Here is a 288,358-nt window from a genome sequence, read left to right as displayed (position 1 = left end):
AGCTTGAAATGTATGGAAAGACCTTGCCCCGGGCTACAGATACAAATGACTGCTTGTATGGAGAAATTCTTTTTAATCAGTACAATCAGTGGATTGTACAACAAGATGATAAAATTCTTGGTTGTTTAGCAGTTTGTCAAAGCCTTCCTGTAGGTTATCCTGTTTGCAAACAGTAAAAATATCTTTCTAACTTCCTCCTGCCACTTGCCTCATTTACTTAATCCCAGCAATTCTATTGGAAATGTATCCTTCACTAAAATTGCAAATCTCTTAAGTGTTTATTTTTTTGTTTCTTCCCCAATTGAGAATAATAATAAATAAGAAGACAAGAGAATTGTAATTTCAGTTATTATATCCTATTTTTAAATGTTGGATCCCAAAGCATCAGCTTTCCTTACAACTTTTGTGAACATTTTTGGGTACAGTATGGAAAGAAATTATGTTTATAATAAAAACACACACAGGAGATATTGCATCTCTGAGATGTTCTGCTCTAAATTGGTTTTGATATTGTCCTGTCAAGCTTCAGTGTGTCAGCTTCTTTTAACCAGAAAAAGTATTTCTAAAATATGTGGAAATTTTGTGATGTAAACATATTAAAGATATATGATTTCTACTTTGCACAAGATTGTTTTAAGAAAAAGAAACGGTGAAACTAAAAATGTCAATAATCAAATATTTTCTCAAAACAATTAGTATCAAATGTTTCTTTCAGCAATTTTTTTAGAGGAACCATTACATCCTTCAGTCAACTATGATATTGAGTCATGATCTTTCAATCATGTCACTGGATTTTTAGATAGCCTTCTCACTTTCACAGATAGCAAAACATAGATGACATATTAGCATCTGATGTGATTTTCTGGGAGTGGTGATTTAACTTGGTATATAAAGTAGAAACAGATTCATTTTCCATGTAACCCTTGTACTTCAGTTTCAATACAACTTTAATTTTATTAGCCCTGGGGTTAAGAAAAATAAAATAAAACAAAGAAGTACGATCCCAACAAATGCAGCTCACAGAAAGATTTAAGTGAGGAAATATAGGAACAAGAAAGAAAATTAAATGTAATAAACATTTTCCCCAAAGAGGAAACAGTTGATGACATAAATATGTTTTTTTTTAATCTACATAAAAGAGGGCACAAAAGTAAAATGAGGAAGTTTATCAAAAAACTAATTTTAATATGATACGATTAAGTAGTAGAAATTAGCCATAGCTATTATCTTAGTTGCAGTTGTCCTTTTTATTCGAATCCACTTGCCCATTTCCTCAGTTTTGTGTCCATTAAACCAGAATAGAAAATATTAACTTCAAATATTTGAAGTGTGTCTATATTAATAGCATTTTTTCTACTTTGCCTTTCAAATATCTTTACATATAATATAATATTAATTAGTAGAAAAAAAGCAACTTTGGCGAACATTTTGACATTTGTGCAATCGAAGCATCCTTTGACCCAAGTTGGCTAAGATACCTTTAGCCTGTGTATCTTGCCATGCTCCCCATCTGCTTTGTTCTGAAGTAGACTGTGTCCATTTCTTTTAAATTGAAAAGTGAGCAGTAGCTGGTTGCTTTATGTTCAGAGCGCCAAGAAACTATCAACCAATCTACATTTAAATCTTGTAGAACTTTGTGGGCTTCCTGGAGCTCTAGAGATACCAGGGTCTTCAGCAAGACTGTGAGAAGCAGGAGTGATCAGAGAAGTTTTACTGTACAAAGTGCTGTTTACAGTCAAAGTCTAAAGAGTCAGTGGCACTAATCAGGGAAGGCCAAGGAACTGGATTAGTTTTAGAGGATACTCTAGGGAAGAAGAAATCTGGGGTACTTAAAAGATTTAACCACCCAGAGGGGCTGGAAGAGCTGGTTTGCAGGCATCCCAGAGAGTGTCCAGGGCTAACTCTGGACTGGTAAGAAAACTCCAGAAATTGCCGGTCTTTGTAGACCTTTGTCTTTAAGCTACAGTAATGTATTGGAGAGAGTTAGAGAGCACATTGACAAGGTAACAGATGGCATGTTTTAGGATACCAGCTGCAGTATAGAAAACACACTGAGGCTGGGATAGAACATGGAAGAGCTCAGCCGAGCTCGCCTCTGTGTGCTCAGATGAGAGCTTGTGAGAGCTTAGAATAAGGCGGTGAAGACTGACTTGAGAAATGGTAAAGGGATAATATGGATGGAACTCGTAGGTCCTCTGCAGCTCTGCAGCCACTGATGTCTGCTGATTGACACATGCATGATAGTTCTAATCACTTGCTATGATTAAGACGTATTTTTATGTGCTCATATTAAAGCTTGGTAACATAGAGGATTCTTCTGTAAGAACCAGTGCACACTCCTCGGTCCTTGTTCTGCACACTGATACATTGCTTCTAGTTTCAGATCTGAGTGTATATTGCACCTCCGCACCATCTTACTTCAAATAGAAGGTTTAAGCTGAGACTGTCTTCATTTGCTCTCCCTTTATAATACCCCTCCTGTATGATGGTATAAATACCAAACCTACAAAGTATCTTTATGTTTTCTGCCTGGTGTGTGTCTGTAACATTACCAAGCAAATGGAACTAAGTACTTTAATTGTTCAAAAAGTGTGTTCAGAGCTAGAAGTATTCCTGAATGTTACAAAAAAAGAAAAAGAAAGAAAGACTACTAAAGAAATTGTCTCACTACTGAGGAAGAATGTCAATAAAGTTATTTAAAGAACCTAGCATTCTAGGGTTGTAATACACAAAATAGACATTACCAGAAGCCTTAGTTTCTCAAGATATGACGATTTGTTGCCAGGAGAGGAGCGAATTGGATGGCACCACCTACTCAGTAGACATGAGTTTATGTGTAAACTCCGGGGGTTGGTGATGGGCAGGGAGGCCTGGCATGCTGCAGCCCATGGGGTTGCAAAGAATCAGACACGACTGAGTGACTGAACCGAACTGAACTGAGGAGTGCATTTTGAGAAAGAAGAAGCTCCACACCATAAGGAATCTATTTAATTTATAACTTTTATTACCTTCGAGTATCATAGCTAACCTATGAAGATATTTTGATAATTATTCACATTTTAAACCTATTAAAATTAAGCCACAGGAAATTTAAACAGAATTTTTGATGGCATAGAGTTAATTTGGCTTGTGAAAGAGGAAAAACTTACCTGAAATCTGGCTGACACAATATAATAAAGCCCTTAAATTTTCATAAAGAAATCTCTCAGTTCAGTCCAGTTCAATCGCTCAGTTGTGTGCGACTCTTTGCGATCGCATGAACCACAGCATGCCAGGCCTCCCCGTCCATCACCAACTCCTGGAGTTTACCTGAACTCAAGTCCATTGAGTCAGTGATGCCATCCAACCATTTCATCCTCTGGAGTCCCCTTCTCCTCCTGCCCTCAATCTTTCTCAGCATCAGGGTCTTTTCAAATGAGTCAGCTCCTTGTATCAGGTGGCCAAAGTATTGGAGTTTCAGTTTCAGCATCCGTCCTTCCAATGAACACCCAGGACTGATCTCCTTTAGGATGGAATGGTTGGATCTCCTTACAGTCCAAGGGACTCTCAAGAGTCTTCTCCAATACCACACTTCAAAAGCATCAATTCTTCGGTGCTCAGCTTTCTTTATAGTCCAACTCTCACATCCATACATGACCACTGGAAAAACCATAGCCTTGATTAGGCGGACCATTGTTGACAATGTAATGTCTCTGCTTTTTAATATGCTTTCTAGGTTTATCGTAACTTTCCTTCCAAGGAGTAAGCGTCTTTTAATTTCATGGCTGCAATCAACATCTGCAGTGATTTTGGAGCCCAAAAAATAAAGTCTGCCACTGTTTCCCCATCTATTTCCCATGAAGTGATAGGACCAGATGCCATGATCTTAGTTTTCTGAATGTTGAGCTTTAAGCCAACTTTTTCACTCTCCTCTTTCACTTTCATCAAGAGGCTCTTTAGTTCCTCTTCACTTTCTGCCATAAGGATGTTGTCACCTGAATATCTGAGGTTATTGATATTTCTCCTGGCAATCTTGATTCCAGCTTGTGCTTCCTCCAGCCCAGCGTTTCTCATGATGTACTCTGCATAGAAGTTAAATAAGCAGGGTGACAATATACAGCCTTGACGTACTCCTTTTCCTATTTGGAACCGGTCTGTTGTTCCATGTCCAGTTCTAACTGTTGCTTCCTGACCTGCATATAGCTTTCTCAAGAGGCAGATCAGGTGGTCTGGTATTCCCATCTCTTTCAGAATTTTTCACATTTTATTGTGATCCACACAGTCAAAGTCTTTGGCATTATCAATAGAGCAGAAATAGATGTTTTTCTGGAACTCTCTTGCTTTTTTGATGATCCAGCTGATGTTAGCAATTTGATCTCTGCTTCCTCTGCCTTTTCTAAAACCAGCTTGAACATTTGGAAATTTACGGTTCACGTATTGCTGGAGCCTGGCTTGGAGAATTTTGAGCATTTATTTACTATTGTGTGAGATGAGCGCATCTCTAACCCTTCCTCAAATTCTTATCAATGCTATAGAATGATCTGAGAGACATAATTTCCTTATATTAATTTTCTTTATCCAAATGACCTGCTCTTCTACTTTAAGACCTACTTCAGTTATCACTTCTCTATGCTTATTTGCTAGCATATAAAAACAATGTGGTTCCCTTAATATTTATGTATATATTTAGTGAACACTTTATGCTCATTGTAAAATAATCAAGAAAATCATATAGCAAAAAATACAAAGTGCACCCATGATGTCACTCAGTTCAGTTCAGTTCAGTTCAGTTGCTCAGTTGTGTCTGACTCTTTGTGACCCCGTGGACTGCAGGCTTCTCTATTCATCACCAACTCCTGGAGTTTAATCAAACTCATGTCCATTGAGTTGGTGATGCCATCCAACCATCTTGTCCTCTGTCATCCCCTTCTGCTCCCGCCTTCAATCTTTCCCAGCATCACAGTCTTTTCAAATAAGTCAGTTCTGAGTAAGTTTGCATCAAGTGGCCAAAGTATCGGAGTTTCATCTTCAGCATCAGTCCTTCCAATGAACATTCAGGACTGATTTCCTTTAGGACTGACTGGTTTGATCTCCTTGCAGTCCAAGGGACTCTCATCTTCAACACCACAGTTCAGAAGCATCAATTCTTCGGCATTCAGCTTTCTTTATAGTCCAACTCTCACATCCATACTTAACTACTGGGAAAAACATGGCTTTGACTAGACAAATGTTTTTTGGAAAAGTAATGTCTCTACTTTTTTAATATGCTGCCTAGTTTGGTCATAGCTTTTCTTTCAAAGAGCTGCAGTCACCATCTGCAGTGATTTTGGAGCTCAAGAAAATAAATGATATCACTACTTCAAAATAATCCTATGGTGTATAGTTATCTAATATTTTTATGCATATACATGTAAATGTTCAGTGGTTTTTGATTTAGAAATGGAGTTATGTAATAGATGCCAGTTTATAGTTTTTCCTTCAACAATATATTGTGAACTTTGAATAGCAAAATAGTAATATTTACATGATTTTTAATATTTGTGTGGTTCACCCACATAATTTCTGACAATATATTATTTACTTTAGATGAGTTGTCAGTAATTTTATGCAAATGTTTATTATTTCATCACATAAGCTTCAAAAAATGTCAAACTAGGGGAAGGCATAGATCAATCATATTTTAAAGACTAGCACCATCAAGAGAGACTATGCCTCTCCTAACTCAAATAACCAATATTTGAACTCAGAAACAACCATCAGTCATGTCTGTAGGCTAATACTTCTAACAATTTTTGTCTTCAGATGTTATTAGTTGGGGAAGATTTTGTTTTCTTCCTCTATCTAACAAACTCAAACACATTCTTCAAGACCAATTTCAAATGTCTATTTCTATGGCCCATTTTTTTGCAGTTTCTCCTGGAGAATGTTATTTCTCCCTCCATGTATTTGAACACACAAAGTACAGACTCCAGTCACAGACTTTATCATACTAACATGTTAATTTCTTCCACAAGATGGCTTATTCTTTAATGCCTGAGGTTTTCATTCCTTACTGTGTTCTCAGCACTCCTACAGTGTTTGGAATAAAGCAGTGATGTGTTTATGAAGGAAGGTCAAGGACATTTTGTCATTTACATGACTGACATTGTCCTTACCCCACTACACTTCTGTGAGTTGTTAGAGTAATGAAATGCTTTCATTCTCTATGGGGAACTGCAACTCTTCTAAGATCCCCAAAGTTCCCTTGCTTCTCCTCAAAAATGTTTTCCTTGGGAACCCTGAACTTCCATGGATCCAAGTACTACATGTTTTTTTCCTAGAACAGAAGTTCTCTAGGAACCACTTGCTCCAGCACATGCCATGTTCTGTTCTCATGGGTCTCAGACTCTTCCAGCTGATGTTTTTTAATCACGCTGCTGTGCATACATATGTCACCTTACGTGTCCTAATGGACCCATGTCAGATGGACCAAATCAGAATGGTACCTGTGTTAGAGCTTTGAGAAGACACATCCAGAGACTTGTTGTTGTTGTTGTTGTAGTTATGTGTATGTTTTTTTCTTCATTTTAAGAACGTTCAGAAACTGATTTTAAAAGGCCATGTTTTTCTCTAAGTCAATTACTGAACTGTAATCACTTGTAAATTCTATACCCACTGAATACGGAGCAAGCCTTGCCTAAGTTTCCTATTTTTGTTAGGTAGTTTCTGCTAAATGAGTAAATGAAGTGTGAGATATACTGGTTCCTTGCTTTTTTAAAACCCCTGAGCTGAATTGAGAACTTTGTGAGCAGTGGTGACTTTTGAGACAGGGCAGCAGTATGTTTGTGGATAGACAAAGATTGCCTGAGTACCTCTGACAGCTTTGAGATCTTTTCCTGTTTAGACTTTAGGCTTATAAAATTTTAATCTTAATTAACACAATATAGGCTGTGACCATTGTTTTATTTATTCTTTGACACCAAAAATTATTTAGAGAATTAGTTGTTAAAAAAGAAAAAAAGCAACCAGGGTATCTGTTGGCTCAGAGGTAAAGAATCAACCTGCAGGAGATGCAGTCAGGAGACAAGGGTTTGTTCCCCACATTGGGAAGATCGCTTGGAGAAAGGAAATGGCAACCAGCTCCATATTCTTGCCTGGATATTCTGAATCTTTGGGGCCACAAAAGAGACACGACTTGACACCTGAATAAAAACAACAAAATCCAGTGTTACAAAAAATATCAACAATAATGCAGACAACTTCTAGTTGACTGAAGTTTTATTAATACAGTTATAACTATTTGATAAAAAGAGTTTTTATTCTTTAAAAACAGCTTTATTGAAGTATAATTATTATGCAAAAACTATAGATATTCAATATGTGCATTTTGATGAATTTGGGCATATGCAGTAACCAGGAATACCTTCAGCCCCAATCAAGGGGACAGAAATATTCAATACCTCTCAAAGTTTTCCTGGTTTCTTTTGGGGTTTTGATCTTCTTTTGCTTTCTGGTTTCTTTCTTTCCTTCTTTATCTTTACTATGGCTTTTAAAAGAGTAAAATAGAGGTGCATTTTGAGTGTGATAAGATTTTTTTCTTAGTAACTTTGATTCTGAGTTATCTACATTTTCATACTTACTAGGAAGTTTTATTTCACCTTGAAAATTAGAATGAGATATAAGTGCAATCTTTTGAATTGTGTTATAATCTTATTTTCTTTTAAAAAATGTATCTAAAGATGTTTTCTCATAATTAACTTATCCAAGTTTGCTGATGAAGTTAAACATTGTTTTTATATTTATTGATTCTTTGCATTTTCCACTGTTCAATTTCACTTTTGCTATTACTTCTAGAGGACTTAAGGTGAGTGGAGGGAGAAGAGAGATGAAAAATAAAATAAGATTTTGAAACATGAGAAGAGGAACAGACTAGGGAGAACAGGAGAGGACTCAATTCAGTTCAGTTCAGTTGCTCAGTCATGTCTGACTCTTTGCAACCCCATGAATCACAACACACCAGGCCTCTTGTCCATCACCAACTCCCGGAGTTCACTCAAACTCATGTGCATCGAATCAGTGATGCCATCCAGTCATCTCATCCTCTGTCATCCCCTTCTCCTCCTGCCTTCAATCCATCCCAGCATCAGGGTCTTTTCCAATGAGTCAACTCTTCGCATGAGTTGGCCAAAGTATTGGAGTTTCAGTCTGAGCATCAGTCCTTCCAATGAACACCCAGGACTAATCTCCTTTAAGATGGACTGGTTGGATCTCCTTGCAGTCCAAGGGACTCTCAAGAGTCTTCTCCAACACCACAGTTCAAAAGCATCAATTCTTTGGTGCTTAGCTTTCTTCACAGTCCAACTTTCAAATCCATATATGACCACTGGAAAAACCATAGCATTGACCAGACGGACCTTTGTTGGCAAAGTATTATCTCTGCTTTTTAATATGCTACCAAGGTTGGTCATAACTTTTCTTCCTAGGAGTAAGCGTCTTTTAATTTCATGGCTGCAGTCACCTTCTGCAGTGATTTTGGAGCCCCAAATAATAAATTCTGACACTGTTTCCACTATTTCCCCATCTATTTCCCATGAAGTGATAGGACCAGATGCCATGATCTTAGTTTTCTGAATGTTGAGCTTTAAGCCAACTTTTTCACTCTCCTCTTCCACTTTCATCAAGAGGCTCTTTAGTTCCTCTTCACTTTCTTCCATAAGGGTGGTGTCATCTGCATATCTGAGGTTATTGATATTTCTCCCAGCAATCTTGATTCCAGCTTGTACTTCCTCCAGCCCAGCGTTTCTCATGATGTACTCTGCATATAAGTTAAATAAACAGAGTGACAATATACAGCCTTGACGTACTCCTTTTCCTATTTGGAACCAGTCTGTTCTTCCATGTCCAGTTCTAACTGTTGCTTCCTGACCTGCATATAGCTTTCTCAAGAGGCAAGTCAGGTGGTCTTGTATTTCCATCTCTTTCAGAATTTTCCAGTTCATTGTGATCCATACAGTCAAAGGCTTTGGCATTATCAATAAAGCAGAAATATATGTTTTTCTGGAACTCTCTTGCTTTTTTGATGATCCAGTGGATATTGGCAATTTGATCTCTGCTTCCTCTGCCTTTTCTAAAACCAGCATGAACATCTGGAAGTTCATGGTTCATGTACTGCTGAAGCCTGGCTTAGAGAATTTTGAGCATTACTTTACTAGTGTGTGAGATGAGTGCAATTGTGTGGTAGTTTGAGCATTCTTTGGCATTACCTTTCTTTGGGATTGGAATGAAAACTGACCTTTTCCAGTCCTGTGGCCACTGCTGAGTTTTCCAAATTTGCTGTCATATTGAGTGCAGCACTTTCACAGCATCATCTTTGAGGATTTGAAATAGTTCAACTGAAATTCCATCACCTCCACTAGGTTTGTTCGTAGTGATGCTTTTTAAGGCCCACTTGACTTCACATTCCAGGATGTCTGGCTCTAGGTCAGTGATCACACCATCATGATTATCTTGGTTGTGAAGATCTTTTTTGTACAGTTCTTTTGTGTATTCTTGCCACCTCTTCTTAATATCTTCTGCTTCTGTTAGGTCCATACCATTTCTGTCCTTTATCGAGCCCATCTTTGCATGAAATGTTCCCTTGATATCTAATTTTCTTGAAGAGATCTCTAGTCTTTCCCATTCTGTTGTTTTCCTCTATTTCTTTGCATTGATCACTGAAGAAGGCTTTCTTATCTCTCCTTGCTATTCTTGGAACTCTGCATTCAAATTGGAATATCTTTCTTTTTCTCCTTTGCTTTTCGCTTCTCTTCTTTTCACAGCTATTTGTAAGGCCTCCTCAGACAGCCATTTTGCTTTTTTGCATTTCTTTTCCATGAGGATGGTCTTGATCCCTGTCTCCTGTACAATGTCACAAACCTCTGTCCATTGTTCATTAGGCACTTTGTCTATCATATCTAGTCCCTTAAATCTATTTCTCACTTCCATAAGTGAGAAATAGTATAATTAAGTATAATCATAAGGGATTTGATTTAGGTCATACCTGAATGGTCTAGTGGTTTTCCCTACGTTCTTCAATTTCAATCTGAATTTGGCAATAAGGAGTTCATGATCTGAGCCACAGTCAGCTCCCCGTCTTGTTTTTGCTGACTCTATAGAACTTCTCCATCTTTGGCTGCAAAGAATATAATTAATCTGATTTCAGTATTGATCATCTGGTGATATCCATGTGTAGATTCCTCTCTTGTGTTGTTGGAAGAGGGTGTTTGCTATGACCAGTGGCAAAACTCTTTTATCTTTTGTCCTGCTTCTTTCTTTACTCCATGGCAAAATTTGCCTGTTACTCCAGGTGTTTATGAGTTCCTACTTTTACATTCCAATCCCCTATGCTTCTTCAGCATTACTGGTTGGGGCATAGACTTGGGTCACTCTGATGTTGAACGGTTTGCCTTGGAAACGAACAGAGATATTCTGTCATTTTTGAGATTGCATCCAAGTACTGCATTTTGGAATTTTGTTGGCCAAGGTGGCTGTTCCATTTCTTCTAAGGGATTCCTGCCCACAGTCGTAGATATAATGGTCATCCGAGTTAAATTCACCCATTCCAGTCCATTTTAGTTCACTGATTTCTAGAGTGTCGACATTCACTCTTGCCATCTCCTGTTTGACCACTTCCAATTTGCCTTGATTGATGGACCAGCATTCTAGGTTCCCATGCAATATTGCTCTTTACAGCATCAGACCTTGCTTTTGTCACCAGTAACATCCACTACTGGGTACTGTTTTTGCTTTGGCTCCATCCCTTCATTCTTTCTGGAGTTATTTTCCACTGATCTCGAGTAGCATATTGGGCACCTACTGACCTGGGGAGTTCCCCCTTCAGTATCCTATCATTTTGCCTTTTCATACTGTTCATGGGGTTCTCAAGGCAAGAATACTGAAGTGGTTTGTCATTCCCTTCTCCAGTGGACTGCATTCTGTCAGATGTCTCCATCATGATACTTCTGTCTTGGGTGGCCCCACACGGCATAGCTTAGTTTCATTGAGTTAGACAAGGCTGTGGTCCGTGTGATCAGATTGGCTAGTTTTCTGTGATTATGGTTTCAGTGTTTCTGCCTTCTGATGCCCTCTCGCAACACTTACCATCTTACTTGGGTTTCTCTTACCTTGGACGTGGGGTGTCTCTTCATGGCTTCTCCAGCACAGCGAAGCCGCTGCTCCTTACTTTGGACAAGGTTGCCCCTCCTGACCTTCAACGTGGAGTAGCTCTTCTTGGCCCTCCTGCGCCCGCGCAGCCGCTGCTCCTCGGACGTGGGGTAGCTCCTCTCAGCCACTCCTGTGCCTTGCAGCCTGGCACTCTTGGTCACCATTACTGAACTTGGGCATGGGATAGCTCCTCTAGGCCGTGCTTCTGTGCGATCTGTCGCAGCTGCCACGCTTCTGTCCTTCTGGAAGAGAACTAGAAACTCTAATTCTCACACCTTCCTGTGAACTAAGCTGACTTCATTGCCCTGGGCTAGATTCCTGCAGCCATGAAATTAAAAGAGACTTGCTCCTTGGAAGAAAAGCTGTGACAAATCTAGACAACATGTTAAAAAGCAGAGACATTACTTTGTCAACAGAAGTCCATCTAGTCAAAGCTATGGTTTTTCCAGTAGTCATGTATGGATGTGAGAGTTGGACCATAAAGAAAGTTGAGCACAAAAGAATTGATGTTTTTGAACTGTGGTGTTGGAGAAGACTCTTGGACTGTAAGAAGATCCAACCAGTCCATCCTAAAGGAAATCAATCCTGAATATTCATTGGAAGGACTGGTGCTGGAGCTGAAGCTCCAACACTTTGGCCACCTGATGCAAAGAGCTGACTCATTGGAAAAGACCCTGATGCTGGGAAAGATTGAAGGCAGGAGGAGAAGGAGATGACAGAGGATAAGATGATTGGATGGCACCACCAACTTAATGGACATGACTTTGAGAAAGCTCCAGGAGATGGTGAAGGACAGGGAAGCATGGTGAGAGTCCATGAGACCACAAACAGCTGGATACAAATGACTGACCAAGCAGCAACAACAAGGCTAAATCCCATTGCTACCTGCTACTGAGTTATTGTAGGGTAGGTTCATTATTTTAGAAGGCCTCCCTGGTGGCTCAGCAGTAAAGAGTCTGCCTGCAGTGCAGGAGACCCAGGAGACAAAAGTTTGATCCCTGGGTCGGAAAGATTCCCTGGAGCAGGAAATGGCAACCCACTCCAGTATTCTCGCCTGGAAAATCCCATGCTCAGAGGAGCCTGGCAGGCTGTTAGTCCATTAGGTTGTAAAAGAGTCGGACAGGAATGAGCAAGGAAGCAAACACTACTTTGGAGCTTGATTTCTTTCAACTCTGAATTGATTTATTTAGATCAGTATCTCATTCCCCAGTAATCCTTTCTAGAGACTCCAAGGGAGAAAGGGTTATTCTGGATTATGAAGTTTTCACATTTGATCTGGAATGTCAATGAAATGATAACTATATCTCATTTTTACATAAAATATCACTGTAGATATAGTGTTTAATCATTATTGATTACAATTCCTGGAATATAGAATATTGTATTTTACTTTCACACAGCAGTTACAAGCACACTTCATTTTATTGTGTTTCTCTTCATTTTGCTTCAGACCATGTTTTTTGCAAGTTGAAAGTTTGCGGCAAGCCTGTGTCGAGCAAATCTGTTGATAACCATTTCCTAGCAGCATTATTTTTAAATTAAGATGTGTACTTTTTTGATATAGTACTGTTGCAGACTTAATAGACTACAATATAGTGCAACCATAATTTTATAAGCACTGGGAAGCTAAAAAAATGTATATTACTTGCTTTAGTGTGATATTCACTTTCCTGCGGTAGTCTAAAACATAGCCCTCAGTATCTTTGAGGTATACCTGTATTCTCTTATTATTTGCAAAGCATCTTTAATTCCAGGTAATAGACATTCAAAAGCAAAAAATACATTTCATCCACAAATATCAAATATTCAGAATTGTCTAAGAGTAGAGACAATATTGGGGCTTCCCCTTGGCTCAGTGGTAAAGGATCCACCTACAATGCAGGAGCCACAGGAGATATGGGTTTGATCCCTGGGTCTGGAAGATCCCCTGCAGGAGGGCATGGCAACCCACACCAGTATTCTTGCCTGGAGAATCCCATGAACAGAGGAGCCTGATGGGCTACAGTCCACAGGGTCGCAAAGAATCACACACAACTGAAGCTACTTAGCATGGCAGGGCACAGAGACAGTATTTCTGGTTCCAAGAATATTCAGATCCCTAGAATGTGATAGACATGTGTAGTATGGATTCTCTAGCTTCCCCTATATTGCCCATAAAATACCAGTCTGTTTTTCTTTTTTTTAAAATTCTATTTATTTTATTTATTTCCAGTCTACTTTGAAGAAACATGTTCACCAGCCTTCTAGGTACTAACTCGGTTTTCCTAAGAAAGCTGTAGTGACTACAGACATCATGGTCCATACACTGTAGTGTACATGTAGTGACATCAGTGTAAATTAATGGTAAATCCTTCCACTCTGTGAATAAGACATTCTTTGCATTTTAGCAATTAAAGGCTAACCACCTAAATGCAAGGCAAAAATCCTATTAGTCTAGCATGCAATTTGTTTGTAGTAGTTACACAAATTATTTTGAATGGATAACCTGGCTTCCTGAATCAAGTTATCTGGGGATTCTCTCTCAAGTTTATATTCATTCCACAAATAAATTACATTTTGTTGTTAAAAACCTCAGTTGGGGGTTAGAAGGAAATATTGACACATTGCTGTCATTGTTTAGTCCCCAAGTTGTGTCTAACCCTTTAGCGACCCCATGGACTATAGCCCACCAGGCTCCTCTGTCCATGGGATTTCCCAGGCAAGAATACTGTAATAGGTAGCCATTTTCTTATCCAGGCAATCTTTCTGGCCCAGAGATCGAACCCCTGTCTCCTGCATTTCAGGAAGTTTCTTTACCCCTGAGCCACTAGGGAAGTCTATGTTGACACATTGTTTCCTCTCTAATTGTATGTGATGATTTCTCCTTTAAAAGCAGTTGACCCTTGAACAACATGGGTGTTAGGGGAATGGACCATCAGCACAGCTGAAATCTGAATGTAACTTTATAGTCAGCCCTGGGTACCTGGTTCCTCTATATCCTTGGTTACATATATGCAGACCATGTAGTATTGTGACTTTTACTATTGAAATAAATCCACGTGTAAGTGGACCTGTGTATTTCACACCTGTGTTGTTCAAGGATCAACTCTATAATGTTTTATCTGAAGATGTGTGAGAGAGAATTCCAATCATAAAAATGCCGTTTTTGAAATCTAAAGATTTTAGCAAAAAAAAAAATTGAAATTGGGATTTGAATTTTTGATGACTTTTTTATTAGATGTTCAAGTTTTACAGTTGAAAAATAATATTCAAATTATTTGATTGTTAGAATATAACTATTCAAAGGCATTATTTTAAAAATACTTCTTCGTGGAAGGCATGCTGTTAACCTGTTCTTAACAGCCCCCAGTGCTTCAGTAGTTATCTTTTGGCTACTCATTCTGAGACTGAAAATCTACAGAGTTATTTCATTTACTTTTTTATTATACAGTCTCTCAAGCACCCATTTTCAGTGCCTTTTTGTATGTGATATTTTTATCTTTCTTTGTTTAATGAAGTATTTTTACAAGCAGTATTGTGCATTTTAATGACTTAAAAAAAACTATGAAACTTTGCTTTTAATTTGCTATCAAAAATATTCAACTTAGAATTTGCATTTACCAGTTCACTGTGTTGGTAATAATCAGCAGAAAGAAATGGTAAATACGAGGAAATGCATCTTTTATGGTTGGACAGACCCATCAATAGGAACAAAATAAAGCTGCCTCTCTTTTTTTAATAAGCTTGAGAAAGCATCTGTCTTACTATAGACAATATACTTCACCAACCATGGAAGAATTTATTTCCATTGTCACGATTTACTTAGTTGGAAAACAGCTTTTACCAGCTTGCGAGTTACTTATTGTTTTTATTAAAGGAAGCTTTTCTTTATGGAAGGCAATGGACTGCAGTAGATAGTAATTTGATACAGTAGAGATTCTAAAACTAGAGCTTTCTTAACTATTTCTTCAGTGCTTAAATATCATCAACACAAAGTCAGTTAGAACTGATGACATAAAAATAAAAATCCTCTCAATATATGCAGCATGGAAAAAGACTGAGAATTTAAAATCGAGAAATATAACTCTTACCACTGTCAAAGTTGAACAGAAATTGCAGCTAATTGCTTGGTGGAAAGGGAGAAAGAACCTTATTCAGCACATGGCAAAATTAAATTTAAAAGAGTGCAGTTATACTATGAGAAGAATGTAGCAGATTTAGCTCAGAAGAATTCCTTTAACCTCATATTCAGAAGTAGATATTTCATTGGAACTATTCAAAGGTTATGAGTTCAACAAACTGGGCATTCATATTTCTCATATAATTATATATTTCAACAGACAGTCAAAAGTGATTATCAACATGTATCTATTTCAATGAATGGGTGGGTTACACAGAGAAGATTTGTAGATGTGATATTTATCTACGTTTAGAGAGCAGTCTTTGGATGATTGGACGGGAAAATATGGGAGATATTAAGTGTGTCACTGAGCACAAAGGATTGCTTGAAATATTAAATAACTGTTACCTTTTAGAGGCCTATTGGTAGGAACAAAGAAAGGTAAAGTCTAAGGAAGCAGTAAATAAACATGCCGTAGTCGTGGCTCTGCTGGCCTCTCTAAGGGCACTAGCTGAGTCTGTTTCAGCTCCTCATGCTCTCATTCCCACGGGGCTCAGCTGAGATTCTCATAAGGCAGCACTGAGTTTCCTGGGAGTAGTTAACTGGTGCGTGGCAGCTCTGAGACCCATCTAGGCACCCGACGCCACATGCCCCTACTTTAAGGAGAAGAAAATCTCCTTGATGAAGGGGAAGTTCTTATTCTTGGATATGATTCTCTGATTCATGATTTTCTCTCGGCAAATCATCTGGGTCTTTGCTTTGAAGTCTGAGACGTCTTCATATTTCTAAGAAATGACCTGTATGTTGTTACTGTTCAGTTGCTACGTCATGAACTCTTTGTGACTTCATGGACTGCAGCACACCAGGCTCCTCTGTCCACCACTATCTCCCAGAGTTTGCTCAAATTCATATCCATTGAGTCAGTGATGTTACCTAACCATCTCATCCTCTGCTGCCCTCTTCTTTTGCCTTCCCAAGGAGTATTTAAAACTAAATAGCTTTCCCAGGGACTTCTCTTGTGGCTCACTGGTAAAGAATCCACCTGCCAAAGGAAGAAAGGTGAGTTCGATCCCTGGGTCAGGAAGATCCCCCAGAGAAGGGAATGGCAACCCAGTCTAGTAATTGCCTGGGAAATCCCATGGACAGAGGAGCCTTGTGGCTACAGCCCATGGAGTCGCAAGAGAGTCAGACATGATTTAGGAATGAAAGCAACAAAAAGCTTTCCTAGGCGGTTTCTATCTCACGGAAGTTTGGGGACTCCAAATTGTCTTTCCATTGCAAACTTTCTTGATAATTTTTAGCCCAATTTGTAAAACTCCATATAAACATTGAGGATTTTCTATGTCTGCTTCATGTTGAGTCATTCCATTAGGCAAAAATCAGACCAATAATTCTTTTGGAAACTGGTCTCATTCTACTTTAGGTGGTGTCTCTGGTTTTTGTGGAACAATAGTCTTAATATTCTCAAAAGACTTTCACGTAGTTGACAATGTTTACTCAGTGCCATCTTAAATATTTGTGAGGTCTTTTCCTTTTTTTTTAATTAATTTTTATTGGAATATAGTTGATATAGAATATTGTGTTAGTTTCTGTTGTACAGAAAAGTGGATCAGTTATACATATACATATATCACTCTTTTTAGATTCCTTTTTTTTTTTTTTCCATATAGGTCATTACAGAGCATTGAGAAGACTTTCTGTGCTATACAGTATGTTAGCCATACCCTGGATTCCAGAGAAATTACTTCTTATCTTGAAAATTTCTTGCAGCCTGAGGCATCTAGAAATAGGAATAGGGTTATTGTCCAAGACGGCACCCTACATTACCATAGTTTTTACATCATGGTCTTTTATATTCAAGATGAAGAATTAGAGAATGAAAGATTGACATTAGTTTGTTTGATTTAGTCAGTGCCAGAACTGAAATCAGAATCTCAGTGTGTTCAGTTAAATAGCCCACATGATATCCAATAAACCAAGTCGGCAGTTTCCTGATTCAGCCCCATGAATACTTTTTAATTTTATAATGAAAATTTTAATTTTATAGGGAAGCCCTATAATTTTATAAATAGTAATTTAATTTTATAAATAGTAGTAATGGGTAAAAAATATTTGGATGTGTGTAACTGCAGTCTCTTTTCTGAATATTGGGTAAGAACTGTAAGAGTTTGGTGTTGCAAAGTACAGAAGAAAAAAATTACTGTGAAGTACATATTATTAAGAGTAAAGATTAGCTCTCAGTTTGAGTTCCCCAAAATATATGGGGAACTTTGAAATAAATCTTGGATGACTTGAATTATTTATTTTATCTAGATACATTTCAAGATGTTTGCAAACAGATCCTCTCCCTGTTCTCACCTGTCTCAACCCATCCTTGCCCCCTTAAATTTCACAATAAAGTTCACTCAGTGGTAAACAAAACAAAACAAAAACAAACCAGTTTTTATTATAATACCTCATTTCTTGTAGGAAGGTCAATGGTAACTGGTTGTCTTCTTAATGAATTGGAATTGTCAAATAAACAAAACTTTGTAAGACATCTAGAGAAAAACTACAGGTTATTTATTGGGGAAAATCAAATTTGAATAATAGTAAATTTCTTATTCCCTTGTGGCTCAGCTGGTAAAGAATCCACCTGCAACGCGGGAGACCTGGGTTTGATCCCTGGGTTGGGAAGATCCCCTGGAGAAGGGAAAGGCTACCCACTCCAGTATTCTGGCCTGGAGAATTCCATGGACTTTGCATTTTCAGTTTCACTTTCAAATTTCTTATCAGAAACCATGGAAATCAGAAAGAGTTGGTACAATATTTTTTAACATACTGAAAGAAAACATAAATCCAGAAATGTAAAACCAGTAACAATATTAATTAGGTGTGACAGGTCACTGAAAACATTCTCAGATAAAGAAAAACAAAGTTTGTCACAGGCATACCTATCCTAAAAAATGGCTAAAGGAAGTTCTCTAAAGAGAAAAGAAATGATTTAAAAAGGAGACTTTGATACTTCAAAATGAAAGAAAGAACACAGTAAGCAAAAATATGGGCATATATATTCGGCTTTTATTCTCCACTTGAGCATTTAAATTATGTTTGACAGTTGAAGTGAGAATTGTGAAAATGTCTTTAATGGTTTTTAAATATATAGAGGAAAATTTTAAAGCAATTATATTGTAGATGAAAGAAGTTTAATAGGACATGCAATGGCTCCATTTCGTTCAAACTAGTGAACTGTGGACAGCTGAGGACTGAGATAAGTTATGTGCGTATAATGTAATGCTTAGAGCAAAGAGTTAAAGGGTTATGCAAAGAATTACAGTCAAACACACTACAGATAAATAAATATAAGATCTTTACACATTCGAGGAAAATAGAAAGGCAAGAAAAATAAATGAAAGAGAAAGAGACGACCAATAGAAAATTTAAAATGTCAGACTTAAGCTCTAACAAATCGATAATTACATTATTACCAAGACAGTGGTTGACAGAGTAGATTAGTCAACATGCTTCCATTATGTTCTGTGTACAAAAAAAAAAAAAAAAAAAAACTCATTTCAATTATAATGATGTATACAGGTTTAAAGTAAAAGGATGGAAAAAGATATATTGTAAAAATTTTAATAAAAGAAAAACAGGCATGGCTGTGTTAATATTAAATAAGTCACAATTTAATTAATATTACATAGACTTCCCAGCAAAGAAATTTACCAGTATAAGTGAGGATCTTTATATGATGATAAAGCATTAATACAATAAAAGGACATTTAAAATATTTTCAGGAATAGTTTCATATCCAAAGATACTAAAGTATAAAGGGCCATGAAAGATGAAGGCAAACATTTTTAACCATTATCTGCAAAAAGGATTAACTTTTGACAGTGAAAAACCATTACAAATTGGTGAATGAAAAACATTGAAGTCATGAATAGCTACTTGGACATAGGTTGCAAGCGGGTAATTTTCTCTAGATCGGAATCTAATGACCAGCATAAATACATAAAAATGTTCAACCTCACAAAAGTAATTAAATAAATGCAAATTAAGAGAAAATGTAATTTGTTAAGCTAATGAAATAAAGGACGATTAGTAAGTTGAAAATCCACAGACATGTTGTAAAAACATATTTATTATTGTCATAATAACATAATAAACATATTTATTTATCCGATGAAATAAACATACAAATGCCTGTGATAAATTTATAACAACCTCATCCTTAAAATGAATTTGACAATCTTTATAAAAAGCCCACAAATACCCGTACCCTTTAACATAATAAGTGTTCTTCCAGGAATCTTAATGAAATAACCTAACTGTGGCAGATATTTGGAAGTAAACATATTAATCACAGTGCTATTTATAATAATAATAATAGCTAATCTGTACTGAGTGTTTAATATGGGCAAGATCTTATTATAAAATATTCATATATTTGTGGTAAAGACAGTTAATGCTCATCAAATATTTCAAGTGCCTCCCAATGTTTTCTAGCCTTCATACCACTTAAGTTGAAACCTTGTGACTATTTTGGTCAATAGACTGCCCTGGTCTGAAGTATGCTAATTCTGGGCTGAAGCAGTTATGAACCAGTGTACTCTGTCCACCCTCTGGGTTCTCTGCTTAGAGGACCTGGAAGCCATGTGAACAGATGCTTGTGATAACATAGAAGCATTTCTAGAGGAAGACAGTCTTGTTTCTTGAGTTAAGCAAGTAGAAGCAATTTCCAGCGATCCATGTCAGGCTTGATCTGAGCAAGAAACATGTTTTCCTGCTAAGTCACTGTACTTTGGCTTGGTAGGTTTTTCCACAGTAATCTTGACTGACTAATAAAGTACGCTGACACATACAATCCATTAGAAAACCCTAACAGGTAGATAAAATCATTTCTTCATGTTATATTTTAGGAAATTAAGATAGAGTGTGGTTAAGAAAATATTATCAACGTGAAACATATTGAGACTGTAAATGCTTCCTGGTCTACTTTTGCTGTTTATTATGACTGCTGATTTTTGCTCATGGAACTTCATTCCAAATGTGATTTGTATTTTTTTTAATGTGTAGCTTAAGTTTTACATAATACACAGCTATTGTTACCATTTTTCTCTGTGAGAATCCCTCCTCTCTTTTTATTGGAGCAAGTTATATCCAAGGAACTGGCTTTAAAGACAATCTTTTTAATGATTTAAACTACTACTATGGAAATCAAAGTTCCAGACCTTGTAAAAAAAAATGTATACTAATTTATATTTAAATTCCACTTACTACAAATACCTAGAAAAGAAAGATAGTATAGAGTAGGCATTGTTTTGAATGTATACCTGAGCTTCTGAGTAAGGAAAATCATCAAATACTGGAAATAAGGAGGAAAGTGTTAATCAACAAACTGTAGTCATTAACAGATCCGATCTCTGCTGTGTAGATGTGACCGGTCACCAGGGGGTCTTTGGGGTTAGGGCCCACACAGGAGGAGCGGTGAAAACCCCATCACCCTCGAAGGGAGTGAGATGAGAGATGCCTCAAGAGTCGAAATCTTAAAGGAGGAAATCTCACTGCACCGGGGGTGAGGGGGGAATAAATCATCTTTTGGCACAGAAAGGATAAATGTCTTTCTCTGCCTCAAATCTGACCAACCAAAAAGTTTCTCATAAATATACAAAGGCTTAAACATGCACTTCACATGGAAATTGGTTAGAAATTTATACCACATTCATTTGTGTGCTGAAAAATCTCAAGGTGCAAAAGTTACACAACTTAAAGCAGGTTGATGGAACTTCTGCAGCTACTGAGAAACAAAGGCAAACTGCTCAGGAGAAATGCACCCACCAAGCAGGAGAGGAGAGAAAAACTGCAACAATTACTGTGCATTATGCAGATTTCAGGCCACACATAAAAAAATTACAAATCATATGCAGGAATGAACTTCCAGGAGCAAGAATCATAAGGCATAATAAGCAGCACAATTAGACCAAGAAGCACTTAGGACCATAGTATGTTTTACATTTTTATGAAATTTAAGGTCAAGACACTAGGAAAAAAGAACAGGCGGCTTTGAACAATGGAATAAATTGCATAAATAGAATAAAATAGCCACTGAAGCAAAAAAGGAAAAATAAATGAACTAAGTTGCAGATGAGACACATTTAATGAGAAAAATAGTGAATGTGGAGAAAGAGAGAGGGCGTAGCTAAAAATGAGATGTGTAGGAAAAGAAGATAGTTCAGTGCAGCAGTCTTCTCTTGTCCGTGGTCTCCCCTGCCTACAACTTCACTTTCTGCAATTTCAGAAGTCTGTGGTCAATTGCAGTCTGAAAATACTAAATGGAAAATTATGAAGGTAGACAATTCATACACTGTACACTTTTCTACATAGTGTAATGGAATTCTGTGCATTTTCTTCCATCCTGTCCGAGGTCTGAATTATCCCTTTGCCCAGCATATTGTGTGCTTTGGTCACTTGGTAGTGTCCGGGTTATCTGATCACCTCTGAAGGTGTCACAGTGCTCATGTCCAAATGACCCTTATGTTACTTGATAGTGGCCCCAAAGCATCAGAAGGGTGATGCTCCCAATTCAGACATGCCACAGAGAACCCATAAAGTGCTTCCTTTTACTAAAAAGGTTCAAGTTCTCTACTTAACGAGGAAAGAAAAGAAATGGTAGGCTGAGGTTGCTGAGATCTACAGTAAGGATGAATCTTCTATTCGAGAAATGGTGAAGAAAGAAAAAGAAATCTGTGCCAGTTTTACTGTTGCACCACAGTGTGGTCTGATAAGTACTTTGTTAAGGTGGAAAAGGCATTAAATTTGTACAATAAGATATTTTGAGAGAGAGAGACCACATTCACAAAACTTTTATATTAGTATATTGTTATAAGTGTTCTATTTTGTTATTATTCTTATTCTCTTACTGTACCCATTAATAATTTATGGGTACAGTAATAATTTATGAACTTTATCATAGGTATATATGAATGTATAGGGAAATATTAGATATATACACACACACACATTTATTTTATTATATATATTTAATTCCTTGGTGACTCAGATGGTAAAGAATCATGCAATTCAAGAGACCTGGGTTTAATCCCTGGGTTGGGAAGATCTCCTTGAGAAGGGAATGGCTACCCACTCCAATATTCTTGCCTGGAGATTTCCTTGGACAGAGGAGTCTGGCAAGCTACAGTCCATGGAAGTCTGACAAAGAGCCGGGCACAAATGAGCAACTAACACACACACACACACACACATATCCAGTCTCAGGCATTCTTGCTTTGGTACTATCCATGGCTTCCACCATCCAATGGGGGTCTTGGAAGGTGTCCCCTGAGAATAAGAGGGAACTACTGTATGTCTTACTGGATTTTCAGACATACTGACAAAAAAAATTGAACAAAAATATTTCATACACTGGTTGCTTTATATTTGGTATATAGAAACAAATAATTTCTGAGATTCAAATAAGCTCAATATAACTTTAACAAGAAAAAAAAAGCATAAAAACCTAGGTAAAACATACTAACATAAAATAGCAAAGACAAATTAAGTTTAAAAATAATATAATTGCACTGACAACAGACTTCTTTCTTATTAAGGCATGCCTTGGAAATTCTGAGGTAAACCATTATTTAATATAGAATTCTATAAACCTGTAAAAAATATAATTCAAGTGAAAGAATTAAAACAAGGAAAAAGAAAAGACTTAAAGAATTTGCTATTAACAGAACCTCATCAAAGCACGTTAAATTAAAATGCATTTTAGAAGCAGAGAAACTGAACCCAGAAAAAAAAAGATTGAGTTCAAGAAGTAGCTATGAATAAAGATTGTGATACATTTGCAGGCAGAGATCAAATGACCAATCTTTGGATCATGGAGAAAGCAAGGGAGTTTCAGAAAAACATCTACTTCTGTTTCATTGACCACACAAAAGCCTTTGACTATGTGGATTCCAAAAAACTGGAAAATTTTTAGAGATAGGAGTACAAGACCACCTTACTTCTCTGATGATAAACATACATGCAATCAAGAAACAACAGAACAGGGCATTGAACAACTGATGGTTCAAAATTAAAGCAATTGCCTGCAATGCAGGAGACCCGAGTTCGATCCCTGGGTTGGGAAGAACACCTGGAGAAGGAAATGGCAACCCACTCCAGTATTCTTGTCTGGAGAATCCCATGGACAGAGGAGCCTGGTGGGCTACAGTCCACGGGATCTCAATGAGTGGGACACGACTGAGAGGCTTCACTTTCACTTTCAGGCCAAAGCTGTATAGTGTCACCCTGCTTATTTAACTTATATGCAGAGTACATCATGTGAAATGCCAGGCTGGATGAATCACAAGCTGGAATCAATATTGCTGGGAGAAGTATTGACAACCTCAGATATGCAGATGATACTACTCTAATGGCAGAAAGTGAAGAGAAACTAGAGGGTTTCTTGGTGGGGGTGACAGAAGAGAGTGAAAAAAGCTGGCTTGAAATTCAGCATTCAAAAAACTAAGATCATGGCATCCAGTCCTATCGCTTGATGGCAAACAGAAGGCAAAAAAGTGGAAGCAGTGACAGATTTTATTTTCATGGGCTCCAGAATCACTGCAGATGGTGACTGCAGCCATGAAATTAAAAGGCATCTGCTCTTGGAAGGAAAGCTATGACAAATCTAGACAGCATATGAAAAAGCAGAGACATCATTTTGCCAACAAAGTCTTTCTAGTTAAAGCTTTGGTTTTTCCAGTAGTTGTGTACTAATGTGAGAGTTGGACCATAAAGAAAGCTGAACATCAAAGAGTTGATGCTTTCTAATTGTGGTGTTGGAGAAGACTCTTGAGAGTCCCTTGAACTGCAAGGAAATCAAACCAGTCAATCCTAAAGGAAATAACCCCCCCCCTTTTTTGTGTGTGTGGTTTAACTCACATTTATTATTTTTTTTTATTTTTTATTTTTTTAAAGTTAATGTCTTTTTTTTTCTTTTTCTTTTTTTTTGTTTTTTTAAATTTTATTTTATTTTTAAACTTTACAATATTGTATTAGTTTTGCCAAACATCAAAATGAATCCACCACAGGTATACCCGTGCTCCCCATCCTGAACCCTCCTCCCTCCTCCCTCCCCATACCATCCCTCTGGGTCGTCCCAGTGCACCAGCCCCAAGCATCCAGTATCATGCATCGAACCTGGACTGGCAACTCGTTTCATACATGATATTATACATGTTTCAGTGCCATTCTCCCAAATCTCCCCACCCTCTCCCTCTCCCACAGAGTCCATAAGAAAGTTCAACTTTGCATGTAGTCAGAACATTATATGAAAATATGAAAAATGATGTAAGAAAGTGAGAGTCCATATTTTTAGGTATCAAATTATAAAAGATTAGAAATTAATTAGGGTCATTTATTGCCAAAGATGTTGAAATGAGGGTAAATTGGATGAAATTTTCTTGAAAGCATTTTAGCAATGGTCGTTTTCTTAAATTACAGATTTGCTCAACTTTCAATCCAGTAATTCTGCCTTTAGGGATTCATCCCAAGGAAAGAACTATGGATATGGACTAAGGTTGTGTTACAAAGATACTGTTCATAAAAAGAGAAAATAAAGAACAACCTGCTTAACAACAAAAAAAAAGAAATAAACCCTGAATATTCATTGGAAGGACTGATGCTGAAATTGAAGCTCCAATACTTTGGTAACCTGATATGAAGAGCTGACTCATTGGAAAAGATTCTGATGCTAGGAAAGATTCAGGGCAAAAGGAAAAGGAAGCCACAGAGAATGAGATGGTTAGATAGCATCACCAACTCAACTGACAAGAATTTGATCAATTTCAAATAGTGAAGGACAGAGAAGCCTGACATGCTGCAGTCCACGGAGTTGCAAAGAGTCAGACAGGACTTAGCAACTGAACAACAATAGCAATAGGTGTCCAAGCATACAAAAGCTTTTGTTGCTCAGACACCTATTTTGGTTTTGAAAATAGTGAATTTTGTTATTAGGCCAATTATCTTTTAAGGATAAGATATTGGATGGGACAATAGAGTGTGGAGGCTGCACTTCAGGCACTTGTCATAGCTAGGGGGCAGGGTTTCTTGTGGGTAGATTCAGCCAGCTTTTTCATGGTTTCCCACAGGAAGGTGCTGAGGCAGGAGCTATCTCCACACACATCCCTTGCCCCGTGTAAGAAGAGCTCTTGCTTGCACAGGATGTCAGAGAGAGCACTGCTTGCCACAGATGAAAGGTCCTGGGACTTTCCCATAAAACTGCCATGACAGAGGCACTTCTGGTTAAAGAAGAATTGCAAATCCTCTGCCTAAGTCTTTACCTCTCATGCCTTCTTAGTGTGCCCCGATTGAAGGAGTCAGGATATGGAGGAGAAGGAGGAAGTCAAGAAAGGACCTCTGAGTATATTAAACCTCTAACCCTTCACGGGCTCTGGGACAGGTGAGTGGAGAATGATGGGATTTGACATGAGATCAAAGTTTTAATTTAGAGTGACTGAAATTTTAACATGTGTAGCATGTGTAGGTGCAAATAATTAATACACAAGAGTATCATTTTGAGCCTTTCTATTTCCATTATAAAGTATTTATCAATTATTTGCATCTACGCAAAGTTCTATGAATCATTTGACAAAACAGCATTGGAGCTGGTAAGTGTATTTTTAAGCCAGGATTGGTTGGAATGTGAAATGGTTGGGTAGTTACAAGGGGAGAACTTCTGACCAGAAGGAAGCAGCTGGCACCTGCTGGAAGATATTGTTTAGAAAATGGCTGAGTTTAATCCAATTCAGAAAATTTATGTTCTCAGGGATGCAGGAATGTATCTGAAGCCACATCCACAGTGGACCCATGGCACCATTACAAATGCCTGAATCCATTATTAATACTTCATTTGACTTTTAAATGCATTCTTTTCTTTTCTTATATAAATTTATTCATTTTAATTGGAGGCTAATTACTCTACAATATTGTAGTGGTTTTTGCCATACATTGACATGAATCAGCCACGGGTGTACATGTGTCCCCATCCTGAACCCCCCTCCCACCTCCCGCCCTATCCCATCCCTCAGGATCATCCCAGTGCACCAGCCCTGAGCACCCTGTCTCATGCATTGAACCTGGACTGGCGATCTGTTTCACATATGATAATATACATGTTTCAATGCCATTCTTCCAAATCATCCCACCCTCGCCCTCTCCCACAGTCCAAAAGACTTCTATACATCTGTGTCTCTTTTGCTGTCTCGCATACAGGGTTATTGTTACCATCTTTCTAAATTCCATATATATGTGTTAATATACTGTATTGATGTTTTTCTTTCTGGCTTACTTCACGCTGTGTAATAGGCTCCAGTTTCATCCACCAACATATCAGAAAGATTATACATCATGACCAAGTGGGCTTTATCCCAGGGATGCAAGGATTCTTCAATATCCGCAAATCAATCAATGTAATACTCTACATTAACAAATTGAAAGATAAAAACCATATGATTATCTCAATAGATGCAGAGAAAGCCTTTGACAAAATTCAACACCCATTTATGATAAAAATCCTCCAGAAAGCAGAAATAGAAGGAACATACCGCAACATAATAAAAGCTATATATGACAAACCCACAGCACACATTATCCTCAATGGTGAAAAATTGAAAGCATTTCCCCTAAAGTCAGGAACAAGACAAGGGTGCCCACTCTCACCACTACTATTCAACATAGTTTTGGCATCCTTTTCTTTAATGGTTAAAGCAGTTGTACAGTGTATGATAAACAGGCCATGAGTCAGGCTATTCTAATTAAAGTAAAGTTCAAGTTAAACTGTGTCCTAGCCAGAATGACCTCTGTAGACGCCAATATGTGAAAATTTCTTCCATAACACTTGTGAGTAAATGGTAACTCTCTAAAAGACAGAACCGAAGTTCATAAGGAAATTGTGGGTCCTGCCCAAGATGGCATCTAAATTGAAGAATGGCATTTCTACAAGGTGTGTTTAAAGAATCAGTGGGGGAAACATTCATGTATTCAAGGAGACATGTTCAGGGGTCTGGGTTCTCCGTAAAATTGAATGTTTTGAGTTAAAATGTATGCAAATCAAAGAATAATGTGCCCTACTATAAATTTAGAAAATATTTAGGAAATTAAGCAAGTTGAAAAGGATACATGCAGAATAATACCATTAATATAAAAGCTTACACACAAAAATAATAAGCATTTCTATGTTTATATACTCTTTGTTATCATATATATTTTGTGTAAATATAGAATTCTTGGCTATGTGGACAAATGACTATGTCTAATGTAGAATAAATTCAAAAAGTTAACTATTTATGGTTTTCAGCATTTTGTTAATAGTCACAAAAACAAGTAATAATAATTTACCGTATGTATTTTTACAGTATAAAGTCTATTGACACTCTTGAAATTGGCTTAACTACAGTTGTTTACTGATATTAGAAAATTTCTTAATTTTGCCTACAACATGAAATGAGTTTTCCAGTCTAATGCATTTTTAATAAGACAGCAGCCCACCCATCTATGACCCATCCCTTAATGCATAAAAGTAGATGCCCATCGTCATATGCCATTAAGTTAAGTGTTTATCAATGGGGTGAATGTAATTTCCCTAAAGCATTGCTTATTTGCTCTAACATAGTTAAAATCAGTTATTTATTTATAATCATTTTTAGCCTGTGGAACTTGTTGATAAGAAAACTCACTCAGACAAATAACATAAATCCAAAAAAGTTATTTTAAGATACCACATTTCAAAATAAATGATTGTTTGATATCTTTGTAAATTTAATACATTCTGAAGTTTGAACTGTTGAAGTTTTCAGATGATAATTTCTTTTACTTCAATATTGTAGAGATTGCTTTTTAATCTTACAAGTTTAACTTAAGCTTCCATCATTGAGGTAGCTTAATACATATGCCCTTTGTATTTTAATAGTGATGTAGGATCATAAATATTTAAAATATAAAGGGAATGAAAATACATAATCCAGTTTTCTTCTTACAGTTGAATTGATCAAAATAAGAAAGTTGAGAAAATTAACAAGTGTTTTCCCCATAAATGGCAGTCCTTATTTCTTACATGAATGAGCTATCTCAGAAGACTCTGGAAGCCTACATAAAAGAATATAATTTTTATGATAGGGCTCAGTGACTGCCTTTATCCAAGGTCAAGTTTCCCTGAAAATTTGAAGACCTTAAATTCTGAACTTATAAATTTCAAGATTCATTTACTCCTGACAATATGCCACCTCTTAGTTCAAAGGAAAAGAAAGAAAAATACATATGCATTTAAGAGCTAAGGGGTAAAGCCCAATAGAGTATTTAACTTTATATAGTTCTTTAAAATGAAAAATTTTTATGACTTGAGTGTAAGATAGTAAAAAAAATCATAAATTAATTTTTCTTCACCATGGATTTAGGGTTTTAAATGACAGTTGAAAGTGGTCATAAAATGTTCTATTGGTTTCATACTTTCTAAAGAAAAAAATATTGGTAATAAAGTATGAAACCAACTATGGATTTAGCTGATTGGGGAGGAAATAATATATGAACATTAAGATAGTATCTACAAGATAGCAATAAATCTTTTGAAAGAAATAGTTCAGAAAATCAGACAATTTCTTATATTTATTAAAATTGTAAATTGGTTAATGTGTTCACTGAATTGATAGATTGTCTACATTGTTTGGTATGTTTATGCTGATTAATTTCCACCTAAATATTATATTAGGAAAGATCCTACCTGCAGACCTGGGGGAGAAGTCGATTGATTGCAAGTAGTCTTATGAGAATATAAGTGAAAAAAATTCAGTTTTTTCTACATGGAATTAATCATAAAAATGAGAGTAACTTTATCCCTGTGAATTAAGTGCTTGGTGAAATTGGCCTAATGTATTATTTTGGCATTAATTCCAATCACAGTTTGTTTTTACATAAATTTAAGAAATGTTATCTTTTCTTTCCTCTCTACTCCTTGTTATGTAGCTCTGTGATTCCCTTAGCCTAATACTTCTTCCTCAAAAACAAAATCATGAGATTTCCATATAGCAAAAATTATCAGTCTCATAAATTTTGAGTCCAAATGCCCAAAATATTGAGCATCTTTTGACTTCAAATTTTACTTCAAGAAAATTAGATTAAGAATAGAATGATGAAGGGAGTTAAATTTTGTTTCAAAGTTCTGTATTATTATTTAACTTGGAAACTGTCAATAAAGAATTATGTAAACAGATTGTTGTATAAGCAGTAAATGGAATTTAGTGGCCTTGTAACCATTAGAACTATCACAGCAGCACACTAGCTTACATGGAAAAGTATCAATGATATTTTTAAACTGAGAATAATTAAAATTATTGCATGTAACAAAATGCCCTTCAATATGTGAATGGATGAACAAATATCAAGGCAATGGAATACTGCTCATTAATGAACTATTGATTCTTAGAACAACAAAAATGGATTTTAAATATGCTTTGACAAATGAAAGATGCCAGAACTGAAAGGTTATGGATTGTATGAGTCCATTTATATGATGATGTGAGAAAGGCAAGGCGGGTATGAAGCAGGGAGTAATGCTTGTGTGGTGGTGCAGTACTGTCTTCATTTAACTCCCACACTAGATAACCCAGATTGGGGATATTCTTTTTTCCCCCATGCATTCTCAGAATGTCTAGAGCCTCATCATTACAAATGTTTCTCAATTCTTAAGGTCTAGTTCAAGACCCCCTCCATGGAGAATTCTCTGAGATTCTCTAGCACACAGAGCATTGCCCTTTCTTTTTAAGTCATATTACTTTGCCAACAAAGGTTCGTCTAGTCAAGGCTATGGTTTTTCCTGTGGTCATGTATGGATGTGAGAGTTGGACTGTGAAGAAGGCTGAGTGCCAAGGAACTGATGCTTTTGAACTATGGTGTTGGAGAAGACACTTGAGAGTCCCTTGGACTGTAAGGAGATCCAACCAGTCCATTCTGAAGGAGATCAGCCTTGGGATTTCTTTGGAAGGAATGATGCTAAAGCTGAAACTCCAGTACTTTGGCCACCTCATGTGAAGAGTTGACTCATTGGAAAAGACTCTAATGCTGGGAAGGGTTGGGGGCAGGAGGAGAAGGGGACGACAGAGGATGAGATGGCTGGATGGCATCACTGACTAAATGGATGTGAGTTTGAGTGAACTCCGGGAGTTGGTGATGGACAGGGAGGCCTAGCGTGCTGGGATTCTTGGGGTCGCAAAGAGTTGGACACGACTGAGCGACTGATCTGATCTGATCTGTGACATCTTCAATTATAGTTCTCTTCTCTTCCCTTGTGGCTCAGTTGGTAAAAAAAATCCACCTGCCATGCAGCAGACCCCGGTTGGATTCCTGGGTTGGGAAGATCCACTAGAGACCCAATAGGCTACCCACTCCAGTATTCTTGGGCTTCCCTTGTGGCTCAGCTGGTAAAGAATCCAGGAGACCTGGATTGAATCCCTGGGCTGTGAAAATCCCTTGGAGAAAGGAAAGGCTACCCACTTCAGTGTTCTGGCCTGGAGAATTCCATGGACTGGATAGTCCATGGGGTTGCCAGAAGAGTCAGAAATGACTGAGTGACTATTGACTCACTTCTCCTCCCAGATATATTCAGATCAGATCAGATCAGTCGCTCAGTCGTGTCCAACTCTTTGCGACCCCATGAATCGCAGCACGCCAGGCCTCCCTGTGCATCACCAACCCCCGGAGTTCACTCAGACTCATATCCCTCCTCCCTCCTCCCTCCCCATACCCTCCCTCTGGGTCGTCCCAGTGCACCAGCCCCAAGCATCCAGTATCCTGCATCGAACCTGGACTGGCGACTTGTTTCATACATGATATTATACAAGCTTCAATGCCATTCTCCCAAATCTCCCCACCCTCTCCCTCTCCCACAGAGTCCATAAGACTGATCTATACATCAGTGTCTCTTTTGCTGTCTCGTACACAGGGTTATTGTTACCATCTTTCTAAATTCCACATATATGCATTAGTATACTATATATATATATATATATATATATATATACTATATATATATATATATATACAATACATATACTGTATTGGTGTTTTTCTTTCTGGCTTACTTTCTGGCTTACTTCCCTCTGTATAATAGGTTCCAGTTTCATCCACCTCATTAGAACTGATTCAAATGTATTCTTTTTAATGGCTGAGTAATACTCCATTGTGTATATGTACCACTGCTTTCTTATCCGTTCATCTGCTGATGGACATCTAGGTTGCTTCCATGTCCTGGCTATTATAAACAGTGCTGCGATGAACATTGGGGTACACGTGTCTCTTTCCCTTCTGGTTTCCTCAGTGTGTATGCCCAGTAGTGGGATTGTTGGATCATAAGGCAGTTCTACTTCCAGTTTTTTAAGTTTTTTAAGGAATCTCCACACTGTTCTCCATAGTGGCTGTACTAGTTTGCATTCCCACCAACAGTGTAAGAGAGTTCCCTTTTCTCCACACCCTCTCCAGCATTTATTGCTTGTAGACTTTTGGATCGCAGCCATTCTGACTGGCGTGAAATGGTACCTCATAGTGGTTTTGATTTGCATTTCTCTGATAATGAGTGAGTGATGTTGAGCATCTTTTCATGTGTTTGTTAGCCATCTGTATGTCATCTTTGGAGAAATGTCTATTTAGTTCTTTGGCCCATTTTTTGATTGGGTCATTTATTTTTCTGGAGTTGAGCTGTAGGAGTTGCTTGTATATTTTTGAGATTAGTTGTCAGTTGCTTCATTTGCTATTATTTTCTCCCATTCTGAAGGCTGCCTTTTCACCTTGCTAATAGTTTCCTTTGTTGTGCAGAAGCTTTTAAGTTTAATTAGGTCCCATTTGTTTATTTTTGCTTTTATTTCCAATATTCTGGGAGGTGGGTCATAGAGGATCCTGCTGTGATGTATGTCGGAGAGTGTTTTGCCTATGTTCTCCTCTAGGAGTTTTATAGTTTCTGGTCTTGCATTTAGATCTTTAATCCATTTTGAGTTTATTTTTGTGTATGTTGTTAGAAAGTGTTCTAGTTTCATTCTTTTACAATTGGTTGACCAGTTTTCCCAGCACCACTTGTTAAAGAGATTATACTTTCACAGGCCAGTTAAAAGACCAAAGTTGCTATAAGGGCCAGAATAAATTCTTATATAAATAATTTAGAATATTATCATTTTTTATAAGAACTATATATTTTAATCGAATAATTTTAAAATTATAGTAAGGCATTTAAATATAGGAATAAATAGTAAGACCCAACCATATGTTTTTATGGGCATTACTAATGTTAAGATGTTATTGTATTTCATTCATATTTATATATCTCTATGTTTACCTACTCTATCAATATTTAACTACATAAAAATGTGCATAAATATATTTATATATATACATAGAGAAAAATTATAGATATTAATACAACTTGAATGTTTTGACATAGTCAAACTTATTATAATTTAACAAACAAAATTATATATTATTCTTAAGAAAATTTGATTTCCTTTCAAAAATTCTACTTGGCCATTTCCAATATTTTATTTGGTCATTAGTCATTTTTTCTCCAATCCTTTGTGAACTTTTTGGCCATGCCTTTGTCATTTGATTGATTAGAGCATTTAATGGAATTTTTATTGACTGGTAAGGCAATGGCACCCCACTCCAGTACTCTTGCCTGGAAAATCCCATGGATGGAGGAGCCTGGTAAGCTGTAGTCCATGGGGTCGCTAAGAGTCGGACACGACTGAACAACTTCCTTTCACTTTTCACTTTCATGCATTGGAGAAGGAAATGGCAACCCACTCCAGTGTTCTTGCCTGGAGAATCCCAGGGATGGGGGAGCCTGGTGGGCTTCTGTCTATGGGGTCGCACAGAGTCGGACACGACTGAAGTTACTTAGCAGTAGCATGAACTATATTTTGCACCAGCATCAGGGGTCATGAGTTTGAATTGACAAATATCTCACATCTGCAATATGTCCTTCTTTGCCTGTGTAAGAATATCTATGAAATATAAACCCAAGACGAGAATCACTGGTTTAAACATTTTATATAGATACAGATATATAAAATTTGATAAAGTGTACCTAACGCACTCATATTTCTAAGGGAGATTTCTCTCATGTAGTGAGATTTCTCTAGTGTATATGTATGTGGGTAGAAGTAAAAATGTGTATGTAAAGTAAAAATGTGCAGCCATTATGAGTTTAACCTTAGTTTCTGATGACATTTGATCCTTTATTGTGTTCTGGATTATCAGTAGTTAATTTAACATAAAAGAAACTTCAGGTAAAACCATCTGCTCTAAATGTAAGAGTGCAGCTGACTATTTTTACAAAATCTTTAGCCTCTTGCACATTATCTGCTTTAGTGAGTTTTAATGAATTAAAAATTTCCATTGTCTTTGTATTTATGAATTATTTTCTTTTTATTATTTCTGATGTCTATTTTGTTTATTTCTCTTTACATTTTGATAACTTGCCTTTGCTGTCTTATTTAATATGTTTTATTAACAACTTGACATATAGTTTAACTCATTTGTTTTCATAATTTCATGTTAAAGGCCATTATTTTACATTAAAGACCATCATTTATTACATATATTTATAAGATTAAAAAGTTCAAACATATATTATTCTGTGTTTATTAATTGCATGAATGGGCTTTTTGTTATATTAATTTTTTCTGTCAGAGAAATGTTAAATTATTCACTGTAATTATGTACAGGTTTACCCAGAAGAGTCTTGATTTATTACTGTTTTCACCAGTATAATTATAAATAATGATACTTTCATCCTCAAAATATCAATTTGGATTACAAATTATGTGTTCATTCTAACAAAATTACTTCTATTGATCTATTCTGTTATGTTTAAGATTAGCTTTATATATTATGATGTTAATTATGAAAAATTGTAATAAAAGTAAAACTAGCCAAATTTTTGGAGAACTAAAATGTGCATTCTTCCATACACTGTCCACATGTGAAATAAAGTAATAGTCAAGCCATCCTGTGAGGGGGCATTAATCTCATTATACAGGTAAAGAAAGTGAGGCACAAAGTATTAAATATTTCCTTAATTTTCTTTAGTTTAACAAAACTAAAAATAAGCATGATTTCTTATTTAATTATGTATCATATAATTATTATGCAGTTAATTGTATCTCAATCGGATGGGTTTTTGCTTTATAAAGGATTAGGATCAATCATTTAAATGAATATTTTAAAATGTGTTTATTTTTGTTCCAGAAAATGACAGAACAGGAAGTTCCAAGCCCTTGTTCCCCCAAGGAAACATCAAGCGCATTCAAAATGGGCCAAATTAGAGGAACTCTGGTTAGAAAGCCTACCTCAACCAACCCATTCAAGAAAAAAGCCACAGCATTCAGGTGTGAGATCTTGCGATGTTCCCACTTGCTTGTCCCACCTGCTCAGCAGCTCACCTGGTCTTTGTCTGCAGGAGGCTGCAGCCCTGTTTCCGGTTCTCCCCGCTGAAGTGGAAGGAGCAGAGAAGACGTACTTGAAATGTTCTAACCTGACTGGGGGCGGTCTGAAGGGCTAGTCTCTGTTCCGCCTAACTTAGATCTCAGCAGGAGAAGCAGTGTGTGCCTCTTGGGAAAGCCGCAGGGAGACCACGTGGAGCAGGAGGGTACAAGTGGGACAGACAGTAGACCAAGGCCCAGGGTAGCTAGGGTGACACTCTTAACCTTTAAGATGTTTAAAGGCAGCCCTGTGGAAGGAAGGGAGAATCAAAAAAGCCACCTTAGACCCAGGCAAGACACACGCTCAGGAAAGACCTGAGAAAACCTTTTATTAACTATTAATATAACCACCTTGAATGTATTAGTCACTCAGTCGTGTCGGACTCTTTGAGACCCGATGGACTGTAGCCTGCTGGGCTCCTTTGTCCATGGGATTCTCCAGGCAAGAATACTGGAGTGGGTTGCCATGTCCTTTTCCAGGAGATCTTCCCGACCCAGAGATTGGACCCGGTTCCCCCACATTGCAGGCAGATTCTTTACCATCTGAGCCACTAGCGATACCATATATAATCACCATGTAATCACCATATACTCACTATGCTGCACATTAAATCCTCAGAACTCATTCATTTTATAGCTACAAGTTTTACTCTGACCAGCATCTCCCACCCCTCCCCCATGCCCCCTCTCCAGTCTCTGGTAACCACTCTTCTACTCTAATTCTATGAGTTTTGGTCTTTCTCATCCTAAATATAAGTGTATTATATGTTATTTGTCTTTCTCTGACTGACTTATTCCACTTAGCATAATGCTATCAAGTTCAAACCATATTGTTATAAATGGCAGGATTTTTGCTCATGGCTAAGTTTTACTCCACTCTATATACATACCACATGTTCCTTATCTATTTGCCCATCAGCAGATTCTCAGGTTGCTTCCATTGTTACAGCCACAAGTTCTGGGAAACAAACTCACTCAGAAGGACAATGCAGATAATGGAGTGCAGTTTATTACACCGGCGGGCCCAAGGCAGAGTCCCCTCTTAGCCAAGGACCCCGACCAGTTTTTGTGAAAGCCTTATATACCCTACGTGTATGTGCTCAAAGCCACCTCCCCAAATTCCCTGAAACTAGTCTGAACAAAGGAAAAGAAAGATATAATCAAAGTTAACCCATGATTCGTATGCCTTAAACCCATGATTCGTATGTCTTAACCCTAGGTAGTTGACAGTGGACAATTATCAACCAGCCTGTGGTCATACCCCAATAAGCATAATAGAATTTATTATTCTATTCGGTTACACAGATAATTAGGGTATTCTTTTAGGCAACAGAGAGTCTAGGTATGAGCCCTGGGGCTCTTCCATCCGGGGATCTGGTTTTCCACTTGGTATGTCATTTCCATAGATACAGGACATATAGCTCAAAGTCCATGGTCCTGCCAAAGACGGAGTCCTGCTTTCAAGATGGAGCCTGTTCTGTCTGCTTCCTCCTTCACCATAACTTGGCTGTTGTGAATAATGCTGCAGTGAACATGGGATACAGATACCTCTTTGAGATTCCGTTTTTGTTCCCTTTGGTTTTGTACTCAGAAGTGCAATTGCTGGACCACATGGTAGCTCTATTTTAATTTTTTTTGAGGAATCTTCATACAGTTTCCATAGTGGTTGCACCAATTTACATTCCCACTAACAGTGCACAAAGGCTTCATTTTTCTCCACATCATCACTAACTCTTGTAATCTCTTTTATATTTGATGTAAATATCAAATATAGCCATTCTAAGAGGTGTGAGGTGGTGTCTCATTGTGATCTTTATCTGCACTCCTCTGATGATTAAATGGACTTTCCTTGCGGCTCAGCTGGTAAAGAATCTGCCCACAATGCAGGAGACCTGAGTTCCGTCCCTGGGCTGGGAAGATCCCCTGGAGAAGGGAAAGGCTACCCACTCCAGTATTGTGGCCTGAAGAATTGCATGGACAGTCCATGGGGTCACAACAAGTCAGACAGGACTTGGTGACTTTCACTTTCACTTGAGCCTCTTTTCATGTATATGCTGGCCATTTACATTGTCCTCTGTTCAGTCCCCAGTCCATTTTTAAATTGAGTTATTTGTTTTGCTATTGAATTATATGGGTTCTTTATATATTTTGTATATTAACGCCTTATCAGATGTATGATTTGCAAGTATTTTCTCCCATTCCATAGTTGTTTTCATTTTATTGATTGTTTCTTCTGCCTTGCAGAAGCTTTTCAGTTTGATGCCAGATTCAATGAGCTCATGCATTACATAACGTGAAAACGAGGAAGCTGTATAATCCAAACTTGAGTTGAAAATTAACCATAATATCTTTAAAGTTTTTTTCACTGTTGTTTTTTTTTTCCAGACCATATGTTTCTTCATTATACATCATTATCTCTTGTAGACTCAAAAATACTCAATTTACCACTTTCAATTGTTTTTTTTTCTTTACAAAACTATACCTTTCATACAAATACCTTCCAAAATACTTTTTTAAAAATCTCAACAGAAAGAATGATTGCTTTATTTTGATTACTCATGTTTAATCACAAACATTCTGTAGATTCAATGCATGCAAGAAGATTAGGCATTTAAAGTTTTCAATTAACATAAGTTATATAATACATCCTATGTAATTTAATGGAACTTATGCTGCTGCTGCTGCTAAGTCGCTTCAGTCGTGTCCAACTCTGTGCGACCCCATAGACGGCAGCCCACCAGGCTCCCCCGTCCCTGGGATTCTCCAGGCAAGAACACTGGAGTGGGTTGCCATTTCCTTCTCCAATGCATGAAAGTGAAAAGTGAAAGTGAAGTCACTCAGCTGTGTCTGACTCTTGGCGATCCCATGAACTGCAGCCCACTAGGCTCCTCCATCCATGGGATTCTCCTGGCAAGAGTATTGGAGTGGGGTGCCGTTGCCTTCTCCAACTTATAGTTACTTCTTATTTTGAGGTTACCTGGAACATATATATGCATAATAGTGAATAACAACTTACTGAACTATTCTACATAAAACACTGTGAGATATAAGGAAATATTTGCTACAGGGTTCCTGATCTCATGTAGTGTGCTAGAAAGTATGTCAAACAGTACTAAATTCTTAAAGACAAAGCAAAAGAAGTTACTTATAAAGTTTGCCAATATGTACATACTCTTTCATGGACTGCCACCTTAGGATGACATTGTTTGCTTTTCCATGAAAATTGTAGCAATTATAAATTGTTAAATATAGTAATTAATATTTACTTACTAAGGTGGTAAGTCGGAGAAAGCAATGGCAACCCACTCCAGTACTCTTCTTGCCTGGAAAACCCCATGGATGGAGGAGCCTGGTAGGCTGCAGTCCATGAGGTCGCTAAGAGTTGGACACAACTGAGTGACTTGACTTTCACTTTTCACTTTCATGCATTAGAGAAGGAAATGACAACCCACTCGAGTGTTCTTGCCTGGAGAATCCCAAAGATGGTGGAGCCTGATGGGCTGCCGTCTATGGGGTCGCACAGAGTCGGACACGACTGAAGCGACTTAGCAGTAGCAGCAGCAGCAAGGTGGTAAGCAAATTAGTATTTACTTAATCCTTTATATCTTTTAAACACTAGCTTTGGGCACCTTTGTACCAGTTCATACTCTTATTGAATCCATTATTTTCTAAGTATTCAGGTACCAAGTGCTTAAATCAAAGAATATAATCAATCTGATTTTGGTGTCGACCATCTGGTGATGTCCATGTGTAGAGTCTTCTCTTGTGTTGTTGGAAGAGGGTGTTTGCTATGACCAGTACATTTTCTTGGCAAAACTCTGTTAGTCTTTGCCCTGCTTCATTCCATATTCCAAGGCCAAATTTGCCTGTTATTCTAGGTGTTTCTTGACTTCCTACTTTTGCATTCCAGCCCCCTATAATGAAAAGGACAACTTTTTGGGGTGTTAGTTCTAAAAGATCTTGTAGGTCTTCATAGAACCGTTCAACTTAAGCTTCTTCAGAGTTGCTGGTTGGGGCATAGACTTGGATTACTGTGATATTGAATTGTTTGCCTTGAAAACGAACAGAGATCATTCTGTCATTTTTGAGACTGCATCCAAGTACTGCATTTCGGACTCTTTTGTTGACCATGATGGCTACTCCATTTCTTCTAAGGGATTCTTGCCCACAGTAGTAGATATAATGGTCATCTGAGTTAAATTCACCCATTCCAGTCCATTTTAGTTCACTGATTCCTAGAATGTTGATGTTCACTCTTGCCATCTCCTGTTTGACCACTTCCAATTTGCCTTGATTCATGGACCTGACATTCCAGGTTTCTATGCAATATTGCTCTTACAGCATCAGACCTTGCTTCTATCACCAGTCACATCCACAGCTGGGTTTTTGCTTTGGCTCCATCCCTTCATTCTTTCTCCACTGATTTCCAGTAGCATATTGGGCCCCTACTGACGCGGGAGTTCCTCTTTCAGTATCCTATCATTTTGCCTTTTTATACTGTTCATGGGGTTCTCAAGGCAAGAATACTGAAGTGGTTTGCCATTCCCTTCTCCAGTGGACCACATTCTGTCAGACCTCTCCAATGGAGAAGCTCTATACAGTCAACAAAAACAAGACTAGGAGCTGACTGTGGCTCAGATCATGAACTCCTTATTGCCAAATTCAGACTTAATTGAAGAAAGTAGGGAAAAGCACTAGACCATTCAGGTATGACCTAAATCAAATCCCTTATGATTATACAGTGGAAGTGACAAATAGATTTAAGGGACTAGATCTGATAGAGTGCCTGATGAACTATGGACTGAATTCATGACATTGTACAGGAGACAGGGATCAAGACCATCCCCATGGAAAAGAAATGCAAAAAAGCAAAATGGCTGTCTGAGGAGGCCTTACAAATAGCTGTGAAAAGAAGAGAAGTGAAAAGCAGAGGAGAAAAGGAAAGATATAAGCATCTGAATGCAGAGTTCCAAAGAATAGCAAGGAGAGATAAGAAGGCCTTCCTCAGCAACCAATGCAAAGAAATAGAGGAAAACAATAGAATGGGAAAAATGAGAGATCTCTTCAAGAAAATTAGAGATACTATGGGAACATTTCATGCAAAGATGGGCTCGATAAAGGACAGAAATGGGATGGACCTAACACAAGCAGTAGATATTAAGAAGAGGTGGCAGGAATGCACAGAAGAACTGTACAAAAAAAGATCTTCACCACCCAGATAATCACGATGGTGTGATCACTGACCTAGAGCCAGACATCCTGGAATGTGAAGCCGAGTGGGCCTTAGAAAGCATCACTATGAAGAAAGCTTGTGGAGGTAATGGAATTCCAGTTGAGCTATTTCAAATCCTGAAAGATGATGCTATGAAAGTGCTGCACTCAAGATGCCAGCAAATTTGGAAAACTCAGCAGTGGCCACAGGACTGGAAAAGGTCATTCCAATCCCAAAAAGTTTTCATTCCAATCCCAAAGAAAGGCAATGCCAAAGAATGCTCAAACTACTGCATGATTGCACTCATCTCACACGCTAGTAAAGTAATGCTCAAAATTCTCTAAGCAAGGATTCAGCAATACGTGAACCATGAACTTCCAGATGTTCAAGCTGGTTTTAGAAAAGGCAGAGGAACCAGAGATCAAATTGCCAACATCTGCTGGATCATGGAAAAAGCAAGAGAGTTCCAGAAAAACATCTATTGCTGCTTTATTGACTATATAAAAGCCTTTGACTGTGTGGATCACAATAAACTGTGGAAAATTCTTCAAGAGATGGGAATACCAGACCACCTGACCGGCCTCTTGAGAAACCTATTTGCAGGTCAGGAAGCAACAGTTAGAAATGGACATGGAACAACAGACTGGTTGCAAATAGGAAAAGGAGTACGTCAAGGCTATATATTGTCACCCTGTGTATTTAACTTCTATGCAGAGTACATCATAAGAAATGCTGGACTGGAAGAAATACAAGCTGGAATCAAGATTGCCAGGAGAAATATCAATAACCTCAGATATGCAGATGACACCACCCTTATGGCAGAAAGTGAAGAGAAACCAAAAAGCCTCTTGATGAAAGTGAAAGAGGAGAGTGAAAAAGTTGGCTTAAAGCTCAACATTCAGAAAATGAAGATCATGGCATCCGGTCCCATTACTTCATGGGAAATAGATGGGGAAACAGTGGAAACAGCATCAGACTTTATTTTGGGGGTTCCAAAATCACTGCAGATGGTGACTGAAGCCATGAAATTAAAAGACACTTACTCCTTGGAAGGAAAGTTATGACCAACCTAGATAGCATATTTAAAAGCAGAGACATTACTTTGCCAACAAATGTCTAGCTAGTTAAGGCTAGATTTTTCCTGTGGTCATGTATGGATGTGAGAGTTGGACTGTGAAGAAAGCTGAGTGCTGAAATATTGATGCTTTTGAACTGTGGTGTTGGAGAAGACTCTTGACAGTCCCTTGGACTTCAAGGAGATCCAACCAGTCCATTCTGAAGGAGATCAGCCCTGGGATTTCTTTGGAAGGAATGATGCAAAAGCTGAAACTCCAGTACTTTGGCCACCTCATGCGAAGAGTTGACTCATTGGAAAAGACTCTGATGCTGGGAGGGATTGGGGGCAGGAGGAGAAGGGGACGACAGAGGATGAGATGGCTGGAGGCATCACTGACTCAGTGGATATGAGTCTGAGTGAACTCTGGGAGTTGGTGATGGACAGGGAGGCTTGGTGTGCTGGGATTCTTGGGGTCGCAAAGAGTCGGACACGACTGAGCTACTGAACTGAACTGAACTGAGTGCTTAAATAAATTACCTACAGTCTTTCAACTCTTTGAACAGAGCTCTGATTCCATGGTCCTAACTTTTTTCTTTTCACTGTACAGTTGCAATTTGGGACTTGGCTAAGGACATTAAAATGCACAAAATACTAGCAGGGAACAGAATCAGGGAAAATACCCACATGAACACACACACATGCACATATTGACTCTGAAATAGTTTGAGTTCTAAAACTATAAAATAACACTACAAAAATAACACTAGAGAAATAAAGAATTAAAGAGCCATATGGTCACCAAAAACTTGTTTATGAATGTCCTGTCCATCTATTAGCTGTGAAAATACAGTATTCCTCAAGTTCAGCAATGCAACTTGTTGGTAATCTAAAGAAACTGACTTTCCAGATTGCTCTTTCAGATACCTTCATATTGTCTTAAGATTTATAACATAGGTAGAGACTAAAATTCTATTTACTTTGAAAAGTAAAATATTTCAATTCAGCCATTCACATAACTCTGGCTTCAACTTCAACCTAAGTCATCTCAGTGGGAATTGGCAGACAAAACAATGATAATATTTTCAGTTGTTGTCCTATTGTCTCTCCTTTCTCATTCTTATAGAATTCATCCATCTCATTGTATTGAAACAGGTTTATGACTTCCATAATGCATGAATGGATTAACATAATTTTCAGTGGTAATACTGTTGACTTTTAACAGAGTTAAAAAAACAAGAAAATAAGCAAATCACATTTATTCATATTCATATATTGAAGACCTGCAGGATTCTAATATTGAGGACTGAAAAAAGACCAATGATTTTAATAGAAGGAGACGCAAAATCTCACCTCTCCTTTCTATTTTGCTGCAGAAACCCAGTTCACTTCACTGAATGACTTGCAGTTGCTGTGATATCAGCAATTTCTTACTGTGGAGTTCAAAGATCTAAATGATTATGTTAAATACAATTGCATGTAATCATTTCAAGTATTCTCCTTTAAAGATTCTGGGAATAATTGATTTACATTTCAAGAAATATGTAGATAATATGGAATGCAGATTTTATACTAAAAGTGTACTTTTATGAATGTATCAAAACATTCCAAAGAACATACCAAATGTTCCAAAGAATATACCAAATGTTGTTTTCATTCAGTTTCAGTTCAGTCGCTCAGTCGTGTCCGACTCTTTGTGACCCCATGGACTAAAGCATGCCAGGCCTCTCTGTCCATCACCAACTCCCTGGGTCTACCCAAACACACATCCATCGAGTCGGTGATGCCATCCAGCCATCTCATCCTCTGTCGTCCCCTTCTCCTCCTGCACCCAATCCCACCCAGCATCAGGGTCTTTTCAAATGAGTCAGCTCTTCGCATCAGGTGGTCAAAGTATTGGAGTTTCAGCTTCAGCATCAGTCCTTCCAATGAACACTCAGGACTGGTCTCCTTTAGGATGGACTGGTTGGATCTCCTTGCAGTCCAAGGGACTGTCAAGAGTCTTCTCCAACACCACAGTTCAAAAGCATCAATATTTCAGCGCTCAGCTTTCTTCACAGTCCAACTCTCACATCCATACATGACCACTGGAAAAACCATAGTCTTGACTAGACAGACCTTTGTTGGCAAAATAATGTCATTGCTTTTTAATATGCTGTTTAGTTTGGTCATAACTTTCCTTCCAAGGAGTAAGAGTCTTTTAATTTGATGGCTGTAGTCACCATCTGCAGTGATTTTGTACTTCTGCTAATAATTATTTAGGATGCTTTTCAATAGCAGCTGCTATTTACCCAAAGATAACCCTGCCGAGCATATGACTGCTACAAAATCTACTCTGAGCATATTCTTTCTTCTAGAAATGGAAAACTTAACATAAATACTAATGTCAATAAACCCTTTAAGGAAATATAAACAGTAAAATTAAACATTACATTAATACACAGAAAGGTTGGTGGAGATAGATTTAAGTGCCGAAAGTGGGCAAAAACATGACGTTAGAGGAATTAGACATTAGACATTAGAGGAATAGAGGAAACATAAGAGCAATAATGAATTTATTGCACTTTTATGTGTCCAAAAAAATCTTCATGATATATGAACATGCTCAAAATAGACAATTACATGATGTTATTATGTATTTTTGCCTTTAATCATATGTAAATTCATGAAAAAAGATTGATGTCAAACTCAAATTCTACCATCAGTATTCATACATACGTGAAACATTTAATAAAAAGTTATATGTAGACAGATATATTATTAAGAGACATTTTCAGTGTAACTTTCATGCCTTTTTAGAAATTTGAAGTACATTTTTATTCTTTAGATTAGGTCTGTACTAAAGTAATTGAAGTCTTAACTCAATCTTGAAGAAATCTTTTAAAACATATAGGTTTATGGCCTAAAGAATTAAAAATAGAGTTCAATATGCATATGTGATTTTACAGATAATTATTACATGATGATTAACAGAAAGCTTTCCAGTTTAAAATTTAAAACATAATTAGGGTATGTGAATTAAGAAAAGTTGACACAATCAAAAATTTGACTGTCAAGATGGGTTTATTTATGTATTTTTTTCTTCATAGATAAATGCGAGTTATCAAATTCTTTTGATATTTAGATTCCAGTGGGTGTATTTCAAAGAGAAAAGTATACTTGTATTTTAAATATAAATATTTAAGGCAATATAATGGAGATTATATTTGTTGTTTATTCTAAAACTATTAAGAAGCCTGTTACATAAAAATGTAGATATCATCATAAAACATGTGATTGTTCATCAAGGTCAAGGACCGTTGTCTTTTTGCCTGTCTAGCACAAGCAAACTGTCAAGTACAAAGATATCACAATAAGCCATGATTGATTAAATTAATATTAGTAATTAAATAACTAAATTAACCAGTTAGATTTTGTTATCTCACCATGTTTGTGAATTTCTGCTTGAAATAACGTCCTTGCCTTTAGGATAGCTTATTAATAAATATGCTAACATATGATAATATATAATATTATAATAATATCTATTATGCTAACATAATTTGTGAATTAAACCCAGAAAAATAGAAACAGGCATAATTTCTACAAAAGGATATGTGATGCCATGGAGAAACATTTGAAATGTACGAAACTATAGAGAGGACATATAAAATAAATTTTAAAACAAAGTAATGTACAAAATAACAACATCATGATGTGCTCTTCAGTTTTTTTCAATATTATGTGAAGGAATTATCTCAATTCTTGTGAATAATATGCTTAGACACCTCTTTCTCATTCTAAGTATCCACTTGAACTTCCCTTCTTGAAACTTCTTGTGTATATTCTAGACTCATACAAAAGTAGTTGATGTCTGTATATTGTTATTGGTAAAATATGGAATTTTTTTAATATCCCAGATATTTTACAATTATACCTGAAGGGAAAATCTACTTGCATCCATATATTTCAAAGAATTTTATATAATTCCACACTTACATACTAAAATTTAGTCTTGTATTTAATGGATGCTGTATTTATCCCACAGAGAAGGCAATGGCACCCCACTCCAGTACTCTTGCCTGGAAAATCCTATGGACGGAGGAGCCTGGTAGGCTGCAGTTCATGGGGTCACTGAGAGTCTAATTTGGAAAAATTACACATATTATTCATTTTTGCTATTTCATGCCATTGATTACTTCAACCTCCAATTTTCTAGAAGTACGAATAAGACTAAATTAATTTTATTCTCTCAGAAAATGCATCATATTTTTATAAAATTAATTTTAATTATAAATTAAATTACTTCAATTTTGCTAGACTACATTATTCCATATTCACCTTCATGGAAAAAGTAATTTGAATACTTTTATATAATAAACATTTATATAGATCATGTAAGAGATAACGATGAAACATTTCAAGATGAATAGAAACCACAGAAATCATATATTTTCAGAGGAAATGACAAATGCAGTGAACTCAATTTAAAATTGAAGAAAATTATAGTATTAAATTTGCAGTAATTTAAAGAAACACAATTTTTAAAATGTCAGATTCTTGGTATGTTAGTACCCATTTAATTTTACTGCTTCAGAGAAAATTAACTGCTCTGAATGAACACATAGAAGAAGCATGGCACACATGTGTTGCTTTGTACACTAGCAATTTTATTCTTAATTTTCCAAAATAGCCCTCCCATCGATACTTTGATTGTCCTAGAGAATATTAAGCTATGGTTCATCCAGTGCTCTTCAAAAGAAAAAAATATACGAAACAACAAACAAACGTCAGAGAAATTGCACTATCGAATGAGAAGAACAAGGGTTGTTTATTCATTTCACTCTCCTATTCTAGAGGAGACAAGTGGTTTGTTTCTGTCCCCAGAGAAGGCTCTTGGTATGAGCTTTGAAATGTCAAGTATAATTAAGACAAAGTGTTCTTTTTAGCCCCACAAAAGAACTGCATCTTTCAAAATAACTGTCTCTTGAAGTTAAAGAACACAAACAATCCATCTCAGTTGAAACAGCTCACTGTGCTCAATCAGTTGTCAGCTGCAGAGTGGCTCCAGGTTGGCGTGGCCTCCTGTCCCCCATCGCTGCCCAGCATGGCTGTTTTGATCCGTGATACAATCGCAGCCCACTTACGAAGTTCTGACTACCCAATCCAAGAGAACCCGGGTGCCAGCGGCCGTAAGATGCAAACAATATGAGTCTGTTTGTGACAGAATCAACTCAAATTAAAATAGTACTTTCAGGAGTAGTTGCGATGGAATAGGTAAGAAAAAAAGGAAGACTTAAACACAGTTAAGCATTTCACTGAAATTTCTCACTTCCCTGTCATGACACATGCTGTATTTTAGACGTGTGAGCATTCATTTCTTCAGAGAACAGCCGTGGAGCACTTTTATATAGAAAATACACAATTCTTTGTGATTTCATGGATGGCTTCTCCTAACAGCATGTATATTAATGTAACACAAAAATATGTGTAAACCTTATTGTAGGAGATTTTTTTCAAGGTATATTCTTATACTCAGTGCCTGGCAGGATGCAAATAAGTTATCAGAAAAGTTTTTTAATTTTTATTAAAATTTCCTCTACAGCTTTTTATTTATTTATTTATTTTGCAGATAGGAAACAAACAATGGTTTTTATGAATAAATAGATTTTCATTATATTTCCTTGTGAACAGCTAAGGAGAAACTCCAGCATGCTCTTAGATCCAGGAATAACAGTTCCCAGGCAAATACACCATCAACAGAGTGTATAATCTCAGCACATGGTAAGCAACTTCATTATTGTAATTATGACTTTATTAGGTACTGTGGTGTTTATGATTGAAGCCAGTTTTCATTCAATGTAATTCCTATCTACTTTTGTCAAATGGCTTTTCTTGAAGTTCTATACCTTTAAGGTATTTTTGAAAGTTGGAAGGACGTTTTGCTAAGGACAGTTATACCAGTGGCCTAATTTCATTTGTGGTTTTGAGAACTCTGTGGGTCTTTTCTCATACTCTTGATTCTGCTCTACACGGCATTCTCTCATTTTCTCTTCCTGGGCAGATTTATCTCTTCTTAAAGACTGAAGTCAATTGTGACCTCATTAAGTAGAGTATTCCTTAATACTTGAAATCACTGAATAGCACACTTTTCTTTGTTTTCAAGATGTACTGCTGTTGTATTTGTTCTAGTCCTTCTTCCGTTGATTATATAAGTTAAACAAGTACCTATACTCTGAGATAATTGTCAGTTTTTCAAGGACAGAGGATATATCTTATTAATCTTTAAATCGCTAGTTCCTAATAATAAGTAATAATTAATCAAACACCTGACATGAATTTAATTGAATTTAAATACCATGCTCACTATTATAATAAGTCCATATTAGCATAAGTATAAAAATTGAAGAAGATCATCCATATTGCCTTTATGACCTGGTTAATAGGTCTTCAAAACTCGTGTCCACATCTCATGGGGAAATAGTGCGAGCAGGACAGATTAGATGATAGGTGCAGAAATAATGCCAAGAATACTAATGATTTGGGAGAACTATATTTTATGAAAAATTCAATATATTCTAAATCTGAGCCTCTTCTGAGCAATGCATAGAAAGATTTCTTCTTGCAACTCCCCAAAATTCATCAGGCTTCTTGTAATAATTTTGAGCTTCTTAGACAGTTTGAAGGCAATAAATAAGTCCCCAAAGCACTGAAGACAAAAAGGGACTTCTCCATTTTTTTTTTTTAACAGAAAATTTGAGCCTCAAGGAGTCTCACCTCCCCTCCTTACCCATCACTCATCTTCTCAAGTCTATATCTGTAAACATAGTGTTAAATCGCTGCAGAACCATAAGGGATAGTAGACATGCTAACTGACTCATCTGTTAATCATTAATTGGGCCATATATATGCCAAAGAGTATGTCATTCATTATGTTTTGCTTTATTCCATCTTCATAATAGTCTTAGAAAATGTATTTGCAGATGGTAAAATTGAGGCTTATAGAATTTTCCCAAGTCTATGTAACTTCAAAGCTTATCTTTTAAGAGCTCTTCTGTACTCCTTTCTTGAAGGAAAGCACTTTTGCTGGATATTCCACATTAATAATTGTTGTGTTCAAACTGTTTTTTGCCAGTGTGTAAAAAATTTTCCACCTGCTTTCAAAATACATTTATAAGTATAGATTATTTAAAAAGTGGCTACATTTTCCAATGGAAAATATATTGACCTATAATGTAAGAAGGGGGAGACTAAGCTAAAACAAATGTCAGAATATTTCAAAACTAAGGTAAGTAATTCCAGTGGTCACATATGGATGTGAGAGTTGGACTGTGAAGAAAGCTGAGTGCCGAAGAATTGATGCTTTTGAACTGTGGTGTTGGAGAAGACACTTGAGAGTCCCTTGGACTGCAAGGAGATCCAACCAGTCCATCTAAAGGAGATCAGTCCTAGGTGTTCATTGGAAAGACTGATGCTAAAGCTGAAACTCCAATACTTTGGCCACCTCATGCGAAGAGTTGACTCATTGGAAAAGACCCTGATGCTGGGAGGGGTTGGGGGTAGGAGGAGAAGGGGACAACAAAGGATGAGATGGCTGGATGGCATCACCGACTTGATGGACATAAGTTTGAGTAAACTCCAGGAGTTGCTGATGGACAGGGAGGCCTGGTGTGCTGTGATTCATGGGGTCGCAAAGAGTCAGACACGACTGAGTGACTGAACTGAACTGAATATGCATTAACATATGCCCAGTGAAAGTACTCACCTGATCAGGTGTGTCTGTTTCCCTTGACTGTGCATGTGACCATAATTCTATATGCCAAAGACCCTGTGATGAGTCTGGCTCCTGGGTCAGTCTCTATGTGTAATTTTTCCAACCTGACCATTGACTTTGACCAAAGCTTTAGCTGACAGGCCTCATGGAGTCAAGGGTCCTTCCCACCCCAGAAGCCCGGTACAGCCAGCGTGCTGCCATCTCTGAAGGGTCCAGACCCTCCCAACAGGGGATGCTCTCACATGTGTTTGCATTCCTAACCTTGATGCCTTCATGCCTGGTCTCTTTGTCTGAGATCTGGGGCAGAGGTCTTCATCTTTAGACTGCAGACTCCTATCTATGGGGAGGAGTGTCTGTAACTGTCCCCCACTCTGACCCTGTGCTCCCCGCTTCTCCACTCCCAGCCCTACCTTTTCATACCCTCCTCCACCTCAGGGTTGATCAGCTGCAGGACCTTTGGTTCAGGGCCTGCTCAGCAGTGAAATGACCCGCACTTCTGCCTGACCCTCTGGTGTGAGCCCTTGCAGGGGAACCTGGTTCCCTGTTAGCCTCCTGGTGCTCCTGCTGCAGTCAGGGACGAAAGCTTTAACTCATGCATCGCTGGCATGTTGCTTTAACAGGAAACTCTGGTGTCTGACAGCCCAGCTCCCACTTTCCCTCCTCAGCTGAACTCCCAGCACCACACACTAAAGAGTTCGAGTTTGTTTTCTGATGTTTGACTGCTGACAGCTTTTCAGCATCATTCCTCTCCCTTTTCTGCCTCACATCTGGTCAAGCTGATGAGAAACCCAGATGGCTGCTCACTCGGTGGCAGTGAGAGCTTCAGAGCACTAAGAGCTTCCTCTGTGACAGCCTTCATCCCCGCCCCACCCCTGACCACAGTTCAAGTCTTTTCCTTGCTTTTTCAAGCAATTTTAGGACTTTGTCAGAAAAGTTGGGCTGCATTCTCCAGAAAGTTTCATTTTATAAGTGATACCATTTTTTATAGTCCATTATGTATGTGTGATTATCAATCTTATTAAACCAAATTTTGGGTGGGAATGCATTGTGTTTTTGAAGAGTGGCTACAACAGACACCACTAGGAAGAACGAGTGATGACATGGGTTAATGTGACTAGGATCAGTCTAGAGATTCAGCACCTTCTTCCCAGAGAAGGTTGTGCCATAGGTTAGATGTGAAGAGGAGTGGGATTACCCAGGTGATGAAGCCAGAGTATTCTTGGTGGAGTAAGTGCATTTGAAAAAACACAAATAGAAGAGAGTTCAGTATCCAGAGACATTTGACACATAATATAGAAGTTAGGATCACAGTGCAGTGGTAAAGAATCCACCTGCCAGTGTAGGAGACACAAGAGACGAGGGTTCAATCCCTGGGTTGGGAAGATGCCATGGAGGAGGGCATGGCAACCCACTCCAGTATTCTTGCCTGGGAAATTCCATGGGCAGAGGAGTCTGGCTGACTACAGTCTATGGGGTTGCAAAGAGGCAGACATACTGAGCGCACAGACACGCCTGAGTATAAAAAAAGACAAAGGAGATTATTGAATTTTTTTAAGTGTATGATTTTGTTGAGGATAAAAAGACAAAACCTAGAATCCTGGCTTGGATAACTTGCTGATAACTTGGTTCCTGTACACGAGATATGACATATCAATAGTTCAGATTATTTGATGTGAGATAAATGTGGGACATAGAGTTAGTGAGTTTAATATAGAACTGAGTGAATCTGACACTCTGGGGAGAAAGCTGGGCTAAAGATGCAAAGCTGTGTGAAATATAAGTTGCAATTTAAGTTGTAAGAAGGAAAGGCTATTCAGAGAGTGAAAATAAAGGGGTCTGAGAAAAAAGATATAAAGAACAATAACAATAAATACACTGAAGTGTCAGCATGGTTAGAAGAGCCTATGAAATATGAGCTCAGATGAGCTAAGAGACATTGCTATGAACTGAATTCATGTGTTGAAGCCCCTACCTGCTCCATCACATGTTTGGAAGCAGGGCGTGAAAGTCATTAAGTTTGGATGAAGTCCTAAGGGTAAAATTCTAATCATATGGGATGGTTAGATGAAGTCCTAAGGGCAAAATTCTAATCATATGGGGCTCATAACCTTATAAGAAGACAAAGCACACATATACACTATTAATATTATGCATAAAATAGATAACTGATGAGAACCTGCTGTACAGCACAGGGAACTCTACTCAATGACCTGTGTGCATGAAAAGTCACTTCAGTTGTGTCTGACTCTGTGACCCTGTGAACTGTAGCCTGCCAGGTTCTCCTGTCCAAGAAATTCTCCAGGCAAGAATACTGGAGTGGGTTGCCATGCCCTGCTCCAGGGACTCAATGACCTATAGTGGCCTAAATGGGAAGGAAATTTTTTAAAAAGGGGGTGTATGCATATATGTATAACTGATTCACTTTGCTGTACAGTAGAAACTAACTCAACATTGTAAAGCAACTATATTCCAATAAAAAATCATTTAAATAAATGTATTTATTATTGGAAAAGAAGAAGAGAAGGCACCAGAGTGCTCTCTGCACAGGCCCCAGGGAAAGGCTGTGCTAGGATTCAGCTGGAAAGCTGGCATGTGTTAGCCAGAGAGACCCCGTCAGAAACAAAGCCCCTGGCACCTCTATCCCCACCTTCCTGCTTCCAGAACTGAGAGAAAAAAAAAAAAAGTCTATTGTTTAAGGCACCAAAACCTGTGATGTCTTATGATGATGGCCCAAGCAGACTAATTCAGATGTAGTTAGTCTCTAAGAAGAGGCAGGGAGGAACTTGACAAGAACACATACTGTGGAAAAGTCAGGTCAACGAGGAACCAAAATATCCATTTACTTCAGGAAGAAGTCTTTCTGTTCACTCTGTAACCTAGGTTGAAGCAGTTATAGGACTTGAGTTAGAAGTGGCAGTCAGAGTAGAAGGGGAAGAAGAGGGAAAGGGATGTTTGTTATGACAGAAAGGGGGATGCCCTGGGCTTCCCTGGTGGCTCAGACGGTAAAGCATCTGCCTGCAATGCGGGAGGACCTGGGTTCGATCCCTGGGTCAGCCCCTGGAGAAGGAAATGGCAACCCACTCTAGTAGTACTCCTGCCTGGAAAATTCCAAGGATGGAGGAGCCTGGTGGGCTACAGTCCATGGGGTCACAAAGAGTCGGACATAACTGAGTCATTTCACTTTCTTTCTTTCTTTCTTTTCTATGGGACATGGTTAGAAAGAAGAATTGAAATCACAGGAGAGAAAGTTGATGGAAGGCTTTTCTGCTGACTGTGATTGGAGCAGGCTTATGTGCTAATAAGAATGAGCCCCACAGAAAGGAAAATGCTGACAATATATTTGAGAGAATGCCTCATCAACAAAAGTGTGAGAGAGCTAATTCTTAGGTAGGTTGATAAGGAGTCCGGGACCCTCAAAGAGGAAGGGGTCCAGGGCTCTCAAGGAGGAGAAAAAGGGCAAATGGATTATATAACAACAATTGTATCTTGCTTGAGGACACGTTTCTCCTTCTTAACAAGAACCTTCTTACTGATCTTATTATCTTGAGACAGGAGGACCCCCCTGGAGATGGAAATGACAACCCACTACAGTATTCTTGCCTGGAGATCGCATGACCGAGGACCCTGGTGGGCTATGTTCTATAATGTCACAAAGAGTCAAACATGACTTAGCAACTGAACAACAGCTCCCTGACCCCAAATTAGGTAAAATTTCCACCCTATTACGCACCCTATAGCATCCTAACCAATCACCTAATGCCACTCTTCCAGCAGGAACTTTCTCTGTTTTGAGGCAATAAAAATTCTCTGTTAGCCTTTGGAAGCGGCTGGCTCTCCCTTGAGTTGGCCTGTTTTTCTAGCAGTGTCACCGACTCTAATAAACTTTATGCTCCTCTCATTCTGCTTCATGTCTGGAAATTATCTTCCAAGCTGCACACAGACCACAACAAAAAGTTTATAAACTATTAAAAAGTTTAACTGGAAAACTACATAATGTCAGATTTTTTAGAATGTGCTATAGCTATGATACAGATGAAATTAATTTACACTGTAGGCGATGAAAAAGAATTTTCCCTCTACTCTTCTAGGTCTCGGCTGAGACAGCACTGCCTTCCTTGTAATAAAAGATTAACAGGAGAAAAAGAAACAGCAGAAGTTGAATAGCATGTACACCTCCTGTGTACATGGGAGAGACCAGGATAATAATTCCTCAAAATGGTCCAAGACACCACCTTCAATGCTGTGTCCAGTTAAACAGAAGAAGGTGTTAGGGGATGGGTGAGCCTGCTTGGGAGCTTCCCTGCCTGGAGGACACAGTCAACAAAGGTAGGGTTGTTGTGCAGATTCAGGTCATTGTCTTATCCTGTGATAAGAGTTTCTAGAGATCTGGTCATCCTTCTCTTCCTGGTAACAGAGACAGGGACATTTTCAAATGGAGAGTTCCCATATAAATGCAAATATCTCTTTCTAAAGGGTAACTTCTACTTAAGTTTCAGAGTTTTTCTTGTGTCTGAAGCTTCTTAAAAATAATCAGCCAACAATCACCCTTGGGCTTCCCTCATAGCTCAGTAGGTAAATAATCTACCTGCAATGCAGGAGACCTGGGTTCGATTCCTGGGTCAAGAAGATCCTCTGGAGAAGGAAATGGCAATCCACTCCAGTATTCTTTCCTGGAAAATCCCATGAACAGAGGAGCCTGGTGGGCTACAGTCCATGGGGCCGCAAGAGTCAGGCATGACTTAGTGACTAAACCACCACCACAATCACCCTTATGATAGGATCTATTTTGAGGTGGCAAATTCTGCCCTCCTTCAGAATATGCACACTATTTCTTCAGTGGCTTTGGTTCAGTTCAGTTCAGTTGCTCAGTCATGTCCCGCTTTTCATGACCCGCTCTTTGCAACTGCAGCACGCCAAGCTTCCTATCCATCACCAACTCTGGAGCTTGTTTAAACTCATGTCCATCAAGTCAGTGATACTATCCAACCATCTCATCCTCTGTCGTCCCCTTCTCCCTTCAATCTTTCCCAGCATCGGGATCTTTTCCAATGAGTCAATTCTTCACATCAGGTGGCCAGAGTATTGGAGTTTCAGCATCAGTCCTTCCAATGAATATCCAGGACTGATTTCCTATTTAGGATTGACTGTTTTGATCCCCTTGCAGTCCAAGGGACTCTCAAGAGCCTTCTACAATACTACAGTTGGTCCAGCTCTCACATCCATACATGACTACTGGAAAAAACATAGCTTTGACTATAGGGACCTTTGTAGGCAAAGTAATGTCTCTGCTTTTTAATATGCTGTCTAGGTTGGCCATAGCTTTTCTTCCAAGGATTAAGCATCTTTTAATTTCATGGCTGCAGTCACCATCTGCAGTGATTTTGGAGCCTAAGAAAATAAAATCTCATACTGTTTCCATTGTTTCCGCGTCTATTTGCAATGAAGTGATGGAATCAGATGCCATAATCTTAGTTATTTGAATGCTGACTTTGAAGCCAGCTTTTTCACTCTACTCTTTCACTTTCATCAAGAGGCTCTTTAGTTCTCCTTCACTTTCTTCCATAAAGGTGGTGTCATCTGCATATCTGAGGTTATTGATATTTCTCCTGGTAATCTTGATTTCAGCTTGTGTTAGGATCTTGATTCCAGTCAATGGCTTATCTAGGCTTTATTTCTTACAAAAAAGACTTCCTGGATATGACCTCAGGTGACTTGGATTCCCAGCAGTAACTGGGCTGGGTCATGGCAGTGAGAGCACCAGAGCCTAGTGACTAGACTGGTGGTCAGTGACAAGGACCTTGGCCCTTTGGCTTTGCAGAAAAAAAATTCCACAAAAGTGGAAAGTAATGAAATGAGTAAAGTATTTATTAGGAGAAAATGAGTATAATACGTGTGGATCGACACATAGGTGGACTCAGGGAGAGAGAGAGTCGCTGAGCTGACCCTCCTGGCAGCTTGAATTACTTTTATGGGACATTTCTTTTGGTTTTCCTTTGACCAATCAGTATGTTTTGCCTGGTTCACAGTTCATATGTGGTATATCTCAGGATCCTTCCATGTGTGTGCATGCATCTCTTAGCCAAGGTGGATTCTACTACCATGGTGTGTGGGTAACCTGGCATTAGTTGGCATCATTCCCCTTTGACCTCCAAGGAGTCTTTCTGCACATGTGTGGTCAGAGAGATCTCCTGACTCTGGGAAGGAGAAATTTGTGGTCTGAGCAGGGCCCAGCCTCTTCCATTAATTGTTCTATTCTTGTCTTGGAGTTTCTGTCAATAGAGAAAGAATCTCCATTTGCTTTACCCTGGGCAGTGTAACTATCTGCCTCCTGCTTCAAAAAGAGACCAAGACTCTTTGTACATATTTTTGTAATTTCTAATCCTCAATTCAGAGACCCATGGTTGGTATCAGTCAGAAACCACAGCCCTCCCATGCTGTTCTATGTTGTATGGAGAGAGCACTGCCCCAAACTCTCCTCTCTTCTGCATTCTCTCAGACATTGGATGTTGCTGAAACTGAAAATCTGCTGGATGGGAAATGAGCATTGTGGAGGCAGAGAAGGAAATAGCAAGAACTGTGGGAACTTTATAGCATCCTGGAATTACAGAATTGATTCCAAGTAAAACAGGGAAGGTTGGAGTGGAGGCTGCCACCATAGTTATGGTTCATACTAAAATTAATATTGAACTATTTATATATTTAAAAGATGTGAAAACTAGACCATGAAGGAAAGACTGCATATCTAGGTTGGAATTACAGTAGCAGATATAGTTCTCTAAGTAGGTGGAACTTGATAAAACCTGTGCCCATCACACGATTAAGAATTTTCCAAACTGATAAAGGAATTCAGCCATTCCCCCAAATATATAGTATAGACAAGGCTCCTCTGCCTGTGGATTTCTCCAGGCAAGAATACTGGGAGTGGGTTGCCATTTCCTTCTCCAGGGGATCTTCCCAACCCAGGGATCAAATCTGGGTCTTCTGCATTGCAGATGGATTCTTTACCATCTGAGCCATGAAGGAAGCTCATAGACAAGACTAAGATATTATAAATCTTTAAGAGAAATCTTAGCTGGCCAAGGTAAAAATTTAAAGGAAAAAATAAAACAATAGTATTTATTGGTAAATATAAGAGAGAACCAGATAAAGAATTATTATATGAATAGTCAGAAACAATGTCTGTTTCTAGAAACTATGTGTCTCAGAGTCCAGAAGACAATTTAAGTGCATTTTCCAGTTTTATTTATTTTTAATTGGAGGATAATTACTTTACAATTTTGTGTTGTTTTCTGCCATACATCAACATGAAACAACCATAGGTATACATATGTCCCCTCCCTCTTGAACCTCTCTTCCACCCCTCACCCCATGGCACCCCTCAAGATTGTCACAGAATACCTGAGTTGGTCTCTGAGTGCCATACAGTAAATTCCCACTGGCTATCTATTATATGTATTATACATGGGCTTCCCTGGGAGCTCAGCTGGTAAAGTATCCTCCTGCAATGCAGGAGATCCCAGTTTGATTCCTGGGTTGGAAAGATCTCTTGGAAAAGGGACAGCCTACCCACTCCAGTGTTCTTGGGCTTCCCTGATGGCTCAGACAGTATTAAATCCTCCTGTAAAGCAGGAGACCTGGGTTTGATCCCTGAGTTGGGAAGATCCCTGGAGGAGGGCATGGCAACCCACTCCAGTGTTCTTGCCTGGAGAATCCCCATGGACAGAGGAGCCTAGCAAGCTATAGTCCATAGGGTCGCAGAGTCGGACATGACTGAGCAGCTAAGAACAGCACATCTGTTTTGCAGATGGTAGTTACAAAGCTACCCTCTCAATTTGTCCTGCCCTCTCCTTCCTCACCTATGTCCACAAGTCTGTTGTTTGTGTCTGCATCTTCTTTGCTGCCCTGCAGATAGGTGCACCAGTACCGTCTGTCTAGATTCTACATCAGCTCAATTTAGTCATTAGTCATGTCCAGCTCTTTGCGACCCCGTAGACTGAAGCATGCCAGGCCTCCCTGTCCATCACCAACTCCTGGAGCAAAAGGAACAACAGCCCAGGTCCTCAAGGTAACTGAATCTTCAACTGTCATGATGTATTGGCTTCAGGGCCCAATTTATCTTGTGGCTTTGCCAAATCTCTTGGCTTTGTTTCCACTTCCAAAATAAGACCACACCACATCTGGGAAGTGGCTTCTCCAGTCTAGATCATGAAATGAAAGAGAAATGGGGAGCTACCACTGACTCAAGACTCATATGCAGTGAGAGCAAGAAATAAACTTTTGGAGGTATTTTGGTCATTTGGAAATATTTTGGTTGTGTGTTACTGCAGCAAAGATGACAAGACAGCATAATAAAATATATTGTTCACTTTTAAGAACACTGTTAATTAAATAAGGTATAAAAGAATTTTCCTTTAAGTATTAAGGGAATTCACAAATGAGCTTTTTATTTTGAATTTATAGGCTTCCAGGTAGTCCCAAAGCTAACAACAAAAAAAAAAAAGGACATCTTTAAGATGGTGAGTTTGAACAAAGATAATATTCCAGGCAAATAAAGCCTCAAGTTAGCCTAAATTTGTGATATTTTCATGTGCACATGAAAAATAAGCTTGCTAATGCTCTATGGGTAAAACTACTGGCCGAGCCTTTCATCATATAATTAATGAATACATTTCTGAAATAATTGTTTGGAAGCCCAAACAATAAACTAATAATGCTGAATAGAGCAGAAATGGAGGGATGTGGTAGGTATAAGCAAAAGCAACCAGGTACTAAAGCACTCTTCCTGGAAAATGTTCTGAAATTCCCCAGAGCACTTGTGTATGAACACAAAAAAAGCATATTTAATCATAGAATATTTGACTTCCATTTAAGCTTTCTTTTAATTAGACAATCATTCATTGCTCTTTAAAACTTTTACAGACACACTATATATAAGTTAAATTTTATCTTTATCTGATCTTATTTTTAATCTTTGGTATGTTTTGAAATAATAAGATTCTGTAGCTGTTCTGTCCTTTGAAAATATGAAGCACATATACAAATATCATTAAATGTGATGCCTCTTGCACCCTGGAGTAGGAGGATGAACGTACATTGTTATTTCAGCTTTCTAGAATGAGAACCCAAGTCTCATTAAGGTAACAGTACTTACCTAAGTTCCCATGACCAACAAGTGTTGGAAATGAAGACACTTACTATATCAAGAAAAGACCAGAGCTTTTCCCTTAGAACTAGTATTCTTTTCTCATACTAAAGTTAAGCTCCTTCTTGGAAGAAAGGCTATTTTTCCTTACTCAGTCTGCCATTACTTTCATTCCTTCCTTCCTATCCATCCCCTTCTTTTTTGACCTCCCTCTCTCCTTTCCTTTCTCCTTTCATCGAAGGATTAGCTTCCAGTATGCCCTAAGCAGGGACTTTCCTGACGGTCAAGTAGTAAAGAATCTGCCTGCATGCAGGAGACACAGGAGACACAGACTTGATCCCTGGTTCAGGAAGATCCCCTGGAGGAGGGTATGGCAACCCACTTCAGTATTCTTTCCAGGAAAATCCCATAGATGGAGGAGCCTGGCAGGGTACAGTTCATGGGGGTCTCAAAGAGTCAGACATGACTGAAGCAACTGAGCACACACACACACACGCCATAGACAATGGGATTGTTGCTAAAGAAATATAGGTGAAGAAAAGCGTCCTTTGTCTTCAGGAATCTTAAAGTCCGAAGGATGGACTTAGAGTAACACCAGTGTCAGACTCTAAGGAACAGGCTTTGGGGGCAGTTTCAGCTAAACAATCTTACTAGGATCTTAAATGCTGAAGTTGAAGCTCCAAAACTTTGGCCACCTGATGGGAAGAACTGACTCAGTAGAAAAGACCCTGATGCTGGGAAAGACTGAAGGCAGGAAGAGAAGGGGACAACAGAGGATGAGATGGTTGGATGGCATCACCAACTCAATGGACATACATTTGAGCAAGCTCCGGGAGATAGTGAAGGACAGGAAAGCCTGGCATACTGCAGTCCATAGGATCACAAAAAGTCGGACACAATTAAGTGACTGAACAACAACAGAAAGAAATGTAACAAGAAGAAATGCAGTGCAAGTCAAAAGGGCAGTGGGTGAAACATGAGACCCAAAAGATGTGCACCTACTGTGGTTTGCAAGTGGTTGTACACAAATTAAATGCCTGAAATGTAAATTACATTGGAAAAACAGGAGATTGGAATGGGAACATAGATAGGTTCAGGTTACAATGATATGTAGATTTTGTTTTGAAGACAATGGAGAACATTTATATGATTAGATGACTGAAAGGTGGATGACATATGTCATTTTTGGAAGGAGTGTAAATTTCTTATAGTTTCTATCTCAGAAATATAATCTCCTTAATCCACAATTGACACAATTTAGCGACTGAGCAACAATCTACAGTGACCCTCCTCCTTTACACTACCGCCACTTCATAACCCAGTTGTGTGTGTTTTCTTAGCACAAGGAGGCTTTGTTAATTCATAACAGACATATTTCACACTAAAAATTATTTACCGGTAAGAAATGACAAATATCTAAAGTAAAGGCCTAGTCAAAGACACTTTTTGTGACATCCAACAGGCTGAATATCATTTCATCTTAGATTTTATCCACAGTTTATACTCCTATTTTCCTGGCTGTTTTTCTATCCATCACCATTTTTTTTTTTTTTTCTCAAAATAGATAGCCCCAGCTGAGCCAAACTCCCAAGGTTATCTAAGAGGAGTATTCATCAAGAAACCAAAATATATCCCAAATTTTTAAGTAGTATCTTCTCTGCCTAATGCTTTTGCTCTGCCTCTATCTTAGGGTTTGTTTCAGCATTGTTTCTTCAGCTTGGAGACAACTGGTATTTCCTGGGGGAAACAGATACACATCCATTCACGCTTATCAAGTATTAATATTATTCACTCTAATATGGATACAACCATGCACCGTCACTTGTACCACGTGTAAACCTCCACATGGGCATTTGCCACAAAGTGGCAGTTGATAGGGAGAGGAAATGATACGTTGTTCTACTGTTACACCCCAGGGAGGAAAATAAGGGTGGTGATACAAAATGTTCTGCTTCTGGAGAAAGCAATCTGAAAGCTAGATTGGAGTTTTGTTTAAAGATATTCGGCAAATACAGGGTTATATGCAAACTAATGATGCTAATAATTTGATGGATGATGAAATGTATTCTTCCAAGTATCTTAGGTTCCAAAAGAAACGATCATGTGAAGAATATAGTAAAGGACAGAAACAAAAACCTGTTTTAAGAAGATCGTGATGTGGGTGGGGAGGGGGCTAAAGACCTGAAACACAGTGAATCATATTTTCAAAAATATTTCCTTTACATGAGCTATATAGAGCCATCTCCATGGAGAGATGATAAATCATTCTGATAAATAGAAATAAGTACTAAATTCATGATACATTGCTGCTGCTGCTGCTGCTGCTAAGTCGCTTCAGTCGTGTCCGACTCTGTGCGACCCCATAGAGGGCAGCCCACCAGGCTCCCCCGTCCCTGGGATTCTCCAGGCAAGAACACTGGAGTGGGTTGCCATTTCCTTCTCCAATGCATGAAAGTGAAAAGTGAAAGTGAAGTCGCTCAGTCGTGTCCAACCCTCCGCTACCCCATGGACTGCAACCCACCAGGCTCCTCCGTTAGCAGCAGCATACTCATGCATCACATGAATGAAGACCTTGAAATGCTGTATTTAACTACCAGGAAGAACCTGATAAAAGTCTACTCTTTATATTATCTCCTCACACAAGTGGTTCAGCTCTGTTTCAATTCCAATTCATTATCATAATAGAACCTTCATGACCACCTAGCAACTTTTCAGGGAAGCATTTTGAAAGACTACAAAGCTCCTAAACTCATGATTTCTTAAGAGAAGAGAGCATTCCTCTAAGAAAACCATTTCCAAATCACTCGAGATTCACCTGAAGCCTAGCAGCTGCCACCCAGCTCTCTGTGCCTGCTAGCTTTCCGCAGTCAGCCTTGCATGCAGAAATAAATAATAGCAAGATATATCTCCTTATAAAACTTGATAGTTTCTTTTCCATAATATTTACTTTTCGAGCCAGTGTAACTGACTGAAAAATTTACTTGCAATTCAGTCACACATTTCTGAGGAAAGAAAAATATACTGACTGGCATGACGGGCAATAAATCACAAGCTATAAGAAAATAAATGACACTACCAAAATACTGTAAAGACGAACTGCAGATCTCTCAGAAATATATAATCGCATTTGTCCACAAAGTTTTTCATTTTAAACATGAGTGGAGAAGATGCATGTAGAAATAAAACCTAATGGTGACCTTTACGTAAATAAAGTGCACTCCTCTTTAATGTTTCCTGCATTCTAAAGCACCTACAAATCATAAAAGATGCTTGGTAGGTTTTATTTATTCACTTTTTATGTATTTTGCAACACTGCAGTCCTTCTCACGGCTTAAAAATTCCTGCATTTTATACCACTTATGTGCCTGGTCACTCAAATTGACAGACATATCCCAAAGCAGATTTTTTTTTTTCAATAGGCAGAGTGAGAATGGAAATAAAAATCTATCTACCAGAAGAATTGATTCTTAATGGAAAAAAAAATCCTCTCTGCCCTTTGTGCTGTCAGTTGACTGATAAATCATGGATCAAAATCCTACCTATAAAATATTGAAGGAAAACCTCTTCAGGCCCAGACTAGAGCTTTAATGACTTGTGCATACTAAAGACTATTTGAATCGAAGATAAATTCAGAAAGTTATCCCAGGATCCAATTTTCTCCAAGCCAAAGGCCATCTGCTCAGTAGGTCTATAATCTTGATTTTGTGTTCGTGTGTGTGTGTGTGTGTGTGTGTGTAGGGGAGGCAAAAAAAAAAGAGAGACGTGCTTTACACCATGTCACATGTCAATTTTCCTAGGAAAATATGTATTCGAGTTATATTGAACAACACATTTGTGTATTTTTCAATAGATAAAACATTAAGGGATTAAATTAATAGATTTTAGAATGTAAACCAAAGATAAAAGTTATTAGTTTTTTCATAGGTCCTCTGTTTTATAATACTAAGCTTAATAAGCATACAAAAACTGTTTCAACATAATGCCCATTAATTTATAAAGAGCTGAAAAATACTGCCAAGTGAGTTCTTTCATATGTATCAGGTTTTCAAAAGACATTCTTCTGGTTTAGGTATATCTTTTTTTTTTTTTTCATTCATTTTTCTTTTTTTCATTTATTCACCAAAAAATTAACCAAATAGATAAACAGGACCTAATAGACAGCTTGGATCATTTGAAACTCCCAACTCAACACATATGTACATCAGATTTAATTTATTCCAAATTGACTACACTGTCTAGTCTCCGAACCCTCATGCATATAACAGCCCCTCCATGTTTAAACTTCCTATTCTCTTTTCTAAAGGAAAAACCCACTACTCTTCTCAGATTCACTAGTACTTCTTCCAAGCTGTTTGCTGAAATCAACAGATGGGCCGAGGGAATAAGTGGTCACAAATATCCTCTCATCCCGGGGGATCAGCCTTCTCAGCAGCTTGATATCACACTTCTTCACTTCCTGGTTAGCTCTTAAGTCCTTTCAAAAAAATGTTTTCTAATATTTTTCAACTCTTCTAATTGACGTCAGCAGAAAGATGGGAGCAAATCACCTAACCTAGCATTCTGGGAAGAAAAGCCTTGTGTAGCCCTGGGGTGCACACCAGGCTCTCCTTTAGGCTCCGGGACTGCTGCAGGGGGTTCATATCTAACTCCAGTGCTTCTTGTTGTGTTTCCAGCTTTTCCCTAAGTCAGGATGCACCCTGCCAGGTGCACGAGTCCCAGAGCACACACACACTTCAGCACTAACCCACATGGGGCAGGTTCACACGTACTGGCTTTGGTTTCTCACATTGTCTCTGCCCCCAGACAAAATTTCCCGTTCTTTCTAAAGCCTGACTGTGTACATGTGTCAGTGTGTCTATACTCAGAGGGCACTGCACGTGTCTGCTCAGGCTGCACGGGGACTGAGCTTTGAAATTTGATTTCCACAGTATAAAGTCTGCCTTTTACCGCTTCTACTGTAGAAATGTATTCTGACATTGGATTTAAATTCTTTTGCAGCCCTGCCATACATCATTTATTTCTCTTAAATTAAATAAATTATTTTTTCTTCATGTTCTGTTAAATTTTAATTGGATCCTGCTGAAATTTCAAGTCCCCTTGATTTCCTCAGGAGGATCTTAGGGCTCATACAGTAGAGGCTATGCCACCTAGCATAACGTTAAAAATGGCAAATATATTAAAACTGTCTTCTGGACTCTGAGATAGATAATTTCTAGAAGTAGTTTTGCTCCTGAATTTTCATATAATAATTCTTTATCTGGCTCTGTCTTGTATTTACCAACGGACAGTATTGTTTTACTTTTTTAATTTAATTTTTTTTACCTTGGCCAGCTAAAAGACAGTATGGTCCTGGCACAAAAACAGAAATATAGACCAGTAGAACAAGATAGAAAGCCCAGAGATAAACCCACACACCTATGAAAAATTTATATTTGGCAAAGGAGGCAAGAATATACAACAGAGAAAAGACAAACTCTTCAATAAGTGGTGCTGGGAAAAGACAGCTATGTGTAAAAGAATAAAATTAGAACACTTCCTAACACCACATACAAAAATAAATTCAAAATAGACTAAAGACCTAAATGTAAAATGAGAAACTATACAACTCTTAGAGGAAAACATAGGCAGAATACTCTGACATAAATCACAGCAAGATTCTTTCTGGCTCACCCCATAGAGTAATGTAAATAAAAACAAAAAATAAATAAATGGGACCTAACTGAGCTTGTGCTCAAACTACTGCACAGTTCCACTCATCTCACACGCTAGTAAAGTAATGCTCAAAATTCTCCAAGCCAGGCTTCAGCAGTACGTGAACTGTGAATTTCCAGATGTTCAAGCTGGTTTTAGAAAAGGCAGAGAAACCAGAGATCAAATTGCCAACATCCGCTGGATGATGGAAGAAGCAAGAGAGTTCCAGAAAAACATCTATTTCTGCTTTATTGACTATGCAAAAGCCTTTGACTGTGTGGATCACAATAAACTGTGGAAAATTCTGAAAGAGATGGGAATACCAGACCACCTGATCTGCCTCTTGAGAAACCTATATGCAGGTCAAGAAGCAACAGTTAGAACTGGATATGGAACGACAGACAGGTTCCAAATAGGAAAAGGAGTACATCAAGGCTGTATATTGTCACCCTGCTCATTTAACTTATATGCAGAGTACATCATGAGAAAGACTGGGCTGGAAGAAGCAGAAGCTAGAATCAAGATTGCCAGGAGAAATATCAATAACCTCAGATATGCAGATGACACCACCCTTATGGCAGAAAGTGAAGAGGAACTCAAAAGCTTCTTGATGAAAGTGAAAGAGGAGAGTGAAAAAGTTGGCTTAAAGCTCAACATTCAGAAAACGAAGATCATGGCATCCGGTCCCATTACTTCATGGGAAATAGATGGGGAAACAGTGGAAACAGTGTCAGACTTTATTTTTTGGGGCTCCAAAATCACTGTAGATGGTGACTGCAGCCGTGAAATTAAAAGACGCTTACTCCTTGGAAGAAAAGTTATGACCAACCTAGATAGCATATTGAAAAGCAGAGACATTACTTTGCCAACAAAGGTCCATCTAGACAAGGCTATGGTTTTTCCAGTGGTCATATATGGATGCGAAAGTTGGACTGTGAAGACAGCTGAGTGCCAAAGAATTGATACATTTGAACTGTGGTGTTGGAGAAGACTCTTGAGAGTCCCTTGGACTGCAAGGAGATCCAACCAGTCGATTCTGAAGGAGATCAGCCCTGGGATTTCTTTGGAAGGAATGAGGCTAAAGCTGAAACTCCAATACTTTGGCCACCTCATGAGAAGAGTTGACTCATTGGAGAAGACTCTAATGCTGGGAGGGATTGGGGGCAGGAGGAGAAGGGGATGACAGAGAATGAGATGGCTGGATGGCATCACCAACTCGATGGACATGAGTTTGAGTGAACTCCGGGGGATGGTGATGGCCAGGGAGGCCTGACGTGCTGTGATTCATAGCGTCACAAAGAGTCGGATATGACTGAATGACTGAACTGAACTGAATTGAACTTAAAAGCTTTTGCACAATCAAGGAAACTATGAAGAAGGTGACAAGAAAACCCCCAGAATAGGAGGATATAATACCAAATGAATCAACTGATAAAAGATTAATCTCCAAAACAAACAAGCAGCTCATGCAGGTCAATGCAAGGAAAAAAAAAAAAAAAGCACTAATCAAAAGTTGGGCCGAAGACCTAAACAGACATTTCTCCAAAGAAGATATAGAGATGGCTAATAACCACATGAAAAGATGTTCAACCTCACTCATTATTAGAGAAATGAAAATCAGAACTAAAATGAAGTATACCTCATACCAATCAAAATGTCATCATCAAAAAATCTATAAAGAGTAAATGCTGGAGAGGGTGTGGAGAAAAAGGGAAGCCTCTTACACTGCTGTTGGGAATGTACAGCCACCATGAAGAACAGAGTGGAGATGCCTCCACTCTGTTGTGGAGATTCCCAATATACTATTGGGAATATACACTGAGAAAATATAACTGAAAAGACATATGTACCACAATGTTCATCACAGCACTATATACAGTAGCTAGTACGTAGAAGGGAGAAGGCAATGGCACCCCACTCCAGTACTGTTGCCCGGAAAATCCCATGGATGGAGGAGCCTGGTAGGCTGCAGTCCATGGGGTCGCTAAGAGTCAGACACGACTGAGGGACTTCACTTTCACTTTCCACTTTCATGCATTGGAGAAGGAAATGGCAACCCACTCCAGTGTTCTTGCCTGGAGAATCCCATGGATGGAGAAGCCTGGTAGGCTGCAGTCCATGGGGTCGCATAGAGTTGGACACGACTGAAGCGACTTGGCAGCAGCAGTACATAGAAACAACCTAGATGTCCATCGACAGATGAATGCATAAAGTTGTGATATATATATGTAATAGAATATTACTCAAATACAAAAAGGAACACATTTGAGTCAGTTCTAATAAGGTAGATGAATCTAAAGCCTATTTTACAAAGTGAAGTAAGTCAGAAAGAGAAACACAAATATTTTATATTAATACATATATATATAATCTCTGTCCTTCATTGTGCCCATCATTGCATGAAAAGTTCCCTTGGTATCTCTAATTTTCTTGAAGAGATCTCTAGTCTTTCCCATTCTATTGTTTTCCTCTATTTCTTTGCATTGATCGCTGAGGAAGGCTTTCTTATGTCTCCTTGCTATTCTTTGAAACTCTGTGTTCAAATGGATATATCTTTCCTTTTCTCCTTTGCCTTTTGTTTCTCTTCTTTTCATAGCTGGAAAAGGTCAGTTTGCCAAAGAATGCTCAAACTACCAAAATTGCACTCATTTCACACTCTAGCAGAATAATGCTAAAAATTCTCCAAGCCAGGCTTCAGCAATATGTGAATCCTGAACTTCTGGATGTTCCAGATAGATTTAGAAAAGGCATAGGAACCAGAGAACAAATTGCCAACATCCGTTGGATCATTGAGCAAACAAGAGAGTTCCTGAAAAACACTTATTCCTGCTTTATTGACTAAGCCAAAGCCTTTGACTGTGTGGATCACAACAAACTGTGGAAAATTATTAAAGAGATGGGAATACCAGACCACCTGACCTGCCTCCTGAGAAATCTGTATCAGGTCAAGACGCAACAGTTAGAACTGGATATGGAACAACAGACTGGTTCTAAATCAGGAAAGGAGTACATCAAGGCTGTATATTGTCATCCTGCTTATTTAACTTTTATGCAGAGCACATCATGAGAAATGCTGGACTGGATGAAACACAATTGGAATAAAGATTTCTGGGAGAAGTATTTCTCATATATCCCAGATATGAGGATGACACCACCCTTATGGCAGAAAGCGAAGAAGAACTAAAGAGCCTCTTGATGAAAGTGAAAGAGGAGAGGGAAAAAGTTGGCTTAAAGCTCAACATTCAGAAAAGGAAGATCATGGTATCTGGTCCCATCACTTTATGGCAAAAAATGGGGAAACAATGGAAACAGTGATAGACTTTATTTTTTGGGGCTCCAAAATCACTGCAGATGGTGACTTCAGCCATGAAATTAAAAGACGCTTGCTCCTTGAAAGAAAAACTATGACCAACCTAGACAACATATTAAAAAGCAGAGACATTACTTTGCCAACAAAGGTCCATGTAGTCAAAGTTATGGTTTTTCCAGTAGTCATGTATGAATATGAGAGTTGGACTATAATGAAAGCTGAGCGCAGAACAACTGATGCTTTTGAACTGTGGTGTTGGAGAAGACTCTTGAGAGTCCCTTGGACTGCAAGAAGATCCAACCAGTCCATCCTAAAGGAAATGAGTCCTGAATATTCATCGGAAGGACTCATGCTGAAGCAGAAACTCCAATACTTTGGCCACCTGATGTAAAGAACTGACTCACTGAAAAAGACCGTGATGCTGGGAAAGATTGAAGGCAGGAGGAGAAGGGGACGACAGAGGATGAGATGGTTGGGTGGTATCACTGACTCAATGGACATGAATTTGGGTAAACTCCGGGAATTGGTGATGGACGGGGAGGCCTGGCGTGCTGCAGTCCACGGGGTAGCAAACAGTTGCACATGACTGAGTGACTGAACTGAACTGATGCCACAACTAAAACCCTGAGCAGCCAAATAATGCATAAGTAAGATAAATTTTGAAAAATAAGGACAAGACAGAAGAAAGGGGCCAGGGGCAGCCTCAGAAAGTGAGTGTGTTAGTTTGCACGTGGAAATGACTGGTATCAAACAAATGAAAAATAATGTTATTAAGAGAGATGCACTGTCGAAAGAACCACCAACATGGATTAAAAGAGATGGTGACTATTTGAGATGTATAATGGTTTTGCATAGATGTGTAACTTCTGGAAATAGTGGGCAAGCTATTTAAGCACGTTAAGAATGTTCTTTAAGCTAGTTAAGAACGTTAAGAAGGTATGTTATTCAATGCTTTCTTCAGAGTTAACCAAGTTTACTCATATAATAAATATGAATTGTCCAGAAGTATTGCTGAGGGCCACTAAGAAGGACAGATTGGAGAATATCCAGGAAGCAAAATTATCTCATAATCAACAAATATTTTATGTTCCTTGAAAAACCTGGCTAACAGAATTCCAGAATTACTATGGGCCACTGATGACTATACACCACACAACCCATTTCTGAATAGTAGGATTAATTGTGGCTATCTAGCTCTTATTCCACTATTAACCCTGAGTATGTAGGAATTAGAATACAGAATAAGTGAGTGTGTGTATGTGTTTGTATGTTCATGTGCCACCAACTTTTAAAAGCTCAATTTGGACCTGTTATAGAGATTAAGACTCTTGAGAGTCCCTTGGACTGTAAGGAGATCCAACCAGTCCATCCTAAAGGAGATCAGTCCTGGCTGTTCATTGGAAGGACTGATGTTGAAGCTGAAAGTCCAATACTTTGGCCACCTCATGCAAAGAGCTGACTCATTTGAAAAGACCGTGATGCTGGGAAAGATTGAGGGCAGGAGGAGAAGGGGACAACAGAGGATGAGATAGTTGGATGGCATCACTGACTCAGTGGACATGGGTTTGGGTAAACTCTGGGAGTTGGTGATGGACAGGGAGGCCTGGCGTGCTGTTGTTCATGGGGTCGCAAAGAGTCGGACATGACTGAGAGACTGAATTGAATTGATTGATAGAGATTAAATGTATGTGTGTGCTCAATAACTCAGTTAAGCCTGACTCTTCGAGACCCCATGGACTGAAGCCCACCAGATTACACTGTCTGTGAGATTTCCCAGAAAGAATACTGGAGTGGGTTGCCATTTCCTTCTCCAGGAGATCTTCCCATCCCAGGGATCACACCCCAGTCTCCAGCTTGGCAGGTGGATTCTTTAACACTGAGCCCTAGGGAAACCCAATAGAGATTATTAATATCTTATCAAATATGAATCTGATTGTCATGACTGGATTGTATTTTTGGCACATCTTGCTTGGGGAGGGGTTGGCCATCTTTACTATCTGTAAAAAAAGTTGTTTGTGATTCAGCTACCCTGGTGGCTCAATGATAAAGTACCTGCCAATGCAGGAGATGTGAGAGATGTAGGTTCAATCCCTGGGTTGGGAAGATCCTCTGGAGTAGGAAATGGCAACCTGCTCCAGCATTCTTGCCTGGGAAATCCCGTGGACAGAGGAGCCTGGTGAGCTACAGTCCATGGGGCTGCAAAGAGCTGGACATGGCTGAGCACACTCACAGATGTTTGTGACCAAGACTGTGGATATTGTTGTTTGTACTATTGTGTTATTTTCCTCTTGCTTTTTAGTGATTATGCATCACTATGTTGCTATACAATCACCATGCTTTCCTAGGTGAAGGAATGATCTTCTCCACCCATGAACATGAGCTTGGCCTCCTGGCTTATTTGGCCCATAAGATAATTCAATGGACATTGGCAATTTGATCTCTTGTTCCTCTGCCTTTTCTAAATCCAGCTTTAACAGCTGGAAGTTCATGGTTCATGGACTGCTGAGGCCTGGCTTGGAGAATTTTGAGCATTACTTTACCAGCATGTGAGATGAGTGCAATTGTGTGATAGTTTGAGCATTCTTTGGCATTGCCTTTCTTTGGGATTGGAGCGAAAACTGACTTTTTCCAGTCCTGTGGCCCCTGTTGAGTTTTCCAAATTTGCTGGCATATTGAGTGCAACACTTTCACAGCATCATCTTTCAGGATTTGAAATAGCTCAACTGGAATTCCATCACCTCCACTAGCTTTGTTCATAGTGATGCTTCCTAAGGCCCACTTGACTTCACATTCCAGGATGTCTGGCTCTAGGTGAGTGATCACACCATTGTGATTATCTGGGTCATGAAGATCTTTTTTTGTATAGTTCTTCTTGTATTATTGCCACCTCTTCTTAATATCTGCTGCTTAATATCTTATGCTTATGTATGTTAGGTCCGTTCCATTTCTGTCTGAAGTTGTGGCATATGAGTTCCTAAGTTGCAGTGTGTGTGATCTTTAAAAGTTGGGACATGTGGGATCTTTAGTTGGGGCATGCAAGCTCTTAGTTGTGGTGTATGGGATCTAGTTCCCTGATCAGGGATGGAACCTGGGCCCCCTGCATCGGGAGCATGGAGTGTTAACCACTGGACCAGCGAGGAAGTCGGTGACTCGCCCTTATATGATGTTATATTGAGTTTATTAGACTTCACTCTGAAGCCAGTCTAGGTCCGTTTGCTGTGCCCTGTTTTGTTCAACTGAAATGATTTATCTGTAGCTACCATAATCTATTTGGACTTACGAACCAAAAGCAGATGACAATTATAGGTATCCCCTGCTTTTGGAAAGTTTGCCTTAGGCCACTTCACTTTTACAAAAGACGGTTTTTATATGGGTTTCTGTTTTCATTAACCAAAAAATCTCAAGAGGATTTTAGCTTTTACATAAAAAGGTGACAAAGCAAACTAGCTTTGCACCTGTGTTTTGCAGTGAGCTGTTGCAGAGGCAGTGCACACTCAAGCAGCCAACTAAGCCCCTTTCCTGGGTACCACACTCCACATCTCAGCATCAAGCTGCCAGAGCCTTGAACTTCCCATGAGCATCTGTGCTTTGTAGCAGTTTATTTTGTTCATCCGCCAGCATCATGTCCTACAGTACAATAATTGCTTCTTCACTTTATTGCTAATATGACTTAATGAAAGTTTTCATAGGAACGCCCTATTTCCCATAGGGACATGAACATGTATCTTAATTTGGTCTTTGCTCTGGGTTAATTAGAAGTTTGAGTCTTTCAAGAACTTCCAGGTTTTTCAACTCTGCAAGTCCTTAATGTGTCTGCACTGTCTTATTCCTCTTTTACTCCTTGTTAACTAGTGAGTTCTATTCTGGTCTCACCTTTGTTTTCTTAAATCCAGCCAAAGGCAAAAGCACCCTTGATAAAGTTTTGTGTTTTACACCTTTTGCCAAAAGTCACAAGTTAATTAGGTACATTAAATGGCTTAAATATTATTGTAGAAAACATTGTTCAGTTCACTTCAGTCGCTCAGTTGTCTCCAAGTCTTGGAGACCCCATGAACCAGAGCACGCCAGGCCTCCCTGTCCATCACCAACTCCCAGAGTCGCCATCCAACCATCTCATCCTCTGTCATCCCCTTATCGTCCTGCCTTCAATCTTTCCCAGCATCAAGGTCTTTTCCAGTGAGTCAGCTCTTTGCATCCAGTGGCCAAAGTATTGGAGTTTCAGCATCAGCATCAGTCCTTCCAATGAACACCCAGGACTGATCTCTTTTAGGATGGACTGGTTGGATCTCCTTGCAGTCCAAGGGACTCTCAAGAGTCTTCTCCAACACCACAGTTCAAAAGCATCAATTTTCGGTGCTCAGCCTTCTTCATAGTCCAACTCTCACATCCATACATGACCAATGGAAAAGCCATAGCCTTGACTAGGTGGACTTTTGTTGGCAAAGTAATGTCTTTGCTTTTTAATATGCTGTCTAGGTTGGTCATAACTTTTCTTCCAAGGAGTAAGCGTCTGTTAATTTCATGGCGACAGTCACCATCTGCAGTGATTTTGGAGCCCAGAAAAATAAAGTCTATCACTTTTTCCACTGTTTCCCCATCTATTTGCCATGAAGTTATGGGACTGGATGCCATGAATTTAGTTTTCTGAATGTTGAGCTTTAAGCCAACTTTTTCACTCTCCTCTTTCACTTTCATCAAGAGGCTTTTGAGTTCCTCTTCACTTTCTGCCATAAGGGTGGTGTCATCTGCATATCTGAGGTTATTGATATTTCTCCCAGCAATCTTGATTCCAGCCTGTGCTTCCTCCAGCCCAGCGTTTCTCATGATGTACTCAGCATAGAAGTTCAATAAGTAGGGTGACAATATACAGCCTTGACGTACTCCTTTTCCTATTTGGAACCAGTCTGTTGTTCCATGTCCAGTTCTAACTGTTGCTTCCTGATCTGCATTCAGATTTCTCAGGAGACAGGTCAGGTGGTCTGGTATTTCCATCTCTTTCAGAAATTTCCACAGTCTATTGTGATCCACACAGTCAAAGGCTTTGGCAGAGTCAATAAAGCAGAAATAGATGTTTTTCTGGAACTCTCTTGCTTTTGCGATGATCCAGTGGATGTTGGCAATTTGATCTCTGGTTCCTCTGCCTTTTCTAAAACCAGCTTGAACATCAAGAAGTTCATGGTTCATGGACTGCTGAAGCCTGGCTTGGAGAATTTTGTGCATTACTGTACTAGCGTGTGAGATGAGTGCAATTGTGAGGTAGTTTGAGCACTCTTTGGCATTGCCTTTGTTTGGGATCGGAATGAAAACTGACCTTTTCCAGTCTTGTGGCCACAGCTGAGTTTTCCACATTTGCTGGCATATTGAGTGCAGCTCTTTCACAGCATCATCTTTCAGGATTTGAAATAGCTCAACTGGAATTCCATCACCTCCACTAGCTTTGTTCGTAGTGATGCTTTCTAAGGCCCACTTGACTTCACATTCCAGGATGTCTGGTTCTAGGTGAGTGATCACACCATTGTGATTATCTGGGTCATGAAGATCTTTTTTGTACAGTTCTTCTGTGTATTCTTGCCACCTCTTCTTAATATCTTCTGCTTCTCTTAGGGCCCTACCAATTCTGTCCTTTATTGAGCCCATCTTTGTATGAAATATTCCCTTGGTATGTCTAATTTTCTTGAAGAGATCTCTAGTCTTTCCCATTCTGTTGTTTTCCTCTATTTCTTTGCATTAATCACTGAGGAAGGCTTTCTTCTCTCTCCTTGCTATTCTTTGGAACTCTGCATTCAAATAGGTATATCTTTCTTTTTCTCCTTTGCTTTCCCCCTCCCTTCTTTTCACAGGTATTTGTAAAGCCTCCTCAGACAGCCATTTTGCTGTTGTGAATATTACAAAACATTGTTTTTACAATTGTTACAAATGTTACAAAACATTTGCTGTTACAATATTACAAAACATTGTTAACAATTTCATTAATACATAAAATTCATCAGTACACAAAACAGGTTGCCATTTTCCATCCACCAATTTAGTTGATCTTCAGCCCTGGAGCTGGGACCACATATGCCCCTTTTGCTATGTGGCTGGGCTTCAGTTCTGACATAGTTTCTGAACACTCAGTTTTGCTGTGTTAATCAACCACCTCCAAAATATCAGTGACTCACAGCAGCACATATTCTTTCCCCTAATATTGGTTTTAGTTGTTGACAGCTCTGTTCGTGTTCCCCTTTTTCCTTCATTTCAGGATGAAAAGAAATTACTCTATATTGTGACATTCTGTCTTGTGGCAGATTAAAAAAAAAATAAACAAAACAAGAGTTGGATAAAACCTACCGTGGCTCTCAACGTTTCTGTTTGGAATCGACATCCTGTCACATCATTCACCAAGAGAAAGCACATGGTCAAGTAAGTAAGTCAGTGGCTTAAGTAACTGCACTCTTCATACTTACTTCCTGCTAGAAGGCACTGCCTATCCAAGGCAAGCAATTGATAAATAATCCTTTTCAGGGAAGTGGGTAGTAAATAATTGGGAATAATTATAATCATGATGTCACAAATGGTCTGATACTTCTTTATCCCTTGATGCAGTCTATAAAAAGCTCATTAATTTTCTACCACTTTCTGTTCCCAAACTCTGTGACACAGTTTATATAGTTGTTGTTATTCAGTCGCTAAGTCATGTACAACTCTGTGACCCTATGGACTGCAGCGTGCCAGGCTTCCCTGTCCCTCACCATCTCCCGCTCAAACTCACGTCCGTTGAGTCGCTGATGCCATCCAACTGTCTAATCCTCTGTCATCCCCTTCTCCCCTTGCCCTCAATCTTTCCCAGCATCAGGGTCTTAGATATTTAGCTTTGTGTTTGTCCTTGATTTCTTCACTTCCATCCAGTTGTATGTCCTTCCAACTTTCTATGTAAGCGCTCAGCTTCACCTAATTATTTAAGTCTGGCAACATACCAGAAACCAAGTTTACAAAAGTAAATCTCATCTGGAATTGGCCCTCTGCTCTAAGTCTCATATATATAATGTAAGTGAGTTCCAACCTTTTTGGTGAAGATGAAACCTGCTCTTGAGAGGCTTCATTTTCTGGAAGTTCAGTTAAGGTTCTCATTTCTTGGCTGGCTATTGCCATCTCTCTTCCTGGAGGGTTGGTCCTGTTTTTAACCCTTGTTGAGTATATTTAGTGTCTTGCATCAACATTTCACAGATATATACCAAGATCTCTGCAAAGTCCTTTCCCAAGTCCTCCAGCATTTCCTCATTAATCCAGTTATTTTAGAGAACAGAAATCGGCTGAATTAAGACTAGATTTCCCGTTCCCCATGGACATTGTAAACACTAGTCAGCTCAATAAAGGCAGGCTTCACTCTAGAACAGCATATTCCCAGGTTGCTCTGGCCTTCCTATTGTCTCATTCAGAATCTGCTTTAGTTAAAGTTATATATAGATTTTAAACTTTGAGGTAAATGTACATGTATTTGATTTGAGTCTGACACCCTAATGTTGGTGAAATACTTGATAAAATATTTCTCAATGAATGATTACAAAAAATAGCTCTCTAACTGATTTAAATACAGTTATTTTTTGTTTTCTTTTTACTATCATCATTTTAAAGAACTAATGTTGGTTCATCACAGTTCTGAAAATTCGTATGGGGTCCCCATAGTGGATGAAATACAAAATTGTTTGTGTGTGTGTGCAGTGAAGGACAGGGAGGCTTGGGGTGCTGTAGTCCATGGAGTCACAAAGCACCATACAGGACTTAGTGACTGAACAACAGCAAATCAATCAGACCCCCAGTGGTTTTAATAATTATTTGACAGCTAACAAGCTGTAATTTTGTTAAAGCACAGAGTATATGTTTGTATATTATAGACCTGGTGAGAGAGAGTGTGAGTAATAGTCATTTTTGATATTATGTAATTGATCGTTTAGCATCTTAAAATCAGAAGCCAAACTAAAGGCCAGAGTTGCCTACTTTTAGCCATATAGTCCCCATGCTTTCTTAGGCATGCGTATATCATATTATCAAACCTCCAGGCTCTATGCTGCTGCTGCTGCTGCTGTGTCACTTCAGTAGTGTCCGACTCTGTGCGACCCCATAGACAGCAGCCTCCCAGGCTCCCCCGTCCCTGGGATTCTCCAGGCAAGAACACTGGAGTGGGTTGCCATTTCCTTCTCCAATGCATGAAAGTGAAAGTGAATGTGAAGTCACTCAGTCATGTCTGACTCTCAGAGACCCCATGGAGTGCAGCCTACCAGGCTCCTCCATCCATGGGATTTTCTAGGCAAGCGTCCTGGAGTGGGGTGCCATTGCCTTCTCCACCAGGCTCTATAGTCACCATAAGTCCTTCTTATGTATTGGTTAAAATTTAGTTTTCAGGTTAAAATGGACATCAAAAGACATGATTTTGTATAAAGATGTACAAAGGAAACACGTGAATCCCAATAGGCATATTATTTAGAAATAAGCTAAATAAAATAATATAGACTATACAAGTATTTCCACACCTAAAATTTGTAGAACTGCAAATATTTGAAATGTACACTCCACAAATTCTTCGTGTCTTTTAAATGTTAATTAAGTCAGTCCTCATCACAGTACTAGAATTTTAAGACTATGGTCAACAAAGGAACACACAACAGCAATAAAAACAGTCTCTAAAGGTAGCTATCAGCCAGTTTGCAGAGCATTATTCAGAAGATTTATAGATGTTCAGTTTTCCATCAAACATCTTAAAGCCAAGTATATGTATTTGTAATAATTCAAAATCCCAAAGGATTTGGTCTGAATGCTTTATTCTTGTTATAATTTCAGCATGCAAATTCTATATACAGAGAGAGAGAGAGAAAGTTATCAACATGGTCTATCATTTAACAAATAGGTCAGTTGGTAAAGAATCTACTTGTAATGCAGGAGACCCAGGTTTGATTCCTGGGTCAGGAAGATCTGCTAGAGAAGTGATAAGCTACTCACTCTGGTATTCTTGGGCTTCCCCTGTGGCTCAGCTGGTAAAGAATCAGCCTGCAATGCAGGAGACCTGGGTCTGATCCCTGGGTTGGGAAGATCCCTGGGAGAAGGGAAAGGCTACCCACTCCAGTGTTCTGGCCTGGAGAACTCGGACATGACTGACTTTCACTTTCACTTTCTTTTCTTTCACATGTATTACATGTGTTCTCGTGGATCATGGGCCTGCCTTTGTGCTCAGACTGTTGAGCTTCTCTTAGGAGTCTTGGCACCTACGAAGTTTGATGATGAAACTCTGTCTTTGTTTCTCTGTGACTTCCATGCTGCTGGACAGATTAAAAAAAAACACAAAAAACACATTGTTTAGATTAGAACCATTTAACCTCAGTGTTAGGATTTCATGTCTCTTCTCTCCTTCACCTGGGATTTCTCATAATAATTTGTTCTTACCTGCCCTCATTTAATTGATAGACCTCTCCTACAGGACTGACATATACTTACATAATGAAAAGAATAACACTGCAAACGTCACCATCATGGAAGTAAGGCGCTAAAAAGAAATCCTAGTTAATATTTTATCATCTCTGAATATATTTGTTTTAATTTATGGTTTTCATGTTGATCTTACAAAGGGCTGTCATATTAATCATGTAAAGTACAACCTGAGGTGACAGTTCCTGTACAAAAATATGGTCATAGTTGGATCCACTAAGGTGCAAAGACATAGCCATGTATGCCTCTCCCAGCTGTGCCTCGCTCTTTTCATTAAGCTCTCTCTGTCCTCTTTGGTTATTTCACCACCAAGCTGCTTGGAAGAGGCTTGGTGTTTCCACTTCCTCAGCTCCCACTTTAACAATTTTAAATTATTAATCCCCAGTGCCACACTCTGCTCTTGAGACTCTCATCAATGATCATCTAGGATCTGGTTGATAAATAAAAGGCGCAGTTCATTTTACCTGACATCTATGCCATCACTTTAACTGAAAGGGCCCTCATAGCTACGCCAGCACCTCAGCAATTTATGCATGTCTGGACCCAATTTGCACTTCTCAGAATAAGTCTACATGGTCCAGCCGCACCCAGAGCTGTGCCAATGAAAACACAATGCGTTACTCTGTCACAAGCTTCCACTTCCCTCCTGTATTTTCTGTATCTCTAAATGGTGTAACCATTTACCTGCTCTTTAAAAGTAGGCATTCTAGGCTGAATGTGACTTTTTCTCATTCCCAGCTAAAGTTAGCCATCATATCAGGTTTAGTTCATGTGAACATCTCTGTTGAATGGCTTCTCCTCTACTTTGTTACTGCCTGAATCCTTATAGCAGTAGCCTCCTTGACCTTATTATCTTTCCACACATAGCCATCAAATTTACTATTTTAAGAAGCAAAACTGCTTCAGTTTTTAAAAAGTCAAATTCTCTTTCCAACAAGACAAAATCCAAACTCTTCATCCTTTCACAGTATGACTCCTATTTTTCCATTAAATATCCAGCCACTAACCTTGTAACCCTTCTCTGTTTCCGCCCCAATTAACTTCTTTGAAGTTCTCTTCTTCACACATTTTCTTTCTTTGAACTTTGGTATTAATGATATCAAACCCTCTTCTTTTATCAAACTATCTGTTCCCCAATTTAAATATGTATTCAATAGACAATATCTTCCATAATCCCTCTGAAATTCTAATTACTTGACATCCTGTGCCCTGTGCATTTGGTTCAGTTCAGTCACTCAGTCATGTCCAGGTCTTTTCAACCCCATGGACCGCAGCACACCAGGCTTCCCTGTCCATCACCAACTCCCAGAGCTTGCTCAAACTCATGTCCATTGAGTCGGAGATGCCATCCATCCATCTCATCCTCTGTTATCCCCTTTTCCTCCTGTCTTCAATCTTGCCCACCATCAGGATCTTTTCTTTTTTTAAAAAAAATAAATTTATTTTTTAAGTGAAGGATAGTTGCTTTACAGAGTTTTCTGTCAGACCTCACCATGAATCAGCCATCGGTATACATATGTCCCCTCCCTCTTGAAACTCCCTCCCATCTTCCTCCCCATCTCACCCCTCTAGGTTGATACAGAGCCCTTGTTTGAGTTCCTGAGACATACACATTCCCATTGGCTATCTATTTTACATATGATAATGTAAGTTTCCATGTTACTCTTTCCATACATCTCACCCTCTCCTCCCCTCTCCCCTTTTCCATAAGTCTGTTTTCGATGTCTGTTTCTTCATTTTTGCCCTGCAAGTAAATTCTTTGGTACCATATTTCTTGATTCTGTATGTACCCATTTGTATACGATATTTCTCTTTCTCTTTCTGACTTACTTCACTCTGTATAATTGGCTCTAGGTTCACCCATCTCATTAGAACTGACTCAAATGTGTTCCTTTTTATGGCTGAGTGATATTCCATTGTGTAATATGTACCAAACTTCTTTATCCATTCATTGTCAATGGACATCTAGGTTTCTTCCATGTTCTAGCTATTGTAAATAGTGCTTCAATGAATATTGGGTTACATACGTCTTTTTCAGTTTTGGCTTCCTCAGAGTATATGACTAGGAGTGGGATTGCTGGGTCATATGGTGGTTTTCTCCCCGTAGTTTTTTAAGGAACCTCCATAATGTCTTCCTTTCATAATGGCTGTATCAATTTACATTTGCACTGATAGTGAAAGAGGATTCCCTTTTCTCCATATCCTTTCTAGCATTTTTGGCTTGTAGATTTTTTGATGATGGCCCTTCTGACCAGTGTCAGGTGATATCTCATTGTAGTTTTGATTTGAATCACTTTAATAATGAGCGATGTTGAGTACCTTTTCATGTGTTTGTTAGCCATCTGTATGTCTTCTTTGGAGAAATGTGTTTCAGTCTTTTTCCAACTTTTTGATTGGGTTGTTTGTTTTTCTGGCATTGAGTTGTATGAGCTGCTTGTATATTTTGGAAATTAATCCTTTGTCAGTTGTTTCATTTGCTATCATTTTCTCCCATTCTGAGGGTTGTCTTCTCACCTTGCTTATAGTTTCCTTTGCTGTGCAAAATCTTTTAAGTTTAATCAGGTCCCACTTATTTACTCTTTTTATTTCTACTACTCTAGGAGGTAGGTCAAAGAGGACCCTGCTTTGATTTATGTCATCAAGTGTTCTCCCTATGTTTTCCCTCTAAGATTTTAATAGTTTTATAGTTTCTGGTCTTACATTAGGTCTTTAATCCATTTTGAGTTTATCATTGTGTATGGTGTCAGGAAGTGTTCTGATTTCATTCTTTTACATGTAGCTGTCCAGTCTTCCAGCACCATTTATTGAAGAGACTGTCTTTGCCCCATTGTATATTATTGCTCCCTTTGTCAAAAATAAGGTACCCATAGGTGCATGGGTTTATTTCTGGGCTTTCTATCTTGTTCCATTTATCTATATTTCTATTTTTGTGCCAGTACCATACTATCTTGACGACTGTAGCTTTGTAGTATAATCTAAAGTCTGAAGTCAGGAAGGTTGATTCTTCCAGCTCCATTCTTCCTTCTCAAGACTTTTTTGGCTATTCAGGGTCTTTTGTGTTCCCATATGAATTGTGAAATTTTTTGTTCTAGTTCTGTGAAAAATGCCATTGTTAATCTGATAGGGATCACACTGAATCTGTAGATTGCATTTAGTAGTATAGTAATTTTCACAAAATTGACTCTTCCTACCCAGGAACATGGAATATGTCTCCATCTGTTTATGTCATCTTTGATTTCTTTCATCAGTGTCATGATTTTCTGTGTACAGTTGTTTTGTCTCCTTATGTAGGTTTATTCCTAGATATTTTCTTCTTTTTGTTGCAATTGAGAATGGAATTGATTCCTTAATTTCTCTTTCTGATGTTTCATTGTTAGTGATTTCTGCATATTGATTTCATATCCTGCAATTTTGTTAAATTCACTGATTAGCTCTAATAATTTTCTGATAGTATCTTTAGGGTTTTCTATATATATTATCATGTCATCTGCAAACAGTGAGAGCTTTACTTCTTCTTTTCCAATCTGGATTTGTTTTATTTCTTTGTCTTCTCTGATTGCTGTAGCTGAGGACTTCAAAATCTATGTTGAATAATAGTGGTGAAAGTAGACACCCTTGTCTTGTTCCTGATCTTAGGGGGAATGCTTTCAGTTTTTCACCACTGAGAATAGTGTTTGCTGCAGACTTATCATATATGCCCATTTTTTAGGAGTTTTAATCATAAATGGGTGATGAATTTTGTCAAAGGTTATTTCTGCATCTATTAAGATGATCATATGGTTTTTATCTTTCAATTTGTTAATATGGTATATTACATTGATTCATTTGCATATATTGAAGAATCCTTGCATCCTTGGAATAAATCCAACTTGATCATGTTGTATGAGCTTTTTAATGTGTTGTTGAAATTGTTTGCTAGAATTTTGTTGAGGATTTTTGCATCTATGTTCATCAGTGATATTGGCCAGTAGTTTTCTTTTTTTGTGTTGTCTTTGGTTTTGGTATCAGGGTGATGGTGACCTCATAGAATGAATTTGGAAGTGTTCCTTCTTCTGTAATGTTTTGAAAGATTTTTAGAAGGAAAGGCATTACCTCATCTCTAAATGTTTGATAGAATTCTCCTTTGAAACCATCTGGTCCTGGGCTTCTGTTATTTGGGAGATTGTTTATCATAGCTTCAATTTCAGTGCTTGTAATTGGGTTGTTCAAAATTTCTGTGTCTTCCTGGTTCAGTCTTGGAAGATTGAACTTTTCTAAGAATCTGTTCATTTCTTCCAGATTAGAAAATAAACCTTTGTCCTTTTCTCCTCCTTGAGAACTCCAGACCCCTATCTCCTCTTTGAGAATCCCAGACCTCTCTCTCTTCCTCAGGGACTCCAGACTTTTTACCAAACTACCTAGAAATTGACTCTCTCACTACTCCAGGTTTCTTTTACTTTCCATCTACGTGGGCTATATTTTTTTCCATCCTCTCACTTTCAGTCTATATGTGTCTTTAGGTCAGAAGTGGGTTTCTTGTAGATAGCATATATATGGGTCTTGTTTTTGTATCCATTCAGCCAGCCTGTGTCTTTTGGTTGGAGCATTTAATCCATTTACATTTAAAGTAATTATTGATACTTATGTTCCAATTGCCATTTTCTGAATTGTTTGGGTTTTTGTTTTGTTGTTGTTGTTTTTTTGTGTGTAGATCTTTTTCTTTTCTTGTATTTCCTGACTATGTAAGTCCCATTAACATTTGTTGTAGCTCATTTGGTGGTATTGCATTCTCTTAGCTTTGCTTGTCTGTAAAGTGTTTGATTTCCCCATCAATTTTTAATGAGATCCTTGCCATAGAGTAACCTTGTTGTAGATTTTTCCCTTTCAGTACTTTAAATATATCCTGCCATTCCCTTTTAGCCTACAGAGTTCCTGCTGAAAGATAAGCTATTAAATGTATGGGATTTCCCTTGTGTGTTACTTGTTGATTTTTCCCTTGCTGCTTTTAATATTCTTTCTTTGTGTTTAATCTTTGTTAGTTTGATTAGTGTGTGAATTAGCAGGTTTTTCCTTGGGTTTATTGTACTAGACTCTTTTCACCTCTTGGACTTGACTGTTTCCTTTTCCATGTTGGGGAAATTTTTAACTATAATCTCTTCAAAAAATTTTCTCATACCCTTTCTTTTACTCTTCTTCTGGGTCTGCTATCATTCAAATGTTGATGTGTTTAATATTGTCCCAGAGGTCTCTGAGACGATCCTCAGTTCTTTTCATTCTTTTTACTTTATTCTGCTCTTCAGCAGTTATTTCCACCATTTTATCTTCCAGATCACTGATCCATCCTTCTGCTTCAGATATTCTGTTATTGATTCCTTCTAGAGTATTTTTAATTTCAGTAATTGTGTTGTTTGTCTCTGTGTGTTTATTCTTCAGTTTTTCTATGTCTTTGTTAATTGATTCTTGCATTTTTTCCATTATATTTTCAAGGTTTTTGATCATCTTTACAATCACTGTTCTGAATTCTTTTTCAGGTAGTTTGCCTATTTCCTCTTCATTTACTTGGACTTCTGTGTTTCTAGTTTGTTCCCTCATTTGTGCAGTATTTCTCTGCCTTTTCATTATTTTTTTTAAACTTATTGTGCTTGAGGTCTCCTTTTCCCAGGCTTCAAGGTTGAATTCTTTATTACTTTTGGTTTCTGCCCTCCTAAGTTTGGTCCAGTTTTATGTAAGCTTCATATAGGGTAAGATTTGTGCTGAGTTTTTTTTTTTTTTTCCTCTTATGTGTAGGGCTGAGTGAGGTGGTAATCCTGTCTGCTGATGATTTGGTTTGTGTTTTTTTCTTGTTTGTTGTTTGAATGAGGCATCCTGCACAGGGTGCTACTGGCAATTGGGTGATGCTTGGTCTTATATTCAAGTGGTTTCCTTTGTGAGAGTTCTCACTATTTGATACTCCCTAGGGTTAGTTACCAGAGAAGGCAATGGCACCCCACTCCAGTACTCCTGCCTGGAAAATCCCATGGATGGAGGAGCCTGGTGGGCTACAGTCCATGGGGTTGCTAAGAGTCGGACACGACTGAGCGACTTCACTTTCACTTTTCACTTTCATGCATTGGAGAAGGAAATGGCAACCCACTCCAGTGTTCTTGCCTGGAGAATCCCAGGGACGGGGGAAGCCTGGTGGGCTGCCGTCTATGGGGTCGCACAGAGTCAGACACGACTGAAGTAACTTAGCAGTAGGGTTAGTTATGGAGAAGGCAATGGCACCCCACTCCAGTACTCTTGCCTGGAAAATCCCATGGGCGGAGTAGCCTGGTAGGCTGCAGCCCATGGGGTCTCGAAGAGTTGGACATGACTGATCGACTTCACTTTCATGCATTGGAGAAGGAAATGGCAACCCACTCCAGTGTTCTTGCCTGGAGAATCCCAGGGACAGGGAGCCTGGTAGGCTGCCGTCTATGGGGTCGCACAGCATCGGACACGACTGAATTGACTTAGCAGCAGCAGCAGGGTTAGTTATCTCGTAGTCTATGGTCTTGGAGTCAATGCTCCTACTCAAGGCTCAGGGGTTGATATCTGGCCAGGAACAGAGATTCCACATGTGGTTTGTTATGGCATTAAATGAGATTAAGATAAATACCCAAAAGTGAGAAACCAAAGATGAACCCTAGACAAATAGCAGTTATAAAGTTAGACAAATAATAGTTAAAATAATGGAATATACACCTACAAATATACACCCATAAGCAAAATCAAAAGAGTCCAACAAAAATAAGGTACAATAGATTGACCTGGAGAACAAAGCAGATCAAAAATGATATCCACCAGTCAAGAATAAAACTAAATAAAGTTTTAAAGTTTTATTCTTTATTTAAACTGGAAAACAAAACTAAACAAGGTACCAACTGGGGTATAAAGCAATGAAAACAAAACCAAAAATATGGTGAGACAAATAAAGAAAAGAAAGAAAGAATAGAAATGCAAAGTTAAATAGAGCTAGATAAAGAAGATTTATATGTATATATTAAAGATTAACTGAAAGGGGAAAAGAACAGTAGGAAAAGCAAACAAAGGAATAAATGTAGAAAAATAATAATAGGTTAAAAAATTTAATTAAAATTTAAAAAAGAGAAAAAAAATGAAAAAGGAAACTCCACAGAACTGCAAAAGGCCAATGTAGAGGCAGAGGTTTATAACAGCAATAAAAAGTGTGGTTGGGGGAAAAAAAAAAAACAAAACTCAAAAGCTGAATTAGATTTCATAGAGCTAATAAAATTGACAACTACAACAGAGGGTGGGGGGGGCACGAAAAAAGTAAAAATCCTAAAGAACCACAGAACAAGTCAAAATATAAGGATAATAAATGTTTTCCTTGAATCTCTGCTGTCAGCATCCTTTCCCTCTCTGGGAGTCACAGTCCACCTCACCTCCCTAGGATGCCCTCCAACACTGTGCTGGTCTCTGGACCTGCTGTGGGGGCAGCTCAGACTCTAATCTGGTCCTACTCCTGTGTGTTCTTGCTTCCAATGTCCACAGATATCAGAACTGGTGTGTTTTCTTTTGTGGGAGCTCTCAATGTCCTTTTATATCTTGCATAGACACAGTGTCTGCCTAGCTTTAATCACGTGGATTTAATCTGAAGCTTGTATAGCTGGTGAGAAGGTTTTGGGTCTACTTCCTTATCCACACTGCCTCTGGGTGTCAATTGTGGTTTTATCTCCACTTCTACATGTGGGTCATCCACTGGGGTTTGGCTGCCCTGGAGGACTTGGGTCTGCCCCCGTGAGGGCCAGGTGTGGATGTGGTGCAGCTGCTTGGGTCCCAGGGGCTTTGGCAGCACCAGGTACTCAGGGGAGTTGGCGGCTAGGGCAGCAGGAAATATAGTGCTCTAGAAGGGTATGGCAACCAGTATTGACCAATATGCTCCAGTATTCTTGCCTGGAGAACTCCCCTACAGAGAAGCCTGGAAGGCCAAAGTCCACAGGATCACAAAGAGTTGGGCACAACTGAAGTGACCCCAAGTGCCCCAGTGAGGGTTGAGCATGAATATGGCACAGCTGCTTGGGACACAGGGGCCCAGAGAGATTGCCTCAGCTGCAGGATTTATGGCCTGATCGGAGTCTTTTATCGAGGCTCTGGTAGTTGGTAATCAGAAGGCCTCTTTGGCTAGTCTTTCTCCATAGCTCCACTCGCTCAGGCACTTAGAGGGCTCCCTTGCCTGAGGCCTTTCTCTGCTGTTTGGTGCATCAGGCACATAGAGGGCCCCCTGGCTAGGGTCCAACTTTGTAGATTGGTGCTTGAGGCACTTAAAGGGGCCCCCCCCCATGAGGTCCTACTCTGTTGTTCCACGTGTTAGGCACTTGACAGGGCAGCCACTCTATTGTTCAGCTGTGGATGCTGGCCTGCGGGGAGAGAGACTCTATGGTGATGGCTCCACCCCCTACACATGACTCAGCAGTATCGCCTTGCTTCCATGGCTGCCTGGCTTTTCTCAACAGCATTTCCCGCCATAATCTCCTCCCTCAGTTCATATCCCCTCTGTCTGTCTCTTCACAGTCAATGGCAGCCCTCCCCCTGGGATTGCTCCACAGTCCTTACACTCCAGCTCCCAGCTGCTGTACCTTCCAGGGGACCTGCATCCCTGTCCAGGGTAGGTATGGCTGCAGCAAGGACTGTCTGCTTCTCATTCCATTTAGGCTGTCACAGATCAGCTGCTTGACTCTCAGCCTTAAATGCTTCTTCTCTGACCCAGACAACTGCCTTAATGTGGGGATTGGACCCCTGCTTCAATTTCCCCCATCCACTGAGGTCAGGTTCAGTCCTACTAACATTGCCATCAGGGTCTTTTCCAATGAGTCAGCTCTTCCCATCAGATGGTCAAAGTATCAGAGCTTCAGCTTCAGCATCAGTCCATCCATTGAATATTCAGGACTGATTGACTTTAGGATTGACTGGTTAGATCCCCTTGCAGTCTAAGGGACTCCAAAGAGTCTTCTCCAACATTCTCCAGCACCACAGTTCAAAAGCACCAATTCTTTGGCTCTCAGCTTTCTTTATGGTCCAATTCTTACATCCATACATGACTATTGGAAAAACCATAGCTTTGCCTATACAGACTTTGTCAGTAAGGTCTCTGCTTTTTAACATGCTGTCTAGGTTTGTCACAGATTTTCTTCCAAGGAGCAAGCATCTTTTCATGGCTGCAGTGACAATCTGCAGTGATTTTGGAGCCCAAGAAAATGAAAATCTATCAATGTTTCCTCATCTGTTTGCTAGGAAGTGATGGGACCAGATGCCATGATCTTAGGTTTTTGAATGTTAAGTTGTAAGCCAGCTTTTTCACTCTGTTCTTTCACTTTCATCAAGAGGCTTTCTAGTTCCTCTTCTTTCCAGCATAAGGGTGATGTCATCTGCATATCTGTGGTTATTGATATTTCTTCCAGCAATCTTGATTCCAGCTTGTGCTTCATTTCACATGATGTACTCTGCATATAAGTTAAATAAGCAGGGTGACAATATACAGCCTTGTCATATTCCTTTCCCAATTTGGAACCAGTCTGTTGTTCCATGTCCTAACTGTTGCTTCTTGACCTGCATACAGATTTGTCAGGAGGCAGGGAAGGTGGTCTGGTATTTCAATTTCTTGAAGAATTTTCCACAGTGATCCACACAGTCAAAGGCTTTAGCATAGTCAATGAAGCATAAGTAGATGTTTTTTTCTGGAACTCTCTTGCTTTTTCTATGATCCAACTGTTCATGAGCATTTCTGCCTGCAGCCAGGATGTGCTGGATTGGATCTGCTGAGGCAGAGGGTTCCCCAGGCCCTGTTTGAGGACCTAGGAACAGTTGATTTGCACTTGCTTCTTCAGCACCATGCACTTCGAATGAGTTGATTAAAATCTTTAACTGTCTGCGCTGCCTACCAACCAGTGCCTGAACTCATGTGCTCAGATTTCCAGAGCATTTTCCCCAGTGCCTACTTACCACCTGCATCAGCTTACAATGCCTTCTTATCCCTGCCTCCGAGTTGTTGCTATGTTCAAGTTGCTCCCAAACCCTAGACCCCGTTCATTACACAGAAAAATCCCCTCCTCCTCTGAGCACTTTAATCCAGAGCTGGTAGCTGGCTAGTTAGATGGCAGTGCTATTATATGAATGTAGGCTGGTACCAAAGAAAGTGAAGTCGCTCAGTCATATCCGAGTCTTTGCGACCCCACGGACTGTAGCCTATCAAGCTCCTCAGTCCATGGAATTTTCCAGGCAAGAGTACTGGAGTGGGTTGCCATTTCCTTCTCCAGAGGATCTTCCCAACCCAGTGATCGAACCCGGATCTCCCGCATTGCTGGCAGATGCTTTACTGTCTGAGCCACCACCAAACCCACACCAATTAAATATCCTGATTATCCACTCTTTCCATATCACACGAGGTATAGAACATCTGTGTCTGACTTTATTATTATTAGTTATAATACATGAGTTCTAGAGGTGTGTAGGAGCCAGCTCCTAATGAGTCATGGGAGCCCATTGTTACATCTTCAGGGAATTTTGTGCATAACTTGTTAAATACTGAGATTATTTAAAACTTAAAATATGTAAAATTATCATTAAATTATATTTAAAAAATAAGTAGTAAATACTCAAAACTCATTGTTTCATAATCAGTTTGCTGCTATATGTTATGAGGTTATTTACGTCTAGTGAGAGGATGCCGTGCAATGCTGTGGTGCTGTGCGTCTCTTTTCAACATCGCCTTCAATAACGCTGCACAGCTTGAGTCATATAATGGGAATATTTGTATCACAGCAGTCAGGAAACTCTGCACATCAGGCTTTGAGTTATTGTTTCAACAAAACAAAACAGAAATTGTCTAAACTTCAGAAAATGGTGTAGAAAATATTAATAATGTAGTGTAGGTGTAAAAGCGTGCTGTGTCTATAGCCACTGCGTGGGGAACAGCTAAGACTTTGAAGAAACATTCTTTCCATTTCAGATAAGAAGCTACTCATGTCATTGTTGAAGGTTTATTTTCAACATATATTTTCACTGTTTCTCTTTTTTCTCACTCATCAATTTAAATGAAAAGATCAAAGAACTCTCGTTTTGCAATGACAGTTATTCATCAGATGCAACTATAGCAGTGGGCTGCTGATACAGACATTCAGCCAAACCAACAATAGCATTCTGTGAGAATTGATTGGCTATATGAAAATGATAATGAAGAATATTGCATGTTATTTTATTATTTGAACTATGTCTTAAAATGCTTTATATTAACACAACTTACACTGAAAATGTACATATATGCACACATGTTTTTTTAGAGAGAGACAGTTTTTATGGGGTCGCACAGAGTCGGACACGACTGAAGTGACTTAGCAGCAGTAGCAGTTTTTATACATTTACCAGTTATCCCCAATAATTCTACCTTGTTGTTTTTGTTCAGTCACTAAGTTGCATCTGAATCGTTGTGACCCCGTGGACTATAGCACTCCAGGCTTCCCTGTCCTTCACTATCTCCTGGAGTTTGCTCAAATTCATGTCTATTGAGTTGATGATGCCATATAACCATACATCCTCTGTTGTCCCCTTCTCCTCCTGCTCTCCGTATTTCCTAGCATCAGGGTCTTTTCCAGTGAGTCAGCACTTTGCATCAAATGGCCAAAGTATTGGACATAGGATACAGTGAAAAAAACAAACAAAAAAGTAAATGACAGCACTTGTCTATAAATCAGACTGATAATATAACTGAAGAATACTCACAAGAGTTTACATGTTCCATTCATTGTTTTGTATATAAAGTAAGTTTTTCTAGGTAATTTTCTGCAAAACTTGGAGTTAAACTGAAGTTTCCTGATATTCCTACTATTTCAGGTTTAATTTCAATTGTTTTGCCACCTGCTTGTATGATCTGCTACAATGTTTTAAGCATTTTTTTCTTTGTTTAGTTTTTATGTTGTTGCTGTTGCTCTTCAGTCGCTCAGTCGTGTCTGACTTTTTGCAACAATATGGACTGCAGCATGCCAGGTTTCCCTGTCCTTCAGGATCTCCCTGAGCTTGCTCAATCTCATGTCCATAGAGTCAATGATGATATCCAACAATCTCATCCTCTGCCGTCCCCTTCTCCTTCTGCCTTCAATCTTTAAGCAACAGGGTCTTTTCTAATGAGTCAGTTCTTCGCATCAGGTGGCCAAAGTATTGGAGCTTCAGCATTAGTTCTTCCAATGAATATTCAGGATTAATTTCCTTTAGGATTGACTGGTCAGATCTCCTTGCTGTCCAAGGAATCTCAAGAGTCTTCTCCAATATCATAGTTCAAAAACATCAATTCTTTGATGCTCAGATTTCTTTATGGTCCAACTCTCACATCCATATATGACTACTGGAAAAATCATAGCTTTGAATATACGGACCTTTGTCAGTAAAGTAATATCTCTGCTTTTAAATATGCTGTCTAGGTTTGTCATAGCTTTTCTTCCAAGGAGCAAGCACCTTTGAATTTCATGGCTGCAGACACCATCTGCAGTGATTTTGGAGTCCAAGAAAATAAAGCCTGTCATTCTTCCCATTTTTTCCCCATCTATTTGCCATGAAGTGATAGGACCAGATGCCATGATCTTCGTTTTTCGAATATTGAGTTTAAATCACCTTTTTCACTCTCCTCTTTCACCTTTATCGAGAGGCTCTTTAGTTCCTCTTTGCTTTCTGCCAGAAGGCTGGTGTCATCTGCATATCTGAGGTTATTGATATGTCTTCCAGCAGTCTTGATTCCAGCTTGCATTTCATCCAGCCGGGCATTTCACATGATGTACTCTGCATATAAGTTAAATGAGCAGTGTGACAATATACAACCTTGACATACTCCTTTCCCAATTTGGAACCAGTCTGTTGTTCCATGTCCAGTTCTAACTGTTGCTTGACCTGCCTACAGATTTCTCAGGAGGTAGGTAAGGTGGTCTGGTATTCCCATCTTTTTAAGAATTTTCAACAGTTTGTTGTGATCTACACAATCAAAGTCTTTAGTGCCATCAATGAAACAGAAGTAGATTTTTTTTTTGGAATTCTCTTTCTTTTTCTGTGATCCAGTGAATGTTGGCAATTTGATCTTTGGTTTCTCTGCCTTTTCTAAATCCAGCTTGAACACCTCGAAGTTCTGGTTCAAGGACTATTGAATAGTAGCTTGGAGAATTTTGAGTATTTGTCAGCATGTGAGATGAGTGCAATTATGCCTTACTTTGAACATTCTTTGGTATTGCCTTTCTTTGGGATTGGAATGAAACTGACCTTTTCCAGTCCTGTGGCCACTGCTTAATTTTCCAAATTTGCTGGCAGATTGAGTGCAGCACTTTCACAGCATTGTCTTTTAGGATTTGACATAGCTTATCTGTAATTCCACCACTTCCACTAGTTTCGTAGTGATGCTTTCTAAGGCCCACTTGAATTCACACTCCAAGATGTCTGGCTCTAGGTGAATGATCACACCATCGTGGTTTTCTGGGTCAAGAAGATCTTTTTTGTATAGTTCTTCTGTATATTCTTGCCAGCTCTTCTTAATATCTTCTGCTTCTGTTAGGTCGATACCATTTCTGGCCTTTATTGTGCCCATCTTTGCATGAAATATTCCCTTGGTATCTATAATTTTCTTGAAGACATCTCTAGTTTTCCCCATTCTATTGTTTTCATCTATTTCTTTGCATTGATCACTGAGGGAGGCTTCCTTATTTCCTTGTCTCTGCATTCAAATGGGTATATCTTTCCTTTTTTCCTTTGCCTTTCACTTCTCTTCTTTTCTCAGCTATTTGTAAGGTCTCCACAGACAACCATCTTTCCTTTTTGCCTTTCTTTTTCTTGGAAATGGCCACATGTACAAACCTCTGTCCATAGTTCTTCAGGCACTGAATCTATCAGATCTAATCACTGGAATCTATTTGTCACTTTCACTGTATAGTTGTAAGGGTTTTGAGTTAGGTCATACCTTAATGGCCTAGTGGTTTTTCCTACTTTTTTCAATTTAAGTCTGAATTTTGTATAAGAAGTTTATGATCTGAGCCACAGTCAGCTCCTGATTTTGTTTTTGCTGACTGTATAGAGCTTCAGCTGCAAATTATATAATCAATCTGATTTCAGTTTTCACCATCTGGTTATGTCCATGTGTAGAGTCTTCTCTTGTGTTGTTGGAAGAGGGTGTTTGATATGACCAGTGCATTCTCTTGGCAAACCTTTGCTAGCCTTTGTCCTGCTTCATTTTGTTCTCCAAGGCCAAACTTGTCTGTTACTCCAGGTTCTCTTGACTTTCTAGTTTTGCATTCCAGTCCCCTGTGATGAAAAGGACATCCTCTTTTGGTATCAATTCTAAAAGGTCTTGTAGGTCTTCATAGAACTGTTCAATTTCAGCTTCTTCAGTGTTAGTGGTTGGGATGCAGACTTGGATATCTGTGATATTGAATGGTTTGCCCTACAAACAAACAGAGATCATTCTGTGATTTTGGGGATGGCACCCAAGTACTGCATTTTTGACTCTTTTGTTGACTATGAGGGCTACTCCATTTCCTCTAAGGGATTCTTGCCCACAGTAGTAGATATAATAGCCATATGAATTAAATTCACCCATCTAATCTATTTTAGTTCACTTATTCCTAAAATGTCAATGTTCACTCTTGCCATCTCCTATTTGAACACTCCCAATTTACTCTGAGTCAAGGACCTAACATCCCGGGTTCACATGCAATCCTGTTCTTTACAGCCTTAGACTTTACTTCAGCACCAGAAACATCCACAACTGGATATTATTTCCACTTGGGCTCAGCCTCTTCATTCCTTCTGGAGCTATTTCTCCGTTGTTCTCCAGTAGCATATTGGGCACCTATCAACCTGGGGAGTTCATCTTTCTGTGTCATATCCTTTTGCCTTTTCATACTGTTCATGAGGTTCTCAAGGCAAGAATGCTAAAGCGGTTTGCCGTTCCCTTCTCCAGGGGACCACGTGTTGTTAGAACTCTTCACCATGAGCCATCCATCTTGTCTGTCCCTACAGGGCATGGCTTATAGTTTCATTGAGTTAGACAAGGCTGTAATCCATCTGATCAGTTTGGTTAGTTTTCTGTGATTGTGGCTTTCATTCCATCTGCCTTCTGATGAATGAGGATGAGACTTGTGGAAGCTTTCAGAAGCTAGGGACTGGCTTTTGGAAAAACTAGGTCTTGCTCTGGTGGGTGGGGCCATGCTCAGTAAATCTTTAATCCAACTTTCAGCTGATGGGTGGGGCTGTGTTCCCTCCCTATAGTTTGGCCTCAGGACAAGGGTATGGTAAGGGTAAAAGTGGTAATTGTGACCTCCTTCAAAAGGACTTAGGCCAGCAAGCCATGGCTTCCAGGGCTGTTGTAATCAGTGCCTCTGATCTTGCAGCAGGCCGCTGTTGACCCATGCTCTGCTGGGTGGTCAAAGTATTGGAGTTTCAGCTATAGCATCAGTCTTTCCAATGAATATTCAGGACTGATTTCTCTTAGGATTGACTGGTTTAATCTCCATGAATTCCAAGGGATGCTCCAACACCACAGTTCAAAAGCATCAATTCTTCCATGCTCAGCTTTCTTTATAGTCCAACTCTCACATCCATACATGACTACTGGAAAAACTATAGCCTTGACTAGACGGACCTTTGTTGGCAAAGTAATGTCTCTGCTTTTCAATATGCTGTCAAGTTTGGTCACAACTTTTCTTTCAAGGATCAAGCGTCTTTTAATTTCATGGCTGCAGTCACCATCTGCAGTGATTTTGGAGTCCAAGAAAATAAAGTCTGTCACTGTTTCCATTGTTTCCCCATCTATTTGCCATGAAGTGATAGGACCAGATGCCGTGATCTTAGTTTTCTGAATGTTGAGCTTTAAGCCAACTTTTTCCCTCTCCTCTTTCACTTTCATCAAGAAGGTGAAGTCGCTCAGTCATGTCTGACTCTTTGCGACCCCATGGACTGAAGCCTACCAGGGTTCTCCATCTATGGAATTTTCTAGGCAAGAGTACTGAAGTGGGTTTCCATTTCCTTCTCTGGGGGATCTTTCTGACCCAGGGGCCAAACTCAGGTCTCCCACATTGCAGGCAGATGTTTTGCCATCTGAGCCACCAGGGAAGCCCTCTAAAGGAAATCAACCTGAATACTCATTGGAAGGATTGATGCTGAAGCTCCAATTCATTGGCCACCTGATGGGAAGAGCTGACTCACTGGAAAAGACCTTGATGCTGGGAAAGATTGAGGGCAGGAGGAGAAGGGGGCAACAGAGAATAAGATGGTTGGATGGCATTATTGACTTAATGTACATGAGTTTGAGCAAACTCTGGGAGATAGTGAAGGATAGGGAAGTCTGGCATGTTGCAATCCATGGAGAGATAGATACAACTTAGCCACTGAACAACAACAATCAGTATTCTTGCCTGGGAAATCCCGTAGATAGTGGAACCTGGTGGGCTACAGTCCATGGAGTTGCAAAACTTAGTGACTAAACAACAGCAATAACAACAAAAATTCATTTCTTTCTGATGCAGAATTCACTTTTACCCAATTAAAAGTAGGAGCTATATCATAAGTTTGGAAAGTATAGAGCAAAGTTATAGAATTTAAAATTAAATCTCTTTCCCATTTGAGCTTTCATTATTTATTTTGTTTAGTTTCCTTCTTAGGGGCCAATTTCAATGTCTTCAATGTCTTACAATTTCAATGTAAGGTTAGTTTTCAATCATAAATTTGCTAAAAGCTTCAAACGTGATAGTCTTTTTTTTTTTTTGGCCACATTATTTGTTGAATAAATTCATTAAAGATTTCCAACTTTCTATATAGAAGAAATCAAAACATGCAGGACCCATTAAAAAAAAATCACTTTGTGAGGACAGCAGAGGTTGACTTATAGACCAGTTCTTCAAGACTTCAAACATTTCTAATGTCTGCTTAATGGTGGGCAATAACAATAAAGTATAAACTGCCATGCTTGCTTTTTAAAAAACTGTTATTCAACATCAGCTTCTCTCACACTGTTTGTTTGGGTAGGCAATTTACTCTTGTACTGTATTTATGTAACTGTTCCTCGATTAAGCATTTATGTATCTTTAAAAAATATGGCATTTTTATATGTACATTTTTATAATACAATATAAAGGTAAGTATATAAATTTTGTGTCAGCTATGATTCAGCAGTTTTAAGTCTAAAGTCAATAAAGGGATGCGGGCCAAAAAAAAAAAAAGAGGCTCTTTAGTTCTTCTTCGCTTTCCACCATAAGGGTGGTGTCATCTGCATATCAGAGATATCTGAGAAATATTTCTTCCAGAAATCTTGATTCCAGCTTGTGCTTCATCCAGCCTGACATTTCACATGATGTACTTTGCATACAAGTTAAATAAGCAGGGTGACAATATACACCCCTTGAAGTACTCCTTTCCTGATTTGGAACCAGTCTGTTGTTCCATGTCTGGTTCTAACTGTTGCTTCTTGACCTGCATACAGACTTCTCAGGAGGCAGGTCAGGTGGTCTGGTATTCCCATCTCTTTCAGAATTTTCCACAGTTCGTTGTGATCCACACAGTCAAAGCCTTTCACATAGTCAATAAAGCAGTAGAAGATGTTTTCCTGGAACTCTCTTGCTTTTTTGATGATCCAACAGATGTTGGCAATTTGATCTCTGGTTCCTCTGCCTTTTCTAAAACCAGCTTGAACATCTGGAAGTTCAAGTTTCGTGTACTATTAAAGCCTAGCTTGGAGAATTCTCAGCATTACTTTACTAGTGTGTGAGATGAGCGCAATTGTGGGCATGATGCCTCCTGCTTCTGGTTGAATTAACAGTGGGTTCTGCACCGAGGTTGTGACCCCCAGGGATTCTGCAGCTCACCCAGCACTCTCCACGGCATCCCACGTAGTCTTCTGCTGGCCCCACATATGCACAATAGTGTTTCTAATAGTTAGTATTTCTCTTATTATACAATATATTAATTTTCTTATCAATTACAACACTATCTCAGTTAAAATGTATTTATAAGATATAGGCCAAAATCAAGTATATGCTGAATCTATGATAGGAAGATAATTAAACAGAGTGAAGAAAAGTCTTAATCAATAATCCTTGTTTTCAGGGAATAGAAGCCACTTGTACAAGTTTAAATTGGAAAAAAAAAAAGTATGCTTCTTAGGAATATTTAAAGCCATTTCATAAAATTTAAGTCCAATGAACAATGCCTCGGACTGTAACAATCTGTCTGGGACAGCAACTCTCTTTTTATTCCAGCAATGTTAGGAATCTTCCCGTCTTTCTCTGCAATTCCTCTATTTTGGTTATTCATGCAAAATCACAGTCCCAGAGGACTCCTATTGCCTCAAGTCAACTTAATAACCTAATATTTGCCAAAAACTGACCCCATTTAAAAATCCCATTGAGAAAGTCATTTATTGGCCCCATTTGGATCAAGAGTGCCCTCCGCCTTCAATCAGCAATGGATATAAGGTGTGTATTAAGGTTAGCCCAGGCTGCAGGTCCCACTCGGACAGTCCTTGGAAAAGAAATTAGGACTTACTGTCACTTGAGGTTATTCTAAGCAACTTTCTAATTAATTTCGTGCAAGTTCTTTATTTGGGCTTAGTTCGTGTTTCATTCCTCTTTGATTAGAAGGATAGACTTAATACAATCATATTTTTCAAGAATATTCTTTCTCTGGGGAAATTTTTTTTTTTTTTAGCAAATCTCTATTTTTATAGTACTTATTTTTCTCTTCTAAAATATCTAAAAATGAATATTTTAACATCTTAAAATATTTAACTTTATCCATTTCTGAAATCAAGACCATTACATAATCTGTAGTTTCACTGAGTATTATACATAAACCAAATAGGATATAAAATTTAAAACCATTATTTGCTATAATACTTTTTTCTATTGTTTAAAGGCAAAATGTAAATGGAAAATCCACAAAGAAATAATCAACTAAAAGCAGCTTAAGTGCTTTCATAAAAAGGTTTCTGATTCATTAATTTGCATATTAACATGACAAAAAATTTTTAAATCATTATTCCTCTAAGTAAGCACCACAAATAATGTTTTAAGGTCCTGAAGGTCATCAAGTCATGGGAACTTCAAAACAAATATACCACCAAGCCCAAATGATCATTTCTTGGCACGTTCAGTTCAGTTCAGTTCAGTCGCTCAGTCGTGTCCAACTCTTTGCGACCCCATGAATCTCAGCACGCCAGGCCTCCCTGTCCATCACAAACTCCCGGAGTTCACTTAGACTCAAGTCCATCGAGTCAGTGATGCCATCCAACCATCTCATCCTCTGGAGTCCCCTTCTCCTCCTGCCCTCAATCCCTCCCAGCATCAGAGTCTTTTCCAATGAGTCAACTCTTCGCATGAGGTGGCCAAAGTACTGGAGTTTCAGCTTCAGTATCATTCCCTCCAAAGAAATCCCAGGGCTGATCTCCTTCAGAATGGACTGGTTGGATCTCCTTGCAGTCCAAGGGACTCTCAAGAGTCTTCTCCAACACCACAGTTCAAAAGCATCAATTATTTGGTGCTCAGCATTCTTCACAGTCCAACTCTCACATCCATACATGACCCCAGGAAAAACCATAGCCTTGACTAGACGAACCTTTGTTGGCAAAGTAATGTCTCTGCTTTTGAATATGCTATCTAGGTTGGTCATAACTTTTCTTCCAAGGAGTAAGCGTCTTTTAATTTCATGGCTGTAATCACTATTTGCAGTGATTTTGGAGCCCCACAAATTAAAGTCTGACACGGTTTCCACTGTTTCCCATCTATTTCCCATGAAGTGATAGGACCACATGCTATGATCTTAGTTTTCTGAATGTTGAGCTTTAAGCCAACTTTTCACTCTCCACTTTCACTTTCATCAAGAGGCTTTTTAGTTTCTCTTCACTTTCTGCCATAAGGGTGGTGTCATCTGCAAATCTGAGGTTATTGATATTTCTTGGCATGCGTATATATCAATTAGCACTTTTTATAACCCTAATTATAGTTGGAGCTAAGATGGACTATTGATCTTGATATAAAACAAACCCCACCATTTTCAAAATATTGGTGTATAAAAAATATATTATTGTCAGGGAGAGGGTCAGGGATGGTTGATTTAACAATTCTCAACATGCTGTGTATGGTGATACATAGACACTTTTAATGTCTCTGATTCTTAAGCAAACTGAAGTGCTATAAATTTGTCCTAACAGAGTAAAACATGTGGATCTGATGGCTAGTTTTCTAATAAATATTTATATGCTGTCAGATACACTTGTCAAGATGCCACACTTTTAGTTATAAGCCATATCCTTTTAATAAATAGTTGTGTATCTATAATGAATACTCAGGGGCAGCTAAAGTTACTGTCTACTAAAATTATAAGCCGACTGTTATTTTTACAATTTCAGGAAGCACCATAGCTCATAATAGCAGTAATTTAAATGCAAACTGACACAACTGTGTTATTTTACTATCAATTATAGTCTTATATGTGTTTCCATGTCACTATCTACATCTTAAAATGCACTTAATTTGGAGGCTTGAAGAATACAAACAAGTTCATCATAAGAAAACATGCTAACAAATGCTGGATTTCTAAAACAAGGAATGAAGGAATGCTTATTAAATTCATATTAGTTATGAATAAAACTATCATCAGGTGTGAAGAGGCTATAGCTTGCTTTTCAATATCTGGCATCAATACCAAAAGAGTATGTCTTAAGATAAATGAAGCTCTCAATTTCATATAACGTGTAGTATATTCTAGCTCTTTGGCTTTTAAAAACCCAATTTCACGTTTCCTAGCTTTTATAGGAAAAACACATATATTCAGTAAGCATTTAACCTGCTATAAGTTTTAGATGACACCTTGATGAGTCATTCATGATTCTCTTCTCAATGAGTTTGCAGTCAATCACTGAGAACAGATAGACATACACACACATATAGAAAGAAAAAATAACATAAGCACTGAATATAATAAACTTCCTTGAGAATATGATAAGCAATAAAATTAATCTCTTGAAACTGATTTTGTGATCATGTACCCACTGGACATGCTGAGTCGCTTCAGTCTTGTCTAACTGTGTGTGATGGACTGCAGCCTGCCAGGCTCCTCTGTCCATGAGATTCTCTAAGGCAAGAATACTGGAGTGGGTTGCCATGCCCTCCTCTGGGGGCCTTCCTGACCCAGGGATCTAACTCACTGCGTTGATCCAACCTTCTGCATTGCAGGCTGATTCTTTACCACTGAACCATCCGGGAAGCCCCATGTACCCATTACTTATCACTATCTGCCCAATACGATCACAAGAACAACTTTAAGACATTCACATAGCTGAGGAGTGGTATTTGTCATTTCCAATTGTCCCCATAGACACGTGATCCTATGAGGAGGAGCATGACCAGAGGAAGTTCAGAATGGAGGCAGGGGTCGGGGGAACAGCTAATCTAGAGGCTCCAAAAGGTGGGATGTCAGGCATTTTATGAATGCTACTTAAATTTGGTTAAAAAGTTAATCAATAAAGATGTGGTGGTGGTGGTTTAGTCAGTCAGTCATGTCCGACTCTAATGACCCCATGGACTGTAGCCTGCCAGGCTCCTCTGTCCATGGGATTCTCCAGGCAAGAAGAATGGAGTGTTTTGCCATTTCCTTCTCCAGGAAACAGTAATGATAAAACTGTTTATTTTGAAGTGGTAACACAAACAGAGTTTTCCATGATATATAACATTACAGAAAAAAAGTATTCTCACTTAATTTTAAAATCTTATTATTGAAAATCTTCATTAAGCCAGAAAATCAAATTAAAAGACATACAGATTGGAAAAGAAGAGACTTAAAAATCCTATTCTCAGACATCATTATCAACATATAAAACCCCACACAATCTGCTAAGAAGCTATTACAACAAATACATGAGTTTAACAAGGCCTCCAGAAAACAAGTTAAATATACAAAACACAATAATATTTCTACATTTTAGAAATGAAATCTTGAAAGTTTTAAGAGTACCATACACAACTACAACACAAAAAATTAAATATATAGATGTAAATCCTACAAAAATACATGCAAGAACTGTCTGCTGCAAAGTATAAGGATACTGCCATATACATGGTCAACTGATTTTCTGCAAAGGTGTACAGGAAAAACAGAAATGAAATGTACTTGGAATTGTTGCTGATGCAGACGTAATTCTCAAGTATTTCCAAATAAGCTATACTATTTAGTCAACTGAATCAGAAGTCAGTTCCAAAATCCATAAGTAGGTTCTCTGTACCATTTACTGTAACTAAGTTTGGTGAGGAAGGTGCTATTGAAGACACAATGATGTTCCAGCATCTACTTTAATCTGTCCTGCCTATTATCAGTTGAAATTTTAAAATGTAAGAATTTACAAATCAATATAGGTGTCTTACAATTGTTTTAATTTTTATTTTGATGAGTTCTTTGATTTTGCTTGTCTTGTTTGCTCATGACTTTTGTAAATTCTTTAATTAGTTAATATGATACCTCCAATAATTTTAATATTTTAAGATTGAATTGAGATGCTATTTTTAAAATGAACCATTTGGAGTAATAGAACATTAAAATATATCACTTTACTGTCAAGGACAAACTAAAAATTTTAAATGATGAGTTTTAAATTGTGTACAAAAATCGACTTTTAAATGTTATAAGTGGGGAAAGTTTTTTCAAAGGAGCTCCTACTTGTAATTGAATGAAATTATATTTTATAGCATAATGGAGTTACATTGAGTCCTAAACTTTTCATAGCATCTAGATTTGGCAAAACATATAGTCATCTAATTTAGCAAATTTCTTTCATTTAAATACTATTTCTCAAAAACTATAATCTAAAGAAGGCCAAACAGACTATACTTCTGAAAATATTTAGGAAAATATTTATACATTTCAAAAACAAACATATAATTAAGAATTCCCTCTTGAATTTACCAGGTAAGCTGTAGAAAAAGTGTCTCCTTAATTTAGAAAAATTATGATCTACAACAAAGCATAAATGAAGGTGTAATTTATTCAAAATTTTTAAATCCTAAAATACAACTTTGAAGACTATTGAAGGCAATTTTGTAAGAAATACATAATAAGACAGAATTTAGAAATAAAATTTTCAGAAAATATTAGTCATGAGTATTAAATATTAGATCAGATAAGAGTATAAATTTTAATGTATGGAAACATAGTACAGAATAATAATTTTAGTTATGGTTTTTTAAAGCTTATATAATCAAAAAACATTTATGCACTTTCAATTTAAAATGCAGATAGATATTAATTTATAGAAGGAATTTGGTCTCAGTGATATTTTGAATATAACTATTTCTATGATAAAGAATATTATAAACCCAACATTCTGTTCAATAAATATTTTACAATTGTACTTAAAATATAAATAATTAATTTTTGAACATTTACCAACTCTTAGAAGTGTCTTGTTTGGGATTACACTTTTTTAAAAACATTTTCTTCTCAACTCTAATTCTATACTTGACTCCAGCACAGATTTTCAGGTTAAATGTTTTCATTAATTTTTGTCTCACTCTTGGTTTCTTGCTAGTAAATATATTATCTTTCCATTTGAATGAAACAATAAATATAACTGAAGTGAAATTTGCTCAGGAGTGTTCAATTCTTTGCAACCTCATGGACTATACAGTCCATGGAATTCTCCAGCCCAGAATACTGGAGTGGCCTTTCCCTTCTCCAGGAGATCTTCCCAACCCAGAGATCAAAGCCAGGTCTCCTGCATTGCAGGCAGATTCTTTACCAGCTGAGCCACAAGGGAAGCCCAAGAGTACTGGAGTGGGTGTCCTATCCCTTCTCCAGCGGATCTTCCCAACCCAGGAGTCAAACTGGGGTCTCCTGCATTGCAGGCAGATTAAGGGATGGTTATTTTCATCCTCCATTTAAGAAGTATTTGAGAACTTTATTATAAAACTGACAATATTATAGGAGGTGAGGGAGAATTAACAGATCAACAGATAGTCAAGTCCCCTTTACTCTGTGTTTATCGTCTGTAAAGGAGACATAGTTTAAATACCCATCTTTCTCTTTCTTCTTCACAAACACACACACACACAAACCACCACCATGACAACATAACAGGGATTCTGAATTAAGGCTAGAGCTATCTTGAATGCTTCTAAAAAGGAGATTTGATACATTCATGGGATTCACTCTTTAGAAGAAATTTTATGTTGAAAGGGTAAATATTCCCAATTTGTTGAGGGTTTTTATGATGAATGGATGCTGTCTTTGTCAAATGTTTTCTTCCGCATTTATTGAGATGATCATTGCTTTTTATCTTGTTTTCTGTTAATGTGATTATCACATATACTGATTTGCATGTGTTGAATCATCCTGATATTTCAGGTACAAATCCCAGTTGATCTTGGTGTATGGTCCTTTTATTGTCCTTTTGATTTCTATTTGCTAGTACTTTGGGGTTTTTGCATCTCTATTATCAGGGATATTGATTGGCCTTTAGTTTTCTGTTTTTTTTCATGTCCTCATCTAGCTTTGGTGTCAAGGTAATGCTGGCCTCATAAAATAAATGTGGGAATATTCTCTCTTATTCTGTTTTTGAAAGAGTTAGGAAGGATTGGCATTAATTCTTTTAATGTTTGGTGGACTTCAATCCTGAAATTCAGTGAGTTTTTGTGCCTATTTTAAACTGCTAACTCTGTTAGACACTGCTGTTCCATTAAAACATATTGCTACTATCCATATTCACAATTTTTCGGAAAGGAAGCCATAAGAGAAAAGATACTCTGCATGTATACACACACACACATCATTGCAGGGTTGATACTTGGGTCAGGAAGACCCCCTGGAGAAGGAAATGGCAACCTACTCTGTATTCTTCCCTGGGAAATTCTATGGACAAAGGAGCCTGACAAGCTGCCGTCAATAGGATCATAATGGTTAGACACAACTTTACAGCTAAACAACAATATATATAATTTTACATTTATATAAAGATATATATATAATATAGATATATAGATATAGATATATCTCCCTGATGCTGGGAAACATTGAAGGCAAATTGAGAAGAGGGCAGAGGATGAGTTGATTAGATAGTATCACCGGTTCAAGGAACATGAACTTGGGCAAACTCCAGGAGATGGTGACGGAGAGGGAGGCCTGGCATGCTGCAGTCCATGGGATCACAGACTCAGACATGACTCAGCAACTGAACAACAATAACATATATAATTATATATTTTATAATTATATAATAATTACTTATGATTATATATATATAATTTGGTTTTAGTGTTTAAATCCTGATACCTTCACGAGGTAATTTTTTAATCCAGTGTCAGCCACATTTACATGGATGTGAGAATTCTGTTCTCACAATAGCAAATAACTAAACTTGATTGCAAATATCCTAACCTTATAAAGTGGGTTCAGGATGGTGTGCCTGATTCCTAAGGCTGCTGGTCTCAACTATGAGTGATCTGACTTGCTGCAGCACCGTAATTAGTACTTGTCAAAAGATAAGACTCCGAGTCATGAGTGAAACCACGTGTCCACCCCCAGTAGTCCCCACCACATCAGGATGATCTTTCATTTTGCCTCCCTCATCTTACACAGTGTCTGTCCATGGAAGAATATAACCTGAGCCCTGTTCTGAAAAGAATCCAAGAAATTCAATGAGTGCATTCAAGAGTGAGAATATTTCTGAAAATCAACAAACTGTACCTGGTAAGTCCACCCTCTTGGAAAATTAGTTTTATGTATATCTTCTACTCTTAGTTAAACTGCCAGCCATTGGTGTTAAGGTCATATTTGCCAAATACAGTGTCCAGAAGATGTACCCATTATGAACCCTAAAATAAGAGATCAAACTTTCTTATAAGTCTCTGCCTTTGTTATCATGTGGTTTCATCTGCTAGCTCAACCATCATTCCCTTTAGATAACATATATCTTAAGGAGTGCCATCACTAATTCATCCTATGTACAATATTAGTATATGAGGATGATATTCTGCAAACATTTATACTGATTGTTACAAAGTTGTAGCTGATATTTATAAGTTCTTTTTTCTAGTACCAATTTCAGCTAGAGCCTCATCAAATTATGGTTCTTAATTTCATAGATTGAGCCTAATAATTATCAAAAATTCTGAGTCATTAATGATCTTACTTATTTGAGTGTGCCGTGGTCGTTCATTAACTTGTAGTACTGAACAGGCACATCCACTAACAAGACTACCAGAGAACTACCTGAATTCCAGACATTCTTCTTCTTGAGCCAGTTTTATAGTAGCAATTCCATTTTCCCTTTGATAAATAGGATCAATCAACTTGGATCTCCATTTGTTGCTGATTGATGATCCTTAAGCTACAATATGGTAGCCTCAACTTGTGATTCAGGGCAACCATTGTTGTTATTCCTCTTGGAAACATCTCTAGATCTTTGGGATTTAAGACATAAATTAGCAGTGTCTTTGCTGAAATGCTTATGCTTTCCTGCTATATCCACAGTAAATACAGTTATTTTATCATCCATATCTATTGATTCTGCCATCAGGAGTGACTAAGAACCTATTTTTGCTTAATATTTTGTATTTTTGGTCTTCATTTAGATGTTGTGTTTTCTTATGACCCTAGATATCATTGATTGTGTGCTAAACATTTTAGTTGAAATATTATTTTTAAAATAATTGTCAAAAAGTGCTGGGTGAGGTCATATTCTTCCAGAGAGAATTTGTTAACCTCTTTCAGGCACCTGAGGACATAAGAAATACATGATTAATCTAACCCAATGTCAGGACATGAGTTTTTGGGGGTCACTGATATAACTCAGAGAATCTACGTAAGGGCTTATTTGCTTCCGTCTCTAATTACCCTCAGCATACAGCACTTTAAAGCCTTATATTTAAATAAAGGTGGGTTACAGTGCTGCAAAGTTAGCACACTCCGTAGCCCAGCTCCCATCCTGCTAGTTGCAGAAGATTGAAGGTATCTGTCCCTTCTCTCAGTTGCTTGTCTTGCTTTCATACTGGGCAGAATGATCCCAAAGGCTTGGCTCATCTCACTGATGCCCATTGTATTTCCCATCTTAGCCTCATAATTCCTTTTTATACTATTATGTATTTTGCTTCTTTCAGGAATCTATTTTAGCTATATCATTCAAATTTCTTATTTTGTTTTGAATACAGATTTATTTTAGTTGGCTAGTTCATTATTACTGTAATCAAAGGACTCCCATTCCATTGTTTTATTCAGGGTATTTTTTTTTTTTTTTTCTGATAGAGAAAACTTGAAACTTTGACTCTTTGGACTTAAGGCCATTTCTACAATTATTTTATTTTATCTGTTTATTTTTTAATTAAATTTATTTATTTAGAGAGTAGTGATGACTACTCTGTAGTTGGGGCGCCCAGCCTTCTCATTGCGGTGGGTTCTTTTGTTGTAGGGTATGGGCTGTATAGTACATGGGCTTCAGTGGTTGCGGCACATGGGCTTAGCTGCCCTGTGGCATGAGGAATCTTCCAAGACCAGGGACTGAACACATGTCCCCTGTACTGGCAGGTGGATTCTTAACCACTGGACCACCAGGGAAGTCCCGGTTTCCACAATGATTTTATCCTAAAAGTTCTTAAAAGTTTTAGCCACAAGAAGTAAAATAATAAAAAATAAATTATTTGATCATAAGCAATGCTGATTAAAGTTTCATGATGATGAATAAGGTATTTATTAAATATATGAGTGGTGCTGTTGGCGGAAATCATAGAGGTAGATGTATCAATAGTCACACACTAAGGATGTGTCTATTTTACTATGGACAAATTACTGCTCCATCCATGATGGAAGAATTCCAAGTAATCAATCTTAATTTGCAGCCAGTTGGCTGTTCTTTCCCTCCAAAGAACGATGCCATAGCAAGAAGTCAGCAGTGGTCTCTGTTGTCAACATACTGCATATGCAGTAATAATGTCAGCCAAATCAACCTTGTTAAGGCAAGGATTGTGCAATCATTTTACCTCCGCTGCCATGGCTGTGCTTTTCATGTGTCCCTTCAGTGAAAACTAGGTCAGTTGGAAAAGGAGGGAGATAAACCTTCACTGAATGGATCATTTCCATCTACCTGATCACTAAGAGCTTGATTTGTAAAAGATTCACTTTGATGATCCAGCTCATGGCAATATAAGGTTTGTACACTCAGTTCTTACACTGAGCATCCATTTATTTACCTTGTATTTATTCCTCTAGTGATGTTCCTTCCAAATCTGTTACCATCATCTGAGCCACTCTCCATATATTAATGTTAATGTAACTCCAACACTTTAGTAATCTCTTCTTGTAGACAGATTAATTGCCGAAATCTCTCAACTGGGAGTTTCATGGTGACCCACTGTCATTCAGGAATATTCCTTTGAGCACTTATGTGACCAACCAGTGCTATTTTAGGCTGTGTCAGCATACTATTGTGGAATGATCATGAACAAAATGTCAGTTTGTGTTTCCAGTCTGACTGGTCATAGAGAATTCCACAGGAAGCCACAGGTTTGGGTTGAGGTAGATGTGGTCACTGAAAAATAGCAGAGAGTACAGGAGTCTGAACCATTGCTTACAAGACTTTATTTGCCTTCTGAAACAGTTTAGGTCCGATATTTTATATTGCACTTGTACTTGGTAATGGAGTGCTTAACCTTAACCTCATGCCCTCATAGATTAGATTATATATATGCTGTGATAGGGAGGTCAGACCACAAGGTTGCTTAGTGACTTGAGGTCAAGCTTTCTGCCCCTACCAGTGCCATCATTAAGGCAGAAACTGCTGTCAAAGGAGAATATATACTGGAAGATAAAAGCATGCTTTCCCCAACTTTGATATATGTCTTATAAGATCTTGCCAGAGGCTCTTTATACCCACCATGTCTGCCACAGATACTTGTAATATCTTGGATCTGGTTTACAAAATGCAAGAGGCTTGGTATTAATAGTTTCCAGCAGCCATATAGTTTATTCACTAAATTACTCAAATTAGGACACTATCTTATGTTACATGACTTCCCAGGTGGCATTAGTTGTAAAGCATCTCCCTGCCAATGCAGGAGATGCAAGAGAAGTTGATTGAAGGTCGTTGGAGTAGGAAATAGCAACCCACTCCAGCAAGCATTCTTACCTGGAGAATCCCATGGGCAGAGGAGCCTGGTGGGCCATTGTCCATGGGGTCACAAAGAATCAGACACGACTGAGCAGACACAGGCACGCACACACACACACACACACACACACACACAGAGCTACATTATATAACTTTCACAATACAGAGAAATGTGTCTCTTTCATAGAGTTAAAAGGTGAAAATTGCAAAACACTTCTCTTGTTTGTTTTTATCTTTAGAGAAACAATATTAACATACTCCAAATAAATAGATTCATAGAACCTTCCATAAGTTGGTTGGCCCTTGGTTTTCATTTGATTTTCACTCTTTGATAAGACCATTTTGTAACTAAATAGAATAAAATAGTCATCACTTCATGATTAACACATCTAATCATCATGTGATCAATATGGCAAAATAGTATTATGTCCAAACTGATATCAAGTGATCAAGACACCTTATGACTAGTGTTTGACAGTGATGTGGATGACACAGCCCTGAGGACTGAGAAATTACATACACTTACAGGGCTTCCCTGGTGGCTCAGATGGTAAAGAATCTGCCTGCAATGCAGAAGACACAGGTTGGATCCCTGAGTCGGCAAGATTCCCTGGAGAAGGGAATGGCAATCCACTCAAGTATTCTTGCCTGGACAATCCCATGGACAGAGGAGATTGGTGGACTACAGTCCATGGGGTCCCAAATAGTCACACACGACTGAGCAACTAATACAACAACAACAACAACAACATTGCTACCAAAAGAAGGAAAACCACATGTCGTGTGTCTCTTGCTTGGTATTGATAATGAAGCATTTTTAAAATAGATACTGTCATTGCAGCTTTCAAAGGTTGTATTAATTTGCACTTGCAAAGATAAGACATGGGTGCAACTGGAATGCTTCCTGGTACATAATGTCATTGCATTGCCATTCTCTAAGATACATTTGCCTATTCAAAGGCTAATAGGAAAATTAAGTAGACACATCATAGAAATCATCACGTTTTGAAAATGTCTTTGAACATTCCTTTACATTTGAAATTCCTTGAGAAATGGGATGTTGAATTTAGCTGACTTTTGAAAAGGAGAAGTTCCATTAGGTCTCCCTGAAACTTTAAGTCACAAACCATAAGTTCCATGGGTTATGGGACTGATTACTGGCCAGTCATGTTGGATTGGCCAAGAAGTTCGGTTGGGTTTTTCTGTGACGTCTTATGAAAAAGTCTGAATGAACTTTGTTGGTGGACCCAGTGTAAGACATGAGCCTGGGGACATGCTTCATGCCTTTCCTTGGGGGGAGCTGATTGCATCATTCTTTCCTCATCATTAAGGAGGCTGTCTCTGGTCCTCTGTCCTCTCCCCAGTCTCTAAGTCAACAGATGGTGCAGGACCATGAGGAACAGATTTCAGTGAGTGTAAAACCCTTCCTTTGTGTGGGACTTCCAGTTATCCCTAGCACGCTGAGCACACTCAGCCTTACATTCTGGCTGGTTTGTTCGTCCCCTCTTCCAGAGCAGCCACGTCTTCCTCTCCTGCTCTGCCACCGGTGGGACCCTTTTTCTTTCAGCCTCTCCTTCGGAGATACCAATACTCCGTCCCTGGTATTCAGTTGCCATTGCGTTAGGACTCTCAGCTAAGTTTTTGCATATTATCTTTTATTCCCCTCTTTAGATGATAAGATTGCATGACTTTGATATTTCCTACTACAAGCAACACTTTTAATACATGACATGAGAGGCTAACAAAATCATTGGCAAACGTGAGAAGTGCAAAAATACAGAAGCTTGGGGGTTGTAGGGGAGCTGCTCCACCAGCCTTAGCTGTGTTTGTGCTAAAGTAGATGATTCACAGCTAGGCATCCAAAATCCACAGGCAGCATCCCAAGTCAGCAAGTTGCAGACACCCATGCATCTAATTGCAGTGGCCACTTGAGAATAATCTCTTTCACCTTCCTAAAGCCACGGAGTTGGCAGTGTCTGTCTATAACCTCCCTGGCAAGACACACTCGCAAGTGAAGCACTCAGGTTTATACCTCTACATACAGCAGAGAGTTTATAGATTGGTATGAAATACGCTGAGTGCCCACAAATAGTATCTGGCACATCTCAACTCATTCAATTGTAATTTCCAGTATAAGCAAATAATTAAATCTCTGAAAATGTATTTATATAGCTGATCTTTTGAATAAATGTTACATGTTCCATAATCCCTAATTTATATTTAGAGTATGCTGTAATGGCACTGAAAATATCAAATGATAAACCATTTTTCTTTTAATAATACCAAATGAAAACTGCAGAGGAAACTCATGTTAAGCAAGGGTTGAAAGTAGGAATATGACAGGAATCATAATAATACATGGAATTCTACAACTTAATGGCTATTGGTAATTATGCATTTTTAATGAAATAATTAAATGGACTATAAAATGCTGTATTGTAAACATGGTGGTTACTTTGCTAGATTCTGTGGGTTAAATATTGTAATTTTATAGCAACTATTTTTTCTCTTCAGAGTAAGTGCTATGAAGTCCAATACATCCTTCACATTAATGTGCTGTAATTTCTTAGAGATACAGCTCTGAGTGAATAATACCCAATGATACAAATGAACTAGTTACTGATGATAAAACAACTGGAATCTCAAAATACCATCACCCTGAGTGAAAGAAGCCAGGCATAGAAAGTATTACTATCTGATTCTATTCACATTAAATTCAAGAAAAGACCAATATAATCTGCCATGACAGAAACCAGATTAGTGGCTGTTTAGGACTACAGGGTTTCTATGCTGTTTAGGACTAAACAGGCTGTTTAGGACTGCTAGTGACTATATGCCACCCCACTCCAGTACTCTTGCCTGGAAAATCCCAGAGACGGCGGAGCCGTCTACTGCAGACGGTAGGCTGCAGTCCATGGGGTCGCTAAGAGTCGGACACGACTGAGTGACTGAACTGACTGAGGACTACAGTGAAGACAGGATTGACTGGGAAGATGCAGAAACGAACTTCTGAAGTGATGGGAACTTGATTTGGGAGGTGGTGACATGGGTGTATATATTTACCGAGATGCGTTGAAATGTGCATCTCAGTGAGTGCACTATAATATAAATTAAACTTCAACGAACTATTTAAAATTAAAAAAAAAACACAAACAGATAAGAGAAAGAACTGTCATATTGACATGATGTGTCAAAATCATTTCTCTGAAGGAAGAAATTTAAAGGTGACTGAAAGGTGATATCCTATCAGTGATAGGAGGCAAGATTACAGTTTTTCAGGAAAACCTTCTGTTAGGAGATGCTTCTGAGAGTGAGAAGTTTACCTGGATGACTATTGTCATCAAGTCCTCGTTTGGAAGAAGTGAAGAAGTTTTTCCTTTGAGACTTAGAGAAATTAAGAAGGAAGAGACAGGTCGATGGAGATCCTTCCTTTTATAAATGACGCTGTTTCTCACAGCCTGAGTGGCAACTGAGCTCGGGCAGGAAGCAGGTTTCTGAGCCCTACCACTGTTCCCCCAGCCTCCTGTGCCCTCAGGAGTCAGAGCACCACGTGCAGCAGGAATAAGCACGTGCTTTGGTGCCCACAGACCAGCATGAGAACCTCCCCTTGCCACCTACTAGCTTTGTGACTTTGGCTAAGTTACTTAAATTCTATTAGATCCAGTTTATTTATTAGCAAATGAGAGAGATCCTTGCAGTACTAACGGGGTCCCAGGTATCAAGCACCTACTGCAGCAGGTGGCCCACAGAAAGCACAGTGTTAATAGTATTAACAGGTATTGCTAAGCTGCAGTAGTAGAAACCAAGCTTCATGGGTCTCTTCTATTAATATTCGCTCTCATTTATGTTTGGTGAGAAAACTTAAAATTCAGATAGGCTCTCCCTGTATAACCCTCTCATCCTTATCCCCTGTTTAAGTATATACCGTGAATGTATTTATTCCTTCCTCAGTACAGCACAGCTTCAAATGTGTTTACATATTATTCCATATCTAACGTGTTCTATGGAAATCTTACCACAGTGATAACTGATGTACATCCAACCACAGTTTAACCTTTTATTAAAAAAAAAACTCCAGTACGTCATCCAAGTTCCACTATGAGCACCTTATTTATAGCCTCATTGCCGACATGAAAAATGTGTTGATATTAAATTCCACTTGTAAATAAACATGCCATAAATTTAAAATAAAGCATATTTTAAGAAAAAAAAAAAAACACGGATAGGCTCTATCAGTCTTCTCACCTCACCTGGTGTTATTGTTTCTGACAGCTGGGGTCTGGCTGCTCTTGGACTGCTCAAAATCCAGTAAGCAGACCAGGTTGGTGGAAAGGAACTGAAGTGAAAGTCACTCAGTCCTGTCCGACTCTTTGCAACCCCATGGACTATATACTCCATGGAATTCTCCAGGCCAGAACACTGGAGTGGGTAGCCTTTCCCTTCTCCAGGGAATCTTCCCAACCCAGGAATCAAAGCCAGGTCTCCTGCCTTGCAGGCAGATTCTTTACCAGCTGAGCCACCAGGGAAGCCCAAGAATACTGGAGTGGGTAGCCTATCCCTTCTCCAAGGGATCTTCCCAATCCAGAAATCGAACCAGGGTTTCCTGCATTGCAGGCAGATTCTTTACCAATTGAGCTATCAGGGAAGCCCTGGTGGAAAGGAGAGTTTGCTTTATTTCAGATGCTGGCAACTGGGGGGTCATGGAGGAGGGCAGACATCTGTTCAGAGGCAGATTCCCCCCACTGACAACCTAGTGGGACAAGAGTTTTTAATGGTGGGGGAGGGGGCTACATGCAGAAACAGCACAGTCAGCTCTGACAGTCATCTTGAAATTGGTCATTGGTGGTCTGAGCGGTGTCATTTTGCTTGTTTTAGTCACAATTAGTCTTCAGTTCCAGGGTAAGTTGGTTTCCATTCTTTGAGGCCAATTCTTGGCTTATGTCATGGCTACAGTCTTGTCATCATGTAGTTAACTTCTTCACCCGGTGGGGGTTTCAGTATCTATGAGACAGCTCTCAGGATATGGCTTGGGATATTATTTATGGACTGTGCTGCTGCTGCTGCTGCTGCTAAGTCCGACTCTGTGCAACCCCATAGATGGCAGCCCACCAGGATCCCATCCCTGGGATTCTCCAGGCAAGAACATTGGAGTGGGTTGCCATTTCCTTCTCTAATGCAGGGAAGTGAAAAGTGAAAGTGAAGTTGCTCAGTCCTGTCCAACCCTCAGCAACCCCATGGACTGCAGCCTACCAGGCTCCTCCGTCCATGGGATTTTCCAGGCAAGAGTCCTGGAGTGGGGTGCCATCGCCTTCTCTGATGCAAACACTGAGTGAGTGAGTGAGTGAGTGAAGTCGCTCAGTCATGTCCGACTCTTTGCGACCCCATGGACTGTAACCTACCAGGCTCCTCCATCCATGGGATTCTCCAGGCAAGAGTACTGGAGTGGGGTGCCATTTCCTAATTCCCGGAACCTGTGGTTCCCACTGTGCAATACACTATCTTGCACAGTGGGGTTAAATACAGGTGGTAATTTAATGATGAGAGATAAGGTGATAGAGGTGGATTCAACAGGATAAAGCCTTCTAAGAGGGAGGGGGCTGCTCAGAGCCTTGGGCGGAAGCAAGATGGTGCGTGACGGGAAGACAGGGGTGGCAGGTGGAGAGAAGGAGTTCTTGTGCAGAGCCCCCCGGAAGAACCAGCGCTGCCCAGCACCCTGATTTCCCACGTCTGAAGGTAGGAATTCACTTTCCTTGTGCTGTGGGGCTCTGAGGTGGTTTGTTGCGGCAGCGACTGGAAGCTGATGCGGGCATGTCGGGGAGCCTGGAGCAGCTCCGGAGAGTCTCCGCGGACGCCCCTGGAGACCTCGGGCCCCCCTGAGGGTGCTCACGGGCCCGGCCCTGGTCCCCGGGTTTCCCTGAGCGTCTAGGACCGTGTGTCCCACCACCTTCCCACCCTGTAGCTTCAGAGGGACAGGGCGTCTCCTCTTCTCTGCGGTCAAACTGGCAGAATAACAACCGCATCGCCTCTAACTGTTCATGTGTTAAATGTGTCCTGTTGGTTACGAGGGTCTTGCTGACTTGGCCAAAGATGACCCAGGGCAAACTCATCACTGCTAGTGGGATGAGCATAAAACTCTGTATGTTTTACTGCAGCTTGAAATAGAGAGCCAGGGTTTGTATCTCTTTTCTCCAAACCCATAAGCACATATTGGTCACTTAGGACTTCGGGAGGAGAAGGTAAAATGGTTTCTGTTTAGAAAAGTGAAATTTAAGGTGAACATGTGCCACATCATTCTTGGAGGCCAAAGTTGTTTACAATACCTTTTTTGGAAGAACTGTTCATTGGATCCTAGTATCTATATATTTTGCTGCCTTGCAAGGTATCTGAGAGCGATTTTCTTCAGACTAATGGTTGTGTGGAGAGCACTGCAGGTTGATTCACTTTAGGGATAATGAAATACTCAATTAAAACAAAAATGCTTGTGTAATGGCTATCATCACAAAGGGATGTTTTACAGAGAAAGAAAGCTGTATTTGAAAAATCTATTTTGAGTTTTTTGTGTGTGTGTGTGATTCTCAATGTAAGAAGCAGCACAGAGCAGACGATGACCTTAAAACATCCCTTTGTTTGCAGGTGAATGAATCAATAGATGGAAATTCTTGATGATACTTGTTTCAAGGTTCTCTGAATTTGGTAACTTTATCTGGAAGGACTTTCAGTTGTAAACAGTAATGGGAGGAATCATAAACTTGTAAAATAGGGTAAAATCAAATAGAACTGTCCTTATGGAGTGGAAACCAGGAAGCATTAAGTCACAGGCTCAGAAGCTCTGTGACACTTGCTCAGCTCTGGCTGAGGATAGAGAGGAATCACTGGGGGACTTTCAAAGTCCTACACCTGATTCCTACAGCAGATACTCAGGCTTAATTGGTGTGGAGTGTGGTCTGATGGCTTTTCAAGCCTCTTTCTCCCTGGGTGGTTGTAGTAGTTGGCCAGGCCTGCCACCCAGCCCCATTTCTTCCTGGGATCTGGGGCACTGCTGGGTTCCAACCTCACACTATGAACATGTCCCCTGTTGATTACAAAAAGGATAAAACACACACCAGCTTTCGGCTGGCAGAACCTTAGGAGGTTTCAATATGTCATTATTTCCTCCATGAAAGATGAGCAGTGATTCAGCCTAAGCCCTTACAGAGAATAGCTGCCTTGATGATTTTGTAAACTGAGTATTGTCAAAACGGAGACACATAGAGAACAGACTTATGGACTTGGTTGTGGGTGGTGGCAGAGAAGGTGAGGGTGGGATGTAAGGAGAGAGTAGCATGGAAACATACATTACCACAGGACCTCAACGCAGGGGCTGATAGCAGCCGAGAGGGGTGGGATGGGGAGGAAGGTGGGATGGAGGTTCAGGTAGGAGGGGGCATAGGTAAACCTGTGGCTGATTCCTGTTATGCAGAAACCAACACATACTGTAAAGCAATTCAGTTGAGTTCAGTTCAGTCGCTCAGTCGTGTCCGACTCTTTGCGACCCCATGAATCGCAGCACGCCAGGCCTCCCTGTCCATCACCAACTCCCAGAGTTCACTCACTCACATCCATCAAGTCGGTGATGCCATCCAGCCATCTCATCCTCTGTCGTCCCCTTCTCCTCCTGCCCCCAATCCCTCCCAGCATCGGGGTCTTTTCCAATGAGTCAACTCTTCACATGAGGTGGCCAAAGTATTGGAGTTTCAGCTTCAGCATCAGTCCTTCCAATGAACACCCAGGACTGTAAGCAATTACCCTTCCATTAAAAATATACAATTATTAAAAAAGAAAAAGAAAAAACCTAAAAACTAAGGCTCTTGCCACCCATTTTTTCTTCTCATAAAAAAGTCCAACTGGGATCCAGTAGTGAGTGTGTGGGAGGGTAGATGTTGAACAGCCCTTTCTAGGAGAATCATCCTAGGGCTGAGAATCCCATCCTTTATTCTAATGAATCCTCCTTCTTTACACATATCTTATTTACACTGATCTCCAGCATTTTATATTTTATAATGTAAAAATATTTTAACAGGCCTCTAAAATACTTTAATTCAGCTGAGAAGGAAACAAAATGGGAAACACATATTGCAGATGTGAGGCCATTAAAAGTTATCTTGCTTTAACTGAAAGTACTTTTTTCCCCTTAAAATTTTATAGCCTTATGTATTGTAATACTAATTCAATAATCTATTAAACATAAATGTCATCATTTTTTAAATGTAATGAATTAATAATGCCAGTCATCTGTGTTTTTTTTCAGTGTGTGCCTGGGCTTTACAACCTAAAAGTTGAGTGATGTCAAGGGATGTACATGGAAAGCTTTGTTGTCTTCTTCTGGGTCAGGCTCTTTTTTTTTTTAATTAATTTATTTGATTTGGAGGCTAATTACTCTACAATATTGTCATGGTTTTGCCATACATTGACATGAACCAGCCATGGGTGTACAGGTGTCCCCATCCTGAACCCCCTCCCACCTCTCTCCCCACCGTATCCCTCAGGGTCTTCCCAGTACACCAGCCCTGAACACCCTGTCTCATGCATCAAACCTGGACTGCTGATCTATTTTACATATGGTAATATACATGTTTCAAAGCTATTCTCTCAAATCATCCCACCCTCGCCTTCTCCCACAGAGTCCAAAAGTCTGTTCTTTACATCTGTGTCTCTTTTGCTATCTCGCATATAAGGTCATAGTAACCATCTTTCTAAATTCCACATATATGCATTAATATGCTATATTGCTGTTTTTCTTTCTGACTTCACTCTGTATAATAGGCTCCAGTTTCATCCACCTCATTAGAACTGATTCAAATGCATTCTTCTTAATAATTGAGTAATATTCCATTATGTATATGTACTACAACTTTCTTATCCATTTGTCTGCCAATGGACATCTAGGTTGCTTCCATGTCCTGCGATGAACATTGGGGTACACGTGTCTCTTTCAATTCTGGTTTCCTCGGTGTGTATACCCAGCAGTGGGATTGCTGGGTCATATGGCAGTTCTATTTCTTAGTGGCTGAATAGTTGTGTGTGTGTGATGCCTTGAGAGTTCTGAAGGTAAAGGCTGGTTGTAGCTGTTGTTGCTCTTTCTTCCTGCTAGGATGCTCTGAAACTGTCAGAACTGGGACAGAGTGGTTGTAAGCATCAGTCTCTCCTCCGTTCCTCAAACCAGATGAAATATATAATGATGGAAAGCACAAATACAGAGTGATCAAAAAGAACAAAAGGATTTCTTAGAGAAGCAGGGGCTATGAGACTTTTCTCTTAAGAAAGTAGATGAGATGATACTGAAGAGTGAAATGGTGGAACGTATGAAAATTGAGCCTGTTGCGGGGAGGCCCACGGGTCATGGGGCACCTTAAAGGTGGTGTATATCTGGAGGCCCCCAGGAGCCAGAGAGACTTGGGAGCACCTGGCAGGGAGATGAATTGAGGCACCACAGAGGGACCAGTCAGGCTGCTTGACCCTTGTGGGCCCCCTTCTTCCCTTTGAGCCAGGGCCTGAGATGGGGTATCTAACAAAAGTGGGAGCTGTCCTGGACACAGAGGCAGGATGGTGCTCTGAGTGGCAGGTCATGCCAAGCTCAGGGGGCGGGGTACTGAGGCTTCCTCCTGGAGTGCTTCCCATTTTAGCCCAAGAGTGGAAATAAGAAAGATAAAAACATGTCAGAGGTGGGTAAAGGATCCAAATAGGGATTCACTGAGAAGAACATAAAAATGTCCAACTCAGGTGTGGTTGAGCATTATTCCATATCTAGAAACTGAAATTTGAAAACACACATGCACACACACACACACATAGTGTATTGGCCAAATTCCAAGTCTGACAAATAAGAATGGTAAGGATAAAGGGAGAAATTTTACTCTCCTGTTACTGGTAAAGGTGAGAATTATCAGGGACACTTTTGAAAAAACTGGCAATATCTAGTAAAGTTAAATGTGTAACACATGTGTTCAGCTACTTTATTTCTGTACATAAAACTTGTAACTTCTTAAAATGATACAAAAATGTTCATTGCAAGTATCTGTAATGAATAAATGAACAAAAATCTTAAGTGATCATGAAAAATACAATAGGTGTGCCATACTGTCATAAAATACTATTCATTAAAAGAATTCATTAAACTGACTTTATCAAAATAGAATAAAATATAAAGAACTGAATAAAAGCAAAATGCAGTTGAATACGCTATTATAATTATGTAAATAAAGCAGCATAAGATATGACAAAGTTGTATTTGCTGAAACATATTAAGCAATGTAGTTATGTTAAGGAATGTAGCTGTCTACATTCCCCTTAAACATGGTTAAACTTTGTTTCCATTAGTAACTTGTTGAACGAGTTAATCTGTACCTAACTATGTTTACTTTTTTATTTTCTGAACTTAACCTTTAAGGACTTATTTTCACCTCTATTAAAATCACTCTGCCAATGACTGTGACCTTCATCTTATTAAATACATTGATTTTTGTCATAGTCTGTGATTTTTCTGATTTTTTTACTCTACACTATTTAACACAAGTGACTGCTGCCTCCTTTTTGAAATTTATGTTACTTATTTTCCAAGATGCTATACTTTTTTTTTTTGCAGAAACCTCAATTCTCCTTCCAATTTTGTCATTATTTTTTTTTAATATTTAAAAATTTTTTATTGGAGTATAGTTGCTTTACTATGTACAGCAAAATGAATCAGCCATACATAAACACACACTGCCTCCCTTTTGGACTTCTTTCCCCTCCAGGTCACCACAGTGCATTAACTAGAGCTCCCTGTGCTATACAGTAGATTCTCATTAGTTCTCTCTTTTACACATAGTATCAATGGTGTATGTGCGTCGATCCCAACCTCACAATTCCTCCCATCTTCTCTTCCCCCCTTGGTATCCATACATTTGTTCTCTACATCTGTGTCTCTGTTTCTGCTTTGCAAGTATGATCATCAATACCATTTTTCTAGATTCCACATATATGCATTAATGCACAATATTTACTTTTCTCTTTCTGACTTACTTCACTCTGTATGATCTTCTTTAGGTCTATCTACATCTCTGCAAATGACCCAATTTCATTCCTTTCTATGGCTGAGTAATGTTCCATTGTGTGTATATACTATATCTTTAGTTCTCTGTTGATGGACATATAGACAATATGGTTGTTCCCATGTCCTGGCTATTGTAAATAGTGCTGCTTTGAACACTAGAGTGCATGTGTCTTTTTGAATATCATTTTTTTTTCTGGGCATATGCTCAGGAGTGGAATTACAGGATCAAATGCTAGTTCTATTTTTAGGTTTATAAGGAACCTCCATAGTGTTTTCCATAGTGCTTTCACCAGTTTACATTTCCACCAACAGTGCATGAGGGTTCCTTGTTCTTTACACTCTCTCCAGCATTTATAGTTTGTAGATTTTTAAATGATGGCCTTTCTGAATGATGTAAGTTGATACCTCATTTTAGTTTTGATTTGCATTTCTCTAATAATTAATGGACTGGAAGAAACACAGGCTGGAATCAAGATTGCCAGGAGAAATATCAATAACCTCAGATATGCAGATACCACCCTTATGGCAGAAAGTGAAGAGGAACTAAAAAGCCTCTTGATGAGAGTGAAAGAGGAGAGTGAAAAAGTTGGCTTAAAGCTCAACATTCAGAAAACTAAGATCATAGCATCCGGTCCCATCACTTCATGGGAAATAGATGGGGAAACAGTGGAAACAGTGTCAGATTTTATTTTTTTGTGCTCCAAAATCACTGCAGATGGTGACTGCAGCCATGAAATTAAAAGACGCTTTCTCCTTGGAAGGAAAGTTATGACCAACCTAGATAGCATATTCAAAAGCAGAGCCATTTACTTTGCCAACAAAGGTCCGTCTAGTCAAGGCTATGGTTTTTCCTGTGGTCACATACGGATGTGAGAGTTGGACTGTGAAGAAGGCTGAGTGCCAAAGAATTGATGCTTTTGAACTGTGGTGTTGGAGAAGACTCTTGAGAGCCCCTTGGACTGCAAGGAGATCCAACCAGTCCATTCTGAAGGAGATCAGCCCTGGGATTTCTTTGGAGGGAATAATGCTAAAGCTGAAACTCCAGTACTTTGGCAACCTCATGCGAAGAGTTGACTCACTGGAAAAGACTCTGATGCTGGGAGGGATTGGGGGCAAGAGGAGAAGGGGACGACAGAGGATGAGATGGCTGGATGGCATCACCGACTCGATGGACGTGAGTCTGAGTGAACTCCGGGAGTTGGTGATGGACAGGGAGGCCTGGTGTGCTGCGATTCATGGGATAGCAAAGAGTTGGACACGACTGAGCGACTGATCTGAATATTACTCAGCCATAAAAATGAATTAATGCCATCTGAAATAATGCAACACGGATGGACATAGGGATCATCATACTAAGTGAAGTAAGCTAGGCAGAAAAACAAATTATCATGTGATATCACTTACATGTGGACTCTACCAAAATGATACAAAGGAACTTTTTATAACACAGAAATAGACTTACAGAAAATAAACTTATATTTTACTATTAATATATGGGAAAGGAGTAGGGAGGGATAAATTAAGAGTTGGGGAATAAAATATACACACTATTACTATTATATTTCAAATACATAACCAACAAGGACCTAATGTATAGCACAGGGAACAATACCTGATACTTTTAGTAACTTATAATGGAAGAGAACGTAAAAAATCAAAAGCATATGTATTTATGTGTTTATATATGTATAACTGAATCACTTTGCTGTACATCTCAAACTACCAACATTGTAAATCAACTATTTCAATTTAAGAAAAAATCTTAGGAAATCCAGAAACCATGTCCTGGTTTATAATTTGGGTTTAATTTGCCTAATGACTAATCATATTGAGCATCTTTTCCTGTGTCTTTTTGCCATCCATTTTTTTGGTGAAATGTCTTTCACATACTTACCTACCTTAATATTAGTTTTTTGTTTTTTTTTTATTGCTGTGTTTTGAGCATTCTTTTTTTCTGGAATCAATTTATCAGATAAATACCTTGCAAACATTTTCTGACTGTGGTTTGCCATTACATTTTATTTAACTATATATAGTGAAAATGAAAATATTTGAAATTTTGATAAACCTCATGCTACCAATTTGTTTATTGGATTATTTTTAAGTATCATACTTAAGTCTTTGCCAGCCCAATTTCAAGGTTTTTAACTTCAAAAGCTTTTATAGTTCTAGGTTTTACCTTTAAGTATATGATCCATTTTGATTTAATTTCTATATATTGTACAAGATAGGAAACAAAATCACATTTTCCTCACTAGGACATACAACTTTTTAACAATATTTGTGGAAACCCTATTCTTTCATCACTGAGTTGCCTCTGAATTTTCATGAAAAATCAGTTATTCATGTGTGTGAATCCACTTCTAGATTTTCTATTCTGTTTCATTGATCTCCTTGTTTATACTGAGGCCAGTAACAAACTTTTACTGTGATTTTTTCGTTCTTATAATCAGATAATGCTTTCCAGTATTTGTTCTTTCAGAGTTGTTTTGCCTGTTTTAATTACTTGGATTTTCATATGAATTATAGAATTTAATTGGAGTTATTGAACCTACTGGCACAAAATCTTTCATGATACTCCTTTGAAATTCTGTTAACGTTTGTAGAATATGACATATTTGTAGTTATAGTCTTTTAAATCTCACACAGTTAAACTGAGTTTAATCCTTCTCTTTTTCCTGATTAAACTGACTAGACTCTTACCAGATTAAATTATTTGAATTAGTTTTGGGGTACACTGATTTTTTTCCCTGTATTTTTCTTCTATCTGTTCAGATTATCAGTTCATTTTCTCCACTGATTTGGGTTTAATTTGCTCTTTTTCTAGTTGCTAAAAATAGAACATGAGGTCATGAATTTGAGTTTTGTTTTCTTCTAATACAATTCTCTGGTCTAAATTTTTGCCTGAAATTTGGTCAGTTGTATGTTAAAGTATACATACTAGCCAGACACTTATGTTGTGCTTCTATTTACATTGAGATCAGAATATTTCTAACTTCCTTTTTTATTTTTTTGCAATGACACAAGTTTTTTAGAAGTGTTATTTCATTTTCAGCTACTTAAGGATTTTTCAGAAAATCTTTGTTAATGATCTATAATCATGCTGTGGTCAGAACATTCTTTGTAAAAATGCTCTTAAATTTTAGACTTTTGTTCTGTGGTCTTGGGTTTGATTCTATGTACACTTGAGAAGACTGTATACTCTGCTGAGAAGATTATTCTAAAATTGACAATTGAGTTGATTTAGTTGGTAGCATTGTTGAAGTCTCCCATACACTTGTATTTTCTGCCTATGTTGAGAAAGTAGTATTTATCTTCAAATATGGCCTTGAAAGTATCTGTTTCTTCTTGCAATTCTACCAGATTTTCCTCTGTATTTTGAAGATGTATACGTAAAGTTGAAGAATTTTGTCTTTATGAATTGCTTCTTTATAAAAAGACCTTACTTCTTGATTGTATTCTTCTCTAATTCACTTTGCTCATTAATATAGTGATAGCTTTATTTTGATCAGTTTAGAATGGGCTATCACTTTGATCCTTTTACTTTTTACCTACTTAGGTATTAACATTCGAAGTGCATTTCTTTTAAGAAGCATAAAATTGAAATTTGATTTGTATCTAAGCTGACAATCTCTGCCTTTTAACTGTGGTATTGTCACTTACATTTAATGTGGTTATTATGGTTTAGATTAAGTCCATCTTGAAGTTAACAGAGAAATTTAACCAGTCATCTTCAACTTCAGCATGAGTGGAGGCATATTTATATCCCCCAATTTTGTTAAAAACTGAAAATGAGAATTTGACAGTCTGTCACAAAACTAGGCCTAAAAATAAACATCTACCTACCTTTTTATACTTGCCTTTCTAAAATGCTAACCTTTAAATAATGGTAATATTTAACAAAAGAGACTATAAATTCTGTGTCCTGCTGCAGGGATGAGGCCTATTTTAAGCAAGAAATACTATAATGTCTTGAAAGTTTTCCAACTAAGTATAATAGGCAGTCGTATATGCTGTGCATAAAGCTGAAAGTGAAAGTGTTAGTCACTCAGTTGTCCACTTCTGCGACCTCATGGACTGTAGCCTGCCAGGCTCTTTTATCTGTGGGATTTCCCAGGCAAGAATCCTGGAGTGGGTTGCCATTTCTTTCTCCAGGGGATCTTCCAGACCCAGAGGTTGAACCCATGACTCCTGCATTGCAGGCAGATTCTTTACCATCTGAGCCACAATAGGCAGTTCTATATGCTGTGCTTAAAGCTAGTTTCAGGCTTCGCAGGTGGCTCAATGGTAAAGAATCTGCCTGCCAAGCAGGAGACATGGGTTTGATCCCTGGTTTGGGAGGATCCCCTGGAGAAGGAAGTGGCAACCCACTCCAGTATTCTTGCCTGGGAAATCCCATGGAGAGGAGCCTGATGGGCTACAGTCCATGGGGTTATAGAGAGTAGAACACAACTAAGCGACTAACACAAAGCTAGTCTAATAACTATTAAGTTGCACTGCTGATATATTTTTGGATAACTAGTCCAATACTCCTTGGCCCACACCCTAATACTGGTTTTCTAGATTCCTAAAATTACACCGAGGCTTCCTGTATGTGCTACAGTTTGAGGCTGACAGTGAAATAGGAGTGGTCAGATAATCACCTGTAGATGCAGGGATAGTTTGGCTCCATTGATTATATTCTCAGTGTTGTCCAATCCCACAGGCTTTATAATGTGGCCTGAACTCTGGAATTAAGGAATATGATTTTCTCACTCAGTGCCACTGACCCCATACATAAGGAATGTCTTTAAACATCTGTTAAAACAAAGTAACATATTTGATAAAGATGGAGATTAAACTGTGATAAAAATCTAAAAATAACTTATGAATCCAGTGAGAAATTCAATATTTTACCTTTCTGTTCTCCTTGATATATATTTTACAACTAAGTGATGAATACATATTGTACATATCGTATCTTAAAAAACTGAACTATTTACAGAGTTACCAATACCCATACTATATTAAATTTAACAGCTGTGGTTTTAATATATTTCACTCATTTACTAATTAGAGGGGATGCATTTTACAATTCAGTTTAGAAGTCAGATTTAATAGTTGTCTGTGTTGTGAAGATAAGCTCCTGACAAGATATCTTTTGGCTCAACTCATAGTTTTAATAATTTTTGAGTAGTTATATATACATCCATAAATAATGATTGATTTTTAAAAACAAAATACTGGGTTGTTATTTAGTCACTAAGTCATGTCTGACTCTTGCCACCCCATGGACAGTAGCTCACCAGGCTCCTCTGTCCATGGGTTTTCCCAGGCAAGAATACTGGAGTGGGTTTCCATTTCCTTCTCCAAAATATTGGGTGACTTGGTTATATCTGGAGACCTATTTAATTATTAACAAAATTAGGTCATAGAACATTATCAGGAAAAACTATGATGCAATCTGTAAAATCCTTGTTACTGAGCCATATAGTTATGTTTCTGACAAAAAGATATACCTTTCTCATAATTGTGTCAGCAGACAGCACTGTGGAGTATGTAGCTAGGAAGATAACAGCCCTTATTTGCTTGAGATGCCCTAGTGACAGTCCGAGGGCAGTCATTATAAACATGACTCCAGATAGCATTTCAGATTCAATTTTCACCAGAGAATGAGTGAGCCAAGGCGAGTTTACAGAGCCCATCGTGACCACATCCTATTCCAATAATTAATCCTTAAACTCAACACTTCTATGTAACAGCAGCTTTTCATTTTTTTTAAGTGATAAAATGCTGAAAAAGAATATACTAGGGCTGGAATGCATTCTCTGACAATAGCGGAGAGTTCCTGGTGTGTGTCACAATTTCATGTCGTAGGAAGCCTTTATCCACAATTGAACGCTAGTCTGCTGGGGGAAAGGAGGGGAGGGGCACTTGAGGAAGAAGAGCAGATAGGCAGTGCTCACCTGGGATTGCATTGTGTATAACTAGAAATTTAGGAGTGCTCCTGACCTGAGAGTGAGACGTGAAAGCTGGAGAGTTTCTGATACAAACAGCATTGAAAATGGCAGGTTGTCCTAAGCAATCTCAGAAAAGGTTATAAGCACTTGTATTTATGTATATTAGTATTTATGCATTTTAGACAACATACTAGATAAGAGGATAATGGTGTTGAAGTTAATGTCACTACCAATATCTCAATTGTTTGGAAAAGTTTTCAAGTTCAGAATTCCATCTGCACAATATTTCATTTCTTCTAGTACTTCTTGTGGAAAGTGTGTGTGTGTGTGTGTGTGTGTGTGTGTAGCCACCTTTGGAAAGTATAGACAAGTGTATAATACATACCATCTGTATGCTCTACTCCAGTGTAATGTTGACATGTCTCCACTGAGAGGTGTGAGCTGTGTTCCCTCCCCTCAAACCTGGGTGGGCGTCTGTGGCTAATTTGGCCAATGTAATGTAGCGGTGATGCTGCATGACTCCTGAGGCCGGACCAGAAGCGGCAATGCGGCTTCTCCCGATTCTCCTTTTCCTGGAACTCTTGCCCCTGGAATCGGAGGACCCCTTGTGGGTTATTCTGGCTGATAGTCCCAGCTAGTCCCCAAGCAGGACATCAGTATCTATGATCAAACATGAGCAAATGAGCTCCCAGATATTTCCAGGCCTGGATTTTGAGTCTTCCAGCTTTGTTCCAGACACTGTAGAATAGGAACTAAAACCATCTGCATATGTCCACCAAATTAAAGACCAGTGGAGACTGCTAATAATTATTTGTAGCCTCTAAATTTGGGGTGACTTGTTGCACAGCATTTGGTGACCAATGCATCTCTGTAGCTCTGGTGCTGAGTTTTAAAATTGTGCCTGTGCTTCTAATGGCATCCCAGACTCTTTCCTCAGCCCACATACTTCATCCTTCACTACTTTTTTCTATAGTGGCAAGGCTTCCCTGGTGGCTCAGAAGTTTAAGCATCTGCCTGCAATGTGGGGGACCCGGGTTCAATCCCTGGGTCAGGAAGATCCCCTAGGGAAGGAAATGCCAACCCACTCCACTATTCTTGCCTGGGAAATCCCATGGACAGAGGAGCCTGGTGGCCTACAGTCCACGGGGTTGCAAAGAGTTGGACACGACTGAGCAACTTCACTTTCACTTTAATGTCAGCACCAGCCACAGCGTCAGGAGGGAGAATGAGTTTGGACAAGGACAAAATGTCATGGGAGGAATGATTATTCCTGGAGCAGTTAACTACAAATAGGGCGAATTTAGTGGTGAAGGAGAAATATTAGATCCAACAGCACTTTGGGCCCCATATTTAATTTCATTACAAAATTATCTTGTTTTTTGCTTAGACTGTCCATGATTAAAATAAACTTTATTTTCTCCCAGTTTTACTGAGAAATAGTTGATACACATCACTGTATTAAGTTCAAAGAATGTAGCATGATGGTTTGATTAATGATTTAATATATATGATTACATATATATTATGAAATATATATGGTTGAACCTATTATATTAGTCATCCATCTTCTCACACAGATAAATAAAACAGGAAAAAAAGAATAGAGGAAAAAATTTTGTGATGAGAACTCTTACAATTTACTCAAAACAACTGCTACGTGTCATAGAGCTGTAGTGTTAGCCATAGTCATCAGATTGTACATTACATCCCTAATATTTTTTATATAACTGGAAGTGTGTACCTTTTGTTCACCTTCTTACAACAAATGGCAGCTGAGAAATAGAATAAAGACATTTCCATGTTTTTTTGACTGTTCAAATGGAATGGCGATTAGCTCCATTTATTGAGCTGAAATATGAACAGGAATTTAGATAAGATGAGATTGAGTTCAGATGCCTCTGTGAAACCATCAAAAGCAAATACCAAGTAGAGACTGAAATCAAAGGATCCGGAGCTTAGAGATGAGATGCAATGTAGATAAGTTAATTGCTTAGTCCTCTGCTTAGATGTGGGAATGCAAACTATAGATGTGAATAAGATCAAATCACGAGAGATGTGAGAGGGAAATTGCTCAAAAAAGGTACCGCTGACATTTTGGGTAGGACAGTGTCTTCTTATCACGTGGCCATCGTGGGAACTCTAGGATGTTCAGCAGCAGCTCTGCCCTCTGCCCCTTGATGCCAGTAGCTCCTGTAGTTGTAACAGCAGAAATGTCTCCAGTTTTTGCCAAAGGTCCCTTAGGGCAAGATCACCTCCAGTTGGGAACCACTGGATTAAAATAACAAGAGAAGAAAACTCCTTTTAATATTTTCATATTTATTGTAATTCTCTGTTGTTAAAGTGGAGACCAGGCTTGAAGATGCCTCAAGCAGACAAACGGCCAAGACAAGCGTAATTTAATCAAACTCATTTCATAAACATAAGCCAGGATTAATGTTGGTTATTTTTTGTAAATGCCTCTGATAATCATGAATAAAACTTCTCATCTGCCTACAGTGGTCCAAGGTAGCGGAGTTTTGGTTAAAATTGACTGGAAAGTCCACCATAATAACCAGCCATCATAAAGTTTAAAGACCTTCCTAGTTTTCACTCTCTGTCATCCTGTAACGGCATGGCTCTGAGGAATACCACTTTCAGGTTAGACGTCTCTCTGTTCACTGTTTCTCACTCAAAATATATCAAGTGAATTTTTTTTTTTTTCACAGTAATGACTTTTAAAGAGTTTCTGTAAAAGTTCATTTTTTCCCAATATCTTTTCAGAAATATAGTTCCCAGAGTATATTTGTCTCTCTAAATCACCTTTAATTTAGCAGAACTTTTGTACAAACTCATCTTCATATTTTATGGCAAAACAACTATGCTATTTCATCTTGATATCTAAATTCTCATATTTCTAAAAGAGTAATGTGATATTATTCAGAATAATTAGAGTACTCTTGGAAAATGTCCATTGGACATAAAACATAAGTATTTCAGGGATGTTTTCTGGTTTAAATGCTCTGATGAAAATCAAACATGGAAATCCCTTAAATACTTGAACTATAATTAAATACCTGGCATACTTATATGTTGTTAGATTTTTAAATGATTTAATAATTTCAAACAATTAAAAGTTGATTCTTGTAGTATAGAGCCCTCAATTATAATGGTAAGTGTGTAAAATATACTAATCAATTCATGATAAAATTAGTGCTGCAGAAGAGAAAGGTAAAATGTCACACTGATTTATAAAACTCAGTGACAAACAATTTGACAGTGTTTGGTTTTTGGTTAAGAATCCTAATACTTTCAGATTATTTCAAGATTTCTTATCAATTTGTATGTGGCATATTATTAATGTAAATCTTCCTAACCACCAAATAGACTTCTTTAATACTTATACGATTTTGTCTTAATCTTTATCTTAGGTCAGTTTTGGTACTTATCTCTTCACCTCTAATAATTGGTTTAGTCTTAGGTTTGGTCCTGGACCCTCTTCTATTTTAAGTCTAACAAGACGCACCTCATTCAGTTGCACACTTTAAACACCATAATCAACGTCACCAGGTTTGTATTTGGAGTCCTTATGTCTCCCCTAGCTCCGTATTTATATTTTTAACCCTACCAGTCACAGAGAAAACCTTATATGTTAGTAAAAGAGTGCTTCATTACCTCCCTGAAAACCACCATCAGCAGTAAGTCCTAACACTTCAGTGTCTCTGGAAAGATCCCCAACATACCCTTTCTGTGGATGCTGACTTCCCCACTACATGTTTTTGCTTTAAGAAGATCAAGACTCACGTTGTTATGCTGTTTTTTTTCCCCCAGTTTATTCCAGTCATCACAAGAAGTCCAGGACATCTTCATTATCATTCAGTCTCAGGAATTGATTAGCTCTAAACACTTTGCTCAGAGAAGGTGATGGCAACCCATTCCAGTACTCTTGCCTGGAAAATCCCATGGACGGAGGAGCCTGGTAGGCTGCAGTCCATGGGGTAGCAAAGAGTCGGACACGACTGAGCGATTTCACTGTCACTTTTCACTTTCATGCATTGGAAAAGGAAATGGCAACCCACTCCAGTGTTCTTGCCTGGAGAATCTCAGGGGTGGGGGAGCCTGGTGGGCTGCCATCTGTGGGGTTGTACAGAGTCAGACACAATGGAAGCGACTTAGCAGCAGTAGCAGCAAACACTTTGCTAACCATTCCTTCCATTTGTCCTAACTCCTACTATATTTCTCTCTGCCTTTTTACCTTGGTCAGTGTTTTGAAAAATCTCTATAACCTCAAGCCCTTTTTCTAAAGCTTGGCTCTTTTCTGACTACACAGTTGACCTTTCAACCTGTCAAATGGTGAGGTTTTCTCTTCCTCAGCCCTAATCAAATAGGCTGAGAGATGGAGTAAGTTTCTTCTACTGTACACTGCTGCTTCCAGAACTTTCCCCAGCACTTAATCACCTCTCACTTTTCATTTTGGTTATTTCTTTGACCTATAAGCCACTGACTTCCCAGCTCCTTAACAATCTGAGCTCTAAAGTTCTCCATTCAGTTTCAGCTACTCACTCATATGGTCTTCTCACAATATCATTATTATTAATAACTGAAAAATCAATACTTAACTTCAAGCATTCCACTTTTAATTACTTTTTAGAGTTTATAATAGTTTGAGGTTTATAAAAGAAATTATAGTACAGAGCTGTTATATATTCTAAACTGTTCCAGTGTAATTAATATCTCTTATTTCAATTGTATATTTATTATTATGTGTAAGCTAGTATATATAAAATGAAGTTGCTCAGTCGTGCCTGACTCTTTGAGACCCCATGGTCTGTAGCCCACCAGGCTCCTCTGTCAATGGAATTTTCCAGGCAGGAATACTGGAGTGGGTTGCCTGTTCCTTCTCCAGGGGATCTTCCCAACCCAGGGATTGAACCTGGATCTCCCACATTGTAGGCAAAGGCTTTACAGTCTGAGCCACCAGGGAAGTTATAAATATAGATAAATCCTTATTAAATATAGTTTCTATATTACTCATTGTTCTTCCAGTTAAGTTCATTTCAGTCACTAATTCACATCTGACTTTTTGCGACCCCATTGACTGCAGCACACCAGGCCTCCCTGTCCATCAGCAACATCTAGAGTTTACTCAAACTCATGTCCATTGAGTCGGTGGCCATCCAACCATCTCATCCTTTGTAGTCCCCTTACTCCTTCTGCCTTCAGTCTTTCCCAGCATCAGGGTCTTTTCAAATGAGTCAGCTCTTTGCATCAGATGGCCAAAGTATTGGAGTTTCACATTCAACATCAGTCCTTCCAATGAATATTCCTTTAGGATGGACTGTCCATCAGCAACATCTAGAGTTTACTCAAACTCATGTCCATTGAGTCGGTGGCCATCCAACCATCTCATCCTTTGTAGTCCCCTTACTCCTTCTGCCTTCAGTCTTTCCCAGCATCAGGGTCTTTTCAAATGAGTCAGCTCTTTGCATCAGATGGCCAAAGTATTGGAGTTTCACATTCAACATCAGTCCTTCCAATGAATATTCCTTTAGGATGGACTGTTTGCATCTTCTTACAGTCCAAGGGACTCTGAAGAGTCTTCTCCAACACCACAGTTCAAAAGCATCAATTCTTTGGTGCTCAGCTTTCTTTATACTCCAGCTCTCACATCCACACATGACTATTGGAAAAACAATAGCCTTGACTAGACAGACCTTTGTTGGAAAGGATTGTCTCTGCTTTTTAATATGCTATCTAGGTTGGTCATAACTATTCTTCCAAGGAGTGAGCGTCTTTTAATTTCATGGCTGCAATCACCACCTGAAGTGATTTTGGAGCCCCAAAATAAAGTCTCCCAGTTTCCACTGTTTCCCATCTATTTGTCATGAAGTTATGGGACCAGATGCTATGATCTTTGTTTTCTGAATATTGAGCTTTAAGCCAACTTTTTCACTCTCCTTTTTCATCTTCATCAAGATGTTCTTTAGTTCTTCTTTGCTTTCTGCCATAAGGGTGGTGTCATCTGTATATCTGAGGTTATTGATATTTCTCCCAGCAATCTTGATTCCAGCTTATGCTTCCTCCAGCCCAGCGTTTCTCATGATGTACTCTGCATAAAAGTTAAATAAGCAGGGTGACAATATACAGCCTTGACATACTCCTTTCCCTATTTGGAACCAGTCTGTTATTCCATGTCCAGTTCTAACTGCTGCTTCCTGACCTGCATACAGATTTCTCAAGAGACAGGTCAGGTGGTCTAGTATTCCCTTCTCTTTAAGAATTTTTCAGTTTATTGAAATCAACACAATCAAGGCTTTTCTATAGTCAATAAAGCAGAAATAGATGTTTTCTGGAACTCTCTTCCTTTTTTGATAATCCAACGGATGTTAGCAGTTTGATCTCTGGTCCGTCTGCCTTTTCTAAATCCAGCTTGAACATCTGGAAGTTCATGGTTCATGTACTGTTGAAGCCTGGCTTGGAGAATTTTTAATATTACTTTACTAGCATGTGAGATGAGTGCTATTCTGTGGTAGTTTGAGCATTCTTTGGCATTGCCTTTCTTTGGGATTGGAATGAAAAGTGACCTTTTCCAGTCCTGTGGCCACTGCTGAGTTTTCCAAATTGCTGGCATATTGAGTGCAGCACTTTCACAGTATCCTCTTTTAGGATTTGAAATAGTTTAACTGGAAATCCATCATTCCACTAGCTTTCTTTGTAGTGATTCTTCCTAAGGCCCTCTTGACTTCACATTCCAGGATGTCTGGCTCTAGGTAAGTGATGATACCATCATGATTATCTGGGTCTGAAGAAGATCTTCATGTATAGAAAAAGATCTTTTGTATAGTTCTTCTGTGTATTCTTGCCACCTCTTCTTAATGTCTTCTGCTTCTCTTAGGTCCCTACTATTTCTGTCCTTTATTGTGCCCATCTTTGCATGAAGTGTTCCCTTGGTATCTCTAATTTTCTTGAAGAGAACTCTAGTCTTTCCCGTTCAATTGTTTTCCTCTGTTTCTTTGCATTGATCACCAAGGAAGGCTTTCTTATCTCTCCTTGCTATTCTTTGGAACTCTGCATTCAAATGGGTATATCTTTCCTTTTCTCCTTTGTTTTTCACTTCTCTTTTTTTCCCAGCTATTTGTAAGACCTCCTCAGACAGCCATTTTGCTTTTTTGCATTTCTTTTTCTTGGTGATGGCCTTGATCCCTGTCTCCTGTACAATGTCAGGAACCTCTGTCCATAGTTCATCAGGCATTCTGTCTATCAGATCTAATCCCTTGAATCTATTTCTCACTTCCACTGTATAATCATAAGGGATTTGCTTTAGGTCATACTTGAATGGTCTAGTGGTTTTCCCTAGTTTCTTTAGTTTAAGTCTGAATTTGGCAATAAGGAGTTCAATATCTGAGCCACAGTCAGTTCCCTGTTTTGTTATGCTGACTGTGTAGAATTTCTCCATCTTTGGCTGCAAAGAATATAATCAGTCTGATTTCGGTATTGACCATCTGGTGATGCCCATGTGTAGAGTCTTCTCTTGTGTTGTTGGAAGAGGGTGTTTGCTATAACCAGTGTGTTCTCTTGGAAAAAGTCTATTAGCCTTTGCCCTGCTTCTGTACTCCAAGGCCAAATTTGCCCATTACTCCAGGTGTTTCTTGACTTCCTACTTTTGCATTTCAGTCCCCTATAATGAAAAGGTCATCTTTTTGGGGTTAGTTCTAGAAGGTTCTGTAGTTCTTAATAGAAGCATTCAACTTCCTCAGCATTACTGGTTGGGGCATAGACTTGGATTACCATGATATTGAATAGTTTGCCTTGGAAACAAACAGAGATAATTCTTTCACTTTTTAGATTGCATTCAAATACTGCATTTCAGACTCTTCCGTTGACTATGATGGCTACTGCATTCCTTCTAAGGGATTCCTGCCCACAGTAGTGTGATATAATGGTCATCTGAGTTAAATTCACTGATTACAGTCCATTTTAGTTTGCTGATTCCTAAAATGTCGATGTCAGTCTTGCCATCTCCTGTTTGACCACTTCCAGTTTGCCTTGATTCATGGATCTAACATTCCAGGTTCCTGTGCAGTATTGTTCTTTACAGCATTGGATTTTATTTCCAATCACCAGTCACAACCACAGCTGGGTGTTGTTTTTGCTTTGACTCCGTCTCTTAATTCTTTCTGGAATCATTTCTCCACTCTTCTCCAGTAGCATAATGGGCACTTACTGACCTGGGGAGGTCATCTTTCAGTGTCATACCTTTTTGCCTTTTCATACTGTCCATGCAGTTCTCAAGAGAAGAATACTGAAGTGGTTTGCCATTCCCTTCTCCAGTGGACCACATTTTGTCAGGACTCTCCACCATGACCCGTCCATTTTGGGTGGCCCTACAACGGCATGGCTCATAGTTTTATTGAGTTAGAGAAGGCTGTGGTCCATGTAATCAGATTGGTTAGTTTTCTGTGATTGTGGTTTTCAATCTGTCTGCCCTCTGATGGAGAAGGATAAGAGGCTTATGGAAGCTTCCTGATGGGAGAGACTGACTGGGAAATGGGATCTTGTTCTGATGGGCGGAGCCATGCTCAGTAAACCTTTAATCCAGTTTTCTGTTGATGGGTGGAGCTGTGTTCCCTTCCTGTTATTTACCTGGGGCCCAACTATGTTGGAGGTAATGAAGATAATGGTCACCTCCTTCAAAAGGCCCCATGCATGCACTGCTGCCCTCAGTGCCCCCAACCCTGAAGCAGGCCACCACCAACCCACGCTCCCACCAGAGACTCCTGGACACTCCCAGGCAAGTCTGGGTCAGTCTCTTGTGGGGTCACTGCTCCTTTCTCCTTGGTCCTGGTGCACAGAACGTTCTGTTTGTGCCCTCCAAGAGTCTATTTCCCAGTCCTTTAATCCATTTTGAGTTTATTTTTGTGTATGGTGTTAGAAAGTGGTCCAGTTTCATTCTTTTACAAGTGTTTGACCAGATTTCCCAGCACCACTTGTTAAAGAGATTGTCTTTAATCCATTGTATATTCTTGCCTCCTTTGTCAAAGATAAGGTGTCCATATGTGCGTGGATTTATCTCTAGGCTTTCTATTTTATTCCATTGATCAATATTTCTGTCTTTGTGCCAGTACCATACTGTCTTGATAACTGTGGCTTTGTAGTACAGCCTGAAGTCAGGTAGGTTGATTCCTCCAGTTCCATTCTTCTTTCTCAAGATCGCTTTGGCTATTCGAGGTTTTTTGTATTTCCATACAAATTGTGAAATTATTTGTTCTAGCTCTGTGAAGAATACTGTTGGTAGCTTGATAGGGATTGCGTTGAATCTATAAATTGCTTTGGGTAGTATACTCATTTTCACTATATTGATTCTTCCAATCCATGAACATGGTATATTTCTCCATCTATTAGTGTCCTCTTTGATTTCTTTCACCAGTGTTTTATAGTTTTCTATATATAGGTCTTTAGTTTCTTTAGGTAGATATATTCCTAAGTATTTTATTCTTTCCGTTGCAATGGTGAATGGAATTGTTTCCTTAATTTCTCTTTCTGTTTTCTCATTATTAGTGTATAGGAATGCAAGGGATTTCTGTGTGTTGATTTTATATCCTGCAACCTTACTATAGTCATTGATTATTTCTAGTAATTTTCTGGTGGAATCTTTAGGGTTTTCTATGTAGAGGATCATGTCATCTGCAAATAGTGAGAGTTTTACTTCTTCTTTTCCAATTTGGATTCCTTTTATTTCTTTTTCTACTCTGATTGCTGTGGCCAAAACTTCCAAAACTATGTTGAATAGTAATGGTGAAAGTGGGCACCCTTGTCTTGTTCCTGACTTTAGAGGAAATGCTTTCAATTTTTCACCATTGAGGATAATGTTTGCTGTGGGTTTGTCATATATAGCTTTTATTATGTTGAGGTATGTTCCTTCTATTCCTGCTTTCTGGAGAGTTTTTATCATAAATGGATGTTGAATTTTGTCAAAGGCTTTCTCTGCATCTATTGAGATAATCATATGGTTTTTATTTTTCAATTTGTTAATGTGGTGTATTACATTGATTGATTTGCGGATATTGAAGAATCCTTGCATCCCTGGGATAAAGCCCACTTGATCATGGTGTATGATCTTTTTAATGTGTTGTTGGATTCTGATTGCTAGAATTTTGTTAAGGATTTTTGCATCTATGTTCATCAGTGATATTGGCCTGTAGTTTTCTTTTTTTGTGGCATCTTTGTCAGGTTTTGGTATTAGGGTGATGGTGGCCTCATAGAATGAGTTTGGAAGTTTACCTTCCTCTGCAATAAGTCCTCTATTGTTCCTTTAATTTTCACTTTTTTTTTTTTCCAATTTTATTTTATTTTTAAACTTTACATAATTGTATTAGTTTTGCCAAATATCAAAATGAATCCGCCACAGGTATACATGTGTTCCCCATCCCGAACCCTCCTCCCTCCTCCCTCCCCATACCATCCCTCTGGGCCGTCCCAGTGCACCAGCCCCAAGCATCCAGCATCGTGCATCGAACCTGGACTGGCAACTCGTTTCCTACATGATATTTTACATGTTTCATTGCCATTCTCCCAAATCTTCCCACCCTCTCCCTCTCCCACAGAGTCCATAAGACTGTTCTATACATCAGTGTCTCTTTTGCTGTCTCGTACACCGGGTTATTGTTACCATCTTTCTAAATTCCATATATGTGCGTTAGTATACTGTATTTATGTTTTTCCTTCTGGCTTACTTCACTCTGTATAATAGGCTCCAGTTTCATCCACCTCATTAGAACTGATTCAAATGTATTCTTTTTAATGGCTGAGTAATACTCCATTGTGTATATGTACCACTTTTATAACCTATTACTTTGCAAAATAAAAAAGACCCTATTTTTTTCTTCTTCAGCAAACTTCATATATATATATTTTATAATTTTTTGACCTTGTTTTTCTGTTTTTGTTTTTGTTTTTTTCTTCTTTTCTTTAACATTGTATTTTTGAAATTTCAAACTCTACTCTAGATTTTTAATTTTCGCTTTTTGGTATATGTTATCAATTTTGTACCTATAGTTTTTTTTTTATATAATTTCTGTGACTTTTTTTTTCTTCTTCTTCTTCTCTGTTTCTTTCTCTTCTTCTTTTATATAACATTGTATATCTGAAATTCCAAACTTTACTCTAGATTTTTAATTTACGCTTTTTGGTATTTGATATCAATTTTGTACCTGTATTTTCTTTATAATTTTTGTGACATTGTTCGTATTTGTTTGTTTGTTTTCTCTCTTTATTTTTCTTCTTCTTCTTTTTTTTTTTTTTTTAACATTGTACTTTTGAAATTCCAAACTCTACTCTAGATTTTTAATTTTTGCTTTCTGGTATTAGTTATCAATTTTGTACCTGTACTTTCTTTATAATTTTCGCGACCTTGTTTGTTTTTGTTTGTTTGTTTTTTCTCTCTTTCTTTTCCTTCTTCTTTTCTTTAACATCATATTTTTGAAATTCCAAACTCTACTCTAGATTTTTAATTTTTGCTTTCTGGTATTAGTTATCAATTTTGTACCTGTACTTTCTTTATAATTTTCACGACCTTGTTTGTTTTTGTTTGTTCTTTTTTCTCTCTTTCTTTTCCTTCTTCTTTTCTTTAACATCTTATTTTTGAAATTCCAAACTCTACTCTAGATTTTTAATTTTTGCTTTTATGTATTTGTTACCAATTTTGTAACTTTAAGGACCCAATCTTCAGGACCCATTTTTCACTAGGGAGTGAGATTACTGGCTTGACTGCTCTCTCTCCCTTTGGACTCTCCTTTTTCTCCACCAGGTCGCCCGTGTCTCCTCCCTAACCCCTCTCTACTCTACCCAACTCTGTGAATTTCTGTGTGTTCCAGACGGTGGAGAACACTTAGGGAACTGATTACTGGCTGGATCTGTCTCCCTCCTTTTCATTCCCCCCTTTTATCCTTCTGGCCACCTCTGTTACCTTCCTCCTTCTTCTCTTCTCTGTATAACCCCGTGAACATCTCTGAGTGGTCCAGTTGTGGAGTGCACATAAGGAAGTGACTACTGGCTAGCCCACTCTCTCCACTATTGATTCACCTCATCTCATTTGGGTCACCTCTAACTCCCTCCTCCCTCTTCTCTTCTCCATGTAACCCTGTGAACCTCTCTGAGTGACCCTCACTGTAGAGAAACTTTTCATCTTTAATGTAGATGTTTTATCAATGGTGCTGTATAGAAGGAGAAGTTTTGAAACTACTGTAAAAATAAGACCGATAACCGGAAGCAGGAGACTTAAGTCCAAACCCTGACTCCAGGGAACTCCTGACTCCAAGGAACATTAATTGACAGGAGCTCATCAAATGCCTCCATACCGACACTGAAACCAAGCACCACACAAGGGCCAATAAGTTCCAGGGCAAGACATACCAAGCAAATTCTCCAGCAACAAAGGAACACAGCCCTGAGCTTCAAGATACAGGCTGCCCAAAGTCACCCCAAAACTATAGACATCTCATAACTCATTACTGGACATTTCATTGCACTCCAGAGAGAAGAAATACAGCTCCACCCACCAGAACACCGACACAAGCTTCCCTAACCAGGAATCCTTGACAAGCCACCTGTACAAACCCACACACAGTGAGGCAACGCCACAATAAAGAGAACTCCACAAACTGCCAGAATACAGAAAGGACATCCCAGTCCTGTGTAAGTTCTGGCAGCTCTATGGTGGGATTAATGGTGACCTCCTCCAAGAGGGCTTATGTCATACCCAAGTCTGCTGCACCCAGAGCTCCTGTCCCTGTGGCAGTCCACTGCTGACCCATACCTCCACAAGAGATGCTCTGACACAGTTCTGTCTCAGTTCTGTCATTTTTCTTTAGTTTTGATGTAATACTTGAACCCCTCAGACAGTAAAGCGTCTGCCTGCAATGCGGGAGACCCGGGTTCGATCCCTGGGTCAGGAAGATCCCCTGGAGAAGGAAATGGCAACCCACTCCAGTAGTCTTGCCTGGAGAATTCCATGGACTGAGGAGCCTGGTGGGCTACAGTCCATGGAGTCGCAAAGAGTCAGACATGACTGAGTGGCTTCACTTTCACTTTTCAGGCTATGACATTGTATTTAGTAGTCATATCTCCTTAACTATTCTCCTTTTGGATTACCACTTTCTAGCTTAGCAATATCATTATCTTACATTTACAGAAATTTACAACTTTAACAAAATCTAAACTGCTGTGATCATATCAGTATTTCTCTGTCCCACCTTACCTTTATTTCTTAGGTAGATTAAATTTCATGGCAAGTAACTATAATTATATTCCTTGTTACACCTTCAATTCCCTTGCCACTTTTATCCTTTGACTAAACCATCACTCAATCATATTTTCTTCCCTTACCAACCTACTGAAACTGGATTTTGCCAACATTATCAGTATGGGAAGTCACTGGAAAATTACATCTGTGATGTTAAATCCAGTGGTGAGTTTCTTATCCCTATTCTTACTTGGTGTACAAAAGCATTTGATCTGGTTAATTACCATGTTCCCTTTACAACATTCTCTTCAGTTAGTGTCTGTGGCACCTTAATGTCTTTATTTTGGTCCTAGATGACTTGCTCAGTTTGAAATTAGTTGGCATTTTTCTTTTCATATCTTATTTTGCCTTGAAATGCCCCAGGGTTGTCTTTCAGCTTTATTCATTGATAAGCATATGCTATCTTATGGTTTCAAATGGCATTTAAAGACAAATAACTCTGAAATGTATATTTACATCTAGATATCTCCCCTGGACTCCAAACTATTAGGCAAAATAGCCCCCTTAATATCCTGCATGGATATATAACCAGCAGCTCAAACTGGCTATGTACAAAAGCAAATTTCTGAAACCATTCTGTCCCACAAAAATAAATATATAAATATACACACATGACTTCTCTGGTGAGTTAGACAGTGAAGAATCTACCTACAGTGCAGGAGACCTAAATTCAACCCCTGGGTTAGAAAGATCCCTGGGAGAAGGGAGTGGCAACCCACTGCAGTATTCTGGTCTAGAGAATTCCATGGACAGAGGAGCCTGACAGGCTATAGTCCGTAGTGTCGCAAAGAGTCAGACAAGACTGAGTGACGAACACTTTCACTTTTTCACTTTTCATACACACACACACACACACACACAAAGTAAAACTCCTCCTGCAGTCAATCATCTTTACCTTCATTATTGTCAACCTCACACTTTAGATTAGTCCAGAAATTTGCTGCTGTTTTTGAAGATTCTAATACTCCAAATAAATCAACAGACCGACAAATCATGAAAACTTAACCTTCAAAATAAACCCCAAATCTAAACACTTCTCATCAGACCGGCACTAAAATCCCAATTCATTACCACCTTCATCCCTTGCCTGGATTGTTGCAGGATGATTCTGCACTTGACCCCTCCAGTACTCCCTGGCAAAATGGAAGCAAATTTTAATTGGTAAGTCATATCCTGTTTATTAATATCCGAAGCCCTTAAGTGTTCTCCATTTCTCGTTAGGGGAAATCTGAAATTCTAGCAAGGCCCCATATATAACTTTATGTACTCACGGTCCATTTCTTCCCTGTCTTCATCCCTTCTATAACTTTTCTTCTTTTTGACTAATTGGATCTAGCCACATTGAATTTTGTGTTCTTCTTGCTTTTGTCAAAAACTTGTATAATAGATTGAAAGCCAGTGGATCACCAAAGTAATAATACGTAAAAATTTGTTATGCATACACCAGGAAGACAGAATACTGTGAGCGTTCAAACCCAAACATAAGATGAGTCTCAAGGGCATATTTTTACCAAGCAGCTTATAAAAGAGAAAGCACTGACTGCTTATTTTTCAGTGATTGGTTCTAATATTAGAATCTTTTTAAATGATAGGAAATTGGTCAGTAGTTACCTCATATCTACTTTAGGGAACAGTTTGTTTTGCTGATGATTTCCAGAGGTGTAATAAGAAATGACTCAGGTTAAGTTAGCCTTGCCAAATAAACTAAGGTAAGGTGTGTGTATGTGTATGACAAAACTGGTCTTGTGTGCTCAGGGAGTTTTCAAAGCTTGTCTCCTTTTTTGTTTTTTTGGACTGCTCCAAGTCTTGGTTGTGCGTATGGGATCTAGTTCCCTCTGAACTGGATCCCATATCCATTTGACCGTGGACCACATCTGCCTCTTGCATTGTTGGTGAGGAGTCTGTCAGGGCCTGGGTACTTGATGTTTCTTACGCCTGGAAACTTGTTCTCAGGGTATTTTCATGGCATGGTTCCACTACTCTAATGTGGTTTAAAATGGCTGTATTTTTGCTGCATTATAATCCATCTCAGTATCTTTATGAACTTTTCAGTCATCTTTCCCAAGTCCAGAAGTGAATCAATTCTCTTGAGCAAGAAACATAGGAAATCAAATGCTGGCTCTACATTCTCCCCCCAAATCCAAAATAGAGGCAGGATAACTGCAGGAATACTTCGATTTAGTAATGCAAAAAAGGGCTGGCACCCAGAAGCCATTAGTTCACAGTAATTTACAGTTCAGTTCAGTTCAGTTGCTCAGTCATGTCCAACTCTTTGCAACCCCATGGACTGCAGCATGCCAGGCCTCCCTGTCCATCACCAACTCCCGGAGTTTACTCTAACTCATGTCCATTGAGTCAGTGATACCATCCAACTATCTTATCCTCTATTGTCCCCTTTTCCTCCCACCTTCAATCTTTACCAGCATCAGGGTCTTTTCCAATGAGTCAGTTCTTCACATCAGGTGGCCAAAGGATTGGAGTTTCAACTTCAACATCAGTAGTTCACAGTAATTTGGAAATCAGTGGGTCAGTTTTGTGATGTTCTCTTAGACTGAGCCCAGAGTCTTTGAGATCTCTCTGAAACAGTGGAAGTGTTAGTCACTTAGTCATGTCTGACTCTTCGCGATCCCATGGACTATAGCCTGCCAGGCTCTTCTGTCCATGCAATTCTCCAGGCAAAAATACTGGAGTAGGTAGCCATTCTTTTCTCCAGGGGATCTTCCCAACCCAGGAATCGAATCTTAGTCTCCTGCCTTGCAGGCAGATTCTTTACCATCTCTCTATCTTTTATTAAATCTATATTTTGCTCCCTGAATGCATTTCTGTTCATTTATTTGGCACTTTACCTATCCTTTGGGTGTCCTTTGCTTTTTCATCATCCTCCTTGGCCACCTCTGGAGAGAGTAGTAGAAATCTTTTAATATCTTGAGTAGTCTCAATGTCTTTTAATTCAGGATGATAATGCTCTGGCCTATATAACTTAATAAAAGCTTTGAGATATCCTATTTATTTGATTCTGTTTCATCTTATGTGCCAAAAGTTATGCCCACAATTTGTTATTCTGTCTAGATTTAAGGAAAAATTTGATAATATAAAAGCCTTCATGGGACAATGTCTATAGTCTTCTTGAACCCATTAGGTCCAATTGAAAGAGTATCTATCAGTCTTAATTTCAAGACCTTAATGTGATTTCTGTCTTAAGGCTGTGGTGTAAGGGCAGACATCTGAACTGTCTCTTTTCCCTGAGTACACATTGATTTAATGAGTACACATTGTTTCTCTTGAGAGTAAATTCATTTTCTAAATCAAAGTCCTAGAATTTCTGGGGTCTCCCTATTCAGTTACATTTTCGTGAAGTACCAGACGATTCTTCTGAGTCCATTTCTTTCTTTGTTACCTTTGTTAAGTGCAGCTGCCAAGCAGACTTGGGCCACAAGTCTCATCACTGCTAGGCTACCACAGGCAAGAATTACACAACATTTTCACCACACTGTGTTGCTATCTTATATCTTTTTATCACTTCTCAGTGCACTTTCCCACAGCCAATGGCACATATTTCATGGTAGAACAGCCCATACCATGGTTCTAGTACCAATGTCTCTGTTAATCTTTTTTTTTTTTTTTAAATAAAGACATTGTATGTTATAGTTCTGAACCTAACAGAATATTGTAGGTGAGCTAAAATGAACTTAAGCCCCTCTGATTTATAAAGCAGATGCTTGTTTTATGAGTATGTGATCTGAGAGTGGAGAGTCTGGGTGATATTGATGACACTGAGTTAAGCTAAATCCAGGATTCAAGTCAGGTCCATTCCAATTCTGTCTGTTATTAAGACACCAGAAGCTACCTGAGGCATGTTCTTCTCATGGCAGATACCAAGACAAACTAGACCATGTAACCACAGTTGTATCTCAGTGCAATTACATATAACCACATAATACAGTAAGAAAGCAAATTTCATGGCAGTGCCAACAGCACCATGACAGGAAAATTTAATTTCTCCACACTGGAAGGCAATTCAGCATTGAAAGGAACAAGTATGAATGTATGATTCTATTACAGAGGAGTAAAATGTTGAGTCCACCAAAACATCATTTCAGTGAAGTCACCCTGACTACCATATTTAAATATAACCCTCTCACAAATTTTCCTAGCTCCTCAAAGAATGTATCAATATATCTCTTTACTTAGATGTCTACTCTGCCTCTCAACTCAACGTTAAGTAAACATGGTTGACCATTTCTTCCTCCCACACAAACTACCCCAGGCTCACCCATATCTATAATTGGAGTCAGCAACTTGATTAAAACAACAATGAAGGAAAACCCTGAACTGTGTATATCATTTATTTAAACATTTGCCTTTCCTCTAATATGTAATCCACCAAATCCTGTCTACTGTACACTGAAAATCTCTTCCATATTATTCCCTTTTTCATCTTCCTAGATATCAGTCTGAAAGTCACCATGATTCATGTCTGGACTCTAAGAGTGTGTTTTGGAAACAGGGTGTCCTTGAATTATTTTCTGGATCCAACCTAACTTTCACAAGTCAGATCTCAGTTTACCTGTTGTTCCTAGGAATCTAATACGAATTTTCTTGGATTCGCTTTGAGCTCATCTCTTGTCTTTGGTTTTCAACTGTGTGATTTTTTTTTTTTCCTTATTCTGCCTGGGATGCTTGCAGATCTTTGAATTTAGGGGTTTGTTTCTTCTATTGGTTTCAGAAATGTTTTGTCCACTATCTCCTTATATATCAGTTCTTTTTCCATTCCTGTGGGGCCTCCATTTACACGCATGATACACGTCTTCATGGTGTCCCATGTGGTTCTAATTTTTTCTCAGTCTCTGTTTTATAATTTTGTGATCCTTAAGTTTAGATATTTTCTAATGACTTTCTTTCCAGTTCAGTAATCTGTCTTGAATTTCTTATGTGTTATTAATCTCAATGAAAGTATGCATAATTTCAGATGGTATATTTTGCCATTTTAGAATTGTCATGTTAGTCTCTATTCTAGATTACTATTCTCTGGTGAGTGAGTGGTGCATATGATAAAATGGACATATTGTAGCTATTGATACAGTAAATTTGAACCAAAGTTATTTACTGTGGTTTCCCAAGTAGCATAGTGATAAAGAATCCACCTACCAATGCAGGAGACACAAGTAGATGCACGTTCGAATCCTGGGGTGGAAAGACACCCTGGAGTAGGAAATGGCAATCCACTCCAGTATTCTTGCTTGGAAAATTCCATGGACAGAGGAGCCTGGTGGGCTACAGTCCGTGGGTTCACAAAAAGTCAGGCTTGACTGAGCACATGCACACACACACACATAATAATTACATATACCCCGGATGTTGTTGCTCTTCAGTCTCCAAATCATGTCTGACTCTTAGCAACCCCATGGATTGCAGCATGTCAGGCTTCCTTGTCCCTCCTCATCTCCTGGGATTTGCCCAAGTTCATGTTCATTGAATCGGTGATGCCATCCAAACATCTCATCCTCTGTCTTCTTCTGCCTTCAGTCTTTCTCAGAGTGAGTGAGTGAGTGAAATCACTCAATTGTGTCCGACTCTTTGTGACCCCGTGGACTGTAGCCCCCCAGGCTCCTCCATCCATGGGATTCTCCAGGCCAGAATATTGGAGTGGGTTGTCATTTCCTTCTCCATCAGTCTTTCTCAGCTCTGGGTATTTTCGAATGGGTCAGTTGTTTGCATCAGGTGACCAAAGTATTGGAGCTTCTGATTCAGCATTAGTCCTTCCAATGAGTATTCAGGGTTGATTTCCTTTAAGACTGGACTGGTTTGAACTGTTTGCTATCCAAAAGACTCTCAAGAGTCTTCTCTAGCACCACAGTTTGAAAGCATCAATTCTTTAGATATAAACAAGCTTAGATAAAAACATATTCAATTGAATCATGTTATTTCAATGTGTAACATATATTTGGATACAATGATGAAACTTATGTCCTTGAATTTATAGGACAGAGAATATTCATATGTGTGAAAACTTGGGAACAATATTTAAAAAGCATAAGAAAGTGCACAAGCTTTTGAGGATACAGTGAAAACTAGAGGCATAAGAGGATGAAATGTGTGAGTTACAGGTAAAATCAGATTCCTGCCAGAGGCCTGAGAGATTTCATAAAATTCAAATATGCAAAGAAAACCGTCATTGCAGATGTGGTGACATGGCCACTCTTAATAAACTAAGTGAAATTTAAAAGATATAAAGATCCTAAGGAAACTAGCTCGAGTATAATTCATGTAACATTGTATTTAATGGTTAATAAACATTTTTGTAAAATTTTATTATATCTTTCTTGATGCTGAAATAACCACTTAAACTACTATTTCATGCTTTAGAGTATTTAAAAATGTACATTAGATATTTTAGCATCTTATTTTTATAAATGCTAACTGCAAAAATGCCTGCTTTCATAAAGTCTAAGCAGTGAGTAATATATACACATCTGATTTGAAATTGAAATGGATAACCTAGTCCATTCACTTATTAGTTATAGGAAAATGCTTTAAGTGCTTAAAGATCCAAGTTTGCTTTGGGAAAAGAGTAATAATATAAAAAAAACAGTGTGTGAGCATAATTCTAAAATTGTATTTTATTAGTTGTGATGCTGTAATATTCCCCAAATAAGGAAAAATTGTGGCTGGTTTGGGCTTCCCTGGTGGCTCAGATGGTAAAGAATCTGCCTGCAATGCGGGATACCTGGATTCGCTCCCTGGGTTGGGAAGATCCCCTGGAGGAAGGCATGGCAACCCACTCCAGTATGCCTGCCTGGAGAATCCCAGGGACAGAGGAGCCTGGCACGCTACAGTCTGTGGGGTCACAAAGAGTTGGACATGACTGAACGCCTTTCTCTACCACTACCTAGTTTAAACATACATACATTTCCCACCTTTTCTGTTAGTTTCTATCCCACTTTAGTAAAGACACAAAATGTTAAAATACATGGAAAAATATCAGTTAGAGGCTACATTCAACCAGGGACAGCGTTTAAATAGAAAAATGAAAGCCATCTGTTTGCCAGCTATCTATGTATTTACATCTCTTAATCCATCTGTGCTCCATAAAATCTGGGTCAGAAATGTTTCTTGTTTTAAAAAACTTAAAATAAATATGATACAATGTTTGCTTAAATATGGAAATCTTTGTCGTACTGAACCATGAAATAATTCCAGGAACTGACTAAATTAGCACTAGATTTCACCCTTTTTTTCCTGCAAAATTAAAACTTACTGAGAAAGTGAATAGTATGACATAGCACCTGCAAATTATTTTCATTTAAATTCCAATCCTGCAAATAATTAGACACACATACTGAATCTGGAAACGTAATTTATGGCATAATGTGTTTTCTAGGGTCAAATCTTTCACCAGATATTTTAGGAATATGTTGTATAAATATATTTGTTCAGTATATACTAAAGCAAGTTATTTAAAGCTATACATATTCTGAAATTATTTTGTCATTACTTGAAATGCAGATTTATAAAGTTTGTCAAAGCTCATTTAAAATATGTATAGTTTCCATTATTAAATAAAATAGTATTAGATTAATCTTAAATATTAAGCAAATATTAGCAAATATTAAATGATAATGTGTTGGTCCAAAGCATAATTTTTGTAAGAATTAATAAATTGGTACAAGGATTTTAGAAACAGTTTTGAGATTTCCATATTATATCTTGTTTCATGACTTACAAATTATTAGATATGTATTTTCTTTCCCAGATAGTTTTAACTAGAATATAATTTTAAAAGCTTAATATATAATATTTTTCATTTAAAAGGTTGAATGGGAACAATAATAGTAACAATTTAGCAGGGATAAATTAAAGTCTGAATTTCAATTTCCTCACTTGCAAATGGGTGGGAAAATATTTACCTGGAAGGAATGCTTAAAATCAACACACAGTAGGCATTACATATCTATACAATTATTATAATTATTTTCCTTTCACATTTAGCCTGGGTATTAACTAGATAGGCATTAACCTTTACTATCCCATTAGTTCTATAGCAAGAGTATTAAGCTACTCATCACAGGATCACAATGACATATAATCACCAAATCATACACACACATATATCTCTAAAGGGATGCAAAATCTGTGATGTATTTAACCTCAGAGAGCTAAGAAAATGGACCATGAACTAATTTGGGATTTTCCCACATTCATTTGATGAAGAGCATTATGGTTACATTTGCTCATTATATTCATGACAAATTTGCAAATTAAACCAATAACTCTGGGGTCTATGTCCTAAATGCTACCTTATTTTGGAAGGAACCCGTGTAGAATTCAAGTGTGGTGTGAACAGATTAGACTAAGGTTTCTAGGTATTCTGGCAAGCTGATAAAATTAATATGTATGAAATTTTGAAGAGGGACTATAACTTTAAAAAAATAGAACAACTTTTTAGAACAGTTTAAACTTTACAGCAAATTGAGAAGATATATTTTTTATATACTGCATGCCTCACACAAGCAGTCTTTCCCGTTATTAACATCCCCAGCCAGAATGCCATATTTGTCATAACTGAAGAAAGTATGTTTATGTATAAGCTAAGCTAAGTCGCTTCAGTCGTGTCCGACTCTGTGGGACCCCAGAGACGGCAGCCCACTAGGCTCCCCCGTCCCTGGGATTCTCCAAGCAAGAACACTGGAGCGGGTTGCCATTGCCTTCTCCAATACATGGAAGTGAAAAGTGAAAGTGAAGTTGCTCAGTCGTGTCCGACTCAGCGATCCCATGGACTGCAGCCTACCAGGCTCCTCCATCCATGGGATTTTCCAGGCAGGAGTACTGGAGTGGCGTGCCACTGCCTTCTCCGATGTTTATGTATAGTAAGCATCAAAACCAGAGGTGACATTCCAGTTTATTGTTGTACATTCTGTGGGTTTGGACAAATGTATAACAGGATGTATCATATGGTAACATGTATTTTACCATCTTGAGATCCTCTTTGCTCTCCCTATTCATCCCTCCCTGGGCTCACAACCCACATCTTATTAGTGTTTCCATTTGTTGCTCGGTTGCTAAGTCGTGTCCCACTCTTTGCAACCCCATGGAATGCAACATGCCAGGCTTCCCTGTTCTCCACTGTATCCTGGAGTTTGCTCAAACTCATGTCCATTGAGTCAGTGATTCCATTCCACCATCTCTTCTCTTGTTGTCCCCTTCTCCTCCCACCTTCAATCTGTCCCAGCATCAGGGTCTTTTCCAATGATGTGGCTCTTTGCATCAGGTGGTGCAAGTATTGGAGCTTCAGCATCAGTCCTTCGATGAATATTCAGGGTTGATTTCCTTTAGGATTGACTGGCTTGATCTCCTTTCTGTCCACAGGACTCTCAAGAGCCTTCTCCAGCACCACAATTCAAAGGCATCAATTCTTCGGCACTCAAGACATTTTTATGGTCCGACTCTCATAACCATACTGACAAATAGAGAGACGATAGCTTTGGCTAGATGGACCTTTGCCACCAAAGTAATGTCTCTGCTTTTAAGTGCACTAAGTTTGTCTAGAATATTCAATATCTCAGTAGTTTCACCTTTTCTAAAATGTCATGTAATTGGAAGTAGTTTTTAGTCTGTTTAGATTAGCTTCTTTCAGTTAATAAGTTGAATTCAATTTTCCTCCAGGCCTTTTCATGGTTTAATAGCTCATTTCTTTTCAGTGATGAATAATATTCTGTTGTTTGGATGTACATTGTTTTTTACCGTGAAACACACCTGTGAGTTTTCAATAGATCTCATTTATGAGTTTGAGGAAGATATCCCTTTCCTTATTTGGCTGAGGTTCTGATCATGAAAATATATTAGATTTTTCTCTAATGTTTTTTTCTGTATTTGAGATGATGATGTGGTTTTATCCTTTACTCTATTGGAGGTATTACATTTTTATCATAGAATGTTAAGATAATCTTGCATTTATGGTCTAGATCCAACTTGATTATAGTGGACATGGCATTATGTGTTTTGAGTGTTTTTACATCTTGTTGAAAGATGTACTGGTATGTATGTAATGATATATATGTAATTTTCCTGTGATGCCTTGCTAGGCTTTTGGTATCAGGGTATTGTGGGCCTCAGAATAAACTAAAACCTGCTCCTCTTCTGTTTTTATAGCAGCTTATGAAGTGTTGGTATTAATTTTTTATAGCATTTGGTAGAATTACTTAAGTAACTGGTAGAAAAGCCAGTGAAGACTTGGCTTTTCTCTACTGGAAGTTTTAAAATTACTAATCCAGTATACAGTACTTACTTTTTGTACATTTTTTTATTTGCTGTTTCTTCTTGACTCAGTTTTCATAGTGTGTCCTTCTTGGAATTTGTATAGTTTATTAATACATTTATTTTTGTTGGCTTAAAATTGTTGATGACATTCTCTTAAAATCACTTACTTTTGATTATCAGTGATATATGCATTTTCAAGAGCTTCCATTAATTTTTAAAAACTGACCTTATAATTCAAAGGGTATATAAGTACTTGAAGTGATGAAAAAGATTGCTGAAATCAACATATATAAAAAGTGACAGTTGTATGCACAGTGGCAAGTCCTTAGAAAATTTAGTAAAATATAATTTATGAATAAATATGTTAAAGTATCTAGGATTAAATCTACAAAGTATATATTAAAACATTTTAGACAATTAAAAACTACATTGATAAACATTAACTATCACCTGCATATTGTGGAAATATCACTTTTACTTCATGGAAGATTCAATATCAGTTCAGTTCAGTCACTCAGTCGTGTCCAATTCTTTGTGACCACATGGACTGCAGCACAACAGGCCTCATTGTCCATCACCAACTCCCAGAGTTTACTCAAACTCATGTCCATTGAGTCACTTATGCCATCCAATCATCTCATCCTCTGTCATCCGCTTCTACTTGCGCCTTCAATCTTTCCCAGCATCAGGGCCTTTTCCAATGAGTGAGTTCTTTGATTCAGGTGGTCAAAGTATTGGGCTTTCAGCTTCCAAATCAGTCCTTCCAACGAACATTCAGTACTGCTTTCCTTTAGGATGGATTGGTTGAATCTCTGTGAAGTCTAAGGGACTCTCAAGAGTCTTCTCCAACACCACAGTTCAAAAGCATCAATTCTTCAGCGCTCAGCTTTCTTTATAGTCCAACTCTCACATCCATACATGACTACTGGAAAAACCATAGCTTTGACTAGACAGACGTTTGCTGGGAAAGTAATGTCTCTGCTTTTTAATATGCTGTCTAGGTTGGTCATAACTTTCCAAGGAGCAAGTGTCTTTTAATTTCATGGCTGAAGTCATCACCTGCAGTGATTTCTGTCACTGTTTCCACTTTTCCTCATCTATGTGCCATGAAGTGATGGGGCAAGATGCCATGATCTTAGTTTTCTGAATGTTGAGCTTTAAGCCAACTTTTTCACTCTTCTCTTTCACTTTTATCAAGAGGCTCTTTAGTTCTTCTTTGCTTTCTGCCATAAGGGTGGAGTCATCTGCATATCTGAGGTTATTGATATTTCTCCTGGCAATCTTGATTCCAGCTTGTGCTTCATCTAGCCCAGCATTTCCCATGATATACTCTGCATATAATTTAAATAAGCAGGGTGACAATACACAGCTTTGACGTACTCCTTTTCCTATTTGGAACCAGGCTGTTGTTCCATGTCCAGTTCTAACTATGTTAGATGCAAGTTGCTTCCTGACTTGCATACTTGTTTCTCAAGAGGTAGGTCAGGTGGTTTGGTAGTCCCATCTCTTTAAAAACTTGCCACAGTTTGTTGTGATCCACACAGTCAAAGGCTTTGGCATAGTCAATAAAGCAGAAATAGATGTTTTTCTGGAACTTTCTTGCTTTTTTGATGATCCAGCAGATGTAGGCAATTTGATCTCTGGTTCCTCTGCCTTTTCTAAATCCAGCTTGAACAGCTGGAAGTTCATGGTTCATGTACTGTTGAAGCGTGCCTTGGAGAATTTTGATATTACTTAACTAGTATATGAGACAAGTGCAATTGTGCGATAGTTTGAACATTGCTTTCTTTGGGATTGGAATGAAAAGTGAACTTTTCCAGTCCTGTGGCCACTGCTGAGTTTTCCAAATTTGATGGCATATTGAGTGCAGCACTTTCACAGCATCATCTTTTAGGATTTGAAATAACTCAACTGGAATTCCATCACCTCCACTAGCTTTATTCCTAGTGATGCTTCCTAAGGACCAATTGACTTTGCATTCCAGGATGTAATTTGCCACCTCTTCTTAATATCTTCTGCTTCTGTTAGGTCCATACCATTTCTGTTCTTTATTGTCTTTATTTTTCATCTCTGCATGAAATGTTCCCTTGGTATCTCTAAATTTCTCGAAGAGATCTCTAGTCTTGCTCATTCTGAAAATCTGATAAATTCAATATAGAAAACATTCAATTTTTCTGCAATGTATTTAAATATTCAGTGTAACCACCACAGCTGTTTTTGCCATTGTTTTCTTGTTTGATTTAGTTTTTTAGACCCTGATGCTGGGAAAGATTGAAGGCAGGAGGAGAAGGGGATGACAGAGGATGAGATGGTTGGATTGCATCACTGACTCAATGGACATGAGTTTGAGCAAGCTCTGAGAATTAGTGATGGACAGGGAAGCTTGGCGCACTGTAATCCAGGGGGTCACAGAGAGTCAGACATGGCTGAGCAACTGAACTGAACATATATCTAAAACTAAATTTTTATTGTCCCAAGAATGCCTAAAGCACTGTTCCTTATCAGGTATCCAGATATTGAGAAACAGAGAAAATCAATCTATGGAATGAAATAAAAAGCTAAATCACACATCTGAATACTGTGTGACAGTGGTAGAGTTTGCAGAATTGCATTTATAATTTTAAACAGTATTTAATACAGTATTTCAGAATGCCATTGTGAGCATGAAGTAGGAAATACTGTTTAAATAACATGCAAATAATTTAAATCATAAGGGCAGCGTCTGAAAAGTTCTATAGTTACACTGAGAGATTCTTCAAAATAAATGCTACCAGAACAAAAACGCTAAAAAAAATAGACAGTATCTTCAACATAGGAAATCTCTATGTGTAATTTTAAAGAAATCCTCACAAATGATGACAGTAATATAATGAGAAAAGACTGGAATTTTACAGTACAAAAGATCAATAAACAAATGATTAGTAAATAAAAACCTTATTTACATTCTATTGATTATCAGAAATTAAAGTCTAATGTTAACTGTTTGAAGGTGGACCTTGATGGGAATACACATTGCCTGTAATCAAGTCAAAATTGCTACAAAACTTTGAAAAACAACATAAAACACTGGTTAAGGAAATTCAATATGTGTGCATTTTATGATGTAGCAATTCTGCTTTTGGGCATACGCAGCGAGATTATACGTTTACACAATGAACAATAAAACAGCATGTTAACAAGGAAAAAAGATAAAATAACTATCAATCATAACATTAGAATGGATAAATGACTTGTACTATATATGTACAAAGGAATATTATTTGAAGGTAAATATTAATTTGCAACAAATATCAGCCCCATCTGAGACTGGGAAAGTGTGAATAGAATTTAGTCAAAAAAAGAAAAAGTGAAAAAGAGGACATAGACTCTACAGTCCTGTCCCTAAAGAGAGTAGGAATTCCCTTATGGCCAGTTTTGTTTTAGAGTGAGTTTCATTTAGGAAAATTACTTACTTAGATATAACTTTATCACTGTTATTTGAAGAGCTTTCTCAAACTGTATTAAGTTCTTCCCAAGTCCATGAAACACTTCATGAGTGAGACTGGATGTGGGTATAGCTACTCGTAGTTTTCTCTACCACACTTTCTTTTCTTCTACTATATACATTTGGTATCAGTATAACTTAGTTGCTTGCACTACATGTATTTATGACCTAATTTAGTGTGAGAATACTAGAACCAAATTTAATTCTCCAATAGGAATGACACATAGTATGTGGTCTTTCAATCAGTACTAGACCTCCTAGCTGTAGTACACATAAGCAAAATATGATGCTGTAATATGGATCAATTTCAAAAGTGAATCAAACTGAATTATCTAAGAATTTATTTATATTAGACAACTGTTAAATAAAAACATGATATTCTTTATTCAGTAAATCTCATTGTCTATGAAGAATCACTTTTCGGGTGCTATGGATGTAATGGTGAAGAGCACTAATGTCCTAGCTTCCTGATGCTTACAATATTTGAAAAGATGCCCAACTGACCCAAGGACAGACACCATATTGTTGTTGTTCAATCGCTAAGTCATATCTGACTCTTTGCAACCTCATGGACTGAAGCATTCCAGGTTTCCCTGTTCTTCACTGTCTCCTGGAGTTTGTCAAACTCATGTCTGTGGAGTTGGTGATACCATCCAACCATCTCATCCTGTGGTGCCTCTTTCTCCTCCTGCTCTCAGTCTTTCCTAGAATCTTTTCCAATGAGTCAGCTTTTCACAACATGGACAGAGACTATTGTCCAGAGACACCAACATCACATTCCAGTCTGTGGTCCATAAGCAGCTCTTGTCACAAAGTCATAGGTAGATCTACTGAAAAATCAGTTTATATAGCATGCGGTTTCTAAATGATAACTATATTCTGATTAATTCACTAAAATAGTTATATCAAATTTTACACAAAACTAATAATAAATATGATTATATTAAAGTTAAGAGGAAATAGTGTACTAAAAGTCTCTACTTTAGCTAAGAGAGGAGCACCTATTTAGCTGTTTTCCTACCATGTATCACAACTAGTAAAATTCAATCAGTTACTTAAAATATCAATTGCCGGGGTCTGGGGGTAGATGCTCGAGAATTTCCATGGGGACTCCTGAGGCTCGATCCCGCTTTTGCGTATGCCGAGCCTCCTTCCTCATGACCTTTGCCACGGGCGGAGTTCCTCACGCTGGCTCCCGACAATCAATGCAGAATAAAAGTACTTTTAATAAAATAACAGAATACAGGAAATTCTTTTCTGACATTTTTGAAGACAGATTTCAAGAACATCTTCATAAGATGCTTTGCTTTAACTTTGATAAAGACAGGGAATTACCATGGAAATGAACTTAAAGAGCCTAGGAATCCTCAGGCTTGAATTTGCCTCCAGAATCCACTGAGGATGTGGAATACATGAGTCAAGTCAGATCACAGGATCCTGAGCTTCTCTGAAGAGTGGACAGCTTCAGATTTTTTCCTGCTTCACTCATTGTAAGGTGATAATTGTGCAAACTGGACCATCACTCTTGCACTCATATACTTGAAGTCCTGTTCAGTTGCAGGCATGGACCAGTGAAGAGAGCATTCAATATCATAAACAATGGTGTTATCAAATCCAGAAATTTTATGTATTCATTTACTTACGTGTATTATATGTAGTAAGAATTTTTTTCAAGACAACAAATTTGGATGGTATAACTTATTACCTTTCTCCCACCCTGCAACTGCATAAAGATGTTAGATCTCCTTTACAGGAACTTAAAATCAACGGGAGGAGACATAAAGCATCACAGTATTTTGTTCTACATTTATACTTATGAAATATATTCTAATACAACAAATATTAAAATTAATTGATATTAAAGATATTTCTACAGCATGCCAAAGGAATATCTGGAAAATTGACTCACTATTATCATTTTAAACATAACTAAATTCTTTAAGGAAGGCACATATTTTTAAAGTGAAAGCAGTTACTAATGTAACAAACTTACTTTTAGGCAGGCTGCAGATATTAATTATTTGAGTATATTTCATGAAGAAACTTGGGCTTCCCTGATAGATTAGTTGGTAAAGAATCTGCTTGCAATGCAGGAGACCCTGGTTCAATTCCTGGGTCAGGAAGATCTGCTGAAGAAGGGATATGCTACCCACTCCAGTATTCTTGGGCTTCCCTTGTGGCTCAGCTGGTAAAGAATCTGCCTGCAATGTGGGAGACCTGGGTTCCATCCCTGGGTTGGGAAGATCCCCTGGAGAAGGGAAAGGCTTACCCACTCCAGTATTCTGGCCTGGAGAAACCATGGACTGTATGGTCCATGGGGTTGGACACGGCTAAGCAACTTACACTTTCTTCTCTTTCCCTTGAAGGAACTTACTTGTTAAATCACATCCTTAACTATCACTATGGTATTGAAATTTGATATAAAATATAATATTAATCATCAATTATATAGACATTGTGCTGTTAAACAGATGTTTATTACTATAAGTAATTTTTAAAATAGCTAACCTGTAATATAAAAAGTAGTGATTTTATTAAACCTTCCCATAGATTATTTTCTTCCATCAAATATTTATATCTGACAGTGCAGGAAGAAATAATGAGTACATGCAGCACCTTCATCTCTATGCAGATGAAGAAGAAGAAGCTCTCATCCTTGATTTAACATTCTCAGAAAATCAACCAACTTGAAGAGTAATTTGAAAAATATTTGTGTCAGCACTTTTAGTGTCTCCATGTATTTCAGTACAGCAGTGTACAATTTAATGAGACTCCCTTCAAAATAAATCATAGCACTGGTATACACTTGGAAAGTATAGCTCATCATTGAAAAGTTCCAAGAGGGAAAGTCATTTCTGACAAACAGTATATATAGAGCTTCACAAGGGAATGGAATGAAAACATGGGCAGCTTGTCTGAATGTCCCCTAATGTACTTTCAATGATCCATATTATCAAGGTAATGTAGGGTGCGTTAAAAACAAGATTAAGACCAAAAATCTATCGCCACAGACACAGACACACACAGAGACACAGAGGACCCTTTGATCCTCTCCTCGTTCAGGGATATTGCTGTAAACAATCATCAGTGTTTCCAAGGATATTTATGTACATGTAGATTTGTTTTGCCTGAACATAATTTTATATTTATGAAGCAAGCCAATTCTCTGTAAATAAATATGAATGGAAAACAAATACCACGAGCATCAAGTGTAGGAGAATTTTTGGTTTGAGCACCTAAATTCCTTCTTAGCTTTGTTTGTCTTTTGGGTACTATTGCTTTCTTTATAAATTATAATCCTTGCATCACTTGGTGAAATTTGTTGAATTCTTTAGACGTATCCAGACATTCAAACTTCTGTAAGTTTGATTTTGACTGTTCTAATATTGCGAAGAGTTGACTCATTGGAAAAGACTCTGATTCTGGGAGGGATTGGGGACAGGAGGAGAAGGGGACGACAGAGGATGAGATGGCTGGATGGCATCACTGACTCAATGGACATGAGTCTGAATGAACTCCGGGAGTTGGTGATGGACAGGGAGGCCTGGTGTGCTGCGATTCATGGGGTCACAAAGACTCGGACATGACCGAGCGACTGAATTGAACTGAATATTGCTATGATTTAACAGAGATTTTCATGATTCCACTTAAATGATCTAAAATGTATTTTAAATTGGTAATCAATACATGTATCAAGTTGAGCCTCAGTTATTAACACAGTTTGACAAAGTCAGTTACTAAAATCTTAGGTTTCCTTAGGCTCAGACACTAAGGGAACACATTTAATCTTTAACATTTCGATTAGTAGCACTTGATTTCCTTGTTTCACACAAAGAAGGCAAAACAAAGTGCACGAAGTTTACAGGGGTCTTCTTAATTGTTTCTCTGCTGCTGCTGCTAAGTCGCTTCAGTCGTGTCCGACTCTGTGCGACCCCATAGACGGCGGCCCACCAGGCTCCCCAGTCCCTGGGATTCTCCAGGCAAGAACACTGGAGTGGGTTGCCAATTGTTTCTCTAACTTTTCCCAATCCTTGTGTTCCCAGTGTTGAGAGTAGTTCAGTTATACATGCAGTTCTAAAATTTACTGCATTGAAGATTTCAGACGATATATTGAAAATTTTATAATTTCTCTTAAAATGGACCTCAAATTTGCATGGAAATATTCTGCCATACATACTAAAATATATATGCATATATCATAATAAAGGAAGAGAGGGTGTCCTAGATACTTGATACATAAGAAATAGGAGATACAAATAGAACATTCATATACTTAGCAGCATGCACAATAAAACAGTAAGGTGTTACCTACTGACTCCATGCTTGGATGACCTGAATATTAACTGAGAATTTTTAGTGTTCAGCTTAAATATTATCTTTTAATGAGACTTAAGAACTGATTTGCATAATCCTTAAGCAAAACACGTTGGCTATTCAAAAGAGTCATCAGTATTCTTTCTTAATGTTCATATTACTGTAAATTCAAAAAGGACTGTTTATGACAACCAGACAAGAAAATAGAAATAGAGTTGGGCATGCCTGTACTAAGTGGCTTCAGTCGTGTTCAATTTTTTGCAACCCTGTGGACTGTAGTGCACCAAGCTCCTCTGTCCATGGGATTCTCCAAGAATACTGGAGTGGTTGATCACTGTATGATTACAAAATGTCCCTCATAATTGTAGCAATATTTTATTCCAAACTTAACATTTTATTGCCTTGTAGGTGTCTTCTATAATTTATTTTCTATCATTCTTTAATGCCTATAAATATAAAAGGAATATCAAGGTAGTCTAAAATGTAAGTAAATCTTTTGGCAACTGACCTCTTTTTTAGTGAAAATTAAATTGAAGTAGGCTTTGTAATTCTTAACTATGAATCAGAGTTAGTTGAAAATAAGTTGTACTTCAAAATTTCTTAACTTTAAAACTTAGGCTAATGTACATTCAGTGTTAACTTTTCCATGATTCTGTTTTATTTATTTTGATTTATTTTATAAGTTAATTGGTGAAAAAGGTTTGTTAAATATAATGAATATATTAAATATTTTGGCAGTCCAAATTAGAAAAGGTGTTATCACACTTTATTTCCATCATTTTATACTTCAGTACTATATAGTCAAACATCAATTTGCATTTTCTTTTTAATTCAATGTTGCACTTGCCAATTATAATTATTGATTCCACTTCCACAGAGTCTTTACATAGGATTAAGCAAAATATTTACATTAATCCCATAGAAAACCAAAATATTAAAGAAAATACACCAGTATGTCTGTTTAAACCTGCTTTTACCTATATGTATATAACCTGAGGTTTTATGAAACTGGTTAGGTATGAACATGGAGAAGGCAATCGCACCCTACTCCAATACTATTGCCCGGAAAATCCCATGGATGGAGGAGCCTGGTAGGCTGCAGACCATGGGGTCGCTAAGAGTCAGACACGACTGAGCGGCTTCACTTTCACTTTCCACTTTCATGCATTGGAGAAGGAAATGGCAACCCACTCCAGTGTTCTTGCCTGGAGAATCCCATGGACGGAGAAGCCTGGTAGGCTGCAGTCCATGGGGTCACACAGAGTCGGACACGACGGAAGCGACTTAGCAGCAGCAGCAGCAGGTATGAACAAGATAACATTTACTTATTTGGAGTATAACTGCTTTACACTGTTGTGTCACTTTCTGCTGCATGTTACATCCACCCCCCTCGCACCCCGTACTCAGATCTGCCTCCATCTCACCCATCTCGGTCATCACAGAGCGCCACGCTGAGCTCCCTGTGCTAGACAGCAGGTTCTCACCAGCAATGTGTTTTACACATGGTAGTGTTTATAAGTCAGTTCTAATCTCCCAGTTCCTCCCACCCTCTTCCTACCCCTGCTGTGTCTACAAGTCCATTTTCTATGTCCGTGTTCCTATTCTTGCCTTGTAAACAGGCACATCTGTACCATCTTTCTAGATTTATGTATATGCATTAATATACAATATTTGTTTTTCCCTTTCTGACTTCACTCTGGATGACAGACTCTAGAAGCATCCAAATCTGAAAATTACCAAATTTTGTTCTTTTTTTATGGCTGATTAATATTCCATTGTATCCGTTCAGTTCAGTCACTCAGTTGTGTTCGACTCTTTGTGACCCCATGGACTGAAGGACACCAGGCCTCCGTGTCCATCACCAACTCCTGGAGTATACTCAACTCATGTCCACTGAATTGGTGACGCCATCCAACCATCTCATCCTCTGTCATCCCCTTCTCCTCCCACCCTCAATCTTTTCCAGCATCAGGGTCTTTTCAAATTGGCCAAAATATTGGAGTTTCAGGTTCAGCATCAGTCCTTCCAATGAATATTCAGGACTGATTTCTTTTAGGATTGACTGATTGAATCTCCTTGCAGTCCAAGGGACCCTAAAGAGTCTTCTCCAACACCACAGCTCAAAAGTGCTAAGCTTTCTTTATAGTCCAACTCTCACATCCATACATGACTACTGAAAAACAATAGCTTGACTGGATGGACTTTTGTTGGCAAAGTAATGTCTCTGCTTTTTAATATGCTATATAGGTTGGTCATAACTTTCCTTCCAAGGAATAAGCATCTTTTAATTTCATGACTGCAGTCACCATCTGCAGTAATTTTGGACCCCCAAAAATAAAGTCTGCCACAGTTTCCACTGCTTCCCCATCTCTTTGCCATGAAATGATGGACGAGATACCATTTTCTGAATATTGAGCTTAAAGCCAACTTTTTCACTCTCCTCTTTCACTTTCATCAAGAAGCTCTTTAGTTCTTCTCTTTCTTCCAAAGGGTGGTGTCATATGTATATCTGAGGCTATTGATATTTCTCCAATCAAACTTGATTCCAGCTTGTGCTTTATCCAGGTTAGCATTTCTCATGATGTACTCTGCATAGAAGTTAAATAAGCAACCTTGACAATATACAACCTTGACGTACTCCTTTCTGTATTTGGAACCAGTCTGCTGTTCCATGTCCAGTTCTAACTGTTGATTCTTGACCTGCATACAGCTTTCTCAAGAGACAGGTCAGGTGGTATGGTATTCCCATCTCTTTCAGAATTTCCCACAGTTTATTGTGATCCACACAGTCAAGGCATTGGCATAGTCAATAGAGCAGAAATAGATGTTTTTCTGAAACTCTCTTGCTTTTTCGATGATCCAGTGGATGTTGGCAATTTGATCTCTGGTTCCTCTGCATTTTCTAAAACCAGCTTGAACATCTAGAAGTTCACGGTTCATGTATTGTTGAAGCCTGACTTGAAGAATTTTGAGTATTACTTTACTAGTGTGGGAGATTAGTGCAATTGTGCAGTAGTTTGAACATTCTTTTGCATTGCCTATCTTTGGGATTGGAATAAAAAGTGACCTTTTCCAGTCCTATGGCACTGCTGAGTTTTCCAAATTTGCTGGCATATTGAGTGCAGCACTTTCACAGCATCATCTTTTAGGATTTGAAATAGCTCAACTGGAATTCCATCACTTCCACTAGCTTTGTTGATAATGATGCTTCCTAAGGTCCATTTGACTTCACATTCCAGGATGTCTGGCTCTAGGTGAGTGATCACACCATCATGATTATTTGGGTCATAAAGATCTTTTTTGTATAGTTCTTCAGTGTATTCTTGCCACTTCTTCTTAATATCTTCTGCTTCTCTTAGGTTCATACCATTTCTGTCCTTTATTGTGTCCATCTTTGCATTAAATGTTCCCTTGGTATCTCTAATTTTCTTGAAGAGATCTCTAGTCTTTCCCATTTGTGTGGTTTTCCTCTATTTCTTTGCATTGATCGCTGAGGAAGACTTTCTTACCTCTCCTTGCTGTTCTTTGGAACTTTGCATTCAGATGCTTATATCTTTCCTTTTCTTCTTTACTTTTCACTTCTCTTCCTTTAACAGCTATTTGTAAGGCCTCCTCAGACAGCCACCACACTTTTTTGCATTTCTTTTTCTTAGGGATCGGTTTGATCCCTGTCTCCTGTACAGTGTCACAAACATCCGTCCATAGTTCCTCAGGCACTGTATCTATCAGATCTAGTCCCTTAAATCTATTTCTCATTTCCACTTTATAATCGTAAGGGATTTGATTTAGGTCATACCTGAATGGTCTCGAAAATGGCAGAATGATCTCTGTTTGTTTCCAAGACAAACCATTCAATATCACAGTAATCCAAGTCTAGGCTCCAACCAGTAACACTGAAGAAGCTGAAGTTGAATGGTTCTATGAAGACCTATAAGACCTTTAAGAACTAATACCCAAAAAGATGTCCTTTTCATTATAGGGGACTAGAATGCAAAAGTAGGAAGTCAAGAAACACCTGGAGTAACAGGCAAATTTAGCCTTGGAAAATGGAATGAAGCAGGGCAAAGGCTAATAGAATTTTGCCAAGAGAACCCTCTGGTCATAGCAAACACCTTCTTCCATCAACACAAGAGAAGACTATACACATGGACATCACCAGATGGTCAACACCGAAATCAGATTGATTATATTCTTTGCAGCCAAAGATGGAGAAGCTCTATACAGTCAGCAAAAACAAAACCGGGAGCTGAATGTGCCTAAGATCATGAGCTCCTTATTGCCAAATTCAGACTTAAATTGAAGAAAGTAGGGAAAACCACTAGACCATTCAGATATGACCTAAATCAAATCCCTTATGATAATACAGTGGAAGTGACAAATAGATTCAAGGGACTAGATCTGATAGATAGAGTGTCTGATGAACTATGGATGGAGGTTCATGACATTGTACAGGAGACAAGGATCAAGACCATCCCTATGGAAAAGAAATGCAAAAAAAGCAAAATGGCTGTCTGGGGAGGCCTTACAAATAGCTGTGAAAAGAAGAAAAGCAAAAAGCAAAGGAGAAAAGGAAAGATATAACCATCTGAATGCAGAGTTCCAAAGAATAGCAAGAAGAAAGCCTTCCTCAGCGATCAATGCAAAGAAACAGAGGAAAACAACAGAATGGGGAAGACTAGAGATTTCTTCAAGCAAATTAGAGATAGCAAGGGAACATTTCATGCAAAGATCGGCTCAATAAAGGACAGAAATGGTAGGGACCTAACAGAAGCAGAAGATATTAAGAAAAGGTGGCAAGAATACACAGAAGAACTGTACAAAAAAGATCTTCATGACCCAGATAATCACAATGGTGTGATCACTCACCTAAAGCCAGACACCCTGGAATGTGAAATCAAGTGGGCCTTAGAAAGCATAACTAAGAACAAAGCTAGTGGAGGTGATGGAATTCCAGTTAAGCTATTTCAAAGTCTGAAAGATGATGCTGTTAAAGTGCTGCACTCAATATGCCAGCAAATTTGAAAAACTCAGCAGTGGCCACAGGACTGGAAAAGTTTTCACTTCAATCCCAAAGAAAGGCAGTGCCAAATAATGCTCAAAGTACCGCACAATTGCACTCATCTCACGTGCTAGTAAAGTAATGCTCAAAATTCTCTGATCCAGGCTTCGAGATGTTCAAGCTGGTTTTAGAAAAGGCAGAGGAACCAGGGATCAAATTGCCAACATCTGCTGGATCATTGAAAAAGCAAGAGAGTTCCAGAAAAACATCTATTTCTGCTTTATTGACTATGCCGAAGCCTTTGACTGTGTGGATCACAATAAACTGTGGAAAATTCTGAAAGAGATGGGAATACCAGACTACCTGAACTGCTTCTTGAGAAACCTATATGCAGGTTAGGAAGCAACAGTTAGAACTGGACATGGAACAACAGACTGGTTCCAAATAGGAAAAGGAGTACGTCAAGGCTGTGTATTGTCACCCTGCTTATTTAACTTCTATGCAGAGTACATCATGAGAAACACTGGGCTGAATGAAGCACAAGCTGGAATCAAGATTGCCAGGAGAAATATCAATAACCTCAGATATGCAGATGACACCACTCTTATGGCAGAAAGTGAAGAGAAACTAAAAAGCCTCTTGATGAAAGTGAAAGAAGAGAGTGAAAAAGTTGGCTTAAAGCTCAACATTCAGAAAATGAAGATCATGGCATCTGGTCCCATCACTTCATGGGAAATAAATGAGGAAACAGTGTCAGACTTTATATTTTGGGCTCCAAAATCACTGCAGATGGTGCCTGCAGCCATGAAATTAAAAGACACTTACTCCTTGGAAGAAAAGTTATGACCAACGTAGATAGCATATTCAAAAGCAGAGTCATTACTTTGCCAACAAAGGTCCGTCTAGTCAAGGCTATGGTTTTTCCTGTGGTCATGTATGTATGTGAGAGTTGGACTGTGAAGAAGGCTGAGCGCTGAAGAATTGATGCTTTTGAACTGTGGTATTGGAGAAGACTCTTGAGAGTCCCTTGCACTACAGGGAGACCCAACCAGTCCATTCTGAAGGAGATCAGCCCTGGGATTTCTTTGGAAGGAATGATGCAAAGCTGAAACTCCAGTCCTTTGGCCACCTCATGCGAAGAGTTGACTCATTGGAAAAGACCCTGATGCTGGGAGGGATTGGGGGCAGGAGGAAAAGGGGATGACAGGGGATGAGATGGCTAGATGGCATCACTGACTTGATGGACATGAGTTTGAGTGAACTCTGGGAGTTGGTGATGGACAGTGAGGCCTAACGTGATGTGATTCATGGGGTCTCACAAGGAGTCGGACACAACTGAGTTACTGCACTGAACTGAACTGAACTGAATGGTCTAGTGGTTTTCCATACTTTCTTCATGTTAAGCCAGAATTTGGCAATAAGGAGTTCATGATCTGAGCCACAGACAGCTCCTGGTCTTGTTTTGCTGACTGTATAGAGCTTCTCTATCTTTGGCTGCAATTCCATTTTATAAACGTACCATATCTTTATCTGTTCATCCGTTGATGGACATTTAGATTGCTTCCATATCCTGGCTATACTAAGTAGGGCTGCAGTGAACATTGGAAAAGACTAATGCTGGGAAAGATTGAAGGTGGGAGAAGAAGAGACAACAGAGGATGAGATGGTTGGATGGCATCAGCAATGTGAAGGATATGAGTTTGGGCAAGCTCTGGAAATTGGTGATGGACAGGGAAGCCTGGCATGCTGCAGTCCATGGGACTGCAGAGAGTCGGACATGACTGAGTGAACTGAACTTAACATTCAAGTACATGTGTCTTTTTACATTATTATTTTCTTAGGTATCTGCCCAGTAGTGGGTTGCTGGATTATAAGGTAGTTGGAGAAGGAAATGGCAATCCACTGCAGTATTCTTGCCTGGAGAATTCCATGGACAAGCCTAATTGACTACAGTCCGTGGGGTCACAAGGAATCGGACATGACTAATTGACTAACTTTCTTTTCAAGGTAGTTGCATTTTTAGTTATTTTAAAGAACCACCATAGTAGTCTGCATAGTGGCTATATCAGTTTACTACCTACTACTACTTACTACTAACAGTTCAGTTCAGTTCAGTCACTCAGTCATGTCCGACTCTTTGCGACCTCATCAACCGCAGCACACCAGTCCTCCCTGTCCATCACCAACTCCCAGAGTCCACCCAAACCCATGTCCATTGAGTTGGTGATGCCATCCAACCATCTCATTCTCTGTCATCCCCTTCTTCTCGTGCCTTCAATCTTTCCCAGCATCAGGGTCTTTTCCAATGAGTCAGCTCTTAGAAGGTGGTCAACGTATTGGAGTTTCAACCTCAGCATCAGTCCTTCGAATGAATATTCAGGACCAATTTATTTAGGATGGACTGGTTGGATCTCCTTGCAGTCCAAGGGACTCTCAAGAGTCTTCTCCAACACTACAATCCAAAAGCATCAGTTCTTTGGTGCTCAGCTTTCTTTATAGTCCAACTCTCACATCCATACATGACTACTGGAAAAACCATAGCCTTGACTAGACAGACCTTTGTTGGCAAAGTAACGTCTCTGGTTTTTAATATTCTGTCTAGGTTGATCATAGCTTTTCTTCCAAAGAGCAAGCGTCTTTTAATTTCATGGCTGAAGTCACCATCTGCAATGATTTTGGAGCCCAGAAAACAGTATTAAAAAGTTCTCTTTTCTCCCCACCCTCTCCAACATTTTTTTTTTTTTTGTAGATTTTTTTGATGATGGGTATTCTAATCAGTATGAGGTGATATCTCATTGTAGTTTTGATTTAAACTTCTCTCATAATTAGTGATGTTAAGCATCTTTTCATGTGACTCAGCCATCTATATGGCTTCTTTGTAGAAATGTCTATTGAGTTCTGTAGCCAATTTTTTCATTGGATTATTCATTGTTTTGTTACTGAGTTGCATGAGCTGTTTGTATATTTTGGAGATTAATCCTTTGTCAGTTGCTTCATTGCAAATATTTTCTTCCATTTGAGGGTAGTTTTTTCCTCTTGTTTATTGTTTCCTTGGCTGTATGATTTTAAGTTATTTAGGTCCAATTTGTTTATTTTTATTTTTGTGACTCTAGGAGTTGGGTCAAAAAAGATGTTGCTGTAATTTATGTCAAAGAATGTTTTTGATATGTTTTCCTAAAAGAGTTTTATAGTGTTTGGTCTTACATTTAGGTCTTTAATCTATTTTGAATCTCTCTTCAAAATATGGTTTTTCTGAGTTTTCTAATGCCATTCTTCTATATGTAGATGTCCAGTTTTCCCAGCACCAATTATTGAAGACTGTCTACTCTCCACTGTGTAGTCTTTCATCCTTTGTCATAGGTTAGGTGACCATAGTTGCATGGGTTTGTTTCTGGGCTTTCCATCCTGTTACACTGACCTGTATTTCTGTTTTTGTGTCAGGACCATACTGTCTTGATTACTGTAGTTTTGTATTATCTTCTGAAATCAGAAAGCCTGATTCCTTCAGCTTTGTTCCTCTTTGTCAAGATTGCTTTGCCTATATGGGGTCTTGTGTCTTTCCATAAAAATCATGAAATGTTTTTTCTAATTCTGCGAAAAAATCATTGATAGTTTGATATGGATTGCATTGAATCCAGAGGTTGGTTTTGATAGTATAGTCATTTTCACAATATTGATTCTTCCAGTCTAAGTACATGGTATAGCTCTCCATTTGTTTGTGTCATCTTTGATTTTTTTCATCATTATTTAATAGTTTTCCAAATACCGGTGTTTTGTCTCCTTAGGTTTATTTCTGGATATTCTTTTTGTTGTATGGTTAATAGGACTGTTTCCTATATTTGTCTTTCTGATCTCTTGTTATTAGCATATAGGAATGCTTCTGCATATTAATTTTGTATCCTGCAAAATTACCAAATTCATTGATTAGTTCTAGTGGTTTTTCAGTGGCATCTTTTGGCTTTTTCTTGTATAGTATCATATCATCTACAAACACTGACAGCTTTACTTCTTTTCCAAGTTAGGTTCCTTTTATTTACTTTTCTTTGATCGCTGTGGCTAGTACTTCCAAAACTATGCTGAATAACAGTGGTGAGAGTGGATATCCTTGTTTTGTTCCTGATCTTAGAGGAAATTCTTTCTTCCTTTTTTTTTTTTTTTTTTTTTTACCACTGAGAATGTTGTTTGCTGTGAATTTGTCACATTTGGCCTTTATTATGTTGACATAGTTTCCCTCTATGCCCACTTTCTGGAGAGTTTTGTTTTACTTTTATCATAAATAAGTGTTGAATTTTGTCATATCTTTTTCTACCTCTATTGAGATGATCATATGTTCTTTTTTTAATTTGTTAATATGGTATATCATATTGACTTGTGTATATAAGAATTCTTGCATTGCTGGGATAAATCTCACTTGATTGTGGTGTATGATTCCTTTAATTATTTTTGGATTCTGTTTGCTAATATTTTGTGGGGAATTTTTGTGTATATGTTCATCAGTTATATCGATCTATAATTTTCATTTTTTAATATATCTTTATCTGGTTTTGATATCAAGGTGATGGTGGCCTTGTACAATGATTTAGGGAGTGTTCTTCCCTCTGCAACTTTTTGCAAGAGTTTGAGAAGAATGGGTGTTGGCTCTTAATATTTGATAGAATTTGTCTGTGAAGCCATCTGATCCTGGACTTTTGTTTATTGGAAAATTTTAAATTACAGTTTCAATTTCATTACTTATGATTACTCTGTTTTTATTTCTTCCTGGTTTGGTCTTGAAAAAAGAGTTGTCCCGCTTCTTCAAGGTTGTCCATTTTATTGGCATATAGTTGCTTGTAGTAATCTCTTAGGATCGTTTGTATTTCTGTGGTGTCAGTTGTACTTTCTCCCTTTTCATTTCTAATTTTATTTTTTTTCTTGATAACAGGGTTTAGAGACACATCTTGATACAATGTGTGTTAGAAACTGTGGACCCAACCCTCATGTATCTTTTATGGAAAGTACAGGTTAAATTTTTTAAGTTTTGAAGATTAATTAGACAGTGTAACTCAGTCTTCATCACTTGATGGTTGGGCAGCACTGAGCAATTAAAGTTATTTTGAGTGTCAGATTTTCCTAATGTGAAACGGAAGTAGTAATGCTTCCAAAGTAAAATGGACAATATGGCCATTTAGTAAAATTAATAAATCATAGCACCTTGCCCATAAACACCCTTTGATGCTACAAGAACACTGGCAAACCAACCTGTGTAACACAAATGGGTTCCAAAGTCCCTGGCTTTAATCATCCAGAGACAGTACAATTATTTGTACAAAATAAATGTCAATTATGGTATCTTCAAGCAGAAACACACATAAGATAAAGTGTTTATAGATGAGTTGATGAAAACGTTGTGGCCAGAGATTCACGGGCACCTGATCTTTATTTCTCCTAAGGGCAATGACTTTGTTTTTGCTGATTTGGTGTTCTCAGCAACTCTATAGAAAGTAACTCTAATGAAAAAGGAGAATCTACCCATTCATGTATATATAGTCACATATACAGGATGGTATTAAAGGGAAAGTGAACAACCCTAAATTAATCCCTGTCCCAGAAGCTAAGAATGTGAATTACTGAAATGAATAGCTTTTAATTCAGATGCATGTGAAATTATTTTCAATTATTTGTGTTAAGTTGAAGGAGGGTGAAATCAACTTTGCAGTTCATTAAAAATTTAAAATAAACCTTTATAAAAATTATTTGAACTTGTAAGTTGGATGTTCAACCTCATAACATTTACATAAACAAAATGTATAGTTGAGATTTCTAATTTTTTCTAATTTATGTAGGCACAAGAGCAAGACAGTTCGAACTGATAAAGAGAAATGTATTTCTCTCCACATACTGAGCTAGTTCCTCTGTCTCTATTCCACAATTCCCTTGTTTTTCTCCATTGCTTAGCTAAGAACTTTAAAACTTAAATGCCATAAATTATAATTATAAAATTTATAATTTAATAGGAAATACATGTCCATTTCTAACTTCTGTTTTACTCTTTCTTGCTCTAGTAGTATTTTGAAACCATCATGGCTCTGTATGTTGCACTTACATATGATAGGGTGGAACTTCTTACGTTTGTTTTCTTTTATGAAGTTGCTTTAGTCATTGGAAACATTTTTCTATGCAAAAGCTTAGAATAAATTATTCAAATAACTCTGAAAATCAAGCTCAGAATTTAATAGGAATTTAAATAAATACTTGAGTGTGTGCGTGTGTGCTCAGTCGCTCAGTCAGGTCCAACTCTTTGCGACCTTATAGACTATAGCCTGCCAGGCTCCTTTGTCCATGGAATTCTCCAGGCAAGAACACTGGAGTGGGTTGCCATTTCTCCTCCAGAGGATGTTCCTGACCTGGGGATCAAACCCATGTCTCCTGTATCTCCTGCACTGGCAGGTGGATTCTTTACCACTGCAGCACTTGGGAAGCCCCAAAAAATACTGATGAACAGCGAAACTGTTTATTCAAAACTTATTTAATATCACCAACTCAATGGACATGAGTTTGTGCAAACTCTAAGAGCTAGTGAAGGACAGGGAAGCCTGATGCAGTCCATGGGGTTGCAAAGAGTTGGACATGACTCAGTGACTGAATATTTAATATTTTAAGTCATTTAAAAATTATTTTCTCTATTAAATTAGTACATGTTTTGTATGGTTGGTTTCTAGACTTTTTTGAGTGGTTGATAAGAATAAGAATGATTTTTAAAACATTTTCTAATATAGTTTCTTAATGAGGTTCTGTGGTATAAAGGAATAAAATGTAAATTATCAATCAGTAGATAACTCTGCAGTCTACTGTAATGCCTAATCTACTTGGCCAGAATCAGTGGCTTTTGTTTTAAATTGAAAATCAAATTTACAAAACACAATTGGCCAGTAGCTAGTTTACTCTAAGAAGGAAATGAGGCAGGCAATGTACCATGCATAGTCAGGTTCTGGAAGGCCGGGGATTTCCGGACACATTTATCAGCATCCCTACTCTACATATAAGGAATAAGGCTCTGTGGGCTCAAACAGTCTTAATTAAAGCAAACCATCCAACCCAGGAAACCTTCTCCTGGATCTCATTAATTTCAGGGTATGCATAAGTTAAGGATTACTCAATCAATAAATCTCAACAGTGAGTTACAACTGTTCAGTTTGTTAATAGTAAATTTAGCCAGGATCGCATGCAAGTATAGACTGACTAAGTTAATATGGTGAGGAGTATTTGACTAGGGGCTGAGTTTTCAGGCATCCTTAGGGCTTGTGTGTGTTACAGGCCAACTCACCTTGCAACCTATCAATGTCTAGCTCTATTTGGCCTGTATTTAGTCCACTGTGTTCAGTGAAATCATTAAAATCCATAACAGTCACTTGGTCTTGACATATTACCATTTATAGATATCACCAGTATTGATTTCCTGATAGATAAGAATATTTGTGACTATGCTCATGAATATTGATTTTATAGTTTTTTTTTTTTTTTGTAAAATCTTTGATTTTGATATCAGAGTAAATCTCATAAAATAAATACAAAGTACCTTCTCCTCTTCTATTTTCTTTTAAGAGTCACGAAAGATGGATACAGGTCTTCCTTAAATCCTTAATTGAAATTTATCACTGACAACAATCGGCTCTATAATTTTCTTTGAGGAAAGGTTTTGATAATTTCTTTAGTAGATACATGGCTAACTGTAACTGTATCCAAATACTCTAAGATGTTCATTGAACGTAGCATCACTGGTCCTGGGTCTGAGTTTCATATTCTCTGCTCCTGTGAGGATCCGTTTTGTTCTGAAACATAAATCTACTAGCCTCTGGGTTTCTCTGTCCAACTCAGTTGGAATCGCATTCCAATTTCTGTCACTTCTTGTCTAGTACAGGTTCTGAGTGACTCTGATGTTTTCTGTATTATCACTTGTAGATTTATCTATTCTTGTGGGCTTAGTTTGTAGTAAAGCTGTCATTTAGTCCTTAAGTTGAGTCCAACTCTTTTGGAGCCCCATGGCCTATAGCCCGCCAGGCTCCTCTGTCCATGGAATTATCTAGGCAAGAATACTAGTGTGGGTTGCCATTTCCTACTCCAGGGGATCTTCCCGACCCAGGGATTGAACCCATATCTTCTGCATTGGTAGGTGGATTCTTTACCACTGAGCCACCAGGGAAGCCCAGGTTTAAGTTACTGGCATCAAAAGGTAATAATAATCATCCTCTTCCAGGTTGCTGTGTATGGATGTGAGAGTTGGACTATAACGAAAGCTGAGTGCTGAAGAACTCATGCTTTTGAACTGAGAAGACTCTAGAGAGTCCCTTGAACTGCAAGGAGATCAAACCAGTCAATCCTAAAGGAAATCAGTCCTGAATATTCATTGGAAGGACTGATGCTGAAGCTGAAACTCCAAAGTTTGGCCACCTGATGTGAAGTATTGACTCGTTGGAAAAGACCCTGATGCTGGGAAATATTGAAGGCGGGAGGAGAAGGGGACAACAGAGGATGAGATGGTTGGATGGCATCACCGACTCAATGGACATGAGTTTGAGCAAGCTCTTGGTGTTGGTGATCGACAGGGAAGCTTGGAGTGTTGCAGTCCATGGGTCACAAAGAGTTGGAAACAACTGAGTGAGAATTAAACTGAACTGAGGTTGGCCATAGCTTTTCTTCCAAGGAGCAAGTGTCTTTTAATTTCATGGCTGCAGTCACCATCTGCAGTGATTTTGGAGTTCAGGAAAATAAAGTATGTCTCTGTTTCCATTGTTTCCCCCACCTATTGCCTTCAAGTGATGGGACCAGATGCCATTATCTTAGTTTTTTGACTGTTGAGTTTTATACCAGCTTTTTCACTCTCCTCTTTCACTCTTCTGAGGATCTCTGGAGACGTATTGAAAACTTAGTCTCAATAAAACTTAAAAGAACTCTAAATGTTGACCTGATCACCTAACCTAGTGAGTTGTAGTCTGTATTATAAACAGCAAGTAACAAATTTCAGAGTTCCTGTAACCGGGGAGAAACAGCCTCACTTGCTCCTAATAAGACCTCTGGAATTTCTCTCTTGCTGTTTATGATATAGACTATAACTCACTGGGTTAGGTGATCAGACCAACATCTAAATATTTTTTAAGTTTTCTTGAGACAAAGTCTTCAGTAGGTCTCTAGGGATTCTCAGAATTTAAGACATAATCCAGTCTATCCCTAAAGTACCTCTTGAGTGATTTTGGCAGGGCAACAAGAGAAACATTAATTATTGTCCTCCTGTCTTTCACAGCAATGTTTAAAATGTTTTATTATAGAGGCCCTTAATAAAGTGTTCCACAGTTTATGTAATATGCTAGGGCAGTATTAAGATAGGTATTGTGGCTGGCTTTAGTATTCCAACTATAATAGCACAATTTTGTCCATTCATGAGCTGCTTATGATTTCAGTAGGATGACATAGATTGTAAATAGTTCATTAAGTTTAAAGTTTTTCATGTTGGGCTCTACCAGACTTCAGTCAATCATAAATTTAGTGTAATTTATCTACCTGTTTTTCAGATTTGACATGGAGCGTGGTATATCCTTCAGCACTGATCAATATTATTATTAGTTTGAGTTGGATTGCCTATCACACCAATTACATTTGGGACAAATTGTGTGCAGACTGAGATTATCTTTTGCAGTATTGTGTTTCCCACAGGTTCAGGGTGGAAATTGTAATATTTCACAACCCGATATCATACAGGAGAATGTCTCTTAATAAGCCAATAAAGAGATAACATACTCCAAACTAAGGATAGATTAAGCACACTATTGTTCCAGGCAAAGAGAAGATGAAAAGTATAAAACGTCTAAATTTAGCTCAAGTGTACCTTTCTGTGGGTTGATTCTCAGAGGAGTCAGCTTAGCCAACCAGTAGCTGACATCCAGCTGCCAGTGAAGACAGAAAGGCCCCACTGCCGGAGCACGATGCTGGTGGAACCAAGGCGGCAGTGCTCACAGGCGGGATGATCTCGGTTCTGGAACCACTAGGGTTTTCACCACAGCTGGCAGAGTAGCCTTGCCTATACCAAATACTCTCATTAAGTCTTCACAAAATCTTGGTATTTAGGGTTTAAATGTTGATAGTCATTCCTCCCATATGTTCATTGCAGTAAGCAGTGAACACAACAGTTTTGCTGACATCATCCTGACAGCCTCCCCAATGTAAAGAAACTCTCCCTTAGCTCAAACAACTTTACTTAAGCCATCAACAACTGGATTTGAAATTGTAACACACCAGTCCACAACAGATATGAATATTTGATTTTTAGTTTTAGGCCTTCTAGTAGGTATGCTGTAGCATCTTGTAGTTTTAATATGCATGTGCCTAAATGACATTATCCTGAGCAGTTTTTCATGTGTATTTCCTATTATTTGAATGTCTGTTATTTATTTCTAGTGAGTTATTTCTCTTATTACTCTAAAATATATTTTATTTATGTATGGGTACGTGTGTGTATATATATGTGTGTGCGTGTGTGTATAGAGAGAGAGAGGTAATATAATTCCTATATCAGGTATAAGTTTTGCAGATGTTTTCTACTGGTCTGTAGCTTTACTTTCCATTTTATTCAGACTGTCTTTTGAATAGGAGAAAAATATCTTAAATTATTAATTTCTTTCATAGTTTATGCTTTTCTGTATCCTACATAAGAAATCTTTTACCTATTCCAAGGTAAATAATTTTGCTACATTTTCTTCTAGAAGATTTTAAAGGTTAAGGTCTGATATTTAAGTTGTTCTATTTTAATGTAATTTTGGCACTTTTGCATATAGTGTTAGGTAAAGATATATATATATACAAAATATATACATAGTATATTGGTTATCAACTTGTTCCAACACAATTTGTAGAATGTATTCATCTTAACTCATTGAAATGCTTTGACATTTGTTAAAAATAAATGACCGTTTATCATATTTTTGCAATTTGAAAAATAAGAAAGAGAAAAAAGGGTAAAAGAAAAAATAGTGACCATATGTATGTAGGTCTACTTCTTGACTCTAATTAATTTATAATCTAATGACTTTGTTTCATATATATATATTTTAAAATTATTTTTGATTGTTTTTTTTGAGTTTACATTAGACATCTTCAAAATTTCAACATTTAAACTTAGTAGTATTCTACTTTCCACTTCCCCTTGGTTCTAAAATCCCATTTCCTTTTTTGTTCTCATTTTATGTTTTATACTTTGCATCTTCTTTACTTTGTTCTATTTTCCTGTCTTTCCTTCTACATATTTTCAGTGCTGTTCTTAAATCATCACTTGCCTTCAAGAAATCAATAGAAAAATGTACTGTGTATTTTCCCACTTGTTTGCTGTTTCTGATACTGAGTTTTTATCTGGTGTTGTTCTCTTTCTTCCTAAAGAATGTTTTTTAGCCCTTTTTCCAGTGCAGTTCTTTAGCCACCATCTTCAACTTTTATTTGCCTGTAACAGTATTTTCTCTTCACTGTACAAAAGATTTCCTGGACTTTGTGTTGAAGCGTTTCTTTTGGCACTTTAATGATTTGTTGTATTCCCTGTGGCTTTAGTGGTGTCTGAGAAGTTAGCTGTCATTAAGCTCAGTGTTGCTCTTTGTGTAAATTTGTTCTCTGGCTGTTTTGAATTTTTGCCTGTAATTTTCAGCAATTTTACTATGATGTGATTTTCTTTATACTTATCCTGGTTAATGTCTACTGAAATGTGTAGATCTCCAAGTGTAAGTCAGTCAAATTTGTAATCAAATTGGAAAAAAAGTAATCATTGTCATCTAAATATCTCCTTCTGTCCCAATCTGTCTTCTTTCTGTGACTCCAACTCTAGATATGTTAGACGCTTGTTGGTAATCTTTTTTTTTCAGTCTTTCTTACCGATACTACTAAATCACTTCAGTCGTGTCTGACTCTGTGCGACCCCATAGATGGCAGCCTACCAGGCTCCCCAGTCCCTGGGATTCTCCAGGCAAGAACACTGGAGTGGGTTGCCATTTCCTTCTCCAATGCATGAAAGTGAAAAGGGAAAGTGAAGTCACCCAGTCGTGTCCGACTCTTAGCGACCCCATGGACTGCAGCCCACCAGGCTCCTCCATCCATGGGATTTTCCAGGCAAGAGTACTGGAGTGGAACCAATACCTTGAGACAAAACCATTTCCACTGATAGAGCTTCAAGTTCACTGATCATGTCTTCTCTCCTCTCCAATCTGCTACTGACAACAAACAGTGAATTTCTCATTTCAATTATTGTACTTCTCTTTTTAAATCTGTGTTATTTTTAATTGTTTCCATTTATTTCAGTTGCCAAGTATTTACCAACTAATGTCATATTACTTAACCCATCAAAACATTTGTAATAGCTGCTTCAGTCTTCAAAATGCATACATCCTTCAACTCAATATATAAATCATCTTCATACATTCTGCTATAGTCTTCTATTTTTTTCTTGACCAATTAGTATATTTTTGCTTGGTATAGAAATGCTGTTTGAAATATTTTTCTGTCAGAATTATAAAAATATCTCCTCACTTTCGGCAACTTGCATAATCTCTGAAAATAAATGTTTAAATTTTTATGTTCCCCACATGCAGTTATTTTATTTTGTCATCAAGATTCTATTTACATTTGTTTTTGAGCAAATTGACCTTAAATTTTTTCTTAATTTTTCTTTTATTTTGTGTTTATCATGTTGCAGTTATCTAAACTTTGATATGTGTTTGTGTTTCTTTATTTTGAAATTTTGGGACTATCATCTCTTTAAATAACTCCTTGGCCACTCAGTCTTTTATTCCTCTATAAATACAGTACTAAATGTTAAGTTTTTGATTCTAGCCCACAGGTCTTAGATGTTCTGTTATATTTGATTTTTTATTTGCATTTTATTTTGAAAGTTCTGTTGACCCATTTTCCAGTTCAATAGAATCACCCCTTACCCTTAACTAGTTATTAGACTGTTAAAGAAACTTTTTCATTTCTGATATAATATACTGCCCAGAAATACAATTAAGACCAAGTGAGACTGAGATATATATTTTTTACAGTCAGAAATGGGTACGCCTACTGCTTTGTCGGGCCGTTATGATGGAGAGTTAGGTTACTAGGGTGAACCATTGAGATAGATTTGTGCTTTGTTGTCGGTATCACTGACTTCCCGTGCCCCAGACTTCACATTCATTCAGCAACAGGCTATCATTGCGCATGCTTCCTGTTGGTCCTGAGAGCCTGACAACCTAGTGTTTCCATCCATCTTCCCCTCATGTTTCACCTGGTTCCTGTGCTTTTGAATCACAGAGAGGTCTATCCCTCAGCTCTTGCGTCTTCTCCAGAGGCAGTTGCTGCTGCTGCATGCTTGGCGGTGTCCATGCCCTGGCTTTGTGTTCCGTGTAGGGGGCGTGGGGCTCTCCTGCTCCATCCAGTCTTTGGCTGGCAGCTGTGTTTGGCCTCACAGAATGTTCCTTCTTATTCCTGCCTCCGCTTCACCCACAGCAACTGAACTCCACCTTATGTCTGTTGTGGTCTCGTGTAGGAGAAGGTCGTCTTTGCTTAGTGGTGGAGGAACACCATCTTGTTCTGGTGAGGCATTCAGGGACTATTTTTCTTTGCTTTCTTGCAAAGGCAGAAGGTTTTGCATCTGTTTTTCCCCAGAAGCCAAGGATCTTTGCCTTGCCCTTGAGGGCATAATCCATCTCCCCTGGTGGCTCAGATGGTAAAAGTGTCCGCCTACAATGCGGGAGACCCGGGTTCAATCCCTGGGTCAGGAAGATTCCCTGGAGAAGGAAATGGCAACCCACTCCAGTATTCTTGCCTGGAAAATTCCATGGACGCAGAAGCCTTGTAGGCTACAATCCATGGGGTCCTGACTGAGCAACTTCACTTTGAGGGCATAAAGGTGGTTTTCCCCAGCTCTTCCCAAGATGCAGATGGGTTCATCTCTAAACATATCCTCACAGGCCTGTGTCTGAGAAGAGCATCAGCTGCTGCTCCATCATGAGGGTAAGAAAAACTCTACCCTGCTTTCCCATTCTCCACTGGTAACAGATCATCCCTTGTGGTTGTCTGGGAGCACAGAGAGACTCTTTCGTCTGCTCCTTTGCTCATAGCCTCCTATTAAATATCTGGAAGAGGCCCATGTAGAAGAGTTTGTGAATGAACGCATGCTTTCTGTGTGTATGTCCCTTTATGTGTAGGGCTCGCGGCTGTGGGAACTGGTGTCCAGCCCTTCCCTACAGTTCCCCTTTACAATATTGTTAGTTTTTATTATTTCTCTTTTCGTCCTGCCTACAGTTCCTGTGTCTCTGGTCCCCAGAAGAGCTTGTCACTCCTCCATATGCCGTTCCCTTTAAGAGCCTTGCAACTTCAGCTCTTTGACTAGTTCCCCAAAATTGTGTCTGCATTTTATCTGGCTGTTGCTCACTTGAAGTTTGAGGGTGATGTTCTCTGTTTTCCCAGCGGAAGCAGCAGTCCTTTCTTGTGTGCGTGCATGCTCAGTTGTGTCTGACTCTTTGTGACCCCATGGACTGTAGCCCACCCAGATCCTCTGTTCATGGAATTCTCCAGCAAGAATACTGGAGTGGGTTGCCTCTTCCTACTCCAATTCTTGTGTACTTTAATGACATTTTAAATACGACAGAACAGTGCTATGCACAGCCAAAATCACACTTAAATACACACTTCTGGTTACTCTTTTCCTGTTTTTTTTTTTTTTTTTTTCCTGCCTGATTTTACCCATCAGCCAGGTTTCTGGCTGATGAATTACCTGTATTTGACTTTGGTAAAAATGCTTTTGAGTTTTTTTTTTGTTTGTTTGTTTTTTTCATTTTAAGCAGTTCTTCCATAATGTTCTTAAGGACTAATTTTCTTTGTAGCACTTCTTTAATCTATGTTTTTTTAAATTTCCCTAATTTGGGAATATTCTTGAGTGCTCAGTTGCTTCAGTCATATCCGACTCTTTGAGACCCCATGGACTGAAGCCCACCAGGCTCCTCTGTTCATGGAATTCTCCGGGCAAGAATACTGGAGTGGGTTGTCATTTCCTCCTCCAGGGGATCTTTCCGGCCCAGGTATTGAACCCACTTCTGCATTGCAGGCAGATTCTTTACCACTGAGACCTGGTAGCCCTTGTCTTATTAACATATACAGTTCTAACTATAGGTTTTAACACTAGGTTCCTATGGAGTTCTTTGATTTTAGTGTTTTTTTATTTTTTTATTTTTTGCGTGCTCGAGTGTTTTCTAGCCTTATTGAGGTATTACTGACAAATAAAGGTTATGTATATTAAGACTGTTTAGCATGATTTTTAAAATTTATCTAAACTGTATTATATTGAAATATAGTTGATTTACAGTGTTGTGTTAATTTCTTTTTAAAATTTTTTTAATTGGAGGATAATTGCTTTACAATATTGTGTTGCTTTCTGCCATATATCAACACGAATCAGCCATAGGTATACGTATGTCCCTTCCCTCTCAACATGATTTTTTTAAGGTGTACAACTCAAGGTTTATAATGATTTAATATACATTGTGAAATGATTACCACAAGTTTAGTAACATACCACCTCACAGAGTTAGTATTTGTGTGTGTGTGTGTGCTATGAACACCTCAGATCCACTTTCTTATTAACAAGTTTCAAGTACACAAAACAGTACATAATATTAACTATAATCACCATGTTGTATGTTTGTTTTTAACTAAAATCACTATGCTAGATCCTCAGAACTTACTCATCTTATGAGTGAAATTCTGTGCCTTTGACCAACACTCCTCCTTCCCTTCAATCCATCCACAGCCCCTGGCAACCACTATCCTTCTCTGGTTCTATGAGTTTGGCTTTCTTGGATCTTCATATATAAGTGAGATATATAGTGTTTGTTTTTCTATGTCTGGCTTCTTTTACTTACTATAATGCCATCCAGTTTCATCCATGTTGTTGAGTATGGCAGGACTTCTGCTTTATAGTTGAATAATATTTCATTTTACATATCTATTATATAATATTCCATAATACATACAATACATATTACAGTTTCATAATCTATTCATCCATAGATTTATTAAGACCTCTTTTGGGTTTTTCCATTCATTATACACTACTTGTTCATCCTGCCTGAGTGTTTTCTATGGATATATCCTCAATTCCTTAATCCTCTTTTTCTCTATGCAACATGCTGCTTAACTGGCTTATTGAATTCTTAAACTTAATTTATGAAGTTTTCACTATTAGAATTAACATTTGAATCTTTTTCTTAGACTTCAGTTCTCTGCTGAAATAACTTTATCTCTGTGAGTATTTAAGTATTTTTATTTTAACGTCTTACATGAATGATATCATCGTCAGCATCCTCTGTAGTTGTCTTTCTGTTATCTAATTTTCTTCTGGCTTTCTGTCCCATCTCCTTGTTTCCTCTCATGCTGATACTTTTGAGTGACTGAATTATAGACACTTATATAAAAAAAAAAAAGAATGAGGCTATATGTAATTTTAAGTCATGCCACGAGTATTTACCTTTGCTTTGTGGTGAAGAGAGGTAGACTGTCATCCTTGGATTAATATAATCCAGTAAAGTATTTAAAATAACATGACTTTGGGCTTCAGCACATGTGAAGGCTAATATAGTTCTAGTTTTAATTTCCTCTTAAAACCCTGCTTATAATCATTTAGCCCTTCAGGGAACCAAATCAAACAATTGGAGAATTAATAAGTCACCACTTCCTTGGTATACCCTGGACTCCAAATTCTGCCTCTCTATCTCCCGTGGCTGATGAAATCCATGCACAGCTCCTCATTCTTTCAGCTGCTTTTTCCAAAATAGTCTTAGGTAAAACATTGCCCTAAATGATGGGTTACAAAATATTCACGTTGCCTTTTTTGCATTATAATCTTGAATTTCTCTACTGATATATACAGAAAAATCACTCTCAGTAAGAGTTGGTGCACATTAGCCAGCATGTCATTACTGTGAATGAACACATATTCCATCTTTTTTTTTTAAGTTAATACACACACACAGATACACACATATAAATAATTTTGATATGGTAGGTATTGTTGAAGTTATTAGAATAATCTATAAATCCCACTCAATGCAAAGAAATAGAGCAAAACAATAGAATGGGAAAGACTAGAGATCTTTTCAAGAAAGTTAGAGATACCAAAGGAACATTTCATGCAAAGATGGGCTCAATAAAGGACAGAAATGGTACGGACTTAACAGAAGCAGAAGATATTAAGAAGAGGTGGAAATAGTACACAGAAGACCTGTACAAAAAAGATCTTCACCACCAAGATAATCACAGTGGTGTTATTACTCACCTAGAGCCAGACATCCAGGAATGTAAAGTCAAGTGGGCCTTAGGAAGCATCACTACAAACAAAGCTAGTGGAGGTGATGGAATTCCAGTGGAGCTACTTCAAATCCTGAAAGATGACGCTGTGAAAGAGCTTCACTCAATATGCCAGCAAATATGGAAAACTCAGCAGTGGCCACAGGACTGGAAAAGGTCAGTTTTCATTCCAATCCCCAAGAAAGGCAATGCCAAAGAATGCTCAAACTACCGCATAATTGCACTCATCTCACACACTAGTAAAATAATGCTTCAAATTCTCCAAGCCAGGCTTCAGCAATATGTGAACCATGAACTTCCAGATGTTCAAGCTGGTTTTAGAAAAGGCAGAGGAACCAGACATCAAATTGCCAACATCCGCTGAATCATCAAAAAAGCAAGAGAGTTCCAGAAAAACATCTATTTCTGCTTTATTGACTATGCCAAAGCCTTTGACTGTGTGGATCACAATAAACTATGAAAATTCTGAAATAGATGGGAATACCACACCATCTGACCTGTCTCTTGAGAAACCTATATGCAGGTCAGGAAGCAACAGTTAGAACTGGACATGGAACAACAGACTGGTTCCAAATAGGAAAAGGAGTATGTCAAGGCTGTATATTGTCACCCTGCTTATTTAACTTTTTTTTTTTTAATTTTATTTAACTTTAAAATATTATATTGATTTTGCCATATATCAATGAATCTGCCACAGGTATACACGTGTTCCCCATCCTGAACCCTCCTCCCTCTTCCCTCCCCATACCATCCTTCTGGGTCGTCCCAGTGCACCAGCCCCAAGCATCCAGTATTGTGCATCGAACCTGGACTGGCAACTCGTTTCATATATGATATTATACATATTTCAGTGCCATTCTCCCAAATCATCCCACCCTTTCCCTCTCCCACAGAGTCCAAAAGACTGTTCTATACATCTGTGTCTCTTTTGCTGTCTCGTATACAGGGTTATTGTTGCCATCTTTCTAAATTCCATATATATGCGTTAGTATACTGTATTGGTATTTTTCTTTCTGGCTTACTTCACTCTGTATAATAGGCTCCAGTTTCATCCACCTCATTAGAACTGATTCAAATGTATTCTTTTTAATGGCTGAGTAATACTCCGTTGTGTATATGTACCACAGCTTTCTTATCCATTCATCTGCTTATGGACATCTAGGTTGCTTCCATGTCCTAGAAGCAGTCCATTAAGTTGCAAAGAGTCAGACACTTTCACTTTCATAAATTGTAAGGTTATTGACAATTCAAAAAATAATATAAATTATTCCTTGAGTCACAGACTTTTGTTACAGGGGAATCTACCATATAATGCTTTGACTTTATTTTATAAATAAAAAGGATTCTATGTGAGTGACATTTCCTAATATTATAATAGTAATTACAGAGGAATCCTACCTAATTTCCAAACAAAACTTTATCCTCAATGAGAACTCATTCCAGTGTCTTATGTCCAAACTCTCAGTTCATTCTAATACACATCTATCATCATTGCCAAGAAATGTGGTGAGAGATTGAGGATCTGGGGGGCAAGGAGGAGTGGGGAGGCATACCTGTCTTTCAGAAACATTTGGAAATTTTGAGCTTAAAAGAATAGTTCAAGAGAAGTGTTTTCAATACATCTTCGATGATTACACCATCAGTCTGGTTTAAGATTCTGTAAGTAGATTCTTTATACAACACATTAACTCAGAGAAAGCTTCACAGTTAAGAAACAAGCATTTGAAAAAAAAAAATCCATTACCTTTGACTGAAATGGTTCTACTTTATTGACACCTTTTTACAATTTGAATTTGTAAAGTCTCTCACATTTCTGTATTAACATAGAAACATGAAAAATGATACCAGACTCAGCAATAATTGTCTTCTGCTCTGGAAAAGTGTAAACTAGCTGTAATTCAGGATTTAATACTTCATTTACCTCTCTGTGCCTGTGCTATTCGTTGTTCTAGGTGTATATTGAAGTCATCTGTATTTCATTTTGTTTTCTTCCATTTGTTTGAGCGTACAGTCTTAAACTAGATCAATAGCTTTCTAAAGGAAGTAAAACATGATAGTTAAATGAAAGAACGAAAGCTTTAGTCTTCAAAGATAATTCTGTAATGAAAAGTTAATTATTAGTGAAAACAATGATAATTTCATATAAAAATCTATTTAGCTGTAGAAGTAATATTGGATTTAGTAGCATAAAATCGTGACCAAATTTCTGGCAAAATCAGCAAGTTGAAACTTCAGTATTAATATATGCTGTCTTTTTTCTGTTGCAAATCATAATTAAACATCAAACAATCTATCAAAACCAATGTAAAATTTAACCTTTTCCATTGTAAGCATCTGCTGCTCTTTAAAAAAAAAACTTCAGGGGTTCGGGATGGGGAACACATGTATACCTGTGGCGGATTCATTTTGATATTTGGCAAAACTAATACAATTATGTAAAGTTTAAAAATAAAATAAAATTAGAAAAAAAAATAAAAAATAAATAAAAAATAAATAAATAAATAAATAAATAAAAATAAACTACTGTCTGGAAGGATAGATGGTTGATAATTGAATAGATGCTTGCAACATGCTAAGTTGCTAAAGTTGAAAAAAAAAAAAAAAAAACTTCATTCATGAGTGCAATCATGCATATTTACTAATATTTAAGAAATATATAATTAATGTTATTTTTATGTATATTTCTGATAACTATCAGTCCATATAATATTTTCAGTGTTCATCTAGTATTAATTAAAATCTCTTAATGGATTAAATGGCCATAGGTATTATCTTTTACATATATATTATGAAATAATTTATTCCTGGAAAATTTTATTTGCTACTATCATGTATTTTAGCCAGTCACTCATAGTCATGTATTGTCCTTTGGTATATTGTACTAAGCATTATATTATAGCTGATGTTACCGTCATCACCATATGATACTGTTAAGACATTTTTTAAAATTTACTTTTAATTGGAGGATAACTGCTCTACAGCGTTGCATTGTTTCTGCCATACAACAATGTGAATCATAAGTATAAATATGTCCGCTCCCTCCCCCCGAAGCCCACCCCTCAGGTTATCGCAGAGTACCGGGTTGAGGTCTCTGTGTTACTCAGCAAGTTCCCACTAGCTGTCTGTTTTACACATTGTGAAGTGGATGTTTCAGTGCCACTCTCTGTTTGCCCCACCCTCTCCTTTGCCAGCTTTGTGCACAAGTCTCTTCTCTGTGTCTGCATCTCCATTGCTGCGCTGAAGATAGGTTTATCAGCACTGTCTTTTGAGATTCCATATATACCTGCATGAATACACAATATTTTTCTCTTTCTGACTTATTTCCCACTAAGACATAATTAATCTTCTAGTTGAAAAAAATGTGCCCTAAGAATTCTGCAGAGTCACATTTGTAACTATGTCCTTTTCACTTGGAACCATGTCCGTCATTGGCGGTGCTCCTTCCATGACTTGAAAGCAGTAGCATCTTTAGGGTACCATTTACCATGAAGGTCTCCTAATTCACAGGCATGAGGGAAATCTATTCCCTGTTAAAATCTCACCTTGAACTGAAAATGTTTGATCATATGCTGTTTCCTTATTATATTTTGGTAGACTAGTCAACTCTTTGCGACCCCTTGTACTGCAGCACACCAGGCTTCCCTGTCCTTCACTATCTCCTATATTTTGATCAAATTCACATCCACTGAGTTGGTGATGCTATCTAACCATCTCATCCTCTGCCACTTTCTTCTCATTTGCCTTCATTCTTTCCCAGCATCAGGGTCTTGTCCAATGAGTTGGCTCTTTGCATCAGGTAGCTGAAGTATTGGAGCTTAAGCTTCATCATCAGTCATGAATGAGTATTCAGGATTGATTTCCTTTACGAGTGACTGGTTTGATTTCCTTGCAGTCCAGACAACTCTCAACTCTTCTCTAGCACCACATTTCAAAAGCATCAATGCTTCGGCACCCAGCCTTCTTTATGGTCCAACTCTCACATCCATACATGACTAGTGGAAAAACCATAGCTTTGACTATATGGATCTTTGCTGGCAAAATAAAGTCTTTGCTTTTTAATATGCTGTCGAGGTTTGTCATAGCTCTTCTTCCAAGAAGCAAGCTTCTTTTAATTTCGTGGCTGCAGTCAGCATCCGCAGTGATTTTGGAGTCCAAGAAAAGAAAATCTGTCACTGCTTCCACTTTTTTCATTCTATTTGTCATGAAGTGATGAGACCAGATGCCATGATTTTAGTTTTTCAAATGTTGAGTTTCAAGCCAACTTTTCCACTTTCCTCTTTGACCCTCATCAAGAGACTCTTTAGTTCCTCTTCACTTTCTGCCATGAGGGTGATGTCATCTGCATATCTGAGGTTATTGATATTTCTCCCAGAAATCTTGATTCCAGCTTGTGCTTCACCAGCCCAGCATTTTGCATGATGTACTCTGTATAGAAGTTAAATAAGCAGGGTGAAGATATACAGCCTTGTCATTTTGAACTAGTCAGTTGCTCCATGTAAGGTTTTCATTGTTCGTTCTTGACCCAATACAGGTTTCTCACGAGACAGGTAAGGTGGTCCGGAATTTCTATCTAAGAATTTTCCACAGTTTGCTGTGATCCACACGGTTAGAAGTTTTTGCTTAGTTAATGAATCAGAAGTAGATGTTTTTCTGGAATTCTGTTGCTTTCTCTATGATGGAATGAATGTTACCAATTTGATCTCTGGTTCCTCTATCTTTTCTAAACCCAACATGTACATCTGAACTTTTTTGGTTCATATACTGCTGAAGACTTACTTGAAGGATTTTGAGCATTACCTTGCTAGCATGTGAAATGAGTGCAGTTGTGCAAAAGTTTGAACATTTTTTGGCACTGCCCTTCTTTGGGATCGGAGTAAAAACTGACATTTTCCATTCCTATGACCACTGTTGAGGTTTCCAAATTTGCTGGCATTGAGTACAGCACTTTAATAGTATCATCTTTTAGGATTTGAAATAGCTCAACTGGAATTCCATCACCTCCACTAGCTTTGTTTGTAGTAATGCTTCCTAAGGCCCACTTGACTTCACCCTTGGCTCTAGGTGAGTGACTCCAACTTCTCTGAGTCAATAAGATCTTTTCTGTATAGTTCTGTGCATTCTTGCCAACTTTTCTTAATCTCTTCTGCCTCTGTTAGGACCTTGCCATTTATGTCCTTTATTGTGCGCATCCTTGCATGAAGTGTTCCCTGGATATGTCCAGTTTTCTTGAGATCTCTCATCTATCCCATTCTATTGTCGTTCTCTATTTCTTTTCTTTATTCATTGAAGAAGGCCTCTCTCCTTGCTATCCTCTGCATTCAGTTGGGTATATCTTTCCCTTTCTCATTTGCCTTTGACTTTTCTTCTTTTCTCAGCTATTTATAAGGACTCCTCAGACAACCACTTTGCCTTGCTGCATTTCTTTTTCTTTGGAATGGTTTTGGTCACTGCTTTCTGTGCAATGTTAGAATCTTCTGTCCATAGTTCTTCAGGCACTCTGTCAAATCTAATCCCTTGAATCTATTTGTCACCTCCACTGTATAATCAAAAGGGATTTGATTTAGGTCATACCTGAATGGTCTAGTGGTTTTCCCTACTTTCTTTAAACTTGAATTTTACACTAAGGAACTGATGATCTGAATCACAGTCAGCTCACAGTCTTGTTTTTGCTGACTGTATGCAGCTTCTCCATCTTCAGCTGCAAAGAATATAATCAATCTGATTTTGATATTAACCATTTGGTGATGTCTGTGTGTAGAGTCTTCTCTTGTTTTGTTGGAAAAAGGTGTCTGCTATGACCAGTGTGTTCTCTTGACAAAACTCTGTTAGCCTTTGCCCTGCTTCATTTTGTACTCTATGGCCAAACTTGCCTGCTACCCCAGGTATCTCCTGACTTCCTACTTGTGTATTCTAATTCCCTGTGATGAAAAGGACATCTTTTTTTGTGTTAGTTCTAGAAGGTCTTGTAATTCTTCATAGAACTGGTCAACTTCAGCTTCTTCAGCATCAGTGGTTGGGGCATATACTTGGATTACCGTGATGTTGAATGGTTTACCTTGGCAACTAACTGAGATCATTCTGTCATTTTTGAGATTGCACTCAAGTACTGCATTTCACACTCTTGTTGATTATGAAGGATACTCCATTTCTTCCAAAAAATTCTTGCCCACGGTAGTAGACATGGTGGTTATCCAAATTAAATTCACCCATTCTAGTTCATATTAGTTCACCGATTGCTAAGATGTCATTATTCACTCTTGCCATCTCATGCCTTACTGTGTCTAATTTACCTTGATTCATGGACCTAACATTCCAGGTTCCTATGCAATATTGTTCTTTACAGCTTTAGACTTCACTTTTATCACCAGATTACAACCACAACAGAGCATCATCTCTGCTTCAGCTCAGCCACTTCATTGTTTCTCCAGCTATTAGTAATTGCCCTCTGCTCTTCCCTAGTAGCATCTTGGACCCCTTCTGACCTGTGGTGGCTCATCTCCTGATGTTGTATCTTTTTGCCTTTTCACACTGTTCATGGGATTCTCAAGGCAAGAATGTGAGAGTGGTTTGCCATTCCCTTCTTCAATGGAACACGTTCTGTCAGAACTCTCCACTGTGGCCCATCCATCTTGGGTTGCCCTGCACAGCAATGCTCATAGCTTCATTGAATTTTGCAAGCTCCTGGCCAAACAAGGCTTTGATCCATGAAGGCAGGTACTTGCCATATACATGTGTTTTTATTTTTGTGATTCTATATTATTTTTTTGTATAACACAGGCTGTGAAATAACAGGTGAGTTAAGTCATAATGGAAAAATTTGCTTCTAAGCAAATAGTTAAATTTTTCCAATATTCCCTGTGTGTACTCAGTCACTTTCAGCTTTTTACCACCCACAGACTGTAACCCACCAGGCTCTTCTGTTCATGGGATTTCCCCGGGCAAGAATACAGGAATGGGTTGCCATTTCCTCCTTCATGGGATCTTCCCTACCCAGGGATTGAACCCATGTTTCCTGCAGCTCCTGCTTGGCAGGTGGATTCTTTACCACTGAGCCAACTGGGAAACTCCAGCATTACCTGTGACCTTCTGAATAAACTTAGTGTCCAGTCGGTCTCTCTGTGAAGTCAATTTTGAAACTGATGGACTTTTTAAAATGTTTAGATTTAGCACCACAATTTAAAACTCACTATAGATTTTGATCTATTTAGATTTACTAAAAAACTGTTAGTTGTGACTTGTTTCTTGTGACTCTGAAGCAAAGTTTTTTGCTGTATCAATAAATTAGTTCAGAATTGTCATTGTGAATGTTAAATATTTCAATATTTCATGTGACACCTATAAATCATATAGTTATGCAAGCTAGTTTTTCACATAAAATCTAAGTGACTCAAATGATGTAACTGCAATTTAAATTTAGGTGACTAGGAAATGAATGGCCTAAAAGGTCATATAATTCTCATTGTTGGTGTTGTTTAATCTCTAAGTCATGTCTGACTGTTTCGTGATCCCATGGACTGTAGCCTGCCAGGCTCATCTGTCCATGAGATTTCCCAGGCAAGAATACTGGAGTGGGTTGCTATTTCTTTCTCCAGGGTATCTTCCCAACCCAGGGATCAAACCCATGTCCCCTGAATTGTCAGGTGGATTCTTTACCACTGAGCCACCAGGGAAGTTCATGTTTTTCTTACATGTATTTTAAAGAATAAACAAAGATAAGTCAGGTAATATATTGAGAAGTTCCAGCTACTTAGAATTAGACAGAATTGTGAAAATAATCATCTTATTTGTTATAAGGAGTAAGATATTACATATAAGAATATTTAATGTTATATATGGTATAAAATGTTTTCATGGTATCAAAATACAAATATTGATTAGACTACTGATGAGTTTCACCTTTCTAAATGAGTATTCACAAATGCATGCACAATTTACATAATTTAATGTGATTTATGGAGTTCAGAGTTTGCACTTCCTGCACTTTGGGTATTACAAAAGTAGTGTTATAGATAATTGTTCATAGCTGTGCTAATATTGTAAAAGTTTTATGAATATATCTTCTAGAAACTTCAGCTTCTGGCCTAACACTGTTAAAAGTAAACTTGAATTTTTTTTTTTTTCTGATATAGTGATATAAGAACTGTGTTCTCTCAGGGCATTTTGCAGTGTCATTTATATATGAGAATATTGGCTTTCTTGGAAGATAAGAAGTATATGATTTATTTAACTTGGGTGATGTCTGTGCTTCTCATGAACACATTTTATGAAAAATAAGTAGATGGTTGGTGCCTAATTTATTAATAAATAGAATGCAATGGGCTACAAATATGCCACCCATCTTATATTATCTTAATGCATTGGGTGTACATGTTATTCTGAAACAGATTTAATGCTTTCTGATGTAAGTAACTTATTCAAATTTAAAACCAATTAATCTTTATAAATAAAATAAAATATATAATATTTATAAGCAATCACTTGTATTTTGATACAGGATTTGTGACAAGTACAGTAAGATGAAATTCAATTTTTTAAATTGTCCCAAACAGCATGAAATTATAGTTGATGTTATTTCAACCACATACATTGATTTCTATAACCCATTATATACTTTTAACTATTATTCTTTTTTCAATATCATCATCAGACTTTAAAAAATCAGTCATTCCTTAATATCATCAATATCTCATTGGTACTCACTTGTTTAACAGTCTAAACATCATAATTTTCCCCCTTCTCTTTATGCAGTCAAATCAGGATCTTTTCTTAAGTTGAAGTATAATTTCTTTACTAACCCTGAACTCCCAGCCCATCCTCCTCCCACCCCTCTCCTTGGTAACCACAAGTCCATTCTCGTGAGTCTGTTTCTGATTCATGGATAGGTTCATTTGTTCCCTATTTTTAGATTTCACCTTTAAGTAATATCGTGTGGTATTTGTCTTTCTCTTTCTAACTTACTTCACTTAGTATGATAATCACTAGTTGCTTCCATGTTGCTGCAGATGGCGATATTTTGTTCTTTTTTATGGCTGAGTAGCATTCCATTGAATATTTATATCACATCTTCTTTATCCATTCATCTGTTGATGAACATTTAGATTGCTTCTGTGTCTTGGATATTGTGAATATTGGTGCTGTGAACATAGAAGTGCATGTATCTTTTTGAATTATAGTTTTGTCTGGGTGTATTCCCAGGAGTGGGATTGCTGAATCATATGGTAGTTCTATTTTTAGTTTTCTGAGGCACCTCCATATTTTCTAAAGTGACTGCACCAACTTACATTCCCACCAACAGTCTAGAATAGTTTCCTTTTCTGGATATCCTTTCTAGCATTTATTTGTAGAGGTTTTCATGATGGCCATCCTGATCAATGTGAGATGGCACCTCATTGTAGTTTTAATTTGCATTTCTCTAATGATTGCCTGTATTGAACATCTTTTCATGTGCCTAATGGTCATCTGTGTGTCATCTTTGATAAATGTCTAGATCTCTGCCCATTTTTTTATTAGGTTGTTAGTTTTTTGGGGTTGAATTACACGAGCTATTTGTATATTTTGCTGTTTAATACTTGTCTGTTGTGTCATTTGCAGATATTGTCTCCTATTCCATGTGTTGTCTTTTCATTTTTCTTATGATTTCTTTTGCTGTGCAAAAGCTTTTTAAGGTTGATTTTTTTTTTCAGTCACTCAGTCGTGTCCGACTCTTTGAGACCCCATTTGTTTTGTTTTTATCTCTATTGCCTTAGGAGACTGACCTAAGAAAACATTGGCACATTTTATGTCAGAATGTTTTGCCTATGTTCTCTTCTAGGATTTCCATACTGTTTTGTCTTGTATTTGTGTCTTTAAGCCATTTTGCGTTCTAACGTTGAGTTATGTGCAGCTGTCCCGCTTTCCTAGCACTGCTTGCTGAATAGACTGTTTTTCCCCATTCGTCCCACCCTTGCCTCCTTTGAGAAACATTAACTGACCATAGGTGTATGGGTTTATTTTTGGGCTCTCTACCCTGTTCCATTATTCCATATGTCTGTTTTTGTACCAGTACCACAGTGTTTTAATTATTGTAGCTTTCTACGATTGTCTGAACTCTGAGACAGTTATGCCTCCTGCTTCCCCGCCCACCGCCCCAGGTTTGCTTTGGCAATACTGGGTCTTTATGGTTCCATATAAAAATGCCGTGGGTAACTTGATAGGGATTGTATTAAATCTGTAGATTGCTTTGGGTAGTATTGCCGTCTTAACAGTATTCATTCTTTCAGTCCAAAAGCATGGAATATCTTTCCGCTTCTTTAAATTATTATGCTTTTTAATTTTTAAGGCTTTTTATTTCTTTCATTGACATAAAGAATTCCATATGTAAAATTCTGAGGCACAGATATCCTCAAATAATGTCATCTTTAAAACTTAATTACAAAACAATATTACATGCTTACTATCCTTTGAATGGAATGCGTATTTTGTATTGGTTGTTATTTCCTAGATTTGCTTTATTAAAACTGAAGTTAAAAATCTGTTCTCTCAAAGGATTCATATTAGCTGATTAGCTAATAAACACTGGTTGAATAAGAAATTAAGAAACATTAAAAATTCCTGGTACTGGATAAAACTTGGTCAGGGAGTGTGGGATATCAAGGTTGATAAGACAGAAATTATTTGCTCTGAATACAAACAATTAGGGTTGTGTTATCTAAATTTTAAAACAAATATTAAAATCTAAAGCCTGTGTTAAAATCACTAGAGGTGTTCTTTTTACTAACAGTGTTTGTTGGCAGTTCTAAACAATGTCAGTATTAAAATTCCCTTCCTAAAAATATTAGTTTGTAGTTTTAGGTTCTAAATAATTGTGGCAGTTACCTTTGAACTTAAATTGTATACAATAAATACATTTTTGAATATACATATACATTACCTCATGCAAAGAGTTGACTGATTGGAAAAGACTCTGATGCTGGGAGGGATTGGGGGCAGAAGGAAAAGGGGATGACAGAGGATGAGATGGCTGGATGGCATCACCAACTCAATGGACGTGAGTTTGGGTGAACTCTGGGAGTTGGTGATGGACAGGGAGGCCTGGCGGGCTGCGATTCACGGGGTCGCAGAGTCAGACATGACTGAGCGACTGAACTGAACTGAACTGATACATTCAAATCAGAACCTATTTTAATTTTAGGTGTCTCCTTTAGTAAATATTGATTGTATTCTCCAAAGAATTTAATTAAGAGAACCCCATTCTATAACACCATATATCGACATATGATTATATTGAATCTTGGTTTGTAATAGCTCAAAACCATTACTTTTACTCTGAACAAAATTTGTGTCTCCAACCCTGTGTTACTAGATAGACTTTCCTACAAAAAACTGATTCAAAGTAAATGTTGAGAGTTGACTCTGGGTACTTAGTTACTTAGTCATATCTGACTCTTTGTGATCCTCTGGATTGTACCCTACCACGCTCCTCTCCCCATGGAATCCAGGCAAAAATACTGCAGAGGGTTTCCATTTCTTCCTCCAGGGAATCTTCCTGACCTAGGGATTGAACCCACCTCTCCTGCAGTGCAGCACACGGCACTGCAAGCGCTTCTCTACCCGCTGAGCCATCAGGGAAGCCGCAAGTCTACTATAAAGATGAAAATAAGATTTGTTTCAATTCTGTAAATTTTTTTTTTTTGAACACCAGGAGAAACAAGTCCAGTTTAGCAAAGTTGTACTATACAAAACAGCACACAAAACTCATTTTCATTTCTTGTTACAATGAAATTGAGTGATTGTTTATGGAAAGTAAAGTAAGTCCTATGCGTTCAATAACATTGAAGACATGAAATAATTTTAGAGAAATTGAAATATGTCCCAGATTTATATGCTGAAAAGTATAACATCCATGAAAGAAGATAAAAACTATCTAAATAAATGGATAAATATACTTGAATTGAACCATTTAATACTCTCAGGATGTCAGTTCTACCAGAATTCATTTAAAAATTCATTATAAGCCCAGTAAAATTCCAGCAGAACTTTCATAGATTGTGTCAACTAATTTAAAATGTACACAAAAGAACAAAGGACCAAAGTTTTGAAGTAAAACTGTTAAAAGGCTCACAGTAATTGAGTTTGAAATTTACCCTGCAGCTATGATAATCAACAGAGTGGGATATTATCATAATAAATATATTGTAAGTTACAGAGAAATAGATGTGTATATTTCATTTGAAACAAAAAATTTTGACTCTTCAATAAGCTCATATTGAAATAACATAATAAATCTTCAACTCACATCTGATATTGGAGCATATTGCTATATACATGAGACATATAATTGCAAATGCATATCTCTAAAGGACTTATATTCAGAGTTTATGAAGGACTTTTATACTCAGTAATAAGAATAAATTGGCAACTAAAAAATGCAAAATATTTGAACAAATACTTTACCAAAGATGAGATAAAACTGGGAAATAAATAAATATTTGTTACCATTTTTCATTAGAAAAATCTATACTAAAAAGAGATACCACTACACATTTACTAGGATGGCTAAAGACCAAAAAAAGAAAAATGAAGTGTTTGGAAGGATAAAGGATGAGGGTTTGACGTTCATACTTATAATTAGAACACAGACTAATACAGTGACTTTGGAAGATCTTTGGCAATTTCTTATAAAGCTAAACATACACAAGTCACCATTCTCATTCAAAGGTAGAACACATGTGGTCACTTAGAGACCTATACACAAATGTTCTTAACAGCCTTCTTTATACTTATGTAAAACTGGAATCACCTGAAAAGACACCCAATAGGGAATGAGGATAGAAATGTTAGTTTATTCATAATGTATTACTGTCACCATAAAAAGAATAACAAGGGTGGATTTAAAAACATAAAACTAAGCCAGCCATAAAAATCTGCATGTTTGTAATTGCAGCTATATTTTACAAGAATGTGTATTTACACAGAACCAGGTTGTTGCAAGGTACTGGGAGCAGAGAGAAAGGAATATCTAAAGGGGACTGAGGGAGACTTTTCTAGCGATAGAAACATTGCATACTTCAATCATGGTAAAGTTTCCATTGATCTACATGGTTCTCAAAGTAATTGAATTATACAGCTAAGCAGAAAGATTTCTACTACAAGTGAATCATATTCAGCAAATCTGAATTTGAAAAAATACATAAACAATGTTAGGAGGGTTAAAGTGGTTTTAGCTGCTGGGAAAGAGCATTGTTTCTCCTGGAAGAGAGGATATTCAAATATTATCCTTTGATAACTAAATATTTGTATTATCTCATGTAGGACTTGGAAGTGACAGTGCTTTTTTAAAAAATGTCAAACCAGAGAAAAAATAAGATAGTAAAAAGATATAACTGATGGAACCAATAGAAAGCAAAGTATGAGATCTTATATTAAAACCAAAAATATGTCAGAAACTGCATTTAAAAACACATATAGCTGAATTACTCCAACTAGAGAAAGCAAGATGCCTTTCAGAGTCATTTTTAACATTTAGAATTTTTACACACAAGAACTCTTGAGCATAAAGTATTAATATTTTGAAATTAAATGTTATTAGAAGGAAGAGAAGGAGAAGAAATAGAGGAGAGGTGGCTTCCATTTCAGATTGCAAGAAATTTGAATGTCACCACTTCGTTTGCGTCTTATTTTTAGATATAAGTAAGACTCAAAGAAGTGACCAAAGCAGGCAGTTTTCATACCTTTAGACAATTATCTGTGAGGGTTTTGGAAAAACAATAAAAATTCTGGGCTTGGAGTAACAAGTTAATGAAGTAATAGGATTTGTTTCTATAGCTTTCTCAGTTTTGAATTCCTTCTCTCTGGTGATAAGGGGATGCCTTCTACCTTCCTAATACAGGGAAGGTACCTTCACAACAAAGATTTACTTCCTGCTTTCAGGGAGACAAAGGAGGGTCAGGGTATCGGCACTGGCTGCTTGCTGCTGCTGCAGCTAAGTCGCTTCAGTCATGTCCGACTCTGTGTGACCCCATAGATGGCAGCCCACCAGGCTCCCCTGTCCCTGGGATTCTCCAGGCAAGAACACTGGAGTGGGTTGCCATTTCCTTCTCCAATGCATGAAAGTGAAGAGTGAAAGTGAAGTCACTCAGTCACGTCCGACTCTTGGCAACCCCATGGACTGCAGCCCACCAGGCTCCTCCGTCCATGGGATTTTCCAGGCAAGAGTACTGGAGTGGGGTGCCATTCACTGCTTAAGTAACCTTAAATCGAAAAAATCAACATGCCATAGTGGCACATTTTGATCCCCCTCACTGTATTTCAAATAACTATCATATGATCAAAGAGAAAACCAAATACAAGCAATTTTGGAAACATGACTACGTATTCTTAGGCTGTATGTTTGGATTTTAGCAGTGTGGTATGTGTACATAATACACATCTTGGTATAATGGCATCTATTCTGAAAATATGTTATTAGGTTGAAAAATATATGAATATATTGAAGATTGATCTTGGGAGACAAAGTTTACACAGTAAAAGAAGGGAGATACTAATATGAAGTGAGGAAGGTAAGAAGGGATCCTATAATGTTGGATTGAAATTAGAGCTATCACTATGACATTATGAGTTTATATTTTAAATTTTAGACATTGAAATTATATAAATGTCATATATAGTTTAATTTTAAATGCAACATTCATATATTTGTATTTGGTATGTTTGCAGGTGAGTGGTGCGATCTTTTACCTAGTTCTTTCCTCTAAAGTGGCCCAGAGGCAGTTACTCCAGTACTGAAGGACAATACACTTTAGCTCAGAAATCTTGGTTGCTAAATACGATTTCCCAATAAGAACTAGACTCTGGGGAAATAACTGATTCCAGTGCTGAAACAGGATAAGTACAAGATGTGTATGGACATGCCAGAAAGGAAGAAAGTCCTTAAAAAAAAAAATGGGTTATGTCAAAAGTAAGAAAAAGCCATTTTGAATAGCTGTACCTGTCCAAATGCATAATGCAAACATCAAAATAAAGATGACAGTAATGAACAGTAGTCCATTGAATAATATAAAAATCTGTTTGCATGTAAAAAAGCAATGAAAGGAGGAAAAGAAATGTCTTCCTTACAGCAGAATGCCAACTAATAAACATAGAAATAATAATAAAGTTACAAAACTGTCACTGCAAAACTTTCAAAAGTTGATTCAAAAAATAAAATTAAATCAAAAAAAATATCATTCAGGATTGCTAAGTCTATTGAGTGAAACGTTAGAAAAACAGAATATTTCCATAACATCCAATTATTTCCCTAACAACTTATCAATTACACAACAAGTAGCTTTACAGTAGAAAAACCTTGGTGGAACATACTCAAATTACTAGTGTTCACTCCTAATAGGGCACATGGACACAATGTTCTGTGATGCACTGTAGACATTGTATTACTGCTCTGTATTCCTATTCGCCAAATTATGGAGCTTTGCCACTGGAATATATTTCTCAGTATGATGTTCCTGGCTTATTAAAGTCTGAAATTATTATTGCTGGCTTATTAAAGTCCAAGGGTCAAAAATCAGGCAATTAAATGATGTTTTCTTTGCATTGCTTATGGTAAAAGAAGTTATTCTCGATATTACTGCAGAAAGAAGTTCATCTTATCTACTATCATTGTTGCTGTTCAGTCGCACAGTCATGTCTGACTCTTTGTGACCCCAGGGACTGCAGCACGCCAGGCTTCCCTATCCTTCACCATCTCTTGGAATTTGTTCAAACTCTTGTCCATCAAGTTGGTGATGCCATCCAGCCATCACATCCTCTGTCGTCCCCTTCTCTTCCTGCCTTCTATCTTCTATCAGGGTCTTTTCCAGTGAGTTAGCTCTTCACATGAGGAGGCCACAGTATTGGAGCTTCAGCTTCAGCATCAGTCCTTCCAGTGAGTATTAAGGGTTGATTTCCTTTAGGATTGACTGGTTTGATTTCCATGCTGTCCAGGGACTCTTGAAGAGTCTTTTCCAACACCACAGTTCAAAAGCATCAATTCTTCTGTGCTCAGCCTTTTTAATTATCCAACTCTTTCATCCATACATAACTACTGAAAAAAACATAGCTTTGACTGTATGGACCTGTATCGGCAAAGTCATGTCTCTACTTTTTAATATGCTGTCTAGGTTTGTCATAGGTTTCCTTCCAAGGAGCAAGCATCTTTTAATTGGCTGCAGTCGCTGCCCACAGTGATTTTGGACACCAAGAAAATAAAGTCTGTCTCTGCTTCCATTGTTTCTCCATCTATTTGCCATGAAGTGATGGAACCAGATGCCATGATCTTAGTTTTTCTGAATGTTGAATTTTTTTTTAATTTAATTTTATTTTTTAACTTTACAATATTGTATTGGTTTTGCCATATATCAAAATGGATCCGCCACAGGTATACATTTGTTCCCCATTCTGAACCCTCCTCCCTCCCCATACCATCCCACTGGGTCATCCCAGTGCACCAGCCCCAAGCATCCAGTATCGTGCATCAAACCTGGACTGGCGACTCGTTTTATATATGATATTATACATGTTTCAATGCCATTCTCCCAAATCATCCCACCTTCTCCCTCTCCCACAGAGTCCAAAAGACTGTTCTATACATCTTTGTCTCTTTTGCTGTCTCGTACACAGGGTTATTGTTACCATCTTTCTAAATTCCATATATATGCATTAGTATACTGTATTGGTGTTTTTCCTTCTGGCTTACTTCACTCTGTATAATAGGCTCCAGTTTCATCCACCTCATTAGAACTGATTCAAATGTATTCTTTTTAATGGCTGAGTAATACTCCGTTGTGTATATGTACCACAGCTTTTTTATCTATTCATCTGCTGATGGACATCTAGGTTGCTTCCATGTCCTGGCTATTATAAACAGTGCTGTGATGAACATTGGGGTACACGTGTCTCTTTCCCTTCTGGTTTCCTCAGTGTGTATGCCCAGCAGTGGGATTGCTGGATCATAAGGCAGTTCTATTTCCAGTTTTTTAAGGAATCTCCACACTGTTCTCCATAGTGGCTGTACTAGTTTGCATTCCCACCAACAGTGTAAGAGAGTTCCCTTTTCTCCACACCCTCTCCAGCATTTATTGCTTGTAGACTTTTGGATCGCAGCCATTCTGACTGGCGTGAAATGGTACCTCATAGTGGTTTTGATTTGCATTTCTCTGATAATGAGTGATGTTAAGCATCTTTTCATGTGTTTGTTAGCCATCTGTATGTCTTCTTTGGAGAAATGTCTGTTTAGTTCTTTGGCCCATTTTTTGACTGGGTCATTTATTTTTCTGGAATTGAGCTGTAGGAGTTGCTTGTATATTTTTGAAATTAGTTGTTTGTCAGTTGCTTCATTTGCTATTATTTTCTCCCATTCTCAAGGCTGTCTTTTCACCTTGCTTATAATTTCCTTTGTTGTTCAGAAGCTTTTAAGTTTAATTAGGTCCCATTTGTTTATTTTTGCTTTTATTTCCAATATTCTGGGAGGTAGATCATAGAGGATCCTGCTGTGATGTATGTCGGAGAGTGTTTTGCCTACGTTCTCCTCTAGGAGTTTTATATTTTCTGGTCTTACGTTTGGATCTTTAATCCATTTTGAGTTTATTTTTGTGTATGGTGTTAGAAAGTGTTCTATCAACTAAACAGAAAATTAACAAGGAAACACAAACTTTAAATGATACAATAGACCAGTTAGACCTAATTGATATCTATAGGACATTTCATCCCAAAACAATGAATTTCACCTTTTTCTCAAGCACACACAGAACCTTCTCCAGGATAGATCACATCCTGGGCCATAAATCTAGGCTTGGTAAATTCAAAAAAATTGAAGTCATTCCAAGCATCTTTTCTGACCACAATGCAGTAAGATTAGATCTCAATTACAGGAGAAAAACTATTAAAAATTTCAACATATGGAGGCTGAACAACACGCTGCTGAATAACCAACAAATCACAGAAGAAATCAAAAAAGAAATCAAAATTTGCATAGAAACAAATGAAATGAAAACACAACAACCCAAAACCTGTGGGACACTGTAAAAGCAGTCCTAAGGGGAAAGTTCATAGCAATACAGGCATACCTCAAGAAACAACAAAAAAGTCAAATGAATAACCTAACTCTACACCTAAAGCAACTAGAAAAGGAAGAAATGAAGAACCCCAGGGTTAGGAGAAGGAAAGAAATCTTAAAAATTAGGGCAGAAATAAATGTAAAAAAAACAAAAGAGACCATAGCAAAAATCAACAAAGCCAAAAGCTGGTTCTTTGAAAGGATAAATGAAATTGACAAACCATTAGCCAGACTCATCAAGATACAAAGGGAGAAAAATCAAATCAATAAAATTAGAAATGAAAATGGAGAGATCACAACAGACAACACAGAAATACAAAGGATCATAAGAGACTACTATCAGCAATTATATGCCAATAAAATGGACAACGTGGAAGAAATGGACAAATTCTTAGAAAAGCACAACTTTCCAAAACTGGACCAGGAAGAAATAGAAAATCTTAACAGACCCATCACAAGCACAGAAATTGAAACTGTAATCAGAAATCTTCCAGCAAACAAAAGCCCAGGTCCAGACGGCTTCACAGCTGAATTCTACCAAAAATTTAGAGACAAGCTAACACCTATCCTGCTCAAACTCTTCCAGAAAATTGCAGAGGAAGGTAACCTTCCAAACTCATTCTATGAGGCCACCATCACCCTAATACCAAAACCTGACAAAGATGTCACAAAAAAAGAAAACTACAGGCCAATATTACTGATGAACATAGATGAATGTTGAGTTTTAAGACAGATTTTCACTCTTCTCTTTCACCTTCATCAAGAGGCTAGTTAGTTCCTCTTTGCTTTCTGCCATAGAGTGCTGTCATCTGCATATCTGAGGTTATTGATGTTTCTCCCAGCAATCTTGATTCCAGCTTGTGCTTCATTCATCCTGGCATTTTGCATGATGTACTCTGCATATAATTTAAATAAGCAGGGTGACAATATACAGCCTTGATGTACTTGTTTCCAATTTGGAACCAGTCCGTTGTTCCACGTCTGGTTTTAACTGTTGCTTCTTGACCTGTATTCAGGTTTCTAAGGAGGCAGGTAAGGTGTTCTGGTATTTCCTACTTTATACGAATTTTCCATAGTCTGTTGTGATCCACACAGTGAAAGGCCTTAGCATAATTAATGAAATAGAAGTAGATATTTTTCTGGAATCCCCTTTCTTTTTTGATGATACAACGGATGTTGGCAATTTGACCTCTGGTTCCTCTGCCTTTTAAATCCACTTTGAACATCTGAAAGTTCTTGGTTCACCTACTGTTGAAGCCTAGCTTGAAGGATTTTGAGCATTACTTTGCTAGCATGTAAAAAGAGTGCAATTGTGTGGTATGTGAACATTCTTTGGCCTTGCCTTTCTTTGAGATTGGAATGAAAACTGACCTTTTCCAGTCCTATGGACACTGCTGAGTTTTCCAAATTTGCTGGTATATTGAGTGCAGCAGTTTCACAGTGTCATCTTTCAGGATTTGAAATAGCTCCACTGGAATTCCATCACCTCCACTAGCTTTGTTCATAGTGATGCTTCCTAAGGCCCACTTGACTTCATATTCCAGAATGTCTGGCTCTATGTGAGTGATCACACCATCGTGGTTATCTGGGTCATTAATATCTTTTTTGTATGATTCTTCTGTGTATTCTTCCTAATATCTTCTGCTTCTGTTAGGTCCATACCATTTCTGTCCTTTATTGTGCCCATCTTTGCATGAAATGTTCCCTTGGTATCTCTAATGTTTTTGAATAGATCTCTAGTCTTCTCCATTCTATCATTTCCCTCTATTTTTTTTTTTTTTTTGCACTGTTCACTTAAAATGACTTTCTTACCTCTGCTTGTTATTCTCTGGAACTCTGCATTCAGATGGATATGAATAATTTGCCTTTTCTCTTTGCCTTTCATTTCTCTTCTTTTCTCAGCTATTTGTAAGGCCTCCTCAGACAACCACTTTGTCTTTTTGCATTTCTTTTTCTTGGGAATGGTTTTGATCATAGCCTGTCGTACAATGTTACAAACCTCTGTCCATAGTTTTTCAGGCACTCTATCAGATGTAATCCCTTGAGTCTATTTGTCACTTCCACTATATAATCATAAGGAATTTGATTTAGGTCGTACCTGAATGTTCTAGTGGTTTTTCCCTATGTTCTTCATTTTAAGTCTGAATTTTGCAGTAGTCTATGGAATTGTCCAGGGAAGAATACTGGAGTGGGTAGCCATTCCCTTTTCCATGGGCTCTTCCTGACCAGGAGATTGAACTCAGGTCTCCAGCATTGCAGGCAAATTCTTTACCATCTAAGCCACAATGGAAGCCCCTACTACTATCTTAAACATTTTTAAAATATATCAAAAGTTAGGCAAAAGTCAATGGACATTGAAAGAATGGGAACACACCCCTACATTTGCATCTATGACATTTTTACTATCCAAAAGTTTTGCCTTTCTTTCATTTGTAATATCTTTTCAAGATATTAAATACTTCAAAATAAAAACCACTGAAATTATATTGATTTCTTATTTTTTTAAGTTCTTTGATTCATTTTATTTGCTTTGCCTTCTATTCTTTTTCTTCACTTTTATTAAGGCCTTATTTGTTTAGACGCTTAAATTTTTCACACCAAAATGGAAGGGGAGTTAGAGATTTTCTGTAACTCTGCCCCCAACACCTGCATAGCCTCCCCAATTTTCAGCACCCCCACCAGAAGGTTGATTTATTATAATTTGTGAACATCACAATCACCCAAGGTACATAGTTCACGTTTGGGTTCACTTCTGGTGTCATACATTCTATGGGCTTGAACGTGTGTTCATTTGTGTACGGACAAGTACCCATCATTATGGTTTGAGTTCATGTGTGCTAAGTGGCTTCAGTCATGTCTGACTGTCTGCGACTCCACGGACTGTAGCCCACCAGGCTCCTCTGTCCATGGGATTCTCCAGGCAAGAATACTGGAGTGGGTTACCATGCCCTCCTCCAGGGGATCTTCCTGAGCCAGGGATGGAAACCGCATCTCTTATGTCTCCTGCACTGATCAGCAGGTTCTTTACCACTGAGTCACCTGGGAAGCCTTCATTATGGTACAGTACTCCCCTAAATATTTTACTCCCCTAAAAATCCTCTGTGCTCTGCCTATTCATGTTTCTGCCACCTCACCCCAGACCCCTGGCAATTGTTGACCATTTACTATCTCTATAGTTTTGTCTTCTCCAAAATATTATGTAGTTGGAATCATGCTATATGTAGCCTTGTCTGATTGGTTACTTTGAGTGAGTCATATACACATTTAAGTTGCTTCCATACCTTTTGTCATTTCTTTTTAGCACTGGGTATTACTTCAATGTCTAATTGTCTACCAAACTGTTTACCAAAGTGGCTGTACAATTTTGTGTTTCCAGCAGCAATGTATGAGTGTTCCAGTTGCTTTACATTCTCACAAACATTTAGTATTCTCAGTGTCTTGGATTTTGGCCATTTGGTCTTCCCTGGTGGCTCAGATGGCAAAGAATCTGCCTGCAATGCAGGAGACCCAGAATCAATCCCTAGGTCAGAAAGATCCCTTTGGAGAAGGGAATGGCAACCCACTCCAGTGTTCTTGCTGAGAGAATCCCATGGACAGAGGAGCCTGGTGGGTGGGTGGATGTCCATGGGTTGCACGGAGTCAGACATGACTAATTTTCACTTCCAGAGATGTGTAGTGTTATTTCATTGTACTAATTTGTATTTCCCTGCTTATTTAACTTATATGCAGAGTACATCATGAGAAACGCTGGACTAGAAGAAATACAAGCTGAAATCAAGATTGCCGGGAGAAATATCAATAACTTCAGATATGCAGATGACACCACCCTTATGGCAGAAAGTGAAGAGGAACTAAAAAGTCTCTTGATGAAAGTGAAAGAGGAGAGTGAAAAAGTTGGCTTAAAACTCAACATTCAGGAAACGAAGATCATGGCATCCGGTCCCATCACCTCATGGGAAATAGATGGGGAAACAGTGGTAACAGTGTCAGACTGTATTTTTGGGGGCTCTAAAATCACTGCAGATGGTGACTGCAGCCATGAAATTAAAAGACACTTCCTCCTTGGAAGGAAAGTTATGACCAACCTAGATAGCATATTCAAAAGCAGAGACATTACTTTGCCAACAAAGGTTCGTCTAGTCAAGGCTATGGTTTTTCCTGTGGTCATGTATGGATGTGAGAGTTGGACTGTGAAGAAGGCTGAGCGCCAAAGAATTGATGCTTTTGAACTGTGGTGTTGGAGAAGACTCTTGAGAGTCCCTTGGACTGCAAGGAGATCCAACCAGTCCATTCTGAAGGAGATCAGCCCTGGGATTTCTTTGGAAGGAATGATGCTAAAGCTGAAACTCCAGTACTTTGGCCACCTCATGCGAAGAGTTGACTCATTGGAAAAGACTCTGATGCTTGGAGGGATTGGGGGCAGGAGGAGAAGGGGACAACAGAGAATGAGATGGCTGGATGGCATCACTGACTCGATGGACGTGAGTCTGAGTGAACTCCGGGAGTTGGTGATGGACAGGGAGGCCTGAGGTGCTGCTATTCATGGGGTCGCAAAGAGTCGGACACGACTGAGTGGCTGAACTGATGGGATAGAATATGAAGTATATTTTTATATGCTTGTTTGACAACTTTATGTTGTCTTTGATGTGGCACCTTGTAAGGTATTTGGCCCATTTTTTAATTAGGTTGGTTTTCTTATTTTTAGCTTTTAGGGGTCTTTCTAATTTTTTATGATAGTCAATTATCAGATGTATCTTTTATAAATATTTTCTCCCAGTCTGTGGTTTATCTTCTCATTCTGTTCACATTTTTTCCCACAAATCAGAAGTCCTTAATTTTAATGAAGATGAGATTATCCATTAGTTTTGTCATTGATCATGCCTGTGGTGTTCTATCTAAAAGGACTTTGCCATATCCAAGATCATCTCACTTTTCTCCTCTGTGTTATCTTCCAGGTGTTTTACAGTTTTGGGGTTTTTTTTTTAATCTCCTTATCCAGATAATTCACTTATTTTAATTCCTCTGGAATAATAAAATTTTAGGGCTATAAATTTTCCTTTGTATTCAGCATTGTTCATATCAAGTATGTTTATATACTCTGATCATTTGATCTTTGATATTTGATCTTTTAAAAAATCAATAATTTCAGCTTGGATAACCTAGACATGGGAGCTATCTAGGAGACTGTTTTGTTTAACAATTAATTTCAAATTGCTTGATTTATTTATACAGTCTTAATCATTTCAAATTTTATAGTATTATGAAATTTTATATATGCTCAATTAGATCATCTTTATCATCTCACAGTCAGAGACAAAGTAGATGTATCAACCTGGCATTATCTTCAGTTCAGTTCAGTCGCTCAGTCATGTACAACTCTTTGTGACCACATGAACTGCAGCACTACAGGCCTCCCTGTCCATCACCAACTCCCAGAGTTTACCCAAACGCATGTCCATTGAGTCCGTTGCCATCTAACCATCTCATCCTCTGTTGTCCCCTTCTCCTCCTGCTTTCGATATTTCCCAGCATGAGGGTCTTTTCAAATGAGTCAGCTCTTCATATCATGGGGCCAAAATATTGGAGTTTCAGCTTCAACATCAGTCCTTCCAATGAACACCCAGGACTGATCTCTTTTATGATGGATCAGTTGAATCTCCTTGCAGTCCAAGGGACTCTCAAGAGTCTTCTCCAACACCACAGTTCAAAAGCATCGATTTTTCAGCGCTCAGTTTTCTATATAGTCCAACTCTCACATCCATACATGACTACTGAAAAAACCATAGCCTTGACTAGATGGACCTTTGTTGACAAAGTAATGTCTCTGCTTTTTAATATGCTGTCTAGGTTGGTCATAACTTTCCTTCCAAGGAGTAAGCATCTTTTAATTTCATGGCTGTAGTCACCATCTGCAGTGATTTTGGAGCCCAGAAAAATAAAGTCTGATACTGTTTCCACTGTTTCCCCATCTATTTGCCATGTAGTGATGGGACCGGATGCCATGATCTTGGTTTTCTGAATGTTGAGCTTTAAGCCAACTTTTTCACTCTTCTCTTTCACTTTCATCAAGAGGCTCTTTAGTTCTTCTTTGCTTTCTGCCATAAGAGTGGTGTCATACGCATATTTGATGTTATTGATATTTCTCCCAGCAATCTTGATTCCAGCTTGTCCTTTCTCCATCCTAGTGTTTCTCATGATATACTCTGCATAGAAGTTAAATAAGCAGGGTGACAATATACAGCCTTGACGTACTCCCTTCCCTATTTGGAATCAGTCTGTTGTTCCATGTCCAGTTCTAACTGTTGCTTCCTGACCTGCATACAGGTTTCTCAAGAGACAGGTCATGTGGTCTGGTATTCTCTTTCAGAATTTTCCAGTTTATTGTGATCCACACAGTCAAAGGCTTTGGCATAGTCAATAAAGCAGAAATAGATGTGTTTTTTTTTTTTAACTCTCTTGCTTTTTCTATGATCCAGTGAATATTGGCAATTTGATCTCTGCTTCCTCTGCCTTTTCTAAAACCAACTTGAACATATGGAAGTTCACAGTTCATGTATTCCTGAAGCCTGGCTTGGAGACATTTGAGCATTACTTTACTAGAATGTGAGATGAGTACAATTGTGTGGTAGTTTGAGCATTCTTTGGCATTGCCTTTCTTTGGGATTGGAATGAAAACTGACCTTTTCCAGTCGTGTGGCCACTGCTGAGTTTTCCAAATTTGCTGGCAATTGAGTGCAGCACTTTCGCAGCATCATCTTTTAAGATTTGAAATAGCTCAACTGGAATTCTATCACCTCCACTAGCTTTGTTTGTAGTGATAATTCCTAAGGACCACTTGACTTCACATTCCAGGATGTTTGGCTCTAGGTGAGTGATCACACCATCATGATTATCTGGGTCATGATGACCTTTTTTGTATAGTTCTTCTGTGTATTCTTGCCACCTCTTCTTAATATCTTCTGCTTCTGTTAGGTCCATACCATGTCTGTCCTTTATTGAGCCCATCTTTGCATGAAATGTTCCCTTGGTATCTCTAATGTTCTTGAAGAGATCTCTAGTCTTTCCCATTCTGTTGTTTTCCTCTATTTCTTTGCATTGATCACTGAGGAAGGCTTTCTTATCTCTTCTTACCATTCTTTGGAACTCTGCATTCAAAAAGGTATAACTCCTTTTCTCCTTTGCTTTTCGCTTCTCTTCTTTTCACAGCTATTTGTAAGGCCTCCTCAGACAGCCATTTTGGGTGTTTTTCTGCATTTCTTTTTCTTGCTCATGGTCTTGATCCCTGTACAAAGTACAACCCTCCATCCATAGTCAATCAGGCAGTCTGTCAGATCTAATCTCTTGAATCTATTTTTCAGTTTTTAATCATAAAGGATTTGATTTAGGTCATACCTGAATGATCTAGTCATTTTCCCCACTTTCTTCAATTTAAGTCTGAATTTGTCAATAAGGAGTTCATGGTCTGAGCCATAATCAGATCCCAGTCTTGTTTTTGCTGACTGTATAGAGCTTCTCCATCTTTGGCTGCGAAGAATATAATCAATCTGATTTCGGTTTTGACCATCTGGTGATGTCCATGTGTAGAGTCTTCTCTTGTGTTGTTGGAAGAGGGTGTTTGCTATGACCAGAGCATTCTCTTGGCATTATCTTAAAGCTTTGTAAAGGTGTATGTGAACATATATACCTAAACACTTAATATTAACTTTATGAAATATATTATTTAGATATTCTGTATCCTTATTATTTGGATCCTTATTTAAATAATAGATGAGAATGCTATTATAAAGTCTCAATATCTTTGCCTTTTTTTTATTTTTCCTTACCTTATAAAACTGATATGTTTCATATATTTGATGTAAAATTATTAGATTTATGAGGTGTCATAACAGTTATAACTTTTTTCACCTGTATATATGTATCAAAATATTTTTATTAATAGAATTTTGTTTGTTTGCTTGCTTACTTATATGTACTAGCTAGTAATTTATTTATTTCTCAGTGGGAGAAATTTTAACCTATTACAAGAGATTCAGAGGCAATTTTTATTACTTGTTAACCCAGGAGATTTTCTACTGCTTCTTGCTAGAGCAGAGATATAGGGGGGAAAGTAAACTAAAACATTAATCTCCAATTAGACATCTGCCTTCATTGTCAGCTTATTTCACATATTATCACTTCCACTTATGAACAAATTCTGATATCGAAAATACAAAGAAAGAGAAATCAAGAAGTTTCAGAAGCTTTTAATGGACTTCTCTAATAAAGTCTTTTAGATAAAGCAGTGATATACAGGGTATGCACAACGTATTTCTGGTTTTAGAGCAATACCCATATGATATAATTTTGAAAGTGCTTTAAATGTAGATCAAAGAGAAAGAATATCTTAATACTCTGAGGGGCATTGAAATACAGAACTCCAAAAGAAATTGTGAAAATTTACATTTCAAATAACATTGTATAGTAGCTATTTAATTTTGATACTTGAAACAGTATTAAAATAGAATTAAAGAAAAAGTATGTCCAGAACACTCCAAATACATTTTTTTCCTTAATGCAACAAGTTTAACTGACATAACCTAGCTTTTTATATTTCCTCCACATATATAGAAATAAGATTTTCACACTATTGTGTCAACATATAGGATATTTCTAAATGTCCCATTGCATTTTATGTTCAGTAATTTATTCTACCAGAGAATGAAGTTTTTAATCTTATTTTGACTTTCATTACCAATCATTGGATTTCATTAACCCTAAACTTATAAATTGTACTTGTGGAGAAAAAGTTTTCATACATCCCTTTCATTCCATATATAACCTAAAATCATATTCTCTGGTAGACTGAACTCTAAAGGATTATTTATCCTGCAAAGAAACTCGTGGACAATTGCCATTCTTCACTAAGTGAAATAGGCATTTATTTACTCCATTCTTATCATCGACATTCTTAACAGAATTTTCATTTCAGTGTATCCATGTGCTTTATGTAGGGAGCAGCAAAGGATACCATGATTACAAGTATAGTTTGGTCCAATTACCTTGGATTACACCGAGATAAAAGCAACAAATATCAACACAGAGAAAAGGGCAGGTGACAACCACGTATTATTATGATACGGAAGTAGTATTTTCCTATTTTAGATGAGGCTACTAAGCCACAGAAACGTTAAGTAAATGCCCTAAAGACAAAAAGTTGGAAAGTAGTTTAGTTAGAATTTGAATGCATCTGAAATCATAGCCAGATCCCTTAATAAACTGTAGGGATCTAGGGAGGGAGTATTAGTTCCATGAGCCTGTCTTTACATTTTTCCTGATGCACAGCATTTTAAACTTTAATGAGTGTTTTCAACTTTTTTTTCTTCTCTCAATGATTTCCTTAAATTGTATTCACAATCAGTAGCTACATCTGAACCTAAGGATTGAAAAGGCCACGTGGATTTTTCACCTGAGTAGCTTCTTGCTAGTTTAAGAACCAAAAATTTAGAACAGGTCCTTCATTTGTTTGTGTGAATTTGAGCAAATTACTCAACTTTTATGAATCTGAAGCTTCTTATATTCAATACTGATACTAAAGAGTTGTGAAGTTTAGCCAAGACATCATTTAGAGTTGACATACCACAGTAGTAAACGGAGTAGTAGCAAATATTCTTTAACATTCAAAAGTTGTCACACTCATGCTTTTTGTTGCCATGGTTTTTATTCATCTTCCTTTATAGTGAATTTCAGTAGGTTCATTTTGTATTTTTTAATTGATTTGTTTAACAGTTCACTGTTCATCTATGGTATTTTGCCACTAAATATTGCTTTATTAATTTACTTCCTGTGCTCTTAACACTTCATAACTCTTTGGATTCCATTCTACTATGACCCTTAAGCACAGAATCCTGGCAGCTTTGGCAAAATATTTGAAAGGAACATCAGATAAAGCAGGACTTCTAGAAATACAGTAATTTCGTTTGAATGTCTGTGTGTTTTGTGTATAAATAGTGATAATTCTAACTTCGTGAAATCAGAATGATGCTATGGACATCCTTGATGATCCGGTGGAAGAGACTCTGGGCTTGCAGTGCAGGGGGCCTGGTCGGGGAACTAGATCCCACATGCAGCAACTAAAGATCCTGTGTGTCAAAACTAAGATCTGGTACAGCCAAATAAACAGATAAAACTAAATAAACAATCAGAAGGAAAAGCAAGATTAATTAAACAAATAAGAATGATGCTGGAGTAATTTCTTCAAGCATTGCAATGCTAAAAGGGAAAAAAAACGGGGGTGCAATCAGTTCTGGTGGTATTTGTGTATCTGTTTCTATGAGAGTGTGTACACAGATTCTTATTCTAAATTAAGTATTCTTTTTAGAGCCTACTCTAGTTAAAAATTTTACCCATAACCTTATGCTTCCATGAGGTGAAAACAACCTTAAATGTGCTTGAGATCTTGCACCCCTTTTTTCTTCTCTTTTCTTAAGAATTCTACTGTAGCTCATGCAGCTTAAGAACTTGTGTGTCTTTGTGCAACTTTGTGTGTAATTAACAATATAATATTACTATCATATCGGCACAGAAATGGGTATCTTAGTAGTGGTGATTGTCATAATACATGAGTTTCTTTTGAAAAGAACAGCTTCTCCCTCCCAAATTGTGTTTTCAATCAACCAAGTTACAATTAACACAGCAGCAGACAAAGCTAGCTGCAGGCTCTTTTCAGCCAGATGCTTCCACCTCTAAAGTAAGCTGTAGCTCTGACTTCTTCATCTTGTAGGTGGAGGCTGGGTTAATTGCTTTTAATTAGTTGCCTAATTACCCTAACTAGGACGGTATTTGTCTAAGTCTTTCTTGTACCACGAACCTGAAACCCGGAGGCAAAAATTATTTTACCAGCTTATTTCTCTCTTCTCTGAGTTCTTTACCCATTCGTACTGCTAACTGACTTTCAGCTATCCACTCATCAGCCTCTCCAGAACCAAAGGGCCTGGAGACCCCTTTCCAATATGACATCCACTGCCTGCTCTTCACATCAGAAGAACGTCTTTGTTTTTCTAAAATGTGGCCTCTGCCAGGGAAGTTATTTCCCCGATGGTATCTGCTTGTTACCTCTTCTCATAGGGCTCCTTCAGATCACTCTGTTTAATATTGACTCAGCCAGCAGCCTGCTCCCTCTGAATTTTTTTTCCCCAAATCTTGCACAGAACTAACTATCCTTTGCTAAGTCTTATTTTTGTTTTTATTCAGTCACCAAGTCATGTCTGACTCTTCATGACCCTGTGAACTGCAACATGCCAGGCTTCCCTGTCCCTCACCATCTCCCAGAGTTTGCCCAAGATCATGTCCATTGAGTTGGTTTTGTCATCCAACCATCTTATTCTCTGTTCCCCCATTACCCCCTGCCCTCAATCTTTCCTAGCATCAGAGCCTTTTCTAATGAGATAACTGTTTGCATCAGGTGGCCAAAGTATTGAAACTTCAGCATCAGTCCTTCCAATGAGCATTCAAGGTTGATTTCCTTTAAGATTGACTGGTTTGATCTCCTTCCTGTCCAAGAGACTCTCAAGAGTCTTCTCCAGCATCACAGTTTGAAAGCATCAATTCTTTGGCCTTCTGCCTTCTTTGTGGTCCAGCTCTCACACCTGTACACGACTACTGTAAAGACCACAACCTTAATGACATGGACCTTTCTCAGCAAAGTGATGTCTTTGTTTTTAACACACTGTCTAAGTTTGTCATAACTTTCCTGCCAAGAATCAATCATCTTCTAATTTCATGTCTTCAGTCACCATCCACAGGAACTTTAGAGCCCAAGAAGAGGAAATCTGTCACTGCTTCCACCTTTTCTGCTTCTATTTGCCATGAAGCGATGGGATCAGATGCCATGATCTTAGTTTTCTCTTTTTTTTTAAATTTAATTTAATTTTATTTTTAAACTTTACAATATCGTATTAGTTTTGCCAAATATCGAAATGAATCCGCCACAGGTATACCTGTGTTCCCCATCCTAAACCCTTCTCCCTCCTCCCTCCCCATACCCTCCCTCTGGGTCGTCCCAGTGCACCAGCCCCAAGCATCCAGCATCGTGCATCGAACCTGGACTGGCGACTTGTTTCATACATGATATTATACATGTTTCAATGCCATTCTCCCAATATTGAGTTTTAAGCTGGCTTTTTCACCCTCCTCCTTCAGCCTCATCAAGACGCTCTTTCATTCCTCTTTGCTTTCTGCCATTAGAGTGGTATCATCCCCATTTCTGAGGTTGCTGATATTTCTCCCAACAATCTTGATTCCAGCTTGTAACACATCAAGCCTGGCATTTTGCATGATGTGCTCTGTGTAAGTTAAATAAACAGGTGACAATAAACAGCCTTGTTATCCTCCTTTCTCAATCCTGAACCAGTCTGTTTTTCCATACAAGGTTCTGACTGTTGCTTCTTGACTCACATACGGGTTTCTCAGGAGACAGGTAAGATGGTCTTTTTAAGAGTTTTCCACAGTTTGTTATGATTCACACAACTGAAGGCTTCAGCGTAGTTGATGAAATAAAGATAGATGTTTGATCTCTCATTCCTCTGCCTTTCTAAACCCTGCTTGAACATTTGCAAGTTCTCGGTTCATGTGATGCTGAAGCCTAGCTTGAAGGACTTTGAGCATAACCTTATTAACATGGGAGATGAGTGCAATTATCCACTGATTTGGACATTCTTTAGTACTGCCCTTCTTGGGAATTGGGATGAGGACTGACTTTTCCAGTAATGTGGCCACTGCTGAGTTTTCCAAATTTGCTGATATATTGAGTGCAACACTTCAATAGCATCATCTTTTAGGATTTGAAATAGCTCAACTGGAATTCCATCACCTCTACTAGCTTTATTGACAGCAGTGCTTCCTAAGGCCCACTTGACATCACATTCCAGAATGTCTGGCTTTGGGTGAGTGACAACACCATCATGGTTATCCATATCACTAGGATCTTTTTTTGTACAGTTTTTCTGTGTATTCTTGCCACCACTTCATCGCTTCTATTTCTTTTAGGTCTTCCATTTCTTCATCATGTCTGTCCTTTATTGTGCCCATTGTTGGATGGAATGTTCCTTCAGTATTTCTACTTTTCTTGAAGAGATCTCTAGTCTTTACCCTTCAGTTGTTTTTCTCTATTTCTTTGCATTGTTCCTTGAAGAAGGCCTTCTATTCTGGCCTTACTATTCTTGGAACTCTGCATTTAGTTGAGTGCACCTTTCCCTTTCTGCCTTGTTTTTCACTTCTCTTCTTTCCTCAGCTATTTGTAAAATCTCCTCAGACAACCACTTTGCCTTCTTGCATCTCTTTTCCTTTGGGATGGTTTTGATCACAGCCTCCCACACAGTATTACCAAACTCTGTTCACAGTTCTTCAGGCATTCTGTTTACTAGATCTAATCCCTTGAATCTATTTGTCTCCTCCACTGCATATTTATAGGGGATTTGATACAAGTCATACCTGAATGGCCTAGTTTTCCCCACTTTCTTTAGTTTAAGCCTGAATTTTACTATGAGGAGCTGATGATCTGAGCCACAGCCAGCTCCAAGTCTTGTTTTTGCTGACTGTATAGAGCTTCTCCATCTTCAGCTACAGAGAATGTAATCAGTCTGATTTTGGTATTGACCATTTGGTGATGTCCATGTGTAGAGGTATTGACCATTTGGTAATGTCCATGTGTAGAGTTGTCTCTTGTGTTGTTGAGAAATGGTGTTGGCTCTCACCAGTGCATTCTCTCAGCAGAATTCTGTTAGCCTTTGCCCTGTTTTATTTTGTACTCCAAGACCACGCTTGCCTGTTACTCCAGGTATCTCTTGACTTCCTACTTTTGCATTCTAGTCCCCTATGATGAAAAGGACATCTTTTCTGGTGTTAGTTCTAAGAGGTCTTCTAGGTCTTCATAGAACTTATCCAGCTTCTTCAGGACTGGTGGTTGGGGCATAGGCTTAGATTACTGTGATACTGAATGGTTTGCCTTGGAAATGAACTGAGATCATTCCATTACTTTTGAGGTTGCACCCAAGTACTGAATTTCAGACTCTTCTGTTGCTTATAAGCACTGCTCCATTTCTTCTATGGAATTTTTGCCCACAGCAGAAGATACCATGGTCAACTAAATTAAATTCATCCATTTTATTTCAGTGATTCTTAATGATGTTGTTGTTTACTTTTGCCATCTCCTACTTGACCACGTCCAATTTACCTTGATTCATGAACCTAACATTCCAGATTCCTATGCAATATTGTTCTTTTCTGCATTGGATTTTACTTTCATCACCAGACAACATCCTGTGTGACTATCTCTGCCTCATCACAGAGCTGTAGGAATGGTCCTATTTTGCTGGAAGTGACATCATGTCACTCCTCCCAGAAATCTCCAGTGCCCCATGCTCGTGTCAGAGTACAATTCAAAGTCCTTACGGCAGCCTCATTACGTTGCTGACTTCGTGTCCTACAATCGTATCCCTTCCTTGACCTTGACCAGTCTTTTTATTGTTTGCTGCTCTGAATGATGCTAGATACACTCTCATATTAGAGCCTTTTACAGGCTTTTTTTCTGTCTGGAATGCTCTTTCCTCCAGATAAGCAGGGAGATGTCTTTCTCACTCCTTAAGGTAAAGTATTTTATGTTCTCGATGAAGCTTTCCAAAACCATCATACTTAAAATTGCAAACCCTCTCAGTACCTACCCTTCAAAACTTTGCTTCACTTTCTTCCCTGATGGCATGGATTGTATTAAGAGACAACATAGTATATTTAATTAAAATGTGCAGAGTTTGTTTTATTTCCACAGCTAGAATATAGACACCAGGAAGGAAAGACTTTTTATTTTTTCATCAATTTCAGGTGCTAAACATAAGTGATCCTTTAGTAAATATGATTGGATTAGTTAATCTAGTAATGTATAATTTTATGAAACACGAAACACTACAAAATGTGTTCATCTGCTCAGAGCATAGAGAAAATTATAATGGATTTTTAAAGATCAAAATTACAAGTATTGTGTTATAAGTACCATTTTCTTTGATCATGATATAAAGATGATTTTTTTAAGTAGGAAAAGTAAAGAAAAGAAACTCTATACAGCAGGGAATTTAATAGTTTCCCCTAAACAAGAATTGGAAGGACAAAATTAAAATAGAAATAATGACCAAAAAATCCTTCACTACAGATTATTTCTTAAGCATTAAATTAAAAAAGTTAGAAAGAGGGTGAACAGAGTTTAATAAGTATGGAAGTAGCAAGGTTAATTTATAGAGAAATTAGATTTGATAAATCAAAGAATTGGCTTTTTGAAAAATATAATTAAAAGATAAGCAATGAGCTGCCATAAGCAATAAAGATGCAGAGAGCAAAATACACAAAATCAGAAATTGTGTATGGAAATAGAACAAATAGGAAGTTGTAAATGTCTAAAGAATATATTAATCAAATTTGAAAATGTCTATGGAATTGAAGGGCTTTAGAAAATTAAGTGGCTGTCACTAACTCTCAAAGATATACATAAAATCTCAGTAGGCCAATTATTATAAAATAATTGTAAAAGTTATCAGAATCTAAGTACCTAATAAAGATAGTGCCAGAAAATTTCAGTTTAATTACTAATCTAAAAAGAACAAATTCTAATGCTATTTAAACTTTTCAGAGAATAAAGAAAGTTTCTGAAACTATTTTATAAAACCACTGTTAACACTAATCTATATTTTGGAATAGGGGAGAATTTAAAGAAATATTGGATACATTTTCTGTAAGATACGGTATTGTTGAACATAAATAAATGTAATTAAAGAAGGCATATATTAATCTTGCATAAAATATTTTTCAAGGCCAAAATACCACCAACCATGTCAAAATACAAATGATTGGGGGAAAATACAGTGTAATGCAACAGACTATTAATATAAGAACACTTGCAGAAAAGATATAGAATTCAATTTATTGGTAAAATCAGGTAATTATATTGAAATTATATAAGCAAATGTGTAGCAAAAGACATCTATAAGAATATTCATACCAGAAATTATAATAGCAAGTAACTTAATATTGCAAATGTCATACTATGCAAAAATGAAAAATTACTGCTAGTTTTAATAGCATATATAATTTTCTCAAATATAAGATATAGAATGATTATACCTATAAAGTTAAAAATTGGGCAATAACATTTATTAAAGAAGTCAGGATAAGTTTTACTATGGCATGAAAGGAGGAAGTGGTGATTGGTTGGTACCTAAGAAGTTTTCTGAATTACTGATAATTTTTTTTTTAATTTCTTTGGTTACACAAATACATCCACTTCTAGATAATTTACACTGAGCTGAGTACTTTTGTAAACATGCATATATGGTTTTATATAAGAAATTCTGAACATACACCCAAGGTAAATAAATACATTCGAAGATATAGAAGAAACTGATCAAAGTGAGTTTTCCATGTACTTTTAATAGAAGAGGGAATGAAGGGATATTTTAACTGCATAAACTTTTATAAAATCATACATCTGTATTCTTTGGTCATTTTGCTTGTACACATATTCACATTCTTGTAGAAGTTTGAAACAATCATTTAAAAGTTCCCATTTGACTTATTTCCCCAGAACTACAATTATGTTTGGAATATGCTCTTCCAGACTTTCTTCCGTGAACTTGTGTATACCTGTATTTTCAGAGAAACAGAACATTTGGGGTATTAGAAGGTGTTCATACTATATGTAGAGTAGATAATTTGGTTCAGCGGTCCATGCAGTATAAAATATGTTGTGGGGACCCTTCTAGGAAAAAAACAAAGTTCTACCTCATTCCTTCATACATCATAGCTCTTCCTATTGCTGACTTCTAAAATTGCTGCTCTTACTAACAGCTTTCATTTCAGATAATCCTCATTTGCCATGTCTTACTATACTATACCATGAGCCACTTTGCTGCATTTCTTCAGAATTTTGTCTTGCTATTTCCACTCCCTACAATTCATGTCATAATCCTAGACACTTCACTGTTCTCATATTTTGCTTCAGAGATGTTGTCTTTTCCTCAAATTATGCTTCCCTCCTCTCCACCACAACCACTAATACATTATAACCAACTGTAACCCCTGAATCTTCCAAGGTTTACACGTTAAATAGTAATCCATCATCTTGTTCTTTCCCACTTTTTTCTAGGATTTCTAGTTCTAATAATTTATGGTTCATGCCTGAACTTTAAGTCCCTTGAAGGTTCATTCCTCCTTATCTTGCCTAAGACCCGTAAGAGTATGAGCTATAGAAAAAGGTGGCCAGGCTTTGAGACTTAACCCCATCATCTACAAGATCCAGACATGATCCAGATTTCCTTACTTTCTATGCCTCATTTTCCTTATCTGTAAAAATGGGGAGAATAGGAAATCCACCTCACAGGACTGTTAGTGACATTTAAATGAGTGAATGATTGTCAAGAACTTAAAATAGTACCTGGCATATTGTTAAGATATGTGGTAAAAATTTATTATTATAACCCTTTCCTACATGTGTGTGTGTCTGACACTTTTGCAATCCCATAGACTATAGCCCACCAGGCTCCTCTTTGCATGGGATTCCCAGGCAATAATACTGGAGTTTCCATTTCATTCTCCAAGGGATCTTCCCAACCCAGGGATCAAACCCATGTCCCTTCTGCCTCCTGCATTGGCAGGCAGACTCTTTACCACTGTGTCAGGTGGGAAGCCCATCCTTTCCAGACATATGTCTTTAAAAATTGGACACTTTCATCTCATCATAAGCATTTTGCAAAATATTAACTCTGGATGTATCTAATTGTTCACTTTTTCAGCAAACTCACCACTGCAGCTGAGGGTGTTAGGAAAAAAAATGCTGCATAATCTCACTTGTGTAATCAAGTGACTGTGTAATCAAGATGACTTGCATATTCAATGACTGTGTAATCATGTCATGAAAAGGACATGAAAAAAGATGTCTTCTTCATCATATAGGACTGTATTGCAGTAGTAGAAAGTCAAGATTTACCTGGAGTAACAGGCAAATTTGCTCTTAAGTAAAAATGAAGCAGGGCAAAGGCTAAGAGAGTTTTACTGAGAGAACACACTGGTCATAACAAACACCCTCTTCTAACAACACAAAAGACGACTCTACACGTGGACATCATCAGATGGTCAATACCGAAATCTGATTGATTGTATTTTTTGCAGCCAAAGATGAAGAAGCTCTTTTTACTCAACAAAAACAAGACTGGAAGCTTACTATGGTTCAGATCATGAACTCCTTTTTGCAAAATTCAAAACCACTAGACCATTCAGGTATAACCTAAATCAAATCCCTTATGATTATACAGTGGAAGTGATAAATAGATTCAAGGTATTAGACCTGATAGAGTGACTGAAGAACTATGAGCAGAGATTCATAACATTTCACCAGAGGCGGTGATCAAAACCATCCCTGAGAAGAAGAAATGCAAAATGGCAAAATGGTTGTCTGAGGAGGCCTTACAAATAGCTGAGAAAAGAAGAGAAGTGAAAGGCAAAGAAAAATGGAAAGATATACCCATGTGAATGCAGAGTTCCAAAGAATAGCAAGGAGAGATAAGAAAGACTTCCTAAGTGATCAGTGCAAAGAAATAGAGGAAAACAACAGAATGGGAAAGACTAGAGATCTCTTCAAGAATATTAGAGATACCAAGGGTACATTTCATACAAACATGGGCACAATAAAGGACAGGAATGGTATGGACCTAACAGAAGTAGAAGATATTAATAGGAGGTGGCAAAAATACACAGAAGAACTATACAAAAAAGATCTTAATGACCCAGGTAACCACAATGATGTGATCACTCGCTTAGAGCCAGACATCTGGAATGCAAAGTCAAGTGGGCCTTAGGAAGCATCACAACGAACAAATTGAGTGGAGGTGATGGAATTCCAGCTGAGCTAATTGAAATCCTAAAAGATGATGCTGTGAAAGTGCTGAACTCAATATGTCAGCAAATTTGGAAAACTCAGCAGTAGCCACAGGACTGGAAAAGGTCAGGTTTCATCCCAATCCCAAAGAAAAGCAATGCCAAAAAACGTTCAAATTACTACACAATTGCACTCATCTCACACATTAGCAAAGTAATGCTCAAAATTCTCTAAGCCAGGCTTCAACAGTACATGAACCATGAACTTCCTGATGTTCAACCTGAATTTAGAAAAGGCAGAGGAACCAGAGATCAAATTTCCAACATCTAGTGGATCAATGAAAAAGCAAGAGAGTTCCAGAAAAACATCTACTTCTGCTTCATTTACTACGCTAAAGCCTTTCACTGTGTGGATTACAAAAAATCTATGGAAGATTCTTCATGAAATGGAAATACCACACCACCTTACCTGTCTCCTGAGAAATATGTGTGCATGTCAGGAAGAAACAGTACTGGACGTGGGAAGGGAGTATGTCAAGGCTGTATATTGGCACCCTGCTTATTTAACTTATATGCAGAGTACACCATGCAAAATGCTGGGCTGAATGAAGCACAACCTGAAATCAAGATTTCCAGGAGAAATATCAATAACCTCAGATATGCAGATGACACCACTGTTATGGCAGAAAGTGAAGAAGAATTAAAGAGCCTCTTGATGACAGTGAAAGAGGAGAGTGAGAAACTTGGCTTAAAGCTCAACATTCAGAAAACGAAGATCATGGCATCTGGTCCCATCACTTCATGGCAAATAGATGGGGAAACAATGGAAATAGTGATAGACTTTATTTTCGGGGGGCTCCAAAATCACTGCAGATGGTGGCTGCAGCCATTAATTAAAAGACACTTGCTCTTTGCAAGAAAACCTATGACCAAACTAGACAGCATATTAAAAAGCAGAGACGTTACTTTGCCAACAAAGATCTGTCTAGTCAAAGCTATAGTTTTTCCAGTAGTCATGTATGGATGTGAGAGTTGGATCATAAAGGAAGTTGAGCACCAAAGAATTGATGCTTTTGAACTGTGATGTTGAAGACTCTTGAGAGCCCCTTGGACTGCAAGGAGATCCAACCAGTCCGTCCTAAAGGAGATCAATCCTGAGGTGTTCATGGGAAGGACTGATGCTAAAGTTGAAGCTCCAATACTTTGGCCACCCAATGTGAAGAACTGACTCATTAGAAAAGACCCTGATGTTGGGAAAGATTGAAGGAAGGAGGAGGAGAAGGAGAAGACAGAGGATGAGACTGCATGGCATCACTGACTTGATGCGCATGAGTTTGAGGAAGCTTTGGGAATTTGTGATGGACAGGGAAACTTGGTGTTTTGCAGTCCATGGGGTCACAAAGAGTCAGACATGACTGAACAACTGAACTTCATCTCTCTTGGATTCCTGAATACTTGGCTCACTGGGCTTTTAGGCAATTACAGTTTTCTTTTCCTCTCCCTCTCATCAGTTCTCACATATGAGGCTCCTGCATTATCCTTTTTATTCAAAACCTAATACCTTATTTCCTCCTCTTACACTCACCTTCTGACTTTTTTTTTTCTTTTCACTGAGAAAAGAATAAACTGTTGGAGAACTTGTGCAAGCTCCCAACCCCCATGTACGTGCATTTCTGTCCATATCATCTGCGTCTGTCCTGCATTGGCTAAACTGTCCTCATTCTTGGTTAAGGCCAACCCTTTCTTTTATGCATTTAGTGTTACCTTCTCATTTCATTATTTTCTATCCTTACTGTTTAACCACCATACAAATACACTTTTATTAATTCTACTTTAAATGCTGCTGCTAAGTCGCTTCAATTGTGTCCCCCATAGACGGCAGCCCACCAGGCTCCCCTGTCCCTGGGATTCTCCAAGCAAGAACACTGGAGTGGGTTGCCATTTCCTTCTCCAATGCATGAAAGTGAAAAATGAAAGTGAAGTCACTCAGTCATGTCCGACTCTTAGTGACCCCATGGACTGCAGCCCACCAGGCTCCTCCATCCATGGGATTTTCCAGGCAAGAGTACTGGAGTGGGGTGACATTGTCCTCTCTGATTTTAAATGCTGCACATAACAAAACCACTCATCTCTGCAGAAACCAGCCCTACTAGTTTTTTGAGTATTTTTTCTACTTGCCATTCTCCCTTAAATGCATCCAGATTTTCACCCCTGAACCCTTACAAAGATACTCAGTATCATCTGTGTTAATATTTAGGATAATTAATTTCCATATGATATTATTTAGCCTACAGACAATGGTTGACATGTTTTGGTCATTATACTGGTAATAACATTTGACCTGGCTGGTCATTATATCCTTTTTGAAAGACTCAGTTCATGTGTTTATGGTACAACATTCTCTCTCGATTTTCCTACCCACTGGTTGCCATTTCCAAGGTTTTGCTGTGGGTCTGGGGGCTTTTTTTTTCCTCTCATAGAGCCAGCATCTAAATGTTGAGCTGACTCAGAGCCCAGTCCCGTTAGTGTTTCTCTTGTATATCCATACAAAAGCCCAGGATAATCTTACCTGCGTTCACAGCTTATGGTGCTAATATCAGACTCATCTCCTCTGAGATGAGATCCATATTTGTAATCCCCTACTCAAAGTTTCTTCTAGATATACTAGTATGCAGATGAACACAAGCCATCCAAAACTGATTTCTCAGAGAATCTCCTTAACTAGCTCTTACAGAAATCTTCCCCATCTTAGTGAAAGTCAACTAAAATGTCTCAGTTGCCTGACCACAGAAATCTTGATATTATTCTATGATAAACTATAAACTACTTTTTTATCTTCATTATATATGTTTTTATTTTTTTTCAAAATTCACAAGTGTCTAGAAATTAATCATCTTTCTGCATCCTTAGCTCTATCCTCCAGCAGACTTCTGAATATCTTTCCTGGTTACTGCTTTTTCTTCCAACTGGACTTAGCCTTCCAGATCCTTCTCCAGGCCCTTCTGTCTTCATGGTAGCAAAAGGGATGGCTCTATTAAATTATGACACATCATTTCACTCCCTGCTGAAATATCTGCATTTGCTGTTGATTTCACCCTGATGGAATGTTGGATTCTTTAAGGGACCTTGCAGAATTCTCTGTGAGCTGACTACCCATTTGTGAGGCTGCATGTGCTTGTCCCCGCTCTTGCTCACTCCCCTTCAGTCACACTGGACCCTTCATGATTGTTCACACATATAAGGCACATTTTCATCCAGGGTCTTTGATCTTTGGGACCTCTGTCTAGGTGAAGTGCTTCTTTTATCCCTTAACCCCTACCCAGAAAGTCATAGGCAACTCCTCAGTTGCTCCAGATTACTCAAGAAAATCTTTCCAAGAATATTCCCTTGGTCCATTTCAAGGCCCAGAAAATTCAGTTCTTTTCTGCTTCATTGTTTCTCTCATAAACCCATTACGTTTTACTCATTTCTTTTTTTTTCTTTCATTTTTCCACTGGGCTTTATTGGAGTATAATTGACAAATAAGGTTGTATATATTTAAAGTGTACAGAGTAATGATTTCATATACATATAAATTGTGAAATGATTATTGTAATCAAGTTAGATAATACATCAATGACCTCACACAGTTACTCTTTGTGTGTGTGATGAGAATGACTAATATCTGTTCTCTTAGTAAATTTTAAGTCCATACTACAGTATTATTTATTGTCATCGTCATACTGTATATTAGATTTCTAGAACTTTTTGATCTTATAACTTAAGACTTGGACTCTTTGACCAGCATCTCCTTATTCTTCCCATTCCTCAGCTTCTGGTAACCACCATTCTGCTCTGTTTCTGTGTTCAATTTTTTTTTTTTTTTTAGATTCTAAATTTAAGTGACGTCACAGAGTATTTTTCTTTCTCTGTCTGACTTATTTCACTTAGCATAATACCCTCTAGGTTCATCAATGTTGTTGCAAATAGCAACTTGAACTTGCTATTAAAAAGCAAATAGGACTTAAAGTTCTTCCTTTCTCATAGCTTAATAATACACATATACATACACATATTACATCTTCTTTATCCATATATCCATTGATGGATACTTGCAAAAGCAGTTTAACTTAATGAATCCCCCCATACAAGATTTCCCTACATGCAACTATATTTAAAACAGACAACCAGGGACCTACTGTATAAGACATGGAACTCTTCTCAATGTTATGTGGCAGCCTGGATGGGAGGGGAACTTGGGGGAGAATGGATACTTAAGTATGTGTAGCTGAGTCCGTTTGCGGTCTGCCTGAAACTATCACAACATCGTTAATCAGCTATACCCCAGCACAAAATTGAAAGTTAGAAAAAAAAAGTCAACAGTAAGCCTTTGCTTGATGGCTTCTTCCTTTGGAGTGTTCATTTCCTCTCAAGGTAGCCTGTTTATTACTGTACTTAAGGATGAGTCTTTGCCTATCTTTGTAGCTCCATATCTTGACCACACCTGGGAAATATTAAATGCCCTAGAAACACTTTATAATATATGAAACAAAAGTTATTATTTATATGAAGTCAAAATCTACCTCCCTGAACTTCCACTTAGTAGAACTACGTCTATACTCTATTCAAAGAAGAATGTGCCATCTCCTCCTGTGTGAGACTATTTTGATGTTTGATCTCAAGTTTTCCCAGTTCTAGATTAATCTACAGTTCCTTCACTTAATTATTTCTTGAGCAGCTGTGCCAATCATTTTGATCTTTCTGGTCACTAAAAACTTACAATTTTTTTTTTCCTTCTAGTAATATCAAGAAAATATTTCCACCCGTCTTCTACTAGAGCAATGCTTCCCCCCCCCCCCGTAATTGTGACTGCCCATTTGTCACTGTACAATTTAATCATATTGGTTTTTACCCATCTTTCTACCTATTGAGAATTTTGAAATTCTCATTTTGTCAACAGCATTGTTGTGTAGTGTTATATCTTTGAAGATTTGGTCAATAAAGTTGGTAACAAAAGACTGTGTATATTAATACTTTAGTATATGCCAGCAATCAATGCAAAGAAATAGAGGAAAACAACAGAATGGGAAAGACTAGGGATCTCTTCAAGAAAATCAGAGATACCAAAGGAACATTTCATGCAAAGATGGGTTTGATAAAGGACAGAAATGGTATGGACCTAACAGAAGAGAAGATATTAAGAAGAGATGGCAAGAATACACAGAAGAACTGTACAAAAAAGATCTTCATGACCCAGATAATCACGATGGTGTGATCACTCACCTAGAGCCAGACATCCTGGAATGTGAAGTCAAGTGGGCCTTAGAAAGCATCACTACGAACAAAGCTAGTGGAGGTGATGGAATTCCAGTGGATCTATTCCAAATCCTGAAAGATGATGCTGTGAAAGTGCTGCACTCAATATGCCAGAAAATTTGGAAAACTCAGCAGTGGCCACAGGACTGGAAAAGGTCAGTTTTCATTCCAATCCCAAAGAAAGGCAATGCCAAAGAATGCTCAAACTACCGCACAATTGCACTCATCTCACATGCTAGTAAAGTAATGCTCAAAATTTTCCAAGCCAGGCTTCAGCAATACGTGAACCGTGAACTTCCTCATGTTCAAGCTGGTTTTAGAAAAGGCAGAGGAACCAGAGATCAAATTCCCAACATCCACTGGATCATGGAAAAAACAAAAGAGTTCCAGAAAAACATCTATTTCTGCTTTATTGATAATGCCAAAGCCTTTGACCGTGTGGATCACAATAAACTGTGGAAAATTCTGAAAGAGATGGGAATACCAGACCACCTGACCTGCCTCTTGAGAAACCTGTATGCAAGTCAGGAAGCAACAGTTAGAACTGGACATGGAACAACAGACTGGTTCCAAATAGGAAAAGGAGTACATCAAGACTGTACATTGTCACCCTGTTTATTAAACTTCTATGCAGAGTACATCATGAGAAACGCTGGACTGGAAGAAACACAAGCTGGAATCAAGATTGCCGGGAGAAATATCAATAACCTCAGATATGCAGATGACACCACCCTTATGGCAGAAAGTGAAGAGGAACTCAAAAGCCTCTTAATGAAAGTGAACGTGGAGAGTGAAAAAGTTGGCTTAAAGCTCAACATTCAGAAAACCAAGATCATGGCATCTGGTCCCACCACTTCAAGGGAAGTAGATGGGGAAACAGTGGAAACAGTGTCAGACTTTATTTTTCTGGGCTCCAAAATCACTGAAGATGGTGATTGCAGCCATGTGCAATTAAAAGATGCTTATTCCTTAGAAGGAAAGTTATGACCAATCTAGATAGCATATTTAAAAGCAGAGACATTACTTTGCCAACAAATGTTCGTCTAGTCAAGGCTATGGTTTTTCCAGTGGTCATGAATAGATGTGAGAGTTGGACTGTGAAGAAGGCTGAGCGCCGAAGAATTGATGCTTTTGAACCATGGTGTTGGAGAAGACTCTTGAGAGTCCCTTGGACTGCAAGGAGATCCAACCAGTCCATTCTGAAGGAGATCAGCCCTGGGATTGCTTTGGAAGGAATGATGCTAAAGCTGAAACTCCAGTACTTTGGCCACCTCATGCGAAAAGTTGACTCATTGGAAAAGACCCTAATGCTGGGAGGGATTGGGGGCAGGAGGAGAAGGGGACGACAGAGGATGAGATGGCTGGATGGCATCACTGACTCGATGGACGTGAGTTTGAGTGAACTCCGGGAGTTGGTGATGGACAGGGAGGCCTGGCATGCTGCGATTCACGGGGTCGCAAAGAGTCGTACATGACCGAGTGACTGAACTGAACTGAACATTATACATACTTCTAATAAGCCAAAAATAACACTCAATTAAAAACACCTGCTGTGGGGCGTTGATCCATGTAGGTAAACATCCACATATTTGTCTCTTCAGGAAAATTCTGTTTCAGTTTTATGCCATGATAGTTTGTGTTTTGGGTGAATGGATTTTCAGAATTAATGTAAGAATAAGGCTTTATTTGTTTATACTTGCTTCCCTGGTGACATTGAACAATACATGACAAGAATTTACTTTGGCTAGTGTGTGAAAGTTGTTCAGTCATGTCTGACTCTTTGCAACCCAATAGAGTGTAGCTTGCCAGGCTCCTTCTGTCCATGGAATTCTCCAGGCCAGAATACTGGAGTGGGTAGCCATTCCTTTCTACAGGGGATCTTCCCAACCCAGGAATTGAACCGAGGTCTCCCTATTGCACGGGGATTCTAAACCAGCTGAGCTATCAGAAGTAAGTGCCAAAGAATGAGAGCTGGACTGACAATATGAGACCTGCTTTCTCATCTTCTTTCTATGTGACTTTACTTTTAGACAAAGAGAATCAGAATTAGTTGAGTATCTCAAAGAATAAAGGTATATGCTTCTAAATTATGAGATATAATAGACATCAGTTCATTTCAGTTCAGTTACTCAGTCGTATCTATTTGCAACCCCCTGGGCTGCAAAACGCCAGGCTTCCCTGTTCATCACCAACTCCTGGAGCTTACAGCCTTGATGTACTCCTTTCCTGATTTGGAACCAGTCTGTTGTTCCATGTCTAGTTCCAACAGTTGCTTCTTGACTTGCATACAGATTTCTCAGGAGGCAGGTCAGGTAATAATAGACATACTGGTAATAATAATAGACATACTTGTTTCAAAGGTACACATAATGATTTGACATTTGTATACATTGCAATCAATTCATTTGCTCCGTCATGTCCGACTATTTGCAACCCCATGGACTGCAAAACGCCAGGCTTCCCTGTCCTTCACCAACTTCCAGAGCTTGGTCAAACTCATGTCCATCTAGTTGGTGGTGCCATCCAACCATCTCATCCTCTGTCGTCCCCTTCTCCTCCTGCCCTCAATCTTTCCCAGCATTAGTGTCTTTTCAAGTGAGTCAGCTCTTTGCATCAGGCGGCCAAAGTATTGGAGTTTCAGCTTCAGCATCAGTCCTTCCAATGAATATTCAGGACTGATTTTCTGTAAGATGGACTGGCTGGATCTCCTTGCAGTCCAAGGGACTCTCAAGAGTCTTCTCCAACACCACAGTTCAAAAGCATCCATTCTTCAGTGCTCAGCTTTCTTTATGGTCCAACTCACACATCCACATATGACTACAGGAAAAACCATTGCTTTGACTAGATGGACCTTTGCTGGTAAAGTAATGTCTCTGCTTTTTAATATGCTGTCTAGGTTGGTCGTAGGTTTTCTTGCAAGGGGCAAGCGTCTTTTAATTTCATGGCTGCAGTCACCATCTGCAGTGATTATGCAGCCCCAAAAGATAAAGTCTGTCACTGTTTCCATTGTTTCCCCATCTGTTTGCTATGAAGTGATGTATACATTGCAAAGTGATGGTCAAATTGAATCTATGTACTGCCTGTCATCACACAAAGTTAACTTTGAGGATTTACTCACTTGGCAGCTTTCAAGTGTGCCCGACAGTATTACTGACTGCCATGCCGTACATTATGTCTGCATGACTTATTTTATGATGGCCTTTGTATCTCTCGACCTCCTTCCCCCATTTTGTTCACCCCGCAATCCTTCTCTCCTCTGGTTTGTTATATATGGTTGTTATTATGTTGAATTATGTTCCCTCTGTACCCACTTTGTTGAGAGTTTTTCTTCATAAATGGATGTTTCATTTTTTTTCAAGTGTTTTTTCTGCATCTACTGAGATGATCATATGATTTATATCCTTCATTATGTTAATAGAGTGTATCATGGTGATAGATGTGTGGATGTTGAACTATCCTTACATTCTTGGACTATATCTCACTTGATTATAGTATATGAACCTTTTAACAGATTGTTGAATTTGGTTTCCTAATATTTTGTTGAGGATTATTGCATCTGTGTTGATGTTCATCAGGGATATTGGCATATATATATATATTTTTTTTTTTTGGAGGGTGATGTCTTTGTCTGGTCTTGGTATCAGGGTAGTGCTGATCATAAAATGAGTGTAGAAGTGTTTTCTCTTCAATTTTGGGTGGAAGAGTTTAAGAAGGATAGGTATCCAATCTTTGAATATTTGATATAAATCACCAGTGAAGCTGTCTGGTCCTGGCCTTTTTTTTGTTTAGAGGCTTTTGATTACTGATTCAATCTCCTTAAAAGTAACTGTTTTATTTAGATTTTCTGTTTCTTCCTGATTCAGTCTTGGAAGATTGTATGATTCTAAAAGTTTATTTGCTATAGGTTTTCCAGTTTGTTGGTGTGTAATTGTTTCTAGCATTTCTCATGTTGTACTCTCATAGAAGTTAAATAAGTAGGGTGACAATATACAGCCTTGACGTACTCCCTTCCCTATTTGGAATCAGTCTGTTGTTCCATGTCCAGTTCTAACTGTTGCTTCCTGACCTGCATATAGGTTTCTAAAGAGGTAGATCAGATGGTCTGGAATTCCCATCTCTTTCAGAATTTTCCACAGTTTATTGTGATCCACACAGTCAAAGGCTTTGGCATAGTAAATAAAGCAGAAATAGATGTTTCTCTGGAACTCTCTTGCTTTTTCCATGATCCAGTGGATGTTGGAAATTTGATTTCTGGTTCCTCTGGCTTTTCTAAAACCAGCTTGAACAACTGGAAGTTCATGGTTCACCTATTGCTGAAGCCTGGCTTGGAGAATTTTGAGCATTACTTTACTAGCATGTGAGATGAGTGCAGTTGTGCAGTAATTGGAGCATTCTTTGGCATTGCTTTTCTTTGGGATTGGAATGAAAACTGACCTTTTCCAGTCCTGTGGCCACTGCTGAGTTTTCCAAATTTTCTGGCATATTGAGTGCAGCACTTTCACACCATCATTTTTCAGGATTTGAAATAGCTCCACTGGAATTCCATCACCTCCACTAGCTTTGTTCGTAGTGATGCTTTCCAAGGCCCACTTGACTTCACATTCCAGGATGTCTGGCTCTAGGTGAGGGATCACACCATCGTGATTATCTTGCTTGTAAAGATCTTTTTTGTCCAGTTCTTCTGTATATTCTTGCCACCTCTTCTTAATATCTTTTGCTTCTGTTAGGCCCATACCATTTCTGTCCTCTATCGAGCCCATCTTTGCATGAAATGTTCCCTTGGTATCTCTAATTTTCTTGAAGAGATCCCTAGTCTTTCCCATTCTTTTGTTTTCCTCTATTTCTTTGCATTGATTGCTGAAGAAGGCTTTCTTATGTCTCCTTGCTATTCTTTGGAACTCTGCATTCAAATGGGAATATCTTTCTTTTTCTCCTTTTTTTTTTTTTGCTTCTCTTCTTTTCACAGCTAGTTTTAAGGTCTCCTCAGAGAGCCATTTTGCTTTTTTGCATTTCTTTTCCATGGGGTATGTCTTGATCCCTGTCTCCTGTACAATGTCACGAACCTCCATCCATAGTTCATAAGGCACTCTATCAGATCTAGTCCCTTAAATCTATTTCTCACTTCCACTGTATAATCATAAGGAATTTGATTTAGGTCATACCTGAATGGTCTAGTAGTTCTCCCTACTTTCTTCAATTTAAGTCTGAATTTGGCAATAAGGAATTCATAATCTGAGCCACAGTCAGCTCCTGGTCTTGTTTTTGCTGACTGTATGAAGATTCTCCATCTTTGGCTGCAAAGAATATCATCAATCTGATTTTCAGTATTGACCATCTGGTGATGTCCATGTGTAGAGTCTTCTCTTATGTTGTTGGAAGATGGTGTTTGCTATGACCAGTGTGTTCTCTTGGCAAAACTCTATTAGCCTTTGCCCTGCTTCATTCCGTATTCCAAGGCCAAATTTGCCTGTTACTCCAGGTGTTTCTTGACTTCCTACTTTTGCATTCCAGTCCCCTATAATGAAAAGGACATCTTTTTTGGGTGTTCTAAAAGGTCTTGTAAGTCTTCATAGAAACCATTCAACTTCAGATTCTTCAGGTTACTGGTTGTGGCATAGACTTGGATTACTGTGATATTGAATGGTTTGCCTTGAAACAAACAGAGATCATTCTTAGCTTATATGCAGAGTACATCATGAGAAATGCTGGGCTGGAAGAAGCACAAGCTGGAATCAAGATTGCCGGGAGAAACATCAATAACCTCAGATATGCAGAAACCACCACCCTTATGGCAGAAACTGAAGAGGAACTAAAAAGCCTCTTGATGAAAGTGAAAGAGAAGAGTGAAAATGTTAGCTTAAAGCTCAAGATTCAGAAAACTAAGATCATGGCATCTGGTCCCATCACTTCATGGGAGATAGATGGGGAAACAGTGGAAACAGTATCAGACTTTATTTTGGGGGGCTCCAAAATCACTGCAGATGGTGATTGCAGCCATGTGCAATTAAAAGACGCTTATTCCTTGGAAGGAATGTTATGACTAACCTAGATAGCATATTCAAAAGCAGAGACATTACTTTGCCAACAAAGGTCCGTCTAGTCAAGGCTATGGTTTTTCCAGTGGTCATGTATGGATGTGAGAGTTGGACTGTGAAGAAAGCTGAGCACCGAAGAATTGATGCTTTTGAACTGTGGTGTTGGAGAAGACTCTTGAGAGTCCCTTGGACTGCAAGGAAATCCAACCAGTCCATCCTAAAGGAGATCAGTCCTGGGTGTTCTTTGGAAGGAATGATGCTGAAGTGGAAACTCAAATACTTTGGCCACCTAATGTGAAGTGTTGACTCATTGGAAAAGACTCTGATGCTGGGAGGGATTGGGGGCAGGAGGAGAAGGGGATGACAGAGGATGAGTTGGCTGGATGGCATCACCAACTCAATGAACGTGAGTTTGAGTGAACTCCGGGAGTTGGTGATGGACAGGGAGGCCTGGTGTGCTGCAATTCATGGGATCGTAAAGAGTCAGATCGACTGAGCGACTGAACTGAACTGAACTGTTTCTTGCAGTTACTTATGATTCTTTGTGTCTCTATGTTGTCAGTTGTAACTTCTTTCATTTCTGATTTAAGCCTGCTCTATTTTTAAGTTTGACTAAAGTTTAATGTTTTCAAAGAATCAGTTCTTAGTTTGAGTTTTTTAGTCTTATTTCTTCCCTATTCTTTTCTTTTTCTAATTCCTTTATAAAGTTATTTTTTTATTTTTCTTGCTCCTTTTGTTTTCTTTTCTTTAAATTTATTTTTTAATTGAAGGATAATTACTTTACAGAATTTTGTTTTCTGTCAGACATCAACATGAATCAGCCATAGGTGTACACATGTCCCCTGCCTCTTGAACCTCCCTCCCATCTCCCTCCCATCTCCCTCCCATCTCCCTCCCATCCCACCCATCTAGGTTGATACAGAGCCCCTGTTTGAGTTCCCTGAGACATACAGCAAAAGAAATTGTGTCAATGTATATTACTGCTCCTATTTTGGATGTATATATATTTCCAAATGCTATATTTTCTATTTGCATTTATTCCTTTATTATTATGTAATTATATAATTACATATGTATCATTATGTTTGTTTTTCTTTTATTACAATATTTGTTTCCTTTGCTTAATATGATTATAGCTACACCATCTCTTTCATTTTCGTGAAATATATTTTATATCTCTTCACTTTGTGGCCTTTCTGCTGAAGTGAGTCTCTATAGGCACTTATATTTTGATTGGCACACTTACAGTTAATTATTGACAGGTATTTACTTATTGTCACTTTGTTTATTGTTTTCTGGCTGGTTATGTAGTTGCTTTGAGTTGGTTACATTTCTTTCTTCTCATACTCTTTTCTCCTGTAGTTTGACTTTCCTTCCTGTAACATTTAGATTTGGTTTGCACATTTGATTGGCACGTTTACATTTAAAGTAATTATTGATAGGTATTTACTTATTGTTACTCTATTGTTTTCTGGCTGGTTACTTCGTTTCTTTTAGTTGATTATGTTTTTTTCTTTTCTTACTCTTTGCTCCTTTCCTTTGACTTTCCTTGGTGTTACATTTAGGTTTCTTTCTCATTTTAATTTTTGTATTTATTATACTATATATTTTTCCCTTATGGTTACTGTGAGATTTACATATAACACCCTATTTATATAACATTCTAAGTTATTAGCAACTTAATTTTTAACTCATCCCAAAGCTCTATATATTTATCCCCCTGCATGTTTTATGTTTTTAATGTCATATTTTACATCTTATTTTGTATATTACTTATTGGAGTTTTAGTTAATTTTACTAATTTCGTTTATTAACTTTCATACTAGCTGTGTAATGAATACATGATGTTTACTATATATTTACCTTTTTTTATTTTCCCATGTGAGATTTTTTTTTTCTTTTCCTATGTTTTCTTGTTATTAATTAGTGCCATTTCTTTTCAGCTTACAGAACTGCCTTTACCATTTCTTTAGTGGTGATGAACTCCTTAGCTTTAGCTTGTCTGCAAAATTCTTTAGTCTCTTTCAATTCTGAATGATAATCTTTCCAGATAGAGTATTCTCAGTTGGAAGTTTTTTTTCCTTTCAGCACTTTGGATACTTGCAAAATTTCAGCTGAAAATCTGCTGATATTCTTATGGGTTTTCCTTTGACATAGCAAGTGGTTTTTTCTTATTGGTTTTAAGATACTCTCTTTAACTTTTGCCATTTTAATTATAATGTGTCTTGGAGTGAATCTCCTTTGGTTCATCTTTCGCTGGCCTCCTGAACCTAGATGTTTCTTTTCTTCCCCAGATTAGGGGAGTTTTTAGTCCTTGGTTCTTCAAATAGGTTTTCCTCCCCATTCTCATTGTTCTTTCTAATACCCCTATAAGGTGAATGATGCTCTGGTTGATATGGTCCCACAGGCTCCTTAAACTCTTTACTTTTTTTTTCCCCCTCTATTTGGGTCAGTTCTATTTCCCTGTCTTCTAGATTACTGATCCATTTTTCTGCTTCATCTAGTCTGCTGTTGAATCCCTCTGTTGTATATTTTGGTTTGTTTACTCTTCAGTTCCATGATTTCTGCTTAGTACTTATGATTTTTATATCACTGTGTTCACCCATTCTTCTCAGTTCAGTGAGCACTTTTATGACCATTGCTTTGAATGCTTTAACAAGTAGATTTCTTATCTCTATTTCATATATATATATATATTTTTTTTCTTCTGAGGTTTTGTCTTATTCTTTCCCTTGGAACACATTCCTCTGTTTCCTCATTTTTCTTGGCTGTGTTTGCTCCTTTGTATTAAGTGAAAGAGAAGGGTCCCAGTCTGGAAGGAATGGCGTTGTGTGGAAACTTATACCTTGTGCCAACGTGTGGTTGTCTTTCAAATCTTTGTGGCTGTCTAAGCAGCCTGATTTTTTCTCAACAGATCCCCTGCTGCTAGGGGTGTGCCAAGACCTGTCAGTGATCCAAGAGGAAGGACCTCAATTGGCACTTGGTTTCCTGTTGACTGGAACATAGACGTCAGGGACCAGCTTTTGAAGTATGCACACATACAAATTCTGTGGGGCTGTGGCTGTAGACCCTCCTGGCCTCCAGAGCAGGAGATCTGAAGCTGTTCCCTGGACAACAGTTGCAAACACTGGTGCTCCAGATGCTTGCTTACAGGCTCCTTTCTAGGAGGTTCTGTCAGGCTGCCGTCAAGCCAAGGGAGTGGGTGAAGAAAGCGTCTCGCTACTTACGCTCCCTGAGGCTGCTTCCAGAGCCTTCAGGCGTGTGGCAAACCTGAAGTCTATCCCCCAGGCTGCATCTCTGAGTAAATAGTCCTTTTTCACAGGAAGACAGGGACTGTGTTTCAATCTGCTTACTGAGCAGTGCCCTGGGGTGGGTGGTGGTGCTTGGTATTTAGTTACTAAGTCATGTCTGACTCTTTTATGACCCCATGGACTGTAGCCCACCAGGTTCCTCTGTCCATGGGATTTTCCAGGCAAGAATACTGCAGTGGGTTTCCATGCCTCCTCCAGGGGATCTTCCTGATGCAGGGATTAAACCAACATTTCTTGAGACTCCTGATTGGCAGGCAGGTTCTTTACCACTGTGCCACTTGGAAGGCCCTCATGGAGGGGTGGTAGCCCATCGATAATTATCTTTTCAATTGTTAAAACTGTGTTCCTGATGCCCAGGAACGCAAGCCCCTTGCCCATCAGGCCAGGTAATCAAGTGACATCCACTGTGTGGATCCTAGTATCTGCTGGCTTTAGTGAGGCAGCTGGTGAGTGTGGGCGCCAGGGCAGCCTACTGGCATCAGCAAGGCGGTGGGAAGATGTCTTGACGGCTTGCACAGACCAGCCTCAGCATGAAAAGGGGAAGCGCCTTGGCCATGTATGCACGCCAGCTTTAGCTTGGGACGGGGGGCAGCCTGTGATTGCTCCTGCTTGGCATCCCCGGCCAGGGAGCAGGGCGTTGCTGCGGCCACCTCCGCTCACTGGCTTCCCCGAGGCAGTGAAATAGCCCCCTACCCCACGGGCCGCACTCGGCGGCACCAGGAAGAGGCATGTCCGTGTGCACCGTCTAAACAAGCGGGAGGAGAGGAGGTGTGAACGTGATGACTGCAGGCACCTGCGCCCTGGAGACAGCCCTATGTGTCCACCCTGCTCTAGCGATGCTCTAAGGTTCGCAAATGAATCCTCTTCACATACAGTCCAGGTGCATTTCAAACTGCTGCTTCTGGGCTGTGTTCCGCTTAAAGGAGAATCTCAGTTACCTACAGCTCTTGGGGGCCCTTGGACGTGAGCCCCATTTCTTGTCTAGGTCAGGGGTTTGTGGGGCTTGTGTCTCTGCTGCAGGTCCCAAGGGGTGTGTTGCCGGATCTGGGGTACACGTCTCTCCCTCCCCTGGGAGGCCTTCAGAACTTGGATGCGATCCCTCCCGCCCATGGTGGGGGCGCCGGGGCAGGGTCTCAGTGAGACCGTGAGGCTGCCTCTCCTGCCCTGTCCTCCGTGGGCCGCCTGCCCGTGCTGCGGGGCCAGGCCTCCTGCTCTCAGGTCTTATCTGGTCTGTGTGTAGCTGGAGATTGACTGTCTCCCCAGGAGGAGGCAAGTTCAAGGTCTCCCTATACCACCAGCTTGAACTACCCCTCTAAACTTAAATTTCACATTTCTTATGCCTGTCTTTTCAGATTATGTAAAACTGAAAGGAAAATATTACCTTTAAAGCATATTGAATTAATAAACATGTTGTATAGAAACACAACCCTGACTCTGAAACACTTTCTTCTCCTTAAAAATCAATCAAATGATGTCTAGCTTTTTTTTTCTTAGTTAGCTATACTCATGTTTAAAATTATTCTATCTTCTTCTATATGACTGCTGTAAATATATAAAGATAAAACAGCAAAATATGTTTATAATGTCATAAAGTCTGTATAGAGACATGTTTTGTTGTATATAGAATTCTACAAATAGCTTAATATCTTATACAAGATTAAATGTATTAATTGAAAGCTCATTACATTAAATATGATTTAAAACATGTTTGGCTAATTATACCAATATAGCCACGTTTGTGCTCTTAAATTATAGTTTTCTTTTTAGTTATTATATGCATTTTGATTCACTATTATAATCATTATTAAGTGTTCAGTTCAGTCACTCAGTCGTGTCTGACTCTTTGCAACCCCATGAATCGCAGCACGTATTAGAGTTTAAGAATTGCATTTCTGAGTACAACCCAACTTGAATTGTTTTATTAAAGTCAAAATAAAATCTTAAAATAATGTAAGTCTTAATATAGTATGAGGAACTTCTTTAGCCTATTGTATAGTTTTATTCAACATATTATTTGGCAGTTAAAATTTAAATCTATTATTAATTAAATTGGATTTTTAAATCTCTGAAATGATAGACGGTTGAGAAGATACCTTTAATCAGCCAACCAAAAGCTAGGTTTATTTTTTTTCAAAACCATTGTTCATCAGATCAAAGAGACTTGATATATCTTTGATTAAAGACAGAATAGTTCTTACCAGATAACTAGTTTACCTTTTGAAGATTTTTTTTATCTATGGGTAAGTTAATAATTAAATAAGTCTGGATGACAAGTATCAATTTTTCATAAAAATACACTTAAAATATGAACAGCATTAAAAACATATAAGTACAGTAGTATAAAGTTTAGTTTCTTTAAATTGAGCTTGGATGTTTTTTATGTGTAATAAAATGAGGCAAGCTCAGTATAATGAAATAAATTAAACAAACTGTAAAATGTATATTCGGGAGGCAAGCAACAGAAATTTTCTATGTAAAACTATCTTTACTAATTTTTGGTAGATGTTTTCTTTAATTTATTTCTCGAGGTTTTTGGAAAATCAATGGATAGAAATTATGTTTAGGAACATTTATGTGTCCATTTCATACAGTAAAAATATGTAAGATACATTGATCTATCTATATGATGCATTTTTCCTATTGTCATCCTTAAGTGAACCATAAGTCAAGCACTTTTTTTTTAAGACAGTTCACATCTTTTTTTTTTTTTTTTGTCTTCATCGGTGCTTAGTTGCAGCATTCGAGATCTTTTCGTTTCAGCCTGTGAACTCTTAGTTGCAGCACGTGAAATCGAGTTCCCTGACCCAGGCCCCCTGCATTGAGAACCCAGAGTCTTAGCCACCGTACCACCAGGGAAATTGCTCTTTAAAACCAGTTTTACGATCTTACTGGCTCCCTCACCAATGAATAAGTTAAATAAAATCTTTGGCATATATTTATTCCATATTTTTAAGAGTCATTCGTGTTTTCAATTCTTTAATTAATATATTATTGAGTTACAATATTATATTAGTTTCAGGTATACAACATAATGACTCAAAATTTTTGCAGATTATACTCCATTTAAAGTTACAAAATATTGGTTATATTCCCTGTGCTGTACAATATATCATCATAGTTTATTTATTTTATACATAATAGTTCATACCCCTTGTCTTGTCTCCCTACCCTTGTCTCTCCCCACCTTTCCCCATCGGCAGCTACTAGTATGTTCTCTGTATCTGTGAGTCTTCTTCTGTTTTGTTCTATTTATTCATTTGTTTAATTTTTTGGATTCCACATATAAGTGATAAAGTCTGACAAACTGCCACAATCAAGACAATCTTAAGTAGACCTATTAAGATTGAAGGCAGGAGGAGAAGGGGACGAGAGAGGATGAGATGGTTGGATGGCATCACCAACTCAATGGACATGAGTTTGCCCAAGCTCTGGGAGGTGGTGAAGGACAGAGAAGCTTGGCGTGCTGCAGTCCATGGGGTCGCAAAGGGTCGACATGACTGAGCGACTGAACAACAAAATTAAAAGTACTGTGGTATCCTGGATGGGACCCTGAAACAGGTGAAAAGTCATCAGGGAAAAACTGAGGAAACCTGGAACCATAAGTCAAGCACTTTTTTTTTAAGACAGTTCACATCTTTTTTTTTTAATTTATTATTATTATTATTATTTTTTACTTTACAATATTGTATTGGTTTTGCCATACATCAACATGCATCCACCACGGGTGTGCACGTGTTCCGCATCCTAAACCCCCCTCCCACCTCCCTCCCCATACAATCCCTCTGGGTCATTCCAGTGCACCAGCCCCAAACTTCCTGTATCCTGCATAGAACCTGGACTGGCGATTCGTTGCTTATATGATATTATATATCATTTTAATGCCATTCTCCCAAATCATCCCCCCCTACCACAGAGTCCAAAAGACTGTTCTATACATCTGTGTCTCTTTTGCTGTCTTGCATACAGGGTTGTCGTTACCATCTTTATAAATTCCATGTATATGCGTTAGTATACTGTATTGGTGTTTTTCTTTCTGGCTTACTTCACTCTGTATAATAGGCTCCAGTTTCATCCACCTCATGAGAACTGATTCAAATGTATTCTTTTTAATGGCTGAGTAATACTCCATTGTGTATATGTACCACAGCTTTCTTATCCATTCGTCTGCTGATGGACATCTAGGTTGCTTCCATGTCCTGGCTATTATAAACAGTGCTGTGATGAACATTGGGATACACGTGTCTCTTTCAATTCTGGTTTCCTCAGTGTGTATGCCCAGCAGTGGGATTTCTAGGTCATATGGCAGTTCTATTTCCAGTTTTTTAAGGAATCTCCACACTGTTCTCCATAGTGGCTGTACTAGTTTGCATTCCCACCAACATTGTTAGAGGGTTCCCTTTTCTCCACACCCTCTCCAGCATTTATTGCTTGTAGACCTTTGGATCACAGCCATTCTGACTGGTGTGAAATGGTACCTCATAGTGGTTTTGATTTGCATTTCTCTGATAATGAGTGATGTTGAGCATCTTTTCATGTGTTTGTTAGCCATCTGTATATCTTCTTTGGAGAAATATCTGTTTAGTTCTTTGGCCCATTTTTTAACTGGGTCATTTATTTTTCTGGAATTGAGCTGTAGGAGTTGCTTGTATATTTTTGAGATTGTTTGTCAGTTGCTTCATTTGCTATTATTTTCTCCCATTCTGAAGGCTGTTTTTTCACCTTGCTTATAGTTTCTTTTGTTGTGCAGAAGCTTTTAATTTTAATTAGATCCCATTTGTTTATTTTTGCCTTTATTTCCAATATTCTGGGAGGTGGGTCATAGAGGATCCTGCTGAGATATATGTCGGAGAGTGTTTTGCCTATGTTCTCCTCTAAGAGTTATATAGTTTCACTTCTAATAGACATCAAGTTTTCTGCCTATGATTCAGTTAGTTACGATTGGTAAACCCATGATTTTAATTGGATTCAGTTCAGTTCAGTTCAGGCGCTCAGTTGTCTCTGACTGTTTGTGAACCCATGAATTGCAGCATGCAAGGAATGATGCTAAAGCTGAAACTCCAGTACTTTGGCTACCTCATGCGAAGAGTTGACTCATTGGAAAAGACTCTGATGCTTGGATGGATTGGGGACAGGAGGAGACGGGGACAATAGAGGATGAGATGGCTGGATGGCATCACTGACTCGATGGACATGAGTCTGAGTGAACTCCAGGAGTTGGTGATAGACAGGGAGGCCTGGCGTGCTGTGATTCATGGGGTCGCAAAGAGTCGGACACGACTGAGCGACTGAACTGAGGTCTCCCTGTCCATTCCCAACTCCTCGAGTTTATTCAAACTCATGTCCATTGAGTCAGTGATGCCATCCAGCCATTGCATCCTCTGTCATCCCCTTCTCCTCCTGTCTTCAATCTTCCCCAGCATCAGGGTCTTTTCAAATGAATCAGTTCTTTGCATCAGGTGGCCAAAGTACTGGGAGTTACAGCTTCAACATCAGTCCTTCCAATGAGTATTCGGGACTGATTTCCTTTAGGATGGAGTGGTTGGATCTTGTTGCAGTTGAAGGGACTCTGAAGAATCTTCTCCAACACCACAGTTCAAAAACATCAATTCTTTCACACTCAGCTTTCTTTATAGTCCAACTCTCACATCCATACATGACTACTGGAAAAACCATAGCCTTGACTAGATAGACCTTTGTTGGCAAAGTAATATCTCTGCTTTTAAATAATGCTGTCTAGGTTGCTCATAAATTTTCCAAGGAGTAAGCATCTTTTAATTTCATGGCTGCAATCACCATCTTCAATGATTTTGGAGCCCCCCCAAAAAAAAAAATAAATTCTGCCACTTTTTCCACTGTTTCCTTATCTATTTGCCATGAAGTGATGGGATCAGATGCCATAATCTTAGTTTTCTGAATGTTGAGCTTTAAGCCAACTTTTTCACTCTCCTCTTTCACTTTAATCAAGAGGCTTTTTAGTTCCTCTTCAGTTTCTGCCATAAGGGTGGTGGTTTCTGCATATCTGAGGTTATTGATATTTCTCCCAGCAATCTTGATTCCAGCTTGTGCTTCATCCAGCCCAGTGTTTCTCATGATGTACTCTGCATATAAGTTAAATAAGCAGGGTGACAATATACAACCCTGACCTATTCCTTTTCTTATTTGGGACCAGTCTGTTGTTCCATGTCCAGTTCTAACTGTTGCTTCCTGACTTGCATACAGGTTTCTCAAGAGGCAGGTCAGGTGGTCTGGTATTCCCATCTCTCTCAGAATTTTCCACAGTTTATTGTGATCCACACAGTCAAAGGCTTTGGCATAGTCAGTAAAGCAGAAATAGATGTTTTTCTGGAACTTTTTTGCTTTTTTTATGATCCAGCAGATGTTTGCAATTTGATCTCTGGATACAAACCAATGTTTGGTATCATGTAAGGGCTTGCCAGGTGGCTCATTGGTAAAGAATCCACCTGCCAATACAGAAGGTACAGGTTCAATCCCTGGGTCGGGAAGATCCCCTGCAGGAGGACATGGCAACCCACTCCAGTATTCTTGCCTGGAGAATCCCATGGATAGAGGAGCTTGGGGGCTACAGTCCAAAGAGTCTCAAAGAGTCAGACACAGCTAAGCAGCTGAGGACACACAGAAAACAATATTACATTGTAGCACATTTCTATCCAAAGCAGTTATTTGTACTTATGAACTGATAACATTATTGTAAAAGAGAAAGTACCGTTTTTGAAATAAAGGCTATTTTTTGTGGAGGAAATATCATTTCGTTTTATTCCTGAATGCCTGGTTAAGTGAGCTTTCTTTGAAGGCTTAGTGTCTGTGTAGCTATAGTTCTGTGTGAACAAACAGACAGCACTTATATACAGCTGCTCTCTTAAAACTATACTTTCACATTTTAAAAACTTAAATTTATGGAAAAGTAGTGATTTAGCTTTCAAAATACAGAGTAAAATCAGGTAGTTAACAGATAGTTTAAAAAGCTGTAGATGAGAGAACCATTTAAATTGAGGATTTATGATTCCACTGGAATAAAAGTTACTAGTTAATTTCCTATTTTTCAGACTAGACTCTGGGCCTAATTTTAAGACATTTAAATACTTGGGAGAGCAATAAAGGAAAAGTAATACCTAGATACAGTACACAAACTGCTTTGAAGAAACATTTACACAAACAGAAAGTTGTGTCAGCATTTTATGCTGTTTGATACTGTACATATTCTAGAAAGGCATACACTATGGGTTGCAGGAAAAATAGCAGAAGAATAGATATAAAAAGTGATGCATTTACCTAACTTAGAACTATCAACGGAGGGGTTGAACAGCCCCCAGAAAACACATGATCTTTGTTTTCTGCTTAGAAATATAATACACATTCATTATATATATATATATATATATATATATATATATATATATTTGTTTTTGGTATCCTGATATGTGTATCCTTGTGCCAGTAAGGACTGAGGTCCATGATGATCTGATAGGGGATACAAAAGCCAAGCCCCTTGCATCAAGGCATGACAATTGTAGAATGCCTATGGATTCAGGCTGAGCTACACTGTTGAGCTTTTTCTATGTGGTTTTTAAAAATTATTTTTATTGGACTTAAAATATTGTTTTAAAATATAGTTGACTTAAAATATTGTTAGTTTCTGCTCTACAGAAAAGTGAATCAGTTATGCATATACATATATCTATTCTTTCTATATTCTTTTCCAATGTATGTCAGAGTATTGAATAGAGTTCCCTGTGCTATATAGTAGTTCTCTATTTTATATATATTAGTGTGTATATGGGGCTTCCCTGTTAGCTCAGCTGGTAGAAAATCCACCTGCAATGTGGGAGACCTGGGTTCAATCCCTGGGTTGGGAAGATCCCCTGGAGGAGGGTATGGCAATCCACTGCAGTATCCTTGCCTGGAGAATCCCCAGGAGCCTGGTGCACTACAGTCCATGGGGTCACAAAGTAAAGGACACAACTAAGCAACTAAGCACAACACAGCACAGTGTATCGACAGGGCTTCCCTGATGGCTCAACAGTAAAGAATGTGCCTGCAATACAGGAGACCTGGGTTCAACCCCTGGGTTAGGAAGATCCCCTGGTTGTGGGCATGGCAACCCACTCCAGTATTCTTGCCTAGAAAATGCCATGGACAAGAGCAGCCTGATGGGCTGCAGTCCACAGGGCCACACAATCAGACACAACTGAAGTGAGTGAGCAGCAGTAGCAGTGTGTGTATGTCAGTCCCAGTCTCCCAATTTACCCCCTCTTTCCTCTTGGTAACCATAAGTGTGTACTCCATTTCTGTCTTGTAAATAAGTTCATTTGTGCTTTTTTTTTTACATTCAACATGTAATCGATACCATGCATTTGTCTTTGTCTGACGGCCTTCACTCAGTATGACAGTCTCTAGGTCCATCCGCGTCACTCGCTGTCTGCCCTGTTTTGCTCCCATCACTTCCCTGTACCTTTCACCAGAGGGCATTCTTGGAATAAGTCATTTACATAAAAACTCCCCTTTTAGGCCCCGATTCTAAGGAATGAGACCTAAGAAAATCTCTGAGGTGATATTAAACATTTGTTATTGTTCACTTGTTAAGTCCTCTCCAACTCTTTCTGACCCCATGGACTGCAGCAAGCCAGACTTCCTTGTCCTTCACTATCTCACTGAGTTTGCTCAAATTCAAGTCCATTGACTTGAAGATGTTATTTAAACATCTCCTTGTATCTGCTGCCCTCTTCTCTTTTCCCTTCAATCCTTCCCAATATCAGGGTCCTTTCCAGTGAGTTGGCTCTTCGCCAACTTTGATCAGGTGGCCAAAGTATTGGAGCTTCAGCATCAGTCCTTCCAGTGAACATTCAGGATTGATTTCCATTAGGATTGACTGGTTTGATCTCCTTGCATTCCAAGGGAGTCTCAAGAGTCTTGTCCAACACCACAGCTCAAAAGCATCAATTCTTGGCACTTGGCCTTCTCTATGTTCCAACTCTCACATGGATACATGGCTATGGAAAAAGAAACGTCTTTGCTTTTTAGTAGGCTGTCTAGGTTTGTCATAACTTTCCTTCCAAGGAGCAAGATAATTCCATGACTGCAGTCACCATCTGCAGTGATTTTGGAGCCCAAGAAAAGAAAGTCTGTCTCTGCTTTTACTTTTTCCCCATATGTACCATGAAATCCTGGGACCAGGTGTCATGATCTTAGTTTTTTGAATGTTGAGTTTTAAGCCAGCTTTTTTACTCTTTTCTTTCACTTTCATCAGGAGGCTCTATAGTTCCTCTTCACTTTCTACCATTATTGGAATCATCCGCGTATGTGAGGCTATTGATATTTCTCCCAGGAATCTTTATTCCAGCTTGAGCTTCATCCAGCCCAGCATTTCACATGGTATACTCTGCATATAAGTTAAGCAAACAGGGTGACATATACAGCCTTGATGTACTCCTTTCCCCATTTAGAGCAAGTCTGTTGTTCCATGTAAGGTTCCAACTGTTGCTTCTTAACCTGCATATAGGTTTATCAGGAGACTGGTTTGGTGGCCTGGTATTCTCATCTCTGTAAGAATTTTCCACACTTTTTTTGTGATCCACATAGGCAAAGTTTTAGTGTAGTCAATGAAACACAAGTAGATACTTTACTGAAATTCCCTTGCTGTATGATCAAACAAATGTTCGCAATTGGATCTCTGGTTCCTCTGCCTTTTCTAAACCCAGCTTATATATCTGGAAGTTTTTGGTTCACATTCTGTTGGAGCCTGGCTTGAGGGATTTTGATCATAACACTAGCATGTGAAATGAGTGCAACTGTATAGGAGTTTGAACGTTCTTTGATATTGCCTTTCTTTGGGATTGGAATGAAAATAGATCATTTCCAGTCCTGTGGCCACTGCTGAGTTTTACAAATTTGCTGACATATGAGTGTAGCACTTTACAGCATCATCTTTTAGAATTTGAAATAACTCAGCTGGAATTCCATCACTTCCAATAGCTTTGTTTGTAGTAATGCTTCCTAAGGCCCACTTGACTTCCCACTCCAGGATGTCTGGCTCTAGGTGAGTGATCACACCATCATGGTTATCTGGGTCATTAAGACATTTTTGTATGTTTTTTTCTATGTATTCTTGTCACCTCTTCTTAATCTCTTCTGTCTTTATTAGGTCCTTACTGTTCCTGTCATTTATTGTGCCCATCTTTGCATGAAGTATTCTCTGATATCTACTTTTCTTGATGAGATATGTTGTTTTCCTCTACTTCATTGTATTCCTCATTTAAGAAGGCCTTCTTATGTATCTTTGCTATTCTCTGGAACTCTGCATTCTGTTGGGTGCATCTTCCCCTTTCTCCCTTGCTTTTCACTTCTCCTCTTTCCTCAGCTGTTTTTAAAGCCTCCTCAAACAACCACTTTGCCTTCTTGAATTTCTTTTTCTCTGGGGTGGTTTTGGTCACTGCCTCCTTCTCAATGTTACAAACGTCTTTCCATAGTTCTTCAGGCACTCTGTCTACTAGATTTAATCATTTGAATCTATTTGTAACCTCCACTGTATAATCACAAGGGATTTGATGTAGTTCACATCTGAATGGTTTAGTGGTTTCCCCTACTTTCTTCAATTTCAGCTTGAATTTTGTAATAAGGAGCTGATGATCTGAGCCACAGTCAGCTCCAGGTCTTGCTTTTGCAGACTGTGCAGAGCTTCTCCATCTTCAGCTGCAAAGAATATAATCAGTCTGATTTTGGTATTGACCATTTGGTCATGTCCATGTGTAGAATTGTCTCTTGTGTTGGAAGAGGGTGTTTGCTATAGCCAGTGTGTTCTGTTGACAAAACCATTTTAGCTTTTATCCTGCTTCACTTTGTGCTCCAAGGCCAAACTTGCCTGTCACTCCAGGTATCTCTTGACTTCCTGCTTTTGCATTCCAGTCCCCTATGAGGAAAGTGACATCTTTTTTGGTTTTAAATCTAGAAGGCCTGTAGGTCTTCATAGAACCATTCAACTTCAGCTTCCTCAGCATTAGTGGTTGGGGCATAGACTTGCATTACTGTTTACTGAATGGTTTGCCTTGGAAAGGAACTGAGATCATTCTGTCATTTTTGATGCTGCACCCTAGGACTGCATTTCAGACTCTTGTTTACTATGTGGGCTACTAAACATTAGAAATATATAATTTATGTAAAGTCTTCTGAGTGAGTGAGTGAGTGAATGAAGTCGCTCAGTCATGTCCGACTCTTTGCGACCCCATGGACTGTAGCCTAACCAGGTTCCTCCATCCATGGGATTTTCCAGGTAAGAATACTGGAGTTGGTTGCCATTTCCTTCTCCAGGAGATCTTCCTGACCCAGGAATTGAACCCAGGTCTCCCGCATTGTAGGCAGACGCTTTACCATCTGAGCCACCAGGGAAGTCTTCTAAAGTCAATCATAATTAATGATTTGATGGATATTCTTTATTTTTTTGCTTTTCTATGTGTGGACAAATAGCTGCAAATTGTTTCTTTCAAAACGGAGTATAGTACTTTCACTGATTAATGTGATTTTAACGTAGTTCCTTTTAAAATTTTTAAATAGTCTTAAGTGGGAACCTACTCTATAGCTCAGGGAGCACAGCTCGGTGCTCTGTGCTGACCTACATGGTGAGATAGAGGGACAGGGTGGGAGAAAATTTACGAGAAGAGATATATGTATACACACAGCTAACTCACTTAATTGTATAGCAGAAACAGGCACAACATTGTAGACCAACAATATTCCAATTTTATATATATATATATATACACAGAATATATACATATATACATATATTCTGTATATATATATACAGAAAAATAATGAAATAGTTTAGTATTTATAATATCCCTCATTCAATTTCTTATAAGTCAGATGTTAACTTATTTCTGATATTTCTCCAACTGCTTGAATGTTTTTAAAAATTAGAATTAGTATGGCATATCTTAAATATATACTTGGTTCATATTTCTATTTGCCCTGAAATTCTCTGCTTTTTAAGTGCCCTATTTATATCATTCACATTTATAGTGTTCCTGACTAATATTATTGCATTTGCTCTTTGTTTTTGTTCTCTTTTACTGTCTTCTCTAATTTTAATTGAGCATTTACAGGGTTCCATACTAATTTTGCTTTAGAATTTCAGTTGAACTTACTTTTATTTTTCACTTGTTGCCCTAGAGTTTACAGTACATGTCTTAATTAATCTTAAATTCACATTTGAGTAGCGTTATGTCATGTCACCTGCATTAAAAGGACATTTTGACAATATTCCCAATTTCTACCTTTTTTTTATAACACTGCTGTCATTTATCTCACTTATCCATATGCTATCATTAGTCAGTACATTTTTACTAATTCTTTAAGCAGTCATATTCTATATTAAGAATAATAAAAATGAAGCATTTATTTTAATTCCATTTAATTATTTCCCAGTGATGCTCCTTTTTTCATTTAACTGAGTTTATAAACTGCACTGAATATGGCAGCAAATGTGGAAAACTCAGCAGTGGCCACAGGACTTGAAAAGGTCAGTTTTCATGTCAATCCCAAAGAAAGGAAATGCTAAAGAATGTTCAAACTACCTCACAATTGCACTCATCTCATGCACTAGCAAAATAATGCTCAAAATTCTCCAAGCCATGCTTCAACAGTATGTGAACCATGAACTTCCAGACATTCAAGTTGGATTTAGAAAAGGCAGAGGAACCAGATATCAAACTGCCAACATCCGTTGGATCATAGAAAATCCAAGATTTTCCAGAATTTTCCAGATTTTCTGCTTTATTGACTATATCAAAACCTTTGACTGTGTGGATCACAACAAACTATGGAAATTCTTAGATAGATAGGAATACGAGACCACTTTATCTGCTTCCTGAGAAATCTGTATACAGCAAGAAGCAAGAGTTAGAACCAGACATGGAAAAACGGAATGGTTCCAAATTGGGAAAGGAGTACGTCAAGGCTGTATATCGTCACCCTGCTTATTTAACTTATATGCAGAGTACATCATCTGAAATACCAGGCTGGATGAAGCACAAGCTGGAATCAAGATTGCCAGGAGAAATATCAATAACCTCAGATATGCAGATAATGCCACTGTTATGGCAGAAAGTGAAGAAGAACTAAAGAGCCTTATGAAGAAAGTGAAAAAGGAGAGTGAAAAAGTTGGCTTAAAGTTCAACATTCAAAAAACTAAGATCATGGCATCTGGTCCCATCACTTCATGTCAAATAGATGGGAAAACCATGGAAACAGTGACAGACTTTATTTTTTAGGGTCCAAAATCACTGCAGATGGTGACTGCAGCCATGAAATTAAAAGACACTTGCTCCTTGGAAAAAAAGCTATGACCAAACTAAATAGCATATTAAAAAGCAGAGACATTACTTTGCCAACAAAGGTCCATCTAGCCAAAGGTATGGTTTTTCCAGTCATGTATGGAATGTGAGAGTTGGACTATAATGAAGGCTGAGCACTGAAGAACTGATGCTTTTGAACTGTGGTGTGGGAGAGAGTCCCTTGGATTGCAAGGAGATCCAACTAGTCAATCCTAAAGGAAATCAGTCCTAAATATTCATTGGAAGGACTTATGCTGAAGCTGAAACTCCAATACTTTGGCCACCTGATACAAAGAACTGACTCACTAGAAAAGACCTTGATGCCGGGAAAGATTGAAGGCAGGAGGAGAAGGGGACAATAGAGGATGAGGTGGTTGGATGGCATCACCGACTCAATGGACATGAGTTTGAGCAAGCTCTGGGAGTTGGTGATGCACAGGGAAGCCTGGTGTGCTACAGTCCATGGGGTTGCAAAGAGACATGACTGAGATACCGAACTGACTAACTGCTTTTCCTTCTCCTGAAAGCTTAACATTGCTTTCAGGGAAGGTTTACTGGTGTGAATTTTCTCATTATTGTTTATGAAAATCTTTATGCTTCCTTTTTTGAAAGTTATTTCCCCTGTAGTTAGGATCATATATTTGTTTTTGTTTTTAACACTAAATAACTCACAAAGAGTCAAACACGACTGAAGTGACTTAGCCTACGGACACACACAGAACTCAGTCCTCTCATTGCTTGAATGGTTTATGTTAAGAAACCCATTGTGTTTATTTTCTTATTCTATGTGTCCCTTCCCCCTGCTGCTTTCCAAAACTTCCCCTGTTCTGCTTTTCTACCTTTTGAAAACAGAAAGCCTAAATATAGGGCTTTTTGTTTATTTCTTCTACTTATCCTGCTTGATATTCTCTGAGCCTACTGAGTCTGTGGTTTGGTGTTTGTCGTTAATTTAAAAAGCCCTTAGCTATTATTACTTAAAATAGTTTGCTGTGTTTCCTCTCTTTATGTTTTGTTTTCTAGCTGTGCATATGTTAAATCTTTTTGTCCCATAATTCTTCGATACTCTGTTCTGGCTTTTTCTTTTTTCCCCCTTTTGCATTCCAGTTTGGGGGGGTTTCTATTGACTTATCTTAAAGCTGCTTGATTCTACCCTAGCTTGTTTACTGACCATCAAAGGTAGTCATTATTTCTGTTACATTTTTGAATCCTAGTATTTCCCTTTGCCTCTTGCTCAGAATTTTCATCTACTTTCATTACCCTTTTGTTCATGTTTGTTAGACTACTGTTTCCATTAGAGCACTTAACGTATTAGTCATAATTCAAATTTCACTTATTTTAAAAATTTATTTATGTTTAATGGGAGGATAATTCCTTTACAGTATTGTGCTGGTTTCTGCCAACATGAATGAGCCATAGATATATGTATATTACCTCCCTCCTGAACCTCCGTCCCACCTCCCACCCCCATTGCACCCCTCTAGGTTGTCATAGAACACTGGATTTGAGCTCATAGTTAATTAATTCCAACATTTGTGTCATATCTGCATATGGTCTGATGATTGCTTTGCCTCTTTGGATTGTTTTAGCTTGTCTTTTGTTGTGCCTGGCAACCTTGTAATTTTGTTGAAAGTCAGACATTGTGGATCAGTATGGTGACTGAGGCAAAGAGACCTTTGTGTTGTGTGATTATGTTACTCTGGCTGAGTCGGGTTCTGTTTAATATTTGCTGGAATTACCATAAGTTTTGCATTCACATTCCCCTGGTATCCTTGTTTGTCTTATCTCTTGACTTCAGGCTTTCCTAGGTAATCTTCCTCAAAGAAAGCTGCTTTCAGCTATCCCTAGTAATGCGCTGGTGCCCATTACTAGGGGTAATAGTTGTAAGGTGTAGGGTAGCGGAGGTGTTCTATAATCTCAGTCATTTAATGGACTCATCTTTTAGAAGTGTGACCTTAATAAGTCTGTCTCCTCAGTGGAATAGATTTTCTCCCATTTTCACCCCCACTTCCTTCTCTGGCGACAGCATTCTACATCAGTGACCTTGAAGCCTTCAGTTTGATTGGTTGTAGTCCCCACCCCACATCTTCGTGAATTAGGAAGGATAGAAAAGCCTGGAGCAGGAGGGATGATCTTCCCCATAGAGATAAGTCTCTGTCCAAGTGTCCCCCATGGAGAGTTAAGGAGAAGTCTACGGGAAATATGCTGAGCAGACTTCAGTTATAGCTACAATGATTAATCTCCTCCTTCCTAGAGCCACATGGGGAACATTCTGAGGACCTTGTAAATTTCCTGCAGATAAAGCCCATAAGAATACAGAACATTTTTAAAGCTTGTACCCAGCCATTTTTTTTTCCCTTCTAATACCAGTCTACATTCATTCTCCCAACAGTTCATCAAAATTATCATTTAAATGTTCCTAACAATTATGGTTCCATCAGCTTCTGCTCCAGGTTAAGAGAGTTTGACTGGTTCTCATTAGATGAACCTGTATCTCAAAATTTCAGTTACCCTGCAGTCTTTGTCCTCTTGTGGGTCTAGGAAGCACTGCTGATTTTCAGTTTGCCCAGTTTCTTGTAAGGACACGAGTGGTGACTTTTTTACATGTTGGAGCTGAGACCCGGAACTGATACTATTATATTTTGGATAGGTCTTTTCTTTCCATGGTATGAAATGTGGCCATATTTTTAAATACTTTTTTTGTCAAGTTCATAGCATTATGTTACACCATCTACGAACTTCAAGATTTCATAGTTGCTAAGGTCAGTCAACTAAAGGGCTTCCCGGGTGGCAGTAGTGGTAAGAACCTGTGTGCCAGTGCAGGAGACATAGGAGACATGAGTTCGATCCCTGGGTTGGGAAGATCCCTGGAGGAGGAAATGGCAACCCACTCCAGTATTCTTGCCTGGAGAATCCCATGAACAGAGGAGCCTGATGGGCTACACAGTCCATGGGGTCAGAAAGAGTTAGACATGACTGAAGTGACTTACCATACACACACATACACAAGGTCAAATATTCTTACTTGTCAGAACTGTTTCAGATTACATTCTTAATATTTTGTTTATTTCAATGGCATTGGGAAAGGGCTAGATTCAAATAATTTAATATATATCGTTACCTTGAAACCAAGTCAACAATTTTGGGATATAAAGAAACTATCTACCATGAAAAAACATTAATACATTTTGCAGTAATTTTCATAGAAAAAGTTTTGTATGCAGCCCTTCAGAAAGTAAACTAAATTGTGACTAGCTCTGGATTCTTAAATTAAGTAGAAATATTGGAAGTCAGTCATGAAAACATGATTATGAATGTGGAGGAACATTTTTATAGATATTTATGTAAATTTGAAAACTGTTACCTAGATAATCAGGAACAAAAGTCAAAGATAACTGTTGAGAAACACTTTTATGATGTAAAATTGTTTAGCAGAATAAAGATTATGTGAAGGTTTGAGTATCAAGATAAAAGGTTAAAATTTAAACTGAAATAAATTAACCAAATGTTTTAGAATCCACTTATAGGTAGAATTTTACAGAATCTATTTATAGGTAGATGTCTGGACGTGTTAAACCATTTAGTAAGGTGACATAAAAATGAAGAAAATTATTAAAAAATCATTTAATTTCAAAACTCTGAAATAATCAAGAGTGGGTTTTTTCCCCAAATTTCTTTCTTTTTACCAAATGTTTATTTCCAAAACAAAATACCATTTTTTAAATGTGACACTAGCTCTTAAGGAACATCCAGCTGGGAAAACAAAATAAAGCCCTACAAATATAATAGGCATATACATAAAACATAAGTGTAACCATAAATGTAGTTGTCTGAATTTATGTGGATACCTGTGGGAAAACAGTATGTGTATCTGGATTTGACTGTGTTACAGACTGAATTTAAATGTAGTGACTTCTACTAATTTGCAATCTTTCTGAATTTCCATTCCATGGGAGGCTGTAATCTAATTTATAGTTGTATTCAAAATAAATTACAATGGTCTGCGCTTGGAATGCAAAATATTTTTGGCATTAACATTTAGAAATGACCGCATCATGTTATTTAATTTCTTTGCCTTTTTTTTTTAACTGATGCTTTTAGAAATGGAAACTAAGCACATACATATTTGGGATTCTAATCTGCACTGAGAGATATGGTTTAGTAGCAAGAAGTGCATGACATAAACTAAATGTAACTCAAGTGACTCCACCTCACATGAGGAAGTTAAACAAATGTTCATGAAACAACAATGAATAACATAATTGGTTTAAAATTAAGACCTAATTTTTGGATGGCCTTTCCAGTGCTGGAGAGCAGTGATCTTCAGAATGGAGTCTGAATATTTCTGAGGGTATGCCAAAACTTCCTGGGTATACAGATACAGATAAGTTGAGAAGCATGAACATCACATCTTCGGTCTCCCTCTGTATGTACTTATTAATCTGCCAGAGAAGAAATGCAAGGCATTTCATTTCTTCTCTGTTACTCTAGGCATTGCCCTGAGTGTGAAAGATCCAGGAGCACCTGACAAAGAGTATGTTCGGCATGTTGGTGTTGAGAAAGTGTACTCTGCACAGAAGTTGAATAAGCAGGGTGACGGTATACAGCCTTTCCCAATTTTTAACCAGTCAGTTGTTCCGTGTCTGGTTCTAACTGTTGATTCTTGGCCTGTATACAGATTTTTCAGGAGGAGAGGTAAGGTGGCCTGGTATTGACCCACACTGTCAGAGGCTTTAGCCAACTTTATTGAAGCAGAAATAGATGTTTTTCTGAAATTCCCTTGCTTTCTCTGCGATCAAACAAATGTTGGCAATTGTATCTCTGGTTCCTCTGCCTTTTCTAAACCTAGCCTGTACATCTGCAAGTTCTCGATTCAGGCACAGCTGAAGCCTGGATTGAAGGATTTTGAGCATAACATTACTGGCATGCTAAATAGGCACAATGGTATGGTTTGAACATTCAACGGCAGTGCCCTTCTTCAGGGTTGGAACAAAAACTGACTTATCCATCTTGTAGCCACTGCTGAGTTTTCCAAATTTGCTGACATATTGAGTGCAGCAGACCAGGAAACATTTACTTGCAAGTCAGGTGGTCTCCAAATCTTTGCTTAAGACAAAAATTGAGTAAAACCAAAATGTAGTTATTAACCAGTGAACCATAGGGTTTGTTTCTGAAGGTAGAGTACTATATGATTTTTGACTTTTAAAACAGTAGGGGTTTAAATAATTGTGACACTACTAGATCACACCACATTTCCTTCTCTTTTACTTATTTATGTAAATAAGTTTTCTCTGGTTATGGTCATAAAGTTGAAAGACAAAACTAGAATTGACATAGAGATACACAAACTAAAGTCAGAGGCTTATAAATTTATTTAAGATGCCAAAAAAAAGATGTATTTTGAAAATTTTTCACTTTGTTTATATTTAATAACTATGCATGACATAGGTATTTATTTAAATCAATTATATGTAAGTAAGAATTATGACTATTTAATCCAGAGAAATGTTCTTTAAATATTTATCTTTATAAGTACATGAAATGTGTATACATATATAGTGTAATATGTATATATATTTTGCTAGAGAAAATCAAATATTTAAACACATAAAATAGTTAAAATTTTCAGAATTACAAATATGCATTCTAAGAATAGTAAGGAAAATATACATTTTTTTGTCTTACAGAGACTTTTGACATAGTTTTAAGTTAACAAAATATGGTACCGAGTATCTGCGGCACATAAACTTGATTACATTTTGAATGATGTGATAATTTTTGTTTAGAATAACCATTTATATAATATATTGGAAATTATTTGCTTACAGTAGCTGTTGAAATTTGTGAAGAAAAAATTTGACAAATTATATATGTTCAAGGGATCGGACAGTTTGTAAAGTTCTTTAAGGGATAGGTTTGCAAAATATTTGAAGCTACTGCTGTATACAGTAAGAGCATCTCTGCTGTATACAGACAGAGATCAGGTGGGAAGAAATCAGTGAGGTGGTGGGATGTGAGGGGAGCCCTGAGAGGCAGCGTCAGTCTTAGAGACAAGCAAGTGATGGTTGTAAATATATGGACAGAAAGGAGTTAGGGATTATAAACAGATCCAGCTGTACAGCAGTGTGCCAGAACTACCTGATGATGACACTGAAATGCTGATGTCATGCAAATTATAGAAATCCTTGAAAATTAAACAATTTCGGATTTGTTTTATGAACAAATTAATGTCTGCTGAAGGTATGTGATTTTGAGAGTTCAAGCATTATATTAATATTGTATTTAGATATAATTTTGTTTATACTGATTTATAAATGATATTTATATAATATACATAGTATATAATTATAATAACTATAACTACTTTGTTGTCACAATTTTTCTTTTAATAACTATAATCACAATAAGGGTTATATTTTTAGCTATGACATAAATTTCTATCCCACCACTTAAGGAAAATAAAATCACTATGTCACAAGTGTTGCTGAGAGTATCAGGAAGATTCAGGTAAAAAAGTAGAACAAGCCTGAAAGTTGTCTCAGAGAAGACTTGTTAAGGGACCTTTATATAGTCTCAGGGATATTTACAAAGGATGGTTTCACTTATGCTGTTTTCAGCAATATAACATTCTTTTCCAAGAAGTTAGATATTTCCACCTAGGTAACCAAAACCTTTGCATCCCACTTTTTCTGATCTTTGTCACATTTCAGGTTAGCACACGACACACAGTCCTGCTCAGTAATCTAGGTATATTGTTGGGGAATTGTTAAGTACAACTGATTCAGTGCAAACAGTTGTTATCCTTAGCACAATATAGGTTGTGGTTACTGCTTACAAAGTTAATTTTCACTTATATCAAACCCCCACACTTAAACCAGAACTGTAAAACAAACAAAAGGAAAGTGAGAGGGGAAACAAAGATTTCTGAAGATATTACTTCAGGAGTAAAAACAGGAAGAAAACAAGATGTGATCTCTTAGGACACAGTATATATAAAACCAAAAAACAAATGCCAACCCTTGGGAAATTCCCAGGGGTAAGATGGAGCAAACCAGCCTAGGTTTAAGACAAGGTGATCATTAGTTACGTTGATAGGCTTTCAGAAGAATGTACTGATAGTCTAAGCAGCACCGCCCCCCCAACCCAGTGCCTCATTTAAAGAGGAGCATCATTAGCAGCGACAAAAGAGGAGAACAGAGAAGAGGCTTTGACTACTCATTTAAGGATTTTGGTGTGAAAAAACAAAAAGGTCCATATTAAACCTTGTTGACCCAAAATCATAATTAGATTATAATTAATTGTGTGGCTTTCCTACTAAGAAAAACCCTCTAAGCACTGAGGTAAAGGAATTCCACTTAGAATCACACGTTGTTCATGCACAGCCTGTGGTTCTCAAACACCAGGGAATATATACTCTGGAATTTCAGACTCTTGAGAGTGCTAAAAATATCAGTGCATATCTGTCTTCGAAAAAACTTGCCTTTACCTTAAAAAAAAAATAGATTGACATTAACCTGGTGATATGAGATTACTGATTTCAGAGGTAGATCAATGCATTCTTAAAATAGTTGTCTGATCACTTAAAATGGCTATCTGCCCTTTACATTGATTCCAGAACAGCATATTTTACTAAAAATATGTAATCGTTTTTGTCCCCAAGGTAAAACTATAAGGTAAGAACTGGGTAGATACTGAAAAATCATAAGATATTTCACTGAAAATCAATACCTTTTAGATAGGAAAGCAGCTTTCATTTCCATTAAACGTAATTGAAACATTCAAACCTCATGAATATATTGGAACAAATTAGTTTTTATTTAATCTGCCTACTATCAGTAACTTATATGATGCTTAGCATGGTACAAGAACACTTCAAGGTGCTTAAAAGAGTAAATAATATAATTGCTATAATTAGGTGATGATAAAATCCCTAGATGTTTGATTTTTCTTTAAAAATCAGCATGTAAATAAAGATAAAAATAGGATTGCCAAGCATGTATAAAAACTGCAATATATATCTGTTTTAAATTCATAAGGAAATAGTGATAAATCTTAGTTAAAAGCAAAATTTTTTGCACAAGGGAAATACTTCTACATCTTTTATTTTACATGTATCAAGAGAAAAGATTGCATTTTTGCTTTCAAGTGATAACAATTTCACTATAACCTTCAGGACCACCTGATGTTACTCTTAGACAAGATGGATGTATTCCTAAAATAAAATGATGGATAAGCTGAAATATGGTAGAAATACATATCATGGAAAAAGGAAAGTTCAAGGGAAGTGAAAGAATTAAATGTGAGATTGATTGCTATGACAGTAAGTAGTAGTAGAGGATTTTAAACATTTAAAGTAGATCCTCAAGACTACCAGCATTTACATATGGAAAGTTCAGGATCACATATTCTTTGAACTTGAAACTGCACGTGTACCTAATATCTTACCATATTCCATATGGCATTTCCACCACTATATTTGTATGAAGTAGATTGCTTCTTTATCCATTCCTCTGTTGATGGACATTTAGGTTACTTTCATATTTTGACTATTGTAAATAGTGCTCCAATGAACATTGGGGTACATATTCTTTTAGCATTATGGTTTTCTCTGGGAATATGCTCAGAAGTGGGATTTCTGGGTCATATAGTAGTTTTATTTTTCATGTTTTGATGAATCTCCATACTCTTTTCCATAGTGGCTATATCAGTTTACATTTCCACCAATTGTCTAAGAATGTTACCTTTTCTCCATGCCCTCTACAGCATTTATTGTTTGTATATATTTTGATAATGGCCATTCTGACTAGTGTGGGGTGGAATATCATTTTTTTTTTCTATTTGCATTTCTCTAATAATTAGTGATGGGCTGGCCTGGTGGCTCAGATGGTAAAGAATCCGCCTGCAATGTGGGAGACCTGGGGTTCAAATCCTCAGTTGGGGAGATCTGCTGGAGAAGGAAATGGCAACCCACTCTAGTATTCTTGCCTGGAGAATACCAAGGACAAAGGAGCCTGGCAGGCTATAGTGCATGGGGTGGCAAAGAGTCGGACATGACTGAGTGAGTAGCATACAATAATTAATATGTCTTCTTTGAAAAAAATGTCTATTTAGATTTTGTGCCCATTTTTTTGGATTGGATTTCTTTTCTGATACTGAATTGTGTGAGCTGTTTGTATATTTTTGGAGATTAATTCCTTGTCATTGCTTCATTTGCAAATATTTTCTCCCATTCTGAGGGTTGTCTTTTCATATTGTTATGGTTTCCTTTGCTGTACAGAAACTTTTGCATTTCATTAGGTCTTGCTTGTTTATTTTTGTTTTTATTTTCATTACTCTATGAGGTGGATCAAAAAAGATCTTTCTTCAATTTATGTCAAAAAGCGCTCTGCCAATGTTTTCCTATAAGAGTTTTGTGGTTCTTGGCCTTACATTTAGGTTTTTAATCCATTTGGAGTTATTTTTGTGTATGCTATAAATGTATATCCTAATTCATTCTTTTATATATAGCTTTCCAGTTTTCCCAGAACCACTTGTATAAGAATATACAATGGAGACTACATTTTCTCCATTGTGTATTCTTGTCTTTTTTGTTGTAGATTAATTGACCATAATTGTGTGGGTTTATATCTAGGCTTTCTATCCTGGTCTTTTGATACATATTTCTGTCTTTGGGTCAGTACCATAATGTCTTAATGACTGAAGCTTTGTAAAATAGTCTAAAGTCAGAGAACCTGGGATTCCTCCAGCTCCACTTTTCTTTCTCAAGATTAGTTTTGCTGTTCAGAGTCTTTAATGTTTTTATACAAATTGTAGATTTGTTTGTTTGTTTGAATTCTGTGAAAGATGCCATTGGAAGACAGTTTTACTCTTCTTTCCCAGTTTGGATTCCTTTATTTATTTTTCTTCTCTGACTGCTGTGACTAGAACTTCCAAAACTACATTGAATAAAAGTGGGAGAAGTTGTCTTTTTCCTGATTTTAGAGGAAATGCTTTGAGTTTTTCACCATTAAGAATGATTTTTGCTGTGGGTTTGTGAAATTTGGTCTTTATTATGTTGATATGGGGCTTCACTGGTGGCTCAGAAGGTAAAGGGTCTGCCTGCAATGCAGGAGACCTGGGTTCAATCCCTGGGTCAGAAAGATCCCGTGGAGAAGGAAATGGCAACCCACTCCAGTATCCTTGTCTGGAAAATCTCATGGATAAAGGAGCCTGGTGGGCTGCAGTCCATGGGGTCGCAAAGAGTCAGACACAACTGAGTGACTAACACTTACTTATGTTGATACAGGTTCCCTCTATGCCCACTTTCTGAAGAGTGTTTATCATTAAGTGGGTGTTGAATTTTGTTAAAGGCTTATTCTGTATTTATTGAGATGATCATATGGTTTTTATGCATCAATTTGTTGATGTGGTGTATCACACCAGTCAATTTACATATGTTGAAAACCCTTGTATCCCTGAGGTAAAGCCCATGTGATCATGGTGTATGATTCTTTTAATGTGTTGCTGGACTTCGTTTGCTAGTATTTTGTTGAGGATCTTTGTGTTTATGTTCGTCAGTAATATTGGCCAGTAATTTTCTTTTTTTTTTCTGGTTTTTGTTTCAGGGTAGTTAATGGTAGCCTCATAGAATGAGCTTGAGAGTGTTCCTCTGAAATTTTTTGGAAGATTTTCAGAAGTGTAGGTGTTAACTCTTCTCTAAATGGTTGATAGAATTCACCTAACACAGGCTCATTTTTAACAAATTTACCTGTTTCAAGGAAAATAAAACTAATAATGATGTTACTATGAGACCCTTGAAATAGTTACATTGATATGAACAAATATAGGAATAATGTAAGGAATATAGATGAGAATATAGCTATGGATGTTTCTGTAGATGTAGGTATAGACACATATAGTGATAGAGAAATGGACACTTGAGGCAAATTTTGGATTGTAAAATCCTTGTGAAGCAGGTAAGGAGTGTCTAAAGATAATTCAAAAGTAAATATCTTGAAAGATAGTTTATTTAAACTTTATTTATGATTAATATTCAGCTTTTACCTTTATGTCATTTGAACCTTGGTGAGGTTATGTATAGGCTCTCTGAAAGCAGGGAAATTATAAGTAGATAACATGTAGAGAATATTACCAAAATTAATTTTTATTTTTACATAATTAGAATTAAACATATGGAAAGTAATTTTTTTTTCCTTTTTCAGTGTGTTTTTCCAGAGTTCCTTATCTCCTGGGTACGCTTTAAGGTGAAGTTGCAGTTAGAGATTCATGTGAAGGCCGTGCCAGAGGGCATGTGTTTAAACATCTGTCTTGTTACAGAAATGACAGCATCTTCACAGGGCTTAACCTTCACCGTTTTTACTTTTCATTTATTTACAGTGGTTTTGTTAATAGAACCCTAAAAGAAATCCCTCACCTCAAATTTGATTCATGTTATTACATTTCAAAAGTTACTAAACTTAGTCTTATATTTCTTATATTAAAAATAAGCATAGTGTCCATCAAGTTATATTTCTTATAGGAAGCCAAAAAAATCAGTGAATTCAATTCAAACTGCAGTTTTATTGTGATCAGTATCTAAAAACTCACCAGCATCAGGGTGATTTTATACATGGCTGCAGGACTGTAGAAACACTCTAGGCTTTGTAACACTCAGATAAGACAAATACTATTTTGAAGACTGTGGAGTTCTTTAAATAGTGACACAGGTTCATTTTCCTAAAACGCTTTAATGAGTTTGCTTTGGAGAAAACCCTGTCCCAGAAACTAAATATCTGTCAGGGCCACTTGGTGTTTCACAAAGGACTATTTCTTTCTTTATTGCATCAAACATATTTTCTTTCTCAGTATATTTTTATGAATTTGAACATATACCTTGTATCCTTGATATGTGTATGTGCTGATGTATTTGCATTTAAACAGCATTCAGTACAGATGAGATACTGCTGATGACGACTTGCAAACTGTAGATGATTAAGAGCTAATGATCTTTCTTTTTTTCCTTCAATAATATGAGCAAGATGACAGGATTATCTGTAGGTTTTCATGCTTCTAAATTTTGTTTTTGCTTTCCTTCCCAGTTAAGGCCCATCTGTGGATACAGACTTCTGTCTAATAAATATAGGAGAGGGGCAGGTGTGAATCCGTAGACTGGAAACTCGGGAGGAAAAGATTGATGGGCTGATTTGTTTTTGTATACCTGCCCAAAAGCTGAGAGATGAGCGTAATCTAATGATCATAAATAATGGACACCCTCATCAGCTGCGGTGGGAAAGGAAATGGTGGCAGCCTCCATCAGGGGGAGGAGGACCAGCTGTTGCTTCTCCCAGTGCTCAGAATTGAGGGGAAGCGTTTCCCCAAACCACTGAGAAGTTTGGGGAAGGGCGGTGCCGACTTGCCTCTTCCAGAAACAGTTAGCTTCCTCCGTCTATCAGAAACCTTTTGTCCTCCAACAAACCTAGAAACCTGAGGGTACATTTAATGTTCAATGAAAGACTGGACGCTGAAACATTGATCAGTACTTCTGCCACTCTTTCACAATGTAGTGATTATATTTTCCCCTTTTCCAATGGGAAAAGATGCTAAAACCAAGCTTTCTTCTTTGCTAAAAGGACAAATTACTTAGTCCCGTGTAGGTTATTAAGTGAATAATGATGAGATTCTGTTTTAATTACTTGGTTGTTGTTACCAATGTCATCATGGCTATCAAATAATAAAAAATTCTTCTAGAATTATTAAAATGATATATTCAAGGGGTGTTTTTTAAAAAACTCTAAAAAATGACATCCATATGCATTTTGTTTTTTTATTTTCCTTATAAAAAATATTAGAAGGCGGTAAGACATGTATTATAACCAGTTAATAGCTAATCTAGAGAATACAGAAGTTAGTCATACAGGTAATTAGTGAGAGAGTCTGAGCTAGATGTAATTTATTTCTCTGGAGTCCTTCATTATTTCCATATCCTATTTCACTTTGCTTAATAATACAGTTTTTAAAATACACCCTCAGCATTCATTCTTTTTATTATTGATTGTCATTAAATGACAATGTCTCATACTTCTTTCAGGTAATTAAATATCTCAGGAAAGATCGCTATACTAGGATTTAGACTCACATTTACATATTCGTAAACTCTTCATTTAGAAGCGGTAACTTGTTTCTGCTTTCAGATGAAATTCAATTTCAACGCTGACTGTACATAAACACTTGAAATACATTACCACTAACAATATGCTATCTTGACGTGAAATAACGTATCTCATATATCCCAGAGTGGCCACTGAAAGTGGTCTTTTGAGGATAGAAAGGAAGAAAACTAAGTTCTACTCCAGAAGTCCTTGTTCCAAAGCTCCACCAAGTGAAGGATCATATTAATGTAATGTCATTAGCTGTGAGCCTTGGCTTCAACTCATTAGCAAAATGTCAGGAGTTTGAAAAGAAAAAGGTAATCTAATATATATCTGGATCAAAAGGAAACTGTAACTTTGAAAGTCATACTTCAAAAAGAAATTTGGTTCTATCTGTATGGTCTGTCTTGCTGTTTAAGTAAATGATATTCTTCAAAGTCAGATGTCATTTACAAAATAATAAAATGGCCAGGAATTATTTATTAAGGAGAACAGAAACTTTCTGTCTTCCTTTCTAAACATCTCAAGCATGGCAGTGTAGGTACATCAGTTGTTCAAAGAATCTTCAAGTTGTTATAACTTTTTTTCATTTATTTTTCAGCCCAGAGCACATTCTTACTGTGTAGTACTTTGATTTCATGAAACTTACAGAAACCACTCAAGATCATTTTACATGAAATATTTTCTGTTACTAATACATGTTTTGATTTTCAAAAGAATTCTTTTAAAATTCAAATAGAATGTAACAACACTTTCATTAGATCTAAACTAAGTTTTAGTTTCAAATAGATTAACCAAGTTCACATGTTATAAAATTATTGGGAATTTGTTGAATAGGTAATATTTGTGAAGGTAAAATAAAATTCAAACAGTGAAGGCATATATATGTATCTGTGTGTGTAGATATATATGTGTGTGTCTACATATAGGTGTGTGTGTGTGTGCGTGCGCACACGCGCACACAGGTGTAAAAGCCAAAATAAAAGTTAATCTTCCTGTGACCTTTTGTCCTCTGGGACCCAGATTTCCACAGATGACACCATAGAAGTGGCAATCATCGAGTGTGGCTGGTGTACTAATGTAGTAATCGGCATTCATCTTTTTCATCCCTTCTTCCATAGACATGGTTCTGCAAGCTCTTTCCACACAGCATTTTACTCTGGGGTGGGTTCACATCAGTCATGGCTGTGATACACTGTTGTCGGATTTTTTTTAATTTAATTAAAATTTTTTGCAAAGTTGTGTTTGTTCCTGCTATACGATAATGCAAGCCAGTCATAATTATACACACGTCCCCTCCCTTTCCAGCCTCCCTCCTCCCTGCATCCTATCCCTCCAGGTCATCAGAGCACCAGCCTGGCCTCGCCGTGCTACACAGCAGCTTCTCACATCCATCCATCTTATACTCAGTAATGTACGCATGTTGATGCTATTCTTTCCATTCGTCCCACACTCTCCCTCCCACACTGTGTCCACAAGTCCTTCTCTACATCTCTATCTCCTTTCCTTCCCTTCAGATAGGTTTATCAATATCATTTTTCTAGATTATACATATGTGTGTGTTAATATACTATATTTATTTTTATGACTTACTTCACTATTATAGCAGGCTCTAGGTTCACTAAAACTGACTGAAATTCATTCTTTTTTATGGATGAGTAATATTATATTGTATATATATATATATATATACCATATCTTTTTTATCCATTCATCAGTCGATGGACATCTAGGTTGCTTCCGTGTCCTGACTATTGTAAACAGTGCTGTGATGAACACTGGGGTACATCTGTCTTTTTTCATTATGTTTTTTTCAGAGTATATGCCCAATGGTAGAGTTGCTGGGCATATGGTAGATTTATTCCTAGTTTTTTTAAGGAGTCTGCACAATGGTTGAAGCAGTTAACATTCCCATCAACAGTGTAGGAGTGTTCTTTTTTCTCCACAGCCTCTCCAGTGTTTAATGTTGGTAGACTTTTTGATGATGGCCATCCTTACTGGTGTTAGGCGATACCTCACTGTAGTCTTGATTTTTCATTTCATTAACAAACACCCTCTTCCAACAACACAAGAGAAGACTCTATACATGGACATCACCAGATGGTCAACACCGAAATCAGATTGATTATATTCTTTGCAGCCAAAGATGGAGAAGCTCTATACAGTCAGCAAAAATAAGACCAGGAGCTGACTGTGGCTCAGACCGTGAACCCCTTATTGCCAAATTCAGACTTAAATTGAAGAAAGTAGGGAAAACCACTAGACCATTCAGGTATGACCTAAATCAAATCCCTTATGATTATACAGTGGAAGTGAGAAATAGATTTAAGGGCCTAGATCTGATAGATAGAGTGCCTGATGAACTATGGAATGAGATTCGTGACATTGTACAGGAGACAGGGATCAAGACCATCCCCAAGGAAAAGAAATGCAAAAAAGCAAAATGGCTGTTGTGAAAAGAAGAGAAGTGAAAAGCAAAGGAGAAAAGGAAGATATAAACATCTGAATGCAGAGTTCCAAAGAATAGCAAGAAGAGATAAGAAAGCCTTCTTCAGCGATCAATGCAAAGAAATAGAGGAAAACAACAGAATGGGAAAGACTAGGGATCTCTTCAAGAAAATCAGAGATACCAAAGGAACATTTCATGCAAAGATGAGCTCGATAAAGGACAGAAATGGTATGGACCTAACAGAAGCAGAAGATATTAAGAAGAGATGGCAAGAATACACAGAACTGTACAAAAAAGATCTTCACAACCCAGATAATCACGATGGTGTGATCATTGACCTAGAGCCAGACATCCAGGAATGTGAAGTCAAGTGGGCCTTAGAAAACATCACTACGAACAAAGCTAGTGGAGGTGATGGAATTCCAGTTGAGCTATTCCAAATCCTGAAAGATGATGCTGTGAAAATGCTGCACTCAATATGCCAGCAAATTTGGAAAACTCAGCAGTGGCCCCAGCACTGGAAAAGGTCAGTTTTCATTCCAATCCCAAAGAAAGGCAATGCCAAAGAATGTTCAAACTACTGCACAATTGCACTCATCTCACACGCTAGTAAAGTAATGCTCAAAATTCTCCAAGCCAGGCTTCAGCAATATGTGAACCATGAACTTCCTGATGTTCAAGCTGGTTTTAGAAAAGGCAGAGGAACCAAAGATCAAATTGCCAACATCCGCTGGATCATCTAAAAAGCAAGAGAGTTTAGAAAAACATCTATTTCTGCTCTATTGACTATGCCAAAGCCTTTGACTGTGTGGATCACAATAAACTGTGGAAAATTCTGAAAGAGATGGGTATACCAGACCACCTGATCTGCCTCTTGAGAAATCTGTATGCAGGTCAGGAAGCAACAGTTAGAACTGGACATGGAACAACAGACTGGTTCCAAATAGGAAAAGGAGTTCATCAAGGCTGTATATTGTCACCCTGTTTATTTAACTTATATACAGAGTACATCATGAGAAACACTGGACTGGAAGAAACACAAACTGGAATCAAGATTGCTGGGGAAAATATCAATAACCTCAGATATGCAGATGATACCACCCTTATGGCAGAAAGTGAAGAGGAACTCAAAAGCTTCTTGATGAAAGTGAAAATGGAGAGTGAAAAAGTTGGCTTAAAGCTCAACATTCAGAAAATGAAGATCATGGTATCAGGTCCCATTACTTCATGGGAAATAGATGGGGAAACAGTGGAAACAGTGTCAGACTTTATTTTTCTGGGCTCCAAAATCACTGCAGATGGTGACTGCAGCCATGAAATTGAAAGATGCTTACTCCTTGGAAGGAAAGTTATGACCAACCTAGATAGCGTATTCAAAAGCAGAGACATTACTTTTCAAACAAAGGTTCGTCTAGTCAAGGCTATGGTTTTTCCTGTGGTCATGTATGGATGTGAGAGTTAGACTGTGAAGAAGGCTGAGCGCTGAAGAATTGATGCTTTTGAACTGCGGTGTTGGAGAAGACTCTTGAGAGTCCCTTGGACTGCACGGAGACCCAGCCAGTCCAGTCTGAAGGAGATCAGCCCTGGGATTTCTTTAGAAAGAATGATGCTAAAGCTGAAACTCCAGTACTTTGGCCACCTCATGGGAAGAGTTGACTCATTGGAAGACTTTGATGCTGGGAGGGATTGGGGGCAGGTGGAGAAGGGACGACAGAGGATGAGATGGCTGGATGGCATCACTGACTCAGTGGACGTGAGTCTGAGTGAACTCCGGGAGTTGGTGATAGACAGGGAGGCCTGGCGTGCTGTGATTCATGGGGTTGCAAAGAGTCGGACACAACTGAGCGACTGATCTGATCTGATAATTACTGACGTTGAGCATCTTTTCATGTGCTCACTGGCCATCTGTATGTCTTCTTTGGAGAAATGTCTGTTTAGGTCTTCCACCCATGTTTTGATTGGGTTGTTTCTTTTCCTAATATTGAACCATATGAGATGCTTATATATTCTGGAGATTAATCCTTTAGTCAGTTGTTTCATTTGTAATTATTTTCTCCCATTTGGAGTGTTGTCTTTTAATCTTGTTTGTTTCCTTTGCTGCACAAAAGCTTTTAAGTTTAATTAGGTCCCATTTGTTTGTTTTTATTTCCATTACTCTAGAGGTGGGTCACAGAGGATCTTGCTGTGATTTATGTCATGGAGCATACTGCCTATGTGTTCATCTAAGAGCTTTATAGTTTCTAACCTTACATTTACTTCTTTAATCCATTTGGAGTTTATTTCAGTGTGTGGGGTTAGAAAGTGTTCTAGTTTCATTCTTTTGCATGTGGCTGTCCACTTTCTCCTGCATTGCTTACTTATTGAAGGGACTCCCTTTTCTCCATTGTGTATTCTTGCCTCCTTTGTCACAGATAAGGTGCCCATAGGTGTGTAAGTTTATCTCTTAGCTTTTTATCTTGGTCTGCTGGTTGATATTTCTGTTTTTGTGCCAGTACCATACTGTCTTCATGACTGTAGCTTTGTATGAAGTCAGGAAGGCTGATCTCCAGCTCTGTTTTTCTTTAAGATTGTTTTGGCTATTCAGGGTCTTTTATGTTTCCATACAGATTGTGAAATGTTTTGTTTTGTTTTTGTTTTTTTTTAGTTCTGTGAAAAATAAAATTGATAGTTTGATAGGGATTGCATTGAATCTGTTGATTATTTTGGGTAGTAAAGTCATTTTCACAGTATTGATTCTTCCAATCCAAAAACATGGTGTATCTCTCCATCTGCTTTGTGTCATTTCTGATTTCTTTTATCAGTGTCTTAAAATTTTCTGCATACAAGTCTTTTGAATCTTTGGTTAGGTTTATTCTTAGGTATTTCATTCATTTTGTTGCAGTGGTGAAGGATTGGTGCCTTAACCTCTCTTTCTGATTTTTCATTGTTAGTATATAGGAATTCAAGATTTTTGTGTATTAATTTTATATCCTGTAACTTTAATATGCTCATTGATGAATTCTAGTAATTTTCTGGCAGAATCTTTAGGGTTTTCTATACATTATACTATGTAGTATCATGTCATCTGAAAATAGTTTTATTTCTTCTTTTCCAAACTAGATTCCTTTTATTTCTTTTTTCTCTCTGATTGCTGTGCTGAGGACTTCCAAAACTATGTTGAATAACAGTGGTGAGAATGGGCAGCTTTGTCTTCTTCCTGATCTTAGAGGAAATGCTTTCAGTTTTTCTCCACTGAGAATAATGCTTGCTGTGAGTATGTCATGTATGACCTTTATTATATTGAGATAGGTTCTTTCTATTGTGATATATTGTTTTTATTAGTTTTAGCAATTTTTTTTTTTTTTGGTTTCATAGTACATCACTGCAAGGGCATATTATACTTCATTAGTATTTTTGTTGATGGACAGTAAATTAGTTTGTATCCATATATTTTGTTATTGCACTCTAACCCAATGAATAGGATTATATATACATACCCCAGTAAATATGTACCTATGTACCTATAATTCTGATATTTATTAACTAATTACCTGGACCAAAATTGTATGGGAGTCTTTCTTGCCCCATACTCTAAGCAATATGTTATTATCACAGTTATCTTTCCTACTTTGTTTTTGGCTGCTGCTGCTAAGTCGCAACAATCGTGTCCGACTCTGTGCGACCCCATAGACGGCAGCCCACCAGGCTCCTCTGTCCCTGGGATTCTCCAGGCAAGAACACTGGAGTGGGTTGCGATTTCCTTCTCCATAAAATGTATATATCCTGCCTTTAATTTAAAAATTATTTACAGTGAAAATATTTTTGTAAGTTTTATATTGTAATTATATTTCAGTATTTGTTTATTTTTTCATAATGACCAGTCAGTTAAATCCCTATTTGTCTTGTATCCATATCAACTGGTATTAAGGAAATATGCCCTATTCATGCATATGGGTTTTAAATATTTTCTCAGTTTGAATTTTTATGCTTTAAGATTTTTACATTAGCATTTTTCCTTTAAAAAGTAACAGAAATTTCACTTCAAGATTATATTTTAATATGCTGATTTCAAAATTATAATTAATATCCCTTGATTTCTTTCAACAATTTGTGTTGGTCTTTATAATTTAAATCTGTTATTGGTGATTAATTGAAGTTAAATTGTTAAAAAGAGTGAAGGGGGGGAGGAACTAGATTTTGTTTAGATGGCTATCCATCAATCCTAGTGTCAATTAATAATCTATTGATTATCCACTTACTTTGAATGCTACTTGTATCATATAAGACATTTTTCTTTTATCATATGTTAAAACATTTTTCTATTTCTGGTCTTTATTGAGCTATGTGTTTACCATTAATATGATATGTTAAATATTGTAGCTCAATAATATGTTTTAACAGCCATTAGGAGAGCCTTCTCAATATTACTAAATTTTATACTATCTCTGCCTAATTTTCATTTCATTTTTTCTGTTCAGTTGAAAGTTTATATAGTTGCTGAAGCTATTAGCATTTTCATGGGGAATCATATTTGTTTAGGAAGAAGTGACATATTCATAACACACGCTTTCTTCATCCAGCCTTAGTGTTTACCAATGCAGTGTGTATTGTTTTGATTAGAAATGATATAGAAGTAGAGAGGGAAGATTGAGAGGGAAGGATGTGAGGCTCTTATGATGATGTCTAGCTCTTCAAGCTTCAACAATAAGCTTGCTGTTATTGAGACATAGGTTGTTTCCACATATATTTATTGCCTAATGATTCTTATGATGATACTATGGTGTATTTAGCTCTTCTGGAGTGTTGATTAGCTTACTGTAGTTCTATCTATAAAATTGTAAAATGAGCAATCACTTTGCAACTGCTATTTTTCTTTTCAATTTTATATTGTTTTCTTTCTCTTATTTTTACATCATCTACTCAAAAAGAACACTGTTAGTTAATGATGATAGTAAGTAACCTTGATTTTTTTTTCCCGATATCAGAGTATCTTGAATTTTAACTTGAAATATGAGTCCAGCGTTAGCATGAACGCATCAGCTTGCACCGTGAGTGGCAGGAGGGGCAGCATAGTGTGGGAATGTCAGGCACTGGGTGCAGAGCCCTTTTCAGCTCAGCTCCCTTCTAGTGTGTCATTGAACGTTACCAGCTGCTAATGTTGGCAAAAGGATTTGAGACTCTTCAAGTACTAGTATCTATGAGGAATTATTAAAAGGGGTTTATGTATTACCCTGTAAATGGAAACAGGTACAAAAATGTTTTAAAAACAATAGTTCAAAGTATAATTTTCTTATTATCTAAACCTTTACAGAGTATACAAGTCTCAGTACATTTTGAAAGGCTTAGGTAATATTCATACTAAAAATAATGATGGATCAACATCAAAATGCAAACAAAATTATCTCAGAAATTAAATGGTATGCTCTTTTTGAGCATTTATGCTAATAAATCAATAAAACAAGATGTAGGAAACATATGAATACACTTCATTAAAGATGCATTTCAAAACAATGGTGGAATAGTATGTTTATATAATAATATTTATAGTCTGATTTATTTATATATGACTGTACCTATTTGTTAATTAGAATTTATTTTTCTCATTCTACAGAACCTAAGTAAGGCATTTTTGTTGTTGTTCTGATTATTTTTAAAAAACAAAATCTAGTTGAAAAATAGACTCATGCTGCTAAAGAAGCAATATAGCTGAGGCTTTAGACATTTCATGGGTAAAAAAAAAAAAAAAAAAAAAAGGTAAAATACCAAGAATTACATTTCAAGTTACTAATTATATTATGAAACTTTGTCATCTATCATAATGACCTTTAAAAGAAACCATACAATTCATTGTTCTATGTTATATCACAATACTGTTACACATATGACTAATTTAATGACCGAATATTGAATCTATAGTAAAAGTAACACATCCATTTTCAACATAATTCACATGCTTGCTTTCAACTTTAAGCTCCTATGTTAAGCCCTTTAACTTTCAATTAAATTGAGTTTGTAATAAAACTAACTTAATACCATGTCAAATGAAACACCTGATGTTCTCTATCACTCTAAAATACACAAGCAGCCTCTCCTTAAACTAAAGTTAAGTTTAGACTTCTGCATTTGAGTGGTAAAAGTAGGTAAAGAAATGGAGGGAATAAAACAAAAAAGAAAAAAATAGCAAAAAAGGAATACAAAAAGTGTTTGTCTTATTATCACAGAAATTTTGTTTTTGTTTGATTCCATTAATTTAAGTTTTATTATATGATTTGGTCATTGTACAAAAAAAATGATAAACACTATTTACTACAGATGACTATAAATCACACAAAATCTGGAAAACTATGAGGGGAGTTTCCTTTGTTATAGCAATTATTCAAAGGTTGAAAATCTGTTGAAATCATTTCTGAACAATTTTTGTTGCATTATTTATGGAAAAGAATAAGCAGGCAGCTGTTGTTTTCTGGGGGAATTGTCTTGTATTATCTTTTATAAATATATACAGTGGTATTATCAACTTCTTTTACTCTAAATATAAAGTTGTATGACTATTAATAAAATTAATAGTTGTTTTATGGTGACAACTCCTAAAATGAGGATTAGAGAAAAATAATCTCTATAAAAGTTACAACAATATTAAAATTTCAATGGAAATATTATTTCCAAAATAGTCTTTGAATCTTGAGTCAATGAGCAAAAAATACAATGAAATCTGTATAGCAGTTATTAAATTTTTATTTTCAGGCTGAACTGACATGTTCTTTATGAATAAAATTTTCAAGATACTTCCTGTGATACGGTCCACTAAACATGGGTAAAACCTCAAGCAAGAATGACATTACTTTTTATGAATATTAACATAAATTATAGTTTGTATTGCTCCAGCAAACCAGAGATTTCTTCTTAGAAAAAATATACTGTGGATGGCATTAAATATTTGTGCTTATATTTTACTCACCAAAACCCACTGAGGATTTGTTACAGTGTTCACATATTCCTGAAAAGGAATATAGACCTTCCTAAAGACACATTTGTAAAATATAAATATAGGTGAAACAGTTGGAGAAAAAATGATTGAATAGATAAATATGACAGAGCAACCATTTTACTCCACTGATGTTATTAATATAAATGATTATTTACAGAAGGATCTTGTTGGCTGAGAGGTGAGAACAACCTAGCCTTGCTGGCAGGAATCCAGTCCACAGAGGTCTTGACGCTGACCTTCACCCTGGAACTCCATCCATCTCTGGAAGAGCTGCTCTTTCAGTCGGACTCCAGTGTCCTCTTCATCCCCTGAGTAGGTTTTCAAAAATTTCTCAACTTTAATTCTTATCACACTCTGTGTTAATGAGCCTTGAATGGAATACTTCCCCAAGGTCAAATACAACAAAAAATCTATGACTTGAATGAATCCAAATCTAGCTCACTCTTATTTCAGCTTATTTTTCCTTATTTAAAAAAAAAAAAAAAAAAGCACTACCAGGTTGTCTGACAGTACTAGAGGAAGCAAATGAGAGTAAACCATTTTCTGACAGGCTAAATTGGTCTGCTGCAGAAAACACATGGAGCTGTAATTTCTCCTGCTGTATAGTTAGCAGGTAAGTCAAGCCCGTGTCACAGAACAAAAGCAGCAAACGGAGGCCTTTCTGTCCTTGATCCCTTTCCACTAGGGCCAAATGTGAACAAATGATTTTGGCTTGTGAGGAGGTTGACTATAAAAACTAAATAGCCCACATCTTCCTGATTTGAATTTAGCTTTAAGTTAGATTTTAGTTGGAACAGAAAAAAAAAAAAAAAAAAAAACTGTATATTGTTTTTCAGTACCTACATTGGGTGATATTGAACATTCCAAATCAGTTGGCAAGAAGGTAGAGGAGGAAGGTGATCAGTGGAAGAGGGAGGATGAGAATGAATTTTATTGACCAGGTGATAGACCAGGAGAGAGTAATAGAGACAAGTGATGTGTTCAGACAGTAGAATTTAAAAAAAAAAAAAAAGTTTCTGTTTTAATTTCCAAGTCCTTTAGTCTTCTTGAAAATAGATAGGAAGCTATAGTTTAGCACACATGTATAGCTTATTTTCAAAATGGCTCAAATTTTATTTTTTTCTGCAATTCCAAGCTGAGAAATCTCAATTTCTCACTTTTGCGGGGCAGGGTAGAACCAAGGTTGCAAAACAGAAACTTGATCATTGTGGTTGATCAGAACTCAGAGACACCCATGTATTTATGTGCTCAAGCTTGTATTGATCTAAATAATATTTCACAGAAAGTGAAAGTGAAGTCACTCAGTCGTGTCTGACTCTTTGCGACCCCATGGACTGTAGCCTACCAGGCTCCTCCGTCCATGGAATTTTCCAGGCAAGAGTACTGGAGTGAGTTGCCATTCCCTTGTCCAGGAGATCTTCCCCACCCAGGGATCGAACCCGGGTCTCCCGCATTGTAGGCAGATGCTTTACCATCTGAGCCACCAGGGAAGTCGATCTAAATAATATTTCATGAGTACCTGTTATATATAGGCGCAAAATATAAACCAGTGACAAAAATCAGGCAAAGTATGCTTTCATGGAACATACAGTCTTTTGAATAATAAAAATACACTTAAAATTTAATGCATACCTTAAACGTAAATGGGTTGAATGTCCCAACCAAAAGACAAAGACTGGCTGAATGGATACAAAAACAAGACCCCTACATATGTTGTCTACAAGAGACCCACCTCAAAACAGGGGACACATACAGACTGAAAGTGAAGGGCTGGAAAAAGATTTTCCATGCAAATTGGGACCAAAAGAAAGCAGGAGTCACAATACTCGTATCAGATAAATTAGACTTTAAAACAAAGGCTGTGAAAAGAGACAAAGAAGGTCACTACATAATGATCAAAGGATCAATCCAAGAAGAAGATATAACAATTATAAATATATATCCACCCAACATGGGAGCACCGCAGTATGTAAGACAAATCCTAACAAGTATGAAAGGAGAAATTAACAATAACACAATAATAGTGGGAGACTTTAATACCCCACTCACACTTATGGATAGATCAACTAAACAGAAAATTAACAATGGAAAAAAAAACAAAAACAAAAAAACATGTATCTATAAAGCTCACTAAAGCAAAGCACAGTAAAATGAGGTATGGCAATAAAAGGCGTTAAATTTATCAAATAAAAAAAAAATAAAGTGCTGAAAAATTAAAGCTGTCAAAAAAAAAAAAACAAAGTAGGGGCAGTATTCTTTAACAATGACAATATCATAAAAAACAAAGAAAGGCTGTAAAAGTGTTCCAGATTAAAAGAGACTTTATCAACATGACAATGAAATGCAATATCTGATCCTGGACTAGATCTTGTACTAGAAGGAAAAAGTGCTAAAAAGGACACTGAGGGTCAGTTAACAGTATTAGAATACAGACAGTAGATTTAATAAAAGTATTTTATCCATGTTAAATTACTGAAGTTGACAACTGTACTATTACAGTTATTAACCGAATATCCCTATTCTTAGGAAATTCAGAAATATGTACTGAAGTATGTGGGATACTTCATGGGAATAAAAACCATGATATCTGCAGCAGGCCTTCCAAGAGTTTAGAAAAAAACTTTTTGGGTGGGGAGCAGACAAATAATAAAGAAATGGGGTGAAATGATAAGAACAAGTGAAAAATCTGGGCAGAGGTTATATGGATATTATTTGTATTATTTTTGGAACTTTTCTTTAAGCTTGACATTAAAAATTAAAAATGTGCAAAAAAAAAAAAAAAAAAAGAAAGCACAGCAGAGACAAAAAAAAAAAAATATCAGCATACACAAAAGTAGAGAGATAGTATAATGAACCCCCATATATCATTACCAAGTTTCAGTGATTGTAAACATTTTGTCCATCTTATTTCATGCACCCTCCTTGCCTAAATCTGGAAAATCTTAAACCAAAATCCAAGACATCATATCATTCACCTGTAAATACTCCAGAATACATCTCTAATAGATAATGACTGTTAAAAATGCCAGTCACAACACAAAAAAAAATAAAAATAAAAATAAAAGCTAACCAAAAATTCTGTATCCAGCAAAAATATTCAGAAATGATAATAAAGTAAAAATATATTCAGATAAAGGAAAACTAAAATATTTTTTTCAAGTCCTATTAACAAAATGTTAAAGACAGATTTTCAGGCAAAAGAAAAATGATTTCAAAAGAAAACTTAAAAATGGGAAATAAGAGAAAATAAAAGAAATGGTAAATATATACATAAAAATCATAAGCCATTTTTCTCCTCTTAAGTTATTTAAAGCATGCATGAGACTGAAATAATATTTAATATTGGCTGGTGGGAATTTCTGTTTATCCAGATAAAACACTTGGGAAAGACCAGAGATCTCTTCAAGAAAATTAGAGATACCACGGGTACACTTTATGCAAAGATGGGCACAATAAAGGACAGAAATGGTACAGATCTAACAGAAGCAGAAGATATTAAGAAGAGGTGGCAAGAATACAGAGAAGAACAAAAAAAAAAAAATTTAATGCATATTGTTATGTCTTATGAGAAAAAGAACCATGATTTTAAAATATAGAATAGGAAAATAAAAATCTGTTCTAGAATTTTGTATTGGGAAGCCTGAATCTTTTACTACAGATCTAGAAATTAGATGGAAGGAGGGAGAGGAGTACCTGAAGGTTGTTGGAATAATGTCTGCAGCAAAAAGAACTACAGCCTTGAAGGCAGAGACCCAGACAGGATGACCCCGGCTAACTCCTTGGGACATCACCTGGAGAGGACCATGCAATGTGAGTGCAAGATACTAAGACATAATAAAAATACTCTGAGTTCTAATGTTATTAGGACCACCATGTATACACTACATACAACTACTATACACACACACACACACACACACACACACTATATACACTGCGTTTCAACTGAAAAGGCTCTTCACAGGAATGTGGCATGATCTAACAATAATCAGGGGTTGTACTCTTATGCAGAACAAACTGGGCTCAAATGGTAAAATGATAAATTCTACCAAAATAGTTATATACTTAAAAATTTTATAATGGCTTCACTGAATTTCACCTTTTTAGAAGAATATTAAATCCAATAAATTTGTATTTATGTGAATTGAATACGGCTGGATTTTTAGAAATTACTACATAGACCCAGTGCTTTCCTTTTTAAGTACACCATTTTTCAAATTCTGAAAGAGTAAATCATGACCTTAATTGCAGATCTTACTGTTGAATTTCAGCTTCACAAAAATTATTAAATATTTGTTGGAATGCATATTGTGAAATCTTATAAAATGTTATGTCTATGTTTTATGATTCAGCATCTTATAATAGGAACCTATTTCAATGTTTAAATCAAATATATTTACACTCAATAAAAACTGCCAATGTGAGGTGTCCAACTTGATGAATTTTGGCAGATGTGTGTAACCATCAATAAAATTTCCATTCCTTAAAAAGTTCATTAAAATCTCCTTTACAATCATCTTGATAAGCTTTCCATCACTGAAACTTAGTCCTGCTTATTCTATAATTTATTAGAACTGGAATCACTCATGTAAATATTTGAATGTATTATCTCAGACCCTATAACTTACAATATATTAGCATTGCTGCATGCAGTATTCATTCCTAAATAACACACATGGGTGACTCTTGACCAACACAGGAACTGGGATACTGGCCTTCCACATAGTCAGAAATCCCCATATAACTTAGAGTCGGCCTTCAGTAACCCTGGTTCCACATCCATGGATTCAACCAGCTGCAGACTGTATAATACTGTAATACATATCTAGTGAAACGAACGTGGATCCACACAACTCAAACCATCCTGTTGAGGGTCAGTTATTCATCATGTGAATGTGTGACCTGATTAGTTTATCCATTCACCAATGAAAACTTCTTAAGTTGTGTTCAGGTTTAAGATTTAATTAATGAATTAAACAGCTACAAACACATACGAACAACTCATCTGTTCTAATTTCTCTTGAATAAATACTGTGGGAGTGGAAGAACTGCATTGTATGACAAATACATATGCCACGTTATAAGTAACTGTTCCATGTTAGAAACGTATTAGAATTCTAATTGTTCCAAATCCCTACCAATGATTAGTAGTAAGTCTATATTGATAACTTGATCTATTATAACAGGGATGCAGCTGAATCTCATTATATGTGTTTATCAGTGTAAATTTTATACATTTTGACACGTTCAGACCCATGAAACTATCACTGCAATAAGATACTATATATAACCCATCACTTCCATAATTTCTTGTGTAATTTGTTTGTCCTATACCTCTCTACTCATCTTGTCTCTCCCCAGGGGGTAAAAAAATTCTGTCAATTTATTGTACATTTCCTTGAATTTTTAATAAGTGGAATCATACAGCATATATGCTTTTCTTGGTATGGTATATTTATATTTCTTTGGAAATATAATACTTTGGCATTACTCTATTGTATGGGTATTGATAGACATTTGTATTGATAGACATTTAGACTATTGTTATAAAGTTGCTTTGAACATTTCTGTAGAAGTTTTATGTTTATACATGCTTTTTGTTTCTCTTGGAATGGCTGACTCATAAGGTAAGTGTATGTTTAGTGTTTAAGAAACTGCTAAAGTTTTTTTGCAAATGGTGTATCATTTTACCCTCCCACAACCGTACATGAGTTTCAATTGTTTCCCATTCTATCCAAAACTTCGTATGATTTATCTTTTTAATTGGTGCTATTGTAATGTGTGTGGTACATTATGTATATTATAATGTATATGGAGTTGTGATTTGCATTCTCAGAGTCAAATGCTATCGAGTACTATTTAATATGCTTCTTTGCTTACAGATGTCTTTTTAGAATTATCCCAGTGTTTTGCCCATTTTTAATTGAGGCGTTTGTCTTTATTATTGATATATATGTACGTATATATATGTGTGTGTGTGTGTGTGTGTGTGTGTGTGTATAAACATATACACTTAATCCTTAAAAAACACAGGTTTGAAATGCCGGGGTCAACAGACTTGATGTTTTTTTCAATAGTAAGTACAGTGGTACCATAATCCTCAGATGAGTAAAATTGTGAACAGAAAGGAATTGTGGATCTGGAGGACAAACAGTAAGTTACACAAAAATTTTCAAGGGCAGGCACCCTTAATCCCCACATTGTTTAAAGGCAAACTGTAAATAATTCCCGATGCATTTTCTTACTGAGTTGTATGTTTTGCAAATAATTTATTCGAGCCTTTTAAGTTTTTAAGTGTCTTTGGAAAATCAAGTGTTGACTTCTGATTGTTTTATTAATATTTTTCTTTTACACTTAATAATTTATGTGGCATATTTAAGAAATCTTTGCCTGACATAAGTTCACTAAATTCTATTTTCTAGAAACTTTATAGTTATTGTACTTACAGTTATTTAGGGATTGGATACACTTTAAGGTAACTATTGTTTATGATGTCAGGTAACATCTGAAATTCATTTTTTATCATATGTATCCATTTGTTGAGAATATGTATATAATATTGAATATATACAAACATTAACCATTAAGTAATCTTTGCAATTGGAGAAGGCAATGGCAACCCACTCCAGTACTCTTGCCTGGAAAAATCCCATGGATGGAGGAGCCTGGTAGGCTGCAGTCCATGGGGTCGCTAAGAGTCGGGCACGACTGAGCGACTTCACTTTCACTTTCATGCATTGGAGAAGGAAATGGCAACCCACTCCAGCATTCTTGCCTGGAGAATCCCAGGGACGGAGGAGCCTAGTGGGCTGCCGTCTATGGGGTCGCACAGAGTTGGACATAACTGAAGGGACTTAGCAGCAGCAATCTTTGCAATACAGTAGCTTGAAATGTCTTTACCAGGCAGTCTTAAGTATTTCCAGTTAGTTCTTTGTTTCAAAATTCGTTGGACTTTCTTCCAGGATCTAGGGATTTATACTTTTAATCAAAGTAGGGGAAAATGTTGACAATTATTTAATGCCCTCCCTTCTGTATAAGAATGTTAGCCTGTCTAAGGCTGTCTAAGAGTTCACTGATTCTTGGTTCTCTTCCTCTACCATCTCCTTTGACAGATTCTGTTAAGACATTATCAGGTTCACAAGCGTTTTGTTATGTTCAGTTCAGTTAATTTGCTCAGTCATGTCCAACTCTTTGCGACCCCATGGGCTGCAGCATGCCAGGCTTCCCTGTCCATCACCAATTCCCAGACCTTACTCAAACTCATGTCCATCAGGTCTGTGAAGCCATTCAGCCATCACATCCTCTGTTGTTCCCTTCTCCTCCTGCCTTCAATCTTTCCCAGCATCAGGGTCTTTTCCAATGAGTTAGTTCTTCGCATCAGGTGCCCAAAGTACTGGACTTCTAGCTTCAGCATCAGTCCCTCCAATGAACACCCAGGACTGATCTCCTTTAAGATGGACTGGTTGGATCTCCTTGCAGTCCAAGGGACTCTCAAAAGCCTTCTCCAACACCACAGTTCAAAAGCATCAATTCTTCGGTGCTCAGCTTTCTTCACAGTCCAACTCTCACATCCATACATGACCACTGGAAAAACCATAGCCTTGACTAGACGGACCTTTGTTGGCAAAGTAATGTCTCTGCTTTTCTATATGCTATCTAGGTTTGTCATAACTTTCCTTCCAAGGAGTAAGTGTCTTTTAATTGCAGATGGCTGCAATCACCATCTGCAGTGATTTTCAGCCCAAAAACTTCATGGCAAATAGATGAGGAAACAATGGAAATAGTGAGAAACTTTATTTCCCTAGGCACCAATTCACCTATTTCACCTATCTCCCAACTCTCTCCCTTCTGGCAACTTACTCATTTGTTCTCTGCATTTGTCTTATTTTTCAAATTCCACAAATAAATGAGATTATGTGGTATTTGTTTGTCTTTCCATTTCTGATTTTTTTTTCACTTATAAATATGCTGTATAGATCTAGTGATGTTCCAAATGGCAAGATTTCATTTTTAATGCCTGAGTAATATTCCATTTCATATGTATGCTGTATCTTTATTCATTCAGCTATCAAGGTGGCCTCAGTACCTTGGCTGTTACAAATAATGTGGAAATGAACACTGGTATGTCTATATCTTCAAATTAGTGCTTGTTTTCTTTGGGTAAATGCTTAAGTGAAATTGCTGGATTATATTTAATATCTTGCTGTTCTATTTTTAATATCTTGAAGAGCCTTTATACTGTTTTCTGTGGTGACCACATCAATTAAAAATCTGAACAACAGTGCATGAGTGTGTCCTTTTCTCCCTGCCCTTGCCCATACTTGTTATTTGTTGTCCTCTTAATGAAACCATTCTGACAGGTATAATATGCTGCTGCTAAGTCACTTCAGTCGTGTCTGACTCTGTGTGACCCCATAGATGGCAGCCCAACAGGCTCCCCCGTCCCTGCGATTCTCCAGGCAAGAACACTGGAGTGGGTTGCCATTTCCTTCTCCAGTGCATGAAAGTGAAAAGTGAAAGTGAATTCGCTCAGTCGTGTCCGACCCTCAGCGACCCCATGGACTGCAGCCCTCCAGGCTCCTCCATCCATGGGATTTTCCAGGCAAGAGTACTGGAGTGGGGTGCCACAGGTATAAAGTGATACCTATTCGTGATTATGATTTGCTTTTCCCTTATGATTTTTGATTTTGAGCATCTTTTCATGTATCTGGTAGCGATCTGTGTATCTCTTTTGGAGAAATGTCTGTTCACGTCCTCTGCATATTTTTAATCAATTTTTTTAATGTTGAGGAATCTATTCTGCTAATCTTTTAAATATTAACCTCTTATTGTATATACTGTTTACAAATATCTTATCCCATTCAGTAGGCTTCCTTTTTTAATTAATTCATTTTTAATTAGAGAATAATTGCTTTACAATATTGTGCTGATTTCTGCCATATATCAACATGAATCAGCCATAGGTATATGTATGTCCTCTCTGTCTTGAACCTCCCTCCCATGGACCACCCCAGCCTGCCCCTCTAGGTTGTCACAGAGGTTTTGCTGTTGTTTTCATGATGTTTTTTGTTGTTGTTGTGTGAAAGGCTTTCAGTTTGTTATTTTCCCATTTATTTTTGGTTTTGTTTCCTGCCTGAGGAGACATGTTGTTGTTATTGTTCAGTTGCTCAGTCATGTCCAACTCTTTGTGACCCCATGGACTGCAGCACGCCAGGCTTCCCTGCCCTTCACCATCTCCTGGAGTTTGCTCAAACTCATGTGCACTGAGTCGGTTTGCCATCCAACCATCTCTTCCTCTGTCCTTGCTTCTCCTCCTGCTTTCAGTCTTTCTTAGCATCAGGGTCTTTTCCAGTGAGTCAGTTCTTCACATCAGGTGGCCAAAGTATTGGAGGTTCAGCTTCAGCATCAGTCCCTCCAATGAATATTCAGGATTGATTTCCTTTTAGGAATGAGAGATTTGATCTCCTTGTAGTCCAACGGACTCTCAAGAGTCTTCTCCAACACCACAGTTCCAAACATCAATTTTTTGGTGCTCAGCCTTCTTTATGGTCCAAATCTCACATCCATACATGACACTAGAAAAGCCATAGCTTTGACTAGATGGACCTGTTATCACAATAGTATCTCTGCTTTTTAATACTCTGTCTAGGTTTGTCGTACCTTTTCATCCAAGGAGCAAGTGTCTTTTAATTTGATGGCTGCAGTCAATGTCTGCAGTGATTTTGGAGCCCAAGAAAATAAAGTCTATCACTGTTTTCATTGTTTTCCCATCTATTGGTCGTGAAGTGATGGGACTGGATGCCATGATCTTAGTTTTCTAAATGTTGAGTTTTAAGCCAGCTTTTTCACTCTCCTTTTTCACCTTCACAAAGAGGCTCTTGAGTTACTCTTTGCTTTCTGCCATTAGGGTCCTGTCACCTGCATACCTGAGATCATTGGTATTTCTTCTAGAAATCTTGATTCCAACTTGTGTATCATCCATCCTGGCATTTCGCATGATGTTCTCTGCATTTAAGTTAAATAAGTAGGGTGACAATATACAGCCTTGATGTACTCCTTTCCCAATCTGGAACCAGTCTGTTGTTCCATGTCCAGTTCTAATTGTTGCTTCTTGACCTGCATACAGTTTTCTTAGGTGGCAGGTAGGGTGGTCTGGTATTCGCATCTCTAAAAATTTTCCCACAATTTGTTGTGATCCACATCCACACAAAGTCTTTAGAATAGTCAATGAAGCAGAAGAGATGTTTTTCTGGAACTCTATTGCTTTTTCTATGACCCAACAGATGTCAGCAATTTGACCTCTGGTTTCTCTGCCCTTTCTAAATTCAGCTTCAACATCTGGAAGTTCTCGGTTCATGTACTGAAGCCTAGCTTGAAGAATTTTGAGCATTACTTTGCTAGCATGTGAAATGAGAGTAAGTGTCTGGTAGTCTGAACATTTTTCAGGATTGGAATGAAAACTGATCTTTTCCATTCCTGTATAACACTGCTGAGTTTTCCAAATTTGCTGGCATACTAAGTGCAGCACTTTCACAGCACCATCTTTTAGGATTTGAAATAGCTCAGCTGGAATTCCATCACTTCCACTAACTTTGTTCATAATGATATTTTCTAAGGCTCACTTGACTTGGCACTCCAGGATATTGGGCTCTATGTGAGTGATCACACCATCATTGTTATCTAGGTTTTTAAGATCTTTTTTGTATAGTTCTTGTGTGTATTCTTGCCAACTCTTCCTAATATCTTCTACTTCTGTTAGGTCCATACCATTTCTGTCCTTTATTGTGCCCATCTTTACATGAAATGTTCCCTTGGTATCTCTAATTTTCTTGAAGAGATCTCTAGTCTTTCCTATTCTATTGTATCTTTTCTCTTTCTTTGTATTGATCACTGAGGAAGGCTTTCTTATCTCCCCTTGCTATCCTTTGAAACTGTGGATTTAAATGGGTATATCTTTCCTTTTCTGCTTTGCCTTTTGCTTTTCTTCTTTTCTCTACTATTCATAAGGTCTCCTCAGACAACTATTTTGCCTTTTTGCATTTTTTTTCCTTGAGGATGGTCTTGATCCCTACCTCCTATACAATGTTAAGAAATTCTATCCATAGTTCTTCAAGCACTCTATAAGATCTAATCCTTGGATCTATTTGTCACTTTGTATAATCATAAAAGATTGATTTAGGTCATTCCTGAAGGGTCTAGTGGCTTTCCCTAGTTTCTTCAATTTATATTTGAATTTGGCAACAAGGAGTTCATGATCTGAACCACAATCAGCTCCTGGTCTTGTTTTTGCTGACTGTATAGAGCTTCTCCATCTTTCACTGCAAAGAATATAATCAGTCTGATTTCGCTATTGACCATCTGGTGATGTCCATATGTAGAATCACCTCTTGTGTTGTTGGAAGAGGATGTTTGCTGTGACCTGTCTGTTCTCCTGAAAAACTCTGTTAGTCTTTGCACTGCTGCATTTTGTATTCCAGTGCCAGAATTGCTGGTTACTCCAGGTGTTTCTTGACTTCCTATTTTTGCATTCCATTCCCGTATGATGAAAAGGACATCTTTCTTTTGATGTTAGTTCTAGAAGGTCTTGTATGTTTTCATAGAACTGTTCATCTTCAGCCTCTTCTGCATTAGTAGTTAGGGCATAGACTTGGATCACTGTGATATTGAATAGTTTGCCTTGAAAATGAACAGAGACCATTCTGTCATTTTTGAGACTGCACCCAAGTACTGCATTTCAGACTCTTTTGATAACTATGAGAACTACTCCATTTCTTCTTAGGGATTTTTGCCATAGTAGTAGATATAATGGTTATCTAAATTATATTCACCCATTCTGGTCTATTTTGGTTTGCTGATTCCTAAAATGACAATATTCATTCTTGCCATCTCCTGTTTCACCACTTCCAGTTTACCTTGTCATGGACCTAACGTTCCAGGTTCCTATGCACTATTGTTCTTACAGCATCGGACTTTACTTTCACCACAAGCACATCCACAAGTGGGGCGTTGTTTCCACTTTGGCTCAGCCTCTTCATTCCTTCTGGAGCTATTTCTCCACTGTTCTCCAGTAGCATATTGGGCACCTACCAACCTGGGGAGTTCATCTTTCAGTGTCATATCTTTTTGCCTTTTCATACTGTTCGTGGAGTTCTCAAGGCAAGATGCTGAAGAGCCATTCCCTTCTCCAGAGGACCACATTTTGTCAGAACTCTCCACTGTAAGCTGTCCATCTTGGCTGGCCCTACATGGCATGGCTCACAGTTTCATTGAGTTAGACAAGGCTGTGATCCATATGATCAGTTTGATTAGTTTTCTGTGTGGTTTTCATTCTGTCTGCCCTCTGAGTCATAACATATGTATTGTAGACAGATGCTTTACTGTCTGAGCCACCAGGGAAACCAAAACCAAACCAAAACACGTACATATACATAATATATATTATATATATATAGCTGATGTCAAAGAGCTTACTGCCCATGTTTTCTAATCAGAGTTTTAAGCTTTCAAGTGTTTTATACAATTTTTAATCCATTTTGAGTTTATTTTTGTATATTTTGTGAAAAAAAAAAAAGTCCAGTGGGATTGTTTTCCTTGTAGCTGTCCAGTTTTTCCAACACTATTTATTGAAGAGACTATCTTTTCCCCACTGAATATTCTTTCCTCCCTTGCTAAAGATGAATTGTCCATATAAGCATTGAATCTTTCCAGGCTCTCTGTTCTGTTCCATTGATTTGTGTGTCTTTCTGCCATCACCATATGGTTTAATGACTGTAGCTGTGCAGGATAGTTTGAAATTAGGAAGCCTGATACCCCAGCTCTGCTCTTATTTCTCAAGATTGTTTTGGCTATTTGAGATAGTTCTTGTGGTTCCATACAAGATTTAGGATTATTGCCTCTGGTTTTGTGAAAAAATGCCATGAATTGCATTGAATCTGTAGAGATCCTGGCCATTTTAACAATACTACTTATTGCAATATATATCTTCTCCATTTGTAACATCTTCCAATTTTTTCATCAGGGGCTTATATTTTTCTCAATATGGTTCATTCATACACTTAGCTAGATGTATTCTGAGGTATCTTATTCTTTTAGATGCAATTTTACTTTCTAAAATTTTCTCTGATAGTTCATCAGTGGTATAAAGAAATGCAATAGACTTCAATATATTAATTATGCATTCTGAAACTTTCCTGAATTCATTTATTCTGATAGCTTTTTGTGGCATCTTTAGGATTTTCTACATATAGTTATGCCATCCACAAATAATGACAGTTTTACTTCTTCCCTGCTAAGCTGGATGCCTTTTATTGTCTGTTGCTGTGGCTAGGCTTTCCTATACCATGTTGAATAGAAGGAGTAAGAGCTGGTATTCTTGTCTTGAGTCTGATTTTGGAGGAAATACTTCCCGCTTTTCATCAGTGAGTAAGAGGAGTGTAGGTGTGTCATAAATAGCATTTGTTGAGATATGTTCCCTCTATTCCCTAATTTTTAGTTGTTTCCATGAATGAGTGTTGAATTTTGTCAAAAACTCTTTCTAAATCTATTGAGATGATCATATAATTTTCATCTTCAAATGTGTTAATATACTATATCATGCACTAAAGTGTTTTGTGGATATTGAACAGTTCTTGCCTCCATAGGATAAATCCCAGTTACTCATGGGGTATGACCATTTTAATGCATTACTGAATTTGGCTTGCTAATATTTTGCTGAGGATTTTTGCATCCGTGTTTGGCAGTCATACTGGCCTGTAATTTTTTTGATGGCATCTTTGTATTGTTTTGTTATCATGGTGATGCTGACCTTGTAGGATGAGTTCAAAAGCATTCCTTCCTCTGCAGTTTTTGGAATAGTTTTGAGAAGGATAGTTAACTCTTCTTTATATGTTTGGTTAAAATCTTTTGTGATGAATCTGATCCTGGACTTTTGTTTGTTGGAGGCTTTTGATGACTGATTCAATTTCATTACTTATAATTGGTATGTTCATATCTTTTATTTCTTCCTGATTTGGTCTTAGGAGATTGTACATTTCTAGGAATTTATCCATTTTCTCTAGAGTGTCCATTTTATTGACATATAATTGTTCATAGTAATTTCTAATAACCCTTTGTATTTCTATGGTGTTGGTATAACTTCTCTTTCATTTCTGACTTTATGTATTTGGGTCCTTTTTTTGTTCTTGATGACTAGACTAGATGTTCTAGATGAAGATTTATCAATTTTGTTTATTTTTTAAAGGAACAGCTCCTAGTTCCATTGATCTTTTCTATTTTCTTAGTGTCTATTTCATTTATTTCTGCTCTGATCTTATGAATTCTTTCCTTCTATAACTTTGGGGTTTTTTATTCTTCTAGTTCCCTTAGCAGTAAGGTTAGATTACTTTGAGATTTTTCTTGTTTCCTAAAGTGGGTTTGAATTGCAATAAACTTCCCTCTTAGAATTCCATTTGCTAAGGCCCATATATTTTGGATCATTGTGTTTTCATTATTGTCTATCTCCAGGTATTCTTTATTCTGTCTTTAATTTCTTTACCCATAGGTTTTTGTTTTTGTTTTTGTTTTAGTAGCATATTGTTTAACCTCCACATGACTGTATTATTGCAGGTTTTCTTGTATTTGATCTAGTCTCATAACACTGTGGTCAGAAAAGATGCTTAATTTGATTCCAGTCTTTTTAAATGGACTGAGACTTGTTTTGTATCTTAGCATATGATCTATCCTGGCAAATCTCCCATGTGCACTTAAAGGTAATGTGTAGTCTGCTGTTATGCAGTGAAATATTATTTATTAAGCTTATCTGGTGTAATGTATTTGAGGCTAGATTCTTCTTATTGATTTTCTATTAGGATGATTCATCCAATGATGTAAGTGGAGGTATTAATATACTTTTCTATTGACATTATTGTATTACTGTCAATATCTTCCTTTATGTCTGCTATATTGATGTATTTAGGTGTTTCTACGTTGAGTGCAAAAATATTTACAATATCCTCTTATTGGGTTGATCCTTTGTTGTTATGTAATGTCCCTCTTTCTTTATCTCTTATTGCAGTCTTAAAGTGTTTTTTATTTGATGTAGTTCTTCTTTTTTATTTTTAATTAGAGGAAATTGCTCTACAGTATTGTGTTGACCCCTGTTACACATCAGCACGAATCAGCCACAGATATACATATGTCCCTCCCACCTCCCACCCACCCCACCGCTGCAGATCGACACAGAACACTGGTTTGAGCTCCCTGTGTCACTCCAAATCCTCACTTGCTGGCTGTTTTACAAAGGTAACATACATGTTTCCATGCATCCTCTCAATTAGTCCCACTCTCTCCTCCTGCCACTGCTCTCTTCTGTTTCCATTTTTTCCTTTTTCAGTATGTGCGTGCTTTAGATCTGAAGTAAGTGTCCTACAGGGGTCATTGTTTTTCATCTATTTTAATAGATTTTAAAAAATTAATTCTATTTTTTAATAGATTATGGCACCCCACTCCAGTACTCTTGCCTGGAAAATCCCATGGACAGAGGAGCCTGGTGGGCTGGAGTCCATGGGGTCGCTACGAGTCGGACACGACTGAGCGACTTCCCTTTCACTTTTCACTTCCATGCATTGGAGAAGAAAATGGCAACCCACTCCAGTTTCTTGCCTGGAGAATCCCAGGGACGGGGGTGCCTCGCGGGCTTCCATTTATGGGGTCGCACAGAGTCAGACACAACTGAAGTGACTTAGCAGCAAAAATCTATTCAGTCACCCTATGTTTTTTTATTGGAGTGTTTAGTCTATTTACATTTAAAATAATTATTGATAGGCAATATGTGTTTATTGTTATTACACTTAAAGTAATTACTGATAAGCAGTTGGTTTTTGTTCTTTTCTTCTTTGCTCTCTCACCTTGTGATTTGATGACCAATTTCAGTGTTTTGTTTGAATCCTATTCCCTTTTTTTCTATCTATATAGTTTCTGATTGTGATGATCTTAAGTGGATCACTTAAGTTTAAACATGTCCTAACAAGTCTGCATTCTTATTCTCTCCCTCATGATGTCTTTTTTGGTAAAAAATTTATATTTGAGTATAACCACTTAACAATGTTGTGATAATTTCAGGTGGACAGCAAAGGGACTCAGTCATACATATGCATATGTATACTCTTCCCCCAAACTCCCTCCCATCCAAGCTGTCACATAACAGTAGGCTGAGTTCCCTGTACTATATACAGTAGGTTATCCATTTTAAATATTACAGTGTGTACTATTGATCCCAAACTCCCTACCTATTTTGTTTTGTGTGTTTAATTGCTTATTGTGGCTATAGATGCTTTTACTATTTTTCTCTTTTAGCCTTCCAAATAGCTTTATAAGTTCTGAATCTACTAACTTTACTATAGTCAAGTCAAGTCAAAGTCATTCAGTTGTGTCCGATTCTTGCGACCCCATGGACTACAGCCTGCAAGGTTCCTCTGTCCATGGAATTCTCCAGGCAAGAATACTGGAGTGGGTTGCCATTTCCTTCTCCAACTTTACTATATGTTTTCCCAAATATAAAATGAGATTTTATATTTGTAATTGTAGTATTTTCTCCTTAGAGAAATGTCTTGAACTTTTTTTTGTCTAAAACCAGTCTAATGTTTCAGAATTCTCTTAGTTTTTGCTTCTCTATAAAAGTCTTTATCTCTTCTTCAAATATGAATGATAGCCTTGACAGAAGAGTATTCTTGGTTTGTTTTTGTTTTTGCTTTCATCACTTTGAATATATTTTCCAACTCCCTTATGTCCTACAAAATTTTTGCTGAAAACCCAATTCACCACTGTATGGGAATTCTCTTGTACATAACTAGTTACTTCTTTCTTCTTTCTTGATATTTTTAATATACTTTAACAATTTCAAAATGCCTTTATTTTCCATAAGTACAGATTTTAATCCAGAAATGTAAACATCCCTGGATCAGAAGATTCATTATCTATATGGGGTTTAACAAATGATTTCCTTCTTTGACACTCATTGTACTGTAAGAATCAATGGTCAGCTTCTGTGTGTGATGTGAAGTTCTGAATTCAGAACAGGAGAGTTACAAGAGTGGCCCTGCCTTCAGGTTAGAGTTGAATAGTAATGGGCAGAGTCCTGAATTAAAGACACACTATTGCTTCTTCGGTGAGCAGAACTAGAGCACAAGATTCTACTATTTGGAATAGATCAGTGACAAGAATCCCCCTGAGATGCCTAGACTAATGCACCTACAAGGGGACAAAGAAGAAGGAATAAAATGTGTCAGTTTTGGGAAAAGTTAAAGGCTGTTAGTGTTGAAAGGTCAGATAACCCACTCCTATTGACCAACACACATTACTTTAAAAAACAGTTCATCATTTTCACTGGTAAACAGCAGTTAGTATAAATTCCTACTTTTTTTAACCTTTAATTTTTGCTATTTTATGTTTAAATTTTATTTTATAATATAGTTGATGTACAATGTTACGTGTTAGTTCCCAGCATACATCAATGTGTTAATTTTAGTTATACATATTCATGTATCCTTTATTTTAAAGATTCTTTTCCCATATAAGTTATTATAGATCATTGAGTAGACTTCCCTATGCTATACAGTATACAGTAGGTCCTGTTGATTATCTGTTTTATATATAGCAGTGCTCATATATTAATCTCAATCTCCTAATTTATCTCCTCTCTCACCTGACCTTTCTTCTTTGGTTACATAAGTTTGTTTTCTATAATGAGTCTATATCTGTTTTGAAAATAAGTTCATTTTTACAATTTTTTTAGATTGTACATGTAAGTGATATCATGTGATATTTATTTCTCTCTGACTTCACTCAATAGGACAATCTCAGGCCCATCTATGGTGCTGCAAATGATATTATTTTGTTCTTTCTCATTGCTGATTAAATTCCATTCTATATATCTACCACATCTTTATCGGTTCCTCCGTCAATGGACATCTAGGTTGCTTCCATGTCCTACTGTTAATAGTGCTACAGTGAATATCAGGGTGCATGTATCTTTTAGAATTACGGTTTTCTCCATCTATATGCCCGGGAGTTGGAATAGCTGGGTCATATGATAGCTCTACTTTTAACATTTTAAGGATCTCCATTCTGTTATCCATAGTAACTGTGTCAATTTACATCCCTACCAACAGTGTAGGAGGGCTCCTTTCTATCCACACCCTCTCCAGCATTTGTTTGTTTGTAGATTTCTTGATGTTGGCCATTCTGACCTGTGTTAGGTGATACCTTACTGTAGTTTTGACTCAATTCTTTAACAGTTGTGATGTTGAACATCTCTTCATGTGCCTTGTGGCCATCTGTATGTCTTCCCTGGAGAGATGTCTATTTAGGTCCTACAGCCACTTTTGAGTGGGTTGGTTGGTATTGAGCTGTATGAGCTGTTCGAGTATTTTGGTGATTAATGCCTTGTCAATTGCTTCATTTGCAAATATTTTCTCCCATTCTGAGGGTTGTCTTTTGATTTTGTTTATGGTTTCCTTTGCTGTGCAGAAGATTATAAGTTTAATTAGGTCCCACTTGTTTATTTTTATTTTCATTACTCTAAGAGGTGGGTCAAAAAGATCTTACTTTGATTTATGTCAGAATACTTTCCTTATGTTTTCCTCAAAGAGTTTTACAGTATTTGACCTTACATTTAGGTCTTTAATCCATTTTGAGTTTATTTTTGTGTATGTAGTTAGGGAGTGTTTTGATTTCATTCTTTTATATGCAGTTGCCAACATCCGCTGGATCATGGAAAAAACAAGAGAGTTCCAGAAAAGCATCTATTTCTGCTTTATTGACTATGCCAAAGCCTTTGACTGTGTGGATCACAATAAACTGTGGAAAATTCTGAGAGAGATGGGAATACCAGACCACCTGATCTGCCTGTTGAGAAATTTGTATGCAGGTCAGGAAGCAACAATTAGAACTGGACATGGAACAACAGACTGGTTCCAAATAGGAAAAGGAGTACATCAAGGCTGTATATTGTCACCCTGCTTATTTAACTTATATGCAGAGTACATCATGAGAAACACTGGGCTGGAAGAAACACAAGCTGGAATCAAGATTGCCGGGAGAAGTATCAATAACCTCAGATATGCAGATGACACCACCCTTATGGCAGAAAGTGAAGAGGAACTCAAAAGCCTCTTGATGAAAGTGAAAGTTGAGAGTGAAAAAGTTGGCTTAAAGCTCAACACTCAGAAAACGAAGATCATGGCATCCGTTCCCATCACTTCATGGGAAATAGATGGGGAAACAGTGGAAACAGTATCAGACTTTATTTTTCTGGGCTCCAAAATCACTACAGATGGTGACTGCAGCCATGAAATTAAAAGACGCTTACTCCTTGAAAGGAAAGTTATGAGCAACCTAGATAGCATATTGAAAAGCAGAGACATTACTTTGCCAACAAAGGTTCGTCTAGTCAAGGCTATGGTTTTTCCTGTGGTCATGTATGGATGTGAGAGTTGGACTGTGAAGAAAGCTGAGCACTGAAGAATTGATGCTTTTGAACTGTGGTGTTGGAGAAGACTCTTGAGAGTCCCTTGGACTGCAAAGAGATCCACCAGTCCATTCTGAAGGAGATCAGGCCTGGGATTTCTTTGGAAGGAATGATGCTAAAGCTAAAACTCCAGTACTTTGGCCACCTCATGGGAAGTGTTGACTCATTGGAAAAGTCTCTGATGCTGGGAGGGATTGGGGGCAAGAGGAGAAGGGGATGACAGAGGATGAGATGACTGGATGGCATCACTGACTCGATGGACATGAGTCTGGGTGAACTCCGGGAGGTGGTGATGGACAGGGAGGCCTGGCATGCTGCGATTCATGGGGTTGCAAAGAGTTGGACACGACTGAGCGACTGATCTGGTCTGATCTGATCTGATATGCAGTTGTCCAGTTTTCTCAGCACCATTTATGAAGAGACTGTCTTTTCTCCATTGTATATTCTTGCCTCCTTGGCCATAGATTAGATGACCATAGGCAAATGGGTTTATCTCAGGGCTTTCTAGTTCCTTTGATCTATATTTCTGTTTTTGTGCCACTACTATCTGTCTTGACTGCTGTAGCTTTGTAGTATTGTCTGAGGTCAGGAAGCCTGATAACTTGAGCTTTTTTTTTTCTTTAAGGTCATTTTGGTTATTTAGGGTTTTTGTGTTTTCATACAAATTGTAAATTATCCTGTTCTAATTTTGAGGGGGAAATGCCATTGGGAACTTGATAGGGACTGCACTGAATCTCTAAATTGCTTTTGGAGGTATAATCATTTTCCCAGCATCCATTCTTCTAATCCAAGAACATGGTATATATCGCCATCTGTTTTTTATCACCTTTTATTTCTTTCATCAGTATTTTCTGTATTTCTGAGTACAGGTCTTTTGCTTTCTTAGGTAGGTTTATTACCAGGTTTTTTTTTAATCATAAATAAGGAATTGTTTATCATAAATAAGGAATTGTTTCCTTATTTTCTCTTTCTGATCTTGCATTGTTAATGTATAGAAATGCAAGAGATTTACTTGCATTAATTTTGTATCCTGTAGTCTTACTGAATTCATTGATGAGCTCTAGTAGTTTTCTGGTAGCATCTTTAGGATATCCTATGTACAGTATCAGGTCATATGTAAACAGTGACAGTTTTATTTCTTCCTTTCCAATTTGGATCCTTTTAGTTTCTTATTCTTTAATTGTCATGGCTAAAACTTCCAAAACTATGTTGAATAACAGTGGCAAGAGTAGTCATCCTTGTCCTGTTCCTAATATTAGAGGGACTATTTTGTTTTTCACCACTGAGAATGATGTATGCTATGGGTTTGTCATATATGACCTTAAATTGATGCTTTTGAACTGTGGTGTTGGAGAAGACTCTTGAGAGTCCCTTGGACTGCAAGGAGATCCAACCAGTCCATTCTGAAGGAGATCAGCCCTGGGATTTCTTTGGAAGGAATGATGCTAAAGCTGAAACTCCAGTACTTTGGCCACCTCATGCGAAGAGTTGACTCATTGGAAAAGACTCTGATGCTGGGAGGGATTGGGGGCAGGAGGAGAAGGGGATGACAGAGGATGAGATGGCTGGATGGCATCACTGACTCGATGGATGTGAGTCTGAGTGAACTCCGGGAGTTGGTGATGGACAGCGAGGCCTGGCATGCTGCAATTCATGGGGTCGCAAAGAGTCGGACATGACTGAGCAACTGAACTGAACTGAAGTTCCCTCTATTCCCATTTCTAGAGTGTTTTTATGGGTATGAAATTTCGTCAAAAGCTTTTTCTGCATATATTGAGATGCATGTGTAGTCATTCTTCAGTTTGTTAATGTGGTGTATCACACTGATTGATTTGCAGATACTGAAGAATCCTTGCATCCCTGAGATAAATCCCACATGATAGTGCTGTAGGATTCTTTCAATGTGTTCTTGGATTCAGTTTGACAGTATTTTGTTGAGGATATTTGCATATATGTTCATCAGTGATATTGACCTATGATTTTCTTTTTTATGATTTCTTTGTCTGATTTTGGTGTCAGAGTGATGGTGGCCTCCTAGAATGAGCTTGGGAGTGTTTCTTCACCTGCAGCTTTTTTAGAATTGTTTTAGAAGGATATGTGTTAACTCCTCTTATCTAAATGTTTGATTGAGTTCACATGTGAAGCTATTTGTCTTAGACTCTCATTTGTTGTAGGTTCTTTAGTCAGAGGTCCAACTTCAGTACTTGTGATTAGTCTGTTCATGTTTTGTGTTTCTTCCTGGATCAGTCTTAGAAGATTGAGTTTCTAGGCATCTATCCATTTCTTCTTAAAGGTGTCCATTTTACTGGCATATACTTGTTTGTATTAGTCTCTTATGATCCTTTGTATTTCTATGTCAGTTGTAACTTCTCCTTTTTCATTTCTAGTTTTATTGACTTGAATTCTTTTTCTTGATGAGTCTGGCTAAAGGTCTTATCAATTTAAAAAGCTGGGTTCTTTAAAAAGATAAAAGTTCCATTGATTTTTTAAAATTGTAGAGTATAATTGATTTATAATGTTACATTAGTTTCTGGGGTACAAATGAATCCCTATATGTATATATATGTCCCCTCCATCTTGGACCTCCCTCACACCCCTCTAGGTTATCACAGAGCACCAAGCTGAGCTCCCTGTGCTGTACACTAGCTATCTCTTTCACACGTGGTAGTGGATATATGTCAATCCTAATCTCCAATTCATTCCACCCTCCCTTTGTACCACTGTATCCATTCTCTATCCCTGCATTTCTGTTCCAGCCCTGTAAAAAGGTTCATCTGTACCATGTCTCTAGATTCCACATATATGTGTTAGTATGTGATGTTTGGTTTTCTCTGTCTCTAGATTCCACATATGTGTGTTAGTATGTGATGTTTGGTTTTCTCTGTCTCTAGATTCCACATATATGTGTTAGTATGTGATGTTTGGTTTTCTCTGTCTCTAGATTCCACATATGTGTGTTAGTATGTGATGTTTGGTTTTCTCTGTCTCTAGATTCCACATATATGTGTTAATATGTGATGTTTGGTTTTCTCTGACTTACTTCACTCTTGTTCTATCCATGTGTCTACAAATGACCCAGTTGTGCTCCTTTTATGGCTGAGTGATATTTGGTTGTACATATGTACCACACCCACTTTATCCATTCATCTGTTGGTGGATATTTAGGTTGGTTCCATGCCCTGGCTGTTGTAAACAGTGCTGCAGTGAACATTGGGATGCATGTATCTTTCTGTATTATGAGTTACTCAGGCTATATGTGCAGTAGTGGGATTTCTGGGTCATGTGGTAGTTCTAATTTTAAGTTTTTAAGGCATCTCCACACAGTTCTCCATAGTAACTTTATCAATTTACATTCCCATGAACAGTGCAGGAGGGTTTCCTTTTCTCTACATGCTCTAAAGTATTTGTAGAAATTTTTGATGGTGGCCATTCTGACCAGTGTGAAGTGATATACCTCACTGTAGTTTCAACTTACGTTCTCTAATGATTAGTGATGGTGAATATCTTGGTTGATTTCCACTACTTAGTCTTCTAGTTCTCTGATCCATTCCTCTATCACCTAATCTACTATAGATTCCTTCTAGTGCACTCCAGTATTCTTGCCTGGAAAATCCCATGGACGGAGGAGCCTGGTAGGCTGCAGTCCATGGGGTCGCTGGGAGTCGGACACGACTGAACGACTTCACTTTCACTTTTCACTTTCATGCATTGGAGAAGGAAATGGCAACCCACTCCAGTGTTCTTGCCTGGAGAATCCTAGGGACGGGGGAGCCTGGTGGGCTGCTGTCTATGGGGTCACACAGAGTCGGACACGACTGAAGTGACTTAGCAGCAGCAGCAGCAGTGCACATTTTATTTATGTTTTTATATCCTTTAACTATGTTAAATTTGTCTTCATCCTTTCTGCTCCAGAGTTTGTTGAACATAATTATGGTCATTATCTTAAACTTTTATTGGGAAAATTAGTTACCTTTATTTCACTTAGTTCTTCTGGGGTTTTGTCTTATGCCTTCATTTGGAAAATATTCCCCTAATTCTTTGAATTGATTACATTTTAGGTAGCCCAGTTGCATTTCTCAATCTTCAAGTAGCAGCCTTATGTAGGAGGCCCTGGGCCCAGCAGCACACTCTCCTCTGGGCACCAGAGCTGCATTCTCTACGGCACCCCCATGTTGGCTGGTAGGTGAAGCTGTTCCCTGGCCCAGTTGGGTGCCAGGCCCCGTCTTGTCCTTTTTAACCACTTGTGTGTCTTTGGAGGATTGTCTGTTTAGGTCTTCTGCTCAGTTTTTGATTGAGCTGTTTCTTACTGAGCCTGCATGAACTGTTTGTATATTCTGGAGATTAATCCCTTGTCAGTTGGTTCATTTGCAAATAGTTTCTCCCATTCTGAAAGTTGTTTCTTCATCTTGTTTATGGTTTCCTTTGCTGTGCAGAAGTTTTTAAGTTTATTCAGGTCTCATTTGTTTATTTTTGTTTTTATTTTTATTACTCTAGCAGGTGGGTCAAAAAAGATCTTACTCTGATTTATGTCACAGTATTTTCCCTAAGTTTTCCTTGAAGAGTTTTATAGTATCTAGTCTTACCTTTAGGTCTTTAATCAATTTTGAGTTCATTTTTGGGTTAGGGGATGTTCTGAGTTCATTCTTTAACATGTGGCTGCCCAGTGTACCCAGCACCACTTACTAAAGAAACTATCACCTTTTCTCCATTGTATTTTCTTCTTGCCTCCTTGGTCATAGATTAGATGACCATAGGTGTGTGGACCATAGGTACGTGAGCTTTCTGTCCTATACCGTTGAAATACACCTCTGTTTTTATGATAGTTTCATTGATCTCTGAGTATTCTCTGGGGTATGACCAGTGACCTCTGGCTCTTCAGGAGACACTCCTAACCCTGCACGTAGGTCTGTCCTGGGTCCCATTCCATGAGAAACTCTGTGTATGTCCTCTAAGACCGCAGTCTCTGTTTCCCAGAGTCCTGGGAGCTCCTGCCTTCAAACACAAATGTTCTTGGGCTCCTCCTAATGTCAACCCCCCAGGCTGGGGAGTCTGACACAGGTCTCAGAGTTCTCATTCTTGTTAAATTTCTCTTCCTTCTTTCAGCACCAGAGTTTGTTGAACATGTTTATGGCTGTTATCTTAAACTTTTTTGGGGTAAAGTAGTTATTTTCTTTTAACTTAGTTC

The 288,358-nt window shown here is 37.9% G+C and overlaps 1 long non-coding RNA gene across 1 annotated transcript; it reads left to right on the top strand.

Moving 5' to 3' along the window:
• Positions 1 to 111,099: 111,099 nt before the first annotated feature.
• Positions 111,100 to 267,325, top strand: LOC147343531 (uncharacterized). Its single transcript, XR_015156519.1, has 3 exons — positions 111,100 to 111,225; positions 263,827 to 263,981; positions 267,041 to 267,325. It is a non-coding gene; the product is annotated as an uncharacterized LOC147343531 (long non-coding RNA).
• The last annotated feature ends 21,033 nt before the right edge of the window (positions 267,326 to 288,358 follow it).

The sequence above is a fragment of the Bos grunniens genome, chromosome 27, assembly GCF_055505025.1.
Source record: "Bos grunniens cultivar Pamir isolate PY7600 chromosome 27, Bosgru_T2T1.0, whole genome shotgun sequence".
NCBI classification, from domain to species: Eukaryota; Metazoa; Chordata; class Mammalia; order Artiodactyla; family Bovidae; genus Bos; species Bos grunniens.
This window is presented reverse-complemented; position numbering and strand designations above follow the sequence as displayed.